Raw genomic sequence first — 279,960 nt, 5'->3', positions numbered from 1 at the left:
AGGCAAGATGACCTATCCATGTCTCTTGCCTCTTAGGATGAAATAGTGCTAGACCTCCTCCCAGATCATGCTTCATTTCATCAGCAGCCCTGCTGACTTCACTATGACTATTCAGGCTGGTTAGAATACTTACAGTCTGGACCCAGTTTCTCTGCTTCTTAATTTAGGGAGGGTAAAAAGACTTAGTCAAAATATCTAAAAGCCCTAGACAGTTACTACCAATTGTGACAGAAAAACTTTGAAAAAGTAGATCAAATCTGGCCCTGTTAACCCTTGCCAGCCAATGTTTTGGCTTTGGGTATTTTTTTAAGGTCCTTTCTTGTCACTGTAAATCAGATGATTCACACTGGTAACATGTTGTATCGCTTATCCAGTAATGCAACCTAATAAAACCCTGCTTAAAACCATTTTCCTTAAAGAACCAGAAGAATTTGTTCCTTGCAGAATCAAACCTGTGTTCTTAATAAAGGCAGATTGAATAAAACAAGCCCTGTGAAGTAAAGGGACTAATTTAACAGCTCGCTGATGAAAATCTGTGGCTAGCTTCCCCCTCCCTCAGCCTTTGCATGAGAACAGATGGTTTAAGACAAGTTTTGAATGCAAAGTTAATTAAAAAAAAAAAAAATCCATTCCTCTTACAATCCTTGGGCTAAGACTTTAAAAGTTCCCTGCTAAATCGGAATGCCAATGCTCTTATTTTGAGCTCTGTAATAAGGAAACAGACTCATTAATGTTCTGTAATTATTGAAGTAGAGTGATGGTCATGGATTAGCCCTTGAATTGAGCACGGCAGGCTCCTTTGGCAACTAGACATCAGAATGGAATTTGAAAACCTCTGTTTTGTTCCATTTTCTCCATTGTTCTTAATCTGGTGCTGGAAGCAGGTACAGTCACCTTGATGGCAATGTCTCCAGAGGGAAAGGGAAGGTATTCAAAATGCAAGATTATTTCGCATAACAAAAACAACAACAACTTACTACGTGTTAGGATTTGATTTCAATGAACTCTGCAAAAAACCACCTCAATTATTTCATCTTGGGCTGGGGTGCATCTATTTCTAGGATGGAAGGTAATAGTTTGTTAATGACAGCAATATTGTATAAGAACCAGCACAGGACGTGAGAAAACTAATATTAAATTTGTTCCTGGTATTGCTGCAAGCTCTTTCCCCAAAGAATTTCCAGTCTGAAAAAGTCACTTTAAATTGCTGGGAGGAGTTTGGGGTAAGTGAAAAGTAATTGCCTGAATTAGAATCATCTTGGCTTAATGCATTTAATGCTTTCACACGTCAAACATGAGAAGATCTTTAAACAACCAAGTGCACCTGGAGAAAAGTTTTGTTTTACCTCTCATTTACAACTAAAGCATCTCCCAGCCTGTTCCTAGAGACTAACTCCAGAGGCAAAGTCACTCCCAAAGACTCAAAAACGTTTCCTTCTGTCATTTTCCTCCCAAAGCTTTCTACCAAAAAACTGATTCAGTCCAAATGTGCTTAATACCAGCTCTTAAGAAATGAGAAATTCCTAAGCCTACAAGGATGCCTTCTGGTTATAAGTCTAAATTTATGATGAATTTTAATAGGATCAAGTAATCCTGATCTTGTCAGAATCCTAATCACAATGGGACCAAAACAAGTAGTTAGTAAAGTCACTCTTCAGTCCTTGTTGAAGTGTAACTTGGAGGGAGATCTAATTAAGTACTGTGAGGCAGAATCCTTCTAGTTACCTTACCATTTTTTATCATATCTTTTACAAGCTCCAGCAGCAGCTCTCAGAAACTGAAACAGACACTGAGCATCTGTTTCACAAGTTGTACATATAAAACAGAAATATTCAGTCATCAGTATGTAAACTATGAATAGAACACATAACTCGAGTTGGGGTGATTGTTGTCATTGAGCTGTTTGGTTTTTTCAAGGCAGTATTTGATTTTTGCACCACTACTTGATTATGGATTGCAAAACCGCAGGAGCAATTAATTACAGAGACAAACTCTTACCCTACTGCAGTCTAATTCCTTAATAGCATCCTTGAATCAAAGAGATGTCTAAACATTATCACACACACCTGTGATTAATAGCTCCCACAATCAATTACAGATGCAAACATGCAGGAGCAGACGTGGCCCATAATGTGAATGGATTGAAGGTGCCATGTATGTGACCAAGTGTGCAGTCTATTTATCGCCTAGTGCTAGCATTTTAAGGAGCTAAAGTTTACACAGTTTATCCTGAGCTGAGCAGCCTGGCAAACAGCTTTAAAGAGGCTAAACATGATCTATAGGTGATGGTATAAATATTGCTAAAAACATTATATCCTTCCAGCTCAGGTGTGGCTGATACTCTACCTGATGTTTTAATTGGCACAAGGGGTCATGGTAATCATAGTTAATTGGAACCAAATGAAGTCTTTTGACTTCCAGTCTATTTTTTTTCCTTCTTCATTGCTCCTCAAGTGACTTTTCTCCATACAGTACTAACTGATAGGACTTCTGATGGACTGTGGTGAAGAACAAAGTGCTTATACAAAAATCCAATGAGCATACAAAATGTGCAGTAATTAGGGCTAACTTGGTAGCCGGAAAGCAAAATGGGGCAAAGCAGTGTAAATCTCTTTAACATGAGTAAGGAGAAACAGGGAGTCCTCTTTTCTTTCTCTTCTTTCTTCCTCACTGGTACTCTCCTCATGATATACTTACCATGTCGTTGAGACCAAAATTCAACAGCTTCCCACCAAAACCACAGAAATATCTGCCAGCCTCAGCAGATCACAGTGAACCTTTCAGACAATGCAGGCTTACTTAAAATTTGCAACAAACCCCAACACTAGCCGAGTTTCACATAATTAAATGCTTAGGCAAAGGAGTTGCTCACAGCTCCAGTTACTGTAAAATGTCCCCTCTCTCCAGCTCCCTGACTAAACTGTGTGCCAAAGCAGACAGCAGCAAGGTGCTACTGAGGAATAAACCTTTTCTATCTCTCTCTCCCTTCCCCCAGCCACCTTAATTGCTTAAGATCTGGTCTTGCATCATACGGTTGTTCTAAACTGCTTAATCATTTTCTGAATCACAGATGAATGAAAGGGATTTTCCTTGCCACTAACATTGTGGATTTGTACATGTCTCTCTAATTCGGGGCCTTGCATTGCTAATCCCATTTTCTAAAGGGCAAATTATTCCCATAAACGTTAGCTGTGGCCTGTGCCTCTTCTCTTCTGCACTGGTCTCCACTGCTGCTATCTTAGGCAGAGTTGTACTTGTGGGGAATTGTGGCCTGCTTAAATACAACCCAAATATGATGTAGTATGTTTGCTCCAGCTCCACATTCTTAAACAGTCAAAACTCAGGCAAAAGTAAGACATAAGCAGACACAATGTCTTCACGTAGAAGAATTAATTCTTCCTAAGGAAGTCATACAGGATTGGTGGCTGTAGAGGTTCTCTAGGTTTTTTCTCCAGGCAGCTGTATTAATGACTGAACAACGTAAATGAAGGACTTTCTTCTCGGCAAGTTTTCTTTTTGCTGATTCATTATTATTAGGGAAATGGGTGAATCAGCTAGAATAAAGCAGGGACTCGTTGTGGATATTCATATTTTATTAGACACCTCCTGACAAAGCCTGACTGAAGCCACAAAACTGAGGTCTTCACCTGACCTTGCATCCTTCTCCCACCAGCCAAGAGCTGTTCAGAACTCAGGTTCTTGTTTTGGCCTACGACAGAAGCTACACATAACACAGTGCAGCTGTGAAATACAGATCCCAAGCCAAATCTTGATTTATGAAAACCTCATTCAGAGCAGTTCGTATGTAATGCTTTGGGCTGGAGCCATCTTTACCCAGAATTGGCACCAAACACTTCTTAAAGGTTCCATAAGAATATGGTTGGTTTTTTTTTGTTGTTGTTTTTTTTTTTTGCTTGTTTTGGTTTTGGTTTTCTTTTGATGACTTCCCATATTTATTCTGTCTCTGCATATCCTTACTTTAACAGGAAATAGAAATGGAAATGTTGAAACATCCTGAGAAATACTTTGTTTTGAGTTGATTGTTAAGGTGTTTCAAGCTCAACAAGAAGCAAAAATGATGAAAACTTTACAAAGAAGCTTACAGGGCAAGACAAAGCCCCACTTTTTCCTCAGATCTATCTTCACTACAAATATAGTTCAGCTCCTAGCACCATGAAAAAAATGTAGTTCCTAAATAGTAAATGTTCTATAAAATGCCCAGGTTTGATTGACGCTCTAGTCAAAAGCCCCAGCATATGGGTTCAGGCACAGAATAAACCCACATTTATCGCAGTCAAATCAGTATCTGCCTCTCCCATAATGTGGTACCACCCTGTGCTTTGGCAAGGAGAGTTGAGACTGGGCTACACAAACCCAAAACTATTTGTTGTTAATATCGTTAGGGAGTGAAAGAAATGGTGAAGAAATTGTGAAGTTTAAATGTTTGGGGGCAAGATCCCTCCTGGCCTCTAATTAGAGCCTACACACTCATTTTCCTCCACTTGTATATGGGCCATGTAGAATCCCAGTCCTCTGTTGGGGAATGCAAAGCATTAGTGCACTTCTCATTATGCATATTTGTGGCATAAAGTCAGTTTTATGCTAAGGGGTTGTGACCCACACATCCTAAAGAGACTCTGAATTTCCAGGCAGAGCAGGGTGCCTAGTTCTTCTTGTGGGACAATATTGGTCTCCATCATTACAAAGGACAAGATTTTGAGTAACTTGGAAAATGTTTCCTTTCCCTCGACACCATTTTCCCAGACATGTTATATGATCTCTGAAAATTCTGATGCTTGCTTGATTTTGTGTACCGGAAGACAAGCAGAGGCATCTTTTTCTTGGCATATGCAAAGAATTTGACCAATTTCCTTCAAAACTCCTACCTGGCAGCTGAGCATCTCTGCTCAGAGAAAACAGGCAGAATCTGAAAATAGGACTGACAGCGAAAGTAACTGCAGAATTCTGCATGTGTGTATCAGCTCTTGCACTTTTACAGTGCTGCCTTATATAAACAAGACCATAATGTTTGAAAAAACAGTAACAGTTTCTGGCTTTCAGTGTATATGTGCATGCAAGGTTAAAGGTCTACTACAGCGGGTTGTAGTGTTTGGCCCCTCCTTTAACCCTTCCTAGGGGTTACATATGCTACAGCATATAGACTTTACAATAGCGTCAGAACAAAAGCTTTGTTTCCTCTTAACGAAAGCTTGTGTTGTAAACAATGATCAAAAGGAACCAGGAACAAACAAGAGTAGCTGTATGGAAAATATTTGCAATGCCCTTTGGTGTGTTCACTTCCCTAAGCACCTAGTGTTTTGCTGTCGTGGTTGGCCTGTAATTTTCAGACACTTTTGGGAATGATGATGAATCATAACATTTTCTAGATCTCAGAGAAAAAAAGAAACACAGTAAGAGCCTACAGTAGCATTTCCTGGTTAAATATACCTTTGCAGCACAACATAAAGTGCTGGGTTTAATGAACAGCTGCAATTTACTTATCTTTTGAATGGATCACTTTAAATGCATGTTGGAAAGTACCTTTCACCAAACTGCCCATTAGAAGTGAACTACAAAGTGAATGGATTGTATATGGAAAGCATTTCTTATCTCTGTGAGTGTGACACATTGCCTACAGAGACTTCTTTTTCAAGTAGAGGATATTTAATGATGCCTTTTAAAATTCTGATAAAATTAAGCTGTTTTATTTTCTTCCTGATACAAGAAGATTGACTTACCCTTTAAACAATGGTAATCTGACAGGTACCACAGAGATGTACAAATTAGCTGCTTAAAATAATAGGCGAGATTCCCAATTAAATACCTCATCTTGTTCCGCTCTTTTACTACAAGACAATTAATGCTACATACTATGGGACAACTGGAAAAGAGTGTGCTCACTTACACTCAGCATGCCAGGTTAGCCTCTGGTACTTTCAAGGGAATACGCTGAGTATTTGATTATCTGAGTAGCTTGCCTTTGCTTTTTGGGAGAGAAAGGGCAGAGTCTGGATCATATTTATTAAAGGTTGCTCTTGCTGAGCACAGCACAGGCAGTCAGTATTTAGTTAGAAGTGCATTATGACAGTCCATTTTTTAGTGGTATTTTCCCAACATGAGATATTCTAATGTACTGTTTCCCGTTCAGCTCACCATGGTCATGGCTTTAATGTCACTAATGGTAACTGTTGAGCTGAACTACCTTTGGAGACTGAAAAGGTCATCTCCGTATCCACTGCTCAGGGAGCCCACACTTCCCACACAGTTGGAAATTGGTTTGATGTAAGGCATGGCTCAGGAGGAGGTTTCTGGTCAGAAGTCTGAAAGACAGTGAATGCCTGGCCAACAGAGTCTGCAGAAAGAACTGCTGGGATTTTACTGGGCAATTCTGAGTTCCCACCTCAGAACTGTCTGCTCACATCATTTCTCCCAAGGCCCTTTATGAAGACAGTAAGGGTGTTATCGAAGCTACCGCATCATTGTCATCATACCACTAAATGAAACAAAACAGGTTTTTTCATGTGCTTTATGCCTCTAATTTGAGCTATTAATTTCAGGCTTCCTGCCTGCCCCAGATGGAGGTGTATTCATTTGGCTCTGTAGCCAGTTCAAATAAAACAAATAAAGAAAAGCAAATATTCTGATTTACCCAATTAATTCTACAAAGCAGTTATGTCTGCCACCATTAAAAGATCATGCTCAAACATTAGCCTATTATTGTCTTTGTGATGGCACCAGATGCAAACACATACACCAGACAAGAACATCCTTTCCTCTCTGCACATTCTTTTCAAGCAATAGCTATTATTCCAGTGACTCACAGACAGTTAAACTGCTGTCATGGTCTCAAGGAACAGAGTAACAATATCTGTTGTTAGACTTGGCAGCATCTATTAAACTCAAAATGATGCGTCCTATTAAGTGATGACAGCCAAGTTCATCTCTCTGGATGCTTCCCCAAACTTTATATGACCCTCTTGGCACTAAATCTCACAGAAGTGGTTTTCTTCATGAATTTTTTGTTACTGTTTTTGTTCTGGATGGAGCTGGATGTGATGAGCACAACCTTCCACTTCACACACTGGCACTTCTGCTTCTAGAAACTTTAAAGAAAGCAAGAAGAGGAAAACCACTGGACAACTTTGACAAGAGGCAGAAGAACATACATTTTGCTTCATGTTTTGAGCGAGAGATCATTTGGGGGACAAAGGGAATGGCTGTCTTATTTTATCTGAGCTGACTTCTCATCTGCTACTCGAGCCTCTCTAGTTTTCCTCCTCACTAGGAAACAGCTTGGCTATGGCCATTGCCTGACTGGTGAAGTCAGGGTCAATTTTTTCCATCTGGACTGCATTAAGCGTCTTCCATTTGCTCATCTCCCTCCCCCCAAACCACGCCTGCTCCTCCCCGGCCTCCCTTCTAATGCTGATGTGCTGCCAGGCATGTTCCGTTTCACCTACAGCCAAAAGGCAGCTCCAGTAGGATCTCATTAATTCACACTAATGATGGGGAATTTGGCAAATTAGTGAACTGACTTGATCCTGACACTATTAATAGCTTTCTCATTGACTTCAGGCACAACCAGATCGAGTCTCTGAATTGATAGCTCTCCTCAGACACCAGAAAGAGATTATGTTTTATGAAACAGACTGATTTTTGTTTGGATTATTAGAATTTACTGTTATGCTGGTGCATACTACAAGCAAAAGCAATGAACTCTAATTAATGTGATGGCTCACAACAGCTTTTTAGCTATTAAATTCCTGTAGAAAGGAAATGAAAGCAAAAAGATAAGGTTTTCTTCCCAGTGAGTAGAATGCAGAAACTTGCACACTGAGAGTCACTGTATGTGTGTTTGGCCATCAAAATATTTAACCCAGCAAGGATTTAACTGATGGGACTCTGCCAGAGGTTTCCATGTGATTGGGATGAATTCCTTATTCTTTTTGCGTCTGAGCTGCTGTCTGGAAAAAGAAGATATTCTTTCCTTTCTATCGTGCTTATCTTGACTGATAATATATTAAAATCTTGGTTGATAATATCTTAAAATCTAGTCCAAAAGAACTCTGTTCAGGGTATGAAGATGGTTTTTAAGCAATAACAAAGAGAAATCGGTGATCCTGGTCATTTCTACCATCAGTTCCCAGCTGTTACAGGTTGTGTCTGAATTTCCAGTCCAACCATAAAACACAGTCACATCAGTTCAAGGAATGTCTAATGTTACTGTGTGCCAGTGCGAGCTTAGCAGCCCCAGTGACTCTTCTGCTCTCGTGATATCACAAAGAAGCAAGCTCCAAGCATCAGCTGAAGGTCTGTAGGAGTAAATTTACTTTGCGTTTCTCAAGGTTAATGTATTTTAATATACAAAGAGCAAAGCAAATATACACACAGATCTATTCTTTTAAAAGCACCAAAGGAGACAACTGGAGTCTCCCTTTGGTGCTTTCTTTCCTAGAGGCAATGCATAATCAGCTTTTGGTCTTCTCAACAGTTTAAGCTAATAAGCCAGACCATGAACTGGAGCAGCTGAAGCACAGACAAGTTACCTTCTGCCAACTTTTGGGAGCTGGGTGAGGCAGACAGCTGGAGGCCGTAACGTCTTAAAATCACCTCCACTGCACAGAGCTGGGGTGCTATCAGGGGAGAAGTGAGGTTAGGGTGAGCCTAAGACTACATGTTTCTACCTCTCTCCAATAATAGACTTTATTTCGTAGTCTTGAGCAAGCTAGTGGGAACTGGAGCTGGAATCCACCTTGCTGTTATGGCAGCCACACAAGATGAGAAAGAACTGTCTGGTCCCTCAGACAGACTATCAATAAGTAATATCCCCAGGGCTTAGAGGAATACAAGAGGCTTAATTCCTCTTGATTTTATTCCAGGAGCAGCAAGGAGGTGGATACCTAGACCCTAGGTATCAGAAAGGTAATTCCCAGATCCCAGAAGTAAATTGCATCCCTCAAAGTCAGTGAATTGGTATTTCTAAGCAGACAGTTTTGCCTCTATGGCAACATCATCACATGGCACTTCCCAGTAGCTGCTCTTCTTTATATTCTTGCTTTTATGGACAGAAAAATGCTTGTTGGGATATAGCCTTATAGATGCTTTCTTGTATCCTCCAACACACACAATCTTTCAGTTTAAAAACATACCACATAAAGCCAGCTCTTTGCAGATACCATACTCACAGTTCGCTGTTTAAGGTCAAAACTAGAGGAAGGACTGGGCCTTACTTCATCACATGTGAACAAGGACATGGAACTGTTGGAACAAGTCCAGAGAAGGGCCACGAGGATGATCAGGGGACTGGAGCACCTCCCGTATGAAGACAGGCTGAGAAAGTTGGGGCTGTTCAGCCTGGAGAAGAGAAGGCTGCGTGGAGACCTCCTAGCAGCCTTCCAGTATCTGAAGGGGGCTTGTAAGGGTGCTGCAGAGGGACTCTTCACTAGGGACTGTAGTGATAGGACAAGGGGTAATGGGTTAAAACTTAAACAGGGGAAGTTTAGATTGGATATAAGGAGGAAATTCTTTCCTGTTAGGGTGGTGAGGCACTGGAATGGGTTGCCCAGGGAGGTTGTGAATGCTCCATCCCTGGCAGTGTTCAAGGCCGGGTTGAACAGAGCCTTGGGTGACATGGTTTAGTGTGAGGTGGTCCTGCCCATGGCAGGGGGTTGGAGCTTGGTGATCTTAAGGTCCTTTCAGCCCTAACTATTCTATGTGCGAAGTCCAAGTCAGAATGTATCAAAACTGATTCTAATGTGTTCAATATTTTTGTTCACATGGCTTGGAAGACAAAAGTTAGGTATTGAATAAATAGACTACTTTGGATACTTAGGGGAATGTTTGTTTGAATTTCATGGGTGATTCCACTTCATGCTGTGTGATTTGATTTTTGGCCTTTGCTGCTCCTTCACAAACTGGTTCCCATTCCAATTCCTGTATGTTCCAGTGAGGCCAGCCCCTTGACTGGCTCCATGTGACATTTCCATCCATCTCCTCCCATGCATTCCTCTGCATTTGTAATGCTTTTAGATTATTCCAGTCTTGCACACAATAGACTTTCATGGCATTCCCTGTTTTCATTCCTTCTCCTTCCCCTCCCCACTCACCTCAAAGAGCAAAAAGTCTCTAAAGAAGGGAAATGGTCAGATCTGGGGGGAAAAAAAAAAAAAGGAAATGTGCCAGTAGGGATTAGCTGGAGTATGTGTAGGCGGCTGTATACTCTGGAAAGAATCTCGTCATGTTTGTTTTCCCTTGTTCTATATTTTGTAAGTTTTCCTTTAGTTTATCTCCAGTTTGGCTGTGCCTGATGCTAAACTTAGATGCCATTTAATGAGATTCTTCAAATCTTGAACTCCTGTGGATAGTGAAACACTTTCTAGCTTGACTGCCTTCCTTAGGCTTCAGAGTTAACAGTCCAACAACATGGAGTAAAAACCTCTCTCTCCCCAAGGAACTGTAAAACCTGGCATTTCTACAGGCTCAGAAAATCTCTTGCACCTTGTTCACATTGTATGAGTTTTCAGAGCTGTCAGTGCTGGTATTTTCAATAGCAACAAAAACATTTGTGCTTTTATTTTTTCTAAATGACAGCTCAGATCCTGAGACAGCCATGAGCTGGCAACCTGGCTAGCTGAGCTATTCCAAACTGGCCCAGTTTACTTGGCATCAGCAAGGAGGAAATGTCTCATTCTGTACTTGGCTTGCCAGGGAAGGTCTTGTTGCTTTCGCAGCAGTGTAGAATGACTGGCTGCTGCCCTTTGCTGCAGAGTTATGAATCGTGCTCTCTCTGTACTAGGAAGTAAAGCGTCTCACATGAATGGGTCTATTTGCCTGTCTACAGTACCACCCACCTTCCTACTGGCACATCTGCCTAAACCTGAAGTGTGGCAGCACATACCAACCTCAAAAGCAAGTGCCATGTAGCGTCCGGCTAAGTATTAATTGTACCAAACATGAATTGATAAAACTGCTTTTCAGGCTCGACTGAGAGTGCAAGAAGCAAAGATGCCTTCATACAGGCAAAACTTTCAGCTCAAGTTTCATAGTTCAAACAAACAAACGTTTGTTTGTTCCTTGATCTATTTTATTACTTAAAAAAAAAAATAAAAATAGAATGATGTCAGGAGCCTGCTTTGAGGCTTATCAAAGTGGCTGGGAGAATTTTCATTCTTCCTCTCCTCCTTGATACTAGACAGGAGTCGCATCAATCTGTTAATGTGGCCTTCCACATGACTCTAAAAGACATAACACAGACAACAATGAGGGTAAAGCCTCTGTTGTACAAACTCATGGACCACTCACATCTCCTGACCTCCTGGCCCACTACCAATCCTCAGGCTTCCTCCAAGGCAGCCCAGGGAGGTTTGTGCAGTTTGCTGCCCTGGATGATGCTGTTAACCACAGTGTAGGAACTGTCCCAGAAGACTCCGCCAGTTCCTCAATCTGCCCTTTGATGTTCTGCTGCTCTCCTAGTCAGTTTGGTCTAGAAAGTGGCAAAGAAAGATGAATACAAGCATTAAGTATATCCTCGAGCAGCAAAACACATGAAGCCTACTTTTTTGGTAATTGTGCTTCATAACTGCTCTCTCTAGTAGCCAAGGCAGAAGCTGCTGGCATATTCGTAAGGTTGTGCTCTCTCTCATTTAGCTTTTCTCATGTTTCTTAAGAGTTGAGCTCTGGTTACAGCCTTAGTGGGGATTTAACAGGATCTGTCTCTCTGCTATCCAGCAGTGTATTTTTGCGAAAATCACAACAACCTGATTATTTCTGAGACCTCTGCCCCCTTGTCAATTTTGATTGCAGTTGGCCCAGGAGTTCAAAAGGCTGTAACAGTTTGATCATATAATCCCAGCTTCCTTAGGAAACCAAGCTAAGGAGCAAACAAACAGAAGTCCTTACAGAAATACTCCCTTGATAGCTGAAGGGTTTTTTTAATCAACACCTTGACTTCTATGAAGATTTTTACCTTCACTTCCCACAAAGATTGTCTTACAGATCAGCCATTAAATGCGCAGAAGTAGCTCTGGAGAAGCACTGTTACAGCTAGGTTTGCTTTAGGGTTAGTCTGTGTCCCAGTGGGAGCCATGGGAAACCAGCACAGGACCCAGCTGCCTGGCCAGCATCACCTCCTACACCTTGTGCAGAAGATGACTGCTTGTGGAGTAATTAGCAGACATATTTAACTGGAGCAAAGCTCAGGGCTGAGCTGTTCAGTGGATGGGGTATGAAGAGGGAGAGGAGTTCCCCAGATGAACAATCCCTTCTGACCTATTCACCCAACTCAAATCCTGTCCTGAGTTGCTGTGTTGGGGCAGGGGGGGGGATGGTACGAGCTCCAGCCCTGGAAGCCTGGGACTAGGGACAAGAAATGACACCTGACCATGGTCCCAAGTGGTTTCTTGCCCAGCTTGGAGGGTCACTTGCCCCAGGGAGTGCAGGGAGCAATCTGAGTCACTAATGGCCTTGATTCAGGCACTGGAATTGGAGCTGAGCAAAACTCTCTGCAACTCACAACTTTGACACATCCACCTCTGTGCAGCGTGACTTCAGAGCAGGAGCACCTTGCTTGGCTTCCTCCAGGTTAGCAGCCAGCTTCTCCTTCCTCCACTTCCTTTTTTCCCTTGTTGCTCTTTCCATGAACACTGACAGCAGATCTGCTGAAAGGGTGATTTTACAGCCTAATCCCAGTAAAAGACAGCAGCTGCTGATGCGGAAACCCTGATCAAGAGCATGCCTGGATGGTCCAAAGTAATATGTTTGGGTATTAATTGCAAACGCTTTTGCATCTGTTAGTTTCAAAGCAGTTCTTTAAATAATAATAATGGAATGGCAAATATGCCAAAAGCGATTATTTATGCACTTTCAGTGTTATTTGATCTCAGTCAGTTACTACTGTGTTCCAAAGAAGAGGCTGGCGAAGCAAATCTCCCTCCTTCTCTTTCTTTTTAAGGACATGGGGACTAACATTTTCAGGTCGTCAAAAAAGATGACGCCTCAAGCCAAGGCGTTTAAACATAAAACACTCGTGTGAGGGGAGAACTGACTCCATGGCGAAAGGCGGGGAAAGGCCGGGGTGGGGGGGTTGAAGCACTGCTTGCATCTCCGGCCCCGACCCCGCACAGGGCTCCGGGTCTACCGGGCTGTAAATAACCTGATAAGTGATCGGGAACGGCCTCTTGGAAGGCAGAGCCCGCATTTCTCCTTTCCTCAGGCAAAGAGAACAAGATCTCTCTTTCTTAATCTTTTCTTTCCTTTCTCCCTTCTTACTTCCCCCCCCCCCCCCCCCCCAACATAGCTTTCCCCTCTCTAAGAGGTGTACGTTTAATTATAAAGGGCCCTTTTTCTGTTGTAATCTGTTTCCAGTTCAATTCCTTTGCTGGATAAATCCCTTAAACGTGTTGTCATTCCTTATTTATTGATTGCAGGTATTTGGGGTTTAATTGAGCAAGTCGGTCGTGGCCCAGGGCAGGAGTGGCGCTACATGAGCAATTAAATCTGATTAGCCCGAGCCCTTTAAGCCCCAGCTGGGTGATTGATAACCGAGACCAACATTCTTCAATTGACTCGCTACATCAAAAAGGAGAAAGGCTTAAGGAGAAAGGAGGAGAAACGCATGGGTCCAACATGAAAAATAGCAAAGGAGCTGAGCTAACGGCAAAGGAAGCAGGGAGAACAGTCCTGGTCAGCCCATAAAATAAATCCGTAAAGTGTCTCCTCCTTTAAAATTCAGCCAAGGCTGCTTTTCGGTATTGGTTTTTGTTTGGGTTTTTTTTTTTCTTTCTTTTCTTATTCTCTCCAGGTTGGACTGAAGTGACTTGAGCTGGGCAAAAGTGGCGGAGCTCGGATTTTAACACCCTTCAGCCCTCGGAGCTGAGCTCCATCCATAAAGCTGTCGTCTGTTTGTTACTGTGTTTGTCCGCTCCGTCATTACGCTTTTTGCCCAGTAGTTTAAGAAAATAAACTAGGAGGGAGAACAGGAGTGAGTAACCCCCATTTATCAAGCTGATGGATGTCCCGTGTCTCCCTTTTGCTGCGGAGGGGAGGAGCAGCGGACGCGGTGGAAAGAGAGAGGTCCCTCCTGCAGCATCCCCGCCAGTGCCGGGGAAGCGGGGTCTCACCGGCCGCTTCGGGGTTTTGGGGGACAGGGATACTCCGAGTCACCGGCTTGGGAGAGGGAGCAGCTCTGCTTCTGAGCTGGCTGATGCTCCGTGACAGTCTGATGAATTAGCCCTGTTAAAATCTCGGGAGCAGTACCCCCAGGACACACACCACCCCAAGAAGCAGCCTAGTTTTCTGCTCGGCACCAGAAAGAAGGGGGGGTACAGGCAGCTCCCAGACCCGCCTCGCCTCCACGGTGCCAGACCCGGGGATCCCGCCTTTGCGCACGGAGCCACCGCGCCGGCACCGCCCGCCTCCTCCTAAATTACAGCGAAAGCGACTTGACGGGAGCAATCAAAGAGAGGGGAGTGGGGGAAAGCCTCGGGGGGGGAAGACACCGGGCGGGGGGGCAGCCGGTCCCGGCGGGCAGCGCCCCAGGCCGGGGCGGGCGCCGGGGCTCGGAGGGGTGGGGGATGCCGCCCCCCCCCGGGGCTCCGAGGGCGCTCCCCTCCTGCCCGCCGACTTTTCCCTCGGATCAAAACAGCTTGAAAGCAGCAGAAATCACTGGGGAGGGGCGGAGGACGTCAGCAGGAGCTGGACTTCTAAAAACCGTTCCGCCCCATAGGCTTTAATATTAAAAACCCCCTAGGAGTCTCAGACACTGTATTAATTAGTGCAACCACCCATGAAAAGTTGGGTTTGGAACAGCATTCTTTGCCCTGTGTGAAACAGCAACCCTAATAAACAATTGTTAACTTGGCCTATTGCCTCTGGTAAATTACACAGCATTAAAAAATAATGCTTTTCATATTAGGCAGTAATTAAAGGTTGGGACAGCTTTAAAACAAGAGGGGGAGGGGGAGGAATCAAAGAAAATATAAAAATGTTCTTTCAAGAGTTATGGGAGGCTAATAAAGTATGTCTGTTATAGTGCACCACTTTGCCCCCAGCTACAGCCAAACTGGAGCCACTGCAATTGCCTCTCAATAAGATAATGATATTCCTTTCTCTGCTATTAAAAGGCTCCCAGTGCAAACTTAAAATGATTTATTTAATTTAAGAAATTATGAGGTGTAACTTCAAAGCGTAAGCCGTTAGTAATGGAAAACACCAGGTTGTTTAAAATTATAATAATAATTGTTTGGAATACAGTGACATCAAAGTGCTTTCATCACCAAATAAAATATAGCGCAGACCCCCAAATCCAGTGGAGTTTATTGAGTAGACATTTTTTGGTGTGTTTTTATTATTTCCTTATCAAGAGACATTATTTTAGCAGCTCCTTTTCTCTCAGCTTTGATGTTTTGACAGTCTTAAATTAATTTTATTGCATTTTTTTGGCTCGGAGATGGGAGATTATTCTGACTGCTTATTTTTCATTATGACTTTTTTGTTTTCAAGAACCGGTTTGTTATTTAACACAGCACCTTGATAAGCGCGGTTGAAATGAATTGGCCATTACAGGTCATTAAAAAGCAAAGAATTCTGTTTTCAAGCAATCCATTACACGTCTGGGAAAATATTCCTACTTAAAACAAACTTTGAGCCGAACGCTGGCATAATCAGTTTAATAAAACGGGTAGCGCATAGTTTTAAGGAACATGGTTTTTTCTTTACGAGATTCTTGCTTATTCAAAACACATACATATACAGAGCATTTTGCCAAAAAAAGGCCTGCCCTTACAGTAAGAATATCACAGAATGTTTTTAATTTCCTTGAACAGTGTTATAAAACATTAATCGTGCGTACATTGCTTGAGACTTTTCCTTCCCAAGCAAAGCAGAATTATTCCAATCCCCTTTTAAAAAAATGGTAGCATTTTAAAATATACCGCAGTTGCAGCTTTATAGACCGGTATTTCCACTAAAACAGCAGGGACAGAATTGCTCTGGTGTTAAAAGACTGAAATATAATGGATGGAAAGATTTTTATTCCTTTCGTGCAGCTAGTTGGGAACTGCTGGTAGCACCCGCCAAATACCTTACGGATTACGGTGGGAAACACGCATCGAGGGACTAAAGAAGTCATAACCAACTCAAAACAAACCTAAAAAGCTCAACAGCAAAACGAGCCCCGAAGTTACCCACTCGCCGAGCTGGCGGCCGGCACCGAAAGGGACCGTGAACCGCATAGCCCTTCGTTCCTGGGTTTCCCAGTGCGGGGATGAGGTTTTCCCTGAAATTCCTCATGTCTTTCACTGGAAAACAGTCACCTCCTGCATTGGAAGGGAAAAAGAAAATAGAATAACCACTTTGTTTTTATTTTGAGAGACAGACTTTCTCTGCAAAGGATGTGGGCACTGCCGAAAGTGGGGGAACTTCAAGAACTGACCCCGGGAAAAGGTTTATTTTAACTCCCCGTACTGCTTACCGATCATGGGCACGAGAGAAATACAGTCACGCTATGGAGTGTTGTTTCATGTTTTTTTGTGGATTTTTTTTCCTTTTAATGATTTTTATATATATGTATTTAAAGTTTAAGAGACACGAATTAGTCTGCGGGGCTGTTAAACTGCGGATAAACAGAGGGGGAAATATGCTTTGGGGAAAGAAAACTGTTAAGTTCCCTATCCAAAGAGCCCTGAGCTGAATCCACTGCGGCTGCATCTCGGACTCTCCTGCTCCTTGCGCGGGAGCTGCGCGCAGAACGGAATAGTGCGCGGCCTGGGGCCTCCTCCGCAGCCCTGGGGAGCTGGGCGCTTCTCGGGCGGGTGGTTCGTCCTGTGTCATGCTCCCTATCGTGCCCCCCGTGGGCTCTCAGCTCACCCCATAAATTCCTTCAAAAGATGTAAGCACACTGGGCACTTTTGTAGCTATGCATACAAGCACTGTACGGAAACTTGTGATGTTCAGCTCACCTCTGTAGCGATGTGTGTGCGCGTACACACAGCCCCGGTGAAGCAGTGCCCACGCCGAGAAGACCTCACTGGGGCCGGGCGGGGCGGGGGGAGAGTTGCACACATACACGCTGCTGCAGACTCCGCCAGTCACACAGACCTGCCGGCCCGGAGCCGAGCTGCGACCTCCGGAGCCCTCCTGCTCTCCCCGGGCCGGATCAGCGGAGCAGGTGCCCGCTCCTGCGCGGAGCTCCCGCGGCGCGGAGCTTTCCCCAGAGCCGGTGCTCGGCCGGGGGCGGCTCCATCCCCGCGGTACGGCTTTTGAGGTCCCCGTTGCTCCCGGCTTCGCCGAGGGGCTCGCGGCGGAGATCAAACCCCTTCGTTTTCGAGGATGCGGCTGAGAGACGCGCCGCAGCCAGCGAGTTTTTCTTCCTTCCCCGTAAAAAAGCAGGAATTCCGGGGTTTGACAAGGCAACGTGACAACATGAAATGCAGGCTCCGAGCGCCCGTGGCTTTAGGTAATGAGCGCTGGGCCATAGCCGGTCAGAAAGCCCATTCCTAACTGTTTATGTCAACAAATCCATACCTCTTGAATTAAGGTCCCGGGAGAGCTGCTCTGTGCCCGGCTGGCCTGAGCCGCCGTTCAGCAAGTCGGGATTTTAAGGATCGGGATAATTTATCGTGTTGTTTTTAATGTTTATTATTTATTGCTCTAATTATTTTTCACTTTCTATTGGGAATTTAAAATATATAGATGTACCTGGAACAGATGCCAACTCCTTTCATTCTCACTCAAGTTCTAATCATCGCATCTGCTTTGTGTCAGAAAATACTTTGGGAACAATTTAACTTTGCATTAAAATAACTAATTAAAGCCACACCTCCACAGTCTCTTGCGAAAGTGGAGGAGGAATTTCGGTAAGTGCATCGCTTTTAATGATAGCATTCTGATTTCCCTGCCTTGCTGTAATTTATTCAGTTACAGATCTGCCTGCGGGGCAGCTCCCATTAGGCCGATGATGAAGTCTCATGAGTAAAGCTTGACACCTCCCTCCTAATAAAATATAATACTCAATTAACTCGGCCTTTCTGAAGGCTTTAATTGGAACAAGTTAATAATGGGCGCAGGGTGAATTGTCATGCCATCCGCAAGTTCGGGGATGGTGTCATGGATCCGTCCTGCCTTTCCCATAACAGAGGTTGTAACCGAGATTTGGAAGCTTTTCCTTCAACACCCTTGTGTTCTGCAATAAATCTGTATCCATTTAAGGATCTATCATAACACACACAAAGCTCCTGCGCTCAAAGAATTTCCAGCGAAAAGATTTAGCTGTAATCCCTGACACAGCTGATTTATGCCGAAGGTTAAAATGTACCGCTGGTTTATTTATAACCTGCCTAGCCCTCGGACAACCGGGCGAGGAGTGCAGGGACGAGGGGTAACTGCCCCTGCCCCAGAGCTGGGGTGAGAGCACTTCGAAGAAAGTGAGCTCCAGAAAGAAGCGGCTGTCTCCGGTTTTTATGCGGCAGTAAATGCTAATTTGAAAAGTCTGCGTGGCGATTAGATTCCCCCAGCTTTGTTCCCTACAGTTGCGAAGCGGGAATGTTAACAGGGGTTTTATTTAGGAGCCGGGAAAGAGGCGAGCAGGGTATGATGAGAGATGCCCTAGGATCCCGAGCCGCAGCCCACTCCTCACAGCCCAACTCGGGAGGCGTCCTCCCCCCCTGCAGGTTTCCTCCCCGCACCGCAGAGGCCGGAGCTGCCTAGCGCAGAGCGCGGCTGCCCAACACACCCGGGGGACCGGGTGCACCCTCGGGCCGCGGAGCTGCCCGTTGGGAGAGCGATTCGCTCTGGGATGCTGGGGGAAAGCTCTCCTCCGTGCACTGGAAGCGCATTTGAGTTCATCTGCTTCCACAGAGCAAAAGAACCTTTTTTCTCCACCTGGGATGCCAAGCCTCCTACAACAGAATTTACACTGGTGTAGCACGGGACTTGGGTGTAACACGGTAAACTACTCCTGACCTCCTGGGTACCCCTCTGATCAGAGTAACCCTCTCCAGCCCCCCTCACCAGAAAGGCCGGAGTGAGTGCTCTGGCACCTGCTCCCTGGGTAGCACATGGGCTGCTCTCAAAACAATGTGTTGGCAGCACATGGGAGCCCCGCAGTGCCACTATACAGAAGTATTCATAGAATCATAGAATAGTTTGTGTTGGAAGGGACCTTCAAAGGTCATCTATTGCAGGGGCCTGACAGATCTTCTCTGTATGACAAGGCCCTCAAATGCCGCAGGGGTTGAATCTAGCCACCCACTAAAGCACACATTTGAAGACAATGGAAAGGCAAGTCAGAAGGAGAGTCCTGAGCAAAAGAGAAAAAGGTACATGAGCTAAGAAAAGTGATGGAAACATCACCAGAGTACGATGTTGTAAAGAGCAGAGGCGCCTAAAAGTGGTTGTTAAAAACAAGGAAGCCTCATAAAAGGTTTGGCTTTTGACTTTGAATTGTTGACTTGCAATTCACCTTCATGTGCTGCAAATTTGGCTTTAATTCAGATTCAGAAAGGGGAAATAATCATAAAGGCAACCCAAACATTCCTTTGAACTTGACCCAGCGGTGCAAAACACACACACAGAGAAGTTACCTTTTAAAGAACTCCAAACGCTAAGAGACCCACACACAATTAAATATGTTTTTTCTTTTTTAATTTAATTCGAAATAAGAGATAAGAAATAATAAATCTTCAATAAAATATATAAAATTGTACAAGGCATCCCTTTCAAAGGGACTTTCCTATAATGGAAGATTGGGGTGAGGAGGAGAGAGAGGGAAAGTTCATCTATAGTGGGTACCAGGCGGTGACACTGCCTGGGTCAAAACAAACCAAAACCAGCAAAACCTCGTGGCATTTTTAATTTTTCTATTTGTTTTGTTTTGTTTCTTTCTTTCTTCCAGAACAACATGCTAAGAAAATAAATCCAGGAGAAGCTCTGCCTTCAGTGCTCCACAGCCTTTGGAGTAACTTTCTCACAAAGTTTAGCAAAAGTAATACATATAATACAATAGTTATAAGGAGAAGCCTGGGGAAGACACTGCCAGCACTTTGGGGAGCTCCCACAGGGACAGGCAGATTACACAGTTTCTTGGCACCCCACCATTCTACCAGCATAGTTGTTTGTTTGTGATACCTGGATCTCACCTAAGAAGGGCTTAAAGCATGAGTCACACTGGCATCCTCAGCGAGGGAAGCAGAGGAAGACTCAGGGGTTCTTCTATTCAACACAGACTGTTGCAAATACTAATAAAAAACCCCAAACATCTCCCAGAAGTGTTCCACAATCCTTTGCTCACCACCACTGTGGAAACAACCCACAACCTTCTTTCCCCAGAAAGCTTCCTTCCTTCTCTCCTGGTTTTCAAAGAGCATTGCAGAGCCAAGATTACCTGGCTGTAGCCAAAAATTTCTAAGCATGCCAATAGGAAGAGATAAAGACCAGACTGCCTAATAACCCTCTCTTGCACTTTACCTCCCCTCACAGTGCTTTACAAACAGTGAAGCTATTTATACAGATAAAGACATTACAGGAGCCAATGGTGGATGAAGCTGCGCTCTACATTTAGGGGCCCCGATGCTCATCTTGTTGCAAACATTTGCAGAGGTTTGGGGTGTGGAAATTTTTCTTACCCCCAGAAATGCAGGAACTTGCTGGCTCTTAACTTCACTCAGGCTCTACTGGGTCTAGTTTCTATTTACATGGTGTCTCTAGCTAAGGGCTTTGCTTTCTTTAAAAAAAACAAAAACAAAAACAAAACCCAATCAACAAATCCTTGATTATTCCTTTTTATTTCCCTCCCCCACTGCCCCCATATTAAGTGAAGGCAACTTAGAGTGTGGGTTTAGGGTTTGCACCCCTCTTACTTTAAACATATGCTGGGCCCCATCAGGAAGGCGTTGGGAAATATTTGCCTCAATGAGATTGCTTTATCGCCCGTTCTTTTTTATTCTAGTTTTATGTGCACTGTATAAAATCCCTACATTTGCTCAACTTTTTTATCCTTTTTTTGCTTGTTTTTACATATTTTTTTTCTTTGAGGATCAGACTCTGAGCGCTCAGAGCACTCTCAGAAGACGCCCAACCTGTAGCATACAGGATGCCTTGCTTTGCTAACGCAAACTCCCGTACACTCAGGATGGCAAATAGAAGCGTGCAGAAGGAGCGGCCAGTACTGGTTGGGGTACTGCCTTCTCAGGGTTGGACATGATCCAGCAGGAAGTCTGTCTCACTGTCACTTTGTCTTTCTGATCTTCTTAGGATAAGTGGTACATGCTATATCCAACAGGAGTAGCATAGAGTCCAACGGGTGGGATAGGAAGCACAGGTCTGTGAAAAGGATAGGATGTTCCATACAGTGAGGCAGCCTGGATAGGAGAGTTGATGGGGAAAGGAAGGCTGAACCCCGATGGCAACATGGGCTTTGCTGCCATTTTGAGCTTCTCTAGCTCAGCCTCCTGCAGTCTCTTGGCCTTGGCCCTCCGATTCTGGAACCAGATTTTGACCTGGGTCTCTGTGAGGTTGAGGGAGCTGGAGAACTCAGCTCTCTCGGCAATGGACAGATACTGCTTCTGGCGGAACTTGCGCTCCAGAGCCAGCAGCTGGGAAGTGGTGAATGGGGTTCGGGGCTTCCTGTTCGTCTTGTGCTTCCTCAGGGTGCAGGCAGTGGGGCTCAGATGTCCTGCAAGGAAGGGAAAGGCTGGTTATCACAAAAGCAGGGAGACTTGTGTGCTCTGGAGAGACGCTGTGCTTGAGAGGAATGGGGTTAGGAGGGAGGGGTATGTGAAGGGACTGTTGCCAGGTGATACCCTCAAAACGGGTTCTTTCTGCAAGCGGCTATGGAAAGCCTTCTTCTGGCCAAACTTGTGTTCACAGGACTTGAGCCAATGTCCTGGGAAGTGAAATCTTTCCTCAGCAATTTCAAAATGACAGCTTGTAGTCAAAGAAGGCACAAAGGATTCCCAGATACACACACAGCCAGTCGCTTTAGGAGTCACATCACGGGTCTAGAGCACTCAAAACAGCTGCCCTGGCAGCTGCAGAACTGGACGAGTCACTCTAGCAAAGTATGGGGCAAACCTATTTGTAAAAGCAGAAGACTCACTCACAAAAGTGAATCTCTTGCAGCAGTACAAATGACAAGCTCAGCTCTGCTTCAGAATTTCTCCACCAAAAGCAGCAAGTCAACCCTATCTATTTTTCTCTCGGCTGAAGTGGGTCTGATAATTTTTGTGGTTTAGATAACTGGGCATTTTTCTTGCTATTTCTTCTTCGAGAGCAAGTTTTTCCTCTGCTTAATAACTTTTCAAGGAATGTTTTCCCGTTTTCAACAAGTATAAAGAAACCTTATATTAAAAAAAAAGCAGTGCACATCTCATTCAGCATTTTGCTATTAGACTTTTGCCTTTTCAAAACCAAAACAAAACCCCCAGAACAAACCAATAACTGTAGCATCTGTAGCCAATACAAGTCAGGAAACCTACTACCGTTTATACTTCCCTTGTAACCCCAGCCAGGTTAGGCACATGTGCCGGGATGGCACATCGCTGACTTCTCTTTAGATTAACTTTTCTTTTCACTAATAGTTTTGCAAGCTAAAGAATAATTAAAAAGCATACGGCGGACTTGAAAAGCGTGACTTATTTGCTGTGTTCCAAATCACTCTCAGGGCATATGACAAGTCACCCTGGCTCCCCAGCTTGATCCAGAATGACACACAGGCTGCCCTTAAGAGGCTGCTAAATTTTACACATGCTGCAGTCTGCTTCAAACGCTCGTCAGTATTTGCACGTCGCGTTTTCTGGGCTCCTTTCACTTTACTCTTTTTAAAAATAGACAGCACCACGGAGCTGCTTAAGTGCTTATCACGCAATTAAAAATTAATCCCATGCGGAAAGTGTTCAGAAGTTCAGAAAGGGGAGGGAGAAAACAGCTACATCGGGGAAAAGTTAAACCCTTCTTACTCTTCTTCTAGATACTGAAAGCGAAAAATAAAGTCCTCTTAGAAAACAACTTGTCAGATACCATCTTATGATCACACGAAGGCGTTTTAACAATTAAGGGGCTCACCATGACAATTGGTTCACCCCTAAAACTGCACTAAACTAAAACTACGCTAAATCGACCCTAAATTCACTACCGGTCACCCCGCATTTCCACTCTCTATTTGTAAAGGCAGCCTTTTCTCCAAGAGAAGCTCTCTAAAGCCCCGGCTAAGAGGGGCTCCTGCTCATCCAGGCCGGAAGGGGTTTATTTACGAGGCAGCCCATGGTTCCGGCGATCGCGCCCCGTCCCAGAACTTCCCCGGCTCTGGGCTTTGCCCCGGCTGCTGCTGCGCAGGAACGGCAACAACCAGCTTTTACATTAAATCCAGGACAAGAATTCCCCCCCGGGAATACACCCCGAGTCTTCATGGGCTTCTTCCCCCGCCGGCCCCCAAGGGACTGCCAAACAATGATAAGAAGCAGGGACCGTCGTCGCCGCCGCAGACCCCGTAATTGCGTCTACCCTGTGCTAGTCCCCAAGCACTCGCCGCAGTGATTTGTTTCCCTGGGTTTGGTTGGTTTTTTTTGGTTTGTTTTGTTGTTTGTTTTTTTTTTTTTCCCCTCTTCCCTGGTTAACCTCCGTTTCTGGCCAAAACCATCACTTTAGCTCCCTCTCCGTATTGCTCAGCTCTTTGCCCAATTCATCCCACTCGTAATATTAATAATAGTAAATCGAGGAGCTGCTTCTAATGTCAAACCCTCCACGGGCAGACGGGCTTCTCGCAGGAGAACCAGTCACTGCATCTCGCTGTCACACCGGCTCTGAAGGGCCCGAGGGCCGGGGAGGGGGCCGGGGGAAGAAGGAAAAACGGTTGAGGCCGAAGGACCTTCCCTTCCCCAATCGCCATTATTAACCCCAAATCCCGCTGCAAACACCGGACCTGAACTGCCTAAGTTCTGTACAAAGCTATTTTTCAGACGTCTGAACCACCGATCTGAATAAAGAAAAAGGAGGAATTCCGAAGGGGAAAAAAAGAAATGTACCAGGAGAAGACTAGGCCGTGCCTAAGTCTAGGGTTTTGAGCAGTTTAGAGGAGGGGTCCGGGTAGGAGCACACGCTTCTTTATACAATTTCCAGCATACTGGGGGTAAAAATCGCAAACAGGAGCTGCTCGGGGAATGACAAGGGCGAGCTGCTTTCCTCCCGGGGCCTCTCCAGGGCTCTCTCCCCGCACGTTAGAAATCAAATTAATTCGGGGTTATCGCAAAGGAAAGGAAGTGGCTGAAAGCCAAATCGAAATGATTGTCAAAAAAATAAAGGAGCTGTAATAGAGCTAAATTTCCTTCCCGCAACATTAGTTTACAGGAACAAATTCTGCGAGATTGTCCGGCTCAACGGTTGTAGCGTTTGTAAAGTTACCGACTTAAATAAATAAATTTACAGAGGGTATGTTGGGGATGCAGAACAGAGTGAATCGATGTGCTGATGCAGGTGTACAGCCGCCAAGGCTTTTGGCGGTGGGCAGAAAACTTAAGTACCGCCGGGCTGCGGATTTCACCTTTTCCTGTAGGTAGCTTTGTGTATTTTTATTTTTAAAAGCAATTGATTTATTTTCCCCCTCTCTTTTTTAAAGGTTTATTACCGAAAGCAGAACGCAGCTCGGCACAGACCCAGCAGCGCGGCTCCCAACAGCCCAAAGGCTGAAGAGGTGACCTGTCACCTACTGATTGCCTGTCCTTAAAGCGGTGGGAACACGGTCGGGAGACATCCAGGGATAAAGAGATCGGGCCCGGCTCGGGGAACGCTTGACAGGCAGCGTTCAAGGAGCGAGAGAAGCGACCACCCGTGCCAGAGAAGACAGCGTCAGGACCCGGCGCGCAGAAAGCGCGCAAGGCTGGAAGGAACAATTCCCAACTTTAAGAGGTTGCTTTGCAACGTTTGGAGACGGGAGGAAAATTCCTAATTCTCGTGGCAACGGGATAACATAAACGGACGAAGTGGCACCCAGTGAGCCGTGTGTTAGGAAAGGGAGCTAGTCCCTGGTAGCTCTTGAACTATGGTTTTAAAAGCATTATATACTTATATACATTCACAGGTATACAAGTATATAACTACAACATATAAATGAAGAAATATGTAACTTACATATAAAAATCGGGTGCATAGCTATGAATACATACATAAAATAGTATATACGTGTATATGTATACGTCCAGCGTGCCACAGACGGGCTCGGCACGCCGGCAGCCGCGCTGCCCGAGGCCGGTGCTCGGAGCTCCCGGCAGGAGCGGTGCCCGCCTGCCCTCCCTGGCCACCCGCTAGCCCCCGACACCACTTCCCCGGGCACTCACTTGGCGGAGGGGAGTATCTCCCCGCTTCTTGAATCCAGGACGTGCCGTCCTCCGAGTTCTCCGATTTGACCGAGGCGGTGTCGAAGGTTTTTGTAAGCGCCCCAGGGGGGGTGTGCGCGTCCCGGGAGCCGTGGCCCGACAGCAGCAGGTTCCTGGAGGTGCCCACTGCCGCCCCGTCGGCGCTGGTCCCCGCCGCGGGCAGCGGCAGCTCTTTGGGGGGTTTCTTGTCGGACATGAGGGCTTCCACGCTGAACGGCAAACTGGACACCTTGACTTTGTGGTGCTCCTCGGTGCCGGCCGACGGGCCCTCCTCATCGGAGGAGAAAACCTCCTTCGCCTTGGAAGGAGAAGCCATCACGGGAACGGAGGGAGGCTGGAGCGAGGCCGCCCGGGGAGCTGCGCTGCGCCTCTGCCGGGCCCTGCGCAGGGACGGTGTGAGTGGGGCTCTGCGGGGCCGCCCCCCTTTTCCCCCCTCTAGGCTCCCAGGCGCTTTCCTCCTTTGGGAAGTAGTGTAGACGCCCCACGAACCAATGAGAACCAGCGCTGGGGCCTGACGTCACGAGGTGACTCATGCCATTGGCTCGGCAGCGGGGGGGCGGGGCCAAATCACTTTTATTTTCCTTTTTATTATTTTTTTCTTCTTTTTTTTTCGGGGCGATTTTGTTTGGGGAGTTCCCCCCTTCCCCCGAAATGAATTAGGAGTTAATGACACGGGCAGCCAGCGGAGCTGTGCTATTAAGGCACCGTCCAGGGCTGTAATCACAGCAAGGCAAGGAACGAAAAAAAGCAAGAGAAAAAAAAAAGCCGCGGGGGTAATTTCGGCTGATGATGATCATCAGGCGAAGAGGAAACTTTAGAAGATCGCGGCTCTGCCTCCTCTCGCCGCCGGCCCGGTTCCTCCCATCGGGTACCGCCGCGCCCCATCCCCGCCGCCCTCCCCAGAGCGGGGCTTGTCCCGGCCCCGCCGCGTCTCCAAACAGGAGCTTTGCCGAGCGTGGCGGGGGGTGCTGCACCCCCGGGCGGAGACAGCCCCCGTGGGGGGGGACGCGGCCGCCTCTTCCGAACAGCTCGATTTTCAGCCGAAAAAGGCTTTTTTTTTGGGGGGGTGGGGGGTGGGGGTGTTTGCGTTTCCTCGGCAGCAGGACTCAAGCCGGGCAAAACCGCGCTGAAGAGCTTACACTGTAATTATTTGGGGTTTTTTTTTTGCAGCGTCAATTATGCACGTGATGAATAGATGAGCTTTAATAAATTAGGGGCATGCAGCCCTTAATTAAGAGGCATATCTTGTACTATGAAAGAGATTCTCTCACTTTTTGACTTCCTACCAGTGGTATGAATAAAGACTATCCTTTATAAAGCGTTTCTAATTACCCCGCTGATAAAAGCATATACTTTTTTTTTTTTTCACAATTATTTTAATCTTATGCCAGGCATTATTTTATGCTGTGCCTGCAACTTTCTCCGGTTTCTTTTTTTCTTTTTTTTTAAGTTCAGAAAAAGCAAAGTTTTGGAGCCGTTTTGGTGTTATAACTGAGGCTCCAAACCCCAAACTACTCTGAGAAGGCAGCAGTGCATCTGCCCAAGTCTGGGGCTGTGCAGTGCAGCTCCTCGGCCCAATCCCTGACTTGAGGAGTGGCTCAAACAAAGCAGTAGGCTCCATCCTGGATGGTTACAGGACTCTGCTTCCTGACCAGTTTTGGTTATATTCCTTCCACAGAACGTAGGATTTCACTAGCTCATCTTGTGCTCAGTTTGGACTCCTGACATTCCCGCCAGCCCATGCAGCAGTCTTTGAAGTCCCCAGTCCTGCTAACACATATCACAACTTCTCACACCCTCCACGGCCTGGGTGATTATACCCTTTCATAGAGGGCAGTTTGGGAGCTGATTTTGGGGGAGGAATTGGTCTGCTGTGGACTTTCCCTGGGCCATGTTCCTCTGCCCAGGCCAGGCCAGAGATCACCTCGATGATGGGGCTGTACTGAGTGCACTATGATGGGCCCAGGGGGTCCTCCCAACCCCTTACATTCCCGGTCATCCAGCTTTCCCCAGGTCTGTCAAAAAGTATCTGAGCTGCCCCAGCCCTGATAGCATCTCGCCTGGTGCCATGGAGAGCAAATTGGGACCGGGGCATGCGATTGCGGTGTGGGAAGGAGTGTGGGAGGATGTGTACAAGAAACCATATTACAAAATCCCACTCATCAGTGGGACTAATGGTAGGGTTTGCACACTCATTACTGATTGCTGGCAGTGTTACTGCAGACCTTGATGAGTTAAGGATTAAAGGCAAGCAAGAGAACTGATGCCTTTCACTGCCTCAGCCCAACTAACTTGGCTGAGGAAGCCTGCAACATCTTAGGAAGCAGAACCCTGATTTCGGATTTTCTCTAGGGGTGAAAATAATTGATCCCACAAGCTGATGCCTCTCCAGCTGCCCTTTCCATCCCCAGTTTGTCATTTCTCCTTCCCCACATAGCTCATCTCTTTGCTGGGAGATACAGAGAGATGCAGGTCTGCAGCCAGCCAGCCTGGGCCTTGCAAGCTCTGCAGCGGCAATGGGGTTGAGCTTGTCCTTCTTGTCCTCCCCCTCCCTTTCCTTTCCCCTCTCCATGCTTCCTGCACTGTGACAAGTAAATGAGAATTGATGGACATGAAGGAACAATGCATGTGTGTCAAGAACAATGCACTGCCCCTAGAAAGCCATTGTGGGGCTGCTGAAAATACTACAGATAATTATACTGTGCTCCCAAAGTCAATGCCTGCTGGAAGGGCGCCGGGGTAAGGAGAGCTCACAGGAGGGCAGGTCATGGCGACACTGATCACATCCCTTGCTGCAGGTTCTGTCACCAGATGCCTGGTGGTGGCCTAGGTGTGCAAGCTCACACACTGTCCTCATGGGCTTGGGGTGGCTTCTCTGTGCTTCCATCCTTTGGGAGGCTGCAGGGGGACCAAGTGACAAGCACTTTTGGTACTGCAAAGGACAGAGCAGAAGTGAACTTACGCAGCCTGGTTTGGCTGGCTTTTGGGTGTCACAGGAGTGCCCTGGGTAGCAAAGCACGGCAGGGTTTGTTCATAGCATTTGCCCTCTTCAGCATTAGCCCATCACGAGATTGGTGCAATTTCTGTCCAAAGTCTGAACTTGGAGGTTTCTCTCCTCCCTCACCCCTTCCCTCCTTCATCCTCCTCCTAGCACTTAAACATCAGAGAATGAAGCCCCACGCGGTACTGAACGTCGGGACAGAAACTTTGCCGAGATGGGCTTTAGAGACATTTCTAGGAATTCAAGCGTTTCCTCTACCCAGGATCTCAGAACAGCAGGGAATTCTCCCCGCCCTGGGAACCGCCGTGAGTCCGGGGGCTTTCCCCCTCCGTCGGGCTCCCCGCTCGTGTCCCTGGAGAGACCCCGCTCCCGGGAGGACGGCCACTCCCCGGGGCTGTTCCGCAGCCCCACGCCCCGTGCCCCCAATCCCGGACCGCAGCACGGTGCGCTGCCGGATCCCAAGGATGCCCAGAAAGCCCCTAACACCCCCCCGTGCCCCTCATCTCCCCTCCCGCCTCTGACAGCATCGGTCCCGGTGAGCCGGGGCGGGCTCTGGGCGCCCCGGTCCTGAGGCTCTCAGCTGGAGCAGGACTGGGAGGGAGGGAGCGCAGGGGGAGGAGAGACGTTGCAGACGAACTGAGGCTGTTTTGCAGGCGCCAGGAGCGGGGAGATGAAAGGGAAGCTCCTGGGGGAAGTGGCTGTGCAGTTTGACCGGCTCCAGCAGCGGCAGCAGCGGCGGCCCGGCCCGGCCAGCTCCGCCTCCCGCCCCCCCCTTGCCCCCGGCTCTGGGCTGCCCTCGGCCCATCCCCGCCTCGCCTTTCCCAGCCGGGGGGCGCGGGGAGGCGGCGGACAGGCACTGCCACAGCATCCTCGCTCTTGCGTCCGTTTGGCCGCGGGCAGCATCCCCACCACGAAATGCCACAGTGTAGTTAGTCTGTGATAGCTGGTGCTGCTGTACTTAGGAGGGGGGTTTGTCCAATTTCTCTCCCCCCCCCCCTTATTTATGTAAATCAAGAGGGAACCCGAGCAGATCAATACACGAATGATGCCCTACAATCCCAGTCCACGCAAAGCACCAGCCTTTACAGTCAACTCGCTGGGACAAAACACCATCGGGCAGTGGGAAGCGCGTTTATACTTCGCGAGGGACAACCTCATAAGCACTTCCCCCTCCTTTTATGATGGATTTAGTTAATAAGCCGTTTTCTAAAGAGAGATTTTTTTTTAATTTATTTTTTTTTAGCGAGCCACCGTAAGGCTGGCGTGTGGAAGTCCTTTAGGAAAGGAAGATAAGGCTCCCGATTTGACTAAAATAAAGGCAGGGAAATGGGATCACAGTGTGCATCAAGCCTAAGTTTTGCCCTGAAACGAGGTGAACGCCGAGGTAATATTTGATGTGTCAGAGATCGGGATATTTTTGTCTAATCGCCTTGCTCGAAATGAGACCTGAAGCTACGAGAAAGGCATTATAATAACAGATATTTTATATTTACCCCCAGACGCTAAAGAGGAATTAAAAGGAGCTAAAGATTAGAGCTTCCGAGGGATCAAAGGTGGTTACCGGCGATTCCATCTAAACCATCGCCCGAGTCCTTCGGACGCTGTTTCTGAAACCGTTTTGGCTGATGGCCACTGGCCAGAGCCAGGTCCCGGGCTGCTTCTGGGGAGACTCGACCCTTTCCCTGAGCACCCCGGGTCCCGCCGGGGGATGCGCACCGCGGTCCGAGAGGCTGCACGCGGGGTTCGGGAGGGCTCTGCCCGCCCGGCGAAACGCCTGGTCCCGGTGCACGGGGAAGGTGAATGCGGTAACGCTAAGTAGCGCTATATTCGGTGAGGGAAATGGGCAGTAAGTGCAATCACGCGTTATAATTGTCCCCTGTGTCACCCGACAATGGTTCCTATTTATCGCACCGGTGTCATCCGCTCTTTAAGACAGTGAGTGCACAATGAGCCGTGATTATTGCCCAACACGAGCGTCTCCTTTCCCACCCGCCGAGCGTTGTTCTCTCCCTCGCTCTATGCAGGTATTTCATTTAAGATCAGATATTTACGCTGTTTGGCAAGAAGCAGGGGATAGTTGTGAGAGATCATATGTCTTCCAGCCCAAAACAGTTTACCCTTAAGGATTGAAAACGATTCTTTTTTCCTCCCGGAGGTAGTAACTTTTTAAATAACCACATGGGGAACTACGAGGGAGGAAAGCGCTGTTAGGTTATATTTACATGGAGGAAAGTCGCGATCGAGAGGATCGGGTGGAGACTTGGTTTTGGGGGGCGATACACGGCCCCTCACTGTGAAGGAAAGCGGGGCTCCGGGGGTGCCGGTGGCCGTGACACGGGGTCCCTCAGACGAACCAGACCCTCGAGGGTCCCGCTTTGTCCCGGAGACACGGCCCGGACCCTGCTCCCCCTAAAGCCAGCGCTGCTTCCCAGGAGCGCAGGATCGGGCCCCGAGGAGGGGAGCCCGGGCACCTGCTGACTCCGTGCCGCTCGGAGCCTTCCCCTGCTCGGCCCGCCGCAGGGCACCCCAAACCCACCGTCGTAATAAGTAACGTGGGCAAAATACTTCAGGGGCTGGCCTCAGGCAAACGCAGGGACAGGCGCCTAACGGCCAGACCCCCCCGCCCCGTCAGGGGCCGCAGCGATGCGAAAACCCGGATTTCGGAGATGTCTTTCTTTTATATATATCTATACATACATATACATTTTAAGAGGGAGAGAAAGGGTTACAAAAATAAAAAATGGCACTCTATGACCTCAAAACTTTTTCCCCTGGCTCTTTCTGTTTGCGAACGGTTTCCATCGAACTTGCTGCAGTGAATCTTAATTATCGCACACACCTTCCTGCTTGTCTGCCTTATGAATACATCAAAATGATTCATCCCAGCGCGGAAAATAATGTGCGGGGAGATATAGACTAAAAACTTCTCCACTGACTTAGGTGCCGTACCCGGTGATTCCCGGAGGCTGCCTGCGCACACCCATCTCTCCACATAAATAAGCGTCTGAATTCATTTTTATAGGCGTATTTTACTTTTATTTGTCAATTTTCACATACATTCGTTTTCAATGTTGTGTCTGCTTTCCTCCACCCATCTAGGAAATGAAGAGAGGATGGGAAGTGGGAAACATACTGAATTATCCCTTGGTCATACAGAGCTCCTATAAAAATCCCGTTATTTATGCTGTACACTGGCAGTGTGGAGATGTGTCCTGTGCCTGGTGCAGTTCTCGAATTACAGTTATCTGCTGTCAGTTATTTTTTTCCCTTCTTGGGGTTTTTTTGTTTGTTTGTTGTAATTTTTTTTTTCCCCCAACTCTATCCCGAGCCTCTGAATGATCGCAGCTTTGCGAAGCGCCGTTTGCTTCCCGTAGCTGCCCATCTCTTTTTGATTATACAGGATGATATAATAAAGGAATCAATAAACTGCTTTTGGAATTACAGGCTGAGATCTGGTACAAATTGATTGGGAGAGTGCCCGAGTCCGAGACCATCTGGCTGGTTACTTCACATCTCAGGCACAATTTCTTTAAATAAAACTTACATTTTCCTAATTTTTAAAACTTATTTAAAAGAAAAAAATATTGAAATGAGATGCAGGACTTTTTTTTTTTTGTTTTACTTGGCAGAAAGAAGGGGAGGAACTGATTCACACAGCAATCTGGTAAAGCTACTTTGGGGTAGGTTTAGTTCTGCCCGATGACTGAGCGATGCTGTCGATGGGACACAACCCGGTGCCTCAGGGAGCAGGGTTTAGCTCAGCCTCCCGCAGGGCCCAGCAGCCCCCACGCCGCACTCCCCCACGAGTGATGTGCGCTGGACCCCCGCGGGTCGCTTTGGGAGTGAGTGAGCTCCCGGCTGGCTGCTGCCAAACCCACGGCGTTCCCGCCAGGACTCTGGAGCGAGCTTGAATTCTCATCCCCAACGTGCTTTTACACCCAGCCCCGTCCAGCTCATTCCCGGCACTTTGTCACCCAGGGCGCTGGATGCGAGTGGGGTGGGCAGCGAGCTCCGGATCGAGCACATAGCACGCCGGATTCCAGCCAGCCCTCCACGGTTACAGGAATCCCCCCCCTTCCTTTACTTAATTACATTCAGGGTTCTTTCACGGGGTTCGCAATACTCTGATTTCATTTTGAGATGGTATTAGCTCTGCAGAGAATGCCGTCAGGGTCCCGGTGGTGTTACTCAGGGGTGGGGAATTTATTTGGATGTTCCTAACTCCTCTGCAGATTGTATCAGGTCCAAGGCTTTTTATGAAGGGCAACAATTTTTATTTGTGTATGTATATGTATTTGCACGAAGAGTTATAATAAGAAAAGTAGATAATATTTTACAACATAACAGATGTTGGAAGGATGTTCATTCAGCAAATGATGAAATTAAATCCATGCAACGAGTTTTTGCAGCTATAGTTTGCACAGTCTCTTAGAAATCAGAGACGAGAAGAATCACTAACTCATCCAGGTTGCAGTCCTTCCATCCCTGTTAGTGTACTTTCCCTCTTTCTAGACACGGACTGCTGCTCAGGTAAGGTACTTTGAAATTTCCCACACTGTCTTGTTTCCATAATTTCCCTCTGGAAAATAACCCCTTTTCCAATGTAAGCATTATCTTTGCCTATGCATTTACAAAATACAGTTTAAACAACTGCATTTATAGTCTCTATGGTAGAAAAAAAGAATTATAATATTCTTTAAGTCGAACTCAAGGTGGCTGCTTGCAGAGACTGTGGGAAGGGAGCAGTTTCAGAGGTTTCCCATCAGGACACTGTAGTCTGTTGTGTGGGCTTTTGCTTCACGTAACAGACTGACTCAGGTTTTGTTTGCGTTTTACTAGAAGTCTGCATTTTCTTGTGACTGCACAATCCCAATTTGCTCCACTGGAAAGTTCCTTGGATAGTAGCTCCCCACAGTTCCCCATTTGCAAAAATCTCAGTTACTCTACAGTCAAGTCAAATTGTTTTTTCAACACTTGTTTTTTTTTCAGTGGTGCTAACAAGACCGCTGTGCTCAGAGATGCTCTCAGTATCTAAGGGTTTGGTTTGTAGCTGGACCCTGATCCTGTCAGTGGCTTGGCATTGGTCAGCTTCCACAACTGTGCTACATAACAATGTGGTTCAGAATATTTCAGGATGCAGGCAACCAGCTTAGTCTTGATTTCCTGAGCAGCAGTGACAATGCTAGCGAAACGTAGGAAAAAGAGATTTGTACCAAGGAAAGTAATTTTTTGCAATGTCAGGGTGTTTGACCATGATAATGGTGAGCTCTGGATATTTTAGGTTCAGTTAATAGAGGTTTTGTTTCATTTGATTTACTCCAGATGCTTCTCAGCCACAACACAGAGGCTTAGACAGCAACCAGAGCTCCAGCATGCAGGAGTATCTGAGTAATGAATTTTCATTTGGCCCACAACAGATAACAGCCTGGGCAACGCTTGGCTCTGTAGCATTTTGGATTCCACAGCTGTACACTGCACAGGAGGAGGAGGAGCGGGCGAGGCAGGAGGCTGCTGCTCTTTACAGCACAGTGAAAGCCAGAGCCACGTACGCCAAGAAAATAATCTTAAAATTATGTTGTTTTCTACATTGCAGAGAGAGAAATCAACTAACAGGGATCAGAATAGTTTAGTCAGCCTTGGTCTGCAGTGATTCTACTGGCTTTGCTTCTCCGTCATTATCGGTCTAGGTCCAACAAAGCCAACCACATTATGACCTAACTCCACTTCAATTGCAACTGGCTTAATCAGCTCAAGGTCTAATATGTTAACAAAGGCTTTGTATGATCCAAAATTCCCATCAGATCTACTGCAGCATGACCAGCACCAACTAAATTTGCAACACATCTCTATGCTAGCATAGACAACAACAGAAATACAAAGCACCCTTTGTATCTTTTGCGCATCCATTTGTGCTTTAAATACTACTTTTTTTTTTTTTTTCTCTGTGTAAATCATTTCCAGGTATAAATTTGTAGTTTGTTCAGTAAGATTCTGATTTCCTTGGTCATGTTTCAAGTAGGTCAAGATTAAGTATATCCATGATTACAGGAAAAGAGTGAAAATGCCTTTCTGTGAACACCTACCAGTTAGTAATAAAGGAGAAACTGGCAGGAAACCTTGGAGGTAATTGCTAATGGTACGATTAGAGTTATTATTGGTGTGGCAGAATTCAAAGAGGATAATGCAAAAGCAGATTATACTCAATAAATATGAAAGTTGCTGATGCCTTCTGGGAACTAGTATAAGCTTTTATCCTTAGCAACTATTTATGGCAAGTGTAACATTATTGTTAGTGATTATCCTTTTGCTTTTCTTTACTAGCAAAAAGGCTAGCATGTAAAATCAGATTTTGGTGTGTTTGTGTGTATTTTCCTTCTGCAGATCAGTTTTCAGCAAAATGCAAAGTGCTCTCTTTCAAGGTGGTGAATGCCAAGAAAAGCAGCTTCTGCAGGCTACAGACAGCACAGAGCAAATCATGGGGCATAGGTGTCCTTGATTTACCTTTACCATTCCCACTGGTTCTTGTATTTAAATGCAGAACATCACTGCAGGGCAGCTTGTGCTGCAGGGGCCAAAGGGTCTTAAAAAAAAATCAAAGGACTCATTCTTGGATTTGCATTGGCATTGGCATGGGAAGAAAAACAGATTAGAATAATGGTAGTAAATGCCCACATGGAATAGCACTTGTATGAAGTAGTGTCTGTACCCCTTCCCTCTGATCACTGGCAGTGACCCCAGGAGGTTGCTGGAGATGGCCTATGACTGGTTCTGTTCTGACCATCCTTGCCTGCAGCACGGTCCTGTACCCAGAGCTGTGTCATGCCTTTGCAGCCAGTTTTTCTCAGCCTGGATTATGTGCCTGTAAGATGGGCAAGGGAGAAGGAGGAATGGGACAGCATGAGGAGCACCAACCACACCTGAAAGAAGGGCAGTTTCACCCCCTTTCCCTGGTGCTCAGGATCTCTTCCGAGCAGCCCATGGCCACAGAGCAGGCTGCCTTCCCACTCACCTCTGTTGCCCCCTCATTGGCTTTAAACACTGTCTCCAGCCCCGGGCTTGATTCAGCAGACGCTGGAGCGCTGCCCAGGTGTGAAAGAAGAGGCTGTGAGGTGAGTGCCTTTCCTCCTGCCTCCCCAGAGAAGCATCTGCCCTGTTTGTCTTGTGCCCTCATTGCAGCCTGGTTTCATAGCTTGTGCTAGGTTGCTCTAACTAGGTTGAAGGACGGGCTTCAAAATACGAGGAGCAAAAAGGTTGCTTCCAAGTCTTCAAACCCAATTCCACTTCTTTTACCTCCAACAGTTTTTCTTCAGTCTTTCTACTAGGTGATAGGCTGGCTCTTAAGTAGCATGTGAGTAGTGCAGGCTGTCCAGTGTTGCAGGCAGAGGGATGAGACTAGCACAGAACCCACAGAGGTGAGGGAAGAACAGCATTTTCTATCCACCAAGGAGTATGTGTTTCCTTCAGAAAGGTAAATCAGCTTTGCCTGCTCTTTTATTTTTCAAGTAAAGGTTTCCAACAACAATACAAGAAGGCAGGAGAAACATGAGATCATCCAGTGCTGGATTTGAGAGAGACAGACACTCCTTCATGTGTGTATTCTCCTGCATCTCTGTGCAATCTTTAGGCAGAAGCATAAATACTGAGTAATTTTATTAACTGGCTCTTCCATGGGCTTGTTCAGGCCAAATTTGGATTTTGTAAAACAAACAAACAACATCTTTCTTTTTTGAAATCAGGAATGTAAGAAAGTATAAACAGGGGGATATTAAGCTTTCCAATTAAAAGAATTATCTTATATAATTAAAATCCTCACCACCACCTCCCAAATTCTGTGGTGCCAGGAATGAAGAAAAGTAGAAATGCAATTGACAGTAATTTTTTCACTTCCACAATCCAAGTAAAATTGGTGGCTTAGTACAAGAAAGAAAAAAAGGCAGAAAAAGGACAAAAAATAAAAGAAGAAGCAGTGATTTAAATTCTGTTTTCTTGATTGCAGGTGTTAGTAGTAGCTTAAGAAAGAATGTTTGTAGTTTTTAGGGTGTTGTTCCACTGAAGTTCTGGACTGGTAAAATGGAGATGTAAAAAAAAAAAATCTGATCACCAATTAAATGGGAAAAAACATAATTATGTTTAAAGGGGAACGCTAGAAGCTGATTGACAACTTTTTACAGCCCTAAAATTTACTGCGGATATCCGAGTAATGCATTTTTGGTATCGCTGGAGTGATGTCTTGAAAACAGTTCACTGCACTCTGAAAATGTTTGGTTTATTATCTATGCTCAAGATAGCTGATGAGTTAAAAGAAGGATGGTGCCAGGGTTTCTTTGGTTACCTCCAAACAAACTCTTTATTCTCCAAAGTATATCTTCATCAAACAATGTCATACAAACCCTCCAGATCTGATCCTGAACTTTTTTTTAAGTAGTATGCATATACACCTCTCTATACATGTATTTATAGCAACCGCATAGAAGGGAATCTTTGCTGCTAAGATCTCAAATAATTCCTAAAATTATACTGTCTTCGTTTAAAAGCTGGTTAACACAAAGACAAGAGCATAAAAAGATTATTGTCTAACCTTAATTTTATAAATCAGTGGTTATAAACTAGTGGTTGAAACAGAAACTAAGCTGTGGAGCCCAGGTTTCCATTTGATTGAATTACTTTTGAATCACATTTCCCACTTCCAAAGCTAGATCCGTCTAAGTTAGTTGCAATTTGCCTTTTAAGTCAAAGGAAATGCAATATCCAGTCAAATGTGTATTTCAATTGAAGTTGGTTGATTCAGTCTTGCCACTTGTAAGTGCTCTGAGCCAGCAGAATCCTCCAAGGAGTTTGTAGGAGTGGTATTTAACCTGCATCGTATGTGGCAAATTGCTCTGTGCAATTTAAGCAATATTAACCTAAAGGGAAAAGAAAGGTCTGTCACTTAAATCTGGGCTGACTCCTTCATACAAGATCGTAATTGGCAACTTTGCTTTTATCCTCCTCTCATTTGTTTTGTCATGTTTGACAACGTACGGATTTGAAAATTAATGGGTTAATCACCTGCATAATGGCTTTATACCAACGCCAAAAGGATCTTCCTGAATTTTGTTTGCAGGTTTGAATAAGCGTCTTCATTTGCACTGCTGGGAGAGCACCTTTAGGAAGCAGGCTGGGTTGAGGAAGGAGAGTTGCTTCTTTCTTTTTCAAGTTCTGGAAATACTGAAAAGAAGTTTCATGTTGGATTTTGCATTTCTTTTAACAACAAAGGCAGCCAGTACCCCTATGTCTGTTCATTTCACTGAGTCTGTTTTCATTTAAAAATAAGATTTTTGCAGCAGTTAAGTTATAGAGATGGATTCAAACACTCAATTTAACACACATTGTGCTTTTTATTTTACTTTTTTTTTTAGGTATCATATATGGCTTTCCAACACATTTCTAAACATATTTTTTTATTAAAAAGTGAGATTAAAACATCCAGAAAGTTTGGGGAAAAACCCCAATCAAACACAAACCCTGGTGTTTGGATGAAAAGGGACATTATTTTTACAACTATTTCATTTTGAAAACTTCCCAGTAGCTCAGTGCAGAGTTTTCACAAAGTCTGTAGCACCTTGTGCTGACTGACAGGGCACAAGCTTCTGGAAACATCTAATTGTAGCTCTTCAGGCTCAGTAGCTTATCAACCATTTTAATAGTCACTCTTATACAAATACAGGAGTAATATGATACGCAGCCTTACACCCTCAAACCATAAAGTAAACTTGTTTTTCCATGAAGCAATTAAAAGGATACATTTAGACAGATCCTTAAAATAAACAACATAAGCATATCTGAAAACATTATTTAGTGTTGTAACTTGTGGGTTCTTAGAATGACAGTTTACAGTTACTGAAATACTAGAGAAAACATTGATCAAGACTTGCAGGGAACATACATGGGAAAGTCAAGATTGTGACGGGCAGCAGCTTGTGCCGACAATGAAACCTGTCCCAGACACCTCTGGAGTTAAGGAAGCACAAGCCACTTATATTTTTCCAATGGCCCCTTAACCAGAATTAATTTGAGGTCCAGCCCTACAGTGGTCAGTGTCTTTAGAAGGTATTGGGTGTCCACACTGCAGCCTTGAGAACTGGGTGTAAAAATCCTGATAGTCTGAGCACAGGAACAGGAATAAACTACTGCTGCACACGGAGCTATTGCCCAGGGTCAGCAGACCTCAAGGCACAACCCTTTCTTGACTGTATCAGCATCCCCCTCCATCCCCTCAGTGAAGGTCATGTTTGCTGTTCAAAGAAAGAAATGCAAAGGGGGTAAAATCTGCTTCAGAATTTAAAGATAAGCTTCAAAAAGGCAAAGAATCTCAGCCCATTTATTATAGCTCTCTAGCTAATGATGCAGCATTTCCACCCCCTTAAACCACTGGTTTTTGCTTGCTTATTTGTCTTTTTTCGTCAAGAATTTTCAGATGCCAGTGTAACCGCAGTTTTCCTGTCAGAACTGCTACACTGAAACATCTTTCAGTGGCTCTGGTGTACTCTCTAGTTTCTGGAGTTTATAACACAGCCATAAAAAATTGCTCAAGGCAGAATCTTGGCATATTAAGTGTCATCACAGAGGTAATTGCTTTTCTTTAAACGCCTAGAAAAACAAAAAACCCAACTTCTGAAGTTGCCAAAAGGCCATCATGTCCAAACACCTACACTTCCACAGAAGGCTTTCTTGGCTTTTATTCTAGTCTTCCTTTGCATTTTTTTTTCCTCTCAGCTGCTTTTGCAATTGAATGTAAGCATCAGAAAACAAGTGAGGTTATTAACCCGCAAAAATGTGTCCAGTTAACAAAATGTTAGGAAACACAATGTCTAGGACAACGTGTCCTTATTACATTCTTTTCTAACACAACAGTCTCTCGACTATTAGAGGAGTGAGTAAAGCATGGGACTGAGGTTTGAATATGGCTTTTTATTAATCCATTGTCAGCTCTGACAGTAGAAATACTCCAGTTTATTTATTTAGTTTTTCAAACTTTGTTACATGTCAGTAAATTCAGATTTACACGAATTAAGTCCTGAAATCAAAGGAGGATGGAGCCATGCTGCATTATCAGTAGATTGTTTAGCAGACTGCAAAAATTAGAGTATGATTCTCCCCTGAAAACTGCTTTGGGATCCTCATTCTGAAAAAGCTTTCTCTGGCACTATCAGCTGCTCTGAGAGATCCTAACTTTCAGTTTGCAAACAGTAGAAAAATATATTCAATTCAAGGAGCTGCTTTGGCTATTTGGATATTTACAAGCTGAAATTGGAGGCCTGTGAATAACTAAAATACCCTCCCCAAGAAACAAAACAAACCCAAAACTCTGATGAATGAAATAGCAAGTAAAGAGTAACCAAGCCAATAATTTTTCTTGTGTGCATCTCTCGTGTGAATTTCACCACTTCTCATTAGCCTTTTGCTTATGGCTTTAGGCTTTTCAATTGTTATTTTTTTTTCAGGAACCAGCCAGTCTTTTCACAAACTGTTGTTGTGAAGCTTTTCGAGCAGCTCAATGACCCCACTGTGCTCTCCGCAGCCTGCCTTAATCCGTCATGTTCTGGTTAATTTTGCGTAGCTGTCACTTCTCAAGTATGTTTGGGGAATGCTACTGTGTAGCTGATCTTTCATTTAGTAATGTCTCAAGCTCGCCCTGTTTCTCCCATCCAAGCTGGAACGCTGGCTGTCCCAGTTGTGCCATTGCACTGCAAGAGCCGCGAGCGCTGTGCCAGTATTTCCCTCTTCTTGCTGATAGATATACTGTTGTCTTTAATTAATTTGTTTTAGTACGTAAGAGTTTCTGAGTTGAGTGATATGATGGTAGGAAAGAATGTGGATTTCTGTCCATAGCTTTTAGGCTGTTATTTTGAGCATGAAATTTGGGTGTTGTATGCAAAGAAGAGCATGACAGCTGTCAACTCCTTCTGGTGAGGGGCTCAGAGCCCATTGTTCCTGCTCCTGGTGTTTCTTGCTCTGCTCTTGTTTTTCCTAGGACCTCCTACAAGCATAACAGCTCCCTTTAGACCCCTTCTAATCCAGCCTGGGCCTCTCTAGCATTGCTCTTGACACATTTGCCGTGGTTGTTTGTCTTTTCCAATCCTTAAGAGACGGAGTCGTGGCTCAGGAATGAACACCACATCAAAAAGGTGCACATGAAACCAACACAGCTCTTTCCAAGAATGCTGCACGCTTGAATACAACCCTAAACAGTCATACCAATTAACATGCATATTCCAGCATTTCCCATAACTAAGTAAGAACGTCTTAGTCTGTCAGCACTTCAGGAAATTTCATCACCTCACTGTCCACTTCTTTCTGCAACTCATTAAAAAAACCAACACATTAAATCTTGCTGCTCTGCAGCTCTGACATGAGAACAATCCCTGGGTTTGTCTTCCTTTGCTCTGGGGGTTACAGTGTACCGACTGCTGCTTGGCAGTTTTAAGGCAAGAAGATACTTTCTCCCTTGTCCCAGAATGGAGATCTATTTTCTGTAGCTACCCATGCTGGAGAAGCCATATATAAAGTCTTCTGAAAACCCACCAAATGCTGCTCTGCCCACAAATAGGCGATCTCTATTCACGTGCATTTGTTTACCGTGACCTACATTTGAATTTTCTGTGGAGAAATGTTCATAGTTAATACACCCATCTGGCCAGGTACCAAGATTACACCACATCAAAGCTATGTCCATGGTTCAGATAAATCAACGGTACAGATAGTGGAGCCAGGGTATTTACTACAGCAGTACAGTGCAGAGGATGGGCAGATGCCTCATGAACTGCAAAGAAGAGGTCTTTGTGGAGAGTTTTGTTGGAGGGCAGGAGACAAAAACGAAACCGTGCTGCGTTTCAGGAAACAATGAATGATTTGACGACATGCTGTGCATTCATAAGCAGATAGGTAGGTAGAAAGGAAAGGTAATTTTGTGGTTAATGCTGCATGCTCTCCTACAGGAAACAGGTAAATTTTTAAGCCCTTGACATTGTCCCTTGCTTTAAGTTAAGTCCTATGACCTCCCTGGGCCTATGGTTGCCATGTATGAGAAGGGAACAATTGTATTTATTTCCTTCTACTCTTTGTCTCCTGATCTCCTGCCTGTTTATTTTAGCAGTGATATGTTTGTACAGTACTTAGCACAATGAGATCCTGTTCTTGTCAGAGACCTCAGAGAACTCTCTAGCACAAAGTCTAGGTTAACGAGAGAGATAATAAACCTCAATGGAAGAAGAAAAAAATTCTTGTCATTTTTGTTGGAATTCCAATAACGACCAGCTCTGAGAGAATAAACCCCGGGTGACTCAGAGAGCAAGGAAAACATGCAGCAAGTTTTTCACAGTTGGCTTCCAAACATGTTGTGCTTTTCTTTTTAAACAGCAGCAGCAGCAGCCCGCTTTCCAAAGATCACAAGTCCCCTGCTTCCTGAAAGGGGAAAATAAAAACACACTCTCTTTAGTGTAATCTAACACTTCCAATTCTTGGCATTAAACTTTTCTTCTTGTTGGGGTTATTTGACATTCTGCTAGTGCTTCTGAGATGAAAAATGCAAGATAAGTGTTCTCATCTCATGACACAAAAGTCAGTGTTGCACCCTAGTAAAACATGACGTTTCTTGCAGGGACGAGTCTCCCACCTTATTGCATGGTTTGGAATTGGCCAGCCGTTGGGATCCCCCTCCGGCAGGTTTTCTCATCCTTTGTTGGGAGCAAGTTTTGACAACAGCAATGCTAATTGATTAAACATTCTCATCAGAGATTACAGCTAAAAGAGAGATAACATTTTTATTTCATTGTCTCTCTGAGAACATTAGCCTGTAAGGATCTAGCCACTTTGGCTGTGGAGCTATACCAAGCTATATTAATCGACTGGCTTCCCCCTTCCTTTTCTTGTACTGAATCCCTGAGGTCAGGTATTCAAAACGCTCATTCAGTATTTACGATACATCTTTTAGGACACACTAGGATGCAGGTGGGGGAAGTCTCTTTTAAAAAGCTTTTAAGCTTTTGTAACTTTTATATTTCTTCTTCCTTGGTAATTTTTACATCTAAAGCCAGCTGGCATTCACAGTAGGTGTTTGGAAGTGTAAACACTCATTGAAGAAAATGACATAAGCTACAGCTAAAGTATTAGTGGTGAAAGGGGCTATGTCTGGATCTAGCTTTTCCACAGTTATTTAACTTACATATGTACAGACTGGCAGAACACAAAAGTGAAATGAAAGGATCATCTTGTGCTGAGACAGAGCAGAGTATTCTTAAATAATGTATGGCAGTTACTTTATCAATATTTTCCTTAAACTCTTTCCAAAGACTATAAAAATCAGGTGTGTTATAGGCTTCCAGTAACATTTAGGGTAGGAATAGGAGTTTTTTAGGATCAAATTAAATGGTGGAAAGGGTGAGTGAACGGATGAGTGCACAGGCTCTGAGAACACTTGAAATTTCAACCTGCTACTGAAACCAATTTCCTGTGGGCACATCACTTCTATTGCTTGGATATCATCTATAAAATAGAGAGTTATGTTTACTAATGGGCAGATATAAAATCTTGACTTTGATTCATTTTCTCCTTTATAGGCCATGTTTGTGTGGTTCAGATCTTTCAGATTTCAAGGAGAAATTATTGCAGAAAGCTTACAAATCATGTTTCCTAGCAGGGCACTTGAAGAAACGACAAGCTGTTCTCTGCATCACTGTTAACAAAAACAAGCAAAGAAAAACCCACTAAAAATACCCCCCCCCCCGAACTATGATGTGGTTTTTGCATAAAGAACTGATCATTCAGATTTTGGGGTTTTATTATTCTTTTTTTGAAGGATAATGCGAAGTTTATCTTCCATACACAGATTGATGTTACTGCTGGAAGTGCAGTTTGCAGATAGAACTGGTTTCCTCCCATCCTCAAATAATTTATCTTTATCTTTTTAATTTCACAGTAAAACTTTTGTAGGATTTCATTAATATAATTAGATACTTAGCCATGGCTGATACTCAGATTGGTTTTTAGATACTGATACTGCTATCATATAATACTGTCATTTTTGTAATTTAACCCAGCAAACAGCTTTTTCCCTTCTCTTAAAAAAAGGCCAAGATCAGATGATTAGAGAAAGCCTTGTAGTCCAAATATGTTAGCAGGAAAACTCTTGAGGAATGTAAGAAGGCAGAAGATAACAGAAACATAAAAATATGCTTGTGAATAGGAAGGGTAATATTCAGGGCCAGATTTTGATCTTTATTAGACCGGTGTAAATCTGGAGTAGCTCCACAGACCTCAGTTCAGTTGCTTTGACCTTGCAGTAGATTAAAGATACACAATGTAAATCACCAGAGAGAGAGCTTTGTATCTTTATGGGAAGAGGTGGGTTATAAATATATACAGATATTTATGCAAACATATGTGGCATGAAAACATCCCAGTGGTTGTTTTTATATGCACATGTCCAATGCCGTTTAATGCAACCACCAACTCTGATGCCTCTACACCGATATCTTCACCCCCTTGACCTCAGAGCCTGTACAATATTACTGCTATGTTGATATTCAATTAATAGTAAAGGGATTTTTGGCAGGTTTTTTGTTAATTTTCCCGTAGCTGTGCTAGCAGCAAATGCTGTTTCATATAAGCAAAGCATCAAACAAAGCATCAGATGTATAAACTACATGTGAAACCAAGATGCTGGTATCGATTCATGAAGAATCACTTTATCTTTTTATTCCTTTATTATAATTTTTCCTGCCACGCGATCCAAAGGAGCCAAGCCTGGCATCTGCACTCTGTGCTCCCATGTGCTGGCTCCAGTGGTAACTTACAGTATTTTTAACTTTTCAGTATGTTTTGCCACCCGGTGTTCTGAGTGTGGGGCTCCATGAGGAATTCCAGTGGCTAAAGCTTTCTTCTCCTGATGGAAGCTGCTCTCTTGCCTGCAGGTATTTCAGGGGGCACAGGGCATGAGCATCCTGCTGCCCCCAGTGGCTATTGCTACCACAATGCATATGGGACTCGAAGCAGATGAGTTATGAAAAAACAATTTGATACCTGCACAGCAGGAGCCAGGAAGAGAAAAGACCTTGGAAATGTGATTATGACTGATTTAAAAAAAAATATATATTTTGTTGCCCTAGATTTGAGATATTTTTATTCCTGAAAGTTCTTTTGTGTCTCACACTGCTACTGTCTATGAGGAAGGGGAGCTATGGTGTACGGTTTCATCACCTTTCCATTTCTGCTCTGTCCTGAAAGCAGATATCCACTGGGCCACAAGCCCCTCTGCTTTTTGTTTCTCTGTTTTCTAGGAAGGACACAATATTTGATAACAGTTTATTTTTTTGCTGCCTGCTACAGCAAACAATATTTATTTTTTCCTTTGCCTGGCAGTTCTTCTTGGGCTCACAAGCCAGGTTTGTTCTGAGGACTATACAGGTCTGCTGCAAGTGGTACTCATCCAGTCCCCTTTCTCACTCTTTTAAAAGTGCTCTCCAAGTCATACGATAAATTCAGAGAGGCTGCAGAAAGAAACCTAGGTAGAAAGTGCTCCAATTAGCTGCCAGCTTGTTACCCATGGCCTCACTGGTGTTAGTGCACTGTAGGAGATTTCCTGCAGATGGGCAGCACTGATGGATGTTACATATCTTCTTTGGTGGAAAACACCAAGAATCTAAGATGGGCTCTCTTGGGAATGTGTCTGTGATCAACTTTTCCTTGCAATTTCACCAATTTCATAGCATCTGACAACTCATATGATTGTGCTTTATTTTATTTTTCTCTCTAAATGAGTTAGGAAAAGAAGATACTGCCTTCAAAAAGAATAATGCATTTTTTCCTTTCCATCTTTCTCCTTGATACTGATTTTTCTCTGTTCGTAGTCACATGTGTGGGCAGCTTCTCTGTTCTCTCTGGAGGCCTCTGCTTTGGGTCGACTGGTGACAGATGAAACATAAGTCATGCTGCAGAAATTAAATGGGCAGTCTATTGGGAAACTGCTGTGGGAGGGCAGATGGGAATTTTGAGGGAGAAACTGCTTCATTCCCATATAATATCTCTTTTCTAAAAACTTCCTCAAACCACACCACTTAAAAATAAAGTTAGGTAGAGCTGAGTAATACCTTTGACTTATCCCTGATCTGAAGTTTACAGTTATTTGCACAGAAAAGCCGTGAGTAGCCTTTCTTCCTGTGGCTGGGACAATCTGTACATATAGTTCAGGTGTTATGTACTGTTAATAACAAATATTTATAATGATAATATAGACAGAAAGGAAGCAATGGAACTTTTTTCTCTGTGGTAATGGTAAGTTGTGTGAAGGCAGCTGTCTGCTCCGCAACCTATAGGCAAATCCTGGTAGAGCTATTCTGTCCTCATGTGAGTTTGTTTCTTTTTTTTCATCTTACACTTTTTTTCCCCAGGCAAGAAAAATCTTGCATTTTGGTTTTTATTTTACCCATTCTGATTAATGCCCTTCTCAGTCCCCTCCCACCCTCTTTGAATTTTTCATTTTAATGGCACACAACTCAGATTTTCTTTTTCCTAGGGGAAATAAGACTGTTCTTGGAAGCTACCTCCTCACCATTTGTGCAGAGTATTTTCTCTGGGTGAGTTGAGGGCAAAATCTCCACAACATTATTGCACCAGGTTTGTCATCTCGCATTTCATAAATCCTTGAAAATAAGCTCCTGAAAAGTAGGGATAAAGTGACATTTGGGAATGGACTAAAATCACAACCTACACATGAACTCCAGCAATGGTTGGGAGTTGGGTTACCAGCTCCTCCGTCTATTTAGAATGGCTTAGAGCTGGGTCTGAGCTGTTTGCTTAGCCCTGTTACGAACACAAGGGTTGAACTCCTGGCCCCCTCCCTCATAAATAAACTGATGTCCAGGCTAAAGTCAGATGCCCATCTTTTCTTGAAGTGTTGTCTACAGCTCACATCCGAAAAAATCTCTGGGGTGAAGAGGGTTAAGAAACATAAATCTCAGAAAATAGTTTATTAATACTACGATAGAAGCTCATGCCTATGAAAGTCAGCAGGATGGATTAGGCTGCCTGTGTGTACAGTAGTAAGGAGGTTTTTTTCCTTTCCTACCCTCCCGCCCCTTTTTAATTAGAAGCAGATTTAGAAAGTGGGACTTTCCTGAATAATCAGCCACAGTAAACCTTTAATCTGAGTCACCTCTGTGAGAAAAGAATAGGAAATCGATGTGCAGAAAGGGGGAGACATGAAGGGAATGACAAGGGAAGGACAAGTCATTGAATTCACCCTTTTAAGACTAGTTATTATTTTGCATATGTGTATGTTCTGGAGGCTTATACAGTTCAAAAAGCCTTTCTATGAAGCATTCTCATTGTAATATATCAGGAACCAGAATGCAGGAATGCAGAGCCACAGATAAGGAGCTGGTTGAAACCTTTCTGTATCAAAATAATGTGGTTTTGGTTTCCAGGATACGAGCAATTTTTGATGCACACAATAGGTTGTATCTGTCAATCTCTCTTCTCAAAATAAAAATAATTATAAAGAAGTGTCCCACAGGGAAAAGAGGTATAAGCAGTTCTGAGTGCTGGTCTGGGTCCAGAACAGCTGCGTTCTGGATCCTGCTGGGGGCAATCGGGGCTTGGGGCAGTCTAGGCTGAGTAGCTTCACTGCATGGGACCACAGTTCTGCTAGCTGTAAAGGGGTAATGAGAACTGAAACACTCTGCAAAGCATCTGGAGATCTGGCAGCAAAAAAATTTATAGAGAAGCTCAGTAGCAGTATTACTCAAAGTGTCTGGTCTATGCAGATGGACGTCTGCTTCGTGCTGATGTCTTGTTTGTTTTTCCCACCCTCAGCAGTGCTCCAGCAAGAGATCTGTCCCCTTCTTAACGGTGTCTTTGAAATGCACCTTCAATGCATCACCCTGATTAAAACTGTGTTTGCTGCAGGCCATGACTTGCATCAATAAGCCAATGGGGTTTTTAGATGCATTCCATCCCAAAAAGTGGCCTCCGTAAGCCTGGCCTGCTTAATCCTGCTACTCCAAGAACTGCAGCAAATCAGTTTCTGGCAAGGCTCAGAATAGTCCAAGGAAGCCAAACAGCCCAGAGTTACAAATGGATGGAAATTGTTTGAGCAGCAGAATGCAGTTCATCACAGCAAATTTTGCATTTTTTTTTGCTTATCCTCTGTCCACTTAGCTCTTGCACACAGAGATCTGCTGAATTTGCTGCTTTACTGCATGTAGCATTTCCTATATATTTATGTGGGTAACTTGCTTTCCAGCCTGCGTGAATCCCCCAAGCTCCTCTGACTGCAGTGAATGAGCACCACTTTTTGCAGACTCAGTGCCACGGTTTCCCGTTCTTTCACATTCTGAATATCTGACTTATTAAGCACAACGTTTTGCAGAAATAAACTGTTTTCAGCTGCTGCTGAAAGCCTTCTGATATAGAAGTTCAGGCCTACTGACACGGACAGTAGAAGTTCAAGGAGGCACACATTAGCACCTGAACTGGCAATGAAACAAAGCTGGTTTTGGACCCTACTTCAATCATTTCCACTTGGAAGCCCCCCAAAGCCAATAAAGCAAACACGTTAATATGATTAGTTTGAAACAATCCAAGAAAATGGTTTGTGTATACATCTTGGCACAGCTTTTGACAAGTATATAAGATAAATCAGAATAAATTTACTTTAGTGAACGGGTGTGAAGTGTTTCAATATACTTAGTGCTGGGATTGCATCTGACTACAAGTAGGTAAAAATGGTTCTTGCTCTGTACTAACTTTATGATAGTAAACTGGGAGGAGGTGGAGGCAGGAAAAAAAAAAGGTAAGTTTTTACTCAATTATCCACAAGCAATACTCTTAATTTACTCACTTAGCACCATTTGACCCGATAAGTGTCGTAAAACAAACCCATAAAGAGACAAAAATTACTCATACAGAATTAAATTACGCATCATTAGTAGCCACTGATTTTTCTTGATTAGGACTAAACTCTGATTTCTTACCTCAAAACCGCTTTTCATCTAGACATCAAAGAATGCAGTACTTTTGAATAAATGCTGGTGGGGTTTTTGAAAACAGGAGGCAGACATAGTACAAAATGAAGAGCTGTTTGTTTCTCTCAGGGTTATCTTCTAAGACAGACAAAGAACTACCACTTGAACTCATCTGACTTGATTAAGCCCAGTGCTTAATCCCTCATGACTGTTTTTCCCTGTTTCCTAAACAGAGGTGAGCCTGGGAAGAGGAAAAAAATTAGATATTTCCTACTCCCCCTTACATATTTTTATCATGTCCCCCTCCCTCCCTGTTTTTGTGGTGAAGAAAGCCCCTTATCATGGGGCACTCTGGCACTCAGCTGGCTTCTTTCCTCATTTCTTCCAGTTTTTACCTGAAAACCAAACACTAGCTGTCATCTGAGAAGTACCAGAATTTTTCTAGACAAAACTGTTTGTATGAGATTTCACAGTTAAGTTTTGAAGGTCTGAAGTGGACAAGCTTCCCAACTCACAGAAATTTGACTCCAGTATTTGTAATACCATGTTTTCTTTTTTTGAAGTTTCTCAGCCTGTGAGTAGCTTTGAAATGAGTAAGGGCTGGCACTGCAGCTCCATAAGGTGTCTTTCTCTCAATTAGAATTTGTACCACGTTAGCATTCTTCAGTGTTGTCATAATTCCTCTTTTTATTTATTTATTTTTTTTTAAAGTGGGAACTAACTTGTCAACTGTGAAGAAGCTTAGAATTTGTTCATAAATCATTGTGCTGCAGGCTAAAATTTGACACACTGTAAGTAAACACATTTTCTCCACAAAAAAAAGAAGACAAATATATTAGTACAATTTCCCCCCTTTAGAACAGAGTCTCTGATGTCTCCAGTTCATGACTAAAACCAATTTTCTCCAAATTACATTACATTGTATTGTTACATTGTCAAGGTAAGTGATCACCAGGAGGTTGAGAACCGCAGCCAGATCAATAATGGGACAATTCCAAAATTTGGGAAGGGATTTTCAATTCTTTGTGCTCGTATCAGGCTGTTTCTCCTCACCTTTGTGCATGGGAGGCTGTTTTCAGGATTTTCAGGATTAGAACCTGACCTTGAAAACCCTCCAGACCTTGGTGAGATCTGTTACTGGGGAGACCTTGCTAGATTCATCCTTGATTCCCATCCTTGATTCATCCTTCATTCCCTCTCTTGTATTTGGAACATGTCTCACTGTGCCAGCACTGTTGATTTGTTATTGAGGCTGAAGATTTTTGACAAGTGACTCATCACCGTGCCAGCAATATGTTACATTTGATCATGGAGTCCTAGAGGGTTTTTAGCAAGCAATTAGGAGGTGGATGGGAAAATAATTTGTACGTTTGCCTATTGTTTGTCTCCAGCTCTTCTATAATCAGTTACCTCCCTCTCTTCCGCTGTGGGCAGGAGGGGCCAAAAAATGTGGCTGTGATCCCTCTGGGCAGGCTGGGTTGAGCTTGGAGGTGCCTGACCTGGGTATTCTGTGTTTCTGGTATACAACGTGCTCCAGGAAGATGGGAGAGGGTAATTCTGGTGCTGTCATGCTGCTACTTGTCCTCTTCTCCAGCGAAAACGCTCTCCACTAACAATTACCGCATCGCTGCAAACAGACTGAAAGAGACATGATGTAAAAATTAAATTACTTAAAACATTTTTAGGCTAACACTTGGCTTTATATAAACTCAGAGACAATCCTATAAGGCACTCAGGGCAGATTATAGGTTTGGGCAAAGCTAGAAAATTGCTGCCATTATATTGTTATTATTAACACCTTGTAATTAGCCCTAAGGAATCCTGAAGTTCTCTCTCCTGATTTGGCTTTAATGAAGGAAAATTGCTACCTTTGCAAGTTGGATGGCGCCCGCTCTGATTAGTCTTAAGTATATAGGACTATTATTTTGAAAATGTTTGTTGTCATGTGAATATTTGTATTGCGTGTACAAGGGGGGAGGGGAGCGGGGTGGGCTCTTTTATTTCTCGTCTATGATGAGTCACATGTTAACGTTTGTCCCCTTAAAAATCAAGAATGGAAACCTTGTCAAGGTATCCCCACCACAAGCTAATGAATTCAGGAGGATCTTGTGGCAAGGGCTGCCAGCTGCCCTACCTGCTGATTGCATTGGCTGATGGAGTAATTGTTGCACGGAGATAGTTTTATGATTGCTTTGAGAGTTTGAATGAGATCATGCATGAGTTAGCACACTAAGTGCAATAAAAATGATTTTATTTGCATGTCCCAGAGCCTTTCCTGATTCCTTTGCTGCTTTCACAGGCAATGTCTTCCCAGTGAAATCAAGCCAACATTAATAAAACATCCCTTCCATACATCTCCACTCCTCTCCTCCCACATACTGTATGCTTTCATTACCATCTCTGGGAAAAAACTGACATTAAAGAAAATTCATCTGATCTTATCTGTAATTAATTTGTATTTTGATAATATAGAAGAAGAATTTTTGCATGTAATGACTTACCTGTTCATTATTTCTCTCCTTTGAACTCCTGTGACCGCTTAATAACTCATGCCAAAGCAGAACTGATTATGACATTTTCCCCACCCACCATCCAGGAAGGTTGAAGGTGTTGCCTCTCATACTTAGACAAATTGCTCCAAATAATGACTTTGTGCGAAATTAGTCATACATAATTGAGAAATTCTATAGATGAATAGGAAAGTAACTCGAGATGAAGTTATCATTTTAATGTTTTTTAAGTTAATGTGGGATTTGACATACCGGTTCAGACCAGCAGTCCACCTATAGCAATCATCTGCCTTTTGTAGGAATGGGATCAGAGCCCACTGTTGCTGGAAGTAATGAAAGCTTCTTGGTTGTCATCAGGGATGGTGCAGAAAGGCCTGGAGGATACACTGGATGGCACCGAAGAGCATGGTGTAAAATGACATGAGCTACACTGGCTATAGCATCCAAGTGGGCTCTTTCCCTGGCTGGTTGGTCTTGGCTCTCAGGTTGCTGTCCCTGTTCTGCTGGTGAGAAGTTGGCTTTCCCATCCTGGTGGCACTCACAGACTCTACAGCCAGCGATAATTTCTAATGTTATTTGTATTCATGTAAAATGGTGATGTGTCATGAAGTGTCACATTGTCCACTCAACGTATTAAGACACTCCTAGCACCAATCAAAGACTCATTAACTGGCTTGAAATCATTCCTGAGCCCCTGGACACAGGAATTATCATTTCAAACTCCCTTTTGCCAACATGGTATTTTTTTTTTTTTAGAAATTCTTGTCCTTCTTCTTCCTCCCCAGGAGAAATCTAACTTTTCTTATGCAACTGTTAGATCCAATAAGCAGGTCTGTTATGAAAGATTGCTCATGTTTCATGATAAAAGTAGAATAGGCTGTACCAGAGAAATCAAATCTAAGAGTAATAATAATCAGGTCCCATTTCTCCTATAACAAGTGCAAACAAAACGTATGATGTCACATCAAACAGGAGACATACCTACCTCTTTCCCCAGGGAAATACTGCATTACACCATGAAAGCTCTACATTTGTAACTGCCTAGGCCTGAGTAGCAACACAAATGTTTAGTAGTCATAAACTTATCCAGTCCCTCTTTCAAAGAGCTACAGGAAAAAGGAGGAAGATTAAGTAAAAGTTCCAGCAGTGTAACGGATGGCAAATGGAAAAACTCAGGATCTGGGGTTTCTGCTCTAGCCTGCTGTAAAGCCATGGGTCAGTCGAACAGGTCAACATGTGAAGGTGTTCAGAAGTTTTGCTCTGGCTCTCCTCAGTATCTTCCACTGGTGGATTATCAGGATTGTCCCTCAAGTTTGCCACGCTTAAAATCTAAATACACTTACTAATTTTTCATTGCATTTACAACTCATTCTATGCCTTGACTTAATTCATCACAGGCCAATATATTAAACAAAGTAAATTTACATATATTTTGTATTAATTATCAAGGTTATTGCCTCTCTCTCCTCTCCTTTGCCCACATTATTCAACATGGCCTGTCCTACAGCACGATTTATCTTCAGTGATTGAAGCAAGAAAACTGGGACAAGGCAACCCATTTAAAAAAAAAATATCTCATATTTAAAACTGAAAAAGTTGTGCATTTGCCATGAGGAATCACAGTGGACACGAATGCAGACTGAACGCAGGCTGCTTTTTCAGTTCCCTGGTGAAACTGCTGGCCCTGTTTCTGGGTGTAGCGAAAGGTAGTCATGTTCTGCTGGCAAAATGAATGATAAGCGTGATAAAGACAGTGATGGACAGTTGATAGATGTGGCCATATCTGATGGCCACATTAAAGTTGAGAAGAGTGGTTTCAGTTGGCTTGTGGGATATTAGTCCAGGCCCCATTTGCGCATGAAAAGCATCAGAGAGAATTTATTGAACTATATATGTTTATAACATTTAAAAGGTGCCCGCTTGCTGCCCACAGTGCTTTTGGTATTATTTAATTAAATTAATACAGTGTAGACCAAACTCACATCTACTCACCTGCCAATCTAATCCTAAGAAGGCTGGTCCCAGAACTTCATTTAAATGCTTCACCAGGACCTGGTTTCCATCAGGTATTATAATTACACTTAGAGTGATTTAGCAGGTTGCAGACAGAAAATGGAATCTATGTGCATCATAGATCAAACCAAATGAAACAGGGGACATGAGCTTTTAATTCCTTGGCTATATAGGATGCTTTTTAACACAGGATGAGGGAAGCCATATGCATGCCCAAGTTTATGGTTAAAAATCTTAAACAAACCAGTGCTTATAATAATTTTCAGACTTCTGGTTGACTTATTAATAATGGCCCATATTACCCATATACAGCCTGATATAGAGAAGAGAAGGGAATGGTACAGAGGATTTGTGGAAAAGAAAAAAGCATCTTCACCAAAGCATGTTTGCACTATAGTCACCTCTTATTCCCCTGTGGCTGCCAGGAGAGAACTGATTCATCTGGCTGAGTGGGTGGGTGGCCAGGATCTGTGAGGAATTAGGGATTCATTTCACTGCTGTTCAATTAAGCATGTTCTTTGACAAAACGAGTGCTTGTGATGCAATTTGTAGTACAAGTTCTGCTTTCCTGAGCAGAAATGCTCCATTTCCATAATTTGAGCTGACTATGGGAGAGGCAATGCTGTGGTAATGTTTCAAGTAGTATTAGTGCTGCAGAAGGTGTTCAGAGACCAGTAGAAATCTAGACCTCTTTACAATTCTCCAGGAGCTCATGAGGAGACAGCTTGGATTCATCTTTAGGGTTTGTAAAAGACTCTGTCTTTGCAGCAGCCCCATAGCCCCCAGCCTTGCAGTAAGCTGGCTGTCTAGAAATAGCACCCTTGTGAAAGGGCAGAGCAATGGCAGTCTGATCATGAACGGTTGTCTCACAGCTTCACTTGACTACAAACTCCCAAAAGATTTTTAGCACTCAGCTTTTATCACTGGGAGCAGTGAATGTGGACACTGGGTAAGAGATCCCAGTGGGGGCAAAGGTGTGATTAAGCATTCAGTTAGAAAGATGGAAAGGTCCTGTCTTGCTGCTCCACAACAGCAATCCTAACCATGTGCTAAAATAAATTCATTGGCGTCAATGACACATCTCTCTTCCTTTAAAATCGATGACGGTAACATCTGTAAATCTGTCACAATGAGACTTTTTCAGACTGAAATCCGGTTACTACGTAGACAGGCAAGACAGCCTAGATGATTTTCCTACCATTTAGGCACCACCTTGATCTGGAAGAGTCACATCAGCATGTGAAGGAATGAAATCTGGATGCTGCTGTTCTTTGAAATGGGAGAGGGAAAAAGATAGTGAAGAAGGCTACACAATTAGGTAAATGTTTTTTTTCTCATGTGGTTGGGGAAAGTACACGGGGCACATATTGATGCAATTGTGTTAATATGTGGCCCCCTTGTCATCTCTGAAGATGCAACCCTGGAATTAATTATTTCTTTGCAATCATTTCTGGGATTTGAAAGAAGTCTGTCATGGATAGCAGCTTTTCTTCAGTGCCGTCAGTTATAAAATTCAACTGAAATGACCAAAGCCAAGACAATAAAAGGGCAGCAAAGTCTAAATGGACATTTTAAAATAAGCTGTTAGACATTTTGTACCATCTGTAAAGAGCCCTTCTGTTCATTTTATCTTCCAATTGCTGTTCTATTTGCTTGTTTCCGGACTCAGTAATAGACAGCCAGCCACTGCTCTGCAGAACGACAGAACAGTAGTTTCAGTGTCATGGTTTCAGTGAAACGAAACCAGCTTTGGGTTGCTTAGCCCAAGAGCTGGTGATGTAAGTTCCCGCAGCAATTAGCTTCTTCATCTCCTCTTCCAGCTTCATGAGTCAGCTGCACAGATCAAGAAGGAGTGAAAAAAAGCCCACAAAAGACTTCTATAAAAATTCACAACAATTATGTTGCAATGACTAGAAGCTACCAGGGATGCTATAATTGTAACATGTTGCAGGGTGTATAATAGTGTGACCTTTATATAAGGTGTGTTGCACTCTGATCTTTCCAAGCACAGAGGAGAAACTGCGAACAAAGGACTACTCAGACTTCTGAGACTTCTCCCTTTCTAACTTGTGATTACCTCATCTATTTACACTAGGTGAGGCGAGATTTTGTGTGCTTTAAGTACAGGTACTGCTTAGTTCTTTGGCATAGCCTTCTTTTTATAGCCTCTGCATCCTTTAATCCTGACTGAGCTTAGTACCTACATTTCTACTTCTCCAGCTGCCTGCTGGAAGGCACTGGTCCTCTATTATTCTTGTTGCATTGAAGAACACATGTTTGAAGGGACCCACCTTCATCGCCATCAAGAATTGGATGGCCACAATGTCCTGAAGAGTATCTGTGCTCCAGATGGCAGATATGAAGGACGAAGCTTTGTGCTTCCTTGGAGTACAACAGTCATTAAAAGCATATATAACAAACCACACGCCAAACCAGACCATATTCCTAAATGGAGATTTGAAGAAATAGGGTTAAAGTTTCCCACAATATAATTAGCTTTGTATTCTGTATTCCATAGAATGGAAATTCTTCCAGGTATTCCCATCACCTGCACTTGAGCCTCCAAATCATCTATCATAGTTTTTATGCTAATTGAAAAAAGAAATTGGCAGAGTAAACAAAGGTGCAGGGCTTTTCTTTGTGCAAGCAGGAAGGCAATGGGTTCAGGCAATGTGAAGCATATGACCTAAGGAAGGGGACCCTGTTGTGACCATTTTTTGTGACCATTTATTGGGAAAAGTTTTTTTTTCTTGTTTGTTGTTATTCTTTCTTTCCTCCTCTTTTTTTTTTTTTTTTTTACTGAATTATCCAGGACTTTTTTTTTTATTTTTTTAACAAATTTTTGCATTGTTTGATGATTAGGAACATATGCTTCCAGGAAATGTCATCCTGGATCAATCAGTAGCCAGGCAGGCCCAGGGGGTGGGATTTCAGAAGTGCCTAAGTGAGTTAAAACATAAATCCAGAAAATTTCCACTGGACAAAATTTACTCCAAACCCTCATTAGTCAGAAGTTCACATAAGCCCTGAAGAATGCAGGTTTATAACTCTCTCAAAAGTCTCATTTATTTTTTTAATCTTGATTATTATACCTGGCTATTCTTGTTACTGATACAAATATTTAATACCTTTTTGAATCCTGCTAAGCTCCTGGCCTCAGCAAGACCTTGTGGTAATAAGTTCCCCAGGCAAACAGTCATTCGCTTTGTACAGCAGTGGGTCATGGTGGGATTTCACTTTTGGTGCCAGATGATCGGTCACATGTGATGGACAAAACGATGTCAAGAAATCCAAGGAAATGGGTACAGCTGGGCAGTCTAGACTCAGGCAAAGTAAGAAAAGAGGATTAAAGAGATGAATGGCAGGATGTCAACATGCCTAAATTCCCTCTGGAGGTATCTTCGTCTCTCCCTTGACTATAAAGGGAAGCCAGGAGCAACTGGGCTCCTGATGTGTCTAAATTTAGGTGAGATGAATTTGGCCCAAGAATCTTGTTGTACCTTTTGAACCTCTGAAGGTTCCAAACACAGAAAAGTGTTTTCTGTCTTCAGATAAAAGACAAAATAAACAAGAAGCAGCCATCCAAGCTTCGCAAGTCTGGTGAAGTTCTTCAAGATACGTTAGAGGCACCTTAAAGCTTGATGCACACCCAGGTCTCCTCTCTGGTTCCTGCTGCCCCCCAAGAGTTTCTCCCGGAAAACCCCTTCCCGGCACCTCCTGCCACCATCCCTGCAGTAGCTCAGTGTTCACTTGTAAGAGTGGAAATTTTATTCCTCTCAAAATAACGCAGCACTGACACTTTTACTTTCTGACATTAAAGCTGAACCTGACTGACATGGGGATTAGGAGCAAAGGTTAAACCCATGTCAGACTGAAGATAAAGATGCAAAAGGAAAAAATGACTTGACCAAACTTCCTTCTTTAAAGTGTTTCACGTCAGCAATTAAGCTGACTTTTTAGCATTGGGTGAGGAGCTTCTGCAGTTCAAGTGAGATATAAAGGAGAGGTTTTCACCTGCTGGCAACTAAAAAAACAGGGAAACTATTATTCTTTTTCTGACCATTTATGCACATAACCCAATTATATGCTTCGCCTTGCACCAGGCTTTTTTTTTTGCATTAGGATTGTTAGCACTTGTGATTTAGGCAACTTGCCTCAAGGTACAAAAACCAATTCATAACACAGTAAAATAAAACTTTAAAATATATCCCTTATTTTCCCTAATGTTACTAAACCCAAATAATTATACATTTTAAATTTGAAGTCCACCCCCATCTCCCAGTGACCAAAGAGGAAAAACAAAACCAAAATAAATTACTAGAAAATATGGTATATAAACCAATTTAGGCTTAAACCAAAAAGAAATACAATGACTGACTTGGGAACAATGGATCAAAGAGATAAGTAAATAATGCACATAACTCCCCTAAGCTTCACAGCAGTGTAAATAACCTCTAAAATAAATTAAATTGGAATAATCAAGCTGAAAGTTTCCTTTAGGGTTGGGGAGGGTTGAGTTTTGAATCCAGTTGGCATGAGAAGAACCTTGCCTAGAGTGAAGTGTTTTTTGAGGTCAGGGTTCTCAGATTTGGTGTTTGGAGAAAAAGAATCTAGTAAAGGGGAGGATGGGAGACCTCAAGGAATATGGCAGTTTTTCCTATGTTTGAAGTAGCTGACTTTTGGCAGGACTCTTTCAAGTTGAACTGACACTGAAAACATGTTGAGATTTGACCATCATTAGGCCTAAAAAAGGATCCCTTTGGCTGTGTATTAAAGCTTTGATATAGTATCTGATTGGAAAAGAGAGGGAATTTCTCCTGATCTGCCCTACTTCAGCCCTGCACCCCAGAAAGCTGAGGGCAAAGATGGCTCTGTCCCCCTTGGTTCATACCTCCCTCACTCCAGTTCAGTCTGGGGCCCCCAATCCTATTACCGCACAGTAGGGGGTAACTGCTCAAGGTTGTTGTGTTTGGCTTTGTATGAGTTGGAACTATAGTCAAGGACTAATTTTCTTTAAAAGAAAGAAGTTTTTACTTTGAACAGCCACCCCCTGCTCTGCCATTCTGACCAAACAGAATTTCAGTTCTGCAAACTGCTTAATGAAGCTTAAAACAATCCCCATCCTCTACTGATGTGAATTCCCCTCTTCTTTTTCATCTCTCTTCTGTTTTGGTATTCTGTAACCCACATTTTCCAAATAATGGAAAAATTTCCCCCCACCTACCTACCCACCCATTGGTTCTCTGGAGTGATTCTGTGAGGTAACAGTAGGTTGGGGAAACCCTCCTATAAGTTGAGTACTATCTATCTATCTATCTATCTATCTATCTATCTATCTATCTATCTATCTATCTATCTATCTATCTATCTATCTATTTATCTATCTATCTATCTATCTACATACCTATCAAGCTATCCCTTCAGAGTGCTGAAATTCTGCTTTAGAGAATTCCTCTGGTTTGCCACAACTATCTGAGCATTTTACATCCTGGATTTGAGATATCTTTACAACAGGCTTTCCACAGTACTCTACAGATCAGCAGAGTGGGCTTTATAATCAACTGGGTGGACTTCTGCTAATGAAAACGACCAATGACAGATGCTGTGTCTTTATTGCTGGATGTGCCAATCTGACTCTGCTCATCTTCCCCTTTCATTCCTCTGCTGGACAGTGAAGAACTGAGTTACAAGGAAGAGGAAGGACTGCCCTTTGTCAACCCTGTGGTTAGCAGGCACTTTGTAGAGGGTATTATATAGATATATTTAAGCTGTATTATATAAGGATGGTTACTGAGGAAGTAGTCACTTCACCACACCCCTGCCCTCCCGTAGTGGTGCATCTTCTTAGAGAGGCATCATGTCAAACAGTAAGATGTGACATTCACAACCATGGGCTGTATCACAAGATAATATATCTGCCTGAGAAATCTCAAAAACAAAGGAAATAAATAATGCACTGACAACTGCCTCAGGGCAAAAAGGAGGGAGAGCAAGAGATGTAAACCATTATTATATGGAGAGGAGGAGAGAGAGAAGAGAATATTTGTGGTAGTTTTGTTTCTAGAGACCTGACTTGTGAGTAATAACTTCATCAAGTGCTGTCTAATGTACAAAATTACTTTTAGCTGTCTGCCACGTAGGACAAAACAGCCCTTGTTTACTAACCATTTATCAGCATTTATGACTCCTATTAAATTCAGCACTTAAAAAACAAGTCTAGAAAATGAACTTTGTGATCTGTCTTATGCTCTTACAACATCATAACATTGGGTACAGTCCTCAACTGCTATAAACAGACACAGTCCCAATAGAATGAATGAGCCTACACTCTTCATGATTTACATCAAGTGAGAAGCTAGCCCAGCATGTTTGACCAAGCAGTTGGGGCCAGCTCTGTCAAAACAAACCTGCTCCAAAGCAAATGTATTCTAGGATTTTTCATTCCACCCACTTTCTCCTCTCCTGCGTCACCGCCATGCTCAGTGCAGTCTTCCTTCACTGTCATTTAAACTATTCTGACTTATACAGGTTAGCCAGATGTAAAAATGAGATAATCCATCCCTTCATACTTTATGTAATTTGGGTCCATTAAGAAACGTTAGTGCGTTGTTATTTATTTTTAAACAGTAGCTTTTAGCAATAGCATAACTTAAATAAAAAAAAAGGTCTTATTCTAGGGAGTGGGAACTGAAATATATCACACTGCTAATCTTCAAGTGCAAATGTAAACATCTTGAGTAATGCTAATTTAGTGTTGTTCTTTGTCACTTGCTTTTTATCATTCCCTTTCCCTTCAAACAAAATGTTACTGTTTAAAAACCTATTAGAGAGATCAAGATGACACCTTCCCATGGCACAAAGAAAATCAGAACTACATATCCAGACACCGGACCAATGGAAAAGTACAGGCAGAGGTGCTCAAGGTAGCCCAGCTGGCCTGGGATTTGTCAGCATGATGGGCCAAACAGGCTTGAGAGTCTTCAGAAAACTGTCCTAACCCAAGGGACATCTCTGAGCACTGCCTTGCCTTCAGCATGATGTGGTGATTGCACTTCAAACCAGCATGGTGGGGAATACGTCAGCCTTCATTGTCTTCCCAAGGGCATCAAGACTCACCTCACTTCAGAGTGATAGTCCAGAAACACAGATGAGAATCAAAAATAACTTTTGGATTTAACTAATTTTTTGGAAATTCAAAATGGACATTTGGCTAGCAATTTGTACTGCATTGTTCTGCTTCCTAGGTGGTTATCCAGTCCTCGGTCCTGGGGAGACAGTACCGGTGCAGGCATCCTTCCTAGCTCTTCCACACTAACAAGTCAATAACTGTCTTTGCTTTCCCTGGTTTGACTTGATTTTTTTTTTTTTAAACTGCATATGGCCTCACATGTACAAACATTTAACTGCCAATTACAGGATTACAGCATTTATTAGTCAGGAAGGCTGCTACCGTCCTTCATGCCTGTAGCAAAAAACTGTGGCCCGCCCCCAGTTCATAAGACCCTTTACATTTTGTTGATTTTTGACTCCATCTCGGCAAACCTTAGAGACTCCTCAGTTCACTTCATATTCTTAGGTGCAGTTTTTTCCATGAGACTTTCCACAACTCTCTCAACCCAGACAAGGCGCTGATTTTGCTGTCAAAAACACTGATGGGAAAGAAGTAGAATTTTCCATCACAAATTGTTTGAAAAGTTGATCTATTTTTTTTCTGTAATACAAGAACTGACCACATTGACTGCCTTAAGCCTATGGTGGGCCACAGAGAACAGCTTATATCAGGATGCCAGTGTGGTGGGAAGGTTTTCTCCGCGTGTATTTGTCTTATGATGCAAATGGTTGTGGCTCTGTCTCAGAATAGGCAGATGATACATGGGGAACTCTTCTGCTGGAGACTGTGAACTTGAGATTCTCCTGTCAACATTTTTTGAGTCTCAGAACTTGGAGCTGAGCTTTGGAGATGCTGACAGCTCCGTGAAATCTAGAACTGGATAAATAAACTGTTAATATATTAATTATTATAATAAATATACCAATAAATGAATGATTACCCTTCCTCATCCCCTTTTTCTCTGTTTTTCTGTTGTCACTGAAAAGTTCCTGATTTTTTTTATTTAGCTCTCTGTTCAGAATTGGCTGGCCTACATTTCTGACCTTTGACCAAAAGTTCCTCAAAAATATTTCTTGTTTGAAGCCCCCAAATCCATTTCTTCCACTCCAGGGTAGGATTGTAGGGGTGCCCTTTAGCCATAGGTCAGACCAGCAGAAAAACAGATCTTGTACACATTTCCTGGCTTGGCTTCTGGCTGCAGGAACCAGGCTCAATTTCACCACAGTTTCAGAGCCACCAGAAGGGTCAAAATCAAAAAAAATTAAAATGGCTGAAGTGATGATTCAGCCCTGAAACATGCTTCCTTCCTTATACACTCAACTCTGGGAGCTGTTACGAGTTGTGTGAGGAAGGTCTTTAGTTGTTTTTCAGTTTCTTAGAGCAACAAAAAAATGCCCAAGAATTTGGTTACTACTAATGTTCTGCACCAGTTGCTTAAAACGGCTCCTTCCAGTCATTTTCTTATCAATTAGACTTGTCTGGATTTGAAAACACATCAAGCGTAAGTTCTGGGTACCAGTTCAGAGCAAAATCTCTCTCCTTTTCAGAAACAGATAAATATTCATGGCATTGCCTCATTTTTTCCTTCTCTCCAGATTAGTGCCATGCTTAAAAATTCCAACAAATAGGTGTCCTTACCAAAATAACATCTTGGTGGTGAGTGATTTTGTGAAGCTGTATTTAGCAGAAATAATACCGAGATCACCATTTCCCCATTGTGCTGCAGAAGGGCTAGTAAGCAAAGTATTGTAGTATTTCAGTCTTGGTCCCAAAGCCCATTTGCCCTGTATCTTTTTTTCCAGTGTAGAATTATTTGTACATTATCTGCATTTGAAAGACCCAGAAAGTACCTGGATGAAAAGAAAAAGAGAGGGCATTTCTAAGGTAGTAATGTATTCATGAGGCCCTTATAAAAATACAACAGGTCTTAACATTTATAACTGCACCCGGTCCACTGAGGAACACAGGAATCTTACCTCCCGTAATTTTGGAAACCAGCCTTTTGGGACCAAATGCTGTTCATTTCTATACTACTTCTACTTGCTGGAAGAGCTGCTTTTTTGCAGCAAGGTGACAGCTTCTAGGAGAGCAAGGCAGCACAGCTTCAAACAGCGGAAATTAGTCACATTTGTCCACAGAACTGGCTGGATTATTCCTGCCTTTGCAACAGGTGATTGTTCCTCAGCACATAAACATAACAACAGCTGCAGGCAATTGTTATTTCCTTATTAATCACATTTTAGGGATCACAGAGTATTTCTGTGCTGCAGAACATTCCCAGTCCCTTGAAATGCTAATCGAAACATTTGAATATGTTGTTATCCTGACAGCACACTTGAGGAGGTTTTAAAACTGACCAGCTGTCTAACTGCGCCCTATAAATCACTTGCCTTGACCTAGTGGTACATTTTTCTTTTCTTTCGTGTCTATTTGCCGTTTGACACAGGAGCCTGTGCTGTAACTGCTCATTTAATACCAGACAGTGTAATACCCTTGCAGCCTGCCATGATTGTCAGGTTGATTTCATTAGTACGATAAGATGCATAGACTCCTTTTTATCTCTTGTATTCTCCTTCTCTCTCCCCCTTTCTCTGTAATTTGGGTCTTTAAAGTCCCTGCTGTCTCCTGATCTACAGATAATTGTTTACTGTAATACTAGCCAGGAAAAGAGCTGATAAACTCCAGATGTAGCGAGGTCTTCAAATTCACTTTCCTTGCTCTATGCCCATGGCTATGGACCTCAGATAATATTTTACCGCTGTCTGGGGTCCTCTAAACCTGCTAATAAAAAGAAGGTATTTAAGATGGACAATGATTGTACCATATATGATCTGGGTGGTTCATTGGGGTTTCTTTTCTGTTTGGGAGTTGTTTCGGTTTTGGGGTTTTTTTACAAGCTTCTTACTAGCCCCAGTTCTTGTTGCCTGCCTGTATCTGCCCCACACTGTACTCTTTGAAGTCTTATCATGCCTCTTAGTGACAGGAGCCAGGATGCTACATATTAACCCCCATAGAGCAAAGAGATGAGACTCCTTTTCCCTCTTCAAAAAAGAAAATAAAGCCCCACAATCACTCTTTTCTGCCTTGTTGGAGTTCGTGGTTCATTTGGTTCTTTGCACAGTGACATTTAGAGAAAGCAGACCGTCAGGGGGTTCATAAACAAGAGCCAAGTTATTGCCTCCAGCTTCAACAGCTCATGAAACAATACTTCTTACAGGTTTGATGGCAGTTCCCTAGCTTATTTTTTAATTATTGCTCCTTAGTTTTACATACCTCTGAACTTCTTCTTTCTACCCAGCACTGAAAGGCAACTTGCTATCAAAGCAGTAGTTGTCATATCTCTAGCCTCCTTCTAAGGACCAAAAATAGCCCCAAAGGCCCTGCCTACATTTCCACTGTGAACCAAGTTTATAACCAGTTCATGAAAAGGTTGACTATAAATATTTTTTGTGCCCACACATAATGTGGTTAATACAGCTAGTAGTTGTGACATCCTCCCCTGGCACATGGAGATCTTCCTATAAACTGGTTTGGCACATTAGTTTTTGCAATGAGTTCAAGACCACCTAACCATGCCTGTGTAACCAGTTTGTCTGGCTCCTTCATGCTCCAGACCTGGGTGTGGTAGGATATCCTTGGATGCCTCGTCTCTCGTGCTGCTGGGGCAAGCCAAGGTGTAACCTTTTGGAGTGTTCTGGTATGTGTTCAAGGACTGTGGGATATCTGCCTGACCTGGGTGCAAGCCTCAGGCAATATCCCTGTGGACGCTCTGCTGTGCAGCCTGTACGCTATACACACAACATATGGGCTCTTTCTGGAAACAGCAGCTGTGGGGATGCAGGTAGATGTGTCTTATGTTATAGGAGAGAATTAAGTGCTGGTTGAAAAAGAAAAAAACAAACAGCAAAATGCTAACAAACATGATCAGACATGTCCTTTAGTCAGAATTTGGGCTTTTTGATCTGAGATTTCCATTTTCATTTTGAAAAATCAGAACTGAATTTGGATCTGGCCATTCCAAGTCTTGGGAGAGGACTGAAGTTGGATGCAAATTTTATGAAGGTGTCTTAATATAATTCATTAGCAATTTTACACACAACAAACCAAATTCCTTGTTTATGACCTCCCCATAGCCTGAGGTTTTTGGAAGGCTCTAATAGCCGAGGCAAGATAAGGAGGCTGAGTGCCTTCCACAGGCTGCCCCTTGCTCCTTTGCCCTGAAGCAAGGGAGATTGGCAGCCAGTTGCCCTCCTTCTGCAGTGGCATACCTGTGGAAAGGGCATCTTTAAGGAACAGGGAGTGAGAGTTCAACTGCAGATCTAATCTGGGAGGTACTGACTCTATGTCTTCCTCCTCTTCAGGCTGTCCCTTTTAATGTTTCCCCAAACTGCTCCTTGCAGGCAGCATTATCAGGCTCCACATCCCAATTACATTCCCAGAATCCTTAGACAAATATTCTGTTTCCACTTGGTATTGCATGAGATGAGCCTACAAGTTCATTGCTTTCAGTTTAGAGAGACCTGTGGTCCATTAGTAGAGGAGGCAGAAGAAATGACCATCACAAAAGCGATCACCCTATATTATCTCAACTGGGGTTTTACTTTTCCTCTGACAGCATCTTTTCCTCTCTTTTTTTGGCTGTTTCATTTCAATGCAGGCTTTCTCAAGGCCATTAGGTCCTGCTCAAATGGGTAGCTGGTCATTCCCAGTAGGCAATGAATGACATAGCATTTATTGCTGAAGAGAGGAGTTGATTGGCACAGCCATCTCCTCAAAGGCCAGACCGGTTGCCACCTCAGACGTCAGCAGAGATTTGCAAGACCCAGCTTCTCTAGCCTAGTATCATTGGAACCTTTGGATTAAGCCATCAAATTAAATAGAAATGGATTGGTGTAACTCTTCCCTCATAATAATGCTGTTTCATTGCCTTGTAATCCACTTTTAATTGGGATTTGCTTCCTGGCAACAGCATGTAAACGAGGAGATGGTCAAAGGTGCAGAGAGAGGGGAGGGAATAACGCAGAAAAGGGTCCCCCCTCTGTCCAGCTTCTTCTATAAAATTCCACAGTCTGGGTTGCTTCCACAATTGTTTTGGAAAAGGCCTTTTGTTTCCCTCTTCTTTCCCCAGATTAAAAAGGGTCTATTCTCCTCCCCTCTTCATGTAAACATCACTTATCTTGTTCTATAGGCAGCATAACTAGCAAGAGCAAGTACTCACAAAGTGTAAATTAGCTAGTGACAATAAATTGTCAGATTGCCTCTGAGGCAGAAACAAATGAATAGCTTAGTTTATTAATCACATGGCACCTTCACCTTTGATGTCTTGATGTTCCAGTTTTGGTGCTCCATTAAGCAACCCTGAGTGACTGCTGCAGCAGCCTCCACTAAACCAGAAATTTTGTTGGCAGCACATTCAGGACTTCAAAGGCGGTAAATTACCTTGAGATTGTTTCATTAAAGCGCCCTTCCCAGTGTGAACAGCAATAACAGGAGAATCGAGATCAAAGAGCATCCATCTTTCTAGATTTGTTACATAGAAAATTACATGCTGAGGGTGCCTTTTTCACAAATCATGTCGCCTCCCATTTCAGCAAGAATGGTTCTAATTACAGCAGAAGCCTCCCTGGCTGTGCGGAGAGTTATGATTGTCATTACTACAGGACTGGAAGCTTTTTCCTCTTTGCACTCCCCAGACCCCTACTCAATTCTCTGCAAAGCTTAGCAATGTTTGTGATGCGCCTCTGGAGCCTAATTAGAAACAATTATACTGATTAACTGATTACAGGCGGTTCTCTACAGATTCTTGGGAAGAGCTTTTCCTGGGATGTGTATTTGTTTATTTTAAATATTCTTTCATTTCCCTTCCCCCTCCACCCCCACGGGCTGTCTAACTCCACATAATCCTGTGCTTTGCTTTCTTCTGTCTAACCGTCAGGGATGCAACCTAAGTAAACCAAGCTGGAGACAGACCAGAGAGAAGGGACTGCTGGAGGACCTTCTGGTACATCTCCTCTTTGATGTGATATACTAGGTGCAAGCCAGACAGATGACGGTTCTATAGACCTGATTCCTGTGCAACAGTTGGCTTCAACCTTCAGGTCATGAGCATCTTCTGTAACAGGTTAAATCCCAGCAGTACCATTCAAAAACCAGAGACATCACCAGTTGACCTGTCCCTGTCTCAAATGGCTGGTACCTTTTGAGAACACCATTTGGAGAAGCACAGGGTGGAGCAGCTACGAACAGGCAGGCACTGATCCCATGGTATAACTAACTGTCTCTTCCTGTCTCACTTGCTGTGCACAGGTGTGGAACGAGACAGCCAGGTGGGCATCACTGCACACAATTAGGACAATTCTTAGGAATCCTGAATCATCACTTCCTGAGAAATCCCTTTATCAGCAGGCTGCAGAACTTGTCCTCCTGTCTTCCTTTCCTTGCAGCCACTCATCTCTGTCCTTTGCATGTCTTTTCAAACACAAGGGCACCACTGTTGTCTAACATGGCATATACTTCATGATTTCATAGAAATAATAGCAGTCAATAGTGAATCTAACTACTCCATAATCATGGCAATTCAGTCTGCTTCAGAGGACAGTAGGAGAAACCCAGCAGTAGAAGCAGTCACAGAGAAATCTTCCACAGAAAAGTTCATCCACCTCCAGATGGTTAAAGTCTGACTTTAGACACAGCATGTTTACATCTGCCCGCCCTCTAAATTGATTCCGAGGTCTTACTCACTTAAATCTGATGTTCTTACCACCAAGATAAACATCCATCACAACATAAGGCAGAGAGCAAAAGCTTAAAAGGTGCCCAAGTAAAGTCTCCCGGAAATGGTCTCTTTTTGCAAGTGTGTACTGACTGAGGTTTTTCTGGTGTACTGTGAGGAGTGGAAGCATCAGTTTGGTCACATAGAATAGCGAGTGTTTTAGGAAACATCCTTGTGCATCTCTTACTATTCTTTTCTCTAACTAAGAAACTTTGCAGTTTCTCTGAATGCATTTGCTTTCTAGACTTTTAGACCAGAACAATTCTAGAGGTGCCTGTAACTTTTGTTGTGTTCAGTAGCATTGTTTGTCTTATTCTTTAGGCTTCCTAATGTTTTAGTTTACTTGTTGCTGCGTAGCCCACTAGACTTTTAACACTTCAGTCATAAGATTACTTTTTCTCCTTAAGATAATAGCATCATTTAATATACTGTGTTATAGCAGCATGAAACTGGGAAAAGTAAGAGATATATGCACTAAATCGCTCTCCCATACATTATCCCCAAGAAACATTCCTGTTATCAGTGTCCTACTGGACCACTCCCACTAGGGGTACGTGAAGAAAATTTCCTTACCAAAGACCTAATGTTCTAACTAATAATCTAATACTCTTTCCTGGTTGCAAATTTGATATGGAAGATACAACTTTATTAATCCATTTTGTGAATTTGACCTTAATTTGCAAATCTCCAGCCACAAGCAGATGTGAATGAAATATTCATAGCCAGAAGTGAAATTATTTATGTTATTAGTTTTCTTAATAATTCACTGTAAATTTAAAATAGAATCAGGAAATCACATTAATTCTGAAAAAAAAGAAGGCAAATGCATCAATTTTTCTACATATTATGGGCTTCTTGAAAGGGAAAGATTGTATCAAAATGCAGAGCTTGAGAGATATGCACTTTTCATTTTACTCTTGAGTTTTATGAGGCCTTCTTGTCAAACATCACAAGGGAACAAAACCATAAGGAGCACAGAACCGTGGGAAAAGCAGCAGTGAAGATTTTTATGTGAAATCCAGTAGATTCTCTTGCAGCAGTTCTGCAGCACTCTGAATCCAATCTGCTGGATCCTGTTCCACAGAGAAGAGACTGAGAAGAAAAAGCAGCGTGTGATAATTTGTTGGATTCTGGAGAAGACATGCTATGCCTAATTTCGTTGTAAAAGGAACATACACAGCCATTGACAAAATGTCTTTTTCATTGCTGGAATTACGCCAGGGCTATCCTGGTATTTCAAGAAAGATTCGTGTTGCTTTTTGTGATATGAGGTCAGAATAAATTAAGTAGGGCTTCTGACAGCTGATTTTCAAAGATAATCTTTATGTTAGGATTGACCTGTTTATTCAACCCAGTCAACCTCTCATCAAAATGACAGCTCAAGAGCACCAGAGATTATTATCCCCAAGGATGCATAAAGATCCTGTCACCTGAGACAATAAAAGCTGATTAGTACAAAATTAGAAAATAAGACTGAATGAGAAGAAAGAAAAGATCAGACTTTCTATCTCTGCCACAGCTTACAACAGAGCATGTTGAAAACCAAATTGCAGATGTCTTGTGTTGTAAAAGACCTTTTAGTTGCGATGGCTGGAAATTTTTTTATGCACGAGAAGCACTAGTCTTCACAATCTGATGGGTCTTTCTGTGCCATAAAGCTCTGGGTTCTGCTCCTCTGTCCCATCTGGGTAAATGGACAGTGGCTCCATTTGAAAATAATGGAATTGCGCCATCACAAAACAGATAATATAAATGTAACATAAAAGACAGGCTCAGAACTGACGGCTGGGACATGGTTCAAGATTGCACCATCAAGTACAAGATTGTACAATTTATGCCTGGAAGATGGCACAAGGTTGCAAGTCACCATACGAGCTGTATGGTGTGTAGGTTTAGAACAGCTGGAAACATATACTGTGGTTGTGGAAGTATTTCAGTACAGCTGTTGGTAGTAAAGTCTGAAGTGTACTTGTCTGAGCAGCTCCTGTGGAGACTGATTTTTGTTTATCACTTTTCTAAGTGTGAAATTTACACATGAAATTAAAGAAAAAAAGGTAGCCTTTCTAATTGTGGTTGAAGAGTCATACTGCTAATAAGTGCACAATATAACTGTAAACAGATCACAAATCTGGAAACGTATTCATTTATGTTGCCTTTGTTCTCATTCCAGGAAATACAAGGATTTGATAAGTTGACATTGATTTAATAGTCTGAAAACTGGAATCAATCTTCCTTTTCAGCCTTTTATTTTTCCTCTTGTTGCAAATTACAAACACATTTCTGCTTCCTGCAAGCTGTGCATATATTTCCATAGCCATCTTGAAGACCTCTCCCCCTCCTGCCCCTACTCTTGCCTAAGCAAGTCTTGTTAATTGAGGTTGCAATTCAATGTTTAGTGAAGGAAACGAGCACAATACAGTTAAGGAAATTCAGCTTCACTGTATGTTCGTTCTGCAGTGGCTGATTACTGGTGTGATGATGGTGATGATGATCAGATGTTGCTTGAGAACTGAGATACAGTGATTGGTTTTGATAACCTGAAATTAACAACTGGATTTATAGCTTGTAAATATTCCTTGTGGTGAATTCTCGCATTGCTGGCATAATCCCCTCTTCCTGTACAGACCTCATTTATGAATCCCAAACCAGTGACATTATCCCCAGGACGTAAGGCAAGACCCTATCCTGTAATGCACACTGCATTTACTGAGCAGTCAATAAAGTGGCATTTTCAGACTTTTTATGTGGACCGATTAAATTGTATGTGACTCTGACAGTTAAATATATACACACTGACCTACTGCTCAGTTATAAAAATGCAGGCTCTTACTTGCACAAGGTTTCTACTACTGTTTCTCCATAATTTCCTTCTTTGTGGCACGGAAAGATTTCTTACTTTGGGTTTTGTGATGTGATACAGACACTCAGTGCCAGTCTGGTGCAATTTGCTTGTAAGGCGGTGGCGGAATTGTCTTGTTAAGGGGGGCCCTCCAACAGTATTGGGTCACAGTGATTGCACAGTGGGTGCAGAAACACACCTCTACACCACTGCAGTGCTCCTTTTGGTCCCCCGTCAGCCACTAATAGCTGGGATAAGTTAAGGCTCCTATAGGTTGCTTCATCCCAGTCTTGTGGAAATGTCTCTGCAAATAGAAAAGGGAACACAAAGATCAGGTGGATGTCACCCTCATACATCAGATCTACCAGCCCCTTTGGTATTTCATTTTCCCACTGCCTGCCTTTGAGAATACTGGAATCATGTAATGCCAGCAACTCTTCCCAGAGCTGGAGACGATTATCAGAGAAGGGAAAGAATATTTTTTCTTAATGGAATGATTCTGAAACATTTTGATGAAGATTCATATTTTAATCTGTTGAAAAATATGATTAAATGCTGCTTCCATTTTGGTTGCTATGTAAATCAGGAGTACAAACACTGAAATGAAAGCGCTAAACCATACAGTGATGGAGATGTCTGTTAATGTGCTCCCTAGATGATAAGGGAAACACATTGTAGCGTCTGACTTTTGGAAACATTTAGGCAAACATTCACATCTTTAGTAATACTTACACTACTCCTGAATTTGCTTGCTGGTAATGGTGAGGAGTGAGCGTTTCTAGTCAGGAAGCTGACATACAGGAACAGCAACAACTTTTAAAATCATTGAACTAACCTTTCAAAACCATTACTAAGGCAAAGACGAGTAAAAGGTCATAGTAAAAGCTGAAGTAAAAGACTACTACCTTGTTCTCTGTTGCACTGGGTTGACATGAAGCTCTTTACAGAACAGAGTTCTAGACAAAGGTGGTTCTTTCCCAACAATGGTCCCATTCTTTATTTTTCTATAAATGCTTTTCTTAGCATCAAAGAAGCTATACTTGAGGCCTCATTTAAAAATATCAGAGTGACTTGAGCTTTATTGATGATCCTGACCCTTTCATGCTGCTGAAACTTCCAATTTTTCTTCTTAGGCGCACCACCATCATGGAAGGCTTTGGGCTATGCCATATTGCACTGTGCTGGAGAGATCGTGGTCTAGATGCAACTCATGCTAACTTAAAGGCAGGAGCTGGAAAAGTGCCTCCTTAGCATGCTAGAGTAGGGGTGCTTCTTATGGATAGCTAGGGAGCTATTAAGGGCTTCCACTAGATACTTTTGATGTGTTCTAAAGATTTTGGGAATACTTTAACAATTCTGATGCCGGTGTCAGGATGTGTTGGTGTCAGGAGGCTGGATAGTAGAGAATTGTTCCAGGGAGGGGTGGTCCTTGCTTAGCAGCATGCCTAGCACCTGTTAGCATATATGCCTATGTGCCTATGCTAAACAGAAACTAAAGTCAGAATAAACTAGATCTTTATTTTAACTAGGCTACAAAGGCAGGTTTGGTAAGAAAGGAGACTGTGTATCATAGAAAAAAGGAAGTACAAACACTGTCATGTATATTTATGGGATATTATGTCCAAGATGAAGGCAGTCATTTGTAAAAACATTCCTTTGAAAAAGCACAAACTGAAAGTGAATTAGATGATGTTCAAATTATTATCCTTTGTAGGTACCTGTTTTAAATGTTGAATATTTTGCAAAGGTTATGTGTAAACCACTAAAAACTCGGGGAAGTGTCTTTCTATAATTAAAGTATGTTTATTCAGTAAAGTGCAAGTGTGACTTCTGCGTGAGTGGTTCACTGAAGTTTGGACCATTGCAGGTCTCAAAGACCTGATTCTGTTTTCAATATACAGTCAAAGCAAGTTAGTGGAAGCTCTTCGTGGGTAGGCAGCATGGAGTAAAATCTTTCATGCTCACTCTTGTCCTCAAAGGAATTGACCTGCTTTTTAAAAATGCAGTGTGTTATTAACATTTTTCTGAATTATCTATAGCTGTTAATACACAAATCGTCTTGTCATTGTCCCTGTCACGAAACGATGCAGCAGGAGCATATTTTTATATGACTGAGGAGCCCACAAGTCTGATACACACAGTGGACCTGCAAATTAGCATGATAATAGATTTTATAATCTGTTGAGGTAAACAGAAACCAAAGCCCACATGTGGTAAGACCGGTTTGCTAGCCAAAACAAAGTCTACTTGTGTTGTTCCCATTCTTGAAGAATCTGAATATTAGAAGATGTCTAGGACACAATGAGGTAAATTTCCAGACAGATAAATACAGACAGAAATATAAGCTGAAAGTGAAGAATAGAGCTACTGTAGGAATTTTAGCACTAAAGAATTAAGTGAGTTGTGGGAGGCACGCCCAGTTGGGATTCTGGTTTTCACAGGCTCTTTGCTTGTCAAACTTAATATGAAGTAAAATAACCTAATTTGACTTGGCAAAGGCATATAGTATATAGACTTGATATCTGTGACAGAGGCTTTTGAAGTTTCTTATAAACAGTGTTTTCCTTGCTTTGGAAGAGATGGCTGAATAATAAACAACTCTCCTGATTCTGATTCCTATTGCTGAAAAGAACAAATCGTAAGTAGCTCATTGGCAAAGGAAATCCCTCTGTTCAGTCTGTCTGCCAAGAAAGGACTTAACAGCGTGCTCAGTATTAGGCATGTGCTTAACGAAGGCCTGAATAAGGGTATGTCACATTTTTAGGGCATTTATTCCTGTTTTTTTTCTGATCCATGACCTCATAGAAGCTTGCTGCTGGACTGTCTTTCAGGCAAAACGTGTGCTTTTGCTCTCCTGGATGTTTTTTTAGCTCTGTCTTTATCGTGGATTGATGTGGAATCTGAATATGAAAGAGAATTAATTTACCCATTAGGAAATTATTATTTATTATTATTATCATCATCAACAACAACAACAACAATATCATGATTACTATTGCCATTATCCCTGATTATTATCCCTGATTGGGAAACAAGCAGAAAGAGGATGCAAAAATGACAACAAACATATTTTGGAGGAAAACTTAGACCACGGCAGTGATGTATGAATGTGTTTGAGATGCTCTATGTTATCTTTGGAAACTGAGCAGGTTTAGCCACTGGTGAAAAACCACATTAACTGGAGAGTGGTGATGTGGAATCAATCAAGGCAAATTGCCAGAAGAGGATGGTACTGTCTCCTTCCATGATGTTACAGTTTCTTAGATTCCCTGAGTCATATTCAACACTGAAATATGGTTCTCTCTGAAATTAAGAAAAGCTGCGTACAATTACTTTTGAATTTTTATTTGGTGACCAGAGAAAAACAGAATTGGCTTCAGCTTGCACTAAAACATTGATGGAAACAAATAGCCCAAGAGGTGTGGCTCACAAAAAAGGCTGTTTTTTTTAGGTTTGTGATTTTTCTTTCATCTTATGAGAAGTGGCAGATCTCCATCTTCCCCATTAAGAATAAATAATCCCTTTCATTTTTCTTTCCAAAAAGTGCCTTCTCTTGCCATAACTCTCCCTGTCCTTTTTCTCTTCTGCTGCCAGTTTGTAAATGGATTTATGTTGAGTATGCCAAAATGCAAAGGAGCGCAGTTTCCTTTTGAATCCCTACTCTTAGCATTTAACTACTTGGCTTGCATACTTTAATTTGCCTGATTCCTGCAACTTTTATCCTATTGATAATTGATAGACTGTTCCTTCCTTCCCAATTTCCTTTATTAGTTACATCAGGAAGTTTATTGGTGTTCCTTGCATGTAACTCAAGAAGACGGATAGCGCCACGCTTGTTTTCAGGCCTATGTAAATTAATACTGTCCAGAAGTCTAAAGGCAAAGATCAGCAAGCCTTAAAACCCGGAAGATATCTGGTTACACGCCAGAGGCCTCCTCTTCAAATGAAATGACAGGAATCTGGGGCTGAAGGACTTCCGTTCGCTCTTAATGAACTTGAGTGGCTCTTGCCTGTAACCAGAAATGATATGCAGACAAACAGCTCCTAAGACACATGTCATTCCTGTAGCTTGCAGTCTATTATTACTTTTATTCTTTCCAGCGTCCCCTTGTTACACTGCAACCCTAAAGACCAATCATGTAAAGCATGAATAATAAAGCGCCAAGAATGCTGCCGCTGATGTCAAAGTGTCTTTTCACCAGAGTGGAAACAGAAAGTCTGTTCCCTTAAACATGGTGTGGGTCTTTGGACAGGTTCAGCTGATTTACATTCGTGTACAAAACTCCTGAGGATTCCTGGGTTGGCACAGCTGGATTTGAAAGATTCACAGATGTCCCTTGATCACCAAATCCAAACATTTTGTCTCGTCATTCCTGCTGCACTTGAACGGAGTTGCTGGTATATGTATTTGTGCTTTTGTGCAGATAACAAATAAGCACAAGTGTTTGTTTGCAGTGATTTACTATCGGTAGTCTTCTACAATACACATGTGAATATAAATACATTTATTGAGGAATAATAAAGATAATTTAAAGCTACAATATAAAAAGCAATGCATAAGAAGTTACCCACTCAAAATGTGGGTGTGTGTAAGTCTCTCAGATGTAACAATTAAAAGCTAACATGGTGTAATAAAATAATACGGGCACACAGTGTTTCATTCCAGTGGCAATCCTAATTATAACACTACTTAGTACAGGAAATTGCCTGTTGAACTACTCTGCCTGAAAACCTTAACAAAAAAATGTGCATGTTTGCTTGCATAGTGACATGTAATGCAGAGCCAACTCCAAACAGCAAACCTCAAGATCTTCCTGCCTTTAAACCATATCTTCCCTCCAAAACTGCACATGGTAGAGAGCAGCACTCTGACTTAGCAGTATGAAAGTGAGGCAAGAGCCTGGTTACAAAAGCCGGCGGCTTATGATAAAATGATGGCTCAATCAAATGGCCATAACATGCTCAAAAACAGATGGGAAGGGCTGTGTCCCAGCAGCAGCAAGGGAAAGAGCCTGTCAACACTGTGTGCTTATTTGTCCATGTGAATATCAACGTCTGTAAGCTGTAAGTGAACTGCACTACCTGGACTTGCCAAAGGAATTATAAAATGAGAGCTCCCCTTCCTCTTTGGATTCTCAGGAAGCTTTTGAAGAGAAAAACCCCCAGATATTTATGAATTAAAATTCTTTCAATTCCACCTTTCCCAAGAGGGAGATAAAGATCAATTTGATGTTCCTCTGTGCTAAAATAAAAAAGGATTTTGTGCTTTTTCTGTTCCCTAAGAATGAACAAAAGCAGACTTTTTTTGAAGCTTTGCTTTTAATCTCTACTTTAATGAATTAGATCACCCTTCAAAGCACCTAGTTTTCCAGTTAGTAAAGTATCTGGAGGCATCCAGCTTGGGCTTGGGACAATGGGATGAACGATTCTGGTCTCTGTCTTGCTCATTCCTTTACCCTCCTTGACACACTCTTGGTTAGAGACTAGAGATGATCTTGGTAATAACCAAAATCTCAGCTGAATAATAGCAAATTTAGACACTGGTTCAGGAAAGTTCTTAACCGGGTGCTTAAACTTGTTGCTTAATCACAGCCAAAAGAGGAGACAAAGAACTCAAGTAGAACAGTGCATAGACTTGAGAAAGTCTCAGCTGGGGGCTTTGGTTTCTTAACTGTGTGTGTACTCCTGTCATTCTATTGACCTTTAACATCTACAAAAAGGCAGTATGATTTACTGGAGCAAAGCTGTTTTACGAGGCTTGGTTGAAACTTGAAGTTCTTCCCAACAACAAACAAGTGCTGAGTCAGCAGCTGGACTCTCCTGTAGGAGGGGAGAGTGTGACTGCGGGACTGACAGTTTTATACTCCTAATACATCTAATCAAAAAAAGAACAGACTGCATTTTCCCCCAGAGTAAACACTATTTACTGAATAATATCATGTGACTTGACAGTCCATATTCTTGACACTGCATGTCTTTCCATAATTCCTGCTTTCATTGTCTGTAGCACCACTCTCAGTGTTTCTTTATACTTTCTTACCATTCTTGTTATAAACCTTCCAGCAACAATTTACTGACATTTAATTCTAATTTGAGCACCCCAATCTACTGAAACACTTTGTTGTAGAAACAAAAGCCATGGTCACTGGTTTAGCATACCAAATCTTGAGGTTTACTTCTTTGACTTTATGGCTGTACTAGAATCTTTCTGTTGATCTGATTGTGCCAAAGGTTAATATTGCCCAGTAATAGACTGTATTCGTTTAATTGGACAGATTAGTCTATGGAAAACTCTCACTTTTGCCACAGAAGCAGAATTACCCTTCACTGTGGCAATTTCATGCATTCTTTTTCAGTAGTGAGGTCAAAGCTGAGGAAATCTGTGGGACTATAAAATAATACAAGTTCATAAACTCATCCAAAATCAGTAAAAAAAAGGAATATTAAAGAATGTAATGAGTAGGTGCAGAAACCTTCTGATTTTAGTGATGTTGATGCAGATCTTGGTTAGACCACTGAAATGTTCATTCATAGCTCTGAATCTCTAGCACAGATTCTCAACATAATGCTATGACCAGCTTTCAAAACTGAGTTACTGAAAAGTGATGGAAGAGAATGGTTTTACCTGCTGTTTCTCAGGACAGTTTTATGCCTTTCTGGCTTCTTTATATCACTGTGAAAGAAATGGAAGTCTAAGGATGGTTAGACTGTGTATGAATCCCATTTCTAGTAGCAATAGATGAAACATCCTGGCAAGAGATATCGCAGTCTGGATATGCCCTTTCTGTCATATGCCTAATTGAACTTTTTATGTACAAGAGTACTCCTCTTTAATCATCTGTGTCTCCTCCTTGTCTCTGTTCACAGTTGTCACAATTCTACTTTTTTAGCCTGCATCAGCCATGCTTCATATGTGCCATAGCTTTGTTTATGGATATATTTTACTAATTCTTATTTATTAAAATAATTGCCTTAATTAATCCTAATTGTTCATTGTTAATCACTCAGTAATACGCTTCCATTTGCTTGTACATATATTTTTTGTATTAGTCATTATAAAAGCAAGACATAAAGTAAATGGTATAATTACTCACAAAAGACTGGGAGCTCAACCAATAAAAATCAAAGGGGAGAAAATAAAATGCTTTCAACATTCCTATGTAGTAACTGGGACATCCTGTGTCACAAATGACTTTATGAGCTGTCTGGAGGTGGGATGCTCTTCTAAAGACCCAGGAGGCTAAGAAATGAAATGAGAAATCCTCTTACAGCTGAGAGGATGTTTCCAAATTTGCCTTTTGCTGTTTGTCAGCAAGACCAGGACAGAAGGCAAAACATGTCAGTATCCTATTGAATTAAGATAGACTGCCTGGGAGAGCCTTGAAGGGAAGGAAATTTGAATAACAATGTCAAAAAAACCCTCAGAATTTTGTATTTTTTTTCTTGATTTTCTCTTGGAGAGAATGAGAAAAACCAACCACCTACTATGGTTAGGGAAAAGCTCAGAAATGCTTTAATGTTGGTGATTACCAAAAATCACAACATGGCTTGATCTGTTCGCATTCACAGTTGGTCAGTTTATGATCAGAAAGGCGCACTGAGATGAGGAAAGAGGAAGCCTTGTTGAGAGCAATGGCAGTGCCATGAACCAGGAGAGTGGTTCTCTCTTCTGTAAGTCTAGCCTTTCCCTAAAGCCAAATGTAAAACCAGTGCAAACTATGAGGTAGCACATGAAGGCTCTGCAAAGAAGAGAGAAGCTCTGAAGAATTGTGTCTCCAGGGCAGTCCTGGTCTGGCAAATATAGTTCTGCCAGAGCAAATACAGACTCCCTTAGGCAGGACTATCAGTTATTCTATGTCCTCTGTGCAATGGCCTCTGCCTCCTATAGAAAACTGTTTTGTTTTTCCCATTATCTGGAAAGTAGCTTTCACATCAGACAGAAATGGTCTGCTCCGCTAAATAACTCTAAAGCAGTTAATGGTACAGGTCTTGCAGTGTGATCCCAAAAGGGAGAATGAAGTCCCCAGGTGCTTGTTCTACTTCACTGGTCCAAAGTGATGGAGGTACATGGACTTCAGGGAAGCCATGCTAATGCTATCAGTTGAAAACCTGATCCTTGTTTATCTGTAACATACTGATCTTTCTATAGCTTTGTGATATTATAATTGTCCTTAGTTAAATGATATTCACAAATGATTTATTCAACAGTTTCAGTTCCCACAGTTCTAAAGCTTGTTGAATTCATATTCTCTGGGTAAATTATTTTTGGCTTAATCTGCTGGCAAAGTCCCAGTGGTTCTGAGGAAGTTATGTTAACAAAGGTTTTGTCCTGAATAAGTAGATTTTCCTCTATAGCTGACAAATTTTAAATATCTATTGATGTAAGTGCAATTCCTTTCCTATAGGAAAGATTGTGGTTTAAAGTCTGTGAAGCATTTCTGTACTCATCTTCCTTCTCCAAATACTGACCCTCTGTAGCCAGCAAAAGTCTGTCTGCAAGAAGTGTAAGTGTATTCTTCCACATTTCCACTTATTTTTGTCTTTGATTCTGTTAGGTCTTCTAACTTTGACGTGATTACTGGCAATTTTTAGTGGCTTCTGCGATCTGAAAATCTGATCTGCCATAAATGTTGAACAAATCCATTTCTGACACATCTATTATCTTGAGTCACACAAAAGAAAGGTTTTTCATATTATGCTTTTTCCTTCCTTTTTGACTATTCTTCTCCATGCATGAAGCCAGGTCACACTGCCTGTCAAAATTGATGAATACAGTTGGAGAGAAAAAGCTTGCTTGAACAGTCACTACATGTTGGTGAAATCCTCATGACTCCTGTCTATGTCACAGAAGTGTCCTGTGGCATAAATGTGCCTGCATGTGAAGTGCATGTGAAGTGGGGGTGATCCTGTAACATGAATCTGCAGCTGAGAATGTGTCTCCTGAGGGCACCTTTCCCTGGATAGCGCAGCACAGATACAGCAGCCATGCAAGGTGGTTTTGGTGGAGTTGAGCTGCACAAGGCAGAAGGCGGCCTGTGACTTGGTGAGCTCATGGACTGAGCCCAAAACTGGAGAGATGCTACATATCCCTTGTCACATCTTTGCAAGAAACAGCCCTGCCTGAATGGAAGTCATTGCTTCCATCCAAGTACGTAATTTTAAACCTCCATACTTCTTTATGGATACTGTGTGACGGAGACCATGTTCCTGCAGTCTAATGTTAAATCTGTAGCCCAACTACTCCTGAACATGTCAGAATGACGCAGGAATTAAAAGACAGGAAAGGGAAAATTTTAAAGGAGTGAATTAATGGTTAAATTAATGCTACAGCTCCTCCTACAAATCCTCCTTACAAGCTCAGCGGGTTTTTCTTGTTTATCCACCCAGTCTGTTCTGGAAAGGGACCTCCTACCTCCTTCTCTATTGCTGTTGTTATTAAGAGATTTTTTGTAGTATACAAAAGTTCTGATTGTCCTCTCACTTGCACTAATTTTGCAATTGTGTAAATCCATTGACCTGAGCAGAGTTATTTTTGATTGACACTAATACATGCTGGAGGAGAATCAGGTTTTAAATATCTTTGAAGCAGACAAGCTTGGAAAAAATAGTCCTGTTTTTAAGTTCCATAATCATGCCAATGTCCTTTTGTGCTGTGATGTTAATTTGTTATTTGAACTGTATTTGTCAAACATTTGTTCAGGTCAGATATTTGTAGGTCCATTGTGTATCACCTTGCAGATTTAACTTAATTTGTTTGTAGTTTTTCTTTATGAATAACCTCACTTCAAAGTTATTTTAGAGGTTTTAAAGACCATGAAGCCAAAGTCAATGCATATGAATGGCTCAAGTTCCTAAAGCTTCAATATCTTCCAGGATTTCTCTTACCATGAAATGAAATGAGTTATTTATATTTTACTATTTGATGTGATCATTCTATTACCATGATGTAGTTAGACAAGAACTCTGTCAGTGATTTACAGTCATATGGTTCTCTTCATAAATCAGTGTAATACACAGTTTCATATGGATAGTCTTCAGTTTAGTCTCATTTATGAAGTATTCAGTTCAGCTAAGCTGTCAAAGTACTTCTGTCTAACCACCAAAATGAGTCATTACAGTGTTATAATTGCTCTTTTCTATTTATTTCTTTTTTGTTATTGCCATTAGGTCAATTGCTTACCTTCGGGCTTTCATAGCAATAGAGATACCCTTCCCTGCTGAAATCCTTTGCTGTCTACTCCACAGTGTATCACTGGCCAAAGGTAAACACTCAGCTGATTTAATCTTGAATTACTAAAGCAGCTTCCTGAAAATGATTCAATCGCTTAATTTTTGTGGACATTTTCATCAAAAACTTTTGGCCCCATTACTGGCTTGGCTTTGGGCAGGATTACAGCAGAAATTGCAACACTTCTGTGTTGTGCATGACAAGTAAGATTTTACAAGCCTATTCAATACTGTGGCCTTTTGCATACTTCAGAGATTGTGGTCTCTAAAGCAACTTACCAAATACCTTGCAATGCAAAAACTTGTTGAGCCAATGTAATATACATGTATACATGTATTATATATATGCATTCCATGTGTTGCAGTGAGTCAGCTTGAAAATCCAATGAAAAATCAGAAGTTGTATTTTAAAAAGAACATCTCAGTCATTCTGTGCTATTAAATTTTTAACCAGTACACATTATTGTTAAGCTCCAAAGACAAAAGATTCTTTTTATAACATGACATCTACTGATAATAATGTATGCTTTCTCCTTGAAAAATAATGTGGATTGAACCTGGTGTGAAACTATTAGCGAGTTGTCTTACTGTTCACAGTAGTTAGAAGAGATTATGTTAAATGTGGCATCATCCCCTGGAAAAATATACCAGGGAACATTTGGTGTTGTTCCAGCCCTGCATTAGCCCGGTTGAATATGCAGTTAGCCAGTATTATGCATAAGTCTAAAATAACTGTGCAAATTAGGTGCATAATTGCATCCATAAACTGTTGGAAAATCTGGCTTTTAAATTGCACACCATAAACAATAATAACCCACTGAGATGATTGCTGTCAGTTTACCTTACTTAAACTGTGTTTCTGTTTGTCCAGCATAAGAATCATGGGATGCTCTCTAAACTTAGCAGTGAGCAGACCTCAAATCAGCAATGAAAGCATTTGATCACAGAACATGTCACTGCTATAAGGAGTTGTGGGACCTACATCATAAAAGACTGTGTTGTGTTTGGTAGGCTGAGTCCATCAGCTGCTCTTAATAGTCTAGTTGCATTTTCTGGATGAGAAAGTTCCTGTATCATCTAGTTTTGGAAGCTGGGAGGATGTACAAAGAGAAGGATGCCTCTGCAGCTTTGTACCATGCAAATACAGGATTTGGGATAGATGAACTTTGGTTTGGAAGTTAAAGCTGGTTTTATGACCTTATGTTTTTTTACATTAGTTTTCATAACATTTCTGTTTCGGACTGGCCTTGCAGTCATAAAAGTAATTCTTATTAAATTCAAATCACAGTTTTTTGTAATTTTTATTATTATCCATGTTTAGATATGGGATATTTTAATTTATTATTATTATTATCATCATCATCGTCATCATCTCACAAGCTTCAGAATCTGAATCTGACGTAGTGAGGACTGATCCCACTGGGATCCTGACTCCAAGTCAGTGATGAATGACAACAAAATAAAAAGAATCAATGTAAAACTTAATTTTAATATCAGAAGAAACCTGATAGTGTTTGAGATAGATAGCCAGTAATTAATCCAGCCATTGATATCAAAGCCATTTTGGAGGAAATTTGTCAGTACCTGACAAGGATAACTCTGACCACCAAGAGGAGTGATAGAGGATAGGGCACACACTTAGGGCACACACCTCCAATTACTATGATATTGTCTATCTTTTAATAATGAACATCACAACAGGGAGGTATATAAGCTTTTAATGACACTCAGTGAATGAGTTGGCTTGCAAAACAGCTGCACATCCTTTTGTACTTTTAATGGCTTGACAGCATTTTGTCTAGAGGGCTGTGAAATTTTCCTAGCCCAGCCCGTTAATCTCAAAAGCAAATGTTGTTTTTCAGTGAGAAAGCTGCACAAACTGACTCTCCCTGCTTGTGCACTGTCACAGCATGAGCCAAGAGCTAAAGCAAAGTTTGTCAGAGCCCTGAAGCAAGGAGCAAGAGAGTCATCCATTAAAATGCATGAATCTCAATAGCTCTTGCAGCCAGAGTAATACTTCTGAAAAACACAGCCTTGGTCAGGTGTGGATCTAGTGGGGGAATTTACTGTTTGAAAGCTTGTGGACCCTCCATGAAATACCATCTAATACAAAATTCATGCTTAGGGTTTCAAGGCACTATTAAACTTGCATGATTGTTTAGCAACATACTTTAGATGCTCATTCACAGGTAACACTGGCTCTAGCACATTTACTGGAGAAGGTCAAAATAAGCAGCCCCCATTCCCAGTGAATGTTACAGTTCTCGATAGGCCTTAGAGATTTAAATACGTGTGTTGTTAGATCTGGGTTCCAAGTCCAAATAATGAATCATATGTATTAATGGGAAAGCCCATAATAGCATTGCCCTGGGTGTGTACAGAGTGATAGAAATTCTAATGTATTTTAAAATTAAACCTGACCTACAATCCTTCTCCAATCTCTGATCTGTATAAAAGCATTAATTGGACTTATTCAACTAATTACTTGTTATTAAACTAGTGTAGAGACTGTAAAGACTTGGACAAGCAATTATTTTCTATAGAAGACAACCTGAGTTTTGGCAATATTATCTGAACTAGGATAAAAGTTCTTAAACCTTCAGAAGCTGAGCCTGAGGCAGCCAAGCCTATGAAGCCAAATGATTATGCCAATGTTCTCATGGTTTTTATTTTATTATGTAGGATGAAATTATGCCAAAATGTTATGATACTGTATCAGAAGTTGCATGCATCTTCTCTGTACAAATGTAGAGGTTTCAGCAGCTCATTCTAACCTAAGCAGCAATAGGCAGAGATGCCCACATCTCATTTAGTAACACAAATGCTGAAAGACATGATAGCTGTTAAGAGTTCTAGAAGCAACAGATTTAATTTTTCTAGGGAAGGGAAATGTTAGAAAAACACCCAGTGTTTCCAGCTTGTGATCAAGCCAGAAATTCTGATTTCTTATTTTTATATGTGCTCACTGGGAGTTGCTGACAGCACTCTCAGGCATGAAAAAAGTTACCAGTTTCAGTTTGTGTACAGATAATGGTCCTGCATATCTTTGGGAGGCTATGGCCACTCAGAGGGATGAGGACCAAGCCTTTGTTCTGTTTTGGATATAAGTGATGGTCCTTTTGTCAAGGACAGTAAGAAATAATGCTAAGTTTTCCCTTTACCACTTCCAAAAAGTGAAGTTTTGGAAACATGAAGGAAAGCCCACTGATCTACATGAGGTTTAAAAAGTGGAAGGACTTGGCTCTGATAAGATCAACACTATCCTGACTGTACTGTAACTGATAAATAATATACTTAACTGCACGGATACAATCTTGAAGTGTCCCAAAGCAAAATCTGTAGCTAATTTATCATGTGTAACACAACAAACATTTTTATAAGTTTTCCATCAAAAATTTTTGTTCCATAGAATCAGCATTTTTCAGTGGAAAACTTCACCCCAAAATTGTTCAGCTGCAGTGAGATACACCAGCTGCTTCTGGTGGTGATAAAACCTTGTATTTCTGTAGCTGCATCCCTCTAGGTACTCAGCTATTTCTCAAACAAACTCTCTGTGAGGTCAGAAAATGCTATTCTCATTTGGCGGCGAGGAAACTGAGTCACAAAGGGGCTAGGTGATTTTCCCAGGGGGAACAGGAAGTGTGCGAAAGGGGTAGGAACAAATCCCAGCTTCCCAAGCTCATTAACCTTGCTCTTCAAATGTAATGACTTCTTACTAAGTCACCTGAAAACAACTTCTGCCTCTCTAAGTTGTACCTTTGCTGTATGTGGGGACCCACGCGGTTCTGAATTTTGAAAAGCTTTGGAGCTCTCTGGCGGGAGTTTTAAATTATTTAAAAGTATAAAAATGAGGACATTTAGAAGGTGAAAACATGGTGGGGTTTTTTGTTGTGTTTTTTTTTGGTGGTGTTTTTTTTTCAGTCTCTCTCTCCCTTTTTCCATCTAGTGTCTAACAAGTTCCAAATGTTCCGGAGCGTCTATTTTTGTTGAGTTTTGGATTGAAAGCGTTGCTCTTGTACACTGCTACAGTAAAGTGTTTACACAGAAAACAGTCTAGTCTGGAAAAGTAACAATTTGTTCACAGGGTCATGTAACATATTTGCCCAAATGAGCTCTTGGGAGTGAGAACAACCAATCCCTCTTCTCTCTGCAATGAATTTGCAATCTCTGATTTCTCTTTTCACCCATGAAATTTTCATTCTGCTCCCAGTGCCAACTATAGTCTATCCTGCTATTAAGATCAACAGCAGTAAGGGGAAAATAAACTCCTTTTAGTCTGTAAGGCTTTTTGAGAGCAATGCAAAGCAAACAGCTCATTATGCTCGCATGTCAGCATCTTGAGAGAATTGCTGGAAGCCCAGGGAAAGAAGGAAGAATAAAAATCCCATCAGAAAAATATTCTTTGCTCTGTATAATTACTCTTTGCAAGTCCTGATTTTTGACTTCTTTATTAAAGGGAATGAGGAGTGTACATGCAGAGCTGTATGTGGTTTCCCTGTTTGTGCATCCAAGGTATGACACAATAAGGACAAATATCCGGAGGCAGGTTCAGAGACATTGAGTCTAGATCTTTAATTAATAGCTGGAGATCAATTACATAATACCTGAGCAAATAGACACGTGCATTTATTATCTGAAAACAAGAACTCTGCAATTATGGTCATAAAGAAAATGTCAGAAAACAAGAAGCAACAAATACCCATTGTGGAATTAATAAGAACAGTAGTTCCCCTCCAGTGGTCACTGAGTAAGCAAACATTCTGGTTAAATAAACTGAAATGGAGCATATCTGGGCAACACACTTATGTGTTGGGTCAAAGCAGAGGTTAAATAAAAATTTGTTTTAAAAAGACCCCAAAGAACACCATATGACTCTGTACCCCATGCACCACATGTTGCTAAAGGAGTGAAGAGGAGTATTGGCTACTTTCATGAATACGCTGTGTGACTTTGAAGTGGAGCTGTATGGAAAGCAGGGAGCATTCGTGTTTACCCCAGGCTCCTAGCAACTTCCCTGCTCACAAGTAGTATTTGGCACTGAGGATGTATCGGCACTCGGCAGCCAAACACAACCCCTTGCCAACACCATGGTGACGGGCTGACCCTTTCAGAACACATCAGCATTAGGATTTCAAAAAGGGCATATTTTCAAGGTCGATGTTTATTTCATGTAAACCAGCCACCTGAGGTTTCTGAGGTGCTGATCCTTAATTGGTCATTACGATAAAAACATAGGAGTAATTTCATATTAGACTGATGCCTCAGCATGTAATCCCAATTTAGGTCACTTCATGACCAATGGATTTTTGCAGCTTCAACTTCATACTTGCATGTCTACTACATAGTTATATGCATCCAGCCACTTCAGAGTAATTATTGTCGCTACCTTTTAATAAATAACACAAACCAATCCCTCGCAGTTGAGTGTGGTTGGAAAGATTTATAGCTCATATTCTCACAGCTCTATGGTGATTAATGCAGACAGTGATTTTGGGGGAATAAAAGTAACCCTGTGTACTCAGGTGAGAAGGAGCCACATTACTGACTCTAGGTTCCCCCAGCAGGTAAAAGCAGGAAATACTCACAAAAGGAAAAGAAACAGGGGTTTGTCGCTATAAAAAAGCCTCTGACTAATCTAAAGACGAGAATCTATAGAGGCTGAAGGGAATCCATCTGAACTCAGAAGTGCTAACACAAGTGATCAGCTCTGAAAGGAGTTTTGCTTTATGCAGATTTCCCTCCAGATTATATATGAAGATGTCTTGCAGTTTTACAGACCCGGTTTGAATCTCTCGTAACTCCTTCTGCCACATCTCTTTATATTTCCAATATACTTAACTAATCCAATAATTAACCATAAAAATAAATTACTTGTATAGATTATGTAACAATAACAAGGTAGCATGAGTCACTCTTCTTTGTTCTTACTCACTAGTGAGCAACAACATGGGCTCATTAAGTAAGTACCAGAAGTTCAATATGGAGAAAACTCAGATCTCAAGGCTAGATAATTTGGCCTCTATTTGTTTGCCTTTGTTCTCTTTTGTTTCCAGATTAAAAGGGCACCATGTACTTTTAGTTTCTTCAGGTAAAAAAAGACACCAGGGAGCTGTTCCTTGACAAAGGACCAGAGATGGCTTGGAGCCTACACAATAGTTGCTTGCCTTGCACTTACAGTTTGATTTGGATGGACATAGCAGGAATTTAATTTGACCCAGGAGAATTAGGAAATGGACCCCACTGACATGGAGACAAGGAAAAACTATGTCACCATTGCAACAAACATCCAAACATTTCATGAGCAATCAGAGTCTTATTCTGGAAAAGGCACAATCTAAGTCACAAAATTACCAACAAATGTAATGAACACTCCCAGGTCTGAGCAGCTTGTGTCTACTTGGTACCTTTGTAGAATAGCACAGACCTTGGAGATCCCTATCCCTACTCACACGCAATCCTGTATAGAGGCTGATAGAAATAGCTGCACGGACATTCAGATAGCTGATCCTTCTGTTGATTGAGAGACAGATGATTTGATCTCTTGAAGTGCTTCCAAGCCCTTGTGGGGAACAACTATCCTGTTTATAGATGAACAAAAGATTGCACAGCCTCAGGAAGACCCTGAACCACACAAAGCCTAGGAGATTTCTGGCCATGGGTGAACGTCAGTGTGGGTATTTCTCCATCCTAGAGCAGAATGGAATTTGGGCCATGGGGCTGCAGTTTGGCACTGTGGAGTTCAGCAGCTGTAATCCTATCTCTTCTGTCCCTTTCCTCTTTCCCATTCTGTTGGTATCACCTTCCTCACTTGTGCCAGCACAGGTATTTCTGGACCTGGCCATTGAACCACACCAGGGAATTTACTTGATTTAGGGGAAAACTGCAAAAAAGTACCAGTTTATTTATTTCAGCCAAGTATTTTCAGTTACTTGAGAGACATAACTGAGAGAGCAGCAGGGCAAAGGGATGAGTGACTGAAGGCAGGGAATGAGAAGAAAGGATGTCTTAAGCCAGGGCTTCCACTCAGCTCTTTTTTTTGCAAATACATGGCCTGAGGAACCTTAGTGGGGGTTGATGTTCTAAACATTCCCAGTAAACCTGGCTGTGATTTTAGTTCTGTTTATGTTTGTCTACCTTCAGATGGTACTACCTGAACTGTCTCTGAGAACCAGCTTGTTAAAGCATGAAGACCATTTCAAAATGAAAATTCCCAACAAGATACATACCAGCAAGCTTTTCCTGATTTAAAATAATCTAATGTAAAAAAAACCCAAACAACCCAACAAACCCAATAAGCAAAAAAGCACACAAATAAGGAAATGTTACAGTTTCACTTTCAACCAAAGTCAGAATTTGTTCTTATGTAGAGATGGGCCAACTGGATGATTTTCAGATTAGGCATCTGGATCAGCTTTTGGTAAAGCTTTCAAAGATAGCTTCATATTCACTGAAAATTCAGTCAGCAGTTCTTAGAACAGTTCGTCATCCAGACAGCAGAAATCTCATAAAGTTTGTTGATCACATGGGTTTTTCACCACTAGGGGAGTCTGATTTTCAGACGTGATTTAATATTGTCTATTAAAATCATGTCATTTGAAGACATCTTCATTTAATCATCTAGAAATTGGAGCGCCCAGGGTTATTAGTCATACTGAAAATGCTTGTGCTTTTAGCTGATTTGAACCTGAGTTTGATTATAAAGATTAGAGCTTGAGACAGGTTATCAGAGGCATGTTCCTAACTCTGATTTCTTTTACGTTTATTTCATCTTTAGTTCCAACTCTGTAAAATCGCAGTTCTCTGAATCAGAATTACTATATATTTTATGTAAATGAAATGACATTGTGGTGCCAATTGGCTCTTGAGTCAAACTAACTAGCAAAGAATTTAATTATATCCATTATTAAATGTTTGCGTTCCACCGATCCAACTTCTTAAAAACAACAATGATGAGTTTACAGATTCCTATTACCATCTGTTGCACTCTGTCCAAGTCTGGCAGGGGGTGGAAACCTTGCCGAATTAAAAATATTGCTATTTAAAGCCTTCCATGTATTCATTTCTTTAGACATGTGAACTCACTCAGTGGCAGAGCCAGGCTTATGGTTTCTGTAACTTTGCTGGCTGCTGAACTTGGAGCCATTTTAAACAACACAGTGGATTCTCACAAAATTTATTTTTATTTTAAGTTATATCCCTCAACCACAGACCTAAATGGATGATCTTTTTGTTTGGTTTTTTTTTTTTTTTCCAAGGCTTTTTCAAGCAGAATTGCAAGGAATTAAGAGGCGGGAAGAGGTGACTTGCCAGAGTTTCTGGCTTCACTGCAGTCTAGAGTTGTTGCCTGGGCGATTGTGTTCATGGGAGGTCTTTAACTGGCAAAGCTGCCTGCTCAGTTTCACAGGCGCCACAGCTACTTCATTATTTCATCAAAGTTCATTATGTTGGGGAGGGTACTACCAATAAAACAAGATTACAAGTGTCTCCAACGAGCCCTTAAAGACATAATTCCTAGTTTTACCTTTTGCCACATCCCTGTCTGTGGTCCTATAATGCACAGAGAGATTTGCACCTATGATATGGACTATCCCACAGCTTAATTGAACTGAAAAACTCCTGGAGAATTTGATTCAATTTGTCTTGCGACAGAACCTTCTTTTGTTTTCTGTGGAGACGGAGTTCTTCATCTGCAAAAGAAATCAGAACAGTTTAATCACATGTTTTCAAGGAGGTAGGAGTATATGGGAGAAAAGAAATTAAGCCTCACCTAGATCTAGGGCAAGACTGATCTATATTAAGCGCTGATCGATGGTATTTAATGCTCAAAGAAATTCCAGGGAGTACTGAACCCAATTCAAGAGGAAATCAGCAATCATGGGCCATTTATGGCTCTGTGCTCAGTGAATCACTTCTCCATTTTTTGCTTTATGAACTGCCAAGATCCAGTCCTGACACTCCTAGCATTTTTCTGCTTTTATGCTTGCTTGACCCAAGTTCATAATATATTTGGTCTTGATGTAAAATTATGTAAATCCAAACAAAAAGAAAACCAGATTCAGTGTGGGGCAGTATTTTTGTGCCTTACTATCATGCCCACACAAGTTTAAAATAACTACTACTTTCTAGCTAACAGCAGGTGGGAGAACATGGTATTCTATTTCTGGCAGAAAAAGACGGAAAAGAAAAAGATGGAACAGAACCACCATTAAAACCTCCATTTACTTCCATTTACTTCTTGCTGGGTTTTGCCTGCTGTGGATATCTAGGGTCAGATGACTACTTTAAATTCCTCTCTGTTCACAGATATGAATACTCCAAAGAATATACTGAAATATTTGCTTCCCTGATAACAACATATACATGAGCTATTTGTTTTGGAAGTTGGTCACCATATCATTTATTTAAAGAAAAGGTTTTTAGACAAACTTTAAACTGAAAAGTCAAGTTTTAAAAGGTCATTGTTTTTCTAGCTCATATTTTTAAGAGAAGTTGACATTTTAATACACAAAATAATGAGAAACGATGGACAACCTGATTACACTGGACTTATTCTTTTCCAAGGTATCTCTGTGTTTGTATGGAACTGGACCTCGCATCAGTGGGTTGACTCCTAGGCTTCACTGGCAAGGCTAAAATCATGATTTTGTCTATTTCATGAGTTAGGTGATATTTTATCTAGACCAAGGTGTGTCAGACAAATCAGGTCACATCATCATAATAGCATTTTTTTTATCTCAGCTTTCAACACTACCTCCTAGAATTATGTAGAACAATAATGCATAAACAAAAAACAATTTTAAATGTCACTCTCTGAAAAAATCCCCAATAATTTATTAATCCAGATTGTGTTGTGTTTATAAATTGCACATCCACAGTGAATTTTTATGCGAAGTCCAGTTTACTGCAGTAGGACTGTGCATCTATTCTAGACAAATACATGGTTTTTTTTACACAGTCTTTCTTTCTTCTTCCAGTGCCTCAGACTCTCCAAGCCTTTCTGACAGCTCTGAACAGTCATTTGGTGGACAATATCAGACAAATTATATATATCAGGAAACACAGATAAATCTCTGCCCTTTAGGTCTCATAGTCTATGATGCGCTTAAAGAAAGCCAAGATCTCATGAGCACGCTGGAAAATAAGATGCACCAACAGTTCCAAGAAGGCACATTGGTTGTGAATGCAAAGGCATGTATCTTTCTCTGAATGACTGGGTTAACCACAGCTATTTCTGATTTCATTCTCAGTGTTGCATGTCCAGGCAATGAGACGAAGAAGTGACAGAGAGGGAGCTGCAGGCTGCTCCAGTGAATCCACCAGCTACAGGTATTGTTCAGGTGAAAATTAAAATTGGCATAAATTCCTGAGGCAGTGAATCACTGTCTTTGTGGGCTTCACTGTCTGCTTTGAATCATTTGTTTACTAATATTTAAAGCACATTGGTATTCTCCCTTATTAAAAGTGTTTACTACAGGAATGCTATTACCCCCGGAGTCTTAACAATGTGCATGCACCTTGTTCTAGCGGGCAGGCAGCTGTCACTATTACCCATCTGCCAGGGAGTGGAGATAGGCCAAAGATACAATAACATAGAGGTCAGCTGGAAACATGAAAGTTGAGCTGGCCTCACTCTGCCCTGTTTTACCCTGAAACATGGCCTTCCCAAGGTGTGGTAAGACAGGTTTTGCCCAAAGAGTCTTACGAATACTTTTATCCTATACTCTGCCACTGCTGTTGAGTGGAGCACATGGGTGAAGTTCACCAGCTGTTCACCTTATCACTCATTACGCTTAGTGTTAAACAATAAATCTCATTTGACATGCTGTACCTATGAGGAAGAGAGAATTGGAAACTGTGGTACTGGATCAGCTGTTTTGAAAGGGTAAGGTTGGTTTTAGCCCATTTTATACCTCCTCTCTTCCTTTGAATTCAGGGAGAAAGTGAATAGAGAAGTTTATTTCCCAGAATCTGCCCCTCAAAACAGTATGTGAGCTATGTGACTTCAGGAGTCTGTGTAGAGAAGATGACACCTCCATAGCACACATACTGAAAAACTATGCGTGTACCTTAAAATCCAAGTACGGGACTGCCTGATTTCCCAAAGTGAGGGCTCTATTTTCTAAATATCTTGGCATTACTCCTCTGTTCATTACTGTACGATCATTTCTCACTCTGTTTTCTCAATGTATTTTTTTCACAGACTATAATTATTACAGCCCAGCTGCTTCTTTTTCATTTTGATCCTTTGTAAACCTAGTCATTATGCTGCCTCAGACTGGCTTCCCAAAATGTCAAGATTAAAATGGGGCATGAAGGCTTATGCAAGAGTGAGTCAGTGGAGCAATTTGAACCAATAAATATCAAAGCAGTCTCTAAGAAGTAAGCAATTCATTTGATACCACATCTTTCAACAAGTCTTTAGAGGATTTTCCTCTGCAGGGTTACACCCTGATATTCACGTCTTGATCTCTCCACTCTGCAGAAGTCATAGTTTGCCTCATTAATGTGATGCTCTGTCAGGCAAGCATTTCTGTCTGCAAAACACATCAGATTACCCTCCATTCTTAGTGCTCAGTGATTTGCAGTGCTATCTGCTATCAAAATAAATATGCCAGAGCCCTGGCTTGTACTACTGTCTCTGCAATTAGTGATATTTTATTAGTTAATTAATTAGTTAATGTCAGACACTGGCCAAGAAATAACGAATGTGCCAATATTCATTTTTTATGTCACTGTAGGTAAATGAGTTGTCAAGACAAAAACTTTGATATAAAACTGCCAGTATGACTTAGTGAGTATAATAGGGTACAAAAACAATGAGCCTGTTTCAGAGATATGTCCTGCTGTTCCTGCTTTTTTCTCACTGCTTTCAATCTGATGAGTGTAACAACTCTTGCCTTTGATTTTTTGCCATGGACTCCTGCACCATTGTCTTTTTCTCTTACATTGTTCCATTTTCTTGCCAAGGCTGTGTTTTACTTTACTCCTATCCAGGGACCATTCAATAAAAGCTAAGACCCCCTGAAGCAAAATTGCAGTACTGGAAAATTCCAGCTCTTAAGAGTTACTCAAAATCTGAATTTCTGAAATGGCTTAAATGCAACCTATTGGCTCAGGATGAGGATAGAAAAATATTGTTTTATATCTGTTTATCAATAAACAGATCATTCACTCAGTACAAGGTGTGCCCTCTGCTTCATTTGCATGTTACATTCATTCACCTCACCTGTTTTATTCTGTGGTTTACAGGCTTTTACTGCCTTGTATGGTTTTGCATGTCCATGACTGCTCCTCTATATCTTGAGCTTGTTTCAAAGAGAACACATTTTAGTGACCACTCCTAATTTCTCCCTGATTTAATTAACTGACAATGTAAAACAGTATGAATTGTTTCCTGCTTGCACTTGGATTATATGCAAGCAAATTACTCTAGATACACATGAGGTATTTTACAATCAAAAGCAAGAATTATCCATGAGAAAATCTATTTCCTCAAGTGGAAGTGTTTGAGAATTTCTGATACAAGATCTGTTTTGCAATATGTATGCTGTGATTTATCCCATCCAACAGTATCACACATTACATTTAAATAGCTTTTGCCCAAGCATTTTTTTAAATAAAAATTTTACCTATTATTGGGAATTGTTGCAGTGTTTTCCATACCAAAATCTCATTTAATACTTTTTTTATATCTTGCTTTCTAAGGAAAGAAGCTCATTGTTTCTCTTCACATGCATGTGTTTCTCTCTGCATTTCTACTAATTGTTGAACGCATGAATTAATTTCAACTATATTTTACAGAAGGGTGGAAGTCTGAAAGGTACTGACCTTCAACAAGTCCTGAGAAAATGAACAACAAGGAAGAGAAGGGTCCTTGTAAATGCTTCTGCAGAGAGAAAAAATGTCAATGTGAGTGTACACATTTATTAGACCTTAGGTCCCCATTCCTGGAAAATTAATTTTTAATTTCATGCTTAGAAGACTTTTTGGTTAAAAAATATTCTAACACCATGAGGGCTTAGATTTCATTTAGGGTAAAAGAATGTTCAATATTGTTCAAAATTAAAGGTTGACAAAGCCTTACAACTTGGCTAGTACTGAATAACCCCTGGGAGCCAGAACATGACAAGTGTCTTAAAGACATCAATGAAGCGCAACCATCGAAACACTGAATTCTTTTCTCATTCCTTGTTCACTGTGTACCTCACATCACACCCAGTAATTAGTACTGGCAGCTTCATATTGGTGCTTTTGTTTTTGCTCTTGAACTATGATGATATCATAAAAAGCATATACATTTCATTCTCTTTATTTTTTTGTTTGGCTCTGGGCCTGTAAGTACTAATACAAAATCAGTAATTGTACAGTAACAAGCCAAGGGCTTTGAAATGTACTTAGTAACAAAAAAGTATTCTTTTTCTTTTTTAAAGACATTCAAGCAGAAAGAAATACGATAAACTGATGTGGATTTCTTTGGGCAGAGAGAAGTTTCCAAAATTCTGATAACAGTTTCCTGACTTTGCAGAAAATTGCAGGGGCAGAACTAATGTTGCTGCATTTTAGGTAAACAAATCACTTCCAGTGAAGTTTAGTGAAATCTCACCTGAGCTTTCTGACTAAGTAGAATGGACATTTACTGTGCTCAGAAACCTTGTAGTTTTTTGATAAACTGAAATCAGGTAGTTTCATGAAGGCAGTTTGTAATATGGAAAACCTGAAGATAGGAGTTAGTCCCACCATTGCCAAATCTGAAACAATGGATTGACACAAGGATGGCAATATTTCACAGCACTCAGTGTTTTACTCTATTTTATATAGTTATGTGGAACGACACAGAGGCGCATGACTCATGGTTATTTGTGCACCACAAATCATGGTGTTAGAAGTGCAACTATCTTAGCTTCTCCTAATAAATCTTTTCCTATCACAGAGGTGCTTCAGGACATTTCCTGAGCCTTTGAGTTAAAAAAAGTAAATTAGTTGTAGCAGTGTTTGCAGAGAGAAAATCCCAACAGTCCCTGCCTTGATGCTGATAGAGAATGACTTTATTTCTTCTGGCTATAGCAAATAGATTGCTGTGATGTTCAGAAGAGTTTTCAGAAACAACTGGGTACCTCCCTGTATCCTGCGTAGGCTGCAAAGCATCAGGGCACCACCTGAGAACAGGCAATTCTTGTTCATCTTACTCTTTTCCCTTCACTATATTTTTGGAAAGTTTCTTATATCTGGCTTTCTCTTACAGAACTTGCTGTGAAAATGGGAAATGAATCCCCTGTGAAATCAGTAAGGCCTGGTTAGGAATACTGCATGGCCACTGTATTTTACAGTAAAACCAAGACAGGAAAAGCAGCAAACACACAAACTTGTGATCCAGTAAGAAAGTCTTAAGGCAAACAGCTATCTTTGCTCTTTATTGAGAGTTGTTTCAAGAAGATACGTGGGAAGCTCTGGGGTCTCCCGCCTTTCATAAACACCAGATGCACTTAAAAATCCATGCCATGAAAATGCTTTTCACTGTTAAATTATTAAAGTTGGATGCTTCATATAAGCACAGATTCATTCATTTTCTTGTGCTTGTTAAATCTTTCTTCCTGCAAATGTAGCACTTGCTTTTTGGTGGCAGAATTAATTTTCCAAAAACTCACAAGGAAAACAGTTCATCTTATGGAAATTAAAATAAAGAAGAAATAGGTTCTTCAATAAATTTTCCTTTCCACATCTGACTTTCCTTGTCCAAAAATATTTAATAGAACATTACAGACATTCCCCATTAAATTAAAATTCATAGAAATCTTATATAAGGGCTATATTTGAATCCATTTTATGGGCCTAATGGTCTTTTTTCCTCATGTTTTTCTTAGTAACTGAAAGTTCTTTCTGTGGTATAAGCTGCCAAAACAGCAAACACAGAGAATTCCCCAGGGAATGCCATGCAAATTCCACTTCTCAGACTGGCTGCCATTTCATATTGATCACAGTCATGATGAAGTATTAATTTGTACACAGCTGAATGACTGTTTTAAAAAAAACATCTAATTCAAATAGCCATGAAGCCTTGGCAGTGCTTAACAAAGATGAATTCTTCCTTCACTCTCCTGTGAACCAGCTGTTGGCAATAGCTGTATTACAGACAAGGAGAAAGATCTCCTAGGTCATTTAACTGAGGTCAGTACTGTCACAGAAAACCCTGTAATATAATTCACCTAATGAATTTATCAGTCTACACCTTAATAGTCAAACTTGTAGCTTTCACTTTCCAAATATAAGCTTATTTCAGAGCATCACTACCCTGACAGTTAGGATCCTCCTCGATTAGTGCTAAATTCACTCTTAGACAATTTATTCCCATTATTTCTTGTGTTAACATCGTTCTTTAATGTAATATTTATCCTTCCCTCTCTGTAAACTGTAATGTTTAAAAGGAACAATCATATCTTCTCCCTGCCTAAACCTTGCTTGTTTTACTCTGATTAAACAAGAAAAGCTCTTTTAGTATTTTCTTACACAAACAGCTACTCTTTTGTCTGACTATCCCAGTAGAATGAGAGGTCTTCTAGTGACAACAAATATTCTCTTGAGAGAAAATGATAATGACATTTGATGATGATTTTAAAAATGAGATATTTCACATGAGGTTTTTTTTTTCTGAAAGTGGACAGAGCCAGGAATGATTGCATGGAATTTCCATACCGTTAACATATATTTTCATTTTCTGTAAGTTTAACCTTAATTTTGATCTTTTGGATTTTAACAGGTTGCTTTTATGATACAGCGATTGTGAGGCTATTGGTATTACTCTAGACTGCTGTTCCGTAAGGTCAGCTTTAACCCCAATTTAGTATAGCTTTTTTTTGCCGTGAATACAAATACTAAGGAATTGACATTTTGCTAATTATACATTACAATCCTTTGAGATAAACTTAAGGCAGCCTGTGTTCTCAGGCATGGTAGAATCAATTCCACAATTTGTGGATTTCTGTTTAAGAAGTAGATGTGTTATCGTTGTCTACAAATCATATTCTAAATCAAACCTAAGAAGTGGAAGAAATTAGTAATGATGTCTTATTAGTAACATGAGCTTTATAGAGCTCATATTCTGTGAAGATGGGCCTTTCTGCTCTTGTCTGATGCAATGCATTGCAACACCATGTCAGATCAACCATTTTCCACTACAGTGCCCCATTGGGTTTAGGACCCACTTATTTCTTTTGTAACGAGCAGCTGAGAGAGGGGGTAGGCTATTTTTGTTTGAAAACTCAGGTTTTGCACATTTGCAAAGCAAGATGTGACTTAGGAACTCTCTGCTTCTGTGCCCTGTAGCCATCAGAGCACCTGTGCCAGCATCACCTACCGAACATTTTTCCTGATGGATACTTGACAATGATGTTTTGGGTACATATTTAAGTGATCTTACTGATGAGGTCCGTGACTTAGAAATAGGAGAAGTAGGCTCTTTTAGGAGATCTATTTCTTCAGTCACCTTTTCTCAGTCTATTTAACTTTTTTTTTGTCGTTGCAGGGCAGTGAGGGAAACCTGTCTCTCATTATCTAGTTGTACATTGGCCACCATCGGGGCCTTGATCTCAGCTGGGGCCTCAGGCACCACAGCAGTATAAATACTAATAGCACAGAGGAGTCCTTTGGTGAATATTTTTTGTTACAGATTTTGTAAGATGCTTTAAGGACTCATTTTCTATGAGCCTATTTTACAAATTTTACACATAAATCAAATAAATATGGCAGTAGGGAACAGACTTTAAAAGTAGAGAAGTCAGACGAGCATATGGCAAATATCCTGATGTTGCTCAGTTGTAGTATGTATCTATATAAGTACAATTAGAACAAAGCTTCTTTTTGAACTGCTTTGGTAGGAATTGCTTGTGAGTAATATGACCTCAGTGTGTGCAAGAACATTAGTATGAAATTATTCATCAATAAATCACTCGGCAAATAATTCTCTCTCTCTGACATCCTGATTCATAATTACCTTGCTGTCTTTTGTTTACTAATGGCAGCTAAATCCCCAATCAAATGCCAGGTAGGGAACATAGTGAAGAAAAAATACCTGTGGGAAAAGACTGTGCAAAGCGATCGCTGAAAGAAAGTTTGAGAGAGGCCAAACTGGAGGATGGTTTTAATGACTTTTCCCCTTCCTTTCAGCCCTCACTTTTCTGGATTTCAGGGATTCTCTTCTTCACTGATTGGTTCTTTGTTGCTCTGTCTTTAGGGATGAGAGTGGTAGAATCTGTAGTGGCAGAAGATAAAAAGCGCTTCATGAACCTTACTTTCTTCTTAGCTTTGCTTGAATTTGTATAAGCAGCCTTTTTCTGAGGTTCACTTGTGAAAATACTGGACTGCCAGGGGAGAGATGCACTTGAACAAAAGTTGGGGAAAGGATACTCAGGAGCAGTAATTTTATGAATGATGCTTCCTGCATACAGCATCTTGTTTTTCTAACTTCATATCACATTGTGCCCTGAGGCAATATCACATCTGGCAGCTGCCAGCATGCCTACCTCTACCTTACCATTGGAACAGTCTAATGTCTTGAAGGGGGAAAATGCCCTAATCAGAAAGGCACAGCAGAGAAGCAATGATTTTAAATATGCTATTCTGTTCAGCTTTGCAGACCACAAAATCCTGGGGACAAAATGTTGCACAATTAAAGCAGCTGTGGCAAAAGTGCAGTCACTTTGGTTTGGGCCAAGCACATACTCAGTCATTACACTAATTTAAAAACAGCCCTGAGGATCTCAGGAAGCCCTTGACTTCAAAATATAAATGCGTTTCTTCTGCTTCCTAACCATATAGTATTAGTCAAATGAATTTATTATAATAAAAAGTCCCCCTTTTCCTCTCCAGAGAGTACAGAACTGCACCTTACATATCTGTTTGTTTCTTCTGAAAACCCCTAGGATGGGTGCCCTGTCTCTGTTGGTTTCTAGGCACCTTTCCACCTCAATCTGCCTTGCCAAAACCATCAGATATCTCTGTCATGTGAACTAGGCAGTGAGCCAGCAGGTCAGAGCTTACACAATTTGTGGCGCCTACTTAAAGTGTCTGAGATTCTTACCAATCAGTCTGAACCTGGGGGCAAAGTGTAATTCTTTCCTTCATGCCCGTGTTTATAAAATCACACAAAGGTAAAGTATGACACTGGTGGATTGCGTTGGCTTTTTATTTTCTTATATTGGGGAACTCGGAAAACTCCTGCATTTCTTTGACTACAGCTTTATCCCTGCTTTCTGGTAAAGATGCAAAGCAGCTCGTGTGACAGCTGTCAAAAAGAGCAGGTTGAGTTAAAAGAAGTTATCTCCAGAAGAAGTGTGCTTAAAGCAGATTACAGTGTCTAAGGGCCTTACCCAGGTTTTAATTACTTCTTTTTCAGGCAACATTTCACTTAGCTGAATTTGAGGATTTTTTTTTTGTCACCTGAGGCTTTTTAGACATACTGCAATACACACTGGCTACATAGGATTTCATTGCAAATGTACACCTTCTTCCTAAGCGCAAATGGTATTGTAATACTTTAATCAGTGTGAATGTGCAAAAACTGAGTCGGTCAAAAATTACATGGGGGGAAGGAATTTAAAAAAAAAAAAAAAAAAGCAATTAATTCCCATTGCATTTTCTTTCTTCTTAACTGCAGGCTGAGGTCTCTTTGCACATAGTTTAACTGAGCTCCTCCTCAGAACATTGCTGCACCATTGCTAGTATGACCCAAACACACCCACACCCTCAGCCTGCTTCTTGACTGTTTTCCCAACCTGAATTTTTACACTCTCTACTGTTCAGTGCCTATCATCCCATTTACCAGTGGATTGAAAGCACAATAAAGATGAAAGTATAATCCTGCATGCCTATCATTTTCTGCCTCTTTGGTTTGAGACCGCAAGGGGAGACTGAAAGTAATATACTACTGATTATTCTACAATTTCCTTATGGCAGGGGCTAAATGGATCATACTGGATGTACAGTACAATGCAAGAATCTGGCGTTTGCTGGTTAACAAGTGCTCCAGGCCCCAGGCATGTTTGAGCTGGCTTTTGGGGCAGGTGGTTTGCTGGGGCAGCAGGTTGCTGAGTGGCCCCAGCCCTGCTGCCTGCTTGCTTCTCTGTAGGTGCCAGGCTGCCACTCCAGTGGAGCTTGCAGCTTCACAAACAACAGTGAGAAACACCACCACTTGCCTTTTCTTTCAGGAGCTGAACCACATGGCTTGACTTTGTAAGGGTTTTTAGTTAGCACCCCAATCCATAACACCTGCTTCCTCCAGGACAGCAGCTGCAAAGCATCAGTCTGCCCCTCTCTCCTCATCCCAGGAGCTGCAAAATTTAGTATTGCTGCCAGGTTAGGGAGCCCCAAGATACCCAGGGTTCCCATCACTCAAGTCTCTGAATGGTTTCCTTTCCTCTTGTCCTCACCTAAAACACATTGGGTAAAAGTGATTTGCCATCTAGCAATCACTTAGTAATTGGAACTTCAGATGCTGTATGTTACCATGCTCCTTTTACATATGCTCAATATATTTAATCATAAAAAGAGCTCACGTGTGGAAAACACATGCCTACTGTGGGTAGGCCAGCATTACAGCTCTGCGTCGAATAAGCTACCATGGATATACCCCACAGTTCCAGGAAACTTCTTCTTTAGGATACACACAAAACATGTAAACAAAGTTATAAAAATCAGCTGTGCTATTTTGCTTCCCTTCATGCTTCAGCTGTTGGTGTTTCTTTCACCCAGAAACAGATATTTCCCCAGGTTCCTAATAGTGTCGCTTATCCTTCAGGGATACATTTTTCCTCTGCAGTAGTGATTTGTACACCAGAGCTGCATTACTATTAGGCCATGAGATGAAAGACACAGCAGACTTGTAATTGACTTTTTTGTTCACATATCTGCAGGAAAAGATCACACTTCTTCAGTTTTCTAGGAACACGCTTTTATGACTGGAAATATACAGGGAGCAGGCTAAAGCTGGGCCTGCACAAGCCCAGCAGAGCCTAGCAGAGGCCTAGCAGAGTCAGTGTATTGGAGTAGCTGCCAGGATGGTGTCAAAAGGGAGTAGCGTGGCCAGCACATGCCATGCAGAGGAGAAAGAGGTATTTAGAGGGATTCTGAGAATATAAAACAAGAAATGAAGCAGGCTGACATTCAGCTGGTAATTGCACAGCAGCATTAACACTTCTCGCCACCCCTTCTTCGGTCAGGGGCACTAGCCCCGCTGTGACTGTGAATACCTGAATCCAGCCTCCCTTCAGACTGCCATTCCCCCACCTTGGGATCAACTCGGAAATGATTTTCTTGTACAAAGGTGCTGTGCTGACACAGACACTGTGCCCTGAGGTATTTATGAGGAATTTACAGTCTAATTGATAAGGACTAAAGGGTGACTGGTGGAAATGCCAACTTGGTAGGCATCTCTGACCCTTGGATGGGACACAAAGTGTCGGTACCTGAGGGCTGGCTCCAGGCAGTTTCTGGGCCTCTCAATCCCTCGAGGATGGTCAGATTAGGAACATGAAGTTTTACCAGATACAAGAGTGTTTGGAGCCAGCAATGCGGGAAAAGACTTATGTCATCTCCTCTCATGTTTTTCTTACTCATACCCAAAACTATGAGGAAATACTCTTCTTCAAAAAAATATCTTGCATATCAATAACCAGCTTCATCCAAGATCTCAAAGGGCTCTATATACAGTCATTAAGTGCAATTCCTATCTCACTGGTGCCCATGGAGAAGCTGGTAACTGAACTCAGAAGAATACACCCAGGAGAACTGACCTCCTGCACTCTTTCTTAACCTGCAAATTACATTTTCCTTAAAAACAAATAAATGACCCTAAAAATCCCAAAGAAGCTTTAGTTACAGAAAGAACAACAAGAAGCACAGTCTTGGTTAGTGGTATCACAAACCCCCATACTCAGGCTGGAACTCTCAGAAACGTTCAAGTGCATTTGTGGAAATAGAACTGTAACCATGTGGCTTTGGGAAGTCATGGCATGCCCAGCCCATTACTTGCTTCAGTAGGTGGGTGCAACTAGTTCATCAGTTATAAAACCAGCAAGCTGTCTGGGAAGCAGGGATGCGTGAATTCCTGGGAGTACAACATTTCTCCGATGTCTGATATTTCCTCTTTGCAGATATGATGATATCTGAGGCTGGAAGCCTGGAAAGTCTGGCAGATCATGCTGGCAAACTGGCAAAGTATGACAGTATTCTTTTGATTCTGAATGTAGATACCTTGATAGTGTGCAAGTGTTTTAATCTTGGGGCATATAGTAACTCAATGCATGAGAATGGGAAACCAGAAGAGAAGAAGCCAGACATATCTCTGTTTTGTTCCAGTTTTGCTGTCTTGGTGGCTGGAAGGGTTAGTAAAATTTGTTCCTTACAAGGCTGGCACAATTGCAATGAACAGTCTAGGACAGGAGCATGGAGAATCCCAAGTGGGAAAACAGAATCTGTCTACAGCAAATGATCTCATCCCAGACCAAGACTCCCTGGGATAATGTGTGCCCACCTGTTAGTGTTTCAGCGACTGACAAAGCACGATACTAAGTCTCTAGTGCGCAGTTTCCAAGAACTTGGGCTGCATTTCAGTCAAAACTTAAAAAAAAAGAGTCTGCACATGTGAAGACTATTTAAGATGATGACCTGTCATTGCTAAAATTCCTGAAGAATGCAGGTAAGAAAACTTGCTTATCTCTGAGGTGTCCAAGTTTGCAGTCAGCCATGTGTGTGAGGTTTTTGCTCCCAGATCTTTAACTATTATCAGTATTCTCAAGCTGTTTGAGTTTTTATATATTTCTAGATGGCTCCCTATAAAAGAAAATGTATGTATTTATGCAGCTTACAGTCCTGCGCACCTCCAGTTCTTCTGCTTGTAGAGTATGGTAGTAAAGCAGTTATGAATTGCACGATGATGGAGGTATATGCCATAAAATAGATATGGGCTTGAAGCAAGTCGTATGTTTCCATGCCTTTTTAAACAAGTAGTATGATAAACAATATGATTACATAGGTATTACAGGAACTTCAAGAAGCTGGGAACCGGTCTTACCTTTCCATCCTCAAGGGGAAAATAGAATGTTTGTAATAATTTCAATGCCACACCACAAACTCCCACCATTCTCAATTAGGAGGCTCACCTTGAGGACCAAATAAAAAAATATGAAAACCATCTACTGGGCCTGAAAGCTCCAAACAAGGTTTTGAAATACTTAAAGAAAGAGTCCAAACCGGTGTTATGACATCCCTGCCAGTGTCTTAATTTTTCTGATACCAGACTCACTCTTAAAATGAGTTTAGAGTTGAAGATAACTGAGTGTAAATGTCATGTTTAAATCACAGGTGGATACTCCCAGAGCCTGGAAATTCAACTATTTGCATAAGACTTATATAATAATTCCAAAATATTTTCCCCACTGCCTGGTCAATGAATCTTAGCACTAAGAAAAATAATAATGGTCTAATCTCGCTGCTCCTCCAGCACTCTTGTCTGCTGAACCTGAGGACTTTCTCTTCATAACATTGGTGTTAGGTACAGGTTCCATTCTTGTTCTTTGATCTTACAAAACAACTCCTTATGATTACTATATTTTCTAATGAAGACTGTAATAAAATAGAATCATAGAATCATAGAATAGAATCATAGAATCATAGAATCATAGAATCGTTAGGGTTGGAAAGGACCTTAAGATCATCTAGTTCCAACCCCCCTGCCGTGGGCAGGGACACCTTACCCTAAATCATATCACCCAAGGCCTCGTCCAACCTGGCCTTGAACACTGCCAGGGATGGAGCATTCACAACCTCCCTGGGCAACCTATTCCAGTGCCTCAGCACCCTAACAGGAAAGTTCTGGTCTTTTTTTCCCTTTTTTTTTTTGTTATTTAACCACAAAATTTAATCAAAGCTTGACAAATAAAAGTCTAGCTTCTTGATCGATTCAAAATACGCTGATGATACAGAATGACCTAGTAGCAGATCTTAAAATGAATATACAATATTTCAAGCAATTTCCATGGTACAGGCTCCTTTTTAACGCAGGAAACCAGAAAAGAAGCAAAGTGAAATGAAATGGTCCCTTCATAGAAAGACTCCCATCTGAAAATTGTTTTAATTCAGGGCAGCCGTGGGTATAGTTTACATAATAAAAAACAGTTTTACTAAAGTGTCTGTGGTTATACTAACTCGGTGTAGAGCTCCTGATCAAAGCTCCCTTGCAGCCAAAGTCATCAGCAACCCGACAGCGTGCTTTCGTGAAAAGGACTTTCCTTCTCAGCTGGGATGGCTCAGACCCACTCCCAAGAAAAACAGAGCTAAGCAGAAATGAGGGTGTAAAATCAAGACACCTTTTCCACTGGTTCAGTATTATGTATTAAAGACAGGGAGAGCTTGGACGGAGATGTGCACATTTAGGAAAATAACTGAGCTTTCCACAATCTGCCAGAGTTATGGCTTGGCAGAGCTGGTGTGAGAAGCCATGGGATTGGGGACTGTCACTTCTCTGTTGAAAGCTCTGCTCCTGTAGTCCCTCGGCTTCACTTATCAGCTGGAGGGAGAGATAATGCTCAAGCGAAGTGGGCCTTGATCTCTGCCAAATATATTTTCAGAGCTGAGGAAATAAACCAAGAATGTATTCTCCTGATCACAGAATTGATTCATTTAGAAAAATTTAAACAAGTAATTTTGTTTTCCCTTCTGTTATTTCACCAGTTCCAGTTCTAATCTGCAGTTTGTAGGAAGGAAAGTGCAATAGTGCAATCTTATGTTACAGTTACGTGAGAAAGAGAGACAAGGAGGGGCAGACTATGGAGTCTGCAAAGCGCTTCCCTAGGTGATCCAGGACTAAGCATATCGCAGCCCCCTAGGAGTCTTTTGTTTTTAGGTTGCCCCTTGTTTTTTTCATTTTCCCTCCCTCCCCTAGGTATGTCACTTCTAAACATCAACCAAATAACTTCTATGAGCAGAAAATGAAGCCGCTACAATCCGTGTTCTTTTGAACTAGGACCCAATTTGATTGGCGTCTCCTGACTTTTAGTAAACTGTGTTTTCTGAAGTGTGAGAGAGATCCCTGCAGCAATAATGTCCATATCAAATCATAATTAAAAACAGCAGTGAGGAATGTGCTGAGATTTGAACTGTAGACCTCCCAGGCCTAAAGCCCAAATTGCAAAACAGGACTTTAAAGGCTCATAGAAGCTTTAAACATCAGACATTTAATCACAACTAGTCTGTAGGGATGATTTCCAAAAAAAGAAACAAAATCGCTCCACCACAGAGAATAATAACAAGATCTGAGTGAATGTTGTAGCAAAGAGACAGTTTCTTCACAAAGGGGTTACACGCTGTGCATCTACTTTTCCATTTACCAATGACAGCTTGAACATTTTCAAAGACATCTGCAGTGGGAATCATATTGAGCTAAACCTGGGGGAGAGGGAAGTAGGCTCTGAAGCAAGAGTACAGTATGCTTGTGATCCAATGGCAGCTTGCCATGAGTAGGAGGGCTCCACCCAAAAGTATCAAAAATAAATTAACACACCTATCTTTTCTTAGACTTCTTGGAACCTATACAGGTACTTCTGTCAACATCCCTACTACAAGATCCATTTACCCCTAGCTAAGGTCAGCAGGAAGGTGAATGAATAAACAGGCTTAAGAAAGGTCTGTTATGCTGGGTCAGGCCAAGGAGCTGTCTAGCTCAGTATCCTGTCCCTAACAGCAGAGACCTAGGGAAGGCATGAGTAAAGGACAAGTGTAAATGAAGTGATCCTGCTCTTCTTTGAAAGGGGATATTTCTGGCTCACTGGTGAGACCAATATGTTGAAGAAAACCTACACTGAATAAATGTTTGAACTGCTGTTTTTCTCATGAACCAGAATAGGATTTAAGTAATCTCAGGTACCTCTGATACCAGACCAGGACTGATCTAAAAATGTGGGATTCTGATGGTGGTGATGGAAGACAAATTAGCTGGGCACCGGATGGAGTGTTGCCCCTAGGTTGTGTATCTGCTTTACTGATAGAGGAGAGGCACTGCTGGCACACCTTCCTGACCCGCAGTATTGAACAATCCCAGATGCACTTCCTGATGGGTAAGCTGGCCAGCATGAATCAGCCTTATCCTTTATCTATAGGTTCAGGAGGCACATAGCTAACCACTGGCTTTATGTTAATGAGCTGAGGGAGGAAGGACTTTAATTTCCATGTGGGTCATTGGATCTTTCTCAAAGTCCTGTTTATGTGTTTGATGACTAAACCGCACTGTGACACTGAGCTTTTTTTGGTCTAATTCTTAACAAACCAATTACTCTAATTTAAGACAGCGGCGATTTTATTGCATATTAGGAAAACGAGTTGAGTTTTTTGGGATTTCCTGGCCTTTTCATATGATATCTTGGTATTGCTGATGGGGACAGTTTTTTGGCTGTCAGAGCTGTGTAGGTACACTGAAGTCAGTAGGTACCTGAGCAAGCTGTTGAAGAATATCAGAGACACTGGTGTCTAGAAATGTGGGAATTTGCAGAGAGAGATTTGAAGAGGGAGAGATTAAGCTTTCTTAAGTCTGAGGTCCATTGTAACAGAAGAGTTGTATTTCCCTAATCTTTCTACCAGCAGAGGTGGTGGGTGGAGAACAGATTTGATCATCTCAGGAAGACTCCCTGGTGCTAGTATTTGTCTTAGCATTTAAATGCACTAATGTTCCTACATTTAAGAGAGCTTTTTTCTGGTGGTGGCTGCAGTGGACATCTGCTGTCAAGGATTCCTACTGACTAAGGGAATGATACTAAGTCAGAACAAGAGTGTGAAAAATAGGACTATGCTGTCTCTTTTTGAGGAAACTGCCCTCTATGTCCAAAACCATCGTTCAATTTCTTAATTTCATGGCTTTTAAGATAAGCGTTTTCTTTCACAAGACCCAAAAGAAGACTGTATGTATGTATGTATGTATATATGCAAATACATGACAAAAGCTTCGTGGTCAATGTCCACCTTTTTTCTGGGTATCAGCCTCACACTGCCAATCTTTCAAACCCTGAAGGACAGAGCACTATTTAGTTTGTACTTAATCATACAGTATTCACCACAAAGATAATACTTAACAGAAAGAATTGGCTCTGGAGGGGTTCCTAAAAGAAACTGAATCCCCATCAATGGATGCTTGAAATCTGGAACACAGAGTTTGGAAGGAGAGACAAGGTCAATGCTGAATGGGGCTCCTTTTCAGTGTGTTGGTACATAAGATACAGGAGACAGAGAAGAAGTTACTTCCTGTGTTCCGTGAAAGAAAGTTACAGAATCTACAAATGGGAGATGCTGCTTCTTAGTCATTGTTAATGAAACTGATGCTTTCCTCTTCACATGCTACAGCTCTAGAAAACTGTATGTGTTCAAAGCCAGCGCTTAACCACCTTTCAAACCCTGGAAACATCCTACATGAAAGGACCCACTGAAACTGGGACTAGACGTGAAAAAAGGGACACACTTCTTCAGCTGGAAGAAGCCCTGCCTTCTGGGATGTCCCAGAAAGAGACACATTAAGTATGGAAGTTGTAACTCAGATTTGAAATCAAGCTGTAATAATCAACACGTACACCCTGCAAAAGCAGAGAGCATGAAACCAAAGATATCCTTATCCACATCATCTTTTCTGGCAACTCAGGCAGACCCAAGCACAGAGCTCAATGCATGGCTATGTTGGAAATAGAATGTGACTGAGAGAAAACCAAGTGAGACATAAGAATCATGAAGCTGAGGAAATGGATGAAAGGGATCATGGGTACAACTGTGAGAGGCAGGGAGAGAAAATGGGCACATGGGTGTAGCCACATACTTTATACCAGCTCAAGTTAATGATGTTATGGGAATGACATGCTGAATTTCACCGTTCAGGGAAATGATTTGCAGACTTGCTAGGATCCTGCTTTCAGCCTCTTGTCAGTGCTATTATTCAATGACTTATTTTGATTTCTAAAGAGTTCTCTTTCATATCCACCAGAATCAGACCTTCCTCAAGCTTGGGTTTAGGCAGGAAGCTAGCTTTCAGCTTGCTCTTCGGCTTCTCATATGAGAACTGGAAGGAGATAGGAGAAGCACCTGCCAAATGTTCCTTTAATACCTGAACTAGGAATCCTGTCCTACTGAGAGAGGAATGGGACAAAGACTGTGAGGGTATCAGAAGAGGACTAGGGACTAGTATTAGACTAAAGGTCTCAAAAGGGGTCTATGCATTAGTGGAAGGCAGATAATCTCCAGTCTGATCTTTTTGTGTGAAGAGAGGAATGCTACTGTCGGTACATGATATTCCCAATATCATGTACATGAAGCAAGAGACTGATGATGACATAATTATGCATTTAAACCATCTACAAGCCACAGCTGAGATCAAAGACAAAATCAGCCTTGCATTCCTACAGTAAAACCAAGCATAATGTGAGAAAGAGAAGGATTATGAGGGTGAGGGAACATGAAAATGGACTCCACATGTGACTTTCAGCCATCCAAGACCAGGGTTCTGAGCAGATGTCCCTCACCTATAGCATTCGTTCTCTGGCACTATTGTCTTGTAAAGAGGTGTTGATTCACCAAGGTCTGTGTATACACATATGGCTCCCAAGAGATATTTTTCAAGCATTTTGGGATTGTCTAGTTTCCAAAATTGACTTTGTGCAGCTTGGAGGTTTGTATGCCTGTATAGTACTTGATCTAAAGGAGGAATTGTATGTTCTATGCTCTTCTCTTGCTTTTCTTCATTTCACTTTATTCTAATAAATGCAGACCTTCCTGTTCCAATATGATATGATATAGTTTGAAGTAGAACTGCTCAGACTTACTCAAATCAAGCCACTTTGGATGTTAGGACTGGTAGAGCTTTACTGCTGTTCAGCACTCCATCTGACCTGTTTGAACTTGGAAGAAATAGGATCTCTTTACCCTAGGAGATGGCAGCATCAGTGGTTTGTGCTAGTGTTTGAGTTGGTGTTTTCAGGTCCAATTTATTAGCTAGCACTGTGCCCTGCAGAATGCATCCTCCATTCCTGGAGGGAACTAGGACAGCAGGATGCCTTCTATACCACACGAGTCTAAAAATAAACCACCAGAACAACAGGCAGCAGAACAACTTCTGCAAGATGTTTATGTCCTGAGCTCTTGGCCAACTTCCTTCCTAAGGTGCCACATTTCCCAGCCTGCCTGAATCCCATCTATAGCTTCAAGAGTTTCCATCTCATCTTGTGCTCAGTCCATGAATAACTGCCTTGTTATGTACATGCACGGTGGAAGGGTGGGGTGGAAAAACTCTGGTAGGAGCCTGTCTTCAGCTTGCAGTAAATACTTAACCAACAGAAACGTCAATGAGATTTGGCAGCTTCTCCAGTGAGGAGGACTTCTGGAAAATTGTGTCAGGTTCCTAGGAAGTGAGGGAGGCATTTGGTAATGGGTGGGGACATTTTTTCTTTCCCTTGCCATTTCTTGTCAGAGAAAGGGGAAGATCTAATTCCTCATTACTGATCTAAGGAAATCCCCTGCACCTAGAAACAATATCCTCTGCACATGGTCTATGCTTGTACTGTCTTTAGAGAAGTCTCAGGAGGAACCTCGAGTAGTGTAATACCAGGTCTGTAACTCTCCAACAGTCCCAGTAGCTGTGGGAGTCACAGAGGTTGCCTGTCTAGGAACATCAAGCAGAGAAAGGCAGAGAGCACAGTAAAAGCATCAGGAGATATCACTTTAAATCACTGTTTATTTCTGTTACCCTAACCTTTTTGACTTCTGAGTAATACAAAAAGTAAAATGATAATTTTTTTTCTCTTACCCAGTGAATATTGTTGTCTTCCTTGGCATTGGCCCATGACTATTTATCTAGCAGTAAATGTAATTTGAGGATTAAGCCTCCCTCCTTAATTCATAGTAGAAGAATCTTTCAGTGAAATATATTTCTTTTCTTTACTGTAAAATTTTTAAGTGCCTGGTCTTGCAGCTACAGTTTACAAGGCATTGAACATTCGTCTCCTGATGATAAAGGATGTCACTTAGCTCAGGAAGGCAAATTGCACTGGAGAACCTCTCTACTCTTCAGTGTCATATGATAATCAACAGTATCATTTGTACAAAGACACTATGACTTAAGGCAAAATTTGCACTGATCTGGAATAATTTATAGCAAATGCGTGCATCTCAATCACCTGGATTGGCTGAAGGTGTATTATTTACATATGTTGTAAATATTCTATACTTTATACATATTATATTTTATACATTTTATATTTAAAATAAAAAAAATACAAGCTCCATAATCTAGACTTCCATAAGCATACAACAGAAACCTTGTAATTAAATGCCTTTTGGAAAGGCATTCTACCTTTGATATGTAGGTACTGTATACAATTTTTTCTTTCTTATCTCACTTTCCTGACTGTTCTTCTGATCCTTGGTGCTGCAATTATTGCTAGAGATGGATCTGAAACAATATACTTGGTTTTGGCCTCCTCTTCTAGCCAGAAAAGTTGTTTGTCCAATAATGGAATTACCTTGATGTTCCATTTGCTTATTATACTATTGTCATCCTTTATGATGTCACTCCTGGAGGATCTGAAGGTTCTAAACTTAGAAGACTAGAAAGCAGCAGAACATTTTGTCTATTGAGGAGATCAGCTCTCTCTCCCACCTGCCCAGGTTGTGATGATCACAGCAAGGAGGCTAGAAAAACGCTGAAAATGTTCTGTAGCATGATGCACCTCCAAGGAGTTAAATCTTTCTGCTCAGTAGCTCGACTCCTCAACACACAGCAGGGCATATAAGCAGCCGCAAAAATCTTCCTTGCAAAAGTTACACCTGCCCTTTGGGTGGTAATAGTTTATAGCTCCTCTTGTTTTCCTCACAGCTTTTTTATTTGCTCAAATGTTTATATGGTGCTTCCATCCTGTGTGAATCTACAACAGCTTGCTCTCACTTAAAGGGTGGAGGCATCTCTCCAGATACTGATTCCTGTAAACTAATGGCTTTGATTAATTTAGATGAAAGAGACACTTATAATAAAACATCCCATTTTGGGTGCAGCTATGTGGGTGGATTGTACACCCGTAAAAAAGAGAGAACCTCTGTATTAGCTAGACCAAACACAACAGGGTTTGGTGCTACATTAGCTCCACCTGTAGTCATCTAATATCACCCTCTATAATTCTATCAGATAGTACCTCATGCAACACCTGCAGATAAAATTTAAGGTAGATAGGAACAACCAGTTGTATATGGCCATTGTGTAAATGATTATGCCCTCAGTGTACAAACTATATGGCTATCCTGCATCACATGCATGAAGTCTGAGGAGGATTAAACCACCAAGCAAGTCCTCTGCAAATGTAAGGATCTTTATGTTAAGCAACAGAATATTTTCTTTTGTTCTCCTCTTTTCTCCTTTTTGGCTGTCATTAGAGAACAGAAAATGTAGACAATGCTGTGTATTACTGTATTACTGTATTACTGATTACATATGTATTACTGATTACATGTAATCTTTTGGGGAGCTGTAGAGGAACAAGTGTAATCTTTATTAATGGGATCTTCAGTAGAAACACAAGAAGGATGGTATGTCTAATACTGTGCCTCTGACATAGGATAAGGCTTTTTTGTCAGTGAGGTAATAAGGCAATAAGGCCTTGTCATGTTATAATTTGTGTGAGCAGAATGTGTTTAGACTGGGTGAGGAGGATGTTTTGGCATTGGGTGATGAGGATGTTTGGTTAAGCCACTTGTTAAGTTGGGTAAATCTGACATCAAAGAGTTTGATAACGTATTTCTAAGATCTTTGTGACTTCAGTGATGTTGTTAATACAGAAATGATATAAAGATAAATAAACTGACACTTAACCAACAAAATAGGTTAGCCCCAAGTATACTGTAGGATAGATCAGTGTATGTGGCTTTAGATGAAGTGGGCTGAGTTGTGAAAAGGCATGGCTTCCCAGTGCTTTCCCCATCATTTGACAAGTAACTGCTGGTTGTTTCCTTCTGCTGCGCAAGAGTGGTACGTATGAAAGGGACAATGAGCTACAATGACCTGTTTCTTGGATTCTGGGAGTAAGTAATGTTACACATAAATCAAGCGACTAGCTTAAATTAACATGTGGTGACTTGCAGTGCTTTCAGTGTAACTAGCTAGCAACAAACCTAGCAAAAGCTGCAAGTATGTAATTAGACTCTTACCTAAAGAGAAGGCCAACAAGAACCTTTGGCAGCACAGCTCCACCAAGGAGCTATGAGGAGTACAGGTGACCCAAAGCTGTATGGATGGTCTAAGCTTTTGCTGTATCTCTGTGAGCTGCAAAGAAAAACCTCAGTGTCTTCACAGTGGCAAAATATGGAAGAGAGTCTGTAATGTGCAGCTGCCATGACCTCTTTGAATTTCTGTCATGTGGGAAGGTTGGTGCCTAGGACAGCATGGATACTTAGGGAGACACTCTATATTTCACATGATGCAACATCCATATGAGAGGGACCTTCTCTTGCATTTAGTATGGTGGACACTGATGTGACTTAAAGCTTTAAGTTGTGCTAGAAATAACCATGTTATTGGACACTGTGCTAACAGATGATTGTAAATGCTTTTCCAGCAGACTGAAGCGTAGTGTTATCCTTGTGGGTGCCCCAGTCAGGGTGTAAGGTTTCTTCTTATTCCCACTAGCACAGGGGTGAATCATGGGCTACTTTGCTTAGCTTCAAATGGTAGACAATTGCCCTCCGTCTCAAATCATTTATCCATACTGATTTCTACCACAGTGGAAGGCAGTGATTCTTGTGGAGCTAACAGGCCAGCAAGGTCCTTCACCTTGAAGCATTGAGAAAGTTTTAATTCTTTCCCAGGTCCTCTCCTGGTGGGTCAGGACTGCACTTCTGTAGTTGTTGCCCACCCTTCCCCAAGACCTGTACAGGCGTCTTAGGCTTGGACCTACCTCAGCAGTCACCAAGGTCTCTGAGAAGACTTTCTTTCACCTCAGTGGGTATTAAAGCATAAAAGCATCTGGATGGGTGAGTCTTTTTTGTGTTCTCCACTTAATTTTCTCAGAAGATCAGTTTTGGATGTAGGTTTTTATTCCTAAAATGCGGCTAGTCAGGGAATGAAAGTGATAACAAAATAAGGAGAAAAGGAATTGCTTTCTAATCAGTAAAAGAAACTTTCTGCTCTGAAGTAAATCCCTGTCTCCTTTCTTTTCCAAGGATGCAATGCAAAACATAGACCAAACCTAACTAATGGGATTTTATTTGTCTTAATGATCCTCTGAGCATAGGAGATGCTTGATAATCAAACTGAGATGACACCTGCCACTGTGAAATTCTGTTCCTCAAAACTGAGACAATCCAGCAGATAAATGATATAACGTGTTTCTCATTATGATATTACCATAAAGTCAGACAGCCTTATGTTTACTGTGCAAATAATTAGTCACTGGGCAAATCAGAAAAAAAGAAAGAAAATAATCCCACCATCACCTTAAATTACCTGTCAAGCATTTACCTCCGTTTGTCTTTTAGGGCATTCATTTTTTGCCGTGTGGTCCTTGTTCTTGATTAGTTTAACAACCCCCCTGCATTTTGACAGAAGAAGAAAAGAAGAGGTGATTATTACAGTTACTGCTCTTGCTTTGCCTTGAAAGTCCATTCTAAAGGAGGCATTAGAGAAGGCTTTCTTGTGGCTGAGAGATCAGATTACCACAATTAAAGTAAAAAGGTGTGGTGCTATTTACCCTGCGTGTTATGACACATGAAAGAAAGTGATTCAGGCAAGAAAAATAATTACACATTAATTTGTGTTTGGCAACTTTATTTCATATACGTGGCCCACAGAGCTTAGATAAAAAGCTATTTTGTCCAGCCTGTTCTCTGTGAGCTTGAAGGAGGACTTATGCCGCTGTACTACATTTTACAAGGAGTTGTCTGTGTGCGTATGTGGGGATGAGGAAATACGTGGGGCTAACCTTCTGGTCGTACACTACAACAGGCATTGCCTTGCACTAATTATTCGTCATGAAGTCCCATACTGCCACTTTGGTTTCACTCAACTGACAAACCCAGAAACTCACTCCAGGTTTGACAAAATTCTCGCGAATCTGAGAACATGTAGAGTTTCTAAGTCAGTTCATACGGCTGTCGATAGGATTTGGGTCCAAAGGTGCAAATCTGAAGAAGCAAATTAGCTAAGTTCATACAGGTTTCTGTAAACTAGGCAGGTAACTGCAGTGTGCTCTCAGCACAGCTCGAAAGGAAGTTTGGTCTTTGCAACTGCATAATATGTGGGCAATGAATCGTGTGCGAATTCCTCTTATGCCTTGAGAAAATATCCCCTTTATTATACTGGCAATAACACATAGGGAGGCAAGCTCCAAAACACCCAGGAGGGTTTCAGTGGTGTCACACCAGGTTTAGTAGTATATTAGAAATGCAGGATGCTAGAACTGTGAATAATGCAACCTGAACATGAACAGCATAACTACAGTACAGCTCTCTTACTGTAAATAATTTCAGCAATAGAACCTTGACAAAATCAGATCATTTCAGACAGTGCAGTTTCTGTGCTAGCCAGAAGGTAATTTTACAAAGATGATCTTGAACTGGCATTCCTGCAGGTTTTCATAAAATGATACACAGATACATATCAGGTCTGTGAGCACAACTGTCTCTTAATTAGAGAAACCACCCTCAAAATGGAAGAAACAGCAAAAGAAGCTTCAAAAAGAAGGTCTGATATCTTATTTTCATTTCTATCTTCAGAGGAAGCTCTGAATAAGGTTGTACAGTTTTACTGACTTCAAGACAACCTAATGTTAATAGGACAATGACAATAGCAGAATATTTGGCCCTCAGGAGAATATACTCATATCCCTATAGTAATAACTTAGTTCAAGGAAATGGCAGTTATTCATAACATGAAAAGAACAAATACATGAATTGTAAACCCACAAAGCTTCATTTTCCCACAAAGTAAGCTTTTTGCATAAATCATCATTACCCATTGCAAAGAGGCAGTTTTAATATTAAGGAAAAGTTTGCTGTTCTTATATCAATATGTATGTTGGACTGATTACCTGAGCATGGAAAGTGAATGCATTTACATTAGTAAACAAAATAAAATTTCTGGATATACAGGAAGTATCTAGCCAATGGAACTGAGTTTGTTTTCTTATAAAAATCTGTGGAATAATTTTTATAGAACAGTTTAAAATGGTATCATTTATTCTGTGTGCTGGTTAAAGATTATATTGATTTAGTTCAGCAATTATTGAGTCTTTTCTTTCTGCCAACCTCATTTTAATCTTCCCGACAAGAGACACTGAGCTTTTTACTTAAAACTACAAAGAATTAATTCTAATCTGTGACCTACAGAGTCTGGGGAATGCATGATACTTTGGTAAAATGCTTTTATTGGCATGGCGCTAGGATGGCAGCATTACTTGCAACTGGCAGAGATATTAGCACCTTCTGTAAGCTACAAGAGTTCCACATAATCCTTTGACACATTTTACATTCCATTTTTGCACTATATGGCACAGATAACACAAGCACAGCTGCACCGGGTGAAACTGGAGATCTGCCTAGACCAGTAGCCTGTCTCCAGCAGTGGCCAGTAGCAGATATTAAGGGCAGAGCATGTGGATAGGACAAGCACGTGGTGATTATTCCCCAGGATTTGCTCTCTGCCTCCAGCTGTTTGTGGCTTAGGGATATCTCGAGCCAGAGTTGGCACCTGCCAAACCAAGAGCTCTTAGAACATCAAACATGCAGAAAGGCACTTTCATGTGTATCATGAAGAGGACAAAGTGTGTTTATGAAAAGCAGCTAAAGGTCCATTTTGAATGACTAGCTACTTCTAAGAAGAATGAATACAAAGGTTTCTCTGAAAAGATAAACATGCAACTGCTGCATTCATTTCTGAGTGCTTTTGAATTCTCTGTATTTACTGGCAGGTGTCAGCACTAAGAAACACAATTAAGGTCTGGATAGTCCTGGATCATAATGTGCCTATGCTAGGTAGCTTCAGTTGTTTAATCTGCCCCAGGAGACTTGGAAGGTGGCCAGAGTCATTGACAAGTTCATAAAATGTAAGTGCACCCTTCAAAGTCTCAGACATGCTTTCAAAAAAGAAAATAAGTGTGGTGTTTCCATTGTGCTTCAGAAAACAAACCCTTCAGGAAGAAAAAAAAATGGAAACATATGAAACGTAAATTGGATACACTCAAAGTTAATGAAAGGAAAATCTTTTTCCATTTTAGTTAATGTCTTAAATTAGAATTTTGGTATAAAAGCTGGAAAACAGATGGAGAGGTTATATTTTTTTAAAAATAATTTGTTAGTGAGTTTGAGGCTCATGAATAGAAGTACCTAATAATAGCATTGGCTAGAGCAACACTTAGGGTAGACTGCAGCTACATTGGTTTCACCACTGTAGCTGTCCCACTACATTGCAGGAACCTGCCTGTGTCTCCCACAGCCACATCTAGCACCAGAAAGCTGCTCCTGCTCCACTCTTTCCCCAGTAGTCCTGAGTTGGGTTACATCTTTTTTGTTGTTTGTTTCTCCATTCTCCCTTGGACCCCAGCACAGTTCATTTCTGACAGTGTGTATGAAGATCTCCACCTTTCCCAGTCTGATGCAGCCTGACTTGAAAACCTTATACTTATCTTCTCACCTTCCTAGTTCTTGTCCCTTTTTAGCTGGGGGCTACTTTTTGTTTCACATTATTCAGATTTTCCACTGGTCCTTCCACTGCTTTTGGTAAAATTCATCAAGCTATATATTTGCAATTTACACTAACAAAAGTAATAAAGAAAGGTTATAAATCCTTGTCTTGAAATTGCCCATCAAGTACTGGTTTTCTTAAAAAAAAATAAATCCCTTTTTTTCCATTCCACAGCTTTACATGTCTTTTTTCCTCTGTTTTTATCAGCCATCTTGTTTGCATAGCTGCTTCCCAGGATATTTGTCATGGCTGGCTTACAGCACACTCTGCTGATTTACAGCAGCAATTAATAATTTCATATCTGTTGGGAGGGGATGGATTTCTATCTTACAAGGATGAGTAGCAAATGATACCCACAAGTCTGGAAAATGCTGATGAGCATTTTTTCATCCAAATCAAAACACAGGGTTCATGCACAGGTGACAAGCTGGAGAGGAAGGTGTTGAGCAAGTATGGAGGGCATCAGAGAGCTTTTTGTAAGTCCCAGGTGGGAGTGGGACTGACGTTCTGTCCCGATTCAGTGGTGTCTATCTTTCCACCCATGGGGTGAGATCCTCCACTCCTGTTAGTCCAGCTGGCCCTGCTGGCAACCCCATGCTGGAACTGGCTGGCCCTGCCTGAGCTCTAAGGTCAATGGCTGAGAAGCTGTGAGCAGTTGTGCAATTAAACTTGCAAAGCGCCAGCCCACACTCTAGACAGACCTATCTGATTCTTAACTTTGTGAGCCACCAGACTGACACACACTGTTGATTCGCAGGGAGAGGGAAGGGAAAAAAAAATGACCAGGTTTGCTGCTTTCATTAAAATCATTCTGGGACAGAATTTTAGTCTATATCCATCTTTGTAAGCTAACTCACAAAGGTAAATTGGAGCCAAGAGAAGCTGCTAGCTTTCTCTGCAGATACCAAAGAGCAGCAGAGTGAAAATCAGGAGTTTGTATAACCACAAAGTGAAAAAAGACCCTTCTTTCAATCTGGCCTTTTATTGCAATTTGAGTATATGCACTGATTGTCTCAGGCAGTGAACTGTGAAAAGTTTGCAAGTGCAAGAGAGGTACACAGACCTCATCAATTGTAATAATAATCTTACTTAGTAGGTGCCCATAAATTTTTCCTGTCCCAAACACTGTTTATTTCACTGTACTTGCATGTTCCTTGATATCAGTATAGCTGCATTTCTTAACACTTCCAGAGCTGTCTTCATCCCAACCTTCTCTGGGATTTAAACTCCTTTGCAGTTCAGCACATTTTTGACCTTGCCCTATGTAGGTTGCATGGCTTTCCCTTCCCACTTGGCTAATCCACCATACTCTTTTCCTCTAAAGCTTTCATACAAACACACTAAACCAAGCAGCAGGTACAAGAACACTGAGCTCCCCCCACTGCTAAATCTCCAAGCTTGGGCTTGTTTATGTTGCCTAGTTTTACAGGTGAGGGGAATACCTGTCAGGTGAGGACAGCCTTTGGAGTTTTTACTGTACTGTGCTGAGCACACTGTCAATATCCAAAATGCTAAGAAGTAGCAAGCAGTGACCTGAAACACGTAACACCTACATTAGTATTTTCCTAGGAATTCCAGCTATAAACTTGAAACTACTGAAGGGACAGGGAAAGGAGGAAGAAAGTAAGTCTCCCTGGGTTTTATTGAACGCTTTTAGTCATTTGAGGTGACCATAAGCTGAAGGTACCTTGGATAAGGCATGAAATGTTGGATTTTTACACATATATAGATCCCTTTAATAACCTGGATGTACACAATTGCCTTTCAACCTAGAGAATTATATAACACTTCACATGGTTTTGCAAGGAGTGTACCAGGGAGTATTTGAAAGGATCTGAGCCAAGAAGCTGTACAGACAGCAAGGCGTCTGTGTTGCCACTACAAAGTGGATGTTAATTACCTAAAACAATACATGTAATAGGCGAAGAGAAAAATGCTCTCCATTGCCTTGCCATACCCACTCATCTAGTGCATCTCTAACTGCACAGTTATTTAGCCTGAAGGGATCATAATTAGCTGCTTCATAAATTAATAAGGGAAAGGAGGAGGGAAGGGGGAAAACTACCAGTGCAAGAATGGTGGGAAACTTTAGATAGGATGTTTCTCGAAGAATGTCGTTAGCACGCATAATTGCTTCATTAAATAAAGACACATACAAACGCACAGGGATTCTCCATCCCTTGGAGAGAAGGGTTGCTCGATAGGCACTGTGCGGCTCCTAGATGAAGGTCACCCTGGGGGTGCCAGGCAAATGCCAGGTGACTGCCACGCTGTGCTCAGCATTCTGAAAAGCTTCCCATAGAACATGAAAAAGTGATGTGTGGCCAACTGGGATTCAGGACCCCATCTAACACCTTTTATCCAAGGCACTTAAATAGTGTTGTGAGCACTAGTTAGTGAAGTCTTGCATGGTTCATCATGAGCAAGGTGAAGACACGTATCATTGTCCCTATTCTGCAGATGGAGAAACTGAGGCAGACAGTGATACATCTTGCTCCATGTCACTTGGCAGGTCAGGATCTGGCCAGCTGCACTAACCGCCACTGCCAACCTCCAACTGGGTATAATGAAGCTGTTGGAATCCCATTTACATTAGTTAATTGCAAGTTCATAAAAAACAATTGGTTTTATTTCCTCTATTATGCAAAGAATTTTCAAGGTGGGAGAAGCATCTACCCAGTTTGCAACCAGACACTAGACCCATTTAGCTAATTAGTTGGTTCCAGGCTGGCAGTTAGATGCATTCATACATCTTCATACACCATTACCACAGTCTGTTTTGGAACCAAATCCTCTTCTGAGACAGTGGAAATACCTCCAAAAGTACAGGAAGGGGACACATGCTCTATCTGACAAGAGGTGTTGCACCATGTTCCTCTTTTTGTGAATTTTGCTCCACAGACTTTCACACTTTTAATCTGTTAATCCACATCTTGGATCCAGAGCCTGTGTTTTGGGGCTGTTTCTGCATATTTTTTCTCTTAAAAGCCAGGCTTCTTGAATCACAGGGAGGTGAGGGATGTGACTTGAATGTAGTCCAACAGCAAGTCTCAATGGTTCAAAGTCAGGAATGGAATTCAGCTCCCAGGCTTCAAGGAAAACTGGGCCAAAAGGAAACTCTGCTTTTCCCATTCTAGGTTGGCCAGCAAGCTAAAAATTAGGCAAATAGGAAGCATGTCCCACCCTGAGCAATATGGAGACTGTGCTTTTAAAACTGCAGCTAGCCTTTTTTGGTGGTAACTATCTTTCTACAGGAATATGTGGGATTTCAATAGAAGGGCATGTGGGGCATTTTCCATCTGATTTTAAAGTATCCCCTGTGTATAGTTATTTGCATTCATCCTTACTAAACACTTCTTTATCTCCTGAGTTTCTTCTTTTTCCCTCAGAGCTGGGTTTGTTTTTTGTTGTTTTCCAATATCTTTATGCTCTTCTTCCTTTTCCTCTTTCTGGCCATGAGTCTGGCAATTTCTGTAATGAAGACATTTGCTCACATGAAGAAAGTATTTTTGCTTTATATTGAAGCCTTACTTTCTTTTATTACCCCACTCCTGAATGCCCGTTTTAGATCACGCATCTCCTGCAGTCTTGCACATTTCCATAGCTTATGACATGCTGTCCCACCATTAGGATGTTGTTTGCCTTCCTGTTTATACCTTTGCACTTCTCAGTGTCTAACCATGCCTCTGTTCCTGACTACCTTTTCCTTTTTATCCCTCTTCTTGGAGCCTCCCCTGCCTCCCCCAGCCCCCCTCAGGCTTCCCAGTGTCCTGTAAACCCAGAACAATCTCATGCCTTTGTTTGCCCAGAGAAATAACTTTCTTCCCAAGTTACTGAATTCTGTAAAGCTATTTGCAAAGTAAGAATGGGATATAACAGCCTGCCTCTGAGGTAAAGCTTGCTGTAAGCAAATGTCAAAATCCTATTTCAGAAAATTTCTGAAAGTCTTACTCTCTGTGGCTGAATTACTTTGACTCTGCCAGCTCCCTGACTGGTCTTCTCTATCTCTTCATCATGGAAGAAGGCTAGAGAAAACCTTTCCATCAAACTGAGCTGGCAACAACAAGCCTTCTTCCTCCCTCTCCTTTTCTCATTATAAATTTCCATGGCACAATAAAGCATTTTCCAAATAAGAATAGGGCTGAACATATTGACAGAGCTAAATACATTGAGCCATTTAGATTTGGGGTTTTCTGGTCGGTTGGCTTACTAAAACTGTTGACTTTCAATGGCAAAGTTCCCACTGACTTCAGAAGGACTTGGATTTCACCCTGTGTGTGGTTAGAGCATCCGTGACCCTGCCTTGTGTGAAGTTTGTCACGATCAAGTTCTTAAAGGTAAACAAACACAAGTGGCAAAAAAATGGCAATCTTCCAAATCCGTACATCTATAATAATTAAATATTAATTTCTTATGATGCTGTAAACTGGTACGATGCTTTGTAACGTATATCCTTTAAAATAGATTTTTGTACATGTAATTAAGTGCTGTTTTTCCATAAAGTATATGCTTTTTGTCCTGAGAATATTTGATCTCAGGCATTTCACCCACTACAGAAGCAGTGAAGAGAGGTCTATGATAAGCAGGAATTTTTTAAAGATTTATTCTGCAAGCCCGAGTAGTTCCTCGACAGCATTGATAAGAAACCTATAGTTTTCTGGAGTTGGAAAACCTCCTGTATTAAAAGTCTTGGAGTTGTTTAGATTCAACTACCTCAGATTCCTGACTTCAGACCTCATCTTAATTTCACGTATTTAATTTAATTGATTTCAGTAGGTTTATGATTTACAGTGAGGTAGGTGGGTCAGGCCTCTCATTTCAGTTTTCCATCAGCATTCAGATAAATCTAGTTTTCTCTCTGAGAGTATGAGTGGTGTGCTCACCTCATGTTCTCACTGGGTGGTGAGAATGTGAGGTCTCGTTTTCTGGTATTTCCTGCATGTAAAAAGTGAGCTTGTGAGAGATCAGATGCCATGGCATTGCACTCCTACAGATGGCTCATCAAGACAAATGAAAGATGGAGATATGTGTGAGACACTCCCCCAAGGATTATCAGAGAACAAAAAATCATTTTTCACTAGCTGTCCCATAGCGATACCTTCATCCGTTCTTCCTAGTGCTGCAATCTGTAGCTGCTCATGGGAAGAGCTGGAGATAGCTCTGCCCATGTCCTCCTGATGTTGTTTCCCTCAGTAAAAATGCCAGATCAGTTGTCTAGGGATAAGAACAGTCACATGGAGATGAGTGCCGTTTTAAGGAAATACATTTTACTATTAACTCCGGAGCCATATATATGGGGAATTCGATTTGCTTTAGCAGCAGTCAGGATTTCAAACTCCTTTAGCTGTGGTGGGTGATGGCTTCAAACAGTACTCAAGTACAGCATGTAGCAGCTGCCAGTTTTGCCTCCAAAGTCATTAGCAGAGACATAGCTCTTATCTCCAACAATATCCCAAGTACCTGAGCAAGACTGACCTTATCGCTTCAAAAATTACCCAGCAGGCAAAGCCTCTATCAAACGTGAATTCAAGTGAAGTTCAGAAACCATGAATCATGGCCATATTGGAGTCAAGTAAAACCCAAGCACTTCATTCATACAAGCATGGGAGTAATTAACTTTTCCAAGTCACAAGTTCTTGTGGTGTGGCACTTACAGTTGCTTTTAAGATAGCCATATATAATCATGGATTCCTCCCAGCTGAAACTGGCCCTGAAATCAGGCAACTGGGCTGTAATTGCAGTTCTGGTGCTGTCTGGGGTTTTCAGAGGATCCCCTCTGTCCTTCCCTTTTCCCTTCTTCAAAATCCTCTGCCAAAACCTTGCAATGTGCTGCAAATTAACATAATGCAGAGACAAAACATGGTGTGAGGTCCTTCTCCTTTTGCTACCTGCCTGGGGATGTTGAATGGTGTAATGTCATCTTGTAATATCCCAGTGTTTTAAGACCTATGAATCAACTTGTGTCTGACTCCTGCAGAGGTAGATAAATAAGGCAGGCATGCAAGGGACTGAGACCATGGCAAGGAGTTCTGCATTTAGAGCATTTGTTTCAACAGGGGAACTAGTCCTTCTGCACAGCCAAATGTAAGGGTCTACCATTGTCCTGTGTTATTTCTTGTGCCTTTCCACAGCCGACGGTGGGACAGGAGACCTGTGCATACAGCATTCATTTGGGGAATGTGCAGAAGAGCAGCCTAAGGCAAGGATCCTCACAGCACAGCTGTGCTATCAGCCCAAATGTCAAATGCCTCTTCACACCCTGTATAGAGACTTGCTGCCTTTACGATCAGAAAAAACAGCGCTCTTTCTTTGCATCTCGCTGCTGTCTCTGCTGCAGTATTTTAAAGCACTTTACAAAGCTGATGAAGGAGTCTTCAACTCCCCCTCCCCAGTAAATGTATGCCCTGCACTGCTGACGCACAGAAAAGTTAATTGACTTAAGTCACACCACATCCTTGGCAGAGCTGTGAAAGGAACCTGGGAGACCTGGGGAGGGAACATCTCCTCTGCTCTGTCTGCAGGGTTTTAACAGCCACGTTGTCAGCGAGGAGACAGATTTCATCAGCACAGAAGTGCCACTGGACTCTGCTAATAAACAGCTTTATACAGTCTCCCTTACAAGATCTATCATATGACAGAACTATGGGTAGAGCGGAAAAGCATTTTGGGGTGAGGATTTCAGTACAGCCAAGTGGCAGATTATACGTAGGGTGTGTATATTGCAAAACAGGGGGGGTGCCCTGGATGAGTCCAAAACTCAGCACATAATTTTCCCAATTCGTACATTTAAAGGCTCTGTGTCCCTCCCCCAGACCATGTTACAGTACTGAGTTTTGTCTTAAAATTCAGATAGGTAGATGGAAAAACAAAATGGGAGACCTGAAAAAAAAAAAAACCTGATGAATCTTCCCTTATGGAAAATAGAAAGCCCTGGTCTCATAAAATTTCTTGTAAAAAAGGGAAAAAGAAGGGAAATTGCAAGGCTAGAGAAAGCAGACTTAAATATGAATCAAAAGTTAGCAAGCAGGACTTGAGAGAGAGTTTGTTTCTTTTCCCTTTTCTTTTTTTTTTTTACTTTCTCCTGAAGGGATCTTAGGTAAATAAAGCCTGGCACAAACCCTCCCTCTTAAGAAACATGTTCTGAAGAAGGATGAAATCAACAGGTTGAGGTGCTCTTTACATCAGAATTAGTCAAATTAGCTGAACCAGAAACAGTAGATTATCACACAGCTCCAAATGTCCTTTGTGACTTCTTATGCCAGCCATGTGACACCTGTCTTTGACATTCATCAGGTTCACACAAAGCTCTAAAGAGAAAATCAGTTTCTTTCTTTCCTTTCTCTGGCCCAAGAAACTGTCTCCTCTCTTCTTTTTAATATTCTTTATTTTTTTCCCCTGTCTCTAAGATTTCTGACTCACAGCACATGGGGATGGTATTAGTCACAAGCTATTTCCTGTTTTCCAGATAACCTCACAGTCTGGGGCTTCACGGTCAACAGCACAACCAGGTGGAGCGCAAGGTAGATGAGAACCAAGTGCTGGCAATTGCCAGATAGGCATAAAACCTGCACGTAACTGTTTATCCTCTCAGGCATCTTTGCTGTTGTTGTTTTCTATAAAGGAAGGGCATTATTTTAAGGTTCTTTGTATTCATATATTGTCTCCCGTGAGTTTTCCCAGGCCAACACATCAAACATGTCTTTACTTGTCCTGTTTTCGGTACAAATTTGATGGTTAGCTCTTAAAGGTGAAGCTCTTGCCTTGCTGCAAACCTGTTAAGTGCCAAGTGAGAGGACTATGCTGGACAACCAGGAAAGGTTCTAAATAATTTGCTGCAACCAAGGCATCAGACTTTTCTGTCTCACCATTTCCTTATGGTGTGTTTGCTTTTCAAATGCCAGCACAGAGGGAAGACATACGCAGCTAAGTAAGTTTTACCATCCAGCCTGCTTCAGCCCATGGTGTGGCTGTGCCTTTAGCTGTTGCTTCCTAAGAAGCAAATCCATTTGATGTTGGTTTAGCAGGCAGAGGATTGCACCTCTGTCATCAAGAAGCCTACTTGGTTCAGGGAGGTCCCTGGAACGGGCAGCAGTCAGAACTGCTCTAAAATGGGCCTCTATGTCCCCATCTGTACAGAATTTTATGAGTGCTACATCAAAAGTTCACTGAAGTGACTGGACCAGGTGACCTCCACCTCGCTTCTGCTGCACTGTCCTCCTCCCTGCTCAGCTCCAACCTTCTGTGCAGTAAGCTTGGTACCAGCCAGGACTGGCAGTGCCAGAGAGGTATGATCGCACTTCATGCAGATATCCATGCCTAGCTCAGATGTAACTAACACAAAATCATAGCTCCATGAGCCGTTGCTGCCGACCCAGGCAACTGTATATTGAAGTTGAGGGTGTCACAGTTACCAATTACAAAGACAGCAAAATTAAAGCTCACTCAGGAACTGGGCTGTAATTGCACCTCTGAATTGCACTATGAGGTGTCCTTAGGCATGTGGGATTGATGTAGCCCCTGATTTATTAGTCTGCATGTTGAGAGCAAGTTTGTAGTATTTCCTTTCCAAAACACGTTAATTTTCTAAAGTCTATTGGAATATGTGTACCCACCCTTGGTAATGCAGCTAGCTTGGGGGGAGAAAATGGTTGCCATTTTAGAGCAAACTGTAGTATTAAGCAACTACCTTGGATAAGAAGACAAGAAGACTTTACCTAAAAGGAACTGCAGGAGATATGAAAGCAGAAAGCAATTATGCAAATTGCAATTGGAACAGGATTACTCAGGCTAGAGCCATTTAATTTAGCAAAGCGTGCCATGAGTTTTAATGGTATGAGTGTGCCAGGGGGAGTGGGGCTGGCTGTACTTGGGATTTGCCACTGCTTGTACCTCGGAGATGCCACCGCTGGCAGCAGAGCAGCCTCAATGCCACTAAGAACATAAATTGGCACCAACTCAGGCTCCACTGGGCAGAGCAGCATCAGTACTGTAGGGTGCCATTCTCATCACTTACTTCATAATGCTAAGGGTCTGAAGGACAGGGGAAACTGCCTTCATGAGCAGGACAAGGAAGGCTATGGCAAGCAGGAAAAGAAAACCAGGTGTACTGCTACTGAACCAGCTGGGACTTGGCTTAGCTGTTTGGAAGGAAGGTCACAGAATGTTTTCATTGTTGTGCATAGGCAGATTTGAAGGGAATTGCACCACCCAAGATCTATCCAAATGCAAATGTGCAGCTGTATATAGAGAAATAGGTTACATTGCAAACCAGATTTCTTATAGGAAGAAAACATGTTTGTGGTTGTCATCTCTGGATGTTGTTCTAGCTATATCTCATTCATCCAGTATCCTCATAGCTGCCAAGTTGGGCATTCAACCATGCTGATCCAAACTGTCTTCCCAAACATCTTTGAGTTTAAAGAAAAAAATGTAAAGCAATGAAAGGTGACTTCATAACTACCTTAAAATAGAAGGAGTTGATAGTAACTGCTTAAGCTCACAAATATGGGCTAGTTTGGGCTGAAAGTAATTGTTATCATCATATGTGATTAAAATTAGTCACCAGCAAGTTAAAACTAAGTATTACATACAGGTTCATTGCTGAAATGCCCTTACTACCAAGTAAAGTGCAGAATAAAAGAGCAAATACAGGATAAAAATCCAGTGATTTACTTGTGGGTTTTTTTGCTGGTTTTTTTTTTTCCTTTTCTTTTCTTTTGTTTTTTGGATTAATGCTAAGAGAGCAGAAAGTTTCACACTCAAACATCAGTAAAGGTCAGTGAAACTCCAGCTTCTGGTCTCAGCCAAAAGTAGGAAAAACAAAATGAAGATTTTCAAATCTCAACATGCTAATGACACTTGGGCTGTTCAAGCCATTTATTACTGCCTCTGTCAGCTGTGCTTTTGTGCTTTAAGTAATTTCCCAGAATCATAGAATCATTTAGGTTGGAAAGGGCCTTTAAGATCATCAAGTCCAACTGTTAACCTAGCACAGCCAAGTCCACCATAAACCATGTCCGTATGTGCCACACCTACATGTCTTTTAAGTACTTGGTGACCTTTTATTTTTTGAATGTTTTTTACTTTTAATTAATGGTGACTCAACCCCTTCCCTGGGAAGGCTCCTCCAATGCTTGACAACCCTTTCAGTGAAGAAATTTTTCCATAATGAAAATAAGTCTGTACCTCCCCTGGCACAACTTGAGGCCACGTCCTCCTGTTCTTGGGGGAAGAAACTGATCCCCACCTCACTACAACCTGCTTTCAGGTAGTTGTACAGAGTGATAAGGTGTCCTATGAGCCTTCTTTTCTCCAGACTAAGCAATCCCGGTTCCTTCAGCTGCTCCTTACAGAACTTGTGCTCCAGACCCTTCACCAGCTTTGCGGGGCATGTTCCAGCATCTCAATGTCTTTCTTGCAGTGAAGGGCCCAAAACTGAACACAGGGTTTGGGGTGTGTCCTCATCAGTACAGTGAGGCTGAGTACAGGGGATTGATAACTTCCCCAGTCCTGCCGGCCACGCTATTTCTGATACAGGCCAGCATGGTGCTGGCCTTCTTGGCCACCCAGGCAGAAGCTGGCTCATGTTCACCCATCTGTCAACCAACACCCCCAGGTCCTTTTCCATCAGGCAGCTTTCCAGGCACTTTTCCCCAAACCTGTAGTATTGAAAGAGTTGTTGTGACCCAACTGTAGGACCCAGCACTGAGCCTTGGCCCATTTGATCCAGCCTGTCAAGGTCCCTTTGTAGAGCTTTCCTACCCCCAAGCAGATCAACACTCTCATCCAACTTGATGTCACCTGCAAGCTCACTGAGGGTGCACTTGATCCCCTTGTCCAGATCATTCATAAAGATATTAAGCAGAGCTGGCCCCAGTACTGTTTTGAATAGGATCCTTGGAAAATCTCTGGATTCTGACTGAAAATTACTATAGGAGCTTTTCTAAATACTTTTGCTGTAAAAGAGCGATTTGCACATAATCGAAGTCTCTTAAACACACAGGCTGGCTGCTATAAGAAGACTCCTTTAGTCTACTAATGTCATACCCTTTTCAGTAATGGACAAGCCAAAAGCTCAAATTGTGAACCCAGTGTAACATGGATATTGGCAGAGACTGTAATTATATATGGATACATCACATCTGGGATTAAAAAAAGCCCCACAAAACCCCACCACAAACACGATCCCCTTCAGTCCTCTCCTGACATAAAGTTTTATCCTAAATAAGAAAGGCTTCCCCAGCTTATGTAATGACTCCCACACAACCAAGGAATATCACTGAGGTTTTGTGATAAGTTTCCTCCTGGTGTTCCTTCCACTGACAACCAGTGTTTACATTCTAAGGAGCTGGCACCAGTTTTTTCTCTGGTGTCTTGCTGCAATTTCACCAGCTACAATTCTGTCAAAATGAAGGACACAGTGTAGCCACTGTAGTAAGTCAGGCTAAAAAAAGAATTAGAGAAAGGTAGATAAAGCCTCCTTCCCAACCTGCCTAAGGAAAACTGATACCCCTCAGGAAAGACTTTCACATCTCTGGAAACCATCTGTGATGTTCTGATTGTGGGAAAGGTCTCCTCTGAAAGACAAAATCACGAACCCACTCAGAGCTCAGCAAGTAACGCAACATCCAGTGCAAATGGTCAGTGTGATGGATAATTTCGTAACGGTGATAAAGCTACAGGTTTTGAAGTCAGTAATTTCAAGTTGTACATTGCAAGTACATAAGGGAGAAAAAATTTATTCTCTATTTCCAGAAATAGTCTTTTTATACATAGGATTAGGTTAGTGTAGTCTTAAATCTCCATGAATGTAGTTGCAATTCCTGTTTAATAAAACTCCAGAGGTGATCTCTTTTTATCAGCCTATCATCTGTAATTAAGGCATTTAATATTCAAACCCTTTGATGTCATGTCATGTTTGAAACATAAATAAGAAGTTTGTCTCCATCTTAGAAATTAAGATAAATGAGTTGGAAGGGCAAGTCCCCAGAAATCCTTCTAAAAACTATTCAGATATTTTAATAGATATAAAGAAAAATAGCAACAATCATATTAAAACCCCCACGTTAGTATAAAGCTTAAAACAGTCTTATAGGAAGTGAGCAATATGACTTACAGCTCAGCAGGGAAACCTAGACATAATCAGGTTTTACTACTATTTATTGTTGGGTTTTTTGGTCCAGGTGATTTGCTTGTAGTGAGAGTCTCAAAGCACTGAAATTAATTCCCAGTCACCCTCCCTATTGCTATCAGATAGAAAAGCAAGTCCTGGCACCCTGTGAAGCTGTGCTGAGGGCCTGATGCACTGAGGTATGGAAGACACCTCATGTTATACACATCTTTCTCTGCCCCAGTATTTAATAAGAATATCAGCGGGAATGTGGCAACCATGTGGTGAGGCATTTGCCCCATATGCTGGGTTTGGATAAAGCTCCAAATGGGATGTCTGCAAAAAGAGGGATCCTTTCTGTCCAGCCTTGGGCAAAGCAAGGGTCTAGGTATGAGGTCAGCCTACCATGTAACCTGTGGGGAGTAATGCATCTGAGAATGCCCTCCTCTTTTTCTCTCCTCATCTGCAGTGGAGTAATTCTCACTTGGGGCTCCAGATCTCAGTCTACTTCCTTATCATACAGCTTAGCCACATGATTATCCTTCACCCACATTCAAACGTACTAAGGGATGTGTGTTTTTTTCTGCCATCACTCTTCCCTTCGAACTTGTCAGAAGTCTCTTACTCTTTCTTCTGGAGTGAGGCCCACTTCCACTCTCTTTATCCCTCTGTTGGTATCCTTGGATCTCAGCCAGTTTAGATGTGAGCTCTCCTCCTGTCTGCTTATAATTAGAATGTGCACACACTGAAGTTTGTTTTATTCACAAGGTCTTATTGGTGGGTTAAAGGGAGCAGCATGTAGGAGGGAATTGCAGAAATCCTGTTATTTGTAGGTTTAGGGTGGTGCATTGGAAGAAGATACAGAAATTCCATTAGTCTTAAGATTTTAGTGTAGATTCCTTAGGGAAGGCACAGAAAATCTCTTCCTTGCTGCTTGCCCTGCTGCTACCTTGGTCTTCCTTTGCCCCACTGTTCCTTGCCCAGTTAGGCTGTATGAGTGTCCCTCCTCTTCCTCCACTGCAGCACAGGCTTCCTTTTATGTGTTTTTATTCATGCAGAATATATCTGGATCTGGGCAAATTTGCCACCATTGTTATATACTATGAGAGCTTCAGAGAGAAACTGAAGCTGCAACATTTGTTTTAACACCTTGCTTTGAGCTCTGCAACAGCCCAGTGGTCTGTACAGACCCTCTTTCAATCCTGGTTGCTGTTTTCTGAGACCACCACCCCCAGCTTTTAGTTTCCAGGTGGAGTAAACTGGTTCTTGGAATTAAACTTCTCATCCTATGTGGATCTATCCTCTTTTGAATGTTTTAAAGTACTTGGCTAAATTTTTACATGACTATGCATTCTTCTTTTCTGAACAAAAGCCAGCATGATTGATTTGAGTATTAATTAGCACTATTAATCACAGAAGACCAAAGCATGATCTCCCTGAAGTTCATAGAAGAGTTCTGAACAGTAAATATGTGAGGAAGAATAGGTCAAGTGCCAAAGAAATGACTAGACCCTGCCCTGAAGTGGTTATATTCCAGAGGCACAGGTGAAAAAAGAGCCAGACAAGACAGAACATATACAGAGTGGGAAGTGGGTATTCAGGCTTGAATGTTGCTTGAAATAGGTGGGGTCTCAATGGCAGCTTGCTAAAAACAGTGTGGGAGCTTAGCTCATGGTTCCTTTTGGCAGGCCATGAGGTGGGGTTGTGAAAGGCTGCCAAGATGGGTGGATGAAGGAGACAGAAGTATTGGTGACTGATGCTTAGGCAAGATTGTAACCGAATGGCAGATATTCCATTTTCTCTAATCTCATCTTGACACCTGTTTCTTCCTGGGCTGGATTAATCAACACTTGTTGGATTAGGTAAAGCTGCCCGGTTACCTCCGAGTCTGGTTTTAATATGGCAGCTTTGTCAGCTTTTCCCTGCCAGTTGTCTAAAGTAATTTTGTTGTGCTGTAACTTATTGGACGAGCTCAAACTCAACATTTACAGCCTTTTCTGTCTCCACTGACAGCCTCTGGGACTTGGGCAGCTCAAGGGAACACCTGGTGGAAAACTCTACCAGTGACAGAGACTGCTCTGCTGCGAGTGATGTGTTTCACATTAAGCACCAGATGATTTTTCCATCTTTTTTAATAGTTGCTCTAAACTGGAGATTAAGATTCCAAAATACATAACTCCAGAGCCCCATCTCAACAGACCCACCAAGCTCAAGAAACCCACCCAGCTCAAAAAGGCATCCTGTAGTGTAAAGACATGTGAGTGGCTGTTGAGCTTACCAGTGTCTGCTCCATTTGTCTAAATTGCTGCATGGCTGGTTTTGAATTTACAAGTATTTAGGAAGTTTTAGGATTCCCAGACTATAAATGTTCATATCTATTCCACCTTCTGCACACTTGAGCTAAACTGTCGTTTCACAGTGCATCTAGTGATTCAGGTGGGGGAAATGGTTTCTGCTGTTGTTCTGCTCCTTTGCTGTTTTTTTTTTTCTCTGAGATGAAGAATCCTTTAGATGTGAAGTTTTTCATGCTATGCTTCATCCACTTGAACCTTTCCTTCTCAGACTTAAGGCATACTAGAAAAAACCCAGATGTCTCAGGAATAAAAAAACAAAAAAGCCCCCAAACCCCTAGCTTTACATGCACTTGGATCCTTCATTTTATAAAAACAGTCAAGCCACAACCACAAGATTTCACAGATAAGAGAAAAAATGTGGATTGTACTTAATTCAATATTATAAAGAAATGCTCTTACGGGGAGACGGCAAGCTGAGCCAAAGCCAGACCAAGACTGCTGACTGATCTGAAAAATGTGAATATTATTCACACTGGGACACCACATCTCATAATGCTCCATGTGTGCTATAGTATATAATTATGAAATGTTTGCATTAAGTAACTTGGGTGCCTAAATACAGATGTTCCTTATTGACATTAATTGGACTTGACATATCTTTGGCCTGCTTTATAACAGTCACCAAAGCATGCATTTCCACTTTACCGTACATATTCTAAAGGAGCTCTGTTCCATATCGAGCTTATTAAAGGAGAAAAACATTAGTGCCTTAGCTATCTGTCATATATTTCAGGTAAAAATGCAATTGGTTTGCATTACAAAGTGTAGTTGCTGGGGACTGACCACAAACATTAATTTCTGTTATCTTTAATTTTTATTTACAGTGAAATCTCTCCCCAAGACTTAGAGTTATTTTTCTTTCCAAAACTCAATGCATTGTGGTGCCATTTGCTCTGCTCTTCTTATTACCATGTCCCAAATGTCAAGTTTCTGAGAGAGACAGAAAAGAAAGACAGAAAGACAGACAAACAGAAAGAAAGGAAGAAAGAGAGAGAAATAAATTGTTCTTTAGTTCCAATATAAAATATAAATGGCTTTTGCACTTGTTAGTTTAACTGCTCTACATTACCCTGCAGTGTGCCTCATTTCAGTATCTGGAGAGAAATCCTAAGTTTTAAAGAAAACCAAGGGTACTCATATTTATGAATTTCACCTGGACAGTTCAAAACAGGTTCTCCAAATAAGAACCCAAAAAGGCCTAGTTTCCTTTGAGATAGTCTGTTTTAGATGTGTCATGCAGTTCAGATCTAGATCTCAGATTCTTCAAGATCCTTATGGGACCTCAGATTTTAAGCAAACCTTTCTAAATAAGCTTTCTTGGAAATGAAAGAGAGGCTTGTTTTTTGACATTTTCATCTTAACTTGTAACGTTCAGTTGAGCAGGACTGGGAGCTGACACCTCCACTCCAATGAGTGAGAGGTGTCTAAGTGGACGTTCATGCTTTTAAGTGATGTATACAGAAAGGAAAAGACATTTGAATTTTGATTTAGAATTCAGACATGAAAATTTATTTTCCTGATACTTAGGAGAAACTTCTTATACGTATTGTTCCAGGCAGTTCATGGACCAGGATAATTGCCTCTTTTAAAAGAGGTTTATGTAAAATCCTAGTTGCAATTGAGACAAATGGAAATGAAAGTACACAGAGCAGAGAGCCTGTGATTTCATTTAGTCAGATTTCTCCTTTTTAGAGATGCACATCTCGCCTTTCTTGAACCAAATAGTGGAAGTTTGTTTTCTGAGTCAAATTCAACTTTTCCAAAGCATGTAAGTAAGTCTTGTCTAAAAGACAAATACCTGCCCTTTCCCTTAATACTGAAGAAGAACTTGTTGCATTACAGGAGCTCTTGCCTCCTAAAAGTGATTTAGAGCTTCTGTACAGGCTATGAACTTTTGCCTTACTAAAGTAATAACATTTCTGTTTTTTGTAGCAAAATGCCACTTTCCATTCTAAAATTGGAGGAAAAAAAAAAAAAGATAAATTGCGTTTTCCCTTTGATGCTACCATTGCCAATTAACATGATTCCAAGAATCTTCTGCTTGGAATATATCTTTTGGTTTCCTCATAACAATTTAAGCAAGACAAGCATAAGATGAAAAGGGAGCTTCCCAAGTATGTACAAACATTTATTATGAAGGGAAAAGTCCCGTGGAAAATTTTCCACAGCACAAGTCATTGTTTTGAAATATATTTCAAGACTAAGCATATCTGATCATATCCAAGGCAGGAATACTGCTGTTTATAGCGTCACTGTGAGCTGTGAAGAATATGGTTTTCAGATACAGCTAGAAATTGATGATGGAGTACTAGTGTCCAAAAGGATCAGTGGATTGTTTTTGAAGTGAGAAAGATAAAAATGATGTAATATTAAGGAAAAAGCCATAGTCGCTTTGAAATGTGGAAAAATGAACCGAGCAAACTCATACATGCTTGAAGCTGGGTGCTTTAACACCAAGCAGTTTATACGTTTTCAGTTGCATTCAGCTGGTGAGATGTTGCTGTAGTGGAGAGTGACATGAATAAAAACATTCCTGTTTCTTTCTACAGACCATGCCAAATGGACAATAAATACCTGACAAAATAATCTAGAGTTCATCAGAGGTCATTCGGTGAAGTTTTTGTCCAGGCATGTACATTACAATGAACTGACGATCTGCTGGGATGTTTCATTTATTATTTTTTTCTTTTAAATGCCTTTTATATCGATCCTGCTTTTTAATTACTAACGTGATGATCCATGAGCAGAAATATGCAAAACCTCAAAGTCATTCAGCACCTCTCTTATTCCCAACCAGCTACTGAATGTCCATGGTCAGGTACATGCATGGTCTGCTCCAGGATAATTCCGATGTTGTTTAGGTGAAAGCTCATCTTCTCGTCCCATCTCTGTTAATGCCAACACAGCAATTCCCTTATCTACAGAAGAAAATAGTTCCACAGGCAGTTGTTTTTTCAGCAATATCTAGCTATGTAAAAATACATTTTACTTTCTCAAAGGATTGTTTTTAACCTCTACTGGAGGTTATTTTTATTTTTTTTTACCTTGAAGATGGTAATCTCTAGTAAAACAAAAGAAGAAATTTTCTTCCTTAGTGTTTTCATACAGAGTTTTAAAGAGGTACAATTAAGATCCGAGACAACATAGCCAGTAATAACTCACGACAATAGTAGCGCTGCTGCAGTGGACAATCCTGCTCATCTCTAACACCTATTGTGGATTCCAGCTAGTTAGTTTTAGACAAGTCCACAAGCATAAAAAGGTTCTTTAAGGCCACAATGAGCTACCAGCACACAAACAAAATGCTCAAACTCCATTATAGAAGGATGCAGTAAACTCTAGTTTTCTTCCAGTACTAGCATATCTTGTTAAGAAATATCATTCAAGGGAATTAGGAAACAAAATGCAATCTTTGCCTTGCAATTCACATATCCTTTCAAAGAACACACTGATACACCCTGCCCACAGTTTTGCATATATTCTGGGAAAACACCATCAAATTTGGGCAGAGCAAGCAGATTGCCAAGAATTCCTTCCAAGTTTGGAGCATGGGCCCAAAAGTCTTTAAGTAATGAATCACCTCAAATTCTCCATAATGGCCCCAGCAGCAGCACTCCTAAAGCCAAGATGCAAGGTTCACCTTTCCTTGTCCTACAGGAGAGGCACAGACTTGCAATTCAGAGGTGCCAAGAATCAGGAAAATATTATATGTGAATTAAAGCAAGATAAACTGGACCCATGGCTTTGAGAATGAAAACATATTGCAATTAAAAGATCAAAGGCAATTCAAATAAATCAACTCTGTTTAAAGGGCTAATGCCAGGAACAGGCTTCCCTTTCCATGATATCAGCAATCTTCTTGTACATGCCATCCTAAGCTGTCAGTGCCCTCCAGGATGCTGTGACTTGGCCTCCATACTATGCGGTTGGGCAGCAGGGTTGCAGAAGAAAGGATATTTCCTGCTTTTAACCTCAATCTGTCTCTTGATGGTATTTCAGTATTGCCTGCGGATTTTTTTTCCCCTTAGCCATACATCTCACAGAGCACCCCAGGCAACACATATCTGCAGGTGGACAGGTGGGGATTTGTCAGAATGTAACAAAATACAAATGACAAATTCTAAATGTTTAAGCCAAGGAAGTCAAGTTATGACAGCTTGTTGCCAGAAGTATTTGTATCAGTGGGTGTGCTGCTCACTGTGCCCCTTGTATTCCTTTATACATCTGTTATGATGAGAAAGATGGGCTTAAATAAACAAACTGTCTATCAAGCAAATAAAACCACACAACTTTCAAATAGTATCACTGTGCTTCCTAAGATCTCCTCTTTCAAAAACTGCATCTCTGATAGACCTACATCTCTGATTTAATGTGTCAGACCAGACCTGCATGCCAGAGGGAATTACTGGTGGTAGTACAGATAAAACGAGATGATTCAGATCCCTTTTTCGAAACATGCTTTGTGTATGCCTTAATGCCCAGAGTCAGGGAGGATGAAGTACTTGAGAAACAATGGCAGAGCCAAGAAGGGACCATTTCTGTTTTGGAGAGAGCTTATACAGTGGAAACAGAGCCACTCACATCTTGTCCATATATTGCTGGACAAGCCTAGTGAGACCATACTTCCTGAAGAGGTAAATCAGTGTGTCTCTGCAACATTATAAATTAGGTCATGGCAGTCACACAGGAGCTGCAATAAGCTCAGGATCTGAAATAAGGGTTTCTCATGCTCAGGAAATAGGAGAGGCAACCCACAAAGGTGTCTGTAGACAGACTCTCTACAGGACACCAGCTGGCGTATGACTTGACCAAATTATTCATTTTTGAGGCTGCTGTGAGTGATTTACTGCAAACTAACAGGATCCTGGATCTCATAATCACAACAAAAGGCAGGGGTACTTTGCACATGGCTAGAGGCAGCTGCTGTAGCAGGATTTTTGTAATCAAAATAGAGGCCGTAATTAGGAGATGCAAGGTGTGATGCTGTCTCCACTGCTTGCTGTTACAGAGCTACCTGCTGTGCTTCACATTGCCACTGGTCACCCGCTCGGGCCCATGCGGTTGGCTGAAAAGACTCTTAAAATTGCTCAGACAGCAGAGATTGCTGCTTTGATCTTGAAACAGACAATTCCCTTCAATCCTACAGCCATTTCTCTTCCAATGCCAAGAAGGGAAGTAAGGTTGAAGAACCGTTTTTTTTTAAGGCAGCATGAGCTTTCAGAAAATCCCCAAATACTGCAGTGGGAGAAGAGGCTTTTTTTTGTTAGTTGGAAGGAGAAGTCATGGAGGCAGCAATTTAAAAGGACATTGAAGGGACTTAGTCTTTCTGAAACGTCTGTCTCTTCCTGAATTTTGAAAAATAAGTCCTTTGTTGAAGAAGGCAAAAAAGAATGGTCTTCCAGCTTGTCCTACATTTTACCTGCAGAAATGAGCTGTGTCTGAAAGGAATACAAGCAACTGCCTTGTTTGAAGCAGCAGCTGTTAAAGGATCATGGGGAAGGCTGGTGCAGAGGTGGAAGGGAAGGGAATGAGTATTATTATTTTTCTGCATTTTGACCCCATTAGACATTCCAGGCATAGGTCAAGTGCAGCAGTTTATCTTCACCCCAGGGAGGAGTCTGATCTGTTGACTTTGATCTATCCTGTGGTGATGAGTCTGATAATGTTTCCATCTGAGAGCACTAAAGAAAGTCAATAAATAGCAAAGCAAAAAATTCCACCTTTGTCATTAACCAAAATAGGAGGGGGGGGGGGGGGGGGGGAAGAACCTTGAAGTCCCTATTGTGTAGGTTTTTTTTCCTTAAGAAGCAGTGATAGGGTCATTAAATATGATTTCCACTTAAAAACTCTCTATCCAACTACTGTCTTTTAAGCATCATTATACTTGATTAAAAGGGATCCAAATAAGTATCATTAGTCAAGAGATCCTAATTTCCAAATGTTTCCTTGTTTGCTGAAGTTTTAAACTCTTTAAACTCTTGAATGTCAAACTACAGAGCGACAAATGAAATCAAGAGTAAGGCTGTCTACAGACTGTATTCCTGATTTCAGTCTTAATTATTAACCACAGGCAATTCTATTTAATCCTTGAAGAAAGGGGATGCTTTTACTTGGGCTCCATCAGGAGCTGATCACAGACAAACTGCAGCTTCCAGAGTCTTTGGTTGCCCCCATGCTAGGAGAAAATATGTTTGGACCAGCTTCTTTCACAGTGGGATAGGTCTGTTTGGCTGGCCAGGACATTGAATGGAGGAGGCCAAGAATCAGCTCTCCAGGAACTTAATTTACTCCAAACGGTAACGACACAGAGATACGCAGCTCCCAAAGGACTAGCCACTTGGCTAACCGCTTGCAGAACAAGGACAGCCAGACACAAAGGTTGCTTCTCCCTCCCTGCTTTTAACATGGAGAAGATGATTAAGTGGTTCCTTATATCTGCCCCTGCTCAAGGAAGAAGCCAGGATCAAATATGTCCTCTATGAGAGAAGAGTTAAACAGGGTGTTACCAATGTGATAAAAGCACACTTAAAAATCCTAATCTGTATTAAAAGTAACATAATTTGAGACAAAATGTTCTTGCAAGGGTAGCTTTATTCCTGTATCTCAAGGAAGTTTCTACGTCTGACTTCCTAGAATCACCAAATTATCTGGAGCAATTTATGATTAATTTTCTTTAAAACATTTTCCAGTCTCTGGATATCTTCAGGAATTTAACTTTTTCTTTGATCTACCTGAACCTTTCAACTCCCAATCCAGTATGAAAGATGAACAGTTTTTACTGGTTAAAAAGTTCCACAGAACAGGTTTAGAGTGGTTTTATTTTTTAAAATTTGGGTTTTGACATTTCTAAATGAAAAGATTTAATTCAGTGAAACTGAATCTACTAATCCATATCATGGGAGTTGTAGCCTTAGCCTCAGCTGAGTTACGTCACAGTGAACTGGAGGAAGACTGTAGTGCCTGACAGAAAATGCAATACATATGGAAGAACATGACCAAATGAGGACAATGAATGTCCAAACCACATTCAGGTCCCAAGAGACAGCATGTGCGTTCAAGCAAAACCTGGCTTTGCCTGCACAATAGTTCAACTTCCCAGGACTACACAAATTTCTACTCCTCCCAACCCTATTCAGTGATCATGGGATGCTAGTCTGGCACCTGAGCGGTGCTCCTTCACGATGACCAGGACAGGAAATAAGAGTGGAGTTCCCAGACTCCGTGCAGTGGCCAGTAGAAAGCTGGCAGGGCTTAAATCCTTGTGTGAAAACCAAGCAGAGAGGACATTCTACCACGACACTAGCCTCATAGACTTTATTAATCTACTTCTGGTTGCCTACAACATCTGAGCGTGTGCTGGCCAAGACGTATCTATTAGATCTTTATAACTCATTAGAGGAGAAAGCTACCTTGTCTAGTTTTGAATTTGTGATGGTGGAACATCTTAGGATTGATTCATGGCATTTTGTGATGGATAAGTTCTTCCAAATACCTCTAAAAAAGCAAGGCAGACCAATAAGACAATAAGTTGCCTTCAGAATACAATTGCAGAGAGCAATTTTACAACAGAAGCAGGAGTAGGTCACTTCCATCTAGTATAAGCTTGCTGTCATTAAATTGCTCTTTTATAGAAAGCTGAACTTATTCTTTGTAAAACAAAATCCAAGAGAGAAAAAATGGAAACAAATCTGGGGCAGCTACAGAAGCTTTTTCACCCTTACGGAGGTACACAAACCTCCAGCAGTGGGCTGAACTCTCTCTAGGAAGAAAAATAAAACCTCAAATCAGCACATTTGCAGAAAGTGGTGCAAAATGGAATAACATCAATTTCCTATTACACGATTTCTTTCTCGCAAAACATTTAAAACTCATTTTTCCCTCCCTTTCTCCTACAGTTCTGGACCCTGTGCAAAGGAAGTCTGGACATTATTACTATAAGTGTGTCCCTCAGGACTCAGACTCACAAACATTCTGTGATCCCATATAAACAGGATAATGTGTTGGGCTGTTTGTTTATGCCACACTGTAATTCACCCTTTGACATAAACCAGTTTCAAGTGATTTTTTCCCCCCTCTCCTTGTCTGGGAATCAAACATCACCTGCAGGTTTCCTTGCATAATTAGATAACTGTAATAGCAGAATATTGGCCAGTAGCTGAATAGTTGCAGCAAGATCATGGTCTTGATGAAAAGGCAATAAGGACTACCAGTATGTGCAACTGCTGCCACAGAAGGTGAACCTTGTGGTGTCATCTGGGTAAAGATAGGAATCAGCATTCATTTATCTCCAGCCCAAATGGCTATTGCAGTGGCTAAACCTCACTAATGCTTCAAATAGCTGACTGTGTACATTACTGATCAGGATCCTTTATCATTCCCCTGTCTTCTTCTGATGCTGTTTTTCCTTCTGTTGCTACTACTCTGTAGGATAGTTCTGACCCTAAGTATGGTGGTTGGCTGGAAAAGGCAGAATTATGAGGTCCTTTTTAGTCAGCAAAGGCAACTAAGTGGTAAAAGCAATACTGAGAAGCAACAACTGGCTTACAGGGGCATTCCCACCTTACTTCTGGCAGAGCTATGCTGACACTGGAAACCGTGAGAATTCATAGGGAGGGAAGAACCATGCAAATAACTCCAAGTGGTAACTAATATATTCATGTTTCTTAAATAGAGTGAATGTCTAGCCCTAAAACTGGGGTTCACAAGGGAATGCAGAGACAGAAAACACCTACATGTCTAAAGGAGCTGACAAGTACTCACTGAGCTTCAGGGATATCTAAGCAATTTGGACCCATAACTTCCATGGATTTCGACATGCATCTATGTTTCAACATGCATCTATATGCATGTAAAACTCCTCTCACAACTTCATTCAGTTGAAATTCAGATAATATTGATGAATAATTCACTTAGGTTTTTATTTTGCTCAAGATCATGAAACAAACTGGTAGGATGAGTAATGAAGCATGTTCTCTTTTCTATCCTCATAACTAAAACACTAAAAGATGTTAATCAAGTATAGAATCTTCCTATTGCACCCTAGGTAGGCAGGAAAAGTTAGTTTATCTGCACCCAGATCTCAGTGCTGTTCTGTTCCCAATTAAGAATGTATTTTGGGAGAAAAAATGTAATTTTTTCCCCTCCATCAGGTTGTTTCTGATTTTAACCATGCTCTACAATCCCTCTCTGTTTCTTAGTAATATCTTTCTTTTTATTTCTCAAAAGGAAAGTAACAGACAGCTTAGAAACACATCAGTGAAGCAGTGTTTATCCCAAGGGCATCATATTAACATTTCTTGGAGGACTGAGTGTTTGTAGTTCTCTGATAAACAGCTTAGTCTTTCCCTTAGCAGTTAAAAAAAAAGTGGCAATAAAACTCTCTTTGGGCAATTGGTTCGTAGAGCCCAGAGCTCTTGCATATACCAATGCAAGTGGCAGACAAAGCTTAGGGAAAAGAGAGGTAAATCAATATTGCTATTGTGCAGTCAGGATGGGAATGCAATGCTCCTCCCAAGCTCAGGAAAAAAGGTGGAAATTCCTCAGGAGCTCTGAGTGATAAAGATTGTTCAAAAGCTGATCCAGGCCCTAAGTTTACCCTGGTCAGTTTGAAAATATTAACACTTTTCTAACTTTAACTATGGACTCAAATAAAACCCAACCCAGACCTTTCCCAGGCAATGGTTGTCAAGATTTCAGTCTGTAACCTTGAGAAGGATAAACTCAGAGCACAGAAACAAACTCAGATCTAGCCTTCAGAGGAGAGGTCAGGCTGATGCCTCTCTCTACTTCATTTAACTAGATCAGGGTGTATCTGAGTCCAAGCATTTTTGCACTTCCTTTGATCTCAGGAGACCATTTTCAGGTGCTGCAGTACAAATTGCCTTCTGTTTTTTGACACAACTTTAAATGTATGGCTCAGCCTTCTGATGAATCCATGAAGAGCTGAGATCAGTGAACAAACTGCCACAGCCAAAGGAGCACCAAGAAACTCCCTCTAAAAATGTTGCTTGGTAGATTTCCCCACCACCAGATCAGGTCTTCCTCCCTCTTAAATGCTTGGGCTTGGATTAGAAAGTGAAACTATCAAGGTGAACTTTTGTTCCTGCTATAAATGGACCTGTCCAGCTTCCACTAGAAAAGGCAAAAGACTGCTCCATGATATTTTAATCTTCCGGATATGCTATGGAGCCGTCAATGACCATTATTTCTGTTTGTTCATATCCCCTTTCCTGAATGTGCTTCTGTAAACATATTCAAAGCTCATAAAATGTTAATTAGGGATAAAAATAAAATAAATAAGGCAATAATCTGAACCTTCCAGTCCCTTTTGGCCCAGAGTATGTGCTTGCTGTTAACTGTTTCCAGACCATCCACAAACAAGTGAAAATTTACCAGAACAAGCATCCTTATTCAAGCCTTTTTTTATGATGCAATGAAAAGAGAAGCATAGCCCAGTAAATCATATAATTAACACAAGCTTGGTGCTTGGCGTGTGAAATTAACCCAGGGAATAAACAAGTGGCTGACTTAATCCCACTGAAACTCCCGCTGTGCTCTGAGAAGCACTGGCTGTGCAGGCACTGGGATGTTGCCTCTCCCCTAATGGGGCAGGGCGGTGCTCACCGTTCGCTCCGCAAATGTAATGCCATGGTAGAGGTGAGCTACAGGTCCTGGAAGACTTTTGAGACATCTCTGGGTGTCTGAGTTAGATCAAGGTGTGATTGTGGCAGCAGGATGTGGAGACACAAGCTGGAGAGAGTCAAGGATCAAGGTGAATTGACAGTCATGGGTGAGCACTGTGCAAAAATCTGTATAAGGTTACTCCTGTACTGAGGAGTTTATCATAGGAATAAACCTGAAAGAATAAGTGGAAGAGGGTTAAGAGAATGAAGGAGGGGTGATGTGTCAAAGGTCATTGGTGAAAGCAAGACCAAGACCTGGGCTTGTGAATCCCTGCCTGGTGTCCTGAGTTAAACAGGTGACTTCATATTACTTCTGTGGAGAGCACCAAACCTTTGCAAAAGCATAACTATGGTCACACACACATATATCTACACACATACATATATAGAGTGAAGAGAGCTTCCTAGCATGGGAGCATTGCCTGCTTCTGAAACAAAAATTCAAAATGCTTAGCACTTTACTGTCATTAACATAGGACTTAAAACAAGAATAGCCAAGTTAACATCATTTAATAGGTATTTTATCAAGGTGTGTTCTTGATTTTGATGAAATTCAGTGCTACGAAAGTGGGAAGAAATTTCTAGAACAGCTGAAAATGACTGAAAATATAGTGGGTTTGTGGATTGCTTTTTAACCTGTTCGTACAGTAAGGGAAGGCTCACCTCTAACTAACAGTTTCTGGTCAGGGCAATTATAAGGCAATTTCTTTTAAAACAAAGCATGGAACACAATGTTCGTCAGTAATATGAGCAGAAATTTTCTAGAGAAAAATGTTTTGAATGATCCCGGTGAAATTCTGTGGAGCAGGAGCATCAGTTCATTCTGGCAATCAGAATTAATGTTGTAAAGCACCAACCTAACATAAAGATTTGTCAAATGCTTGGACAGGCTGGGATGGTGATGGCTTGACTGAAGATTAACGGTTTGCTTTTAAAATAGACCATATTAGTCAGTCAAAAGTAATAAACAGCTGGTCTGTAATTTATCCCGCATTAATTAGATTTTAAAGAAAGACTTCTCACTAAAAAACAGGTTCCTGATTGACACCTATCATTAATCTCAGAAGAAGGCAAAACCAAAGAGACCAAATTCTCTTCTCCTTTCCTATGCATGACTCTGCACCTTCCTCAAGGGTGCAGTGAGCTCTGCACCCTACGGTTACTTTGGTCAAACCATGGCAACAGAAACAGAGAAGTGAAAGAAACAGCATAGGGGAAAGTTTATTTTCTCATTACTCACTCTCATCTTTCTTCATGGACAAACTGCAACACAAGCAAGTATTCACCAAAAGACTTTTAAAGGATGACCAAACATTTGTGATGAAACCTTTAATATAAAGTGGTTGTTAGAAATAAGGAAGAAAGAGTAGTGAAACCACACACATACAAACATAAAATCCATTTCCACAGTGAGTCAAGAAATTCAGGAGGCCAAGGTTTTTATCTTGACATAGTTGTTTGTTCTCTGGTTCACTTCCTTACATGAGGGATATACTCTAAAAAAATAAAGGTAATTACAAAGTCCAAGGTGGATGGTGGGGAAATGCTGGGATTCTGGATTGCATGAGTGCTATCATGTACAATAAGTTCATTAAAACTGCTTGCAATCAGGTTCCCTCCTGACCTACCATTTTCAGTGCAAAATTGCAGGCATTCAGAGGCAGAAACCCCCCCCACAAAGGACACAGCTATTCTGAAAAGAACTTTCTGTAGTTCTGGTCAGCTCAGTGTCCTCCTCAGACCATCTTCTATCTTTCTTTGCATCTTTTTTTTTCTCCCTAAGTAGTCTGCTAACAGCTTATCTTCAATAGCCTTCTAAAAACAGACCAAAGGGGATGTCACAAACTTGAGGCAGCAGTCATCACTTCATCTTTGACTGCCTGTTCAACCTAGACCATCTCAAGGGAAATACTCATGGTGGCCAGAAGCTTGGGTGTGTTCTAGGAAGCGTATCAGGTGGCACAGGAAAATGAAAAGAGATTTTTGAAGAATAAGAAGGTGTCTGCAAAATGAGAAGTGGTCTCTACTCAGAGGCTACACAGCTACTCCACAGCACCTACTTGGAGCTGTGGGCAGCAGGTGAATGTCAAACATCAATAGCCATGAGGTGATTTTTTTTCCTTCCTAAATCTATATTGGAGAAGACTGCTAGGAAGGACTGACTATAATCAGGAAGAATATCATGGGGTTGGTGAAAGCAGCTTTCATTATGTCCGGTTCAGTCAGTGTGTCAAATCTGAACTGTAAAGTTATTTCACTCCTAAACTTAACAGGTAGTATTTTCTGATGCACCTCAATCCTTTTGCACAGCCCCTTTGAAGTGCTAGCTTGGTGCTCACACACAGTTGTACCTGTCCAGGGGACTGCTCATCTTCCCACCGTGTTCTGCTGCCCATGGAAAGGCCAGGACTAGGGATCACAGCTTGTGTGAAATTGGGCAGAACCATTTAGATCCTGTAAGAACAAACAAGACTTAAAAAAGAAAAGGAATAAAGAAAAAGAAAAAAAAAGCGCAACAAGAAATTCAACTACGTATGTGATGTAAGCTCAGATGGATCACAGTTTTCCTGCTCTTGGGATATTTGTGTGCTCATAAAACTCCAGCTTCCAGAGTCCTGTGATTAGTTGAGAACTAAAGCTAGCATTAAAAAAATAAGAAGAAAAAAAACCCCAAAACGAAGGGGTTTGAAGAAGAGCTGTAATTCCTGAATGATAAATATTCAGAATTCAGACAGCAAGCAAAAAAAAAAATCCATGCTAAGAATTTTGGAACTCCTTTGATTTTGATTTTTGGGATTTGTGCCATATTTTTTTTTGTTTTGTCACTTGGGATTTGTGTCTCATGATTATTTAATTGGTGCTTGCATAAATCCCTTTCTCCTACCTAAGTTCTCATGCAAAGCTATTATTCCTGACAGAGAAAAGGCATGTAGGTGATTGAGATGTATGATTCCTAACTTGTTTCTAAAAAGGGGGCAAGGCATGATATTCTACTTTTTAGAAGTACAGCCTGCACTTATTTATAAATTAGAACTAATTACAGGTAACCTGTCTTTGGCGTAAGTAAAAAGAAAAATCCAATTTTCAAATCTTGGCAGTTGTTTCAGTGTCTTCCCATTATGATCTCAGTTGGCTATATCAAGTGATACCACATTATAATTAGTTGAAGTATATGCTACAATTCAAAGGAGGATGCCCAAGAGCAGAAGCTGAATCTGAAGAAGCCTAAAGCAAAGAAGCTAATAAATGATATTATTTCAATTAAGCAATTACTTGTGAAAGAGCTGAGAGCTGTACTGAAGACAGTATTTCTTAATGGATTGTTCAACACCCAAGGCTCTTGAGCAAGATGTATGGCACCCTAGGAAGAATGAAAGCATTTTGCTCTTCTGGACAGAGAATTTTTACTGTATTTCAAATGTGTCTTAAGAGTCCCCCTTTTCATCAGCAACACTAAGTGTATCTGGATCAGCCATGAGAAAAGCTTGCTTAATTTATTCTCCACTTCCTTTTTTTGGAGACAGACAAAGTCTACATATAAGAATAAATATCCATATTACATACTTTAATTGATTCCTGGCTCAAGAAGAGTCAGTTTCTCTGACAAAACAGAAACATTTCTGAGGCTACTATAAAATTCCAAAATATTAAATCTTTATACATTCCACAGTGCACTTCTGGGCTTTATAGGAAGAACTTCTAAGCTTCAGAATTTTGAATATTTTACATCAGAGTAAAATTATCATAAAATGAAACCAAACAGGCAAACCCTCTTGAAAAACACTTAAGCAGCTAGGAAAAACTTGCTTCTCCCACAAAATACCTGTTCAAGTCCCGTGTCCACCTGAGCAATCTGTGGCACCTGAAATGTGCAAACACTGTGGATGCAGGCATAGGCTGGGAAAGCATCGATACCAAGAAAAATGCCGTCTCATTCCTTGCTTTTCACCAAATCTTGACTGATGTCTTGTACAGTAATATAAGATATTGCTGAGCTGCTTCTGGAAAAATGGGCATCCCATGCAGACTTCATGCTGTCCTGCTGACACCCATAAAAAGGGATCTCACTTTCTGGCTGTGATTCTTCAGTACAATTGCTAGTGTCATCGTAATGGTTATGGTAATATTAATTATGATGGTTATAGTAATAATAATAAAAAGTAACAACATGTGCAGGGTAAGGTCTTCATGGCAGAGATGCTTTTAGTGGCTGCAGTCTTTTAAAGGAGACCTTAACACTTGTTATATGTATGTTGCTGTTCTCATTTAGAACAAAGTTATGTAATGTATTTGCTTTTTTTTCATCCAAATAAAGGACTATTGAGCATCCTCATCAAGCTCCACTGTGGCTATTTGGCATACATGGCATAGTCATTGGGTGTTCTTATGCCTGGTGAAAGACATTCCAGAAAAGCAGGAGGATTGTGACACTGGATGAAGCCTGTCTGATTTAACATTGTTTTTTTGCTCAAGACATGCATTTGGCTGCAGAAGTGCTGCACTGCCCCATGCCCAGTGCTCTCCCTCTCTGCCCCAACAGGACACCCCTTCCTGTACCATGGTCCTGCTGTGACTCCAGCATATGCATGCCAGCTGAGCAGAGTAAATGCTGTGGGGATTTTACGAGGGTCAATTAGCAGCTTAGCTTTGAACATCTTAAAGAAAATACAGAGAAAGTGCAAAGCAAGGTCTCTGCATGGCTCAACTTTGGACTTCACAAACTACGGAAAGAGAGGAGACACGCAGGTATCAGCTCAGGGCCTATTTCTGGTGCTCTGTACTGCCTTCTTGAAACCCCTTCTTTGCTCTCCAGACAGTATAGGGATCCACTCTTAGTACCTAAAGATAGATGGCATAAATACTCCTCCTGCATCTTCTTAGAATGAAACTTTGAATGCCCCTAAGCCATAATGTTCCCTGAGATTTAACCTAAACTGAAATAAAGTCTTTATTTTGACGCTATAAAAGAAACGTCACAGCTCTTTGACAAGACTAGCAGTAGGTCGGGCTTATGTGCAGAGAGGGAATGCTAACATTAGCTTGTCTCTGTAATACGCTTCTCTATAAACAGCTACTTTTCCAAACTGATTGCGTTTGAAATGCTGCAAGTTCACTTGACCTCAGTTCTCTTTGGGGTTAAGTACATCCTTGGGCTAGAGTTTAACACAGCACTTTGGGAATGTAAAGACTTAGGGTGCCTTTGGCCTTTCTACCAGCTCCATAATCTACTTACAAGCTCATTCTGAACTCTGACCCTTTGGAAAAACGTTTGCTCCACTCAAACAGGGACATTCTGGCTCTGTTCTGTGAGAGATGGAGCAATGAGGGAATGTGATGACTTTTAAAAGCTAAGGAGACAGAAAAGGGGAGCAAGATTTTGCCTGACTGCAGAAGCTGATTCCTCCAGATACACAGCAATTAATACCTGTGACCCACAAACCCATGAATCATCAGAGTAGGTCAGTGTTTATAGTCCAGCAGGGCACAGAGAGCCAAGCTCTGTTCACTCTTCTGATGGGAACCAAAGGCTTGTCTCGAGACATTGTGTGCTCACAACGCAGCTCAAGATAAGCCTGTATTTCCTAACAGACATTGCAGTACATATGCCTCACCCCTTGCCTTTCATACTGGCATTTATCTTTTTACTCTACCTGGTTTTCTCTGTGCCTTTCCTGTGTCTTTCTTCACAGGAAATGTATCCCAGGTTTTCTAGCACTGCAGAGAGAGGCTTTTATGTGGGAAATGGAAAACTTATCTTTCTTTGTACCTGAACACAGAAGTGGTGTTGGTCATCTATCCTCTAGCACTCATCTGCCCATCTGCACCACTAGCTTACACCATGGGTTGGGATTGTTAGCAGCCCCATTTTGCAGAGCAACGGCTTGCACTGCTGGGCTGATGCTGGAAGGTCCTTCTGAATACTCTCATAGCTTGGAGAATGATAAAGAAGCAGTGCTGAAAGTCATAATTTATCTTCATCTTTATCACCACATGCTTTTTGTTGCTAGGGATTCCCATCACATTTTCTCAAACAACTTATACAACTGTATTTCAACTTGTTACTAGTAATAGACATCCTGAAACTCTGAGGTTGCCCAGACTGTATTTCTAATTCACACACAGTTTTGCATCTAAATACCACCAGAATGACAAAACCCAGAGAACATTCCTGAGACAGTTTTTGTATTATGTCTGTGGACTCTGCTCAAGAACATAGGCAATCTGCTTACTTATTTGTACAGTGGGAAAGTTGAGCACGCTGCCTGCTACATTTTCAATCCAAATTGCCTCCTGTATAGTGCTGTGTCATCTTTGCTGTTAGTGATGTGAAAAAAGACAGAAAAGCATAAAATGATTTTATAGTCACTATTACGTATTTTTAGCCCTTTGTGGCTTTGAAGCACATTTCATAGACACATATTCCAGAGACGCACCCAGGTAAAGATCAGAAGGCCTTTGCCCAGAAGACTTTACAATCTGAGTTGTCCCATTCCATTACTAAAATCCCTTTTGACCTCTGGCTGAAGAATTCGATACGGATTCTTTTGGGAGATTAAAATTTGGAAACCCACAACCCTGTTGTTACAGCTGGAGCTAGCTACAGCTGTACTTCAGACCGCTTTTGTTTTCTGTAGCATTTAATTTCTTCCCCTCCTTTCTTTAAATCACAGTTAGGGCAGAGCTCAAAGAGAGTAAACACTGACTATGTGGAACATACTGGGTAAAGCAATGAATAAAACACCCAGAGGACCTCTCTGCTGAAAGTTCTAACAATATGTTAATCAGTAACAAGTGCAGTTATTATTGTAGTTTTTCTCTGTATTGGATTTTCATGGCAGGGTTTAGTAGGGGGGGCAAGAAGGGTGGCTTCTGTGAAAAGCTGCTAGAAGCTTCCCCTGTGTTTGATAGAGCAAATGCCAGCCAGCTCCAAGACTGCCCCACCAGTGGCCAAGGCTGAGCCCATCATTGACAGTGGTATTGCCTCCAGGATAACATATTTAAGGAGGAGGAATGGGAGGGGACAACCTGCCCAATGGCAGCTAGAGGCAGGAGTGAAAATCTGTGAGAGAAACACAGAGCCTGTGGAAAACTGTCTCCCATGGGGGAGACCCCATGAGGGAGCAGGGGAAGAGTTTGTGGAATCCTTCCGCTGAGGAGGAAGGAGTGGCAGAGACAGTGTGTGATGAATTGACCACAACACCCATTCCCTGTTCTCTGTGCTGCTGGCAGGAAGGTGGTAGAGAACATTTGGAGTAAAGTCTGGGAAGATGGGAAGGGTGGGGGAATACATTTTAATACTTGGATGTATTTCTCATTATCTTACTCTGATTTGATTACTAATTAAATTTCCCCAGTTGAGTCTATTTTGTGCATGACAGTAATTGGTGAGTGATCTCTCCCTGTCCTATCTTCACACACAGCCTTTCATTGTATTCTCTCTCCCCTGTCCAGATGAGGAAGGGAGCGAGGAAGAGGCTCTGGTGAGCAACTGTTGTCTAGCCAGCGTCAGCCCACCACATTCTCAATTATTCCTAAATTAACAAAGTTGATTTTTTACACATCCTTTAGGAATGCTCCCGATCATAATTCCTTCTCATGCTGTGTTTTTTCTTGTGGATAGAAACATATAGGTGATGGTGGTCCTGGAAAATTCACAGCCTGAGCATTGTGACCTCTGAGAACAGCCCTGTGGCCTTACAGTTCTCTGTCACAACAGTCTCAGCAGGTGAATCCTTGGCACAGGCACCGCTGTGAAAGACAGAACTATTTGAGATGGTCTGCGTCAAAATTCATATCCTTCATCTACGCTTCTGTAAGCCTGTGGACACTCTTCTTGGATACTATGAACAGGGGCAATATTTATGGCAGCTTGTAGGCTGTCCCAAGGGCCCCACTGGTGCCTTAGAACCAACTGTCATCATCTTCCAGGGTTAAAAGGAAGTCTAAATTCTATGGCCTGAGTACAGACCTGTCCAGAAGACACAAAATGAGTATTTAAAACCAGACAAAATCGCTTCCAGGTGGTCAAAAATCAGTATTCCACCTACAAACTAGTTGCCAATTTTGTCAGATGCTTTGCATCCATCTCTGTTAAGTGTATTTGACAATAAAATATATCGAATAGAATGAATGTATTCTGTAAGATGCCAGTACATCCCTCTTTTACAGAAGATAGCCTCCAGGAGTTTGAGTGGGTCCAGGAAGAAAAGAGAAAAATAATTTATTACTCTATATCAAAAAGGGGGAGGTCACCCTTTCTTCCCAGGTTCCAGACATATAAATACAATGTATAATAATTATTGTTTATTCTTCTAATATGGCAGAAGAATGCCATATCATTGGTACCACAAAAGACAGCAGTAGTATCACAGCACTGACATCACAAAAAATAAAACCAACCAGCATTGGTATCATAAAAGACACTGCAAGCCTCAGCTTCACATTTATCTTCTTTGGTAGCAGGTGAAGACAATTTCTAGGCAAAGTCATAAAGGTTCTGAACAAACTCAGCAGAGGCAACTTTCCGTCAGGACCCAAAGGCTAAGTATTTCCATTGATTTACGCAAGGAAATTTCCACAAGTTCTTTCTAAGGTCCAGACCATTCACTTTGCAAAGGCAATGGTGGAAACATCTTTAGTTGCTAAGAATCTTTGCCAGAAGCGTGTGATGGACAGGTCCCAGTAGTGTCTATGGTTTGACTTGGCTTCATTTGGCTAGCATCATTCCATTTTCATTTGTCTTCATTTGATTTTGGCTAGAGTGCAAAATTCTAGATCTTTTCCAAAGCTCTTGCATCTTACAAAGTACCCAGATGTTTTCCTCAAATAGACTCTTGTACAAGTATAAATGTCAGTATGATTTTAGAAAGTACCCATTAATGTCAAGTAAAATCCTCACATTCTTTCCAATTACACTCACCATCCATCTTATTTGTTTCTTGGAAACATTTCTGTGAGTTGCTCTTGAGTGAAACATACCTGGAAAATGTACCCTGGGAACCACCTTACAGCTACTTTTGTAGACTTTATGCCCCCCTGGATTTTTATTTTGAGATCTGTTTTTACATTTTTGGTTTGCCTATGTATAACTAGAAATAACTTTACATTTGACCATGAACTACTACGTATCAGATAGTTTCAAAGCCTATCAGAAACAAACCAATGGAGAACTATTCCAGCCTCCAAGATTAAAGCAATTCTGGGAACTGAACACATTTGTAGAAAATGTTAGTTCATGAGCAGCCTGCTCTCCTGGAAGGTGTCCCTGCCCATGGCAGGAGGTTGGAACTGTATGATCTTTAAGGTCCCTTCCAATCTAAACCAGTCTGTGATTCTATAATTCTATGATCACTGTGAAAGACAGGACTAGCAAGAAAATGATGAAATATGAACTCGTAAGTGAAGAATAGTTGCCGTGCTTTCCTGGTTCTCTAAAAACAGTGAAGAAGACTTACATATGGTCATAGCCACAGAAATCTCCATTCCTAGCTCTGAGTGATTATTTTATATTTCAAAGAGTGGGAAAATAATTTTGTCTGATCAGGTATACTGTTAATATTACCATAAGTACTTTGCAGTACATCAGTTAGTTTTTCCTTTTAGTTTCTAGCTGTTTTGATGAAACACAAGACACCGTTAGCATAATCTTATTTTTGCCAAAACCCAGATCACCACACAGGGACCACACCACATCTAGCTGAAACATATAAGATCAAGCATTGCATTCCCAAAGCTGATTAAGGGGCCATGATGTCTACTTCATGTTAAGTATCTAAATTACTTAAACAGCTTGGAAGATCTCAAATGTATATACTCGATTAATCTTCTCAGATTGTCAAACTGCCCCATGGCATAATATGTTTGGCACCAAATTTGTTGAAGCGACAGGGCCCTTGAAACAGGCTTTGTTTCCAAGAGTCAGGAAGCAGAATATGTTAGCAACAACAAAAGGTGGAATATCAAAGGTTCTTTACAGTTAGCAGCTTTAAAGCTTTCTCATAAAGCCGTCCTGTGACCCTCCAGACAAAATGGTGATGTTTCAATCATGTCATTACCTGAGGCACATTACAATTTTTTTTAATTATTCTTCCCTTCTGCTTTCAAAAGGTTTGTTTTTAAGTGGGAGGAGGCTGAATAGTGGAAAGGGTGTGTGCAGCTGTACCATGAAAAGTACATTTCAATACACATAAATACACCCAAAAGCTTTATATATGTTGCAACATCCCAGACACTGGTGCTCCTGAGAAGAGCATAAAAGAAAAGCAACCCTAAATCAGATAAATACTGCAGTAAATCAGGTTCAGAACAGAGAAGAGGGGAACACATACTATGGTTTAGTAAAGTGCTGTGAGTCAAAAACCAGTGAGTGGGGTGGGAACTTGTTTTCCTGTTCCATGCTGGCATGAAGCTATGTAAGTCCTGCTCCCTCAAGGAGCCTGGGGCCTGGTGGTATTTACTTGGGGTGGGAAAAGGAGACAAATCCAAATCCTTCTGTCTGTACCTCTGTAACTCCCATTTGTGATAAACCTTCTAACTAATAGGAAGAATTATTCCTGGTCAGGCAGGTTATTCCTTTCCACAGGAATTTTTGTTTCAGGAAACTGGCATTTTCTCATGAAAAGCAGCCCCTAAAATTCCCAACCTCCAGCAACAGTCAGGAAACATGTCTTTTTCTTGTATCTCTGGCATTGTGATCTGCAGCAAGTTAATTTAATTGTCCTTGGGCTTCTCCAGTGATAAAACCCAAGTTTATTTATAACAACAATAACATTCACTTACTTCTTTGAGGTCCGGAAAAAAATTTACTCTGCAAATTAACATAATTTTCCTGACATTTCATGTTAGTAAGGTTGGTTTTTCCTTAGAGGAAGGTTAACTGGGGCGGAAAACATAAGCTTTGACCCAAAATTCTGCCCCAGACTCAGCAGAATGTTGTCCAGCCCTCATCATTGCTTACTGCTTAACGGAACCTTGTGCATCCTAGTGCACCACTGATGTCTGACAGGTGTCCAGCACAGAGCTGCCTGCAGACCGACGAGCACATGGTTCTCTTCAGAGTTTCTTTCAGTTCTTATTGTTTCCAAAATGATGTGTTTATAATGCCTTTCAGTGGGAGGATACTGGAGGCTTTGTTATATTAGGTACTTATTTATTAAAAAAAGCAGGGTGCCCTTTTTGTTGACATGGTTAATACTGTATTTAAATTATCATCAACATGAATGATGCTGCTGTTATGCATCACTCCACAGCTAAAAATGCCATCTGTGGCTAGGCTATGCTCACTACAATGACAGGAGGAGGTATTATCTACCTAGAGTACACAGCTACAAGCTTTAATAGCTCACAGCTGTTCTTTAAGGTGCAGAGAAATTACTTTATTCCCAGTTTATTGAAATATAACAGAGGCCTAAATCCTCAAAGGTATTAGCAGTTAAATCACATTGAACTCAGCTAGAGTCAGGCACTTACATACTGAGTGAGCTAAACATCACACAAGCAGCCAGAGAAGGAACGGAAAACCAACTTTTGGCTAGTACTTCAAAAACTACCGCACCGGTTTTGCCTTTCTTGAGCCTGTCTTCTGCTTAGCTGGTATTTGGCCATGGACTTAAGGCTAGCTAACTCCTGAGCCAGCATTCAAGCAGAAAATGACTTTATATTTCTGCACAGAATGTGGAGGAGCTTTCTAGAGATTCCGTAACTCAACATTTCAAGTTACCTCTTGATACTACTCTTGGTTTGGGTTATCACAGCGCTGGGGAGCTGTAGAAGAACTGGAAGAAGAATAGCAAGAAAAAAAAAATACAGCAAAGAGTAAAAGCGGCTGATTCATGAGCAATGTGAACAGTAAGTTTAGTTCAGGAGAGCAAAGAGTGAAGGTAAAGGTTCATTGAAGCTGTCAAGTAGGTGCAATCCTGTGGCCACAGCCTTGTCCTGTCCCAAGATGGACCTGCATCAGACTGATGATCAGGGCAGAGACAGTGTCCTTGTTTGTCCATCCTCTCCAAAGTATAGGCAGTGGGTTGATGGAAAGAAAGGAAACTATCTGGGAACAGAAGAAATTGCATTTGACTGTTGGCCCATGAAACTACTCTGTGAACCCCCAGAGGAGCGTTGCATGTTTGCAACTCTGAAAATGTCCTTAGCATTGAGAGGACCTTATGTGCTGAATGGGAGAAACTGTTTTGATGTGAAGTGGCTTGTCCGTCTTTATCTCTTGGCAATCTGCTTTGTGCCCTTTTCAGTCCAGAAAGGAGAGGAAGGAGACAGGATCACAAGAATCCTCTTCTCAGGATTGTTATGTTTGAAGTTGAAGGTGATATTTTTTCTTTTCCATCTTGGCGTGTGACTTTTTCATGTTGAGCTAAGGGGGTCTAATGAATGGAAAACTAAAATTGGAGGATTTTCATTATTTAAGGAAATTAACCTCATTTAAAGGAAATGAGTGTTCAGAGGCAGAAAGGAAAGTCATAATTTAAATTATATCAGAAGCTGGTTTTCCTTATGTAACATATTATTAAACAGTGGGGAAAAGCTTTCACTAGGCAGCCTCAGGGAGCACTCAGCAACTATAAAGAGGGCTCACATGCATGGCTCTAATATGTTAATAAATTATGCTAATTACAAGCAAGGGATTAGAGAAGGGGAAATCAAATAATGGTGCAGTAACTGGGCCTCTTTCAACTTAATTTGCAGCATTGCCTGTCTAGGCTCCTTGTTGAGTTACTGAGTTTGTTTTCTTCTTTTTAAAGACTCCGAACTTCTCTTTTGTCCGTGGGAAGTTGGTGGTGTCACCATCGAGAGATAGTGAATGAAAAAAATGAAGTGCGAGAACGAGTCCTCTCCCTGATGAGTTTCCGATGACTGAAGTCTCAGAAGAGACAGCAGAAATCCCGCTGCTTTTGTACTGTGCCAGCCTAGAGACCTGGTTGAAAAATGTTGTCAAATAGTATGCAATGGATCATGCTCCATTTCTTTTCCTTTCAGAGTCCCTGTAAGGCAGGGACTTCACAGAGCTGCTGGAGGAGAGCATGTGCCCTTAGCTGCTAGTTCTTTCTGTCCTGATCACCTTTTATCCCTTTGGTTCATAGAAGGTGATTGCCACATTTCAGGAATTTTCACTTGAATAGTGCTTTTCCCCAAGATGCAATGTCTCTTTTTATTTGTCAATGGAGCCATTCTGTGCCTGGGGGCTTCTTTATCTCATTGGAAGAACGATTTTGATTGACTTCTCAGTAGCTTTTGGAGCATTGATCTCAATTTGTTTGATAGATGTCTTCCTCTGCTGTTGGAGATTTTTGCCTTCTTTTATCCTTCATAAGAACATCTCAAGTGGTTTGTCAACTCTATTTACCTTTTCCTTTGTGATTTGCTGGAATTTACGGCAGGAAGAATTGGAGCGAATTAGAACAAATAAAAGTAAAGCAAAAATGTGTTTCATTTGTACTTTTGCATTTAATCTGGGGTACAGAATCCCACTGTCCATTCGCATTGTGGCTAAAGCTATATGTCCTTCATGGAAGGGTAGAGGTCAGGAGAAAATGCTGAGTCTGATAAGGATGACACTGATACAGAGATGGGGAAAGTTCGCTCTCTGCAGTATGAAAAGTGCTAGCCAGCAGTTTATCTACCTTACTGGGAAGAACTAGTGGAAATAGACACAAATGAACATTCACAAGCCCCAATTTTCTCATTAAAAATACAGAGAGTTAAAAAAAAAGTAGACCTAACCCAAGTGTGTTTAGTGTCTTTAGTAAGACACTGCCTTTTCCCCTTAGGAAAGGTACAAGTATTAATTTTCATAAATTCATTTTTAATAGTTTTTTCCTTCTATATTTTCCTCTCTTTTTTTTTTTCATTCTTTTTTTCTCTCCTTCTCTCTTTTTTTTTTTCCCCTCCACCAGCAAGGGGGGTGGTGAAAGAAAACAGAGACAAGCCAGATGCCTTTCAGTGCTTTGATCAGTTCCTCTGCAGACAGCCAGGCTGCCTCCTAGCACCTCTTTAACTACAGCTTGCCAGTAAGAAAATGAGCTGTTTTAACTCTGCAATTACAGTGCCTGCTGAATGCCTGTCATCACAGCAATAGGAACCTGATCTGAACTGTATATCCACTGGAGAGAGAATTACAGCAACCAGGGCAGAAAGTTAAATACCCCCTGTGGCGGTGAGACTCATATAAACGAAAAAGCCCACATCCCAGGCCTCCTCTGTTGGTGTAAATATATAAAACACTGACAATACGACACAGAGCTTCTCAAGAGAGTCAGAGAAGGGGAGCTGTAGGGTGATGCCATCCCTTTTTTTTTCAGATAGTCTTGGGAATGATAACTGTGAATTGCTTATGAAAAGAGAGTGGTGGGGGAAGGGAAGGCAAGGCATAGATGGGGTAAAAAGTATATATTACAAGCAAAGACATATGTGCACTGGGTACTCCTCTTTTCATGGCACAAATATAAATGCATATATGGAACCAAGTCAGAAGGTAATTTGCCTTTCAACACCATCTCTCTCTGCTATCAACATACAAATGTGGATGGGCTGGTGAAGCTGCGTAAATAGGCTCTGTCCCTGTTTGGAGAACAGAGGCGTGAAAAGTTTGGTGACTTCACAAATATGCAGCCACTCGGGGAATACAACTGTGATTTCCTCCTCCCTGGAGGTTAAGCTTTAATCACTAGTTTGGCCTTCCCTTGGGTGGACAGCAGCTTGTTTGAACCCCTGAGAATATTGTATAATCCTATTGTAGGCATTAATTTTTAAGCCACCCTCTGTTACATTATACAAATAAAAACCACAACTTATTTGCATTCATGGGCGCTTTATGTACTGTCATTTCTTTGGGAAACATGCAAACCAATTCCAATTTGGGCCTGATCCAATGCATACTCAATCAGACAGACCTGAACTAGACCCTTGCTCTATATGGGCAACATTTAATGGTGTCCTTGATTTGCAGTTTGTTTCATTTACCTTGAAAATAAGTGGGTAGCAGGCACTTCTTCAAGGCCTCTTCCATCGCAACAGATCATCTGCCCATCAAGTGGTTATGAGGTTACATTATACAGCTTTAACTTACTTGAATATGTGGGAAAAGATGGATTATAAGCAGGCAACTCAAACCAGAAAGTTATTAATTAGTTAATGGCTGTTTTATAGAAGTATTTTCCCATGGATCATGGCCTGTTAGAGGGATAAAATCAGATAACTAGTGCATAGGAAGAGGTCTAAGAAGTCAGTCTTACGGGGTTTGTTTCTAATTCTTTCAACCTACATTTTTATTGCAGTAATTTTACTACCTGCATGCTTAACTTTCTATTCTGAAATGTATTCCCATCCTCAGCTATCTCAGAATGAGTTACAAGTACTAGTTGCATCCTGTTACGTTTCCAAACATTAAAATGCTCAGGCCAGTGTTTTCACGCTGAAACAGTAACATGCAAGTGCCTTGCTCAGCTACTGACCACTGCAAGGGATGACTTTGAACCATTCTCCCAGGGGCCCTGGGATCCAATGAACAGCATGACTTTGATTAGGGCTGCTTGGGAACTCAGTGTTTTATTTGCTTCGGTTGAAGCAGAAATCGTTTTGTTAAAGACTACGGGCCAGAGTAGCTGGAGCTGTGATTTGTGCCAGACAGTGGGCTCATAGCAGGGTGAACATTCCCATGGCACTTGCAGTGGCAGCCTCTCTCCCTGCTTCCCCAGGACAATGCAAACAGTTTGCACATGTCTGATGTGACAACCCTCTGCTGTGCCAACCTGTAGTGAGGAAAGCTTTCTAAGAAACCTAGTTTCCAATTGATTTCCTGTGCCACTTTTCTCAACGTGGCTAGAGACCCTCCTCCTGCTCCATGCATGACTTAGATTTTTGGCCCCAATCCTCAAGGGGTAGCACTGAGTGGCACCAACGATACCTAATCCCATCCCTGGTAAAATCTGTACTAATCCTCCAGCTACTTAAACTCACTCTGGTTTCACCCTATCCTGTTTTGACCATGCCTAAGATCAGTTTTCACATGGTTTCACCTACATCTCAGACTGCTCTTTGACTTGAACCCAATGTGAAGTCCTTCTGGAAAAGGGCGGTGGGTTGCATGCATTGAGCACGTGTCAAATTGCCCAATGCTCTTCTGATCCAGAAGGCAGAGCAGCTTTTTAGAGCTGTTCCCAAGAGCCAAGATTCCTCTTCTCATTTACCCGCAAATATCCGTGGTATTGGGGTGTGCTAATGATGACAGGCTGGGGAATACATGTAAAAGAAGGCAGAAGCTCTTTGCTGTAGACTCAAGCTCCCTCTGCTGAAGAAAATAAGTAAACCAGAAATTAATCATCACAGTTGAGTTGTTGGGTTTGACTTCGGTGTCAGATTAAGTGACAATATAAAGCCCTTAATGATCTGCATGGCACATGAGGAAAAAGAGATATTCTCTTCTACAAATATAATTGATTTAAATACATCCACACCCTCGCAATCTGTCTGGCTGCTGTGGGATATGGGGTTTGGGGTTATTAGTGTAGAATACCACAGGTCCTTTTCTTTGTAACTCCTAACAACTAGGGACTGCTCTCATCATCTGCAAAATCACCTACTCAAAAGAACAACTGGGGAGTCACACATGAATTACTGTCATATGGTATAACGTATACTCCAAATATTTACAAGACAAGGCTGCCCTCTGCTCTCTGTCAAGAAACCACATATATTTACATACATAAATGAAGGCAAAATTTAGCCAGTAACATCTCATTCTTATATTGGACCATTAAAATACTGTGGCTGAAACTGTTTCCTTGCTGAGTTAATGCATCCTGATGCACTTATCCTCAATGTTCCAGCTGCTGAGGGGTGAAGAAATATGATGCAGATTGCAGAGATTACTATTCTTTTGATAGCTGCAGATTACTGCTGACATCTCAGGCAGAATTAATTTGTTCTAGCATAAATGTCTGCTAGAGAGTCACTAAAACCTGAGCTAGTTGCCCTGTTCTGACTTTGTAGAGGGATATGTTCACAGGAGAAACTGTATTTAATATCACAGCCCTCTTCCTCTTTGAAACTGATTTTTATTTGTCATTAGAAGAGGGTATATAAACAGACACAATTGACTAGGCAGTTTAAATATTCCCTGCTTGGGAATTATAAATGGTTCAGAGCAGCTGCTTATGTTATATGGTGGTCTTACCTTAAAGCCAGTATTTTCTCATGACAGAAAAATCAAAGATGCATATAAAGGCATTGTAGATGTTCCTAACTCTGCTGTAATTTTCAGCATCCTTTGTCTAATTATATATGATGTTTGACTTTTGGGTTGAAGTTCTTTGGAGGAGTTAGATCTCTAGAAAGGTCTAACCTGAAAACAGGCTTTTGTAATGCTGGTTTAATACCTGCTGGCCTTTGATGGATAATGGATAGCCAGGATGGTTTGGATGGTGGAAGCAAGTCTTTAAAATCTAGCAGTGCTTTCTGTGGTTGTAACCAAGTTATAGTAATTCTTTTTTTATTTTTTTATTGTTGGTTGCTTTTGCAATATAATTTACACTTCATTCTTAAGAATGTTTAAGGCAGTCATGTACAGGATCAAGGCAGGATTTCCCCTGCCTGCATGCTATATGAAAATAAAAGTGTATATGCTGTCAGGGGAATGTGGCTGTACATGTGTGTGAATGGGGAGAGAAATATCACTTAGAAATAGCTCAGCAGAGAAGAAAGTACTCTGTGCACTGACTTCAAATCCACTATATTTGTACTTCTCGTTTTCAGCATTAAGATTTCTTTGCACTACAGATTTGGTTCTGAAAAATAAGTAAACATTTCAAATCAATTTTGAGAGTAAGATGCAGTGAGATGTTTCCATTGATTTGGAAAGGGCTAGCATTTTGTCTCTTTTAATTTACCCCTAACTCAATTGCTGCTGTTTCATAGCAGATAACTTGCTCTGAATCTAGTCCCTATGTATGATAGATTTATTTTTTTTCTAGCCAGGAGCCTATGGGGAAACCTAATTCATATACTCCAGAAAGAGAAGGCTTAATAGCACCTACCATTTCCCCATGCTGTTGGCCTAGTTCTTAACTCCACAAGTCTTTCTCACTCCTTCCTTAAGAGCATCAAAAGCCTGTGGATGTAATTAAACACTGTGTTTCAGTTATGTTCCTCCAGTACCAAATCGCAAACTACGAAGGGATTAAGCAATCATATAGCAACAATAAATACACCCTTGCTCAGCAAGGAGTTTACCAGATGGGGTAATTTTGCCTGCAGTGTTGTACAAATTATTCGGATTGGCAAGAAAACCCACTGGTGTCCTTGCATAGAGGCAACAGAAAAGTGAATTAGATTCACTGGATGAGATGGACTTTTTTCCCTTGGATCTAACAGGTCCATGTCATGTTTTAATGGGATAATCATAGATAGTTCAGTGGCAAGAATAACCAGGAATGACTAAAACATTAGATAGTTGCTCAAAGCTGAAGCCCAACTAATTCAACTGAAAAGCACAGTACAAAATCTTCAGTGATACCCTTATCTAGAGATGTAAAGGCCTAAAGCCAGGAAAGGGTGTATTTCTGAAAAGCATGCTCTTTCTAGTCCAAGGAGATACTCTGGGCCAGACAAAGGTTCTCAGGGTGCAATTCTCCAGCTTATATTCTGCCAGACCAAGAAATCAGACAAGATAATAGGAAGGTCCCTTCTAGCCTTAAAAATCAATGAATTTATGATTCACATCATTTTACTGCTTTAACTGTGGGTGCAAGATTGTACAAATATCTCATAAAGTCAGTGATAACTCTGTTTCAATGCAGCACTGTTTGGTAGTCTCCGATGCTGGGCTGTACCACTGAAACACATGACACGCAGTGCTTACTTCAGCTGGAAAGCCAAATACGCTTAGAAATGTGGCTTAGATTTCTAGTTTCTAACTGGAAAATCGAAGATGATCTGAGCCTGGTATGCACAGATGGGCCTGTCAATACTGAATTCTTTTTGCACTAGTCAGAGTTGGATGTGAATGCCCAGTCTGGCGTACGTATCATGTTGGGTACCCCTATTCTGTGCTACATCATTCCTCAGCCAGCAGTGAGCTGCAACGGAGGGGGTCCAGAGTCCTGGGTAGTATAACTTCTTAGAGGCTTTGACACAAACCTGATGCGATAGCAACCATGGGCTGTGATTGACACTTGCAAAGTGAGCTTTAATAAAAAAAAAAAAAAGAAAACCTTGCCCTCCATGAGCAGCATGGTTTGAAATCAAATACCTTTCTGGACACCAAAGTCTTGTGGCATTTAATATACTATATTTCATCTTGTTCAATGACTAGCTTTCATCTTAAACAACTTCCCCCTGCCCCAAAGGAGCTCAGATAGAATAAATTAAAGATGGTGTTTTGTGTGAGAATACTTTCTTGGTTCTCATTTAGAAAATGTGATTTTGCTCTGGAAGGTGCCATCTATAATTCTTTAAATGGTTCTCAAATCTCACATGCCATTATTCCCCTAATGTGCCCCAATGATCCTCTCTCCTCCTGCTTCACTTCGTTCATACCACCTCCTGCATCTGCTTGTGTGCAGAGTTTCCCTTTGCTGTGGCCTTCTAAGCCACTCTTTTTGTACCGCATCTTGAGCTGCTGATACACCTACCATGCTGCTCTTTCGGCTGTCAGCGGGCTGAATTCATCAGCTGGCAAAATGCAAGGACCTGGCAAACCTGTGAGATCTCCTTGTCAAACTGCTGCCAAATATTTGTCAAAGACTTAGAGTCAGGGGCATCACTCTTAAAGGATATGTGAGCATGATTTTTACTGCAAGTGGTACTTGCCACAGCATATATCAAATCCTAGCGCATTACACAGCATCAAGGTCCCTACCATTCTAGAAGCAAAAGGCAAGCATAAATGTGTGCCTGGATATGCAAAACGATGTCTCTAGATAAGGATAGGTGTGAATTTATAGGAAGGAGGTCTAAGAGGTGGTGCCTTCCTTGAGCACCACCATCCCTCTGCACCTACACTCAGGCTGGGATACGAACACAGCCTTCTCCAAACTGGCTGCCATTTCACTGATATTTCATTACAGTATTTATTTTGGCCCATTTCTCTTGTTTCTGCTGAGCAGACATTTCTCTACCAGCCCCATGCCATTTCCTCATGACCCAATAAAAGCCGCGCACTCAGAGCTAGCATTACTGCTGACGGCATGCTGCAGTCACTGTGGTGCTAATTACCCCCTCTCCTCCCAGTGTTTGATGTCATGAAACTCATAGGACGCATCATTACTTTGGGGATTAGTACATTCAGACAAGCTCCCCTCCTTCTGGGAATGTATCTGGTGAGTGTGGGCCCAGGGCTAGCAGCCTCTGCCTGAAAAGAAAAAGCAAGTAAAGTCCCGCAGCCAGGCCTTTGCTCCTTGTTTGGACAGAAAGGGTTGGGGACAGCTGAAGCTATACTTAGGAGCAAGTTTAGCCTCAGTTGAAATGCTTTGATTATAAAATCAGTATTTTCACAGCTGAATCTTTGTGTCCTCTCGCTCTCTTTTTGGATTGTTTTAGTTTTCCCTACCATATTTTTCTCACTGTTACATTCCTATGGGCCATGCACACTGTCCTTCTTGCTCTTCTGCCTTGGTCCACACCAGCAGTGTTTCATTTCGTTTAGCCACAGCAGAAAAGGAGCCATTTTAGAACAGACAATTAGGCAAACGAAGATACCTCCACTTCAAATCTGCATGGAGCATTTCCCCATCCGCAAAATCAGAGACTGCGCAATGGAAAGCTGGGGAGAAAAATCAAAGGATAAGCTTAAATTCACTTTCCAGGCTGATTACATCAGAGGAAAATCAGGCAGCGCAGGTGGCAGGGAAAGAAAACCACCCCCAGAAATAAATAGCAAGTTTGATTCCCATTGGACTGAGATGTAGTGGCACTGGTGGATAGTGTACAACACGTGCAGGCAGGGAAAGTGTGACCCATTAAAGAGCATGGCTGTCACAGGGAGGCAGAACTCTGGCACTGGAAAGACTCATGGGCATGGAGCCAGGAGGGTTTAAGGGAGGGGAAGAAGGAGGAACCTATTTTTCTCTTTAAACTCCTGGGAAAAGTCACTTATCATGGCAGCCCACCTTTGCTTTGAAGGCTTGCACACACTTCATGATAAGTGACTCAGAGCAATAAATGCAATAAGTTTTATGGACTCACTGAGCCCACGGCTCATCCACTGGCATACCAGTGTTATCCATGAGGGTGGTATGTGGGCCTCAGAATGGCTTCCTGCTGCCTTTCTTTCTCCTCCAGGTCATCCACTTTTCTAACCAGAGGTCAGTGCTTTTTCCAAAAGCCATTCTGCCTGTGTGGCATCTGTGGGAGTTTGAATTCCAAAAGACCTCTCTTGGTCTCACCTTCAGCCATGCTTCATAGTCAATATACAGTCCTGGCACTTACAAAAATGGAACAGAGCAAAGAATAAGGAATTCTCTGGGGAAAGATATAGCTTTAGCCTGGCCTGATAATACATGAGTGAGTGCAGCAGTTCTGGCTCCATAGGTATTCTCTCAGATTTAGTCTCTGAACCACTCTGAGTTCCTGCTGGAGATCATCATTGGATGAGATGGACTACATGATCTTTCTGGACTCCACAGGTTTTCTTTGCTGACTCTTAGGCCCATGCTGGAAAAAGAAAGCTAATGTAAGGTTTTTGAAGGTCTGAAGATGTGGCCAGTCATGCAGGCATGATCTATGTGAACCCTGTATTGACCCTTGCTTTACAGATCTGTATCTCATCTACAGATGATTCCCATACTTCTGTCACTCTGGGACAATGACCAGAAAAGAGATTTGAGCACATAATGGCAGCACGATGATAAAACACAATTTGCTTTCTTTCCATCTGCCTTGCAGACTACAGGGAATAATCAGAAGATAATCTCTCTTAATTCCACGATACATAAAGCAATAAAACAGATGCCAGGATTGAATGATCACTGGAGCCAAATTACGCCATCTAATCTCTTTCAAAAGCTGTGATTTTGCTAGAATGTTGCAAAACCAGAGAGATTACTCTCAGTGCGCAATGCGGTAGTTTGGGACAAAGGAACCCTATCAGCTTGCATTTTATACATTTGGAAGGAACTGGAAGCCTGGCTTTCAAATGGCAGCTTGGGTACAGTTCAACTGTGGACATGGTAATCTTCAACGTAATTAGCACACTTATGACTAATGCATTTATATTTAGCACATTTCTGTAGGACTTTAACTCAAGAGTTTTCACAAAGAACAATAAGGGGTTTAGGCCCATTTTACAGATGAGCAACAGAAGTTCAACGAGGGGAAAATATTTGCCTGAAGTCAATAAAAAGCATCTGGTACTAAGTGTGTCCCTTCTCTTCTGGACCACTGCTTTTCTGGCATGTGATGCACCAACTGGCTGTGGGTGTAACTTGTCTGTCTGGATAATTGTTTGATAATAAATAACAGATCAAAGGCAGATATTTCTCTGGATGCTTAGAGTCTTTGGGAGGGTGTTAGTGGCAGGACATAAACTTAGAAAGGGTATAAGCAGTTGCACTATTAAAAAAACAAAAATAAACCCTTAGAAGGTGAAAGACTGAGAAAACTGGATTTACAGAGGCAGTTCACAGTCAAATGCAATTTTATCTCACGCAGTAATGTGGAGGTGGTGAAATTGCCCAGCTCTACTAATAGGGCTTGCACGACATCTTACACACATAGAGTATATTCCTTAGGCAGCACTGCGTAATAAGTGTCTAATTATTATTATGATTACACTTGGCATTTTTAATAACAGCAGTAATTGGGTGATGTTGATGGCCTCATTTTAGGATTCTGCATTTGGCCTGAAGCTCCAGTCATTAAGTGCTGGCTGAGTAAAGAATAGCGTATCATGAAATGTATTTCATGTCCCAGATATCTGCCAGACTGGAGGGCGAATGCTGACAGTGTCCTTAATGCTGGGAGGGGTATATGTCTTTTTACAAGTACATAAGACCATAGTGACGCATGGTGATTTCTCGTGGTAGCACACTCAGGTCACTGGGAAAGCTAATTAAACAGAATACATTTCACTTTGATCAGCTACTTACAACTATATTGCAGTGATAAGATCGAGCGAAGCTCTGCTACTATCATAATGTGTTTTAAAATGTAGAAGGGTGTGGGTGAGTATTATAAGCAATATAACCTAATGGTTTAAGTCCTGGACTAAGCCTTGCAAGGCATGGATCTAAGTCACAGCAATCAGTCTGGGTATCCAAACAAGAAATGGAGGCTGTAATTTGGCAAAGAATTTTAGCAGATGCATAGGTTGCCCTTAGAAAAGCACATACACAAGCAGTTGACTTGAGCCAGATGGGATGTAAACTGGTACTTAAGGGTAAGCATATGCTTACATGCTTATTAAATGGGAACAGGTTGCCAAACCAAAGCCTAAGAAAGTAGCTGGAGTGGCTCATTAATCCTAGAAGATTTTTAGTGAAATAAAAAGTCTCTTCTCTCTGTTCTTGTCTCGAGTGGCTTGTCACTTCCCTCCCATCTCCCAGTAACTTTTGACTTTTTATCAAATGTGACAGGGATGCAGAAATCTGAGAGAAAGTTCAATTCCTATCAGATACGTATAAATCAATGTCTGGGCAAAAAGAAAAGTCCAGATTGGACTCACGTGCCCCCAGACTGCCCTTTGGATATATTAGGAGAAAGGAGGATGTAGCAGAATATTCAGGCAGCGTCACCCATGAATCTCTAAGTGTTTAGGAGCACAGCAGCATTAAATACACACCGAAGCACACGCTAAAATTGGTTCGGTATTAATGAAAGGCCCAATTCTGACTTACTTGGAAGCACCAGTGCTTAGGGGTGTGTTTCTGAGATCCAGTCCACAACCACAGAGCTATCATCAAGCCCAGATGCCTCCAACCTCGAGTAAATTATTAGTACTCAGTCAAAACTCCACCAGAGGCCACTGTTGTTAAATATATGTGGGATTTTTGGGTGTGCAATGCATAGATTGTCTACTCAGCTGCAAGACAAATACAAAAAGCATTTCCTGAGGTTTTAGGGCTTTGTTTCACTACCTTCTCATTTTATAGAACCAGGTAGATAATTTCTGAAATATGTATTTATTTCTCCCTCTTTTTCACAAGCTGGAAGACCACAATCATGATTTTAAGAAAGCACAGCACAAATTGGAAAACCACTGTCCCTTGGCACAGAAGCTGACAGAAAATACAGAGATATATGAATATAATTAAATGAAAAGACAGAAGGTACTTGATTTTTTTCACGATTTTTGGCAAGTCTTATTTGAATGGATTATCTAAAATGGGAAGGTATCATACAGTGCATGATCACACGAAAACAGAGCTTTCTTACTCCAAACCTTCATGACTGTCATATTGATGTAAAAAATTTGCATAATAATTTGCTTTTGTAAACACCCTGGAGCACTCAGGATGATTCATGGTATAGAAATATGTTTATAATAAAAACACCTTCATGAAAATGCATTCATTTTCACCTTTAAGGAAGATAGTCTTCCAGGGATGACTGTAGAGTTGCAGTTTGCCTATTGAAGATCACATCTTCAAATGAATGTCATTTACATAGACCTGGTAAGCCTGGTTAGGTACCAGGGCTGGAGGAAACAAGGTTTCCATGAGATATTTAACTCTTGAGAAAAAAGAATATTTTTGCAAGAAAAGTGGGACAGACATGTTCCAAGCATGTGTTTGAGCTTGGGAATGGGCATGGGGAAGGAAATTTTCTCACTAACATGAGACAGCTGAAGCTTATACTTCTGGTAATACTTAGGATCATAAGGAGCAAGATTAGTGATTAGTCCTACAGCATAAATGCAAGTGATTTTATTTTGCTCACCTGTTTTAACCCTGAAGCTTAATAGCGACAATTTAGACACCAGGATTTATTTAAAGCCACTTCTTTTCTGCTTCTAGCATGTTTAATGGAAGAAAGTTGGATTTTCTATGGGGCATTAAACAATGCACTATAAATGACATTGTAGATGCAAATTTGGGAGGGAAAGATACTTAATTTAACCCAGAGTCTGATAAAGACAGTAGCCTGTGTATTTCTGTAAGATAACTAATTGCTATTGACTGGTCTAACACCTTAAGGATTTTTTAATTCTCCAGGATGCAGTATGTTTCATGCTGCAAATAGCTGGCAGCTCCTTTACAATTTTAACAAAGTGCCTTGGACAATCTGATGGAATAATCTGCATTAGAGTTCAATTTCCCATTGGCTGATGATGAAATCACTCCTTCAAACTGCTTTTCTGCTATTTGACTCAGGATATTGCTTCTTGGCTAGCCAGAAGCTTCTCTCCAGTCATCAATAAGCATTTTAATTAACAAAATAAAACCCTAAATGTGAATTGAATTTTCTCGGCAGCTCAAAATCCTGCGTGAGCAGAAGATCCTGTACAGAGGGGAAGCTCAGCACTAGAGGGCAATCGAGATACACATGCGAGACCAAATGTCCCTATCTCAGTACTGTCTTTTTCTGGGGAAAGGTGAAAAATTGATCAGTGATGTCTGTTTCAGCCCCATCCCTGCATGGAGAACCAGCAAGGCGGTCCCCTGGAGAGGCAGACAGGATGGTGTCACTGTTGGCACCAAATGCTTCACCTTCTTCCTGGCTACACAGACCCGATGTGAATAAGGCAGGGGAATCTGTGGCTTTTCTCATGCAGAAAATCAGAGAAGCAGGATTTGGGTTTTTGTTCTTTTTTTAGGGTATCTGCAGATGGGGACAGAGAAAAGCCCCTAATCTGTGTCTTGATGCCAAGGGCAGATTTATCTCAGTGGTTGATGCTGTAGCTGACCTGTTACCAGCCTGTAGCTGACAGGGAGCAGTAGCTGCCCTGTTACCAGCCTGGTGCAGGTGTGATGGTTTGGTGTGGGGCAGGCAGGTATCAGCCAGCAGCGTACCCCTTGCCCACTCCATCTCCTCAGCTGTCTTGGGGCTGCAGCCAGCCTGTCCAAGGGGTTCCCCAGTGTGTACAGTTCCAGTCACTACGGCAATAATAAACATGAATTAGTAATAATAATAGCAATCCCTACATGATCTTCAGGCCCTAAAAATCTATGAATCTCTGATGAGATCTGTGTTATAGTAAATCCTTCTGTAATATTCTCGGGGCCACCTTATTTAAATATTTGCTTAGTGCAGCAGATAAACCTCATAAAATGGAGTGATCTGTCAAGAGAAAGTAAATGTAATTTCCCCCTCCTCCAGCCACCCAGCTGCCTGCTTTCCAACCAATGCTTTAAGCATGGAAAGTGCTGTGGAGCATTAAGAAATTCTGTGCATATTCCAGTTAGAGGAGTTTAGGCCCAGCTCTGTGGCTGTGGCTTCATGACATCTTCACCCAACACACATACCCACGTTCACTACCCCAATCTCTGTTATGTCTGCCTGTCAGGGATTTCTCACTGGTAATTACAGAGAATCCTCTGTTTGTTTCTGACCCGAATAAAAAGAGGGGCTCTTTGCATTTCTTGTAGTGCTTGCTTTGTGCAAGTGTTCCAGTCAAATCCATTGCTGACGATTTGGGAGGGAGCAACATATTTGAATTCAATAAGCATGAATATTAATGGAAGTTAGTGGTGACATCTAAGAGACAGGAAGTCAGCCATAGATCGGTGCTATTTACCCAGTGAGAATTAATCACTGCAGCTCAAAAGAAGTGATACTTCATATGGCTGCAGACTCATTCAAGAGCAAGAATGTAAGAAAATCATTCTTAGCTGCATTTAAAGAGGTTTCACTCTGCTTCAGCAGCAGGCCTGTCTGGTAGCTGTCTGCCTAGCTTGAGAGAATAGTTCCTATGGGCAGTCCAGAGTCAGTACACATACATTTTGCTGTTTTTTTCTCATAGGTTTTATTGGCGATCAGTTAGATCTTTCCATATATGCTAGGATCTAATGCATCCGTGGTTGAGCTATCCTATGCACAGGGTTCATAGAGGTGGTCTAGGCCCAGAGTTCCCAGAAATTATATCAGCTGATAATATTCATAGTTCTTTAACAATGCTGCAACTTAATGGATCACGATGAACATCAGACTTGTAAAATGTGTGCACTTATTGAATTCATTAATGGTGTTTCATACTTCCTGGTAGAGATGATCACATCTCTATGTTTGCAGATCTTTTTCTGCAAGAGGTTCTATCATTGCCTTAAGTAAGATTTAATGCTTGCATGACCTACAAATAGGTCAAACTACACCCAATGTATTTTTAAGTTTAAAGAATCTTATGTAGGTTGAGTATTAAGATTACTTTCAGTCTTTGGGGAGGAGTTGGTGACCAGCAGTCTGAATATAATTGAATTTCCCATTGCATTGGACTAGACGCGCTCTTCCAGACAATTAGCATCTCCCAGCTGAGCAATGGAAATCTGTAGTAATGAGCAGTAGCTCTTAAAACACACTACCTCCTTCACCTGTGATCATCTGACCATATCCTAAAGCACCTAATTTAAAAGCTATTAGGCCCTCATGTGAAACATTATGCACTGTATATGCTATAGCACACAAGAGCTCCCATATTGCTTTGCAGCCTCAAACTTCATGCATTTGCTATCTGTCTGCTTAAACTTCCTTCTCCCCATCAAACCAAAACCTAAGTCTTCTGTAAGCATTGTCATGGGACAGGGCTGAGGAGTCCTGTGGTGGAGCTGCCTTTACAGGGCAGCTGTGAGCTGATCATCTCTGACAAGCTGGCCTGCCATTTGCCACAGGAGAACAAGTCATTAGTCCCAGTGTTGCAGCCAAATTCCAATCTAGGTCATTACAAGCAGTTTAATTTCCCCCAGTGGCTTCATTTGGACACGGTATTCATCACTCTTCTCTGAAACAGTTATGGGAGCATTGCTGTGCATTGATGACAGAGGTTTTTCCCCACATTTGGCTGCTTGTCAGTGACAGAAACAGCCTCTCCAGGACAGACAGACAGACATAGTTTGCAGAAATCTTTGGCACCCCTTGGTACTCCACACAGAGTAGTATACTATTTCTGTACAGACAGCAGCTCCTCCTTTTTGACAGTCCTGTCTACACATTGAGCTCAAGCTACATTAAAAAAGTCTCTTGCAAGCAGTGTGGACACAAGACATGCATGCTCATCATGGGCCACGGATGCCACCAACACTGTGTCTCAGACTGCCATGTCTAGCCACAGAGTTTGCTGAAGGGCAGCTGGGCTCCACACCAACTAAACTCCTTCCCAAGGCTTGTGCTGTCAGCGGCCTTGGCCCTGGGAGATGTCCATATGTCAGGCCATAAAGCTGGTTTTAATCACTGCATTTTTTGAAATTGAGTGGAATCCTTTGCTCTGCTGAGCCTTGTGTCCTGTTTCCTACAAACTTTATCATCAGCAGCAACCTTTTGGCTCTGACTGCTTAAGCAACCTGCAATATATGAGGTTTTCTGGTGCTTCAGACAAAGATTATGCAAAGGAAACCACCAACCCTTTTGAACCATGAGCCTCCAAACAGAACTCACTCTTCTGCGTGTTGTGGGCAAGCTCATAAATAATGAAGAACATTATATATACCAGCTGCAAAGAGACATAGTTTTTTGGAGAGATTTTTGTTGCCACCATGAAACACAAGAGCCAATACTATCTTAGCTAGTGTGTGGTGCTGCCTGCACAACATGCAATTAGAGTTAAACCACAAAAGGATTAAGGGCCACATTTCAGCCCTGTCTTTTCCTCCCACCTCTCTGACCTGCATTGTCTCATTTACTCCATATGCTTTTTCAAAAGGCCATGAGTTTCCAGGAGACTATGCAGAGCCCCAGTTAGGACACATTCGATCTTGATCAAGACAGAAACCTTAACTCTTATTCTTCCTGATCTGAAGCAAATTGAATCCCTCTGTTTGAGCTCACCTATAATTTGGGCTCCTGGATGTCTGGGAGCCTGAAGTCACATGGGACTAGACTATTACACTCTGGGGTATGAAGGAATTGTTTTACTCCTCTGAGCTAATGAGTGGAGTCTGTTAAGGGATCTGACTTATACAGCAATTCCTGCACAACTTGCTCTCCCAAGGATTCAGGATTGCCACGCTGCAACCTGTTATTGAGACTGCATAAAGCAAACACAAATATATGCCAAATATTCCATGGTTGCTTCCTCTGAGATTGCGTCCGGGACAGATGTCAAAAATGCACAGGACACGCATGTTAAATATTTCTTCAAAAATCTCTTAGTGCCAGTACCCAAGACTATAATCAATGGGAAAACAGCAAGCCTTCTGATATGCATATTTATGGCTCTGTAACCACTGCCTGTTGATAGCAAACTTTTAGGGCTTCCTCCTCAAAGCAGCCAGCTCCGCTACAACTAAAGGTCACCAGGTATAAAAGGGAGAAATGATGCCCACAGGGAACAGCAGATACAGCTCCCTTCTCTTTAGGAGAGTCAGTTTGTTTAAATAACTTCTATGGATACTTGTTTTCACACAACTCATTTTCCTCTAAGCCCTGAGCACAGAAGATCTTGACATATTATAAGTGTGTTTATGTGTATACATGTGTATGGCCTAACTGTGTATCACGGCTTGACTTTGTGAACGAATATTTAGGAAAGGCTTTACTCACGCTTACTACAAACGCGCTGGTGACTAAAAAGGCCAACATGGGACAGGCAAATCCGGTCGCAAAAATGACAACAAAAGGTCTTTTCTCCTCGAGACTAGTTCTGCGTGTGTTCTCAAAGGAGACAACGGCATTACGTATGGTGTGTCTTCAAGTCTCCTGATTGGAGGCCAAGGTGGACCACTGATGGTAGTCAATATGGCCAAGGCTAAGGTATTGTTTCAGGGAATCCTTATACCTCTTCTTTGGGGCACTTCTCTTGTAGGTACAGCATTAAACCACACAGACAAAAGGAAAACAACCTGACTCTGGATAATTTGCTTTTACATGTATCCTGATGTTGTTAGTTGTTCATCACCTTTCACCCCACCTCTTCTGCAGTCCCTGCTCTTCTAGTCTGCCTGCCCAAATCCCCCATCCCCACCACCATACATCAGCTGTGGTCCATACAGCAGTGGCACTCAGCCTGAGTGGGAGCATCAGGCACAGCTATCAGAGCACAGTTTGCTGTGCTCTTCCTACACATCATGTAACATATTGGATTGTTCCACCATGTGTTTTAAGCATCACTGAAAAGGCTGAGAAATATGAAACTTCAGTGAAGACTGGGCTGAGTCTCCTCACTTGTACAACACTTACTTCACCTGGGCACTGAACGATGTTGCTTCTCCCTCCCTTGAGTGTAACGCATAAATGAGCACAAACCAGTAAGAGATTTGTCTCACAGTCTGACCTCTGAGATGCTCCAGACAGGCTAACAGACATGCAGTATTGTTAGCATCTCACTAGCCTGGTGGTATTTCACAATCCAGTACTTTGCCTCTTCATAAATGGAAAGGCATCTCCCATTTTTCTTAATCAGCAAAAATCTTTGTCAAGTCTGGCCCTGCAGTTTCAGAAGCAGGCACTGTGCAAATAAATAGATGCCAACAGCACATTGCTACATTTTTCTCTTTTGTTGAGGCAAAGCAAACCAGAAATATGTTCACTTTTCTGAAATATGAAATCATATTTCCTGAGAAATATAGGAACATGTTACCCAGACCCATGTCCCATGAGGCTGAAGTGTACAATTTACACTTAGAAATGCACGTGTCATGTGAACACTGCTGTGCTACTAGACCTACTTACAGTTTGGTGGTGATTTTTGTTCATGAATGAACATTTTTGATGTTGCTTTGCAGGAAAGAGAGGAATCATATATCAAGGCTGCATGGCATGAACATATTCTGCTTGGGCACGATCCCATCTCAATATACAACAATCAGCAGCTACAAGAGATGTCCTGAAGGGTGGATTGTTGAATGTTTCTGTCTGCTAGCACACAAAAGACTGGATGAGAGCAACCAGTTTGGTTTTGTAATGGGGATTTATGTGCTGTCTTGTGCCATTATTCATGTACAAAGTCACAAAATGAAGAAATTTTTGTTCCAGATGATTTCTGCAATTAAGAGGGGTTACCTTTAGCATGGAGATTGCAATAGAGATGGCTGGGTTTGCGCCATGGCTGCTTCTTGCTCAAGAAAATATAAGGCCCAAAATACTCTATTTCAAATCTCCTCAAACATGGATGGAAGTCTGCTACAGTGAGCTCCAGATTCACCATCCTGAGGGCATCTCAGGAGACTCAGAAAAGAGTTTTCATCTTCTTTTCCCCACTATTCTCTGATTTGTTCCTGACAAATACCCCTGTCTTTTTTGCCATTTCCCCTTGCTAAATGCCAAGAAAGTAATGCTTAGCTAGATGAGAAATGACCCTTTTCCAGTAGAGGAAACTGGGACGGACTAATGAATCTTTCAGGATGAAAGAGCAGAATCAGTATCAAACAAAACACTGGGTTTTCTTACACTTAGCTCCTTTAGGAAGTCATTCCCCAGAGCCAGCACAGACAGACATCATGTTACTGCATGGCCTATTTCTGGTGCCAGAAGACAAAATAATCAATAGTTAACATCATTTGCACTCTTGAAGGCAACTTTTATTGTTCTGAAGCAAAGAACAAGTAAAACATTATTCTCTGTGAGTCAGCCATAATAAGGGAGTAAAAACATGTCTCACAGATACACTGCATTAGGACTCATTTTTGAGAGCTTTCTCGATGTAGCTCTTTCCCAAATCTATCTTGCTGCTCAGGGTCCCATCTCTCTCAGGTGAATAAGGCAAGGAGAATTGCTGTTCCTTGTGTTTGTGAATGGACTTTGACGTTCCCTGTCTGTATCATTAAATGAATCACAGAATCATAGAATCATAGAATCATTAGGGTTGGAAAGGACCTTAGATCATCTAGTTCCAACCCCCCTGCCATGGGCAGGGACACCTTACGCTAAATCATATCACCCAAGGCCTCGTCCAACCTGGCCTTGAACACTGCCAGGGATGGAGCATTCACATTCCATGAAGACCTGGTGAGTTCTGATAGTAATGAAAGCTATCTGTTATAGCATTCCCTTTTTAATTATTTTTCTGAAGGATGGATTGTCTTCTTTTGCAGGATTGCAGCATTGTGAAATAGAGTCAAGGTAGTAGAAACTGTAGACTTTAAAGACTTTACATTGCCATCACAGATTTTGTTCATGCATTATTACGCTTATTAATGTCGATCACCAGGACATATGGAAGAGCAGTTACACAAGACCTGTTAGATCATCACTCAGAGATTAGAAGTGAGTAAAAAACTGCAAAGCATTCTCCATAAATATTCATTGGAATTGTTTATAATGCAGTCGCTCTGAAGACAGCCAGGCATCATGGCTGGAGGTACTGCATTGATTTTCTCCTACAGATATCAAGATAAAATCTGCTCAGTGTACCAGTCAAGAGAGTTCTTTTTGAAAGGAAGTTCATGTGGAGCAAATCAGTGATGTCTCTGATAAATTGACCCTTTCAGAAAGTGCTGAATCACAAAACCAGAAGTGTTCCTGGAGATCTGCTGGATTTTATGAATTTTTCCTTTGGAGCATTACTCTCACCAGTCTGGAATTTCTTATCACACCTAGGGAAAGCACTCAGAAATAGCTTGAAAGAGGGAGATTTGGTCATTAGCTTAGACTTTGGTAGAGCTGGATTTGCATCCTTCACAGGACTGAGGTGAAATCAGGTCTTCCTCTTCCCAAATGAATGATTCAGTTAACGGCTGGGGCAAAGAGTTGAACAGGAAAATATCCTTGTTGTTTGGGCAATGTCCTTCATGAAATGAAATTCTCTTTTCCCTGTTCTTTATATCTATTCTTAGCTCAGACACATCCTTAATTAATTATAATTCTTGTTTCTTAAAAGAATAGGAAGACTAAAAGTCACTCTAGAGATGTAAAATGAATATGTACACCAGTTTGGTCAGTGATCTTCCCATGCAGTAGCTGACCTATTCAAAAGTTGTCTTTTAATGCAAGAAGCAATAACAATGCAATAAGGAATAACTTGTGAACAAGGTAATGAAAACCACGAAAATACTAAAGGACAGTACAGTACTTTAACCAAACTGTAATCATTCAGTGTATTTCTTCTACCATCACCTAGAAGTCTAGTTGAAGAGGGGATTCTGCTGAGTAAGGGGCTGTAAATACACATCTAAGCTCAGTAAAACAAAGATGTGGATGGGTGGAATGAGGGGTACAAGGTAACAGGGACCCGAGATCAATGCAGTAAGCAGCAGCAGGCTCTGCATGCCATCTGCCTGGTACTCTCTCTTACCCCCACTAGGGCTCACTTTCACATCACACAGATCAGCCGTCTGTTTTCACCCACCCCCCGAGTGACAGTCTAACTGTGTTTGACAGAATATATGTTTTTTTACCACCTCCTCCACAAGCCCTTTCCTTTGTCCTCTTTTCAGCAGTTCTGGCTTCTGCCAGCAGATTATGCTGACAATTTAGTGTGAAAAGGAAATTAGAAATGCACCAGTGTTCCTCACATGAGTAGAGCCACAGCTTGAATGAAAACATTAATTCAGATTAAAACTGAATCACTCAACAATTCATCTTTTTTGTGCATATTTGTGTGTATGCGCTTTTATGTACAACAGGGATGTTACTGTGTTAGGTCTTTGTATATGACCTACCTGATTAATGGAATGACACAGTCTGCCAATATAATTCCTACAACTAAATCAGTGCATCATGCAACTCACAGATCCCCAGGGAGAGGAAGCGTGCTCTGGAAACTCGAAGAGAAGCTAAAGCTGCTTTTGAGGCTCTGTCTTATAACTATAAAAGCTATGCTGGGGACAGGTCAGTATGACTCCTAAAATGGCTATTAATGGTCTCAAGTCAGCTCTGCTCCCTGAGCATCAAACACCAGTAACCTCCTGGTGTGTCACCTCTGAGCTGTCCCAGCCAAAGCCATTGAGTAAGGGGCAGGTTTTGAGATGTCTTTGGGAGGTTACCTACATAAAGCAGCTGGCTGCCTTTCAGGCTGTCTCATGTCACCTCCAATCACTGCTATTTCCCCTCCATAAAGTCAAACTAGTATGAAATCCATCTAAGGGAATTATAAGATTTAATTTCTAAAGCTTTATGTGATCCTAGTGTAGAAAAAAATTGCCATATGGAAAGAACACCTGCTAACTAAAATCTAGCCCTAAACGCAAAATATACGATACTTCCTGGCGTGGGTGAGAATGAAGTGTCAGAGGTTCCAGTTTGAAAAGACCATAAGGGAATAACCCTTAAAAAAGAAAAAAAAAAATTCTTTTTCTAAAGTCCTTTAGAGAGTGGTTGGTATTGAGGGAAGAAGAGTTGTCAGGTTCCTAAGAGCTTGTGGCATAACTAACATGCAATCAAGCTTAATAAGAAACAACTCCAGCTTCTTCTCAGAGTATATAACTGTGGTGTGCATTCAGCCAGGAGTAAAGAAGTAGCAAAATCGGGACAGGACGGGCTTCAAACTGATTAGTCAGAATGACAAAAACATAACACAAGCCCATGACTCACTTCAGATTTTCTGTACAAAAATTCACATTTCCTTAGCTGTTGCCATGGGCATCCCACAGAGTTAAACCAAAGTCAACAACAACAACAGAAGAATTACACTCAGTATGCCAGGTTCATTTTAAAAAGCAGTATAATTAGAAATACATTAAATATGATCAGTTGGTGGGGCACTTCATGTTGTCCATGTGTAATTAGGAAGAGCAATCACATGGTACTGCAGGGAGCAGACGGTCAAATAAAAAAAAGGATGATAAGAAGACAGGGATGCAATCAGAAAAGGCAGCACCCAGAGGAAGAGACAGAAAATCCATCTGTTTGCGGCCTGCTGGAGTCCACCTAGAAGATTAGTTCCTGTAATGTGAGGCTTAGCTTCTTTCTTCTAAGTAAATAAAATTTCTCTATACAATGGAGCAGAAGATTAGCTGCAGTTAGGACAGCACTGACGTCCCCACTGCCCTGAGTCCTCTCACTGACATTTGCTCCTTCCAGATGTTCAAGGAAAAGGCTCAAGAACAGATTAAGTGAAGGCTGATCCTTTCCCTAGTCCATTTTCCCATTTTACTGAGGCTGTACCCACCATGGATTTATCAGCCCCTTATCACAAAATGGCATAGTACACTTTTCCTGCATTAATCTGTCTCTTAATTTTTAGCATGAATGAATACGGCATCCACAATAACCTGCAGCAATGAGTCCCACAGTTTAAAGATAATCTTGCACAGGAAAAAGCTTCTTTTGATTTTTTTTCAAAATTTGTTTTGGCCTTTTTTGTTTCGAGCCTAAGGCTTCTCATGTAATGAGAAGAATCATTCCTTGTTCAACTTCTGGATGAGGAAGCTTTTTTGCACTTTCAGACATCATCACTTCTGTGTGCTTTTTTGTGTTCTACATCTCAGGGGAACCAAAGCTATACATAGATTTCAAACGGCCTCAACAGTGGCTAATTACATTTCCTGGTATGTTCTCTATTCCTTCCCTAATAATTTCTAAAATTCTCTGCACCTTCTGATTCATTGCCACTGAGCCTTGAGCTAATGTTTTCATAGTACTGTTCAAAGCAAGTCCAAAATCTCTTTCCTGAATGTTAATAGCTAATCTACAGTTCATCACTGTGTAGGTTATAATTAATGTTTTTTTTTCACAATGGTCATTATTCTGCATTTCTTAATATGTGAATTTCATATTCTGTTTTATAACCCGGTCTCTCTGTGCCATGAGAAGCTTCTGTAAGTCCTTACATTTATTTTGCCCTGAACAAACTTGTACCACCAGGAAATGGTATTACCTCATCTCTTTGCATGTTGTTTGTGAACACCCTGAATAACATGGCCCCAAGAACAGGTCCTCATGCAATGGCGTAGAGTAACAGGACTCCAATCTGAGAACACTGTTCCTAGTTTTTATTCACTTACTAAATCACAAAAGGACCTTCTCTCTTAGCCCATGACAGCTTAATTTTCTTAAGAACCTTCGTGGACAGAAATTGTTAAAAGCTCTTGAGAATCTTAGTATATTGTAGCAATGAGATCACCCTTGCTTACATGCTCACTGGTTCCTTAAAAACACAAAAATATTTGTGAGGCTGCTCTCTGCAAAGCCTCCTTCTGTCCTATTTTGCCATCTTTATGCCACTGTCTTCTAATTCCATTCTTTTGTATAATTTTTGTGCTTTGCACCCTAGAGTCCTGCCAGCATGCAACATTCCAGGCAACACTTCCCTGAAGCCTTTGAAAAAATCAACACACCAGTTACAACCTTCACTTCCTCTGTGCTGAAAATGATGCAAACCACAGATTTACATCCCCCCATTAACAGCTGAGCAGTTTCATATCTGAGTTCCTTTAGAACTCATGAGTGAAGCCCATCTGCTCCTGGCAATTTGTTATTATTCATCTTACTGATTCATCCCTAGGCCTCTTCTACCAGCGGTTCAGTTTGTGGCTGTTCTCCTGCGTTGTCTTCTGTAGAGAAAAGCTCTAGTGAGGTACCTGACTTGAACACTGATGTACATAATTGATCTTCCCTATGGACTCCATTGCACTTACCTGCCCTCCAGACTCCCAGGAAAGCTTCTGGCTCCTGATGTGTTTGGAGCAGTTTGTAATATTATTTTTATGCCTTCAGCAAGCTGATCCTCAAAAGCTGTCTGAGGTTTGCCACATTCCACGTCTACTTCTTGCTTCTTGAAAAATGAGGGGTTTGTCTGTTCTCCTTACTGGGACACAGGTTTCAGTTTGCAACCTTCATGGAGGTAATGTGAATATGTGAAGTGGATCGCATATATTTTAGAAGACAAATAGCCACTGTATTACAGTTGACCCCATAACATGTACTCAGGGCTTGGACCATGCTCCTTTAATAAAGAGGTGGGGCTGTCAAAGAGCTACTGCAGTGATCAGGCTGGATATCAGTGTCTCATGTGTACCCGTGCCTCTTGTCCTTTGCAGCAGAGGCTGGTAGTTTGGTGGCTACAAGAGATATGAACACACCACCCATTCAGCTGACTCTGCAACAAGGACAGTGCAATGGTGGTAACTAAAGCACTGAGGGTGGGAGTTCCGTCTGTGGCGGAATTGCTAGAGTCTGCTAGAGACAGTGATGGACAGAGCAAGGGGCTGACAGAAACTACAGCTAGAACAGATGAACAGATGAAACAGATGAAAAACTGCCAAGAGTGACTTTCTGCATATCCTTGGGGTGATTAAAAGAATGACTCCCTCTGTCACCCCTGTTCAATGCTGGCAAGTCCATAGTCTGCCATTATGCTGAAATCCTTTTATGTACTATGAAAATGCAGCCAGCTCTGCACAAAGCAAAACTGTCCTTTAACAGCATCCATCAATACTATAAAAGACAGGAGCTGAAATGAATATAATTTCTAACAAATTCTAAACAAAGAAATCTTTTAAAGTACAAAAAGAGCAGGATGGATACAGCAAAAAAGAGAAAAATCTAATTATATTCACAAAACCCCTGCAATTAGGGAACTAGTACAGTTACAGTTCATCTTCTGTCCTTGAATTAAAAAGGCGGGCATGGCTAATCCATGAAACTAAAGATTCCTTTACCTTGCAGTTATATAAAATATTCCTTCATATTTCAAGGTGCCCTTTTTATTTCGATGGAAAAACTTAAAAATAAATATGGTTCAATCCTTTTTCAAGGTCTAACCTTTCAGAATATGCCCAAAAGTCGGTAGGGAGAGGGGCAGTCTGAAACAGACATGGAAAGCAAGAAGAAGAGAGCAACATGTCACTTCAACATTTAGAACAAAACCTGTTCTTTCTAGCCATTTCCTAAATTAATGATGGAAAGATAATACACTGTTGTTTATATAAATTAAAGAGTTGGCATTTTGTGAATAATGAGATACTCCCTAGTGGCGGGAAACATATTTCAGTCTTTAAAGCCCATTCTGCCATCCTCCTTTTAAATGCCTTGCTCCAGTCTCAGGCTGCTTTTGGGAATACACATCTTTGATCAAGCATCTTTGCTTCTCTGAAGTCAGTCAAGGCACCATGTCCACCTCCCAGATTTTAACATCAGAACCATTGACTTTGGTGGGGATGTGTCACGCACTAACTTATCAATATATTCTTGTGACAGGCAAGTCTGGAAGTAGGGCTTTTATGTCTATGAGCTGGAGCTCTAGGTGTTAGGTCACAATGTCAGTAGGTTCACTCACATGCCTGAATTTAGTTGATTTAAAGCTATCAAACCTTTTTTCAGCATGTGTATGCATCTAAGTATGCCTATGTGTATGAGCCACAAACACAAACTGATCCACAAGCTTTCCACTACCAGCAAACCCACTTCTCTGTAGGCAAAGCAACTGGAACAGAGTTAAAAGATAGTGTACTGGTCTGCTTCTGCGACTTGTTGTACTCTTGTATGTGAATGCTGCCAGCACTTAATGTATTTTTAATGAATCTCAGTGTTGGGAAAGGAGACAGAAACTTTCAAAATCTGTTGGCCAGCACTTTTTTGCATGCTCATCTCAGAGGAACTATTTCAGAATGCAGTATTTGGCAATATGAGTAATGAGATCAGAGTCTGGCCTATTGTCTCCTCTCTCATCTGAATTTAGAGGTTACTTACTGAGCATAAAGTAGCCAAATCATGCCATGGCAAAGGAACAGAAAAGTTACCTGCTTAATTTTAGTGATAGGTTTTCTGAAACTAATTTTATTCAAATAAGTGCTGTGTTACGGGTGCATGACCACATGATATATTCATCAGCAATGCCAGGATCTAAGTGGAGGTTACTGTGGTCCAAGTGAACAACCATCATCATCTACTCAAAAATGTGATCAGATAATGGGTGGCTCTGAAGTGGATAATTTGACTTTATTTAGAGATGGCTTGGCATCAGATAATACCTGATCCAGATCTCTTTCTAATTCATCTAAAACCTGCTATTGGCCTAATTTAATGCACTGTTTCTTAAGTGACCTCTGATGGGCCAGGGACGAAGAAATGAAATGAAACACTGTGTTGACAACTCATTAGTTTCAAAGTCCTGACATAAACCTGAATTTTTCCCTCCATGAGGCTTGTGTGAGCAATTTTTATAAGGAGAGGCTGACTTAAAAAAAATTGTGTGTTTTTGTAAATGGGAAATAAAAGTTTTAATGAATTTCAGTGTATGGCATATCTTCAACAGGAAGAAAAGGGAACTATAGTGCCCATTGTATGCAGATGAAATTTATAAACCAATAAGACTAGTTTAATAAAAAAAAATCAATGCTGGGAAATGTTACCAAAGAACCACTCATTGTATTTTTATTTGTTTTTAGACACGTTTCTGGAATAATAATGTCAAGTCATTACTCAGACACTAGTTGGTGGTTAAAAAGGCATTGAAAGCCATGGCTGAGTTTGTTAGTCTGCTTTCCTCTGTCAGTAAAAAGAATGTTTCTCACTCAGAAATTGCCATCAGGATAAGATCCCTGTAATAATTGAAAACTGTAGGCTTTTTGGGTGGGATCTGCCAAAATATTCATTGTGGATGTAACTCAGCTGCCAGTAAAATCAGTAGGAGATTCACCAAAAACATGAAGGCAGCACAATCACGTCAACCCTGAGGGCTAAGCAGAAACCCTAATCTATTTGTTATTTAAATAAAACTTTAGCAACATAGAAAAGGCATAGGATCCTTCCAGCATCTCTGACTGTATTGATCGTTCAGTGAGGCTGAAAGACTCTGTTTCCCATTTCATGACTGATCTAGTTTAACAATTCAAAGCAGCCCATGCCTTACTGATACTACCAAGGGTTGTTACTCTCTGTAGCTGCTCTGGGAAGGTGGATGCTGCTGTTTCGTCTTGTGTGGCACACAGCTGCAGGGCACACGCTGGCTCCTGCTCTCATATCCAGAAATATGCCCCAAGCTTCTAACAGCAGGAAGGCAGAGATGGTTCCACGGCTCAGCTTTGGAAGTTTTGCATGGATTGGAAAAGCAGCCTGAGACTTGCAAAAAAATCCTTTCCATGTGCTCATGAGCTATTCAAAAGGGTTTTTGTTTGTTTTAAGGGTGGTTTAATATCTTCTTATCCCTGGCTTAGTGAAAGTTTATAAAACCAGACTCAGATTGTCTTTAGCATCATTTTCTCTTTCATTTTTTTTTTTATTTTGGCTTACTCCAGTGTCCTATCCCCGTGTCATTGTCCCGATTTCTGCATTTTTCCAGATACTAAAACTCCCCAGCTTATCATGTTAGCAGTTCTGAATGGCTCTCCTTGCACCAAGTTAAAAATTGAGTCAGGTAAGTTCTTTGCTATGGATAACAGTATTTACTTATGATTAGCACATTATTACATATGAAAATTGCTCAGGTTTTGCAGATACCTTATTCATACAAAAAATAATCAGAGGAAACAAAAAAGGTTTTGGGATGTTACTTGAGCAGCATATAAATCTCAGTAATAAATATATGTTCCCTTTGTTACTCTTTCACAAAAATTAAAGTTTTAAATAGTGTAAAAAAATCTAAATCAATATGGTGAGGCATTTAAGCACATGCTTATCTTTAAGCAACAAACCAATTCATCAGCTTCAGCTGTTATTCCCTAACTTCAGTAAGATCAGTCACACAGGCTTCCCTCTGCCTGGTTGCTTTCTGCCATGCAACCCCAGCAATGAGAGCACAAATAGTCCTGACCAGAGAAAGCACCTTGCATCCATTTTAAAAGAAGATTACAGTCACATCTGCCACCAGGTTGAGAGGGCTCTGTGATGGGCAATTGCTTCCCTCTAATGTATGTTTGTCATCTAACAACTCAGTTGTGAAGATGGGCTTTGGGAGCTCTCTGCTTCCTGATGCAGGATTGGATCATTTCTCATGAAACCCACATATCACCATATGTGCCTGAAGACCGGAGGGCAAAAGGGGAGAGTTATATTGCTGACAAATAATTGCAATATGTCTGTTTAACATTTGCAACAAATCAGCAGCAGCATTTAGAAAGCTGCCTGGAGGCCTGGAACTGTCAAGCCAGATAATGGCCCGAAACACTGCTGGCTAATAATAACACCGGGCTTCACTGCACCGTGTTTAAGTGTAAACTCAAGAGGGCTTTTTTTCCCTGTTTTTTTCCCTCTCTGCAGCTGTTACATTATATTTTGCAAGGGACATCTTGAGCGGATCCTGTCTGTGACCTTCAGAAGACACAACCTAACATTTCTGGCAGCCACACATTGCAGGTCCACCAGTGAGGGCACAGCTGTTCTGGGGCACCAAAAATACCCAACACACAGCCCAAAGCTGACCTGGCCACCTTAGTGAGCATCTGCCTACCCAATGGATGACTGTTACATCGCAAACACAAGGCAGGGCTCTTGGGCATCATGGTGCCAAGTGTAATCCCAATGCATCAGAATGTGGTAGCTCTTTCTATGCGCACTTCTATGTGCCCTGCATGGTGGTAAGTAAGGAGATGGTGAAGAAAATACTAAATACTAGGTAAGGGTACCCAATTTTACCTTACTTACAGATTTGTTTCTCCAGCCAAGTGCAAAAATGGCCTAAAGGTCCTAAAGATCTGGATGACTGGCGAGACCCCTGAGAAGAGAGGGTTTGGCTATTCACTCTTGGTGTTACCCTCCTGTGAAAGAATTATCAGGTGGAACGGTTCAGTCTGAAAAACAAGGAGGGAAAGACATAAAGTTCAACACCACAAAGTCCAACCTCCATTGAACAGAGTGAAGAAACAATCGCATGCTCCTGTGAACAACTGTCTTTTGGCATTAACCAAGCTGCAGCTTACATCAGGGTCAAGCTGGCCTCTATATTTGCATTTGGAAACATCTTTAGTGCTTGAGAAGAAAGGGTATAAAAGCCATAAAGCACCATGCCCAATTAAAACTGTTTTCAAAACCTCAGCAAAATATAAACATGCTCAGCACTGCAAATTTAAAGAAAAAAAAAATGCTTATTTTTTAATGACACAGTTTTTAGCTCCATTCACCTTGATCCAAACAGAGGCAGTGAACAGGAGGATTTTATTGTACTTTAACCATGTCTGAAAGCATTGAAAATTACAGTTCAGATACTAGTCACATCCTGTAGTTAAAAAATTAGGGAGATGAGAGTGAAGTAGTGGAGAGAACCCAACCGCACAGGGATAAAGGAGATAAATCAACTCAAGGACCTGTGTTCAAACTGCTGTGAAGTATAATGGGTTTCATCTCTATCTGAATGCTCAGACTATAAAGGTACAGCAAAGAGGTAATAGCAGCGCTAAGTGTAAAACATCACATTACCTATAACTGCAAGATGGCAGCATTGTGGGAAACAACTGGCTTGGGGGAGCTAAAGGTACGCAATGTGCCTCATCACTCATCTGGTAAAGTATCTGGATTTATGCCAGTGCAGTGTGGGAACAATTTATAGTAAATTATAATATTTCTAGCGTCCACTAGATCCAAATATTGTTTCATTTGAGAGCTGGATTCAGTGGAAATTTCCCCCTAGCCAGACTGTGGAGGGAAGGAAGCATGAATGACAGATGTTCCCATACAGCAGCAGTGTCATGGGGACACCAGGAGTACTGTGAGTCAGTTTTCTTCTCCGTCTTTCTGACATCTCTTTCTTCATAAATACAGGTGCCAAGAAACAATATGTCTGAGGTCTTCTACTGGCTTCAAGCTCAGCCAAAGGGCACGGGGCACTGAGCAAAGTTTCACACATTTCTAAGTGCCCCAGAACGTGGGGATATGCTACCAAAAACAACTGGTCTTTTTTATATCAATTTCCTAAGAAGCATAAATTGTAAGATTACGGTGTATGGTGTTTTCTCATTTACACTAAGGCTGTCCAGCAGCACGTAGCTGAAGGAACCATTAGTAGTAGACGTGGGAGGAGTTAATAGTCAGTTAATTCTGGCTTATGATATCTGCGTTCTGCCATTACTGGCTTCACTGTTTTAGCTGGGAAACTTAAAGTACTGGCATCGCACGTCCTGAAAAGCGTACTCTTCCCCTCAGTTTTCTGTTTCTCTGTGTTTCTGATAAAATCAATTTTTCAATTAAAAAAAAGAAAAAGAAAAAGAAATGCAAACCAAAACCCTCCACCCAGACCTCCAAATACTGCCCATCAGTGTTTACGTCTTATTCCTGTATTTTCCCAAGCACAGGACCTAGTTTATGCAAAAGACTTCATCTCTGATTTTGGTCAAATCACTTCTCAGGAGAGAAATTCATCTGACCTAACTTCATATCTAAAAATTAGCTGTCTAAAATTAGGTGTCTACTCCAAGCTTTCTGCATAGGCTACACTGTTCTCAGAGAGAGAGACAAAGTCCCCCAGAGGGTGCTTCATCTTCTCCTGGCAGAGGGGCCCAGGTCTCTGCTTCAGTGATCATTAATCTTCGATCTGTGCTCTGTTGCTTGCCCAGCAGGACACATCTGAACCAGATCAGAAGTGATTTATTCTGGGTTTATGCACAGATAAACTCAGAGCCAGCAGACCAGGGCAGCTGTAAAATAAGGATAATTCTTTCCCTCTCCCAATCTTTTGCTTGGTCTGTCCCTTTGAATTTCAATCCAGCAAATATTTACCTATGTTTAATTTTAGACAGATTTGTAAAAATAAGCAGGGCACAGACTTTCTGCAGGACCGGGGCCCAGGACTGGAAATCTTCAGATGAACACCTGTTTCTCAGCATGTTTTTGTGCAGCAAGTACCATGCAATTCCAGCTGAGACTTCAAGGTCCTTAAGTATTAGATTGTTGTCATCAACATCAGTGTTAGTTGGCAATCAACCATCTTCCTGCTCCAGATACAAAGGAATAGGTGGTGTTTACAAAGGTCCCCTCAGCCTGTCTCTCAGTCATTTGCCTCCAGAGACTAAAATGAACTCACCATAGTTTTACCTCAATGATCCAAAATTGAAATAAAATCATGGTTTTTATCAGGGTAATGCTTGCCAGAACACACACTAGCATGCCTCTCTGATCAGTCCACAGGGATCAGCCAGATAAAGGACGTGTGACAAGTAGGAACTTTTCAGAAGCATTCGGACTTGGCAGTGTTATTAGCATTCAATTAAAAGCTTGCATGAACCCAAGTTTTGCCTCTGCTTTTTTTGCAGAGTTAAAATATTACCTTAAAAAGAAAACAAACCAAATAGGCCTCAGCAGCTTAATGAGAATTTTATTATCCTTTACTATGTTTTATTATATTACCTCTTATTTACTCGTGTGTAAATGCTCAGATTGTTCTGTATAACAGAACTGTGATTCCTTTCCCCTTTCTTTGGTTTTTAACTAATCAGCTTGAAAACACATTTGCCATTAATCTGATAACCACCGTTTCCTTTAGTAGTGCTCGAACCCTGGCATTCAGATTAACTTTATTTGAAGATAAGGTCTGATTTTTTTTTTTTTTTGTATCTTTTTTATTATGAAATGCAATTTAGGTAAAATTATCCCTTTTACTGACCTTAAGGTAAGTTTGCTGTTTACCCTGGCCAGCACTCAGGCCAGTTCTCCGTACTAATCTCTTTCCAGTTTAGATGATAAAGTGACCATATTGCTCTGAACTTTCATTTTATTGTTTCTTCCATGGAAGGCCCAGGAATCTCAAGTACCATAATGACCCTGTGTATATACAGACTTGCTCACAGCAGATAAATGCTGACCACAGGGACCAGAGGTGAGTCTTCTCACCTCTGGGGCATATGTTCCTTTCTGTTTTACCTATTCAAGATCCCTTTCTCCAGGGGGAGGAAATAAGTGCTTCCAGATTATGATTTATCTGTTTCCAGCCACTGCCATAGGAACAGACAGTGAGTGCTCTGGGTGGTCTAGATCTTCCTTCAGTCTTCGAAAGGAGTCTTGACAAAGGGTTTGCATGCAGGATTCTTTTACAAACCTCCACAAGAGGATAGATACATCCCAGTATGTGTGTAAAGGCAGAAAACAGCCTGAAGTGCCCAAGATTTTTGCCCAGCTTCACTGCCTATTTACAGGCCCTGTGTTCTGCAAAGCTTGCTTTGATTTGTTCTCCTGATGTTCCTCTCCTGGTGACAAAAGAGGAGAACATAAAAATAATTTCCAGCTCCAAGGCAACACAGGAATGACAGAGGAAGCCTTAGCCTATGTCACTGTTAATGTCCCTGCTGCCATAGCAGGCTGGGGAAATAGCAGTTAAATACCACACTTAAAATGTCCAATCTGCATGGAATCCTAGACATTTCATGGTGTCTGCAGTGATGTCATTAGCCTACTCTTGAAAAAATAAGCTTTTGTCCTCAGCTGCTATAACCCTAGGAAATTCATCAGCACAGCTGGGTTCTGAGAAGGCATCAAATCACATAATACATGGGGATAGTCAGCTTACTCTTACCTGCATTTCAAAGCAATTTTCTTGTCCTTAAATAATCTACACATGTTAATTAGAAGCTAGTAAAGTAGCTTAAATGGTGTGAAATTAGAATGAATTATTCATGCCATTTCTTGGCTGCAGCACTTGCAGATAGTGTTTTTGTTTGGGGAAAAAAAAGACTTAAATAATGAGACGATGAAAATTCTTATTAATTTGTTTTCCCAAGAATAGAAACCTTTTCTGTTGAACAGGACTTCAGTTTAGAAGACTACTTCAGATAAGAAAAAAACAGACACTCAATTAGCTGGTACATGTTGACTGACCCTTAATCACTGACTAACCTCAAACTAATTTCAGACACATCAGTGATGCAAAAATAGCCTTTTGCAGGTTACATAGCCCATGTTCTCTGCCCATGTCAAAATGTTTCCTACGGCAGGAAAAGTAATATAGAGGTTGCTGACTGAGGATGGAATACTACAAGTTTATCATTTTCTAAAACATTTCTGCAAGGAGCAGAATAGATGGGTCCATTTCTCCTTGGGAGTAGAGGCCAGCTTTGGTGATGTGCTTTGAACACAAGTAGCCCATGATTCTCTGGCTCTCTTAGAAGAGCTACAGACTTAGATCTTTCTATCTCTTCCAACCTGAGGCTGAATAAGTAGTAAGGACAGAGATGAAAGGCAGAATTTATCAGTACTAATTTAGCAGGTTTTGACTTAGAGCAACTTTGCTAAAGGAAAATGACTAAGACTTAGATAGAAAGATAATTAGCAGAAATGCAATTAAGCTATCCCAACAGGAACCATCTTCAGCTTCCCAGCCAGAACAGTGCTGGGAAGTTCGATCTCACCAGGTAGAGCAGTTTCAGTGTCATCCAAAAGTTAAAGAAAGCATATCCTCATTTATTTGTTTGAAAACAAATTCAAAATCCAACAGGGAAAATATTACAAGAAAAGGAACATAGAGAAGTTGAAATTCATGAATGAGACCTGAGGAAAAACAACAAAGATGCTGCATCTGCATTTGTCCACTTTATGGTACCTGAAGACACTGTAAATTTTTTTACTCCTTTACAAGAAACACCCTTCTTCTAAATGTCAAGCATGACATTCATGGTTTTTATAGCTTATATATGGCTGCATTCAGGACTGCTGGAAAAGCCTACATCCTCCCAAACCTGCTTTCTTTCCCTCACCCCCTAAGCTTACGTGCAGTGAGAGATATTAGACTGGCAAAAGGGTGCACCACAAATACAAGAGACAGAAAGAGAAGGAATGCACAGAGCCCTAACACAGCCTTTCCAGAAAGCAGAGAAATGCAGTAGCCAGGTAAAAAAGCTCCACCTAGGGATGTGAAACTCCAGGGCCGCAACCAGCCCAGGGCTGTAGCTCAGCTGATGGTCAGCTGTGGTACCTCTCAATGAACACTGAGCAGCAGCCAATACTTTTCGTTAAAGGGTTGAATTACTTTGCTTTTCTATAGGATAGAAGTTTATTTCTGGGGGCATTACTCAAGAGTAGATGACATATGGGAAGTTCACAGCTAAGTGTACCCCATAATAATGTGTTCATGTTCCTATTCCCGAAGTCAGTGGCAGATACAGGAACAGACCCAGTTTCAACTCCCAGTTCAGTGACCTACTCACTAGACCAAAAAATTGTTTTTTATATAGACAGACATATAAAGATATGGATGGATGGCTCAAAGCCTGATTTTATTGCCATATGGACACCTAAAAATTAGCATTTTAAAATGCAAAGAATTTGAACCGCTGCATATTAATGAGTCCAATCTTCTACAATGAGGCAATACTGAAATGACCTATAAAAGCAGTTAATACCAGTAGAAGTGAGATCAAACATAGCTTCGGTGCTAAAAACCCTCATATGACTACAGAGGCAAGTATACTTTCTCATCATACTTTGCCCACTTTTTACAGTGCAGGCATATCAAATATTATGGAACTATTTCTAACAAATATCTAACACAATGCTGTCCATTCACCTAAAATCCTGAGCTGCTTTATATCATCTTGTCTTGCAAAACTCCTGCACCATAAGGGGAAACATCAAAGCACTGTCAGAATAGGTTTCAGATCTGGCATCTCTGTGTGTGGATTGACATCCTCGGTGAATGCCCTTAAAATGTCTGTAGAGGACCTTTTTGCCCCCCACCCTGCTAAGGTTTGTGATTTCCCATTGGGTTTGGGTGTTCTCACATACACTCCTACAGAGTAACAAGGTACACTGTCTAAGCTATTGTAGATATTCCTTGTGACAGAAAGTGAGAGAAAAGATGCAAAGCCACACCATGCCATGAAGCTCACAGCAGGAGAAATGAAACATATGTCTCCAACAACATAAAATGGGTCAAGTTTTCAGCAGTGGGACTCCCACAGATTTCCGGGAACCACAAACCTGACCTTTGTACCTTCCCAAGCACCCCAGATACGTGATCTATTTGGGGGTATATAACTTTAGGTTTGCCTTCTTCCTGTCTTCTCTCCATTTATTTTAACTGATGCAGTGAGATGTAACATGGCAGAGAATGTCCCTGATGCTATCATATTTTAATTCTTTATGCAATGGCATGAAGGTTTATTTTTCAATAAACCTGTTGGGTACTTAGCAGAAATGACAGCGCAGAAAACATGGTTGTCACTCGCATTTGCAGATGAAGTCCTTCAATGTCTGGAACCAATAAGGATGGAGCAACCACAAGTGGAGTAAGTTACAATAAGTTATGAGAGCAACTTGAAACTCTGAAATCTATTTCCTTAGAAATTTGGAGATGTCAGCGTTCCCAGTGAAATTAAAAATCCATAGAATTGTACTAGAAGAAAAGATTGCAGGCTAATCCACAAACACTGATAACTTTTTTTTCTCTCTAATTAATATACTTCTTTTCTTCTTCAAAGTGTTAGGCTATTTCATTACAAACTCAGATAAGGGATGCTTTGATGTAAAAAATAAGGTGTTTTAGATCTCTGCTAATTAGCAGCTGTCCTTAAAGATTTTTACAATAAATTTGATGAAAAATGATATTATAATCTGTCATGCCTACTATGTGCTTAGTAGGAGAAGATCACAGAACACCTGTGGAAAATGCCCCGGCCCATGGCAGCAGGGCTGGAACTAGATGATCTTAATTCCAGCCCTAGCCATTTTATGATTCTATGATTTATTTGACATGATACTACCTAACATCAAGATATGAGTGTGTTGTGCATTTTGAAATGAAAAAAATATATATGAAAGTGAAAAAAATAATTTTTGGAAGGGGCTGGTTGCAAAGATCTATGACCCTGCTGACAGATGGAAGTACTTTTACTGTGCAACAGGCCCTTTAAGGGAGCTACCTGCCCTCCAGCTCCACCCTACAGCCAATATATAAGCCAGCTAGGTGAGTCAGGGTGATTGATAAAAGTCTGAGTTGCTATAGGAGAAGCTTTGGGTTGATGGGTTCCTGGGTTGCTGCACTGCAAAGATGTTCACCTGGACAGAGGCAACTATCAAGGGAAAGGTACTGCTGGGGCCATCTGGGTGAAGAGATCTTGGGTAGTTGAAACCTTTTACCTGTTGGAGAGTCTGAAATGCAGTGTACATCTAAAGGTTGTAGTTGGTGACCTACTGGCCTCTTGGTGGAGGAGTCTGTGAAGTGGGTGGCTGGAGTGGTTTTGACCTGTTTGCTTTAGAGCTTGGGCTATGTGTGATGAATTAGTTGTGCTTTGTGTTTCTGTAGTGCTTGATCTTTAAGTGCTGCTGGGCCTTTTTTGTGTTTGGGGCATTAGGAGGTAGTGTGAGGCTGGCCCCTTGATGTGAGAGGGAGGCTGAGGTTAGGCAGCTGTCTAGAACCTACCAGAAAACAGATCTGAAATTAGGTTCTGGTTTTCCTTGCCTGTAGCTCTGACTAGAGAGTTCTGCTCTTATTTCAGTCCTGATGAGGGACACACCACAGCATGTTACTTCACCTTTTTTTAAGATGTGCTTCAAATGACTTGCACTAATTCTAGCAGTTGTCTGCAGTACTTTTTATTGTAAGATGCTTAAAGTATGAATAATGAGGACAGAAGGAGCAGGTCAAGGGTCAGGCATTACATACCCAGAAGAAACAGGAAGGAACTGCATTTGGAAAACAAAATTATTTCCTGGAATGAACTCTTGATATGGATGAGAATTAACTTTGCCAAGCCCAGATGGTGCTGCAAGGAGCAGTGAAGTTAATTTTTCCTGTTGCTGAAGTGCAGTGTAACCTATTTGTCCTTTATCTGTCCTTGTTATGTGGTGATGAGATCAAAGCTGACACCTGCCTGCAGTTTTACTGAAACTGGGCAAGTGATGCTCTCTACCGAATTCATAAAGAGAAAATATATTTGGAAAGAAAAACCTAGTGGGGCTGCCTCCCAAAAGTTTTAGTGTTCAGAAAGTATCTTATCTACTGTAACAACTACTGCTTCTTGTGATGCTGCATTATCCTACAAGGTAATGGGTTAAATATAAAGGTTATAAAGCTTTTTCATCAACTCAACCTTGTTGGTATATGAAACTACTGGCCAAATTTCATGCCAGTCTATTTACATCTGTGAAAAGTGATTATAAAGCACAATTGTACTCCAGTGTTACACAGTCTCTGTTCTGCTCCAGTTGCAGAGGATAGAGGCTCCTCTAATTCCAGCTCATTCTCATTCTCCAGTGCAAGCAATCATGACGCACCCATTTAATTCTTGAGGGCTGTAGTTCAATGTCAATCTGTTGCTCTTGATAGATTGTGTCCATCCCAGCACAGCTGTGCGAAACACCACCTAAAGATATGTGAAAGAAAAGTAAGAGAATCAAGTCCATAGTGTACCAGAACAGCTTTTAAAATGTGCTTTGCTTGTTAAAAATTATTCTTCTATGCATCCTCCAGGTGAAGTTAAAGGGCTCTGCTCTGGCACAGAGCCAAGTGCTGAAAATGCTGGGAGCACTGGTGGAGGCTTGGCTTCTCAATGTGTTGTACAAGGGGAAGCCCTGATTTAGCCTTTAAGTTGCATTTAATCTTCCTAGCTACATTTCTAAATTCTCTGTCTAAGTACAAGGTGACAGTGTCTCTTAGAAAGTGTAGTAAGCAGCATATTTCTGAATTTTAACTAATGCAGTATTTAATATTGCTTCAGGATGTGGTACGTCCCTAATAAGGAGAGCAGTTATAGATGTGAAATTCATGGTTTTCAGCTTTTGAACAGCACTCTTATTTTAGTGACATTCTTGTGACTGTAATGGCTGTGCTTTCTTAGAGCAAGAGTCTTGGCACCTACAAATGCCAGTCTGTCTCTAGCTAATAAGGACCTGGACCTTACTGGACACTCAAGTGCTTAATGGCTGTGGATTTACACAGGGCTAAGGATGGGCACACCAGAGCATCCAGCTGGTGAGCACTGTGTGTTGCAAAGCAGTCTCCTTTAATGTTGCCTGGATCTATAATGTGGAAAGGGTGGTCTTTTGGTCCTTCCATGTCATGTAAAATGGCTCGGAGATGCTATATAGCTGTAATGACAAATTTAAGTTTTCACAATTTCTACATATATTTATGTTGAAAAATTGGTACTGCATAGCAAGCTTCAGATGAGTTTATTACATATTCTGAGTGTGCAAATAGGATCGTAAAAGCTCATTTAAGGAATGCCTAAATAGCTGGTACCCATCATCCTGAAGTTGTTCATAGGTCTGCAGGTACTACTAACCACTTAAAGTTCTCATAATATAGAAGTTTCTTGATGTCATAGAAGATAATGCCTAGTAGGCAGACAGGACTACAAAGATGCTTTCCACTTCCCATCCACTTTGTGAAAGAGACTGCAATGATGGTGACTAAACAATGCAAAGATGGTGACTGTCTGCAAACAAGTTGTGATCTTTGTGATCTTTGCAAACAAATTTAGTAGGGGTGTAGATGACACATACTGAGTGGGCTAAATTCTTTCTCAGTACAGTTCTCCCGTTGAAGTACATTCTTTTCTGTGCTTCCCTGGCAACAGCAAGTAGTGGTAGGAGTAAATGGTGTTTTATCTAACCAAGGCCCTCTTCATAGGGAGACTAATATACCTTATTAGATCAAGAGCAACACAATAGTGTATATCCTATTCTCTACAGGATGTGTTCACGTGGAATTTGCACCACTTCCCATAACAGAATATCTCAAATTTGGGAAATTGTACCACAATGTCAGTTTTCTGCTGCTTTTCCTTCCTTCTTAGGTTTAAATTTAGAATTTTATTATCTCATGAACGATTGCTCTTCTGTCAGATTTCAAATATTCTGTGAAATAAGTCTCTTAGAACAGCCCACTGAAGTTTGTCAGTTTCCTTGGGGTGTCTGCAGATTATACCAGACAAATCTCTTGCTAGACAGCCTCAAGCTGAATTTAACACTTAATCTGGGTCTGCAATTTGTGAAATATCCCAAAGTCAGGCTCTAAGTGTCTCTGAGGTTTGGAAGAATTTGAAGTTGGAGCTGTACTTTGGCTTAAAGCTCTCCCTCTAATACTGATGTGAAAACGTCTTGTGAGGAACACAAAGTGGTCTATGGAATTTAGAAACATCTTTGTTTCTCAGCACTTAAACACACTGAAAGCCTTTTTGGCTCTCTTCCTTCCCTTTGCTTGGCTTTCATAAGATCTTATGTTCTGCAACAAAGAGAAAGCACTCCTTCAGTCCTTAAAAATAAGCTACTTGAAGAAATAAAAGCAAAGAGCTTTAAAGTTTTGTTTTCACAGTTTTACACAAAAAAAAAAAGAAATCCATCGTGTTTGGCTCAGTTGTGGTCAAGTAGATAATGTTGGGGATTTGCTTCATGCATGAGACCTTAGCAGTGGAGGACGGAGATCTGCTGTGGTTCAGAGGCTGGTGTCAGGGTGAAGCTGACAGTTCCCGTTGTATGCCTTATGAGGGGAGACCCCTGCTCACGTGTTAGTAGGCTTCTGGTAGCAGCATAAGAAAGGTTTTCAGGGCTGCAACTTCCTCAGACAAATGTAACTAAGATATGAAATGTTTCCTCAGTTTTACACAGATAAACTAGTGAAGGTCTTATCTATTCTGCTGTACTTCTGAGCTTAGGTCAGAGTGTGCAAAGCATTCTCTGCAAGTATTTTGTGTACTGTGTGTTCATTGTCCATTAACTTAAAACCACTATGCTGCTCTATTAAATATGAATAGACACCCTGCCTTTTATAACCATGTCTGGGGCTGGTTCAAGTCTGCTTTTCTATACTGAGGTAAGTCCACCCCTGACTCAGGTTCTTCTCTTGTCTTGTTTAAGTGAGATTAGAAACAAGCCCTCAAAACCCAGCATCTGAGTATCACTTGGAAAACAGTATGCTGCTATTTACTTGCATTAAGGTTCAGCCAAAACAAACCAGTAGCTTTTCAGTCTTTAGGATGTGCCTTGGAATCAAGATTTAAATGACATTGCTATTTCAAATATCTGCTTTGAATTGTTCAGTAGTAAGGAAATATTGCAGAAGAAACTCTCACTCTTTCGTACAGCTGGTTTACCGCATAGAACAAAATTTTCCATCAGGGACATAGGATACACATTATCATTTAAGAACAAAGGGTAAATAAAAAAACCAAAAATAAACTAAGAACATGCCACGTTGTTATTTGTCCTTTAATGTTTTCAAAGCATTTGCATTTCAAAACACACTAATCTGTCCACTTTGATTTATTTTTTATTGAAATACAAATCAAACTCAAAGCCTAAGGGAAGGGAGGTTTTTTTTTAGCCTGTGGCAGAGAAACAATTTTAATTTATTTTAAATGTTTTCTGCACTCCTTTGTTCTTGTTCAGTCAAAACATATATGGATTTCAATGAGTTTTGTTCAACCAAGGAATAACTGAGAACTGCAAAAGGTTTTTTTTTGACTGTGTAGCTCTGTAAATCCCCCCCCCCCCAAGGTGTTGAGACAAGGTCAAGAAACTGCCCTACATCCATGTTTACATGGAAACCTGCATGCTTGTGAAAACTGAGGAAGCCAAAGGGGAGAAGTTCTTTGATAATTACATGACAAGCAGAAGATGCTAGCGGCTGGCTGAACCCTTTGCTCCAGGGAAATTCCAAAGGACTTCAAGCAGTTGACTCCAGGCTATTTTTGGCATCTGCATTGGGTACAAAAGCAGCCAATGTCAAGTGCCTGAGCTACTTACAGGTGAAGAGTGTTCTTAGATGCTTAGCATCAAACCACAAACTTCCCTGTGATCCTAGCAAAAGGAGATGTCAGAAATAGGTGCAATTTGGACATCTAGTTTCATTTTAACAAACTATCTTTTCCAAGGGGGAAAAACACTTTATGAATTCCTGATCAGCTCAGTTGACTCAGCTGGATTTCAGACAAGACTCTAGGAGCCCAAGGGCTGATCACCAAACTGGAAATGTGCTTCCCTCAGTGACACTGGGAGGCTGCTGTAGTAGTTAAGAAGGTCAGAGCATACGTTTTATTTGCTGTGGTTCAGGAGGAAACTCTCCCTTGTCATTAGATCTCCTAGGGATTTGCTAATGTTCAATGTCTTCCAAGATGCTGTTGCTCTGGTAGAAAAAGGATTAGTTTTGCAGTCAAAAGCTCCCAAGGTTCTTGAAGCAAATATTGCTTGAGTGCCACCAGATACTAACTCTAAGCAGCTTCGCACTGTGATGCAATGGATGAGATGGAAAACAGCAAGATTCCCATGTATTTGAGCCCAAAAAAATGCAATAACTTTTAAATATCTTTTTCTCCTCTGCTCCTTTTCTGAGACAAAAGATTACCTTATATCACGTTTGACTTAATAGGCAAATAGAATAATGGTGCTTATGCCTACTGACTGTATTTCTTATTCCTGTGTATTGCTTCCACCAATAGGTTAGAAACAGAAGAATGAATATACCAAAAATAACTTATTCACCTCTGCTACCAGAAGTATTTTCCTAAATTGCCAATCTCCTCCGCATCTTTTCCTGCCTCTCTTCACCTGACTTGTCTGAATACATATGAGGGCTGAGAGAAAAATCTTCTTTCCTCATCAGCATATTCTCTGCATACAGAGAACATTGAACACTTCTCAGATGAATTAGTATTTTTAGCACAAAGGGGAAGGATAGTTCTCTTCAGCTGTGGATGGAATAGGAATTAGGTAATTGCCTAATTAGGAATGAAGGGATAGGAATTTGGGGAATTATCCTAAAGACTTTATTTTTGCCTGTTGAAGTCTAGTGTTTCTTGTTATCATCCTTAATTCTTTTCTAATGTCTTGTCCCCTGACAAAACACCTGTTACCTGAGAAAAGGTTTCGAGAGCAAGAGAGTACTGTGTTTAGATATGGTAGAAGTTGAGTGCAGGGGTGTTAATTCCTACATGCACAAATTGGTGCTTACTGTGTCTCCCTTCTAATTGCTTCTGTAAGGAAAATACAAATACCTTACAGGCTATGCACTGGTAGGAAAATATTTGTCTTTGAGTGTGCATTGGTATGTTGTGTGTGTGAAAGGACTTGTGCTTTGTTTCATGGATGTGCTGTGCCTGTGTACTCGGTGGGCAGTACGCAAGCGGGAATGTGCAGGGAAGATTAGCAGCCAGAGCACATGATCTCTGAGGAAAAAGAATGGCAAAGTCTGAGTGGAAATTTACAGCTGCAGCTGGAGACACTTGAACTGTATCAGAGTAACCTCAATAACTCTGCTTTCTGGAAGATGCTGCAAAAGACTAGCCCGTTTCTTCTTTCTAATGAATAATGGAGAAGGCACTCCAACATTTCTAATTAGGAAAAATTTTATTCTAGTAGACTTTAATATGGAATATTAATAAGCATCAACTTGAGCAACATTTCGGGAGCGTGGAGATGTGCAGAGAAGCTTAACGTGTAGGGCTCTGGTGAAAGCTGCCAACAAGGTGGAAAAACTGTCCAAAGTACTGCACGGAAAAGAGGCTTCTCTTGCCCAGACCCCAGTTAAGCTCCAGGGAGAGGTCCTGAATTTCTTTTCAGAAGACCTAATCCTATAAAGACAGAAGGAAATTTTGCACCTTATTTCCCAAGGAGTGGGCATCCCAACACATTCTGTTAGATCCTTGTAGGCTGTATTTCTCACAGGCCTTGCTTCTGCACTTGCACCTTAGATCACTGAGATGCAGAGAGAAGAGAGAACTCCTCTGTTTAAAGATAAACTTGACAAAAATTGACAGTTCTGACTTCTGGTTTCAAGCTGATCAGTAGCTGAGAGCTGTGCTCTTCTGCTTTGTGAGTGCCCATTATCAAACCTCAGCCCAGGAATTTGTCCACAGGTGGAGTACCCCAGCTTTCGCTGTAGCTTCCATTAGTAGCAGTACATCCAGCACAGGAAAATTCCACTAACACCTAAAATACTGCAGTGAAAGCCATGATAAAACTTGAGGTAAAAACAAGTTCCAGCTTTGCAGAGCAAGCAACTGTGTTTACTAATTATGCCCACTGAGGTTTCAGATGAGAGTTCTTCACAAGAAGTAATGTGATTCCAGGGAGTTCTGTTTGCAGGTCTGCTGACTGGCGCTTCAGTGCGATTTGAAAGTAGTATATTTGGAAGGGATGAGAACAGGATAAATTTGTCCTGTGCTAAGCAGCTGATGTCCATGTGACTGGGACTCTAGGTGAGGTCTCTAGTGAGTTTGGCCTTTTTAGGATATATGCAGCAAGATGACTGCTGACCTGTCAGGCCTTAGGGAATTAACAATGAAGTTGCTTGAGCATCCTCTTTCATATAGCTCTGTGGCTACCACCACACATCTGTATTGCATTGGCTGCTCTGTCTGAATCAGAGGCTTTTTTAGTAAGAGATGAAGTAGTCAGTTTCCTGAAGTGGGTGGGAAAGTAACCTGTAACTGACTGTATGTAAAGGGAATTGCCTTTTCCTTAGAAAAAAAGAATGTTTTCATTAAGAAGCACTAACAGAAGTGTATCTGCTAGTGCACATTATAGATCAGACTAAGAATACTGAGCTATGTACTGGAAGATCCTTTGGAGAGAGCTTTTAATTTGCAGGGGTGGATTCATCTCATATGACAGCTCATTAGATCTAATATTGGACTTCCTTAGCTATTACTGGAGAAGATTCTCCTGTGAAACAGCTCAGCTTAATCAAACATGGACCTCTGAAATAGGCCAGATGTGTCTGCCTTCCCCAATCAAATTTGTAGATGTCTAAAATTAGATAAATGAGTCCCTACACTATGTGTATCTATACTGCCTCACAGTTGCTGCTGTTAATAATTTGGCAGCAAGGTGCCCTTGGCCCTACTTATTCTACATTTATAAATAAATATTCGGTGTGTCAGTGACTCAGACCCATTGATTGAAGTAGTTATCTGAGGTTTGAATTGATTTCTTATCCCTGGCCAGTAAATGTTTTTCTAAGACCTGCCAATTGTCTACTGCTTAGGAAGCTCATCAAAATGTCAGGCTTAGTTTGAGTCCTGGCCAGATTGACAGCAGTTGCATCCAGTCCTGCATTCTGCATAAGACCCAGGGAGATGCAGTCATGAAAATACCTGGAAACTCTTTTAGATTTAAAAGATATCCCGCCTAATAAACTATCATGAATAACTGCTTTTTGTTCACATGTGCTCCTAGCAAGAATCTTTCCTGAGCCTGAACAACTTCAGATAAAAGGTTTCATTGTAAATGGGCTAGAGATTTTTCTCCACTGGAGATCACACTTCTGTGCGTCACTGCTGTTTACTTATTGTAAACTGAACCAAAAAACTCCTCATATGAAAAAATGGGGGAAGAAAGTTTGTGGCCATTATGTGAGTTTTCTTTTTGATGCAAGCCTTAATCGTATTGAATAGCTGCCCATCACTGCACTATCAAGTTTAATGATGAAGAAAGGAACAGAAATGTGCTTTTGGCTGGTCTGCTTATCTAAAGGCTGTGATCTTTGTCAAAAAGATTGATAAAGCTTGCATTCATGGGATTTATTTATGCACACTGATATGTACAGTCTGGGGACAGGCTTCTTCTAATGCTACTTTCTTGGAGACAGATGTCAGCACTGTTCAGAGAAAGGTGCTGCTGTGGACTTCAATACTCTGACGTGCTGTCCATCTTGTCATCTTGAATAGTCCTCTCCTGAATTAGCTGGTACAGCTGGGGAGCTATGCTTTTATTGTCTGTACTGTGGTTCCTCAAAGTGAAGAAGTAACTGCTTCTAAGCAGAAGTCTTTGTAGCTGTTGTCCTAATACTGTTCTAAAACCTAGTGCTGTTTCAAGCTGGCCATCATAACCCAGAGGTCTAAGGCTAAAAGGAGTTAACATCAGCCTGACACCTTGTTTAGGATCACTGGATTTAAAAAATAAGAGGACCAGGAAATTAGAGGGTGCATAAATAAACCAAACAAGGGCAAGTCAGTCACCCTGGAAGGTTCCTTCCCACTGAGCAATCTGTTTGAAATGGCTAGACTTCTAACTATGTCTAGTAAGTTGTTTCCCATCTTACTGTTTACAGAAGAGCATCACTAAATTACAGCATAGTCTGCCTTTAAAAGTCCTTGGGAATGGCAGCTGCCCACAGTTACTTGCAAAACCATGTAGTCCCATCCAGAACTTAACATGTCTGCCTATAGACAGGGCTAGTTAGCTGCTAAACAGGTGGGCAATCTCCAGGCTATTGGGTGCAAAGACTAGCTAAAGAGAAGTTATATGCTGTGAGAAGGGATGCTTTGGGTCTAAAGCTAAAGGGATTTTCTGATTAACTTGCAAATAAGTGACTTCTCCATTAAGAGTTCAAACTTTGTTGAATGCCACCTAAATAAATTTGTATCAACCCTAATATGCATGAATAAACACCAGTTATTGCGAATAAACACAAAAGGAAGGCTTTCCCTGAAGCATGACAACGACTTAATATCTTCATTTTGCTATTAGTGTAAAGATGAGACTAAACTCCCCTATCTCCCTTGATTTCCCTCTCCCCTAAGGTTTATAATGTATCTGCTAGCAGTAGCTGTAGTTGAGCTAATGAAACCCACCAGCAGAAACTCCAAACCAAATCACTCTCACTAAGCTACCCTGTGATATTTCAAGGCCCTTGAATACTGCTTTGCTAAATATGCATGATGCTTCTCATAACAGCTGCCATCAGAAGTAAGCTATTGCTAATGGAGACAGAATTCATTACTTCTAGCCCATAATGATTCGACTGCAGGCCGACGCCACTGCTGTGCACAAAGCTACTTGCTTTCAGCCTGGCCATTAGGAGTGACGTGGCTCCATGTTGGCAAGGCACAGTGGTTGCTGAAACAGCCACCATGACATACCACTCAAAATATAAATTCATTGACCTAAATTGGTTAGATGCCAAATTGAGTAGCTTTGGAAAAGGAGCAGGAAGGCAGATAAGGGTTTTATTATGGTCCTGTGGAAGCAAATTGAATTCAATCTCAGCAGGTACCACTAGATGTAATGGACTGGGTTGTTTTGTTTATTTTGCTGGAGGGAAGTGCTTTACCCTCACTGGTCATTAATCAGGTTTAAAGAGCCCATTTTATTAGTTACTCTGCTACACAGATTTTTCCCCTCTTGCAGGGTATTTTAAATAATATGAATCAACATTCAACTTGAAAACATTGAAACACTTGGCAGAGAAATTTCAAGTAAGTGCATGAAAGGACCTAAAAAGTAGGATCAATTTAACTGGAGAACGCATTACCCATATAAGTCCTAAATAACTGATGGGTGTGGAAAGGCAGATAAAAACAAACTAATCAATAGAATTAATTAACTGGGTGGCAGTGTGGTCTAGCAGAAAGACCACAAGGATGGGAACAAATCCCCTTGTGATTTCAGCCTGTACTCCAGGACTGAATAACGGGTATTTAGGCTTCAGTTTCTTTTTAGAGCTGTCTGAAGGATTTAGGTGTTCACATCAATAGGACTTAGATCCTTAGATGCCTTCTCTTTGTTTGTCTGCAACCACAGATAAGAACACACTTAATCATTATGCTTAGAAGTGTGCTCCAAGCAGGTAGTGAAAAATCAAAAACTTCAAGGGTTGAGGATATGACCTATGTTCTGGTGAAGGTAATGGTAAGCCCACGCCTCCCTGTTAAGCAGGAGCAGGATGTAGTTCTGTCTTCAGCTCTGCAAAATTAATTTTCAAAAGTACTGTTCCTCAGTTCATAATTTTCACTAAGAAATGCAGGTAAATTGCAGGGAAATTCTGGTATCTTGCAGGATTTAGTGCATACAAATTTAGTGCATACACCATTTCTAAAAGCCCTCTTTAGATGAAGCTTGTTCTGCATTTCATCTTCCTGAACATGTCCGGTTTCTATAAGGTTGGCAAGGCAGTACTAAGTAAATTAAAATCTCCCCCAACTAAAGCCTGTCCTGCATCAAAAGAACTTGTTGCATCCCAGCCATGAGACTGCTTTTGGGGTGCGCAGAGACATATAGGGGAGGCAGCATCACAGTGAAGCGAGAAGCTGCAAGAGACTTGCCTATTATATTGAGTGGTTTGGGTTGTTTTTTTTTTTTTGTGAGCTTGAATTTTCATCTGGATTTTAAACCCTTTGCAGCTTTAGGCATCAGCTTCCAGGGAGTATAAAAGCATGACCTGTAGTAGTAGCACACTTGAGAACCAGACTAGTGAAAGATCTCATCTACTAAGCCCTGTTCTATATATCTAGCCTTCTTTCAATCCAGCCTTTTAAAGGAGTCCTGTTTCCTCACCTTCAATAAATCCATTTCCATAGTGCTTTATTCTTCATGCTGTGTTTATTCAGCTTGGCTAAAAATGCAATTTCCCCCGAGCTGGGATCACAGCTTAAGGTCTAACTCTGGGCAAATCTGTAGTGCTATAATGTCTTCGAATAGATCTCAAAGTGCATATATGGATCCAAGGTCTGGCAGAGGCTGTGACTGAGCCGATAAAGCAGCAGACAATTTGCAAACCTGGCAGCAGATTACTCCTACATTAATCATTCCAAGATACCCCTTCTACAGTTTAGTTCTGTGTATGTGGCAGTCTTTTGCATCCTGGATGTTTTTTACTTGTCAGCCCTTTGCACTTTAAAATAATTCATAATCATCTCTGCAACTTCTCTAGTTTGACACCAGTTGCCTGATTTTGTTGGCGACATGACCAGTGGGATTGAGTGTATCTCAGTGAGTTTGCAGATGACACCAAGCTGTGTGGCTCAGTTAATACGCTGGAGGGAAGGGATGTCATCCATACTTGAGATGTAGGCCAATGCCAGCCTCATGAAGTTCAACAAAGAAAGTGCAAGGTCCTGCACCTGGGTTGGGGCACTCCCAGGCACAGCTACAGGCTGGGTGGAGAAGACATTCAGAGTAGCCTTAAGGAGAAGTCATGGGCCACAAGCTGTGGGTCCAGTCACTCAGTGCTGGGTTCAGTAAGGCTGGGCAGCAAAATCTTTGAGCTTTACCAGCAACAGAAGCCCATGGACCTGAAAGCCCGGAGCCAAGCACCTGCTGCAATAAGAGATCTCGCGTGTCTACAGACAGTACTCAAATTTATAGGCAAAACTAGCCCAGCCACCAGGTACAGACAATGGGGCAGATACCAATGGCTTGGTCTTTTAGGCTTGACAAATGCTCAATACCTGGTGTTGGAGCAACTAACTAGAATTTGGCTTGTGAAGAGATGGAGAACCCTTTCTTTGAAGCACAGTGGGTCTGATGTGATAACGCTCATGTCACGAGACTGGGTGATACCACATTACGTGTTTGTGGCTGTATTGTAGAGCAAGTCAGAATTTTCTAGATTTTTGGAAGCTGACTTTCATTGGGACTGTGCTGTGATAACTTTTAAGCTAAATTATCTGATTAATTAAGCTAAATTATCTGATCCATTACAGGTTCTTGGTGCTGCAGGGAGTGTAAGAAACTGGCTGTAAATGCCACAGAGTCTGACTTATGACTGCTGAAGGTGACTAGAAACATAGGTCATGTTGTACCTTGGGTAAATTCTTGGGCTTGTCTAATACTCTACCAAGCTTATGACTTCTGCTTGTAGCTGTGCCTTAAACTGTTGGCTTTCTACAAGGGCTGACAGCTTGTCTTACAGGTGGCAATTCAGTAATTTGCTTTCATTTTTGAGCCCTTTGACTGTGAAATGCACCATCTCAAAACCAAGAAATGTCACAAATTCAGATTCTGCTTTCTGGCAGTGTAAAAATCATCTTTGTACACTGATTAACCTCACAAATGCAGTTTACTCTGATTTGAGTTGAGGCATATCAGATAATCTAGAGTGTCATGGCCTAAGAGCTCCCTTAAACTATCTAAAACTCCAGCAATGGAGTCTTCCTACCATAGATCTGAATGCCCAATACAGTACAATAAACCCATCAGTTTGCTCCATGTTAAACTATGCCTAATCTCTGTTGCTAGCCAGTAATTTAGACACCAATTTGTGACTTTTTGCATGCATAAATGAGAGTTGATTAGTGTGATCAAGGCTGCAGGAAGGTGGGTGGTATGAATGAATTGCTTTCCTCAAAGCTCTGAAATGTTCCTTCCTCTGACAGTTATTAAACCTAAATGGGGGGAGAACTACACCTATGACTGATTCCTTCAAAGCAGGTGATAGCTTTTAGAGTGTCCACTATGCAGAAGTAAAGGGAAAATACTGTCCCTTCAAACCAAGCTTGTTTTGGCACTGAAAGTTCTCATCTGGGTCTTCAAATGAGATTTTCTGAAAGAGTGTCTGTACCATAAAGCAAAAGTGTTCAAGCTCATTTTCAAGTCTAAAAGCAATGGCTGCAGAGACATGCAGTTGTACCACACATCTGGAACCTCATGGGGCTGGTCATCCAGACAGTGGTTGTCCTGGTGTCACTGCAGGCAGGCACTGGTGTTCCTGAGGGTATATGGGGATACCACACTCCTGGCAGCTTAGTAATATTAGTTTTTCATTAAGCTGCTTGGTGGGATGTCACGTTAGCTGGAACATGATGTCCTGAGTTGCTGCTTGTGGCAGTTCAGAGGTGCACAGCTTTGCTTAAAGATTGTAAGGGCTGTAACACTCTGGTTATAAGTAGATACTGAGCATCACTGTAAGGAAATGATGTTACCACAGCTAGCACCTTAGCAAAAGAATTTGTTGTTTGGCATGGAAGTTTACACAACCGAGGAGTTTAACCTGGCTTTTATTAACATTTCTCTGAAGTGGAGTTTTCTGGTGTTGGACACACAAAGATGGGAAAATGTATGTGCTCTTGGCTTTTCCTAAGTGCTTGCTTATATTTTAGGCCTTTCTGATAGTCGCAGTCTCTCCAGCCCATATCTTTGTCCACTTCTCTGTGCCTGATAAGCCTTATGCTCCTAGACCAGGCTGCCCAGTGTGCCAAAGCTGCTCCTTGCATGCAAGGGGAAGGTGACATCTGCCAGCTTGCAATTAATGAGCATACTTAGTGAATTAAAGGATGTTGCCAGGCTAAGGCCGATTTCTGGATTCACAGTGTCTGTGCCCTTTACAGGGAACAGATGAGCAAGGCCTGCTCTATGTTTGGGTTGGCTAAAGGTGAAGAGAGACCTGCAGAGATTCTGGCAGATGCTCAGACATTTATTTTTTGCCAGCTGGTAGATCAAACAGACCTGTTAAATGGGAGCTTTCAAATCTTGCACATGGGGTTAATCCCATTTGGAGGGGATAAATGAGGGAGGAAGAATCTTTTAATGAGAGTTAGCAGACCAAAGTGAGCATGGCAACGGGAGCAGCCTTCAAAGGCGGAGAGAACAGCAAAGCTGCACGTTGCGTGGTCTACTGGTCTCCCCACCTTCCTGGTCTGCATGCAGCTATTTTGAAGCAAAGCAAAAGGGTCTCAGGAGCTATACTGAACTCTGCCCTCATTGACAGCCAAAGCCCTCTAGCTCCCTTTTCCCTTCTGCTGCAGTGACACTTTGCATGTCCTCTTGCCCTGCCCCGTCTGTACATGAGCCTAAGGGCAGAAAAATGCATTTGGTAGAAACTTCGATCATCTTCTCTGAGCTAAAGATCAAAGGTAAATTTGCTTGGAACACTGAATTGTGTATCTAGAAAAAGAACTATATTGGCATCAACAATGGGATTAATTAGTCTCTACTTGAAACCTTTCAAACAAATACACAGCCTGCTCACTGTGATTTCAGCTTTCCTTATTCCTTCCAATCCTGCACCCCCTTTGAAAAAGGTATGCTATTTTCATGTCAACTTGGGCTCTATTTTGAGAGAGGGGAAAGAATAGGTAAGCAGGCTGAGCAACCAGGCTGTGTAAAGCATAGATAACAGAACAAGCTTTCAACAGTCTCCTTTCAAGCTTTTGTGGAAACCAGAGATAACAGCTGAGCAAACTCTTCATAGGAAATTTGTAGCACACAGGGATGGAGTGTGCTGGTTGCCTGTGATGGGATGTCAGGAGAGGTGCTCCCTGGGTGAACGTGCCCATAATAGACAGGGTTATCTGGTCAGCTTTACCTCTGTTTGGATTCTTTCCCCTGAGTGGTTTCCCAAATGCAATTTCTTCAAAGACTTTACTTATGCATGTCCTTCATCAACAGGCTACAGCAATGCTCTAAAATAGATCCTGAACTATATATTAACTATTTTATAGACAAAATTTCAATCAGCCTGTCTGTGTAAATCCACAGTTTTCTCCCCAGTTTTTCTAGGGCTTGTGATGAAATCTGTCTTTCATTGAAAGAACTTTCACTCCTGAGTGTTCTCCGATATGCTTGCATGTATGAGGTAGGAGCTTGACACCCAAGATTTACACGCTCCCACACAGAATGAATGGTGTGAACTACAAACCACACTATTGTGTGCAGAATTGTCCCAGTTTTTACTGTGAAACACAGGAGTTCAGGTCTGAACCTGCAATATGTAGTGTAGTATTTTCTGTTATCTTCATCCAGGCAATAAATATGAAGAACAGAGGCAGGGGTGTATGTTTTTTGGGGAGGGAAGGAGTGGGGAAAGGAAGTGATCTGAGAGGTGTCTTTCCCATCTCAAAAAAGCCTATTTACAAAACATTTGACTTCCCCCCTCAAAATGCCCCTTCCCATGTGACCTATATAATAAGCAGAGGAGTAGCACAATGGATGCTCATCTCCAGAGACATGTGTTCAAACCTTAGCTTCAAATCACAAATTAGAAAAATCTTGTTCATGTTATTCTAGTACCCATGTGTGCTTCACGAAACAGCAGATGACTCACAGTCTGTTCAGGCAGGCCTTCCGCCTGCAATGAGGTAGGGCAGAGTTAGGGCAGGCATGATAAGGTTTGATATCCACTGGCAGAGCTAGTGCTATTTACTTGCTGATAGACCCTTGTCATGGATAAACAGTTTTCTAACACTGCAGTTTTTCCTTCAGCCATTTTTTCATGTAACCTGAAAGACCTTAATGTCTTTAAGCCCTCCTTCCTTTTTAAGAAAAAAAGGAAATATCAAGTCCAAAAATATGGAGCTTCAGCAAGATAGAAATACCTTTCCCTCCCATTCTAAGGGTTATACTGGGTACATTAAAGAAAATGCAAACTACTACTAAATATTACTTTTCCACTTGACATCAAAATTTCAGTATTAGAACTGAGCTAACTTTAACAACAGTACTCATATTAAGCATGATTGCTGTGACTGAGGCTTTTTATTGTACTTCAAGCTTTAGAGTTTACAAGTGGCTTTTGTATAGAAGAATCACATTCATTTTCTCTGTACTGTCATTTAACCTCCAAAACATATGTGGTGAGTGTGTAGCAGAGATTTGCGTGAAGATCTATATTTTGGGCTTAAGCCAGCTTTGACCTGGAGGGGAAGGCTCATCTCATGAGAAAGTAAGTACCATGGAGTGGCAAAGTTGACAAAAGCAAACTGCTGCTTTCCTTATTCATCCTGCTCTGTTCAAATGTTCCTCCTATAGCAGTGACCTTTGCCATTTTGAGTGGCATCGACACTGAACTTGGTCTTGCAACCTTTAAATATTTGTGACTTAAGGATGAAGACAGATGTAATTCTGTGGCACTGTTCTAGCAAAGTAAATGCAAGCACAAACAAGTTTATCCCTATTAGATAAACCACTTGCATTCATTCTTAAGTGCTTTGTTTAATGAGCCCTAATCACTTTGCAAAAGTTTCCTGTGTATATTTGGGTAAGCCAAAAATAAATCCAATGTGTCTGGATTCTTAACTGTATCTCCCAGCAGATGCTGCCTTTTTGTTTGTTTGCCCTAAAGCTGGTGTTTTGAGAGCACTGTATTACTTGCTACTGACTCTCTGCTAGTTTTACAGTGTTTGTGTTTAATAACTGACCATAGAATTACATATTACATCAGTTCAACACAGTCAGTTCTACACCTCATAAAATATCAGAATCCTGTTTACAGTATGGAAGTAGTAATCTCATAACCCTGAATGCTGAATAAAACAAAGGAAGCAGAAAGGCAGTAAAACATCTAAAATAACCCTGAAACTGTATGCCCTTGTTGCTGAGATGCACATGAGCTGTTTGGGAGAACCAGGGGTCACTCGGGTGTCCGGATTTGATCTCGGCTCCAATATCTGTCCAGAGAGACTCCATATGCATAATATAAAGATTTAAAAGGATTTGTTTATATTGAATTTTAAATACTTACTGTGGAAAGGTCATAACCATGACAGAGCTTACAAACTTGATAAAAATGTCTTGTACAGACCAGCTGAGTGATTAACACATGCTGAGCCTTGTAAAGAAGATACTGTACCCAAGCTCTGAAACTTGAGGAACATCTTGGCTCCTCTGCAAAAGGGAACAAGTCTGTTAACTTCTGCACTGAACTTGTCTGCTATCCCAGGGAAGCCTCTTTTTATCTTGTCAGTTCAAAGTTACTTTATGTGAAAGGCAGGCAGATCCAGGAGGAGGAGGAAGCAAATGAAGTGATATAAAGAGCATGGGTGATATAATTCAAAGGGCAGGCTAAGAGCTCTAGCAATAAGATTTGTGATGACATGAACTGGGCAGAACTGTCTGTGCTTGTATTAGTTCAATCTGCTCTTTGATCCTGATCTGACGTGAGAAGACTTTCACCAGTAAGCATGGATAAGAATGGGAGTATCTTAGTGCATAGATTTAAATTAAATCTGGTGGCAAAGGTCAAGTGAGAGCCCTTCTGAAAAGGTGACCACAATGGGACCTGAATGATGGGCAGAATGGGGGTTTCTCAGCAGGAACTAAGGAAAACAGGTTTTTGGTCAATCTCTGCTAGTGATGCATTGTTGGCAACAGCTCCCATGCCCTGATGGCAGCCCGGAAAAGCTATGCCAATTGAAATTTTAGTGAGGAAGTCTCCTACTGACTTCACTGGTGCTTCTGAAACCTGTTTGGAAGCTAGTTGGTGCCATGGAAACATTTGTGGACTTGAAGCTACTGCAAATGGATGAAGGTCTTCCAATTTTTCTTTCATTACTGCAGTGCTGATTCAATCTGCAGACTGTGCTGTAAGAGACTCAGTCCAGTCAACAGCCTCTGAATCTCAAGGTGGCTGAGCGGGCTCAGAGTTGGCTAAAGCGCGCTTGGCACCTGGGCCCATGTAGACACGTCTGGCCCATATAACTTCTTTAGAAAGCAATTTTATTTGCATATATATAAAAAATATTGTGGTTAGTTGGAATGACAGATACTTATTACTTCTCATTTCAAGCACAGGACTAATTGTCTGCTGTCCCTAGCAAGCAATTTAAAGAAATGCTGGTGTAGGAAGAATTAGATAATGAAGCTCTTTTCATCTGACATTCACATGCAATTTACTTTTAAATCAACTCCCCTGGGAGGTGGCACAAGCTGTGACAGTGCAGAAAATATTTTAATGGTTTTGGCAAGAAGTCAAAGCAGGAAACTTTCTGTTTTAGTCCCCGGACCCCAGTGGCCAATATTTCAAAACAACAGGGGGCTAAGGGGATGGGATGTTAAATGTGGTGTAGTGAAGTGAGGTCACTGTGATCAAAAGCAGCTGGTTGGGACAGATTTGCACATCTTAAATACCTGCTTATTATGTTCTTTTACTGTTATTAATAAAAAAAAACAAACCATGGAGAAGGTACAGGAAGAGCTGGCTATTGGTTGGCTCCAATCCCAGCTCTAGGAGAAAAAAACAATTCTGTTCATACCAATACCTGAATTTTTGCTTTAACTTTTTTTATATTGACATACACTCTTACAGAATCCCACTATAGAAGTCAGTGGTCCTTTGTATAGCTGCTGAGGCCAAGATGGGATTTAAGGAGAGTATCTGTTGATATTGAAGAGTACCATACAAAAATAGTCACTTTAGCTGTCTCTATGAGTAGATTACTTTTCTCATGTTAAGACACTTTAGTGCTGTTCAGATGAGCTGGAATAAAATTGCTACTTCCCAATCTGAAGGAACAGTAATGCTTAGTAGAATAATCTTATTTGTCTTTAGACCTTTAAGCATGCCTCGTAGGAGTATGGAAAAGATGAACCTAGTCCTTAGTGAAGACTTTGAAAAGCAAATGCATTTTCTGCAGCAGCGCTTGTGTTGGATATTTTCAATGTCCAAAGATGTTTCACTAAGAAATGGCTGGTCAGTTCTAGCTTCTTAACAATTCCTGGCAGTAAAGCACAAACAATGGGAATTAATCTCTAAAATTGTACAATGCCATCTCTCTTTGTTACAGTGCTCCATGCAGGCTCTTAAATCAGCCTAATTTCATTCAAGTCTTCCTCTGCAGCTGCTGTTAAATTGAGTCCCTGAAGAGAATATAAGTTTGGAGGCATAAAGGGCAGAACAGAGAATGTTTCTTTAATTGTTATTATCCACCACTCGGGGTCACTAGGGTAGAGGAATAATTAGGGAATTGTGGTATATTTCAGTAAAAGCACTGCTTCCCTTCCTTCCCTTTCCTTTTTTGTGGAAGCCTTATTTCAGAGTTTGTCACATCTATAAGCCCTAGCAAGAAACTCATATGCAATAATCCCAACTTAATCATATTTTAACTAAGCCCTTTCTGCTGAGATTTATGGGGACTGAAAGAGGCAATAGTAAATAACTGTAATAGCACAGTGAGAGATTGGGTCTGTACTTTCTGACATTTTTAGCGAGCACCCCTTTTGCAGCTGGCCTGGGAATAATTGGTTCTTTCTTTCCTGCTAGCCAGGTAGTGAAGTTCCCAGTGCATTGCAATAAACAGAACTGCTTTGGGATGCCCAGAACACATACACTGTTTTTAGCACAGTAGGGAAGAGCGCCAGCATCACCCTGAAAGAACAGACTGTACAGAAAGGCTGAAGGGTACAGCTTAACCGGCTGTTCCCCATAGGCAGAAACTGCACAGGGAACTGGAGGGAGTATGAGGCAGGCAGCATGATAGACACAGTGTGCAATCATTTAGGCTCAAAGTACAGAGCTGAGATGACCGCTCTTCAAAGCGTGGAGGAAAAATGCCTCCATGAGTCTGTATTCTCCAGCCTGATTGACTTGAGTGTTAGGTGAGAAATTTATACTGCATTGGCCTCAGAACAAATTATTTTAATTTGGCAATTACAGCTTTGGACCCCCTTTTTTCTGTCCAATAATCTCTCCTGGAAGCGCACACTACAGAATACAGAGACTGGGAGGGGTGCAGAAAACCAAGGGGTAATGCAGCACATGAAGGGACTGCTGTTGACCCTTAATCTCCCAGGATGAGAAGGAAGGTAGCCATAAATAAACAGATTTTAATACAAATTTTGGCATCATTTAGTTCTACTTGCAGAACATATGTTCTGTGTGCATCGCTCTAGGCAACTTACCCACTTGGATGTTATTTTATCTTTCTATAGTGTGCATTAGAAAGGAAGATATTTTGGCATCTGAGAACAACATATAAGGTGCCGTTTCACATGGCATGATGGCTGATGCTCACCTGCCAGCGTGTGGGTCAAATCATTTAAAGGGAATGGCCCAGAGGACTCGGCTGTGTCCACGTACAGGGATTGCTTACCCATATTCCTGAATCTAGCTATTTTCTTCCATTTCAGTGGGTGTAACGAAAGGAAAATAAAGTACTTGTTTCATTTTCTTTTTCCTCCATCAAATCTGAAAAATATCAGTTCTGTTCCCAGAGAGAGTCCTTTCATAACCACTTAATTTGGGGAAAATAGCACATTACAGAACCAAACTAAAAAGTTGCTTGGTTTTTTTTTTTTTGCAAGAATTGATTGGCCTCGGTTTCTCTCACTATTGCCTCCAGCAACAAGCAGATTAGGCAGAACTGCCATACAAATAGCTCTTATCTTGCTATGCATTGCTCTTTGCAGCTGCCTGTTGGACTCATGCTGTCAAAAGCTGAACTTTTTATCTTTCACTTGGTAAGAATTAGTGGTTTTCTGCTCTCAGGCTGCACAAGAACTATTCAAAAAGACTGAACTTCCATAGGATCAGTGTGTAGCACTGATAATCCACTATCTCTGGTCTCCCATCTGTTAACTGCTTCTCAGTCTGTGTATCCTGCTCAGTGTTTGAAATTCATTGGATAGAGTTTTGTAGTGAGCAGACTTCAAATCGCTGTGGCTTCACTTCTTGAATTTGATTCAAGAAAGAAAGGACAGGTCAAGAAATAAAGACAGCCTCTTATGCTTAAGCATTTGATGGAATAGAAGTCCACTAAACATGTCCAGTGGCATAAAGCCAGATTCTTCTTTGCTTGTTATCAGTCCCGTGTTAATGTAAAGCACTGGCAGAACCCAAGTGTCTCTTGACTCCTTGGGGTAAGATCTTAAAGCAGCTTGGACTCACCAGGGCCTTAGTGGGAATATGACCTGTAAGCACTGTTGCACCCTGGCATCTTTGAAGGGACATTTCTTTGGGAGGTCATTTTCTTGTGTTGGCATAATAGTGAAGAGTATTGTCTGGAATAGGAGAATCTCAGATAAGTATTATCTCATTTTTGCCCAGCAGAGCCAAAGAGCTGGGTGAAGCAATGCCATATGAGAAAATTGTCTGAATGGAAAAAAATAACTCTTTTCAAAACCTGCAGGTTTTATTCTGGAACCCTGCTGCTTGTTTCAGGGATGGCTCTGTTGCTGCTCATCCTTCCTCTGTGGCTTTTCAGCTTTTCTTCTAAGATCTGGTGCAAAGTCAATGGCAATTTTCCTGTTGGCTCTGAGGGGGCTTTATATCAGCACTTAATTGATTTACTAGCTCTCTTCCTAAAGCAGCTACACATATACATTATTAGATACACATGATACGTTAATCATGCCCTCAGATTGCCACATCTAGGTTCCTCAAAATTGGAGGAATTTCATTCAGTCTCCTCTGGCCTGGGAGAGGCTATTTCCTCTCCTAGAGCAATTGAACATTGACTGTGTGGTTTTACTAGTTTTGTTCTGCTTTATCTGCTGCATGTAGCAACCTTACCTGGTAATATTAATCATGGGAAATGTAGATTATCATAAAGATGAAACATGTACTGGCCTTAATATTTGTCTGGCCAGTAAAGATGGCTGCAAGCAGACTTCTTTCTTGTAATTTCTCCTTCATGTTATATACTTAAAGATCACAAACTTTTCTTGTGTATCAGCATACCCTTTCACTTCTGCTTCTAAAAGCATTAAATTGGTACTGTAGTTTTCTGGAGGTATATTCTACATTTTTACTGTCTTTCCTCCCACAATCAATAAGCCTTTGCAGCAAAGTCTTATTTTCAGGTGATATGTAGATAGTGGCTGCAAAGCTGTTGTATGCAATGATACTTAGGAGTTTTGATAAGGTGGTACATTTTTTTTTTTTTGAGGGAGAAGCAATGAAATCCTGAAAACCCCAAGGTGATTTTTCTGTCAAGCAACATTTGAGACTCAAAATCTTATATCAGAACCAAGAGCTTTTGCTGAACATTTGAACTTAATAGGTATTTATTTTTATGCAGAAAAAGTCCTGTGCAAGTCCTCACTGAATAATAAAGTAACTTTTTTTCATAGCATTAGGTTGCACTTGTAGACAGTTGCACAATTTCACTATTTAAATCCTTTTTAACGGTGGTTAATCCTTCAGTCTTTGATTCAGTGGGTGACTGCCATTTGTAACACCCTTATGGAGAAGGAGAGGAAAAAGAGAAGGGGTGAGGGGTTAAGGAAAAATAATAAAGTGTCAGGATAGTGTGAGAAATGCCCTGTGGAGGTGGCAACATTTCTGCAATTAGCAGTGTGAAAATGGTAGATTGGTTAGCGATCTCCATGCATTATTGCATTATTTATGCTGTTTCTCCAGCAGAAGTGAGAGCTGCCCACTGTGTTCTGTCCAGACACGGGCAGCCTTCTTATTTTTTTTCTTTGTTTTGCTTCCCAGCTGGTCACTTTATCTGACACACTGGCTTCATTTCAAGCCTGGCTGGGAAAGTTGTCCTGGGCACTCACCTAGCATCAGCAATTCCTTTTGCTTCCCAGCCAGCTGCTTGATTGCCATGTCTGAGATGAGATTGCCCCAGCTAATCCCCTGTTTGCATGGCAGAGCTGGGACTTGATGGCTTTAGGTGTTGAGAGATGGTTGTCCCACACCTATTCTGTCTTTTCTGTATATTAACTTCTGTCAAGTTTGCCCTTAGCACACACACAGACAGATGTGGTTGAGCAATAATCTTCCCTCCTGTCCTTGTAGCCAGTTTGGTCTGCCCATGTTATCTCCCTGGTGCAAAGAGGGACTTACCTCCCCCTAGAAACAGGGCTGACCATATGTACCTGTCTCCATCATGACTTTCCCTGCGCCAGAGCTGAACTTACTCGGAATATATTCTCAGCTCCCCTCTTCCCCCATACCAGCTAACCATCAGCCTCTCTGCGCTCATTACAACTTCGTGATCCTCCCTGTCACAAATCACTACATTGAGTTTTTAGCCCTGAGCACAAAGGAGCCAATATTGTACCTGCTGCACTCCACTTTGCACCTTTCCCTCAATCTGGAGTGCTTTGAAGCACAGCTAATGAGAATTTAATAATGACACCATCTGGGTGCTAAACTGCATCTTCTCACACAATTTGTCCCAGTAACAGTGCTGGTTTAAGGTGATACATGCACAAATATGCCATAACACAGAATTGCTGCTATAACTTGTTATGCTGGTACAAGAACATCCTAGATTGCTGCTAACTGTTCTTGCGGCACTGGAGTATCAGCGGATAAACTGCACAAAGCACAGACATCTGAAGCTATAGCGAGTAGCTGGCTAGGAAAGGCCTTAGTGAATTTCCAGAAGGAAACAGCAAAGAGCTGCCTCTGGGCTACATTTCATTAGTGAAACATCTCTACAGTGATCACCTGTAGAGAAAACTGCTTAAGCCCAGTCCTTCCTCTGGGAATACCACCTGGTGCAATATGAGTCTGTTCTGTGCTTCCCAATTCAGTTTCCCTGTGCAGCTTTGCAGGGCGGGTCCCAAATTCTCACTGGATTAATTGGGAGAAAGATGATGTGAAATTCAAGTTTACCAAAAGATGGGGCTAGAGACCTCCTTCCCCAGGAAAGATGCTGCCCAGCTGGCACCCTGAGTACCTGCCTCTGAGCCCTAAGGCAGCTCTGGAGTCCTGTTTACCAACAGATAGTGCAAGAGTACTTCACATTTTCAAGCTGTCAGGCTTCAAGGAGCTATTATGTTAAAAGGCAAGTGTGGGCATCTGTAGAGCCATTGTATTTGTACTTCAGTAAGACAGGACAAGACATATTGGGCCTCCTGGATATATATGTTTAAATTCTGATTTATTCAAGCAGGAGGGGAAAGCATCCTTGTGCATGCTTATTCAGTAGCGGCACAAAACAAAAACTAATTAGGTCAGTTCAGCACGAAGGGGAGCTATAATTTGCTTGCAGCTCAGCCATTAAAGTAAAAACTAGTTTATTATGCTAGATAAAAGCATGCTACTATAATCACCCTGTACAATTAGCCCTATATTGCTGCCAAAACAATGTTTTCTTGATTAGTTCCACAGATGCCCAAGGGCAGGTGTCTCGAGGTCTTTTACAGCTCTTCAGTTAGATGCATTCAGAGATGTAGGTGAGAACAGGCCAATGGCTCCTTGTCATCTTGCATTCACAAGGACCCTTGCATACAGTAGATTATTCTTTTGAGAGAATAAATGTTACTTGTCAGCCCAGCTCCTCCATCTTCAAAGCACCTTAGCAATATTGAAAATCTAGCTGGATTTGTTCTGAAGTTGGTTAGAATTGCTGTCTCCCTGTGTAACATCATTTATCTGGCCAAAGTAGAGATGGATTGACAAAACTGCTGTGTGGAAGAAGGAAGCTTTCTTTATCAATGCTTTCACAATATAGATTTTACAAGTTGACAACAGCGCTTAATCTCTGAATAAGCAAAGTTCCAAACAACTGCAGTTCATCTTAGTTCACAGGCTTGTAGTGAAATGTTGCTATATTATAACAAACTGGTAAAGCTAGCAGCTTGAATTTTCAGGGCTGTCCTGCTATGATATGTGCTCTTATACATTCCTAGGTTGTTTGCTCTATATGCAGCCCTTAAAGGCAAGCACATACACAAGCCCTTGCAAGATCTGAGTTTGAGTTAGGCCTCCAGCTCCAGTTGTTCTGGGAATTGGGTACCTACGGCTTAAGCTGTTTTCAAAATCCTATCAGTTTCTGTATTCTCTATTAACCTGCTGAGACAAAACTGATAGCAAGATACATTTGCACTGAACTGTTTCTTCCGTGATGTAAGTGCTTATATTCAGAGCAGTGGAGTCATTTTTAATATGGCCACTCTGTTCTTCTACTAGGTGCAAATATCATCAATGTCTCATCACAGGAAAGATGGAAAGAGAAGTTGATGGCAACCTTAATTCTCTATTTCCTAGAGGCTTAAATTGGTTTAAGACCTTTCGCACTCCTGGGGTGATTTCTGGATTTCAGCCTTCAGGGAGGAGAGGTCAGCATGAGTTTTACAGCAAGTAATTTGTTTGAAAGAATGCTGTCAGGGTTCATAGACCCACAATTTGAAATATTCTGCTGTTTGCAAAGTTCACATAATTCTTTGTGTGCTGTTTCTAACCAAATCTATCGGAGCTTGTCTTCCTAAAAATAAATCAGCAGATGCAGCCCAATATGTCTGAGCTCCTCTAGAACATATACTCAGTGCACGGTATCTGAGACACATTACTATGAAGAACTGGGAAAACATGCCTTTAAAGTGTTTGTAAGTATCTGAGCATATAAAACCTGCCAATTTGTGAACCTCCACATTGAAGACTTGAATCAAGACAACCTGATAGTGATTAGCTTGAATCCTAAGCGTCTGCACAAGCAATAGATGTGTTTTTTACAGAAGTGTTTGCTAATTGTGATTGGCTTGGAAGGATAAGTCACAATTTCTTTTAATTTTTACCTGGTAGATTTAGTCATGTTCATTGGTGGAAAACTGAGGAAGAGAACTCTTACCTGCTGTTAAACATTGGAAGCAAAGACATTACATGTCTCATTGACTTGTTAAAGACAGTTTTGGATGAGAGCTGGTCGCTACTCAGGCAAAGAAGCTAGCAAAGCACATGGAAAATTTGGTGATTCCAACTACACCAGAAAGGATAATGGCTAAGAATCGAACTTGGAATCAGTGTGGAGAGTAAACTAAAAGCAGGGGCAATTTAGAAATGGATATGAGGTATTCTGTGAGCAGCCTGGGCAGCCTTGTTACCCCAGGCAGTCAAGGAAGCGATGGGGTCGCAGACAGCAGGATCTTCCTTCCTGGGCAAAAATATGATGTGCCACCACATTTGAGTCTGGAAACAGCTGAAGAAAACTAATCTGACCTTCTGGGTCACATAATAAAGGAAGATAATCACTTAAGGAGGAAAATACATTTTAAAAAATGCTTTAACAGCATCTGTTGATAGCAGCAGCACTATTTCTAGTGAAAATGTAATAAGCTACAAGATTAAATGTGTATCATCTTTGCACTATGAAGCAGGCTGAGGTACAGGGTACAGCAGAGATTTGCACAAATATGTGAGAAAAAGCAATGTTGTCCGGGCTTCAAGCTCAATTTCTGCTATTCAGATACAAAAAACTATCTAAATCCTATCTCACAGCAGACCAGGACAAGGTCAGTTAATCACAGTGGAGCTGTGGAGCAATGGAAGGGTTACTCTGATATATACTGCTCAGAAACGAGAGCAGACTTGCCAGAGTTTTAGGTGAAGCAACGATCAGCTATCTCACAATGCTAACAGCATCTATGTGTGGGTGACCATGCGGGAGGCAAACAGGGAGAGATGGAGCCCTTGCTTGGCTAGACTTCTAGGCAGAGGGCCATTGTGAGGTTGAGTAAGGATTTACTTTGCAGGGAGTGAAAGAATTACTAATTGTAGAGTCCTGAACTGCAATTTAGACTTGAACCATGTCGAAGAAGCCAAATTTTTCTAGGAGGATGACAGTGATCAGTTAGGGCAGAGAATTTTAAAAAGAAAGAAGGTAAGGGCTGAAAACCTGAGTTCTGTAGGATGCAAAAGCCTCAGAGGGGAGAAAATCCCAGATAGATAATAGAGGCATATTCACCTAAAATTTGCATTGTTGAATCCGATGGGGTGAAAAGACTCTGAAATTATTATGTAACTACATGTCTCAAATCAGACTCAGTTATGCCTCTGTCACTCCTGGCAGATTTCTGTTTGCCTGTTGCTAAAGGTTGTTCAGCAATGAAGCTTCACAGCCTCTGGAGGAAGTCTTCTCTGTAGCTTTACTACCAATTGAAAACCTTTCCTAATGCCTAACTTAAAACAGCCTGCAGTAATTTGAGCCAATTCTTGTCTTAGCACACATACAAATAGACTGTCCCTTTGTCCTTGCAGCTCTCTTCAGTATTTGAAGACTGGAATATTCTCTCAATTTTCTCCTTTATGTACATTAATCTTGTTAGAGATCAGATTTTTCTAGACTTCAGGCTGTGCTTGTCTGCCTGTGCACACTCTCCACTTGATCAGTTTCTTTTATCCTGAAGTCTAGCCTCCAAACTGTGTGAGCAGAGATGACTCCAGCCACAGCTTTTCCAGGAGTGAATAGAAATAGTACAAGGTTCTCAGACTCTCGATCCGTGTATCCCTGTTTGAGATTGGTCTGTCTTAGCAGGGTGCAACATTGTTTTATTGTGATTCACTATTGCTCCCCGATAGCTGCAGCTATCAGGATCTGGGGATAGGTGCAGGAGACTCCCAGTCCATCTTTAGTCAATGGAGAAAGCAATGCTTCTACAGAGGGCAATCCCATGTATTTCAGCATCATAAAATCATTTGTTGGAAAAGACCTTTAAGGTCAAGTCCAACTGTTAACCTAGCACTGCCAAGTCTATCATTAATTCAAGTGCCACATCACATCTAAATACTTTCAGGCATGGCGATTCCAGCTACCCTTCCCCAAGCCTGTAGCATTGCATGGGGTTGTTGTGACCCAAGTGCAGGACTCAGCACTGGGACTTGTTGAACCTCATACTCTGTAGAGCTTTTTTCACCCTCTAGCAGAGCAACACCCCTGCCCAACCTGGAGTCATATACAAACTTACTGAGGGTGCACTCAATCCCCTTGTCCAGACCATTTGATAAAGATGTTAAACAGAACTGTCCCTGATATGGAGCCCTGGGGAACAGGGCTTGTGACCAGCCACTAATGGGATTAATTCTGTTCACCAGAGTTGAAGGGTAGAGGCAATCAGATCAAATAGTTTAGTCATGCTGAGCTGGCTATGGAAGGCACCATTCCCCCTTGCTGCTGGAGACTCCCTAATGATTAATTTCTATATTGAATCACTTTCAAATTACCCAAGTTACTCAAATGCCTGAAGTGTCTGGGGCAATTAACCAGGAACATGTGGCCATATATGCTACTTGCTAAGGTAAAATGGATCTGAGGTATGTTCAGCCTCCCCTCATGTCACTGCCTAGTTCACAGCATTAGCTTCTGGAAAGGGCAGTCCCACACAGTGCATTATTTGGTCACTGCTGCACTAAAGGAATAGTTTTGTTCTTGCCTATCCCTATTCCTTTCCCTTCTCCACTGCAGGTGCTCACCTGTTTCTGGCCTGAAGCATGAAGGTCAAGAGCTGCTTCTCTATCCTTGCCATTGGCTTGGTGCAGGTGCTAACCCAAGAAACGTAAATGCCCAATCCTATTTCGAGGCTGACTTGTTAGCTCTGTAAAATGTAACAGTTCGCAGGTGTTCGGAGGAATAGTTTAACACATTAGCACACTTTTTTGGTGATTATTTTCATGGAACTCTTTAAATAACCATTAAGCTTTGACAGCACCAAGCAGAGGCAGCAGCTATTTAAAAATGAGGAGAGGGGTAAAAGCAGTGTGGTTGTAAAAAAAGGAAGCAGTAGGCTGCAGATAGCCAGCCTCTCCTTTGGGATCAGGCTGCCTTTGCAGAGCCCACTGCTTGCTTTGCCGGCACAGACCAATGATAGATTTTACTGTTGATTTCCATGGTGTTTTTCTGCCCTCAGTTACATCGCTGCTCTCATTTCTGCGCAAACAACAGTTCCTGCCTCAAAAGTGTGAGTGCAATTAAGGATAGATCTAACCTCACTCTTAAATTTAGCTTTTCTCCACAGTTTTCTCATCCAAGCATACATCTGGGTGGGATTTTGGCTCAACTCCAGAGCTCCCTGGAGGCTTCATGTCCAGCTGTGGCTGCTTCTCCATCATCCACTGGGCTACTGTACCTGTGATTTTGATGGATCAGGTGTAGGTATCATCCTATGTCACTACCTCATTAGGTAGCTAAGATTTAGCCTTGCCAGGCACAGCATCATCCTGTTTCCCCCTCAGATGTTTTTTGTTCACAGTAAAGCTGATCAAGGGATTTCCATCATGGCAAAGAATTATCTTTAAGGCTTCTATAGGGACATGCTTGCCTAATTCTGAAACTGTGACACAAAAAAAATCCCCAGCTCTGTATTTCTAAGGACTTTATCTACCTTAAACCCACAGAGATCCACAAAATAGGTATGTTTGTCTCTTCCTGGTGCACTGCCCTGCATGGCGAGCTCTGCCAGCCAGAAGCTGCTTTGGAAAGACCTTGTGCTTGAGCAGCTGGATTACCAACTCTCTGTGCATAGAGTGCTTTTTTTTCCAGCCCTCTCTTCCTCTCTGCAACATGCAGGCACACAACATATATAGCCTTGAGGCTGATTTGGTTAAAAAGATTGTTTTCAAGAAGCAGTGGGCGAAGTGTTATTAGGAATAACTGTCTGAGTGCAAACAGAGGCGCAACACAGAAGTAGTGAATGTGTAAATGTGGACTTGGACCTATTAGCTGCCTCAAACACATTTCTCACTTCAGTGTTGGCAATTTATTCTGTGCTTTCTCCTGTCTGCCCTGAAATAGGGGGAAGTGATGGCAGTTCCACTGAATCACAGTGCTGAAGGATGCTTTGTGTGTACACATGCATGTAGGTAGTGCTGAAAAGCTTCCTGCAGTTGCAGGGTATTTCTCTCAGTAGCACTAGGTGGATGATGGACCAGAACTTTCACAGCCTTAAGTGTAAGGGAGAGTAATTGGACAGGACAGAATTCACACTGCTTTTGATGGCCTTGGAAAACTATGTTTACCATAACTTCTGGAAAACAAAGATGTTCACATGTAGAAGGCCAAAAGCAGCTCATCCCACAAAGCAGAGTCAGGGTTAAAAGAGAATAATGGGAAGGAAAGTACTAAGGGTTAAGAAAGAAAGGGGAAAGGAGTCCTTTATCTAGGTATTAAAAGTTTAACCTAGTAAATCTCCCTCCTTCTCTTATTTCTGGGATAAAAATAAGAGCACTTGGAAAGCTTAAAGGCTAGATTTGAGAAGACAGCCGTGAGTGTAAGGATGCTCAGGCACAATTGGGGACTGTAGAAATCCCTAAGCTGCTTTTTCTTAGGAGGGGAAAAGAAAACAAACCACAGTTACCGCTTAAGCCAAGTCTGATGTGTCTGTATTTTCAGATGACCACAGCTTTTAAAAAGGCCCTTATAATGAGGCTTTAACTTCAGTCAAATCTTTCAGTGGCAGGAGCAAAACTTGAGGCATTGAGTCTGCATTTGCCATGCAGTTGCTTTCTGTGGTCACCAGAAGCACCTGGGGAAAGTGGCATATTCCAGGCTAAAATCCATGTTCGAGGATGATCAAGCCTCTGGAAGTGCTTGCCTCTTCTTGTAACCACTACAGGGAATCTGGCTCACTAGCTCAGATGAATGACATACATTTCCTATAGGTAAAAATCAGTGCCATCCTATGTAAGCACCCAAAGCTTATCTGTGTGCCAGCTCAAAGCTTTGTTCATTTTCACCACAAAAGATCCAGGAATCAGACCCTGTCTGGGAGGGCTCAATCTCATTTACATGAGACAGATATAGCTTTGCAGTATTAGATGGCTTTAAGAATTAACTTTCCCATTAAAGTGAGAAAATGGAGCTGCTCAGGAAACATGCACAGAGTGTATACTGAGGAGCTCTTCTTAGATTCAGTTTTATGGCCAGAATCACATTTGAAGCAGGTTCCTGTTAACACAGGAAATACTGTGCTTACTGAAAACTGAAAAAACAAAAGCCTGTTCCATAACGTCCTTGGTATCATTTGCATTTTATGCCAGCAATAAAACAGATTTACAGGCAAACTGCCAACCTGTTTATTGGGCTTAAAATCTGACTTCCCCCCCCCCCCCGCTTTGTAATAAGCAATAAATGAACAAACATTGCTCCCCAGGCTGCACCTATGCCAGCCAATACAACCCAGGATGCCTCTCTGTAGGGAGAGGCTGAATAAGAGAGAGATCTCTGTCTAGATCAGATGTGCTGGTTAAAGTAACGTTGGGCATAACATTAGCTGGCACTAATGACAGCTTCAGTGTCCTCATCTGGATGAATCTTGCTCTCAGGACAGCTGAGTTGATACTGGGGAAGACATGGGTCAGTCACCTCATCTGATTAGTTGGTTTGTTGCATAGGCTGATATAATGCTTGTGAGATGCAAAATGCTCTGAATCTTCCTACTAAAGAAAGAGGAATCATTCTTTTTTGGAGCACAGAAAAGCCTAGATTTTCTTTTAAGAACAGTTTTTGTGTTTTGTTTTTTTTTTCTTTCAGGTACAATGCATATCAACAGCAGCCCAAATCTAGATGGTTTTGGATTGTTTTTGTTGTTGCAATTAAGCTGCTATTGGTCATTAGCATTAACAATTTTGTTAAGCAAAGAACATGTAGTGATTTAGAGATAAAAGAGAGTCCTCTTTTCAGCAGAGGACTGGTCTTTTTCAATTCCTCCTCAAAAGGAATTTTGAAAAGAATGGGGGAAGTCTAAGGAGGAGTACCCAAGGCAATAGGATTTACTATCAAAAATCTATGCGCTACCATTTCCATATGCAATGCTTATGTAACAGATTAATAAAAGAATATAAGTAGTCATAAAATCAGAGCTTGCACTGCAAAAGCATGACCCCTAGCAAAGAAAAACTCCTGGCACCAATGTTTCTGTAAACAGCATCTACTTAAAAATTAAATCTTGGTATACTGTATGCATATAAAAACATGCAGCTGTGAGTAAATCCAGACAAAATGACTGCATTTAACAGCATCCTCACAGACGTGCATCCGGAACAGCTTTGGCTCTGCATCACTCTTCCTCCACTGTTCTTTCTTCCACTGACTGTAACCATTGCACTAACTGAGATGTCTCTAATCTGATTTTAGCCATCTAAAAATTTGTCACCCACTGTAATAGTGCTGTAGCTTCCCATTGTCAGGATCCACCTATAGTACATACTTTCAGGTTTCTAGACATTGATTGGGTATAACCATTATTGCTTGAGGCGGTCACTTGAGGGAGACTCTCGCCTGAAGGAGAGCTGAGCAGTCTTGGGGTGTTCTGAGAGCAGGTGGGCACTTCAATATAGGAAATGGTCTTTAGTGGGAGCCATTCACGTGACCTGAGAATTAATACTGCCACTTTAGTGTTTTCAAATCAGTTTTGGGTTTCCTTCATGTCTTTGTATTCTGGAATATTCTTGCAGATTCTCCACAAATCAAAATTACATGCAATTGTTTTCCAGCCTCTCTTTTATCACTGATCTATGCTCTCACCTCATCACATTGAAGTTTGACATTAACCATGAGGACAGTTACTGAGGTTAGAGAGAAAACACTTATTCCACAAATAAACCTGTAGAGATCTCTAGTTCTGTGATCTCAAGTCTGGTTGCTAGCTATTCTGAGGTATCAGTTAAAATGCCCTTATATTCAGTGAAATGAGAACATGGTAAATAACTTAAAAGCAATGCAGGTGCACAGATACATGTTATCTTTTGAGTACAGCTATCCAGTGAAAAGGAGCAGATCCTGCTCTTGATGGTGCTCAGAAGCTGCTGCAGTTTTGCTTCTAGGCCTCCTCTTAATCACATTTGGAGTTCCTACTGCAGGGTTTGAGAAAAGGTTTATCTTCAGCCCCAAAAGATGATAAACAAGCCTCCTGCTGTCCTTCCCTCTCACTTTCAAAAGATTTACTTTACTAGCATATTGGGAAATCATCATTAGAGGCTTGTGCTTTCCCTGCTAGAAGCCATTCTTCAAGATAGTAAATCAACCTGCAGGTATTTTCTGTCACTGAAGTTAGGTGACAAGGATGTGTATGATAAAAGTTTCAGATATGAAAGCAAGATGGGAACTAAATTAGTCTGACAATCTGTCAGAATGAAGGTGCAAATATACAAGTTTATATCTCAGTAACTAAAATAATTTCCTGGTAAAAAGCTGCATGCTGTTTGGGTCAGGGTGAGTGCAAGCAATGAGGTTCATTTGCACATACTGCATGAAAGGTGGCTCAGACTTACTCTGCAGTCTGAGTCAGGGGAACAAGTAATTGAACTAAAAATAGTTCAATAAGTCTGCAAAAGGTAGTCTGTGGTTGCTATGCAGCTGAATGGCAAGTGTAACTGAATGGGACGCTTTAACACCAGCAACTCTCATATCCTGCAAGGACTACTGAAAATGAATGCAATGGTAGTGCAAGTATCACAGCTTGATGTCCCATCTTCCTACATTCTAGTTCTGAGCATCACATAAAGGCACAGATAAATCAGTGTAAATACCAACAAAGTGATTGCTTTCATGAAATTCCTCATGTTGTTAGAACAGGCTGTTCTGTGCTTATTCTAGCAAAACGGACATCAGTGTGGTGTGCCCTTAGAAACATGAAACAGTACAGAAACTGGGAGAAAATGAGGTGGGGGAGGAATAAGTTAGAATGTGGAGATAAACAAGCCTTTGACAGATAGCCTAAGATACCAAAGAGATAGGAGTTACATGCTAAATGAGCAACAAAATTAAGTCTTCAGCAATAAAGAGGATAAATGAAAAGGGGCTGAAGAAGGGCAAGAGACAAATGAAAGCGCAAAATGAACCTAGAAAATAAAACAAAGCTTGAGCCAGTGTGGGTGTGCACACAGGTATCTGTGTTTGCAAGCACAAATATAGAAAAGGAAGAAGCAAATCAAACAAAGATGATTTAAAATCTGCAGAGCCTTCTGAAGCTGGAAGGATAAAAAGTGATTGAAATAAGAATGTAAGTGGGGAAAGCTGTGAATTAAAGGATAAATGGTTAGGAAGAGCAATTGAAGGATTACAACAGTTTCAGCATTTTTGTGAACTCTAGTGATGGGAGAGAAGAGAAACTAAAATCTGAAAAACCTAAAGGTTTAAGACAATACTTGGAAGGTCTTTGCCTCAAAGGGTTATGGAGTGACTGTAGACCTCCCTGAGAGGGTGCCTTTGGGGGCACTCTGGTGCTCACAGCTCACATGACTTGGCCTGTTTCATTCAGTATTACTCTGCCAGCTAAAGGTTACTGGCAAAATGAACAGGCCAAGTGTCACCAATCTGTCTTCAAAGCTCTTTGCTGGTCAGCTTGACTCCTCAGGCTATTATACTGGCATCTGTGGATGTGCTGTAGGTATTGCGCTGTACTGGTGGTATTGGACACAGAAGACTTTGAGCCTCTTGTTTCTTGGATTTGCAGTTAACTGCTTGCACTTGCACTTCACAAGCACAAGGGAAATAATTAACGGCATTTCACAGGCACAAAGGGATGGAATTGAGAGCATATCCAAAGCTCAGCTTTCTCCTTTGCAGTACATTGCAGCAAGCTTCTGGGGTGAAACAGAAGTGTGTGTTACAGAAAGGGAGAGAGCCTTCTGGCTCACTTGCAAAGCTATAGTGAGCCATAAATCTCATATCTATGTCCTGGTGAGTGGTTGGGGTAAATTGAGGAAGACAGCACAGCCCTTCAGGGACGGTCTTCTGCCCGACTGCTGTCTCTGTGATCAGATGACACTGCACTTAACTGGAAGCTGCTCTGTCTCTCTGGTCCCTTTCTAGGCTAGCTAAGTGTAATGCAGCCTGAAAAGGAGTCTGTGTTGCACTGGGATCTGTGCAAGAAATACAGGAGTAAGCAACTGCATGAAGGTCTCTGCTTTTGTGGACATGTTATCTTCAGGTTGGATGCTCTGTCAGGAACTGCTCAGTATCAGCTTGGCCCAATTCATTTGTTTAGGCTGTTGATAGGAGTTAGAGATTGGATCTGTACTTGACTCTACTCTTTGGGAACTGACAGGCACAGCAGTTTCCCAACTCCCTGAATTATTTTGACATGCTGTAGCAGTGTTCAAGCACAATACAAATTGTGACACAGGAGGTGTCTTTACAAAGCACTGAACTCAACCTCCTCCTAGTCTATTATATATCCTGTCTTCACAGAATACCCTTTGAGACAGCATAAATCATCCCAGGAAGCTTAGTCATGTGCCCATCTGTGATTCAGGGGAGCAGCCTGAACACCTGAATTAACGTAACCTGGTTGTCATCTTCCCAATGCTTTTCACTGTGCCAAGTCTCTCTAAGGAGCACTGGAAGTGACCTGTGTTTAAGGGAAGGACACATACCTATGGGCAGAAAATGAGGATGCAGCTCAGCAAAACACTTGGCTGTTGCCACTTCTGTGCGGTGGCTCACTGTCACCTTGCTTTTGGCAGCATAACCTTACATAGGGCTGTGCTGTGAAGCAGGTCACTAAAATGATCCAGGCTAAAAATAACTTGCCAAGAAGAACTTGCTCTTTCTCTGATCGTTTTCAGTAATGTGGTCTCCTAAGAAGCAAATTCTTGATGGGGTCAGGCACACAGGAGAGGAGCTTTTGGCCTGCTTGTTACCAAAGTGAACCTTCCATGCGACTACACTCTGAGCAGCCGCCACTTAGTGCGCAGTAATCCCATCTGCAAGACTTTCCTGTCACTGTGTGGTTAATTAAGTGACCTTCTGAAGCTCAACAGGATGCGAGAGCATGACTCATCCCTGGTCTCACTAACTTCAGTTCTGAGACTGAGCTGGATAAAAACTGCCCTGGTTCCTACAGTACCAGAAAATCAGCATCTCCTTACCTCCTTCCACCTTTCTCCCTGGGTTTGCCCAAGAAGCTAAGACCCTGTCAAAGCAAAGCCATTAAGTCTCCCAATAGCATGGATCTCAGCAATGAAGTTGTCCTAGTCAGCCTGCATTCTGCATTGTTACATTCCTTCTGTAATTGCAGGGGTTTATGGAGTTGTTCTTTATTTCTTTTCATTAAATGCCTGAAAGAAAATCTGTATCCTGTCTTCCATCCAGCAGATACTGTATTTCAGTGGAGAATTAAGTGATTTATGTCATCTCTACTGAGGACCATCCATAAGATATCCAGAGGGAGCTTGTAAGATTTATAAATCCATTGGTGCCTCCATTGCTCAGGTAACTTTGATCATTCTATCAAGCAGTCCTGCAGCATTAGGCATATAAACAACTTAGAAGTCAGGTCTCTGTTTCTCTGTGGGTACTAATCACTAGTTTTCTTCATTTCTACTGCAGAAGTTCCCAGCATTTTCTGGTATGTTTATTGCTGTTTGTGGGGTTTGCTGAAAGAACTTCTGGGGGGGGGAAACGAGAGACCATCCCTTTGCCCTAAGCAGTGCTTTGCTTTAAATACATGCCTACCTAAGAGTGAAAATGTAAAATAGGTAGGTAATGAAGTCCTTGCAGCAGCTGAATAATTGTACTTGTCTTAAAGAGAAATAAGCATACATGATGAATGGCTCAGTGCAATGAATATAAATACCAAGCTATTATTTATTGAAGTTAATAGCAACCAAATATTAGCAAGATGGCTCGAAAGAAACAAGAGTAGGAATGTCTGATAGAGTTTAGATATTCATCAAACAAATGTGAGTCGTTAGTGGGAAGTGTCACAAAAGAAGAATGGGTGGTATCATGCAAGGTGTAAGGTAAAAGTCATCATGAGCCTCTGATTTAATACTCATGCAAAGCACCAACCCCCACCCCCCCACACTTAGGAAACAATATATTTTGTCATCTTTCAATGCTACATCCTGCAGCCTGTTTTGGTGCAACTTGCTCATTTAACAGGCAGGGCTGGATACCGTCCACATGCAAATGGAGGATGAAGTGCCAAAAGTTTAAGGCTCCTGGCTTTGGTTGCATAATGGCAGAAACCTTGAGAAAACAGTATTTACATGGTCACCTTCACTTTGTCCCTCTGTGTTCTGACTCAGTGGTGCCGCATATACCCATCTTCCTGTTATCTGCTGTGAACAGCCCTTGAAATGTCTTGTCCCACTCTATGACCCATATTCATGTGGCCTTCCCTAGGGCTGTCTGTCTTGGCAGATCATGTTTTAATGACCTGTTGAGTTTTCTGTAGAAGTGGGGTGGGGGGGAAGAGGGCAGAGGAAGGGAGTTGAAGAAGCTAATAAACATCAGCACGCAGTGAAGTAGAGGTTTTAGGGTTAGGGTGGGTTTTCTTAGGGTACGTTTTTCCTGCATTCTGCTGAGCACAGCCAAACTTCCCCCTTTGTAGGCTAGCTCTGAAATCTGGAAAATACATGGGTCTGGCTGGGGTCATGAGTCCAGATGAGGTGCACATAATGTGTGCATTTAAGGTCTGGCACTGCGTGGTCTCTCACTCCTGATCAAGCTGCTTCAGTTGTCCTACCAGCATACCTTGTCCTGTTTGCCATTTCACCACCAGACCGAGGTTCTGGTGATTCTGTTTCAATTCTGACACTGTTCGTGGCAGCAAAGATGTTTGCTGGGGACTTTCTGGTGATTTACAAAGCTTTGCTTTTTTCATTGCGTATTGATGAGCACAGGTTTGAAATACTCCTAAGGTCTAGAGTTCCAGATCCAGATGTTCAGATACTTATCTGAACTGACTTTAAATTAGCTGTATAATTCACTTTTCTTCCTGCAAGCAATGAAGAGATAGATATACACAGTGCGGGGTGCGGAGGGGGAGACCTCTGACCCAGCAAAAGTTTTCCTGAGGTCAAAAATTATTAGATTTGACTAGTTCTCACTTTTCACCTCCCACTTTAAACTTGTTGAGGGAGGGCAGCTGGTGTCAGCCAGATCCTTTCAGACTTCACATCGTGCTGTAACTAAGCAGCCATCCACTTCAATGGTAAGGGATGATAATTGCAGGTCCTAGGCTGCAGACTGACGTCAGCTCTTCAGAGGAGGATGCTGACTGCTTAATGAATATCAGTAGACACTGTTTAGCTTCTGCTCAGAAAAGAAAACTCAAAAATGGCTCTTAGGGAACAGTCAGCATCCATTATCTTCTTTCTGATGATAATTTATAGATGTTTCCCCTTTCATTTTAGAAAAAGAGGCCCTGAGAAGAGTTCACTTCCAGACCAGCAACTTCAAGTGTGATTATGTGGCAAAGAGAACAAGGTTGACATATAGGTCTAATTACAGGGTCTTTTTTCTAGGAGGAAATTAATTTGTTACATGCTCGGCATGGTACAGATAGTCCCATACTGAGTCTTTGCAGAGCCTCTTTATTCCATTTGAGCCATTCTGTTTATAATTCTCTCTGTAAAGCTTACAAAGGTGTATTCCCCCCAGCTCCTCAAGCAGCTCCTTTCCCCTCATTAAAGGTTTTTGAAGGGTTGGGCTGCTCAGGCAGGGTGGGGAGGAAGGTTGTTTCATTTCCCTTACTAAAATGGATGTGGAATTGATGTGGGTCCCATCTCCATGTGTGTTTCTAAGGTTCTACCGTTAAAACCTTATTACCTGGGACATTTGCATGCAAATTCAGAGTTAAGTTTATCTAGATCTCTCAAGCAGAGGAAACACATTCAGGTCATTGTTTGTTCTGGCATTGCACCATGCCTGTATTCTTGCCTTCTCTACACCAAATTCCCTCACAGAGAGGTCATGAAGAAGCCAGCTGAAACAAATCTGACAGTGGGGGGTTGTCTTCATCTCAGTGTACTGTCTCCTGGCTCTTTGTAGTCTACTTGTGATGCCAGTGAAGTACAGGGGACAGAAAATTAAGGAGCATATGTTTCTCAAACCTGGGCTGTATTCATCATGATGTAGCTTTGCAGAGCTCAGGAGTTATACCTGGTGATCAATTTGATCTGCTAACTTCTGAATGGCCAGCTTCTAGCAAAGAATGTATTTGGTTTGAGGTTTTGCTGAGGGATTTAAATTGCGTCCTTGAGAAGTGAGAAGAGGTTTTAGGAAATGAAGGGCTGGAATGAGAAAGCTAATAAATGTTGTGGAATTGAGCTTTGTTTTCATTATTGTGGTATGCAGCAAAATGCATTTCCCAATGTTCCTCGAAACATTCCAGTAATTCGTCTCAATTAGCATGATTTAGGTGGTTGTTTCTAGCCTTTGGAATTTAGCACAAGGTTAATGTACATAAATGTGTGATGACATATAGAGAAACTATAATTGTCTTTAAGATGAAGTGTTCTAGCAGCATGAAATAAGTAAGAAATTGGCTGAGTAGGTGGACTTGTTTCTGTTGCCAAGACAAAAAATCTGTTGAACTTCAGGACTGCTGATAGTTTTTCACAGGACATTCAGTATCAGGAAGCTAAGGGTCAGAAGTCACTCTGAAATGCTTTTTTTTGACTTATTTCAATGAAGGCAATTTATTTTTAAGATTGTGACTCTTTAAAACCGAGTGTTTGATATCCAGCAGGCTTTCCCATGTCATAGTCCATTTAATACTTACGAAGCTGGGCAAGCTCAACCTTTACTTTGGAAGCCAAACTTGTCTGTATGGGAAAGGTGGTAGTGAGGTATAAGAATGTGTGAACTTACCTGCCAGGGACTTTCAAGGTCTTTTGCTCTTTGAGGCAGACTTGTCGCTCTCTTCCTGCTTTGTCGTCTACATGTGTGTGCAAATGGCCTTCCCCAAACAGCTGTGGTAGTTTTTTGCACTGAAACCTGTCCTTTCTCCTTGAAGTTTTCTAAACTCTGTCCATAGGAGGCTCACACTCTTCTGCTTTAGCCTGGCAGACCTCTCCTTGCTCTCTTGAGCAAGCATCTGGAGGCTCCTGGAGATTGATGAGCTTCTGCATGTTATTTTCTATTGTAATGCACTGGGGTGGGACTGACTCCAGCCTTTCAAAAAGAGGTCTTAGTGTAAACATCCCTGTTCTCTGAATGGTTTTGTCCTTCTCTTGGATCCTGCCCTTCCATTTCTAATGCTGGTTCATATGCCCCCACCCATGCACTCAGCTGTAGAGTTTTGTTCCTAGTAAAGGAAAGATCATGGAATGTGCAAAAGGAGTTGAGATCCCAGAGACTCAGCTTGGCCTGTATTAGTGTGTGATGCAAGTGAATTATGAGCAGGAGTCTTCTCCCTGCCAGGTCTTCAAACTTCTCAGACTTGTGTCATTTACATCAGTGTTTTTCCTGTTTCCCTCTGAGCGGTGATGCATGGTGTTGCATGTCATTGTTTCCCTCAGAAACACCAACTGTGTTACCATGGCTGCTCCATCTCCGAGATAATGTGAGAGGTGCTAGCCCCCATAAAGTCCATACAGTTTGCTTAGTACCAGGAAAGGAACAGCATTTCTCCCTTCCTTTATCAGTGGCTGGAAAGTCTCCATGGAAACATTTGTTGTTCCACAACATCAATCCTTTAGACTGTCTTCTTCCTTCATTCTAATCCTTTGCAAGGGAGCCTGTGTGATTTCCTGGTGCTTTGAGAGCTGAATGGATGGCTTACACAGCAAGGCTGTCCCAGGGAATGTATTTAATTTCTCCATCCCCTCTGATGAGCTGAGCATTAGTGGACATTTTTGCTCCTTGAACTCTGCTGCAACTAGCTAAGCTGTGGGCAAGTTGTGTTGCAGTGTCTCATTTGTATGGATAGAACTCTGTTACACAGATAAAGTGATAATTCTAATTACTAGAAGCTAATTCATTTCATTCTTGAGTTTTCTTTGAGGTACTAACTGGAAATAAAAGGACTGAGACTCATAGAAGAAAAAAAAAAAAAGGGTGTTAGGTTCTATCAGATCTTCCTCTGGCAGTTTGCTCTGAAGAACAGACTCTTTGCAGAATCTATTAGAGCCACATCATGCTTAAACTCCTGAGCTGACACCTGAAGAACAGTTGATGCTACTGGGAAAGAGAATAATGCAATAAAGGAGGAGGCAAGAAGTCAGGGTGTGCCAGGGCTGGATATTTGTCACTATTACTTTCTCCAGTAATTTTTGCACAAATGCACATGTATTTGAGTATGACCATGCATGTGTGTCCATGTTTGCATGTGTTGTATGCTTAAGCACTCTGTACTTCAAATAGTATAGTTGGTAGAGGTGCAGACTGATAGCCAAGGGCAAGCATATGTTTGTTTAGCTTGCAGATGTGATATGTGTCTCACAGGCCACCAGAAACAATCCCACTGTTCAGAGCATCTTCCCAACATGAGTAATGGCAGCATTTATATTTTGCAGATAACTGGTGGTTCCGTAGGAGCAGTATGCAGAACAATTCCCTGCAATCTGGGGGGGGAACCCACAATTACTACTTACTAGGGTAAGCTTTTTTCTGGAGGTCTTATAATTTCTTCATTGCCTCCAAAGTATATTCTGTAAGGGTGAAATAAGAAAACTTGCTTCCTCCCAACCCCCTGGACCTCCTCCCATAAAAAGATCTGCAGTGCTAAGCACATGCAGATCTAGAATATGAATACAGTGGGCTTGATTCATGCAAATCACTCCCATCCCTCTTATGAAGCAAATAAGGAGTGGGGGTGCACAGCAGTACTGGGGGGTTATCCTCGCAGTGTGGGTCTCGGTGCAGGCTGTACAGCCACTACAGCAAGTGGTTTATGAAGCATTCTGCATGGGCTGTTTGTAAGGGGAGGCAGGGCTGCAATGTGGAAATGCCAGCCTGCAAGTGTGTGCTCACCTACTTCCACAAGAGAGGCTGAGAATCACCTGGGTGTGCACTCCCTGAGCTCTTCTTGAATTTGTAAGCCGTGGCTGAAGAGGAGATTTATTTCCTGTGGGCCTGAAAGTGTGACTGAATACTTGCAGGGAGGGCTGCTGTATGTTTTCAGGCTGCAGCTCCCCTGCTGTATTTCATGTTTACAGTTTATGATACACTGAATCCTTTGGTGCCTTGTTCCCAACCCTGCAATAGAAATGTCACGAAATCCATTACAGTGTGTGCTGTCTTCTGATTTTCCCAACCACTTGCTAATGATTTCAGTAAGGTCTAAATCACAGCTCCCCTGGGGAGTGCTTTCTGTCAGAGCTCTATCATACACACCCGTGGGTTTTTTCGCCCTCACACCAAGCAGCCCTAATGTCAGCCTTTGCCTTGGGTCCCACCAAAGCTTGCACACCCACAGCAAGCATTAGTCAACCAGAATCAATTTTTTTGGTAAAAGTACATTTCCTGTTCATCTTCTCCAACCCCCTTGTGAGTATATTTTATCACCCCTCAATTGCCATTTTTCAGGCTAGAGTGTCCTAGTCCTTCCATTTGTTCCTAATACCCACTGGCTTAGAGAGAAGAAAGGAGCATGCGGTAGTTTTGCATATCCTCATAGGCAATTTAACTGTTACTTCAGCTACCCAAATACCTTTAAATAAACAACGATTTATTCCAACACGTGAGCAAACCACATGCAATACCGACTCTCCTTCTCCATATAGCAAAGAGGACTCCATCAAAATTAGCTTTCTATGTCTAAAAGACAACAAGAGAACTGGAAGGCTCCAGTTTCCTCCTTGGCTGGCTGGGCTTCCAGAGACCTGGAAGGTTCCAGTTCTCTCCAGAAAACAATCTGTATGAGGAACTGGTAATCCTGCTACAGGCTTTTCCTGCTGCAGTCTGACCATGTTTTTGTTTCTTGACTGTCTGCTGTTCCAAGAGTCATTTTCTCATATTTCTCCCTAGAGCAAGCTTGTTCAGGATCCAGGGGAAATGTGCCACAGATATGTTTTAATTTGAAAGAGAAATATGGAAATCTACCTGGAAAAGAGTGGAGGAAAATTGCAAGCCATCTCCTGTATTTTTCCTGGTTTATTGTGCTGCCAGGGAGTTTCTTCTGCAGCAGTATCTCATTGGAATAATGAGGCAGCATGTTGCTTAACTGTGCGGTGGCCAGATCAGTGGGGATTTCAAGAGATAAGTAATTCTATTTGATTTTTTATCCAACAATTATAATTTACATTCCTTTCCACCTTAGAGAGAGAAAGGCAGTCTGGGCTATAATTAGGATTTTTTTTCTTCCTGTCTCCTTTGGTCCTCTGTTCCTCTTATTGTCAGGCAGCAGTGGCAGCAGCAGCCTTAAAAGCAGGGAGTCATGACAACTGACTCTTCCTGGAGCAATCTGAGTTGTTAGAAGGAAAAAAAGAAATATCCCTAAAACACAAGTGCCCAAAAATGCAATTAGATCACAAAGCTGTATGAAGCGGGAAAATGACAGCAGAGGACTAGGAACCACCCAGGGGTTGCGAATTTGCTTATCTGCATGTTCACCTTCTGAACATGGCCCTTCACTGGTAGAAAACGCGTTGGATTCATTTGTCATCTGAGGGTTTGGCTGTGGCTTCATGTCTGTGGATAAATAAATGCCCACACAAATAGCTAATGAAGAGCAGGAGGAGTGTCTTGCATAAAAGCGCATTAATGATTTTGGAGCAAATGCCCTGTTGAATTTCACAGGGTGAGATCTCAATCAATTAGCAGCTTAGAATAGTCCATCCTGAAGCAATGTATCTATGTAGCACGGTACACAAGTGCCCAGTGCCTGCTGTTATTGCAGGCTTGATTGGATGAATTTGAGCTTCCAATTAAAAAAGTTACTCCTGGAAGTTAAACTTTTGACCCAAATCAAATAAAAAAAAAATACCACTTTGAAATAAGGAATTTTCTGAATTGCTGTGACTGCAGTTCAGCCCTGAATAGTCTGCTTAGCATGGCAGGGAATGTTTCATTAATCCTTACCATTATTCTTGTTATCTCTCAAAATAGTAAGAAAACTTTGTAGTTGTCCCAACTCTTTGCAGAGGGGTTTCTTGCTGCTCTCACATGTTGATTAGGTGAATCTTTCTTCCAAGTCACATAAGACATGATTGCCACGTAGTTATGCTAGCTCACAGGCACACGTTGAGAGAAAAAAGCCATCTGTGATTTTCAGGCAACTTCCTTCCAGCAAGGTATCATGTTTTCCATTCCAGCAAAGTGTAAGCATCTGTGTGACATGCATATGGTTACCAAACATACGAATATGGGAAGCCAGAGCTTCACACTTCTGTTCACCTCTTAACCAGTGTATGATCTAGTGTCTCAATGCAAATCAGTTATTATAACAAAGCAATTTCTTTTTCTGAACTAAAGCTTAAATCAATGAGGCTTCTGTTTTGCCCCTGTGGTCCTCATTCTTTTGGTATAATATTATTTGTCTGTTCAGTATGGGGGGTATTATGTAGGAGATCCCATATTGGAAAAAAAAAATCTGTGGTTTCCATAAATGTTCGATTTATATTCTACTAATATCAACCAGAAAAAACATTTCACAAGCTACTTTGTTTTCAAATAGCTCCAGATGCAAAATGCTCCATGGCTTTAAGTCAGGATTGTAAAAAATGAATAGAGCACAGTGAATTAATTTTGCTAATAAGCTTTGCAACCACATGATGCATTTGGGCATCTTCATACAATTAAACCACAGAACTAGGCAAGCAGATCCCAAGTGACACCCTTTGTCAGAGTACTTCAGGACTGTCCAAAGTGTTGTCTCCCCCTCCCTCTTGTTTCTATCACAAAGAGAAATATACAGATCATTTGTTTCAACAATTGAAAAATTATGTTTGGCGTTAGTTGCAACAGTATTTTTGTAGTACTCATTTATTCTGCTATCCAGGCAAGAAAGGCAAAGCAGTAGCATTTTATAGAGCAGAGAATATTTTTACACAGTTCTCTTAAATCTTTTTAGCAACCCTTGAACAAAATGTTTACCCTGTAAACAGAATTTAGTAAGCGATCCACAAGACTTATCATGACAACCTGCCTGTCCTTCCTGAACTGTTGTATTTCTATCCCATTCATTCCTAACATCTGCTGCTGCTGACCTTCTAGCCCATATTTACTCAGTTGCAGTACTCTCTCTGCAGCCTTAAAATATTTCCTGTTGATTTACATCTATTTCTGTTCCATTGTTTGGTTTTGGATGCTGGATTTTCTGGTTTTCTTTTTGTGAAAAGAAAGTGGGAAAAAAAAAGGTGACTGATTTTCATTGCTCATGACTGAGAACCATTTAACAATGTGAATAAGCCCCGTGCAAGTCATAGAATCATAGAAAGCTTTGAGTTGGAAGGGACCTTAAAGATAGTCTAGTTCCAATCCCCCTGCCTTGGGCAGGGACACCTCACACTAGACCATGCTGCCCAAGGCTCTATCCAGCCTAGCCTTGAATGCTTCCAGGGATGGAGCATTCACAACTTCCTTGGCAGCCTGTTCCAGTGCTTCACCACCCTCACAATAACGAGCTTTTTCCTTATATCTAACTTAACTCTCCTCTATTTAATGGCTGTGGTCAGATGAAACTGTGAGTAAGGGGTGCGTTTGAATCCCCAAAGCTCTTCAGCCAAAAGCTGTCAGTCCTACTGAGCTTGTGGGTTGTCACTCCTGTGCTCTGCTATTGATTCTCCTGACCTTTAGTGTTCCAGCTCCTGCTCCCCTACATGGTGAGTGTGACACAGTTCTAGCCAGAACCCTCTGTTTGTTTAACGGGGTCTTGAGCTCATGAGTTCTGTGAAGTCTAGTGATTATTAGGCTGGAATTCAGGGAGAAGAGCAAGGGTAAGCCTGGAGAGCATTACAGTGCCTTATAAAAGTTAGGCTGTGACCTCAGGTGTCTCAAAGTGAAAGGTTTCACATGAGCTTATTGCACAGACATGCTCTTTTAGTAAGAAAACTAATTTTTCTTAAAAAAAAAAAACAGAAAAAAAAAAGGGGTGGGGGATGAAGAAGCAGCGTACAAGGAAACATAAATCTGAGTTATGTGGAGTTAAAAGCTCCAGTATTTAATGCTAATCTTCTGTTAGGGACTTGCATCTGTTCTTTCTTTCATTGGGGTTTTCTTCAACAGAGATCAGCCATGTAGAAGGCTTTTACAGATAAGAAATACCAGGGTAAAACAGCAACTCTATTTCTGTAAGGCAGGGAAGTGTGGCTAATTGCAAGTAACTTCCCCCTTCGTCATCAACTCTTAAAGTACAAGACTGGTACTCAAGAAGCCTGGGTTCTCAGCTCAGCCACACGCTTCCTGGGTGAATTTGGAAAAGGCAATAATAAAGAACCATTGCCCCATGCCTCAGTTTCCAGCTCCAGGTAATAGAGAAAGGCAGAGTCCCATTAATGGTTGTGCTATGGCTGTGTACAAGGGTATCAGCTTTGGAGGCAATCACCTTCCTTCCACTGCAGTCCTCAGCAGTCCCATGAAAAAGCCTTTTCAGACAAATTTCTCAGGGAAGTTCTGCAACTATTCCTTTAGCACTTAGGGTCTCAGTGCGCTGTCTGTAGGGCAGACAGGTTTGCACCTGCTGAAGATTTGCCTCCTAAAAACAACCACAAGAAATAAATCTGCCATTCTCTCCAGTCTTTCTCCTGCCTCTCTACCAGCTGGTTAAGTGGTCAGCCAATTTATTTTGTGTTGCTTTTCATCAGGAGTGCAAGATTGATGCCTGGAGGTATTTTAATGGCACTGTTGACCTTGATAATAAAACTATCCATTCTAGTTCCTATTGGTAATGGCATCTAATACTACCTGAGTCACAGAGAAGCAGCAAGTCTAATAACACAACCGGTGAGGAGTCCCATGGAAAGACTTCAGTGAAGAGGCCCATTTCAGTGCTGTCTCCCTTCTTATATCAGGCCCATCAGCACTGTATGTGATTTGCCTATCTATTAGTAGATATTTGGCACTGCAGTGATGCCCAGAACCATTTCCACGCTCTCTCCTGCGACTTGCTGGGTGCTCAACACCATATGACACTGACAGCTGCAACTGCTACTAGCTGCTATCTCAGGGCTGTGTGTAATTTGGAGAACAATTTGCATAATTCTGAAACCTAAAAATACCCGTGCACAAACGAAATGCATTAATATGTGCTGTTCTAACAGACATGGAAATAGCTGCTACTTTCCCAGTGCATTTTGTAACAGAGACTCTCAACACCTCTTCTTCATCTGACAGGGCTGACATTTGTGAGAGACATTTAAGGACACATAGCAAGTGTTAATTATCCTCAACATGCATCACAGGCTTTATGTAAAATGATCAGAGAGGTGCCTTCCAGAATAATTAGCTTTCTGAAACTGCTGAACCCCCCTGTCTGCTGCATGTTGACTAAAAGGGATGTGAAGTCTGAAGATTAAGTGTGAAGACCGGTTCCCATCCCAGGTCTTGCCTGTCCACCCATTTCCTTCTGCAGCCCTGCTGATAATGTTCTCAAGTGTGCAATGGCACCCACCCTACTTTGCTCTGTTAAGTCATAGCACTTGCTTTTCATGTCTCCTTGGTGATATAAGGGGAATTTGTGACTTTTTTCATTTCTGTGTAACAAGCATCCTTGCAGGTCAATTGACAAACAAGCTCCCCTGAGCTACCAAGTCAGTGCCATGAGGGGGGAAATGCTGTTTGGGTTACTGCTATGATATGTGAACTAATTACACTCAAAAACAATAAGGGCCTGAGGTCATGGTGACTGAATTATCTACTGCAATAGTCATGGCACTGACAGTGAAATGCTGTATTTGTGTCCGGCAGTGATCTGAACTTCTCTCTGCTCCCTGGTGTGATCCAGGAGTGAGCTGGCCTCAAGATAGTCTGGGAGGAAGCTATACTGAGGTCTGTATAACTTTAGTCTTCTGAGTTTCCTAATGTCAAATCTTAGAGGACTGTGAAAGATATGGCCAAAGAGTAGCAGCAAAACATATGAACTCCTCCTTTCTTTTTAAAAAAAGAAAAAGCATCGAGAATAGGCCTCCATGTAGTCTATAGGCTTTAGGTGTCTTGTACTTGGAAATCCTTGAGGGCCAGAAGATATGAGAGACATCTCTGTGCCGTGTTGTTAGGATCACTGTACTGAGCTGTAAATGATGGCTGAAATGATGAACAAGGAAAAGAGATCATCCCAAACCAGAGTAAAGATGCCTCAGGCACTGCACTGCTTGCTGTGATCTTCTGCCTGAAGACCTACAAGGGGATGAATCTGACAAAAGGTGTGGCAAAGCCCCAGTCGCTAAGCTCACTGTAAATAGAGATACTCGACCAAAAATCGGGTCCAAGCAGCCATGAACCTGAATGTGTGCCAAAGCTGGCTCTAACCTTCACTGGGCTGCAGTTTTCTCCAGAGGGGAATATTTGTTGTCATAGGACAGAAGTCAAGTGGTTTGTCAACCAGAAAATGCCTAGAGAGCAGCTGCTGAACATTGCAGAGGTGTCCAAGCACAGTACTTGGGCTTAATTATCGCTCTTTCCCCATACGTTCACACAGACAGTCATTGGTCTGTATTTGCCTGGCTGGGCTGCTAGATTTCCCAACTAGGTTCATCAGGAATGTAATTCTCTGTCTGAAACTGCCACAGGCATGCAGCCATGCAATTTTTGTCAACTTAATAGAGGAGCACTCACGTCAAAACTGAAAATGATGCCTCTGTTGTGCTTTCAGGAATACCGTAATTGTATAACTGATTTCAATGGAAGTCAAGAGCTCAGAATACTCATAAAACCTTCTGGGCCAAAATTTGGCCAAATGTTAGTAGGTAAGCACTCTATTTATTGATTGATTTGGCCTAGAGGATGTTCCCCTTGGTTAAATTAACCAAAGCCCAATGGAACAGGTACTCAGCTCAACATGCTCCCAGAAATAAAAAAAGGCCCATTTTGCTGTTACTCGGTGTCCCAGTGACTGCTGCAGTTGTACCCAGGACAAATTGTTCATCTTGCCACAGGTGGCAGGTTAATATTTTATTGACAATAGCAAATATTTGGCTTAGGACAAAGGCATGTTCATGTCTTGTCTAGGTTTAGCATTCCCTATCTTTCTTTGCCCTTTCAGTCTCTTTAAGAGCTACTCATACGGCAAAGTCAGAAAATAATTCACCTCAGTGAGAGGATATACTATTAATGAGTCTGGTGGTGTGTAAGGGAGACATAACTGAAGCCAGTGTCATCCTGAGCTCCTCTAGGAAAGACAGAGGGTTTGACTTCTCTTGGATTAATCTGGTTTGCTCTTCATTGTAATAATTTTTATCTTCTGGCTCTCAAATAACAGAAATGTTTTCTCCTTCCACCCTTAGTTGCCTTGGGTAATTCTATTCAAGAGAATAGATTTACACAGATGTCAAAAATACTGTGAAAAGCCGATCACAAATTTAAGTGATTGCCTTTCACACCCTTGCTTTGTTTGCTACACACTTCTACCCTTGGTGTATAAGTTACATTCATTTTTTTCCATTACTGAAAGCCACATCGGTTGAAGTTGCACTTTATTACAAACATTTGTTTTCTTTCCTGCTAACACAGTCAGGCTGAGTCTCAACTCACTTAGACTGGTTTTGCAGCATGTGATGATAGTGAGCACAAAAGCTGGTCCTCATTTACTGTCTTGATATAATACTCAGATCAGTAAAGTACCATTGGCACCACTACACTGGTGGCCTGAAAAGTGTTTGACATTGTACATTTAAGAGAAAGTTTAATGTGCTCTTAGTTTGGTTTTTTGCTTGGGTTTTTTTTTTTCCTTTTCATAAAGACTGGGATGAAATAGTCAAAGTCAGCTACTTTTTTAGTTCTATCCAATTGTACATGGACAAACAAAGTTGGCACATCTTAAAAAAGGGTAAGACCAATAGGTGTTAAGCAAACCTGCTGTGCAGGCACAATTGATCTAAGCATTTGCAGCACATCTGTGCAACTGAGCATGGATTGAACCCTTTGTGTACGTACAAATTATTTCTAAAAACCAGTAGTGGACCCTCTAAAGCGATAGACTTAAGATGTCGTATGTACCCTCTAAAAGAAATACGTATGTATTTTTGCTGCTCTTTGGTTTCAGATCAGGCCTCTTGGATGCTGCTTTCCCAGCCAGCTCTGACAGCAATGGCAATGGATGTATCTGTTGCGCAAAGGAAGAATTCTGTCAGGGGCAGACAGTGGTGCAACTTTGCAAACCTCTTGTCTACCTTTGGGTCTCACAAAAAAAAGAAAAAAAGATAAATCCATCAGTTCAGAAGGGTTATGAAAGGAAACCTACAACGTTCTTTTAAAATCCAGATAAATTAACTGTGGGAATGTGGGTACATGTCTGGTCTGCATGTCACTTAGAACTGATCCTAGGTGGTTTCTTTGCTGTGGCAGTTACAACTCGGTACTCTCCCCAGACATGTGGTATTCACTGAAAAAATAAGCAGCTGTCAGTCCAAGCTTGCCAAAATTTCCTATGCAAAGTAATACTTCAGCAGTTTTTGCAAGATGCTTTTCCCGTGGGTAAATATTACATGTCAAATCAGGAGTAAATACAGCAGGGAAAAGAGGAATGTCAGAATCTGAGTTACCTTGGCAGGGAATGATTTCAAATCTTTCTCGTACATTGTTTAAATGTACAGTTTTCCTCTTCCATTTCCCCTTTAGGAACAAGTGAGTAGGCTGGGTACTATATATTCAAAAGAAAAAGTTTTCTCCAAGCACATGCCCTGTTATAAACACCCTCAGGTTTTGTACTTGAATGGGTGAGGACTGCAGTATGCTGAAGACAATTAAAGATTAACATATGCTCAGAATGCCTTCTTGAAAACTAATTTCTCCTTAATCCTCCTTATTAGAATTCTTCCCTGCCTCAAAAACCATCTATGGATTGAGGAAAAAGACAACATTTGGCTGAATCCTGCAGACTCTCCACATACCCAGCTGTCACATCACTAGCTCAGTCAATGCAAATGGGAGAAGGACATTGCCCAAATGTCAGGTGGTTATTCCAGACAATATGGACTTGAGGCTTGATGTGCCAAACACTTGAACACGTGATTAACTCACAGCTTTTCTGTAAGCCGAGTTTCGGTGCTGAGGAGCATTGCTGAGTAAGAGTGGAGATGTGTTGTGAGTTAAGAATGTGACTGAGTGAGAATTTCTGCTCAGTCCCAAAACACTGAGATTAACAGGAGATCAGTCAGTGATTCCCCTGGGAGGTTGACTGGGTTTCTTGGGCTGAAGTCAGAAAGTATAATAGGCTTACTGGGTGGACAATGCTGTTTCGCAAGAGATGTGGAGATGGTTTGATAGTGGACCTCAAACAAAAACTCATAAAGAACGAGGATAAATACACATTTTTAATATTCTTTAACAAAAGTCCATTGAATGGTTTGTTCTATTGAGTTGTGTTTGGATTACTTCCATTGCCCTTTGTTTCCTGTATATGGTTGTGATGCATCCAGGAAAAAATCATGAACATTTACATTGAGAGTCATCCGGAATTTCCATTTTAAATGATCCACTTTGTTACAGTAATTAGCCTTGTAAGTGGAACAAAGCACACAACATTGACAATAGTTGCTAGTGATCACTTCACTTTCTAATCAGGCTGCTCCTTCAAGCATTCTAATTTATTTTACTAATGATTGTAGGGCAGATGCACCTCTAGGAACTCCAGTGAAATAGAGGATCAGAAAATCTTGCTCAGGATGCCTAATCCTGAAGCATCCTGAGTAATTTGAGGGCAAAGCAGTTATAAATATGACTTTCCTTTCAGAGGCTTATTGATTTGATTTGAATTCACTAACTTATATCAATTACTGCAAAGTAGATGCATTTGTTCAGTACTGAGGTGTTTTGGAGAGGGATATGGTTGGTGCTGAGCCTCTCCCATGTCATTGACAGGCCTTGAAGATGGGGACAGCTCACACTTACTTCCCAATTTGTCCTACACCTTTAAATCAAAGCACTCACTTAGAGGGGAAAAAAAGTATAGCTTTCTTGAGAAGAATGATAAGGAGAGGCTGGTGAGGGGCTTAAACTCCTCATCCTGTAGCAGAAACACATTTTTAATTAAAATGAAAGTCCAGTTAATCAGTGTAATCCTCCACAATTAAAATGCCAACTAAACTCTTATGTTCCTCACGTTTTATGATTCAAAGCCAGTCCAGCTAGTCCCTTTAGTGGGCTCTTTTCCATCCTTATAGTAGGGATCCAGAAGACAGACTTCGGCTGTTTGTCTTGTGGATGGGCAATAGTCTATGTGGGTAAAATAAAATGGTATCTGTGCAAGCAAACGCATGCAGTAAACTTGCTTTGGATGGACTTGGGATAGGAATAGAGACACTGGCTAGTTTTTTTTCTGAGTGAATAGTACATGTGCTCTCCAGTACACCGGATTAGTGTACTGGATAGACTGCTGCATTGCTTTGCTGTGTTCCCTCCCTTTTCCTTGCTGTCTGTGTTCATGTGCTGTTTAACTGCCCAGTGTATTGGTTTGGAAAGTGCACACGGGTGGGAGGGAATCTAAAAAAGCTCCTATTTCATCAAATAAATTTGAGATCATCAAGTTTGAAATCTGGGAGGCAGAAAAAAGTGGTTTGAGACTCACAGTGTCTCTTGTACTTTGCGCCCAAGAACCATAAGTAACCTAAGCAGTAACAGCACATTTCATGACCAAAATATTTCTTCTTTCTAACTACTTAGGAATTTGCTAGTGCTACCCATATTCCCCTCTACAGTTATCTGTGGTGTCACATCTTTGTTTGGAAGAGCTGTGTAAATATGAACGAGTGATATTTGATTAAAATTGTGTCTCTATATGTTTCCCCATTCTTATAACTGGAGGTGTTTCCCATCAGCAAAAAGTAAAGCTTGAGGAGAACAAATGCAGACAGGAGTAACATGCACAGGGACTCAGACTTAAGGAACAATCTTAATTCCACCCTCCATTCTGCTCTGCTGGGATGAATTTGGAGTTGCCATATGTATGGCACATTCACTTGTCCACCCCACCACAGTTTCTCTGTCATCAGCAGGATAAGTGCTTATTTATTCAACAGGGAAAGGATGAATCCATCAGTAGTTGCAAGAGAAGTGTCACTGAGAGCATAAAATATATTGTATGTAGTACCAGAAGGTTAAGACTCTTTGTTCATTAGATGACTCTGAGTGGAATAATCAGTTCTCTGCCAAATTCATCCTAGGTGCTCTGAAAAGAAAACCCAAACAAATTTCCTGTAGTCACCATTCAGGCCTGCTCCTGCCATGTCAGCACCTCTGTTGCAGCCAGCAGCAAGGGGATTTAAGTCCTCCCTGTGCAGAAAGCACAGCTGCCCTTGACGCAATGTCTGGAGAGGACCGAGGAATTTAGCCCAGCAGTGCAGAGTTTAGTGTTTCTGCTCACAGGTTCTGCAGAAAGGCAAAACCTGCAAGATCTTGATGAGACCGAAATGTTAATTCTCTATTATTGCATCAAGTTTGACTAACAAGCCGCATGAATAAATCTGCAGTCTTAGTTTCTGCCAGTGCTAAGTTTCTATGGAAACAACAACCCATTTTATCTTTAGGAATTTCATTAGTAAGGGAAGGAAAGGAAACAAAAAATTCCCACCCAAATCAAAAAAGATTTGTCAAATTAAGAGCAGCATCTCCCTCTCCTGCTTAGTTTTTTTAGGAAAAGTCAGCTTGGATTTTTTCTCATTTGTAAAGGTTTTGTTTTGTTGTTTTTTAATTCACATCATTGTCTTAGACAATAATAAAAGAAAATGCTTTTGTACATCTGAATCGGAGAGGGGAGGGATCATAAACATGCAGACGGAAGATGCACTGGAGGAGTAAACATGGCTTTGCAGCACATTTAGCATTCATATGAGCCATATGCGTAAATACAGAGAGCTGTCTCCTTTTGCAGCATTTGGAAATGGGGAAGAAAGCTGGGAATGGGAGACCTTTTTGCAGTGATCACAGTGGAGGTGCTTGGTGACATAAATGCTATGGGAAGACCAGGCAATGTTTGGGAAGTTATAAGGGAGCTTTATCTGTTTGTGTACATGTGTGCTTCTGCTTACAGAGCCTCAGCGTTCAATAATACCGACATGGAAATTGAGTTTGTTGGATTTAGAAAGTGTGGCTGTGCTTTCTTCTCCTCTAACCTTGGGCTGCCCTATACCCTTGTGACAGATAAAGTAAATACAATTTAAAAGGTCAATTGAATAAAATTGTTTTAGGAAAAACCCCCACTTGTACACAAAATGGAAGAAGCGATGCAGAGCGTCTGCTGTGTAAAATAGATTGGTGCTTACATTGTCCCACCACCCTTTCCTCTGAGTGGTTCTGTTACCACCTTTAAGCACTAGGAGGGAGGACTGAAGAGCTATTGTACTTCTCAGTTTGGGGAGTTTGTCTTGGGCCCCATTTAAGAGATTAAGAAGAGTTATGCATAATACAGCAAGCATCAGGGTCTCAGTGTTTGCCCTGCACCCTCTGGTTCTGTGGTACAGGGAGATGCAGAGAGCCTGCATGCAGCATAGGAAAGATGCTGATCCTTGTCATTTCTGGTTGCCTGTCCTGAGGCTGTAGTGGCAGAACCATAGTCGTGCTGGAGGAGATGTGGATGGGAAATGACAGTTTGGGGGAAAGTCAGCTAACAGCCAAGGGGAGGGGGCATGGGAAAAGAAGCCCAGGCTGTGAACCTGAGGAAGGGCTTTGGGGCACAAAGGGTGTTGTTAATCTGATGTTTGTTCTTCCTGTTCACCTGGAGTTAACACTGCAACTGGAACAAATGCTCTATTAAAGCCTATGTCATTATAAAGCAAATAACAGCTAGAGAAGCCTTTATGAAGCCTTTCTGTTGACTCACGAGTATACAAGTACATCAGATTCACTGAGAAATCCCATGTAAATGATATGAAGCAATGGTTAAAAGAATGTTCTGCTACTTCTGCCATTTTTATCGGCAACTAAATGCCAGCTAGGAAACCCCCTGTGATTGTATTATTTCAGAAGCACTGACTGTAATGCCGTTTTCACCTCAGTTTTACAGTCAGCATTTCTGCTGACGTCAGTGAAGCAATCTCCCAATTATGTCAGTGTAAGTGGATGGAGAAACATTTCTGCCACTAACATCTACGCTTAGATTATTTTCTCTACTTTGCCTAGAAATGGCTAATCAAGACTTTTACAATCACAATTCGTTCCACGCTCCCTGGTGAGCTATGTAATTCATCCAGTCAAAGACAGTATCACAAAACATAGCTAACATATGAAATCACAACATGAATTTTGTATAGTGAATTACAACTATTCACAAAAGGCTGTTAGTGAACAATCTGCAGACCAATTTCATTATTCATGGCAGAAATTTATAAGCAATTCTGAATAACAAATAAATCTGAGAATTTTGTGAACCATCCAGAACCAATTCAGGAGCTGGGAAGGGAGGCAATATTTGTGGAATAAATTATTTACTGTGAAATTGGTTGGTTGGTGCTTTCCAGCACACCCTTGGGGACTACTGGCCTGATACTTAAAAATCAACTAATGCATATTCCAAAAAGGGAACAACAATATTTATTCAACTGTATCAGTGAAAAATGCAAAGTGACAGATGTAAACCAGTTCTTTGCTCAGAGTTTGCCCACCAGTACAGAGATGAGTTCTGAGGAAATGTATTAGTATTTTCTCTTTTATTTGTCTCCTAGCTGTCCTTTGGAATGATTTATGCTTTCTTATGTCCACAGCAAAATCCAGGTAGCTTTGAAGAGAATGTGTGGCTTCTAGTTTTTGTCGTAACTATAAATTCCCACACCCTTTTCTCCCCTGTCCTGAGAGTCTGCAGGAAGGCACTCAATAGTGGAAGCTCCTGGTAGGTGAGCTAAAGAGGGCATACAGTCTCCCACAGCATCCTCACGGCTAAATTGAGGAGGTGTGGTCTGGATGATCAGGTAGTGAGGTGGACTGTGAACTGGCTGAAGGAGAGAAGCCAGAGAGTTGTAGTCTATGGGGCTGAGGGTTGGAGGCCTGTAACTAGTGGAGTAAGGGTCAGTACTGGGACATTATTTAATATATTCATCAACGATTTAGATGAGGGAATTGAGTGTACTATCAGCAAGTTTGCTGATGACACTAAGCTGGGAGGAGTGGCTGACATGCCAGAAGGCTGTGCTGCCATCCAGCGAGACCTGGACAGGCTGGAGAGTTGGGCAGGGAATAACTTGATGAAATATAACAAGGGAAAGTGTAGAGTCCTGCATCTGGGCAGGAACAACCCCAGGCTCCAGTATAGGTTGGGGAACGACCTGTTAGAGAGCAGTGTAGGGGAGAGGGACCTGGGGGTCCTAGTGGACGACAGGATGACCATGAGCCAACACTGTGCCCTTGTGGCCAAGAAGGCCAATGGCATCCTGGGGTGTATTAGAAGGGCAGTGGTTAGTAGGTCGAGAGAGGTCCTCCTTCCCCTCTACTCTGCCCTCCTGGTAGGTGAGCTAAAGAGGGCATAAAGTAGTGCAGTCATGCACATTGTCTCTTCATATTTCTGGCTGTCAGCCTGTCCTCAGTGTTGACTGTGCTGCGTGAATGTGGTGCCAAGGTAGTTTCAGGATATGTGTACAGGTTGGTGATCTGTCCTGATCATCTGCCAAATGAGTAAATGCAGAATGCCATGCTAAAGCATGAGTTAATTGGGTATTACTGCTCATTTCTGTCTGTAGAGCTCCAAAACTTGAGCTATATGGTCCTCTTAGCATGGACATAGTAGTCTATCAACAGCACTAGAGTATGGTCTGAATCCATACTCCCATGGTAGTGTTAATGCACTCGGCTGCAAACAGGCTTTGGATTCAAGCTTAAAGGTGGGCTTTGGGTTCACAGATAAATCTGCTGGAAGGGTATAAGCATGGAAAGTGTCTTACTTATCCAACCAAACTAATGCACTAAACTGAGAACATCCCCTTGTTTAGTGGCAAGGACACTCATTACCATTTGCCTTGAACAGTAGTCACTTGGGAAAAATTGCTGTGTTATTTGATAAGCCTTTCTAAAAGGACTTATGCATGGTTCTATTATTAAAAAATCAGAAAGGCCTCCATGGCCACAGCTACAGTGTTGGGCCAAAGAACAGAAAAATATTATGTTGCAATGTACTCTGGTCAAACAATTCCAGCTCTGAAAGGGGTGCAGCGGGTGGTTTTAGTTTTAGATTTTTATTGAGCAGCCAGATTCCCTTTGTACCCTTGATTCATCCTTGTTACGTGATTCATCCTAATTGCATTTGTTAGTATTGTTGCAGATATACTGTACAAAATGTGCAAAGAAAGCTGGCTGGGGAGCTGGAGTGGCTGGCATCCTTAATGCAGGAAGACTAGCGCCTCTTTTCTCTTGGTGTCAAAAGACAGAATCCTGGTGCTATTTTAATGCTGCTTTTCATTATACAAGTTTCCTCTGCCCACCAACGAGGAAAGCATTAGTAGCAATTAGATAACTTGGATTAGTTGCACTTAGGGTTTTGGATCCACCCTACATTTCACCACCCCAAGAGCCACAACAGTGCATGGGCATGGTATGAATAATGAGGATGTTTCCCATTAGGGGAAGTGCTTTCCATTGTCATTGCAGCCACTCCCCTATTGTCTTCATGTCCACCAGGCATTTTGCAAAATTCTTTTCTTAAGACCTGTTTTGCATTAATGTGATTACCATAAAACCACCCATTCTTGCACCAGCTTTCTGGGAGGAAGCTTGTGCTGTAGGATTTCCATTAATTTTTCAAGGGTCTGCTATACTGCTGACCCTGTTAGAACACCTTTCTTTGGAAATACACTGAGACTTCATGTGAGCAAAAAAAACCCAAACCCAAAGCAGGTAATTTCTGACGCTTTGGCATTTTCCTTTACAAACCAGTTATAGAGATATTATTTCAGAGGCTTTTTGCATTAAAGCTGAGCTACAACCTGGCAATTTCTCATACACAGGCACTATTTCACCAGAGAGGTATCAACCAAAACATCTCTTCTTCCTTGTCTGCGGACATCAAATTGTGCCTCTGTTCCTTGTGTTAACTTCACTTGACTGTACTGTTTTCAGGGTTCAGGATCCCTAATCTACCTCCTTCTTGTTTTAATTATATATTTGAGATCCAGTTAAAAAAGTCTCCATATATGACGTCTGATATAATGGTGAGAAATACTATATGGCTCAAAGACACTGTAGGATAGGTCAGACAGATGGACATTGAGCAAAAGGGTTTATTGTCCCCACTTGATAGATGAGAAGTGGAGTTACTGAATGAAAAGGTGACATGATCAGGGTAGAGATTTAGCTGAGCTTTGAACAGTAAGCACCATTTTATAACTCTCTTTAAAACACTATAAGGCAACTAGGAAAATAGCTAGAGGAAGAAACAACAATGCATAGATGCTGTGGGATAAATCTTGCCCTTGTTTGCTTCATTCTCTCCCTTCCCCTGTAGATTTCAAACAGCACTCAGGAGCAAGCTTCTGTTATTAGGCAAAACTCTGATACTTCAGAAGGCAGTTTCCCCCCTTTCTGTGAGAAATGAAGGAATATGATAGTAGGAACCTAATTATGAGCGCTCTCCAAAAAACCTGGACTAGCTGATTTGCACTTAGCCCCTTTGATGGAAAGCACTGAACAGTATACTTGAGTTGTAATTATTATTATCAGTCACTCTTTACAGTGACAACAAATAATTATTTTTAAAAAGCATGAAAACAAAATTAACCCTTTCCTAAGGCATTGTCTCTACAAAGTGGCACAGTCTATTGTTGCAGTTACTCAGAATTCCAGTTGCAGAGCTGCTGATTTGGTTTTTTCTCCCCTTAAAATACCTTGGACTGAACTAAGAGTGCAGTTTTCAAGAGTGACTAATGATTTGGAATTCCTTAGCTCCAGCAGCTCAGAGTCCAGGTTTCAGAAGGATGTTGCTCAAGTGTTTGGGGTTTGTTTCAGCAACCAGGTTTTTTTTCAGATACTTCAGAAATGGGTACCAATTTCTGATGTGAGACTCTTGGCTTCAAAGTAAAATGATTCACTGAAATTTTAATAGAAATGTGTTTCAGGCATTAACAATGCCATGTCTTAGATTCACCCAGTCTCACGTTAAGTAAGAGCTATTGCTGTGGCATCAGGAGAATGGTCACTTCAGGCTTTCTGTAGGGCCATCGATTCAGCATTGCTCTACTGCCAGCCCAGGACTGCAGTTACCTCCTCTGTACACCGTGAGCCTGAGTCCCACCCTGACTTACAGTGTCCACTCATATTGTCTTGTTTTCCCTCAACCCTGAATGGTCACTGTACTCCAATGGATGGAGCCTGGGCACATGCTTTTCACTTTCCTGAGATATTGATCCACCAGGAGCACAATGAAAGCACAGAAGGGTGCAAGGAAAAGGCCAGATGTAGGAGACCAGAGAACACTCACCCCTGGTATGCAAACTCATTTCTATAGGCAGCAAGAGTGGAGCATGAATGTTAAAGCATGGTCTAGGACACTGGTTTGATTTACAGCTTGCTTTGTACATCTGTTCATGTTTTAAAACAGGCACAGATGTAGCTGGATGGCAGGGGGGGGCTGTAGCCCCTCTTTGGGGACTTCTCAGTACTGCCTTCAGCTCTAACTCATCCCCTTCATGGCTGGAGCTCCCAGCAGCCCTGTCACCTTATGCCTGGTGAAGTGTATTTCATCCCTCTTAACCCAGAGTCAACCATACCAGTATTTCTTTAGAAGCAAAAACAAAGATACAGGATCAGAAGCATGTATTTCTTTCAGCCTGAAAGATCTTACAACCTTTAAAACAAGAGGAAAATCTACAAACGCAACTGAGCATGGAGTAATCAAGTGCCTCTTTTCCATCTCTCCAGCTAGACAACTAGGAAGATGGGAAACCTGGGTCCCCTTATCTTCCTCAATCCCTCCTGAAAGAGCGTTGGAGCCTGGCAGTATCTCTGCTTGACATCTGTGGCTATGTGCTGGCATGAAACATTGCCCTTGTTAATGCATTGGGAATGTGGGGATACCATGGCCAAAACCTCTCAATAGGGGATGAGGCACGGCAGCCAGGGGAAAGACTACCAGAATCAATAAGCCCATGATTTTTAACCAGTTCAATATGCAGCCAGTGTCTGTAGGAAATCTGTTTGCAGTCATTCCTTATTAAAGACAAATGACAAGCTGTTTTCCAGGCGTAAACCTCTGCCTTTCTTCTCTAGAATGCTAAGACAATTATTTGTGTCTTTATATTTTTTTTCTCACGCTTTCTTTCCTTATCTCAAAGGGCTCTCCCACACACATGGAAACTCCTTATTTCCAACACATTTACAGTGGCAGGAGTTAATAAATAGAGTGTTGCACTATTCAATAAACACAAGCTCAAATGTGGGGAGGAGAGTTCAGTAGTGCTTTGATTCAAACCAAAGTGAAAGAAGAAAAGGCAGGGAAATTTGCAGTTTCAAAGCAGACCCATCTGTTGTTAGCTTGCCATGTTTCCCTGAGTGTTATGACAAAAGTGCAGTGATTATCCATGGAGTTTCCCAGGCCCCGCACATAAAGTGCAAGGTGCTGGGAAGCGAGCGCTAGAGGTGACACATTTAGCAGGAGCAGCAGATGAGCAAGAAAGAACAAATCACAAAAGGCATTTAACTTTCTGAAGTGATTGCTCTTAGGCTGGCTTTAAATACTCTAAGTAGCAGATTTGCTTGCCCCATTGCTAAGTGCCTAAATTAGGTCTGTGTCGACAGTCACTATCTCTGATAGATTTTGAACACTTGGATCTGTGAATTCAGCTTCCATTGGATGCTCGCGGAAGATCCTCACATTGATTGGGAAATTCTGCTTGTTCACTATGCTCTATTCAAGCTTTTTGTGAAAATCTGCAAATCCAGAAAGCTAAATGCCAAAAAAGACATAGATGCTCCCTTTCAGTCCCCAAAAACCATGGCAGGCAGACGGATCATAGCCATCTCCTGTTACATTTCAAAGAAAAGGAGGTTAAGAGGTGGGTGGTGTTATGCCAGGGCTGATCAGCTGGGTCTCAGCTGTACCAAGGCATTAGCATGTTGGCGCAGGAGGTGGACAGAACAACCATCACGCTTCTGGTTTTCACACCCTTTATATCTCTGTCAGTCTTTATAGCAGCTCTGACCCTCCTAAGAGGGCTGTTTTTAAAGCCCGTGATTCCTAGAGAAATGAGCTAGAAATCTGCATGAGCCAGGATACACCAGCCTCTTGACAGCTCAGTAGAGATCTCTTATGGCCAGCTCTGGTAGCCTCCTTTCAGTCGTGACAGTAATGATGGCATTGGTGGAAACTCCCTTCCACAACAACTGTATGGAGATGAGTGTTCTTCAGTGCTTTGTGCTTCAGTCTTCTCATGGTTTCTATTTGCTTTTCCCCGCAGTTATCTAGACCACACTAAAGGTGTCCCTGGTGCCATACCAGGGGATGGGTTGCTGCCGGTCACCAAGAGCTTTGTGACAAGGAGTGCAGAACACCAGGGAAGGTGTTAGAAGAATGCTACAACGATGGCATTTCTTGCACCTCTGAGATAAACTATTCACAACTATCAAGCAAAGGGCAGATTCTGATCTTTCCACCTACAGGAAGCAAAAGAGGTCACCAAAGCTCCCGTTAAAGGTACTGAAACAGTTAAAAGCAAATCTCTACCACCCAAATTGCAGTAGTGACACTAACCTGAGCTGCACTAACAATGGTATAATTAGACAGAACAAGAGCTTTGCCCAGGAACAAACACTTGTTTGCTTAACGCCAATTCTCCAGACCTTCCCGGTGGGTACTTAAGAGGCTTTTGTTGGAGCTGAATAGAGCCATCAGGACCTGTCCCTAGGAGAAACAATCTAGGTAATCACACCTGGCTCTGCAGAGTAAATTTGAGTCTGAAATGAGGCATGATTGCATGAGAAATGGACAGATAGACTTTTGATAGGAGGTATTCGTTTTCTTTTGTTTTAAATTTAGGACCAGCACATCATCTCAGTTGGATTATTCTTATGTTTTAAGAAGCTTGTATACATAATCACACTGCAACCATGACTGATTCATTCTACCTCCAGCTATTTCTTTTTAGTCTTGGGTTTTCTGGGCTTGGTAATCATTCCCTTTGTTTTACTTTACTTGCCATCAAATGGTGCTCTGGAGACTATTTCATAATCACTAGTGATTTCTCAGTGTGCAGAGGGGTGATGTATGCATAAGGAGACACACACAACAACCAGTAAACACTGAGCTTCTGCAAATCAGTGCATAATGGAAGACCAGCAGTGTGTATTTTAGTCTCTAACAAAAATGTCCAGAAGAAATGAGTTCTGGGGGAATACTTGCAATATTCTAACTCCATAGAAAGATAAACTTTCTTAGGCATGGCAGTGTTTCTGTTACTTTTTTTAAGAGCTAAAACCTGCACATGGACCTCTGAGTGGTAAAAGGCTTGAGGGGTGCAAGAGGGGCAGGACTGATGTGAACTCACCTTCCAGATACCCATGGATGATATCCACCCTCAAGACTTGGAAAAAGGGAAGTGAACACCTACCCCAGGGCTTGCTGAAGAATAAGTACTCTTGTAGACATTTCAGATAGGCTGCTAAAAGCAGACAGCAGCCATTTCTTGCCTTCAGTCTCCTTCCTACTCTCCATACGTCCACACCTACCCACGCAGGGAGGAGAATGTAAATCAAAAACTGAAGTGGTACAACAAGAACAGGTCTGTTTCTGCAGGGCTAGTGTGTTTTTTCTGAACAGTGCTATATACAGGGGCTGAGATTAAGGACAGTAATTGCATCATTCGCTTTCTGCCTTCTTATCTCTACATGTTCGTTTAAACATAGAGACAGTGTGCATACACAGGAAGACAAAAGCTTTTAACCTGTAATATCCTGACAGTGAGAATTATCAACACTGCTCAGAAAAAAAGATATAGAAATGCTACACCTGACAACCCAGTCATGAGCTGTGAAAGCAACTCTCAAATGACAGGATGAATAATCAAGTGGAATAAAGCAGATGGATGGAGGGATAGGCACACAGATAAGTAGATAAATGAGGGTCTGTATCTCCAGATGCAGTTAAGCAATTAACTCTCAAAGAAACCAAAAGGAGTAATTCAAGTTAATAGCTTAGAAGATCTAGAGTTTTTATCAATATGAAGAACTATAGTGAGATTTGGCATGAATTCCTCACCTTATTAAAGATAATAAGGTCCAGAGGTCCCTTATGGGGCCATCGCTTCGTTCATCATTCTGAGTCGCATATCTCAGTACTTTCCTGGCATTATAGGCTTTTCCAAAATTGATTGGCATTGACCATCTGGGCCAGATTTTCAAAGGAATTCTGTCTCCTTTGAGACAGGGAGCAGATTGCATGTCACAGTGCTCCTGGAGGGTATTGAGATGGTTTGAAGCTCTGACCACAATTGACACAAGAGAAGCAGCTGGTTGCCGAGCACTTACAAATGTGATTCAAAGTCCTTGCAAAAACCTGGATCAGGCATTTAGGGGTGCATGCAATCAACAGTATCTTTGGATTTGGGGATTTTTTTTACGAACACAGTTGTTACCACAAAGAAATATCTTCTTGATGTTATTTTTTGACATTGGTACCTGTATGCCTACCTCTCTGTGTGTCCAGTGAACAGCCTATTCACTCATTAGAGTGCAAGGGGCTTTTCTTGCAAGATCACCCTCAACTCTCACTTCTCGTCTTCATCCCAGTAAAAAGTAATAGGGCTAGTTGCAAGAAAAAACTTTGAACCAAGTGATTTTACCTGTTTACATCTATCTTAGATGAAGACCTAACCATAAGTAAGTTGAATTGTTTCTTTCTTCAAATTACTGGTTTACAGAGAATGGGGAAAAATTACATCTAGAGAGAAAGTGGGAGAAGGTTATTGGGGGTAGGAGAGAGAAAGGAAGGCAAGCTAGGCACAGAATGGGCCAGCTATTTTTCCTCTTTTCTTTCGAGCATTCCTGCCAATATGCTAGCTGTGCCATCTGGCATCCGTGATAAATTTGACTATGTGTAATTGCAAGCTGCAGAGCATTTTAGAGAGGCTGAAAATTTCTCTGTCTAGGTTCTTATGTAGCCATTATCACCGTAATCGTTGAATACAGGAAAGCAAAATTCTCTTTTTTCATACTCTCCTGGAATGAAAAGCTCTTCAGTCACTTACTGTCTTTTTCACTTCAGTTTGTTTCATTTGAACCACAAAGCAAAGGTGATGTTAGTTCCTTCCCCATCCTCAATGAATATTTAATGTAATTTTTAAACTATGATTTTAGAGAGACAAAGAACATAAAATTAATCTATTTCTAAACAAATTTTCCACCATAGATTTGTAAATGAGGCAAAAATTTTAAACTTTGCATTTACATTGCAACTTTTCTCCCTTTCTTTTGCTTCATGCTTTCTTTACACATTTCATTTTGAGCAATGAGCCTCCATCAGTCAATTTAACTCTTCTGTTTAACTGTTTAAGCTACTTTCTGCTTTTCATCTATTCATCTATTATTTTTACATTTCTGGAGTATGAGACTTTCTTTCATCAGTAAAGCAAAGCAGAAGCAGAGAACAAGTATTCAAAGGAGGCCTTGTCAAATCCTGTTCCGTATGTGCGGTTGCTGCTATTTTTTACTTCCTAGAATTTACATTTACCCAGACAAAAGATAAAGACTTTATATTAATGATTAGGTTAGGTGAAGGAGGCAGGTGGGATGCCATTTAGGGATTCCTGAACCCTAGAGAAGAGCTGGACCCTACAGAGCTCTTGCATGCTTTACAGCTACCTGGGGATGCTCTAATTTACACTGTTTGGCCATGACCCCTATTGGATCATCGACCAGCTCTGTGCTCTTAGAGCACACTGGGCTCAGGTCATGCCCCTCCCCATCCCAGCACACTTCTCTGCAACGGAGTTAAGTGGATAGTAGTGAACATATTAGTTCTGCACCACCTGCCATTCTCTGCTATGCCAGCAAAATTATCACTGAACTGGCTCTGGATGCCTTCCAGGTCTTGTGGGCAAAAGGGCAGTACACCAGGGAAACTGTGCCATCCCAGGACACAGCACACAGACAAACTACAGCATGCTGCTTTATGAACAACCAGAAAGCTTTTGCACTGCTCCACTGACCCTGTTCCCTTTGCAATTCCCTCTCCATATTACAGGAGCACAGGGGTGGGGATGCTTCTGTGTCACATAGTCCATTTGCTTCTTTCTATACATGGAACAAAACTAACCGTGATCTCAGTCCTGTGAATGTATTTGCTGATGTGTTCCTGCTGACCTCACATGTGTGTGAATCCTGAGCTGGAGCTGAAAAGAAAATTCAGCCTGAACATGGGGATTTTTCATGAGTGAAATAAAGAGCGTGTGAGACAGAAGCTGTGTGTAGACTGTCTAAAGTAACAATGGGAGAAAGGAAAATTAAACGTATGTAGTGCAAATAACAGGATACCCAGGGAGGAGGGATGCATCAGCAGCAGGTCTATAACTGCCTGGTTGTTACTATGCCAGAAATGTTCCCGCACCAGCAGATCGCAGCCAGCCTCTCACCTCTGTCTGCCAAAGTGCTTGCCTGGTTGCTCATTAGCTTATTTCCGTGAAGGGAGCTGAGCGACTTTAAATAGTAGATCACTGCTAGCTTAAATTGTTTGATTGAAGGTCATTAAGGAGTGACCACACACCAGAAGCTCAGCCGCAGCCGAAGGGCAGTGAGAACCAGGTGGCAGATGGTGGAACACTTTCCAGCCTCACAGTTGGTGCCAGAAGACAACCTGTGTCCACAGCGTCAGTCCCAACCGCTCAGAGAGGTGGTTCATATCCAGGGCTGCATTTATTCCAATCCTTCCTTTAATATCTTAATGGATCAACCCTTATCTGCTTTCTCAGTGTTAATATGCAGAGAAACAAACAGCAAACATCTTGCTATGAAATAATTTGTGTGCTGAAGAGAAAAAAAACTGAGAAGGAAGGAGGGCTATTTTTTCCAGGGAAGCAAAGACTGTTGTGAGCTCAGGAAAAAGTAAAGGAGCAATGAAGCCAAATCAGGTGCACCAAGCAGCGTGGAGTAAATTAAGTAACAGCTTTGCACGTGCACACACCTCTTTGGATTTTGATCCTGGAGCTGCAAGGGACTGTACAGGACAGCACAGCTGGGTAATAGCAGCTGCTGCGTCAACTCTGAGCACTCTTCCAAATACCTAAAGAAAAAGGTGTGATAATTGTGTGGAGCTGACCACAAACTAATGTGTGAAGTCCACAGCTGTACCTGGCTGCTCAGGCAAAGGCCCATGGACATGAGCATCGCAGGAAGCACTCGGGCTCTTAGCTGCGTCTGTGAAGGCATACGTTTTAAGTGCGGGATGTGTAGCTCCTGTTCCTGAAGTCTCTTAGCGAACCCTTAGCCTTGGGGAACACACTCAGAAATCATCACACAACCTTTGTGGGGAAAAATTCAGTATCTAGTTCAAACAATGTCACTGTCTCCCTGCTGATAAAACAGACACAGAAGTCAGGACTGGTTTAACAACCTCCTTTCTCAGAAGTTCCCAACCATCAAATTTCAAGGGTTGCTCCTTTGATCTTGGGAGCACTAGAAAGATGTTTTTCTTTCTTCTTTCCCTTTCCTTTTTTATTTTAATTTCACTAGCATGCCATGGCACAGTACCTAACCCTGTGTAGCTCAGAAGACTTCTGCTGCTCTGGTCTGCTTTTGTTTCTAGCTAGTCTCTAATTATTCTGGTCTTGCAGAGGAAGGAAGGGAAAAGGAGGATGGAAATGTCGCAGCTTAAGCATTTCACTAAGTGAAAATGAGAAAGCTAAGAGGAAAAAAGAAATTGGTACAGTTTGTAATTGTTTTTGTTCTTCAATCACTCAGGAAATAAATTGCAGTAGGAAAAAAACCCCCAACAATAAAGTGTCTTTGAACATCCAAAGCAGGAAAGAACCAATAAAGGCACTGCATTTCTTTGAAAATCAGCACCTTTTCCTCAGCGCATTTCCACTCCTTCTCATTAGTTCATATAACTCTTGTAACGCTAATTCATTAGCCTCTTCCAAGATTATTTCCCTCCAAACAGCTGCTGAGAAAATAGAAATAATCTCCTGTTGCTGATTGAGCCCGTGATTGCGACTGCCAACAATACGTCTCCTGTCGGCGCCGTGGGGAGATGCCAGGTCTCAGCCCCGGGTGGCTGTTTGATGTTGAGGAGAACAGAGGGAATGAGGGCAGGAAACCTGATTTGGGCTGATTTTTACGGCTCGCATTTATTTCATATGTAATTGGCAGCCGTGATTTAAGGGGGAATCTGTCTTTGACTGGAAGCACAGAACAGTCTCTTCTGACAGTACTGGAAATGGTTTCTCAGGGGTGAGGTTTAAAAAGATCCTAGGCAGTGGGGGGCGGGATGGGGGGGCAGGTTCCCCTCTTTTTCTCCATTCACCAGCATCTCCCAGCTGCAAAAACTGTGGGTATCATTTTGGTACCTGGGAGATGGCTATTTCCCAGTGGCTATTTCTCAGTCCCTCTGTGTCCCTCTTACCTTGGGAGGCTTTGGTCTCAGGTAGGCAGCTCATTTGCAGTCAAGGTGAGGTTATCTGGTGGTTTGCATCCACCTTCAGTTAATGCAAATCAGAAGAAGAGAGAAGATTAAAAATGCTGTCTTTATAGTTTTTTTCTTTCTCCTCTTTCCAAAGACATGAAAGTAAAATCAAAAAGCCAGGTTTGTTCAAAGCCATGTCCAACCTGGCCTTGAGCACTACTAGGGATGGGGCATCCATAGCTACTGTGAGCAACCTGTGCCAGGGCCTCACCAACCTCACAGGGAAGAACTTCTGCCTAACATCTAATATAAATCTGTCCTCTTCCCGTGTGCTCACAGATCTCCCATTGCATACGCTGGCTCCTCCACCACAGAGACTGCGTGCAGCAGCCCAGACACTAGCCGGTGTTGCACAGGGCTGGGTAACACAGGTGGCTTAGCATGAGGGAGTACAGCCCTTATTCTCAGGAGGGATGGGAAATGTTTCTATGCAACCATCTTTCACTTTTCTAACCCATCTTCTTGCCTTCTTCATGATGAGCTCATCCGAATCCAAGCAACATGTAGGGATCTTGTGGCTCTGTAAATGCCAAGAGCTTTTTATTCCACATTTGCCAGCCCTTCACAGGTTTTCTGGTGCATCAGTGCATTTTGCAAAGCTGTTTCCAGCTCTTTTCTGGCTGTTGCAGAACACAAGACAAATTATCAAGGATTCAAAATAGCACAAAAGGTGTCACTTGATACTTATTAGTCAGCCAGATATTTCATTATGATACCACATATCTTCTACTATTTAAGGAAGCAGAAACATACACGTTCATATTTGCAAGCTTTTTCAGACACATACCAAATAACCCAATGACCAGAGGATCCAAGCACTTGACTACCTTCCTTCCCTCCACCCCACTGTCCGTTTATCCCCTGCCTCCCCAAAAAGATAAAAATAACCCAACATATGAGCTGCAATTTGATGCGAGGTTTCCAGCAGCTATGGGGATGTGCAGAAGGAAGGCAGCCAGGTAGCCTAGCAACAGGGTGCAGCTATTTGAGCCTGGTCCAGACAAAAAGCAGAGGAGGGCTGATTTTCCTGGGGATGACAGCAATAGCAGGATGAGGGAGAGTTCTCCCTTCATGTCCCAAAAGCAGGCAGCATCCAGGGTTGCGCTAGCATTTACATCGCTACCTTGCTGCTGGTTCTATGGGGCAGAAGGGCTTGCAGGTTATCTGCCTGAATCTCGGAGAGCTAATAATGTACCACTTGCATGAGTGGGGTGGAAAGCAAGACCTGAAAGGTGTTAGGACTGGGGAGGAGAGAGTTACACCTTCAGAAAAATGCCTGTGTCATCAGAGCATCTTATAATGGTCCCTGTATGCTCTGTGTTACCAGGACAATTTGTTTCTAATTGCATCCCTCACACACAGAGCAAAAATTCACATGATGACTAGAGGGAATCGTCTGCAATTTATGGTTTTAGCCTGCATCCTTGCAACGCCATGGGGCTTTTGTTGGAAGCTTCAGCGGTGCTTCGTCAAGCCCTGGCATCGCATCCTGACAGGGCTGCCCTTTCAAACTGACTGCATGGCAACTCTTCAGTGTCCCTTAAATCACACCTGGCCCTTCTTTTAAATGATGGGCTCTTCAAGCCTGCAGCAAAGGCAGCATTTCCTACCACCTCAGCCTGAGCAACAGGTGAGGGCTGGAGCCTTTCCAGTGATTCTGACTGGTGGCTGTTAGCTGCTTCATCCCACCAGGTTTCAGTTCTGCTGTTTGTGAAGAACAATGATGCTTCCCTTCATGAGGCATTCTGTGAGCTAGACACAGCTCCTATAAAACACCTATAAAAATGCAAAGCATGGCTATGATTTATTTAACAGCTTTTCCACCCTCGTCCTCAGCCTCTTCATTACTAAGATTGACAACTCTTCTGAATGCAGAAGCAGACAACATGTGGGTTTCCTGAAATGAGCCCGAGCTCCCCCCCCCGCAGGGAGAATGCAGGTTGGCTCCGAGGCAACAGGAAAGGAGGACTCTGCTGGGAAGGAGCTTTGGCACATTAGCAAAGGGATGCCCCGATTCAAATGAGGCACCTTTGTCCCAGGGTATAATTCTGTGTGCAGGAGGGCAGCAGCTGGAATTAGCAGACATGCTGGCACAGCTCATTCCTTGTGACTGCAAGGCACAGCCTAGCACAAACCGCAACCCAAATCTGTTGCAAGAGGGAGGGACATGGACAGAGAGGCACCATGAGAGCAGGACAAACCTTGACATGACAGTGGATTTCAAACCAAGGAGAGGGGTCTCTTTTCTAGACAGATTGGTCAATTTATCATTTTCATTGTCAATTAAAGTAGCCTGCTGAGGGGGAGACTTCACTGTCAGGATCAATAAGGGACCTTCTTTCCTTTCCATCCTTACTGTGACCAGTTTTACTCTCATCTAAATGCAAATCTATTACCAGGCTATAAATAAAAGTCTCAAATAAAAGGGGCAAGAGAAGTCCATGGACTTGTATATACAGGTGACTGCTTCCCTAAAGCCAACGCTATTAATAATGCCCCGCATCAGCCAGCGTACTTTGGAGCTGAATCCTGCTGAACAGGATGAGAGGTATTTTAAATGATCTATACACTCCTCAGCAGGGACTTCCTTGCATTGATCTGTAAAGATGGGCATTTCATTTCCATAATTTGTCTCCAGTAGGTTTCTCTCCGAGTTCTCTAGATGTATTTGCAATCGGCACTCATTTGTATTTCAAAATGCTTTTCAACCCAGACAGGAGAATTTGTAAAAGGCTTATATATGTGTGTATGTGTGTTTTGTGAAAGGCTTTATCTGAAGTCTTTCAATGCAGGCTATTATTTTAAAGTTAAGCATCTGGATAAATACCTTTTCTTCACTTTATTGCTAATATAGAAGACCAGGCTCTTATGGACACATGACATTCCCTAGGACATAAGCAGGGGATACTGCTGTGTGATATGTTGTCCTTCCATTCATACCAAGACCCCAGCACTCATCTGCGCATCTCTTTTCTTCCCTTCTTCCCCAACATCTCCTCTCTGCTACTGCTGAACAAAACTGATGCAATTCTCCACACAGATAGCCACTCCTGTAGCCTTGAGAGCAGCACTGACTGAAAAAACAAACTCACCTCTTCTGACCTGTAGAATGGCTTCACATATTTCATAAGAAAAGCCCAAAAAGCAGTGAAGCAGGTAACTCTGCAGTATGTTTCACCCTGATTTAACATCAGATTTTAGGTCTGAAATGTCATCAAGTTAAGCATATAATGATAAAGCTAGGTCCCATGGCAGAAAAGCATTTAAGCATGCACTTTAATTTAAGCATATGAATAATCTTACTGGCTGTGTATGGAAATAAAATTTCAGAAAGAAATGTAATCATGATATCCATGAGAAAGTACCAGCCAAAAATGTTAGTGTTACTGAGTTAGTAGCCCAAAGTATTAGCGTGTAAACAAATCAGGAAATTGCATACATAAATCATTATCTTAAGCCTTTATAGGGGAAATTATTCAAGTACAGATGCAACTGCAGCAACTACATGAGCACCTTGCTCCTGCCAATGTGTCTGAGTGAGCTAAAAATCCAGGTGTTTTACCTTTTACTTGTTATACCAACATCAGCACAGATACCCAAAGTGATGTCTACACGTCCCTTGCTGGCCATTCGCTTCTGCTGCAGCACATCCTGAAGTCTTAAGTAAAACTGCAGCTTCATTCCCAGGGGACAGAGACTGAAATGCAATTTCAGTAGTTTGTCTTTTCCATATTTGTTGCTTCAGCAGTCTGTCTGTCAAGTCTCTGCAAGGCTGGTTCTGCAGTTTAAGGAAGATTTGGAGGCTCTCTGCCTCATCCCCCTCCCAAAAAGGGGCCCAGAGTTGCGTGATGAATCTCCTCTTTCTATACCAGGAATGTCACCTGAAGTGGGGAGAAACCCCCACTGGTTTCTTCAGCACAGCCCCTTCTCTGACTCACTGAAGAGCTGCCCTGTGTTTCAATGCTGCTACACCTACAGCATCACCAAGCCCCATGGAGGACCCTGCTCTTGTCCTGATCTCACCCACAGCCAACACCAATGCACAGGGAGTTAATCTGGAGGGTTTTAACGTTCGCCCTCCATCATGCTAGATTTGCTCTCTGGCTTTGTTTTCTAAGCCCTTGTTTAGCAGCATCACTTCTCCATCCTTTAGTCACTTGCCTGATAAAGCCGTCCCAAGCCCCATCATATGCTCAGTTCTCTGACACACAGATTAACCAACAGCTACAAATAAATGCACCAGCTTTGCTTTTCTGGAAGGGATTAGTGTGCTTCCAGAAGAATGTCAAATCCATGAGCCGGCCCCTTTGTTCTGCTCCACTTCATACACATGTGTTTTTGTAGAGCCTTATAAAAAAGAAATGAAAAAAGGGGTTTGGAGGGGAAGAGACAGATTGCTTTGCTGTTGCCTGGCATTATCTCTCCTTGACTTTATCAGGGATGGAGAGGATGCAGCAGTGTCAAAGCAACTGGATTCTCTGGATGGTGCAGCCATTCTCTATGCTGCGAGTCAGATGTTAATAATTATTTAGCAGTTGAGTGTGCAGAGGGGGGAAATTGAATTTACATGCATCACTACAGTGGCCTTTAAAAGTCTTAGCATGAAAAATGCATGACTGCCCATGCATTATTTATTTGGAAATGAACAGAATTTCTCAAATATCAGACTTGCAGGTCAAGATGGACAAATTTGCCAGAATTAAGCATCATCTCTGTCAGCCCAGTAGCAGATATGAAGGGGAATGGTGCTTCAACATGTAAGGCATTGCTGCTTTGTTGCATAAATCTGGCTTTAGAAGCACGTGCAATGTTTACCCTGACCAGAACTCCCTTGCCAGCCTATGTTTAGCAGAAGAGAGTCATGTTGTTCCGTTCATCATGGATTCAGACTGGGTTCACTCCCTCTTTCCACAATGAAAAGCCTTTTAACGTTAAGTATCTGTGGCAGAATCTACTTGTTTTGATCCATTTGTTCCAGGTTTTCTTGTGTTTATTCTGTCATCAGCAAGGCAGCTTGAATACAACCTTGAGGCTCTCAGTTGACAAATGTCCCACAAATTCTCTCCATCTCTCTCTTTTTGCCTTTCCAATTGTAATTCTTGTTTGAAAATAATTTTGTGCAGTCTCTAGTCCAGCTGTCTCCAGAATACCAATGAAGTACATCTGAGGCAGCAATTCCATTTTCGCTAGCTGGCCTCATCTAGTATTAGGCAGTGTGCAGACCCTACCAAATACATACTTCGCTCTCTATATGCACAGGCATCCATTCATTGCTCCCAGCATGCCAGTACCCCTACAGACCAAACTTCTAAGTAAAATCATTGTTGCCTGACAGTGCATCCCAGTGGCTAGGGAAGAGCTGGACCATGGAAGGTGGGATAGCTCTGTGTGCAGAGCACCCAGCTCCAAGCTCCAGCCCAGCATTACCAAACCGTGTTAGCTAATGAATGGGGAAACATCTGGTCACTCTGTGGGCTCTCATTCTGGAAAGATAAATCAGAAATGTCTGGAGTTCTTTCTCTGTCATGACTAGAAAGCCATGAAGACAGACACACATAATTCTTTTGTGCAGCCTAACATCTTATTAGAAAGAAGCACGTTTAACTTTTGGGAAGGTCTCTTTACCAAGTCAGTTAACCCATTTGCCTTTGAACTCTACTGGGGACATTCTTGACTTAGGAGGGGTGAGCTACAAGGTTTGAAGTCTAATAAATATCTACCTATTATTCAGCGATGGGAGGAACAGATCTGCAATCACTATATTTTCCTTGCATATATTGAGTTTTGAGAGAAGTGCCTCTCTGTTCCTGCTGCTCCAGGGAGTGTCCCCCAGTGGGATACTGTTGAACAGGGCAGAGAGACCCAAGCCACCCCAGCAGGACCTAACAGAGACAAATGGCCTGGGGGCATGAGGAGGGAGAAGGATATGAAAGGGGATGAGCTGAATGGAAATCATCACAATTTCCATGGCAAGAGCCAAGCAGGGCAGAAAAGCAAAAAAAAGCAGCTGGAGAGTGAAATGGAGACAAAGAGATTTGGGGAAAGGAGAGGCTACTAAGTGCAGGCTGGAAGAGCATAGCCCTTCTTTCTTTGGCTCACACCCATCACATGTGGGGACATAGGGCTTGGGGGATAGATATGTCACAGGAAGGAACAGCAAACGCCTTGTGTCCTCCCACTCTGCCCCTTCTTTGTGCAGGGGGGTTCGTATCATGAACTCTAGTTCTGCACTCAGGAAATAAAAATAAGGTTGTACGACACAGGCGCGACCCCTGCCACGTGCCAAGCTTGGTACACTGTTATTCCTCTGTAAGGTCAGAAAAATGTTCCTCACCACCCTCCCCCTCAGAAGTGCCGTAAGTGCATAATACACATCCTACAAGTACAGAAGCATCTCAGGAGCAATCTGCTCTGGAGCTTGCTGGAAAATTGCTGTTTGCTGTAATGGTACCCATGGGAGCACTGCTCTCTAATATTTGTTTAAAGCAGACTGGTAAAAGTAAAGTAATGCCCTTACTTTCTGAATGAAGGCTGGTCCCCGCAACATTGGGCAAAATTGAGTTGCTGAAAAAAATAGCAACGAATTCCCCTGCTCTAGAGTGAAGGATCCTAATCCAATCAAAGCATACAGATAGAGGAGTGAAGCTTATATAGGATGCAAATGACGTCTACAGTTGTTATTGGGTATGATGCTTATAGCAGAGTTGACTGCCTAAACCTGAGCTGGGGTTTGGCTTGTTTTGTTGCCTGGTTAGGATTTTGTTTGTTTGTTTTTAAAACAGATGCATGATCTTATGAGAACCTCTGAAGAGAGAGAAAATATCTGCAGTGGCAGCAGCCAAAGCCTAGATGAGTAGAAGCACTTTTAGCGTCTCAAGCTCTAAATGCCTTTAGGAAGCACTCCGGTGGGAAAGCGCTGCCAAGGTAATATCACTTGACATGCACGAACTTCTATAATGAAGCCGGTGGGAGAAAGAGGAATATAGGACTGCCTGAGATAAGCTAGAGGCACTGAGTGTCTGCCTGCCTCATGCATATAGTGTTAGTGAGTGGATGGGGTGATGGGAAGGATGTTGCTCCACCGTTCACACCTCCCAGCAAAGGGTCAGGGAAGCCTGAGCAGCCTCTACTGCTCTTCATCCACCTCCCAGTATCAAGCAAATAATAATCCCCCATGCCTAAGATACCTCCTTTTACTCTGAGGCTGCTGCTTTTCCACGCCCATTCCTCTGCTTCGTAACAGTCAGTTTGATGAAGGTGACATAGCTCATCCACAGAAACATTTTTTTCTTTTCCATTGAATTTGCTCAATGTCTGACTCTCCTTTTGTACAGCTGCACACTTAGAAGGTCTCACCGAAGCCTGAGCATGTCTACCCTCACTCATACAAAGTGGTGTCTTTTTATACAAGGTCCCTCAGTAGCACTCTAGCCCTTCTCTGCCTTAATAACAGCAGCAAAACTCAGCCCTGGAAATCTCCCATGCAAGGAAATAACCATGTGTGAATCTTAGCATTAATGTTTGTGAAGTGCTTTGAGATCCCAGCAGGGAAATTGCATTACAGTGAAATACAAAGCTACACAGATCCCTACAACCTTGCAAGCAATCACCAAGTGATCTGAGAGGCATTTTGTTCTTCCCCAGCCTCTTAGTTTATCTGTGCAAACTATGGTTCACTCGGTACAAGATCATCTTCAGTTCAGTTGTAAGGAATATCTTCATACCACTTCCAGGCAGGAAGAGGGCAGATAATAGATTATAATGCAGAATCTTTTGTTGCTCAAGTCATATTTATCATTAATTCAGCTGCCGTTTACAGATGCAAAGAGAGAACTAAAGTGACTGTCCTTAAAAAATATATTGCTTGAAATAATTCTGGTCATTGTTGTTCCTATTGCACACTGTTGTGTTCATTGTTATCAGAGTGGCTCTGTGAAATTGCCATGGATGTACGAGGCTATTTTCATAATTCACTTTTGACACGCACTCTGGACTGCTGCTTTTACAGTGGACTTTTGCTGCTTGCATTTAATCATTTGGGTTGTATATTGCTTTCTCTGCATTCTTATCACAACAAGCAATCATCCCAGAGCAGGAATATATCTCTCCTGAATTCGGGACTTCTGCACACTCCAAGCAGGTGTGGATTCATGAATTCTCGATGTGCCTTGATTTATCCTTATGGACTGCAACCATTTTAGAAGCATTCAGTGTTGCATACAGAGCTTACCCTGGTTTCTTTCAGAGCTGTGTTTTATTAGGTTACAGTGAATCACAAAATCCTGAAAACCAGCTTTTGGGGGAAAGATTTCTTACAGCACTTTGTAATTTCTGTAACAACTTCCATATGGATGTCTCTAAATGTACACTAACAAATGAGGTTTGTGGCACTCCTTGGAGGTGTTTAAATATTATTATTCTCATTTTACGGGTAGGGAATTTAAATAATGAGGAGGAGAGGCGACCTATCTAAGGTTGTGCTGTAAGTACATTGGAGAAGATAGAGTAACATGAAATCAAATATAGCTCTGACTTACTAAATCTCACTTCATTAATTTGAGCTACAAATGATGCATCCTTCTTATGCAGAGGGCTGTACATTAATGTACCACCACTGGGGCTTTTTTCTGAGGATCAAAAGGGCTATGAGCCATGTTGACCTTGGTTGGAGTTCTACGCCTTGCCTGCTGAGTGGCTGGAAACACAGAAAAGAGTTTTCTTTATTTGAAAGTGTAATTTCTAATGTTAAAAAAAAAAAAAAAAAAAAGCCCTTAGTCATTCCAAAAATGTTTCTTTCGTCCATTTCAAGAAACGGATGTGCCTCTGCTGCCCTGGAGATCTCTGGCAATGAAAAGCTGGGGCTACCTGCACACATGGCCTTTTGAACTCTGCATAGCTGAACACTTGTTTATGTCCCTGCAACCAGAGTGAATTAGCTGACTTGAATTTCAGAGCTATTCCTTTTGTGTCCACCTCTTACTAACCTTTAATTATGCCTTCATGCTCACTCTCACAGGCCCTGTAATTGACCACAAATTTAGTTGTGTGGCCCAAATCAAAAGCAAAGGCACATAACTATATTAAGTTCAATTATCCTGTGCTACAGTTCCCCTGCAAAGTGAGCTGCTTCTGGTAGACCTTATTATTAGACAGGCGGTTATTCAGTGCTAAAGTCGCTTTAGTTGTGCTTTTTCCTCAAAATAACACTAACGGGTCATCAGCATCACAGAGGATTGTAGCGTTGGAGACAATAAGGCAGCCAAATCTCATTGCATGCCTGTGATCAGGGCCTGAAATTCATTAAAAACAAGTAGTTGATGGTGGACTACGGTTTTATCTACTTTACAGCCAGTTCTTTTGGATGGTCTAACATCTGAGCCTATCAAAGTTTTGCAATGTTAATTAAGTCATCTAATGCCCTGTTGAATTAATATGCATTTCACAAATGAAAATGGAGCCCTCAAAATTCAGTTTGTCTAAAGCAAGTCTGAGCATTAGTGGCAAAGGATCATAAAAGCTAGAGAGGGCAAAAGACTGTAAGAACATTGAGTCACTCTTCTTTTGATGGAGGATAATTCTTAAAGAAGAATAGGCTAATGTGCAGTAGAGGTTTTAAAATACCATTAAAAAAAATAGAAAAGTCTTAGGGACATTTTTGCATGGTTCTAACTAGGAAATCAATCTGTTCCCTTGTTTTATATCTAAGAAAGTGCCATAGAAATAAAACATCTATATAAACATGGGGAACTGTGTCAGGTAGAGTGATTAGGGAACTTCTTGTTATGTGAAAGATGAATCCTACCTTCCAAATAGCAGTAGAGATTTCAGCAGCTAGCAGGGGATTTCTGAATTGCACGAAGTTTTCACAGCTGAGTTTCCCAAGGAACAGCCAAATTGATATAGGTCCTTGTATTGAACAGAAACAATCAAGCAAACCAAAACCCCCAGAGCTGATGTTTTTCCTCCCCAGTAAGCCACATGAAGCAAGGAAGTTGTACACGCACTTGACTCTGGGTGAGTGAATGGTACATACTGGAGCCAGGTGAGGGATGGTGGTCCTTGCCAAATTGGGATCAATTACCAGTTTGCACCTATTACAGACATTCTTCATCTCTGCTGTCTTTTCAGATAGGTAGCTGTTGCTGGGAGTCAGAGATGCTTCTGCTGTTTGTTAAAAGCTATTGCGGTGTGTGGCCAAGCAGTGCTTTTTGTATATCAGCTAGAAGCACCTGCAAGGTACAGCTGTATTTCCCACTGCACACCATTTTGCTGTGCTGTGAAGTATCACTCAGATTTATTTTTTTTAATAAACATCACACGTATGGAAAAAAACGCACATGGAAAATGTTGCTGTTTTCATTGACACAGCCTAATGCAGTGACTTTAAAGAGAGAGATAAGGAAATTGTATCACTATGTCAAAACTGAATTTGGTAATGGAATCAGAAAATAATCGCAGTTTAAGAGAGAAATGCTTCAAATTCCAAGAATAAAGGGCATCTTATTATGAGCTGAAGGTCTATGAATAATCCATTATCTGGAATCTGCAGAGGATTCAATAGGAAAGACATTTTTGTATTTCCTTTATACTTGCTGGAATTCAATTTTATTTTGTATTCTTCTTTAACTTTAAAATATTGATGTTTACATCACTACTACACCAAGGTGCCAAGGCTGGTAATGGGAAGACATTGGACTGCAGCTAACATGAAAATTAGGAGAAAAACAAGTTCTCCTTTAGGAGATTTATGGCTCCCAGTGGTTTTGTGATGTGAGGTGGCTTGTACTGCTTGAGAAAGAATCTTATGTTTTTACAGCTCAGGATGTGAATCCATTTTGGATTTTAGACCTTGACAAAAACAGTCTTGCACTTTCTTCTTAATTTCCGTACAGTCAATGTTTTTGGTCAGGATAGTCCCTGAATCTGCAGTGCTAGGAAGTGTCATCTGTCTGTCAGAACTTGAGTAATTAAATTGTGTGATACATATCAAACCTCCCAACCTGCCAACTGCTGCCAGGAGGCTCAGCCACACCGCAGGCAGGATATATCCCCACATTACTGGAGTTAACCCCAGACACAACACAGTAGTCTGAGCATGAACTCATGCTCCTGACTTTCCAAAGGACCCTGTTGCAGGGGGCTAAGCCCAGCAAAAAGGAGGCAGCCCCCAAGGACCTACAGCCAGCAGGCACAACCAGCCCCCAGGTGAACACTTCCTAACCCTAAACCTGAGCAACTGTGGGAGTAGAGCATATCAGTTCACCTCATCTTGATTTAAAGCCAGGATTTCTGGACTCTTGATCACTTGTTCCAATGGTAAAGTGGTTTTGCTGTTAAAAAAGAAATAAATAATTTAAATAATCTTATTTCTAATTTAACCTTTTCTGAATTCAACTTCCAGCAATTTAATACCTTTGACTTTTAGAATAAACCCTTTTGTATTAAATGTTCTTCCTATGTAGGTACCCACAAACTGTGATTAAATTGTTTCTTAATCTTCTTTCAATAAGCTTAATTGAACATCATAGTATAGTTGAATCTCCCAAAAAGGACCACCTATCAATAACTGATTTTCCAAAGAATCTTAAAGCCACAAGAACAAAATGTCCCAGTTCTTCCCTCCTCTATTTTTCTTCTTGTCTCTATTAAAACCAAAATATGTGGCAAGCAAACTGTCTTCTGCATGTGTAGTTGAAGCTCCTTTCCAAGGCAAGCTGATGATAATGACAAATCAAAATATTAAAAGTCCTCCACGGTGCCAGGGAGCTCTTGGCACTGAATTCAAAATGAATCTGAATAATGAAAGCAATTTAATAAATTCTGAGATATGTCGATAGGAGATATCCTCCAAGATATCTTCGTAGAGCTATTAAATGCTACCTGGTTATCTATTATCACTTTCACAAATTATAATTGCTTTTCCCTCTTTATGGCTGTTTTAGGAGATTGCTATTCCTCTTCCACAGCAGCAGGCGAGCTCTTTGCCGTGTGCTCCCCCTCCTCACTGCCAGCCGATGCTGCCTGTGGGCCAGCAGAGAGGAGGGAGCATCTTCCCCAATCCAAGAGGAATCTACTGGAGATGTTCCCACGCTGAGGTGTCCTCTGGCTGCTCACCTCATACCCCCAACACCTGCCCACCTCTTCCTGGAGTTCCTTGGACCAGGGACCATTCACCTGGCTGCATTGTCAGAGAGGAGTTAACAGTTTCTGGCAAATGCAAGGGCCAGGAATAGAGCTGCAATTACTGTGTTATTTCAAGCTTTGTAATCTGATGGGAGCTAACGCCTGTTATTTTACGTTCAGTTTCCTCCTATGGAGTCAAGGACTAGGAGGTGCTTTCTTCTTTTCCCTGGTGAGATCTTTGCAAAACTCTCTCTTTTCCTGTTCACACTGCAAGCAACACCAAGCCATCAAACGCTAGGTGCTCCTGCCTCTGTGTAATCCTAGGTTAAATGCACAATGTGATCTAAGGGGATGTAAACAGATGTCCCTCCGGTGCAGCAAGAGTTTCTATTCCCAAGGCAACTACAAAGCTCAGCATATTACAGTTTCCAAAATCATCAGACATTTTACTGATGCCTCAGAAATAGGGGTATCTACCCAGCAGCCTGCTCACCTGTACCACTGATAACCAATCCCACACTGCATTGCTTAAGACGCTTGCAGAATAAACACTACAAGAAAGTCCCCAGCCCAGCTGGGGGTCTCTGATGAATACAGCTGGTGCAGTCATCTCCTGGTAGAAGACTTCTCAATATTTTTTTATTATTTTTTTTTTTTATTTTAAAAGGAGTGCAGTACAAGCGATGTTTCAAACAGGAAATTTGGGATGTCCCTCCACAGTTGCCTTGTGCACTCCTTGGCAGTACTGTGAAACACTACCAGCGACAAATGAGAAACGCAGAAAATGAGCAATGGTGAGCTAAAGCTTGAGTGTCAACTTTGCTTTGTCATTTCTTCCACTGCCTTTGTCAGTCATTTTGCCAAGGTGTCAAAAGCTACAGCATTAATGTGTATGTGGAGTTACACCCCATCTTACGTGTGTATGTCTGATTTGAACACATTCGCTGAGAATCTGCTTCCCTGTGAATCCCTTCACATACATCCTCCTGCTTAAGCTATGGATAGGAGCGGAAATAGTATCTGTGTGACGGCTTTGAACAGATGGAAAATACTGCTGTCAATGTCTCAATTATTAAGCTTCTGTGTATTCCCACAAATTGCTGCCGTGCTCAAAAGAGCAAAATATATGTACTAAGCCTTTTGCCTAGACCTTCAGGAGTTGCTGGGTTTTGAGTTCTTAGTTCTGCAGAGCATTACTTAGAGAGGCCAATCCTGTAATTATTGATATTTTCTCTTTGACATCTTTACTTCTTCCTAAATCTCTGACATAAATACATCCCCAAACAAATGTCTCTTGCTTTTCCACTACCATTTTTAAGTACTGCCAGAAGGCATGCTGCAGGCCATCACCAAAATAAAACATTAATTGCAAGTAGAAGTTTTCAGTGGAAAAGCCTTGATGGAAGAAAAGGTACTTCGGTTGCCAGTGGGAGTCCATGGAACTGCAAGTCTCTGGGCCTTGTAACTGTGAAGCCCCAGGTGGTTTTGAGGGGAGAGACTTCACAGTTGTGTGCATACACACACAGAGCAGAGAACATAATCCCATAATCTGATTATGTCTGCTGCTTAGCTGCCAAGGAATTGCCCACATTACAGCAGTTGCCAGGTCAATGAAACTCTAGTCTTTGGTGTATATGTAAGAGAAACCCAAAGGATGTCAGTGAAACTCCTTTTGAGTTTGATGTTAGGCATGTGCTTAACTGGGCCTTACACTGGAAAAACATCTGTAAAGATTCAAAAAGTCAAAGTTGTATTGCTCTGAATAGCTTAAGTGTATTGGGAATAAATTTCGGGAACATATGGTCACTGCACATTGGTTTCTTCTTTTCTTGCTAATGTCTCTGGTTGCCCATTCATCTTATAATTAACAAACCCAGTGGGATAAATCATTGTTTCCAGCAGCTTAGCGTATAGTTCTTGGGACAATGGTGTGGAAACTCAGTACAATGCTGTTTGTCAGCTATTTCTCATACTCTGACAGCCAAATAAATATCCCTGGAAAGTGTTGCTGTTGGTGTTCAGTAAACTTGTTGCCCACTTATTGGGCTGCTATAATTTCTGAATTACCCTACTATGCCTCAATAGGCTGTTGGACCTGGCAGGAGACTGTTATGTCTCCACTACTCAGCCTCATCTATGCGATATCGATTATTTATGCTCCAGCTGCCCTAAAAATAAAGCACTTGATAAAGTGAGAGAGAAAATCAGTATTCCCAAGAAAATGGCTGAAGTGGGTCCAGCTTGTGGTTCCTTCACACTGTGGGTCTCCTTCGGGAAGTAAATATTTCAATCTGTTATCCTAAGGGAAGTGTTAGGTCACAAGCTTAACTCTGAAAAAGCTTAAATGGATTTAAAAAGCTGGATTTTCTGATTGAGGGAATTGAGGGAAAATAGAAGGTGGGAGGAAAAAACCAGCATTGAGGAGTCCAAAAGAATAAAAGAGAAAGAAAGCAAAAAAATAAAGCAAGTCACACAGAAGAAATACAGAACTGCAAGGAGGAATAAGAAGTTAGGTATTAAATTAGGAAGGAGAATGCAGATATAGTTGAGTTGAAATAAGAGTAGCACAGACCGAAACCTCCTCCCCTACCCAGATTGGAAATAACAATCAAAGACATTGCACCCCTGTCTTAAACTTGGGTTAATATTCTAGTGAGTCAGAATAAATTATTTGTACCCTACTCCATGTAAACACTTCACGTTTTCCTGATATGCAACTGGAATGTTTATTATCATCCTTATCATTATTATTATTATTCCAAGAAGTAGTTGGCTTCTGGGGGAATACTAACAAACCAGATCTATTCTTTCCATTTCACCTTCATGCTCTGCTTCTGCAGGATGAATGTGGATGCAATCAGAACTCCAACCTCAGCAGGCAAATTCACAGCATCATGAGGCTGCAAGATGTCAAGTCACTTCAGGTACCTGTGGCTGTGGCAAGTGAGGTACTGATGCTTTGATCCCTTTCCAATGCTGCAGTCAGTGAGAGCTGAGAGCATCTCTCCTGCTCCTGCCTGTGTCTTTCTTGCACAGCTAACTAAAGATGGACATTTAAAATCCCATCTGAGAGGAGTTTGTGCTGCAATATGCTGCTATATTCTGTGCTAGAAATTATGCCGTGCTGCAGAGCAGCACTGTACATCATACCCATGCAAACCCAAAGTGCATGAACAATAAATATAGTAACAGAATTCTTATGCCTTATGTTCAATGATACTTCCAGGGTAACATGTGCTGTGGGGTAGTGGAAATTGCGCTGATAGGATATTCAGGGCTGTAGCAAGGGACGAGCAGAGACAACTCCCGTCACTTGTGAGGAATGGTAGCTTCTTGCTCTTAGTGGGACCCCAAATTGCCATAGCAGCAGTGTCTTACCTCTGGTGATACACTCAAGGGCATGGGGAGAAGAGCTGCCCTTGCACCTGCTGGTTGCAGAGGCAGGGGGCACGAGATATCCTAGGACAACAAAGTGCCTTATTATGATATGAAATGATTTCTGCTCTATCACACACCTTGTTGCTCAGCAGTCCTTCACTGCAGGGAACTGCTGAGATTTAGGACTCGAATTCTCATCCACAGCAAGTGCGCCTGCTATTGATGCTTATTCCCCTGAGTCTGTGAAGCCAGAAAGAGTTACTGAAGTTAGGAGGGAAGTAAATTTTCAAATCTTTTGCAATTCCTTGCCCTGCTGGTTCTCATCAGAACATTTGGGCTTCCTTGGCTGGCTTCGTGCTGGGGTTTACCTCCTCAGGCCGACATGAAAACTCAAAAGGCAGCAGCTTTACTTTGCAAGGGGTTCAGCCCAGGCTGATTAGCAGATCTCCCTTGTTACCCCAGAGGAGAAGGCAGTTTCTGCAAACTGCAGGTAAAAGCAAAACAGGCTGCATGACCTGCTGAGGAAATGCTGAGCATAGGAAGGAATGTGCAGACTTCAGGCAGCAGAAAGCAGAGCTTGTTCTGGGAGCCTGGAAACTGAGGAAGCCTCAAGTAAGCAGAGGCACGGGCGTGAGTAAAGGCAGTTCCCTGTAGACAGAGGGTGATATATGATCCTCCAGTTGCTAGGCTGAAGGCTGGGGAATACAGGTGGTGAAACAGCAAGGGAGCTGAGTGTGTTCAGTTATTAGTCAAGGATCCCTGCAGCTCTGCAGGCTGCAGTGCCGCAGGCAGTGAGCTGCCTGCAGAAGGGAGGAAGAGGGGGAGCGGGGACATAGCAAGGAGTCCAGGAATAGATGGTGCACGTGGAGCCAGGGGCCTTCATTTCTATACGAACCTTAACTTTCTGGTGCCATGCATGATATAAACACCAAACACAACTGGGGAAGTGGCAAATACATAGAATTATAGAATGCATAGAATACCCTCAAGCCTTAGGTCTGCCCAGAGCAGCCCCCACTCACCTGGCTCAGAGCACCAGTCAAGGAAGACAAACACACGTGCAGGATCTTTGCCCAGGGGAAGGAATAGAGAAGGACAAAGGAAAGTGTTCCTCTAAACCTTGCATACATGCAGCCAAGAATTTAATTACATGCTATCTTTTGAGTCTGTCCCACACGTTCTCCCTCAGGGGCTGAATTCTTTCCTAATCCCAGTCACCTTGTTTGAATGGTTTAACTCCTTGACTGGCCCAGATGCCTTATTGCTTCTGCCAAGATCCTGTTGCATTCTAAAATTCATGTTTCATGACAGAAGACTCCTGACGATACAGATGACTTTGTTCAATGAACAAGAGTCATTGGGAAATAAGTAGAACCTGTGAAGAGAAAAATGTCAAATGTCTCGTAAAGCTGGAGGATTGCCTGTCACTGGATGTTTGTTTTCTCAAAGGACCTATGCTGTGAAGATGAAGTTATCTAGACAAAACAGAGACTCATGTCCAGGGGTGTCTCCCTTCTGTTCCTGGGGGTTTAGTCATCCTTTCATAGCTGCTGGGAAATACAGTCTTGTGAGCATCTGCCGACAGTGACAATCTGCCGATCACAGCAGGAAAGGGTGGGTGTGCAATGTCAAGATGGGTAATGATGCACAGTTAATCTTTGACATGACAACAGATCTGGGAGATCTTTGGTGGTATCTCATAGGCTAGGATTTGGGGCTATCCCCAAAGGAAAGAGGTTGGATTCCAGCTGCTTTGCTGCTCTTTTTTGAATGTAATTCAGTGTGGCTAAGAGAGACTTATTCCTCACAGGAATTTTGGTGCTTTGATTTTGAAAACTGTGCAGTTTATTTCCAGCAATCCTCATCACAAACTCAGCATGTCTGCAAATTTGTCCTTGTTTTGGGTTAAAAAGTAGAAACTTCAGATCTAACTAAAGAAAGGAGCCCTCTGGAGGATTTTCTTTAGGATCCATTAGTGAGCTCTTTCCAAGCAGTGTTTTGGGTGGATGTTTAGCTCTCAACTTATGTGGAGTTTAGTATACCAGAAACTGCCTTTCTCCTGCATGCCCAGAGGTCTATACATTAATCCTCTACTCAGTCAATGCAAAGTCTTTATTACCATTTTGACTTGAGCTTAAGGTTTTGCTGGAACATGGGACAGCAAAGGGAGACAACAAAAATAATATTGATGGGCCAGGAAACATATGTGACCTTTGCATTTGTCACAGCCACTTAGAGAAGTGGGTGCCGTTTGCTTCATAACCATTGCAATACGCTTCACAGGTAGTTAATGTATTCCTCCAGCATATGAAAGAATAATTGGATAGCCACTTTTTTAAGCTCTATGTAACCAACCATATCAAGTTTACCACTAAATGTCACAGTTTATCATAATCTAATCACCAGAGAGCAAGAAAAATGAGCATACTTGTCTCCATCAATAAATGAGTGATTATTCGGACAATAACAAGGTTTATTTTCTTTATTTCCATAAATGTTTGTAGTCTTATGAAGATGCTCTGGAGAAAAGATTATTTATGTTGGCATCCAGGCAGTATAGCAATAGGCGCTTTAAAAAAGCTAAAGAAAGATGTTCATTTAGAAATGATCAGAAAAGTCTTATTAATTTTCATTCTGCAGAAGGTTTCTGGGACATCAGATTATTTACCAGATTAAAAATGCACTGCCTGTTCCATCATCTAGCATGCAAGCCTGATGCACAATAGCATCACTGGAAAGCCAATAGCAACAAAAGAGCCAGAATTTCTACTTTAGTTTTTATTTGTAAGATAACACAGCTATTCTCCAGCCAATTGGCCATTCTTCCATGTCCCACTTTTCGATGTTATGTAGCATCAAATGCTGATATTACTAGATAAAACCACTCCACTGACAATGGTAAAAACGTTTTTGATCAGCATCAGAAAAAAAGAAACAAATGTATAAAATTGGCCTCAAGTCTCCAGTATGTTCTAACATGAAGAAAGTTATAGCTTGTCCCCAGGGGGATGTCAAACTGCATCTCTGATGGCTGAGCAAATCTAATGCCACGCGACACCTGTGTGTGCACATGCCTGCCAGGAGACAGGTGTATGCTGTAGTATTTCATACAACCAGATGTCCTCAGCCAAGGCACCGAGTCGCCTGAGCCTCTGATGAGAAAATAGAGATGTCAGGGAAGGAAAACTATTCTCTCCGTAATCCATTTGCCCTTGCAGATAATTCCTCACGCCTCCAGACTGAAGAGTGAACATCTGATGGGCACTCATGCAGCGGCAGCAGCTCGAGGGTTGAGAGGAGGAAACGTATGAAGAAGAGTTGGAAGATATTTTTGTGACAAAAATAGCCATGCATCAGCCTGAGTGAGTGAGAAGGTATAAGGACTCTTTTTCTTTGCTCGAGTGGAAATGCTAATGACAGCAGTCTAGGGAAGCTTTGCCAAATTTGGCCACCAGAGTCTGATTGGTATTTGCAGGGCAGCCCTGGTTAATGACTTCTTGCTTTACTTGCAGAGAGCTACCAGTCAGAGCATTTCCCCTCAATTTCCTTGGAAACACAGGGGAGATGCCACAAGACAGGAACTTCTCTATGATTTCATCACCCACCCCGAGTGTGTATTCAGGGTGACAGACTGAAATCCCTGAGCAGGGAGATCTGGCTTCAGCTCTTCCTTCTCTCTTCACAACATCTCTCTCCTGCCCTGCCCTTTGAAGCTGCCTCATGTCTCTAGACACAAATTCTCAGCCTTATTGACGGGGAAGAGCCAAAATGACTTTTTTTGTCCCCGCTCTGTTTTATCGTATTACACATGCATGAAGTACTTAGCAACAAAAAAATCTGGATATTTTCATTGCTGCTGTAACATAAGAAGATGACAGTTCCATGTATTTCTTCCTAAGGTTTGCTGTGACTTTCTGTGACTCTGGTTTTTCTCCAGGCACTGAGCAAGGACTTGTGCTGGAACATAAGGAGAGCCATTACTCCCTAAAAAAAGGTTAAATGGAAACTAAGGCTAATTGAAATCTGGGTCTTGTGCAGGATTGCCACTTCATGACTTGAGTCTATAGCTGTGGAGATCTCCTTTGAAAATGTCCTTTAACCCCTTTAAAACACTATTTTAAAGCTTCTGTTAGCTGACATTTCTGTAATACGTGACTGCAAAATATCTTCTTAATGGCTTCTGGCAGTTCATGGCATCTTGGTGACCTAAATGTTGCTTTTGTGCAACACTGTTCTGCAAACAGCAAATGCTCTGGATTATTTTGCATTTCCTATAGCCCTGCTGTTCAGAAGAGGGGCGGGGGAAATAGCAACAGCAGGAGGCACCTAATCGGGGGACTGGATGTGGGGAATAGGGGGGAGGGAACAAGCTGGAGAAGATGGATGGGTGCAGGAGGCACCATTTCTGTGAAGGGAGAGTTAAATTCCAAAGTTAAAGGGAACTGGATGGCAAATAGACTCAAGATGTCCTCTCGTGTCTGCTACCAGAAATATTGTTGGGGTAGATGAGTGCCCTTGCTGCCTATTGCTCCTTGGCAGCATGTCCCGTGCTGCTGCCAGTGCCCATGCTGCATAGGACGTTACCCCCACAGATGCTCAGGGCTCCTCAGCATCCCCCCAGTGCCTGGGCAGACCACTTCTTTCCATTCTGCAGCAGTTCCTCTTCAGGCTGAGATCTTGACCAGCTACTTCTCCACTTATTAAACTGGAATGATGCTGATTAGAGCAAGAAGGCCAATGAGAGCTCAATTTTCCTTGGGCCTCTCTGTACCCACAAGAACAAGAAGAGCCTGCATTGTGGGGCATCTCACCTGAACAGACAGGGCAAAGAACAAGAGGATTTTTATTCCTCCTCCTAATTCCTTCATGAAAAATGAGCTGAGTATACATTTTATCTTCCTATTGAACAATGTCTTTAAAAAAGGCAGATAGTGCTTTCTTCTTTCCTTTTTCAATTACTGTTTACAACTATTTTCTACTGCATTTACGAACTACTTCAAAAGCTTTCTTGGAAGTCATACACCCGAGTCATTTAGAGCAATCACAAGCAATCACAAAAAGGGGGGTGGTAAAAAAAATCACAGGTTAATAAGATTTCAGATGGTAGAAAAAAAAGTAATAGTTCAGAGCTGCTGTGTGAAAAACTCTGAACCTATTTATTTCTGTTCTCTCACTTCTTATTTTAATGTACCACAGTTGAATTAACCTTGGCAGAATTTGCAGCCCTTTTGGTCCATTTGGTACACTGAGTCTTTAATGTCCCAAGTGGTCCTATGATCTGTTAATTACCTTATCGCATGCAAAGCTCTACAGGGCTATTTCTCTACAAGAGTTCTTCATCAGGATCAAATTAGTTTTGGGGACCCCTTTCTGTGTGATGTCAAGCATCCTCTGCTCCTCACAGGGAGTGTAAGAACCTCTGCTCATGGCAGGATGCATTCAGCCATTTGCAGGATGAGACAGTGTGTGAAGCAAATGATCAAAGTGGCCCATTAGGTAAATCCATCGTTAACCATCCTGAAAGCTGCAGTAGAATGGTTTTCATTTTTCATTTTTCATTCCAAGCACCATGCTTAATTTTGATGTTCCCTCTCTTCATAAGCAGATCTGGTGCTTGGCTCTGGAGGGCTGAACAGCAGCTAACAGCTGAACTGAGGCGGTAAAACATCATCCTGTTTCTTCCTAACCCCAAGGAACTGTCATAAGCAAGGAGAGGTTTTGAATGAATGGTTATTTCTGTAATGGACAGCCCTATTCAAAGGCAATAGGTGAAAAAGCATTGCAACAAACAGTTCAGAGAGATTTGAGTTTTCCCCATTTACACAGGATCTTTTATCCCTGCCTGGCAGAAATACCAATTGATTAGAGGCACTCTCTTTCCCATTGCCTAAACCCCATGCTACAGTTTGCTTTTCTTCAGCCCAAACTATTGCCTATTACCTTTTAAACTGGCAAATTTTACTTCTGTGAATAGCAAAGATCCCCAGGTTCATGGTCCCCATGGCAGCAATGTCTCCTGGGTGTTCCTTATGTCTTTCTAAAGCTCAGTAACTGCAGGGTCTCTGTTAATAACATTGCAGTATTTTTTTCAGTTTTCTTTTCCAGCTGTTCTCATCTGCACAGTGGAAGTACACAAAGCTTCTCCTGAGGACCGCTCCGTAGGGAAGGTTGTCACTGAGTCCTCCACTCTGAGCATCTTTCTTCCCAGTTCCTGCCAAAGCAGAGAAATATGGACTCTTTCTGGTGTCTAGCAGAGGCAGAGGCAAGCAGACAGCTCCCCTCCATCACTGCTGCTCCCACCCAGCTCACTGGATCACAGAGCAGTGCCCTGCATTCATCTGTGAGGAGGTCCTCCACAAAGCACTGGACAGGGCAGCAGCAGAGGGCTTTGGTTTGGGTCTAAAGCTCTGTAAAGCCTTACAGTAAGCTACCCAGGGTAGCTGTTGTATTGACTATCTGCCTGCCCTTACCCCTGCTCATCCACTCTCCTGCATCTGGGAAACAGCCCCCACACCTCTTGGTCATAACACTGTTTTGTGCAATTAGAACATCTCTCCTCTGAGGATCTCGGAGCTGTTTATGACCAGCAGGGAGTAGGTCCCCACAGGGCCCTTTGCTGAGGGGGGTGAACATGGAAGTCAATCCATCAGACACTACACGAGGGTGTGTTTTCTAGAACGTAAGGAGACACTCCGTCCATTTTACTGTGCCCCATCCAGCTGCACCCTCCATCCTCAGCTCCTTCCAGCCCAGACAGCAGCTGCATCAATTCCTCATCTGGATTAGGAATCTGATGAAGCACTGGATTAAATACATGTTCAGTTAGTTAAGGCACAGGGGTAAGAATTCACTCTAGGGTTTTGCTAAGCCTGAAAGAGGATGATCTTAAGAAGTCACTGTATTTAGGTCATGGGGGGGGGGGAAGCCTACAAATCAGAGAAGAGGGGGGATTATAAATAGGAATTTCTTCATGTGCCTCATTCCTTCAAAAAGCCATCACTGATATCTCCCTGGTTAACTGATGGGGCTAGGCAGCTCATTTTGGCTGTGTTTTCACATTTTCTGCTTTTTGGGTTTTCTGGTACAACTTCTGGAAGCAGCAGGATAGGGACATTATAAAGACATAGAAGGAGCAGGGCCAGTTTTCTGCACCAGTAAACAAGCCCCACTTTCAATAGTACTGCAGTACCTAAATGTGTCCTTGATAAGCAGAACTTGCTAATACCGTCCCTGGTGAGTAGCAGTCTTTACTGATCACAATTATTAAGCTAACTTGGTTTCTAGTGAGACATCCAACTGAAGAGATCAGCTTCTTAAAGCTGTGCAAATGTTACCATTACCTGCAGATGGGGAAAAGTGATGCATGCTTTGCTTCTCACTGCTTTTCCCAGGTAGCTGCTGACGGT

The 279,960-nt window shown here is 41.7% G+C and overlaps 1 protein-coding gene and 2 long non-coding RNA genes across 4 annotated transcripts; 1 reads left to right on the top strand and 2 right to left on the bottom strand.

Annotated features, from left to right (window-relative positions):
- Positions 1-19,623: 19,623 nt before the first annotated feature.
- Positions 19,624-25,811, bottom strand: MSX2 (msh homeobox 2). The gene is made up of 2 exons (XM_057411932.1): positions 25,323-25,811; positions 19,624-21,667 (listed from the first exon to the last, which is right to left on the bottom strand). Exons 1-2 carry the CDS (start codon positions 25,675-25,677, stop codon positions 21,243-21,245), a joined length of 780 nt encoding a protein of 259 aa, XP_057267915.1. The 5' UTR covers positions 25,678-25,811; the 3' UTR covers positions 19,624-21,242.
- Positions 25,812-86,177: 60,366 nt separating this feature from the next.
- Positions 86,178-110,207, bottom strand: LOC130600561 (uncharacterized). The gene is made up of 3 exons (XR_008972483.1): positions 109,203-110,207; positions 88,356-88,521; positions 86,178-86,714 (listed from the first exon to the last, which is right to left on the bottom strand). It is a non-coding gene; the product is annotated as an uncharacterized LOC130600561 (long non-coding RNA).
- LOC130600560 (uncharacterized) lies at positions 101,159-269,609 on the top strand. Of its 2 annotated transcripts, none has more exons than XR_008972482.1 (3): positions 101,159-101,522; positions 214,842-214,990; positions 268,996-269,609. It is a non-coding gene; the product is annotated as an uncharacterized LOC130600560 (long non-coding RNA). The 2 variants fall into 2 exon arrangements; XR_008972481.1 differs by lacking the exon at positions 268,996-269,609 and adding an exon at positions 218,110-218,480.
- The last annotated feature ends 10,351 nt before the right edge of the window (positions 269,610-279,960 follow it).

This window comes from Pezoporus wallicus, unplaced genomic scaffold (genome assembly GCF_028554395.1).
Source record: "Pezoporus wallicus isolate ANWC-B61680 ecotype Strahan unplaced genomic scaffold, APGP_CSIRO_Pwel_v1 contig_6354, whole genome shotgun sequence".
Classification (NCBI taxonomy): domain Eukaryota; kingdom Metazoa; phylum Chordata; class Aves; order Psittaciformes; family Psittacidae; genus Pezoporus; species Pezoporus wallicus.
The sequence above is the reverse complement of the archived record's forward strand: the minus strand, read 5'-3'. Positions and strand labels throughout refer to the sequence as shown.

Bases quoted from the DNA above. Each gene is read 5' to 3' on its own strand.
- MSX2 (XM_057411932.1), bottom strand. From the start codon at position 25,677: ATGGCTTCTCCTTCCAAGGCGAAGGAGGTTTTCTCCTCCGATGAGGAG. The intron at 21,668-25,322 runs GTGAGTGCCCGG...CCTTCCTTGCAG, and splicing joins GAGATACTCCCCTCCGCCAA to GACATCTGAGCCCCACTGCC.